Source organism: Anomaloglossus baeobatrachus, chromosome 3 (genome assembly GCF_048569485.1).
Source record: "Anomaloglossus baeobatrachus isolate aAnoBae1 chromosome 3, aAnoBae1.hap1, whole genome shotgun sequence".
NCBI classification, from domain to species: Eukaryota; Metazoa; Chordata; class Amphibia; order Anura; family Aromobatidae; genus Anomaloglossus; species Anomaloglossus baeobatrachus.
Window position 1 is genome coordinate 594,607,438 of NC_134355.1, and position 288,358 is coordinate 594,895,795.

General features: G+C 47.3%; 2 protein-coding genes and 2 non-coding genes across 8 annotated transcripts in view; 1 reads left to right on the forward strand and 3 right to left on the reverse strand.

The window, feature by feature from the left end:
• Positions 1 to 34,678: 34,678 nt before the first annotated feature.
• IL20RB (interleukin 20 receptor subunit beta) lies at positions 34,679 to 179,834 on the reverse strand. Its single transcript, XM_075341025.1, has 8 exons — positions 179,570 to 179,834; positions 126,127 to 126,291; positions 120,907 to 121,027; positions 107,268 to 107,458; positions 90,808 to 90,932; positions 48,722 to 48,872; positions 42,500 to 42,645; positions 34,679 to 39,270 (listed from the first exon to the last, which is right to left on the reverse strand). The coding sequence occupies exons 1-8, from the start codon at positions 179,634 to 179,636 to the stop codon at positions 39,199 to 39,201; spliced, it is 1,038 nt and encodes a 345-aa protein (XP_075197140.1). The 5' UTR covers positions 179,637 to 179,834; the 3' UTR covers positions 34,679 to 39,198.
• Positions 179,835 to 197,366: 17,532 nt separating this feature from the next.
• TRNAG-GCC (transfer RNA glycine (anticodon GCC)) lies at positions 197,367 to 197,437 on the reverse strand. The gene has a single exon. It is a non-coding gene; the product is annotated as a tRNA-Gly (tRNA).
• A 109-nt stretch (positions 197,438 to 197,546) lies between these two features.
• On the forward strand, positions 197,547 to 197,619 carry TRNAK-CUU (transfer RNA lysine (anticodon CUU)). Its single transcript has one exon. It is a non-coding gene; the product is annotated as a tRNA-Lys (tRNA).
• A 25,069-nt stretch (positions 197,620 to 222,688) lies between these two features.
• The window catches only part of NCK1 (NCK adaptor protein 1), a 164,130-nt gene continuing 98,460 nt past the window's right edge, over positions 222,689 to 288,358 (reverse strand). For 4 of the 5 annotated variants that reach the window (XM_075341029.1, XM_075341026.1, XM_075341028.1 and 1 more), the window contains 3 exons: positions 288,218 to 288,358; positions 243,545 to 244,254; positions 222,689 to 230,439 (listed from right to left, as the gene is read on the reverse strand). The exon at positions 288,218 to 288,358 is cut by the window's right edge and continues 106 nt beyond it. In XM_075341029.1, the coding sequence (XP_075197144.1) occupies positions 230,245 to 230,439; positions 243,545 to 244,254; positions 288,218 to 288,358 (1,046 nt within the window). In that variant the 3' untranslated portion in view covers positions 222,689 to 230,244. Of the gene's footprint in view, positions 230,440 to 243,544; positions 244,255 to 270,027; positions 270,104 to 288,217 lie in introns of those variants that run through there. The other variant, XM_075341030.1, reaches the window with a different exon arrangement.

Sequence of the window (288,358 nt, forward strand, 5' to 3'; positions counted from 1 at the left end):
TTACATGTATATGTATATATATATATATATATATATATACTAGAAGGTGGCCCGATTCTACGCATCGGGTATTCTAGAATTTACGTATTGTGTAGTTCATGTATGATTTTTGTTATATATATATAGATGTTGTTGTGTGTAGTTACCAAGTGTTTGTGTAGGGCGCTGTACATGTTCTGGGTGTTGTCTGGGTGTGGCGGGGGGTGAGAGCGGTGTTGTTTGAGTGTTGCGTTGTGTGTCGTTATTTGTGGAGCCCTGTGTGTCTGTATCGTTGTGTATGTGTGTTGCGCGGTTTGTGTGCGTGTGTGTGTGGTGTGTTTTGGTGGGAGGTATGTTTTGTGCAATGTGTGTGTTGTGCGGTATGTGCGTATATTTGTGTGTGCCACGGTGTTTGTGTGTTGGGTGTTGTGTGTCTGCAGCGTTGAGTGTGCGTGTGAGTCTGAGTCTGAGTGTGAGTGTGCGTGTGAGTGTGCGTGTGAGTCTGAGTCTGAGTGTGAGTGAGTCTGAGTGTGAGTGTGCATGTGAGTCTGAGTCTGAGTGTGCGTGTGAGTCTGAGTGTGCGTGTGAGTGTGCGTGAGTGTGCGTGTGAGTGTGCGTGTGTGAGTGTGAGTCTGAGTGTGCGTGTGAGTCTGAGTGTGCGTGTGAGTCTGAGTGTGCGTGTGAGTGTGCGTGTGAGTGTGCGTGTGAGTGTGAGTCTGAGTGTGAGTGTGAGTGTGAGTCTGAGTGTGAGTCTGAGTGTGAGTCTGAGTCTGAGTCTGAGTCTGAGTGTGCGTGTGAGTCTGAGTGTGCGTGAGTGTGCGTGTGAGTCTGAGTGTGAGTCTGAGTGTGAGTCTGAGTGTGAGTCTGAGTGTGAGTCTGAGTGTGAGTCTGAGTCTGAGTGTGAGTCTGAGTGTGAGTCTGAGTGTGAGTGTGAGTGTGAGTCTGAGTGTGAGTCTGAGTGTGAGTCTGAGTGTGAGTCTGAGTGTGAGTCTGAGTGTGAGTCTGAGTGTGAGTCTGAGTGTGAGTGTGAGTCTGAGTGTGAGTCTGAGTGTGAGTCTGAGTGTGAGTGTGAGTCTGAGTGTGAGTCTGAGTGTGAGTCTGAGTGTGAGTCTGAGTGTGAGTCTGAGTGTGAGTCTGAGTGTGAGTCTGAGTGTGAGTCTGAGTGTGAGTCTGAGTGTGAGTCTGAGTGTGAGTCTGAGTCTGAGTGTGAGTGTGAGTGTGAGTCTGAGTGTGAGTCTGAGTGTGAGTCTGAGTGTGAGTCTGAGTGTGAGTCTGAGTGTGAGTCTGAGTGTGAGTCTGAGTGTGAGTGTGAGTCTGAGTGTGAGTCTGAGTGTGAGTCTGAGTGTGAGTGTGAGTCTGAGTGTGAGTCTGAGTGTGAGTCTGAGTGTGAGTCTGAGTGTGAGTCTGAGTGTGAGTCTGAGTGTGAGTCTGAGTGTGAGTCTGAGTGTGAGTCTGAGTGTGAGTCTGAGTGTGAGTCTGAGTGTGAGTCTGAGTCTGAGTGTGAGTCTGAGTGTGAGTCTGAGTGTGAGTCTGAGTGTGAGTCTGAGTGTGAGTCTGAGTGTGAGTCTGAGTGTGAGCCTGAGTGTGAGCCTGAGTGTGAGCCTGAGTGTGAGCCTGAGTGTGAGTGTGAGTCTGAGTGTGAGTGTGAGTCTGAGTGTGAGTCTGAGTGTGAGTCTGAGCGTGAGTCTGAGCCTGAGTCTGAGTGTGAGTCTGAGTGTGAGTCTGAGTATGAGTCTGAGTGTAAGTGTGAGTCTGAGTGTGAGTCTGAGTGTGAGTCTGAGTGTGAGTCTGAGTCTGAGTGTGCGTGTGAGTCTGAGTGTGAGTCTGAGTGTGAGTGTGCGTGTAAGTGTGAGTCTGAGTGTGAGTCTGAGTGTGAGTGTGCGTGTGAGTGTGAGTCTGAGTGTGAGTCTGAGTCTGAGTGTGAGTCTGAGTGTGAGTCTGAGTCTGAGTCTGAGTGTGAGTCTGAGTGTGAGTCTGAGTGTGAGTCTGAGTGTAAGTGTGAGTGTGAGTGTGCGTGTGAGTGTGCGTGTGAGTGTAAGTGTGAGTGTGAGTCTGAGTGTAAGTGTGAGTCTGAGTGTAAGTGTGAGTGTGAGTCTGAGTGTAAGTCTGAGTGTGAGTCTGAGTGTGAGTCTGAGTCTGTGTGTGAGTGTGAGTCTGAGTGTGAGTGTGAGTGTGAGTGTGAGTGTGAGTCTGAGTGTGAGTGTGAGTCTGAGTCTGAGTGTGAGTCTGAGTGTGAGTCTGAGTGTGAGTGTGAGTCTGAGTGTGAGTGTGAGTCTGAGTGTGAGTCTGAGTGTGAGTGAGTCTGAGTGTGAGTGAGTGTGAGTGTGAGTCTGAGTGTGAGTCTGAGTGTGAGTCTGAGTCTGAGTCTGAGTGTGAGTGAGTCTGAGTGTGAGTGTGAGTGTGCGTGTGAGTGTGCGTGTGAGTGTGAGTGTGAGTGTAAGTGTGAGTGTGAGTGTGAGTCTGAGTCTGAGTGTGAGTCTGAGTGTGAGTCTGAGTGTGAGTGTGAGTGTGAGTTTGAGTGTGAGTCTGAGTGTGAGTGTGAGTGTGAGTTTGAGTGTGAGTCTGAGTGTGAGTCTGAGTGTGAGTCTGAGTGTGAGTGTGAGTCTGAGTGAGTCTGAGTGTGCATGTGAGTGTGAGTCTGAGTGTGAGTCTGAGTGTGAGTCTGAGTGTGAGTGTGCATGTGTGAGTGTGAGTCTGAGTGTGAGTCTGAGTGTGAGTGTGCATGTGTGAGTGTGAGTCTGAGTGTGAGTCTGAGTCTGAGTGTGAGTCTGAGTCTGAGTGTGAGTGTGCATGTGTGAGTGTGAGTCTGAGTGTGAGTCTGAGTGTGAGTCTGAGTGTGAGTGTGCATGTGTGAGTGTGAGTCTGAGTGTGAGTGTGAGTCTGAGTGTGAGTGTGAGTCTGAGTGTGAGTCTGAGTGTGAGTGTGAGTGTGAGTCTGAGTCTGAGTCTGAGTATGAGTGTAAGTGTGAGTGTGAGTTTGAGTGTGAGTCTGAGTGTGCGTGTAAGTGTGAGTGTGAGTTTTAGTGTGAGTCTGAGTGTGAGTCTGAGTGTGAGTCTGAGTGTGAGTGTGAGTCTGAGTGTGAGTGTAAGTGTGAGTGTAAGTGTGAGTGTGAGTGTGCGTGTGAGTCTGAGTCTGAGTGTGAGTCTGAGTGTGAGTGTGAGTCTGAGTGTGAGTGTGAGTCTGAGTGTGAGTGTGAGTGTGAGTGTGAGTGTAAGTGTAAGTGTGAGTGTGTGTCTGAGTGTGAGTCTGAGTGTAAGTGTGCGTGTGAGTCTGAGTGTGAGTCTGAGTGTGAGTCTGAGTGTGAGTCTGAGTGTGAGTGTGAGTCTGAGTGTGAGTGTAAGTGTGAGTGTGAGTGTGAGTGTGAGTGTGAGTCTGAGTGTGCGTGTAAGTGTGAGTGTGAGTCTGAGTGTGAGTCTGAGTCTGAGTGTGAGTCTGAGTGTGAGTCTGAGTGTGAGTCTGAGTGTGAATGTGTGAGTGTGAGTCTGAGTGTGAGTCTGAGTCTGAGTGTGAGTCTGAGTGTGAGTCTGAGTGTGAGTGTGCATGTGTGAGTCTGAGTGTGAGTCTGAGTGTGAGTGTGCATGTGTGAGTGTGAGTCTGAGTGTGAGTCTGAGTGTGAGTCTGAGTGTGAGTGTGCATGTGTGAGTCTGAGTGTGAGTCTGAGTCTGAGTGTGCATGTGTGAGTGTGAGTCTGAGTGTGAGTGTGCATGTGTGAGTGTGAGTCTGAGTGTGCATGTGTGAGTGTGAGTGTGAGTCTGAGTCTGAGTGTGAGTGTGAGTCTGAGTGTGAGTGTGAGTTTGAGTCTGAGTCTGAGTGTGCATGTGTGAGTGTGCATGTGTGAGTCTGAGTCTGAGTGTGAGTGTGAGTGCGTGTAAGTGTGAGTCTGAGTGTGCATCTGAGTGTGAGTCTGAGTGTGAGTCTGAGTGTGAGTGGTGGCCAATCCATGCGGGGGGGGGGGGGCGGATCCGAGCCCAGCGGCCAATCCATGCGGGGGGAGGAGCCGAGGCGAGCGGCCAATCCGTGCGGGGGGCGGGGCCATGGCGAGCCCAGCGGCCAATCAGCTTTGTGTCACCGTAAGGACACAATTTTGGAGCATGACAGACAGATAGACAGACAGACAGACAGAATAAGGCAATTATATATATAGATATATATATAAAGATATAATAAAAGTACTTCTCAATACAGAATATAGTGTACTTTATATATACATATATATGGAATAAAGTGCTTGTCAATAAATAATATAATGCATTACACAATAGTTGTGATCAATGGAAAACCATTGTATCGCCATAAAGAAGGAAGGGAATAGTATAAAGTGTCATGTGCAGCAGGAGGTTAAATCACCATAGGTAATGAAGTTACTACGTGAATATACATGCACACAAACACCAGATCACAGAAGTGATCAGTGCTGGCGAAATGGAAAAGGAACGCTGAAACGCGAGTGTCAGGGGAAGGCGTCACAACCCACAGCCTGATGTCTGGTGTCTTTGTAACATCTAGGTAAATACACTTTATTACTGTTTATACTTAAAGCGCCAGCACCTTGACGGCGCCAGCACTGATCACTTCTGTACTTTTATTATATCTTTTTATATATATGTACATATAATAATCCTTGGATAACTATGCATGCGCCATAAATGTTTTGTCATACAGCACAGTTTTATGAAAATATATTTATGATCTCACATATTACTCTGTGCATGAATTTAGCTTTTGTTGTTGTGACGCCTTTTTTCATTCCAGTTTATGGCTGGTGTCTTATGAGATTTTTTATTGTATTTTATATTTAATAAATATTGTTATTATTATAGATCTCTGTTCGGTCTCCCCCCTTTTTTGGTATTCTGTCTTTCCGAATGTTCTGTATGGTTTGGTTGGCCCCCACACATTGGGTATTATATATACAGTTAGGTCCAGAAATATTTGGACAGTGACACAATTTTCGCGAGTTGGGCTCTGCATGCCACCACATTGGATTTGAAATGAAATCTCTACAACAGAATTCAAGTGCAGATTGTAACGTTTAATTTGAAGGTTTGAACAAAAATATCTGATAGAAATTGTAGGAATTGTACACATTTCTTTACAAACACTCCACATTTTAGGAGGTCAAAAGTAATTGGACAAATAAACCAAACCCAAACAAAATATTTTTATTTTCAATATTTTGTTGCGAATCCTTTGGAGGCAATCACTGCCTTAAGTCTGGAACCCATGGACATCACCAAACGCTGGGTTTCCTCCTTCTTAATGCTTTGCCAGGCCTTTACAGCCACAGCCTTCAGGTCTTGCTTGTTTGTGGGTCTTTCCGTCTTAAGTCTGGATTTGAGCAAGTGAAATGCATGCTCAATTGGGTTAAGATCTGGTGATTGACTTGGCCATTGCAGAATGTTCCACTTTTTTGCACTCATGAACTCCTGGGTAGCTTTGGCTGTATGCTTGGGGTCATTGTCCATCTGTACTATGAAGCGCCGTCCGATTAACTTTGCGGCATTTGGCTGAATCTGGGCTGAAAGTATATCCCGGTACACTTCAGAATTCATCCGGCTACTCTTGTCTGCTGTTATGTCATCAATAAACACAAGTGACCCAGTGCCATTGAAAGCCATGCATGCCCATGCCATCACGTTGCCTCCACCATGTTTTACAGAGGATGTGGTGTGCCTTGGATCATGTGCCGTTCCCTTTCTTCTCCAAACTTTTTTCTTCCCATCATTCTGGTACAGGTTGATCTTTGTCTCATCTGTCCATAGAATACTTTTCCAGAACTGAGCTGGCTTCATGAGGTGTTTTTCAGCAAATTTAACTCTGGCCTGTCTATTTTTGGAATTGATGAATGGTTTGCATCTAGATGTGAACCCTTTGTATTTACTTTCATGGAGTCTTCTCTTTACTGTTGACTTAGAGAAAGATACACCTACTTCACTGAGAGTGTTCTGGACTTCAGTTGATGTTGTGAACGGGTTCTTCTTCACCAAAGAAAGTATGCGGCGATCATCCACCACTGTTGTCATCCGTGGACGCCCAGGCCTTTTTGAGTTCCCAAGCTCACCAGTCAATTCCTTTTTTCTCAGAATGTACCCGACTGTTGATTTTGCTACTCCAAGCATGTCTGCTATCTCTCTGATGGATTTTTTCTTTTTTTCAGTCTCAGGATGTTCTGCTTCACCTCAATTGAGAGTTCCTTAGACCGCATGTTGTCTGGTCACAGCAACAACTTCCAAATGAAAAACCACACACCTGTAATCAACCCCAGACCTTTTAACTACTTCATTGATTACAGGTTAACGAGGGAGACGCCTGCAGAGTTAATTGCAGCCCTTAGAGTCCCTTGTCCAATTACTTTTGGTCCCTTGAAAAAGAGGAGGCTATGCATTACAGAGCTATGATTCCTAAACCCTTTCTCCGATTTGGATGTGAAAACTCTCATATTGCAGCTGGGAGTGTGCACTTTCAGCCCATATTATATATATAATTGTATTTCTGAACATGTTTTTGTAAACAGCTAAAATAACAAAACTTGTGTCACTGTCCAAATATTTCTGGACCTAACTGTAAGTGCACAATCTATTTATACTATATATGTTTTTAACCCATTGTATGGCATGAGCCTATCTTAATCATTATTTGTGAGACTAAGGACATGGATTAATGGAACCATGCCCTGTGGTCTAATGAGACCAAGATAAACTTTTTTCTTTCAGATGGTGTTAAACATGTGTTTCTTGCCTACAGACAAGCAAAGTGGTGGGAGTGTCATGGTTTAGGACTCCATGAGTGCTGCTGGCTCTGGGTTGCTACAATTAATTTAGAGAATCATGAATACCAACATGTACTGTGACATACTGAAGATGAGCATGATTCCCTAACCTTCAAAAACTGGGGTGCAGGGCAGTATTTGAACATAATAATGACCCCAAACACACCCACAAAACGACCAATGCCTTGCTAAAGAAACTGAGGGTAAAAGTGCTAGACTGGCCAAGCATGTCTCTAGACCTATACTCTATTAATCATTTGTGGGGTCTCCTCAAAGGGAAGGTGGAGGAGCACAGGATGTCTAACATCCACCAACTCCATAATGTCGTCAAGGAGGATGGAAGAGGATCCAGTGGCTCCTGTGAAGCTCTACTGAACTCCATGCCCAAGAGAGTTAAGGCAGCGCTTGAAAATAATGGTGGCCATACAAAATATTGACACTTTGAACACAATTTGACCATTTTAACTTAGGGTTGTACTCAATTTTGTTGCCAGTGGTTTAGACATTAATGGTTGTGTGTTGAGTTCTTGTTACGCCGTCGGCATTCCCAGCCCAACGTCCCACCTGGCTCACCTCCTCTGTCCCCACAACCTCTGTCCATCCCCGCGGCCTCCAGGTGCCTTCTGTTCATCCGTCTGCACCTCTGCTCCCTGTGTGCAGTCCCCGCCTTCTCCTCACTGCCTGGTCAATCCTCTGGCTCCTGAGGACTTCTCATGTGCAGTAGGGCTCTCGGGAGCGAGCTTAGCGCGTGGCCACGCTGTTCTCTCTTTTCTTAAAGGGCCAGCATGCCTCCTGGTCACCTCCATTAAGCACAGTGTATATAAGGCATCCTCCCCCATTGGGAAGTACCTGTTCAACATGTCCCCTTAGCTAGTCTGCCCATGCTTGTTCTATGGTCCCCGTGCTATAACCTGTATTCTGTATTGGTCTGTGAATCTGTCTCTATTCCATCTAGTGGTGCCCATTTACTTGCCTGTGACCTTCCTGTCTTGTCCAGTCCCTGCAAGCTCCTACCGCCTGCCTGTGACCACCAGTACCAGCCTGTACCACACCACACCAGTCTCTGCCTCATCCACTCCAGTTCCTGGTCTTCCTAGCAGTCCTCCTAGCAGTCACATATCCGAATGTGTACCTGCTTCAACCTTCAGAGGTTGTAGTAAAGACTCGGTGGATGATCGTGTCCACTCTTGGACAAGTGAATCCACTTCCTCCTTGTCCTGTTACTCAGGCATGACAGCTATTTAGAGGGCACACAAAATTTGCACTGTTATATAAGTTGTATGCTGACAAAAAAGGTGTAATAAAATCTTTCTAAAAATGAGAGAGGTGTACTTACTTTTGTGATATACTGTATATGTGTGTAATGTATATGTATGTATAATTAATATATATATATATATATATATATATATATATATATATATATATATATATATATATATACACAATAGAAAAAAACAGAATGAAACAGGGGTTCCCTTGCTGGTTTCCCACGCTGGTACTAACCTGAGTTCAAACCGTACTGGCAGCACCTTTACAATGTGGACAGGTGCGTATCTGGATGATGTATAAATATGAGACAAAAAAGACCAGTTGCACACTGAAAAACCAAAATAAATTCTACCTTATAACATAAATGGAGGTATTTGGAATATTATAATGGCCATTGTAATACCAGCCCAGCGCCCCTTCACAGCAACCTCCTTTGCTGGGTCCTACACTAAACTGCATCTTCTCTGGGTTTTAAAAACCTACAAGATCAGCCGGTGAACAAAAAAGAGGCTAATGAAGCAGCCAGGAGCTGGAGTGCAAATCCAGCAAACAGAGCACCACTCCCTGTTATATGCATTATACAATAGAAAAAAACAGAATGAAACAGGGGTTCCCTTTGCCATTATAATATTCCAAATACCTCTATTTATGTTATAAGGTAGAATTTATTTTGTTTTTTTCACAGTGTGCGACTGGTCTTTTTTGTCTCATATTTATTCACCATCCAGATACGCACCTGTCCACATTGTAAAGGTGCTGCCACTCGGTTTGAAGTCAGGTTAGTACCAGCGTGGGAAACCAGCAAGGGAACCCCTGTGTCATTCTGTTTTTTTCTATTGTATAATGCATATAACAGGGAGCGATGCTCTGCTTTTGCTGGATTTGCACTCCAGGTCCTGGCAGCTATATTAGCCTCCTTTTTGTTCACAGGCTGATCTTGTAGGTTTTTAAAACCCAGAAAAGATGCAGTGTAGTGTAGGACCCAGCAAAGGAGGGTGCCATGAAGGGGCACTGGGCTGGTATTACATTGGCCATTATAATATTCTAAATACCTCCATTTATGTTATAAGGTAGAATTTATTTAGTCTCTTTCACAGTGTGCGACTGGTCTTTTTTGTCTCATATATATATACTAGAAGGTGGCCCGATTCTACGCATCGGGTATTCTAGAATTTACGTATTGTGTAGTTCATGTATGATTTTTGTTATATATATATATATATATATATATATATATATATATATATATATATAGATGTTGTTGTGTGTAGTTAGCAAGTGTTTGTGTAGGGGCTGTACATGTTCTGGGTGTTGTCTGGGTGTGGCGGGGGGTGAGAGCGGTGTTGTTTGTGTGTTGCGTTGTGTGTTTTGCGTTGTTTGTGGAGCGCTGTGTGTCTGTAGCGTTGTGTGTGTGTGTGTTGCGCGGTTTGTGTGTGTGGTGTGTTTTTTGGGGAAGGTATGTTTTGTGCAATGCGTGTGTTGTGCGGTATGTGCGTATATTTATGTATGCCGCGGTGTTTGTGTGTTGGGTGTTGTGTGTGTGCAGCGTTGTCTGTGTGTGTGGGTGTCTGTGTAGGGCGGTGTTTGTGTTTCCCAGTGTGTGTGTGTTGTGCAGTGCACGTGTGTGTGTGTGTTGGGGGGAGGTGTGCACCTCCCATCGTGCTCCATCCCCCATGCTGCGCACCCCCCATCGTGCTCCATCTCCCATGCTGCGCACCCCCCATCGTGCTCCATCCCCCATGCTGCGCACCCCCCATCGTGCTCCATCCCCTAAGCTGCGCACCCCCCATTGTGCTCCATCCCCTAAGCCGCGCACCCCCCATCGTGCTCCATCCCCCATGCTGCGCACCCCCCATCGTGCTCCATCTCCCATGCTGCGCACTCCCCATCGTGCTCCATCCGCCATGCTGCGCACTCCCAAACGTGCTCCATCTCCCATGCTGCGCACTCCCCATCGTGCTCCATCCGCCATGCTGCGCACTCCCAAACGTGCTCCATCCGCCATGCTGCGCACTCCCAAACGTGCTCCATCCGCCATGCTGCGCACTCCCAAACGTGCTCCATCCGCCATGCTGCGCACTCCCAAACGTGCTCGATCCGCCATGCTGCGCACTCCGAAACGTGCTCGATCCGCCATGCTGCGCACTCCGAAACGTGCTCGATCCGCCATGCTGCGCACTCCGAAACGTGCTAGATCCGCCATGCTGCGCACTCCCAAACGTGCTCCATCCGCCATGCTGCGCACTCCCAAACGTGCTCCATCTGCCATGCTGCGCACTCCCAAACGTGGTCCATCCGCCATGCTGCACACTCCCAAACGTGGTCCATCTGCCATGCTGCGCACTCCCAAACGTGGTCCATCCGCCATGCTGCGCACTTCCAAACGTGCTCCATCCGCCATGCTGCGGACTCCAAAACGTGCTCCATCCGCCATGCTGCGGACTCCAAAACGTGCTCCATTCCCCATGCTGGCCGCAGCATCGGCCTCTGTGCCCGCAGCATCAGCCTCTGTGCCCGCAGCATCAGCCTCTGTGCCTGCAGCATCAGCCTCTGTGCCCGCAGCATCAGCCTCTGTGCCCGCAGCATCAGCCTCTGTGCCCGCAGCATCAGCCTCTGTACCCGCAGCATCAGCCTCTGTGCCCGCAGCATCAGCCTTTTCTGTCCCCAGCATCAGCCTCTCTCCTCCCAGCCTACCCCAGCCTCAGCCTCCCCCAACATCAGCCTCTCTTCTGTCAGCCTCCACCCTCCCAGCCTTCCCCAGGATCAGCCTCTCTCCTCCCAGCCTCCTCCAGCACGCCGTGCTCCTCTGCCGACACTCACAGATCCGATCGTATACACTCACACACACACACACCCACACGATCGCATACACTCACACCCACCCGATCGCATACACTCACGCACACACACATTGACGATATTACACATACGCGCTCACACTCACAACATCCGGAGATACCACATGCTTCTGGCCATGTTATCCTCCGGCAGGTCCTGAAAGCTCACAGCACAGTATCGCGGCCGAGAAGCAAGCGATATCCCAGGATGTTGTGAGTGTGTGGATGTGATTGTGTGTGTGTGTGTGTGTGTGTGCTCACCTGGGGCTCCGTGTCAGTTGGGGGAATGCGTGCGGGGGGCGGGGCCAGAGCGAGCGTGCATTGCGTGAGGGGGGCGGGGCCTGCAGAGAGCCGGGGTGAGAGGCCAATCCGTGTGGGGGGGCGGGGCCATGGCAAACCCAGCGGCCAATCAGCTTTGTGTCACCGTAAGGACTTGTCACCGTGACACAATTTTGGAGCATGACAGACAGACAGACAGAATAAGGCAATTATATATATAGATATATATATATATATCTATATATATGTCGCGGGCGGAGGAGGGGACGCTGTGCTCTCCCACTGCTCGGGTCCGGCTGCCGCTGCTCGGTGGCTCGAGCGGCGCTCCTCGCCCGTGGCCCGTGAGTGAAAAGGGGTGGTTTGGTTTTGGGGATATTGTCCGTGACGCCACCCACGGTTGTGGTGATTGTGTGGACACCACCGTTGCTCTGAACGGGGATCCCGGGAGCGGTGACAGGGAGCAGCTTTGTTGTTATTTCTCCCCTCCGTTTGTAGGGGGTTGGTTGTCCCGGGGCCCGGTGATGGGGTAGGAGTGGATGGCAGGCGGGTTGCGGGGCCTGGTGAGGTGCAGGGTCGCAGGGGCAGCGCTGTGCCGCACGGCACGGAGGTACTCAATCAGCCCAATGATGATGACACAGTTCACGGTAAAACAAGCGGCTGGATGGACGGGTCCCTCGGACGGCTGCGGTGTTGTTGTTCCCTGCAGGTTAGTGATGACTGTCTCTCCCTGCACCTATGTTCTATGTTGATTCCAATGGGTTGCCACCGGTAACCCGCTCCCCGACCTGGATGTGGGCCGGAGGAGCCCCTTTTGCCCGCAGGCGCTGGCCCTGGGAAACGGTTGCCCTTGGCGGTGGCGGCGTCTCCCCTTCACGGTTGGACAGTTGCCTTCTGTCGGGACTTGACTGTTTGGAAACCCGGAGGTCCCCTTCACTAACGGATTCGGCAACTTCACGGCGACTCCTAGCCTTGCCGGGGTTCGAAAAGCCCCTGCCAATGGTGCTGGCTTCTCCTTGTGTACCGGTCCGGTACTGCCGGGCCACCGCCCGTCCACGGTCCTTACGGCAAACTCCGATAGGCCACTCCTGAAGACGGTCACCACCGTCTGCCAACCTTGCTGCTCCATCCGGGCCACACACCCGGACTCACTTCAGTCTGCTCTCTTGCCACTTCACTACTGCTCACTTTTCCTCCTTCCACTTTTACTGTCAAAACTGAACTGCTCCCTTTCCCTCCTCCAGGACTGTGAACTCCTTGGTGGGTGGAGACCAACCGCCTGGCTCCACCCCCTGGTGTGGACATCAGCCCCTGGAGGAAGGCAACAAGGGTTTTATGTCTGACCTTGATGTGCCTGCAGGGAGTGTGGGGTCTGTAGGTGTTGTGCTCTGTGGCCCCTGACTTGTCCAGGGCGACACATATATATACATATATATATATATATGTATATATGTGTGCTGAGTAGTGATGGACGAACTCGAAGATATCTGGGATCGGCGTAACTAACCAGACTTTTAAAAATATTGGTTCTGACCCAGAATTGATCTCATATATCTGGCCGGATGCTTAAAAATGGTGGTTAAAAGGATGGGGGATTAGAGCAAGTACGCTATACTTACCGAGTCTCCAGCGGAGCTGTAACTGCAGGGTTTTTTGTCAAGAGATGCAGATTTGATGCTGAAATTTCAACAGCATATTCCTGCACCCAATCTACACCTCCTGCAAGAATAAAAGCATCACTACCGCATGCGATTTTATTACCAGGAGGTTTATATTGGTTGCAGCATTTTCATGTAGTGTAAAAATGTTATTATCAAATTTGCATCTCTTGGCCCAAAATTGCAAAAAATGATTTTCACGCTGTTTTGGTGCAGTTTTCTGGCAGAAAACCGCATTGATACGGCGTCCAAACAATTTTTTTGTATTTTTGGGAAAAGAGATGCAAATTTGGTGATTACATTTTTACACCATATTTATGCACCCAATCTACACCTCCTGGGAAATAATTGCATCATTAGAGCATCATACCGCCATGCAGTGGTGATGAGTTTTCTTCCAGGAGGTGTAGATTGGGTGCAGGAATATGCTGTTGAAATTTCAGCACCAAATCAGCATTTTTTGTCAAAAAAAATGTGGTTTTCTCCCAGGAGATGCAAGTCTGTGAATTCAGTGATCTCACCTGAGGTGAGGTCACTGACTTTACTAAAGTCACCTGAGGTCAGTTTACCTGTGATCAGCTGTGATTGCAAATAACCTAAGTGATATCACTCATTCTTTGCCTGAAGTGCATAGCAGGCGGCCATGTTGTATGGCCGCCTATCACTTCAGATGTAGCAGAGCTGGAATCGTCATGAGACCACGTGTGGATTAGGTCGGACCTAGGTCTTTTGGGGGTTAATAAATTGTGGTTTTTTATATTTTATTTCAAATAAAGGATTTTTGGGGTGTTTGTGTTTATTTCTTTTCAAATACAGATTAGCAATGGGGGGCTCTGATAGATGCCTTCTTTTACTAATCTAGCGCTTAGTGGCAACTGTGGGCTGCCATTAACCCCTTATTATCCCGATTGCCACTGCACCAGTGCAATCGAGAAGAGTCGGGTAAAGTTCTGGGATTGTCTCATTTAATGAATGCAACAAACCTGGGTGGCTGCAGGCTGCTATTTTTAGGCTGGGGGGGGGGCAAGACTATGGGAGAGAAGCCCCATCTCTCCTTCATTCTGTGCAGGACACACAGTAGTTTGTAGTGGGACAGTGTCACTGGCCCCAAGTTTTATTTAGTGAAACAGCAGGAACCCTTACAACAATATTGGCTGCACTGCACTCTCTAAATAGATATGGACCCCAGATCAGATTCCCTACATAAACCCGCTGTCTTAAAAATTAGAAATCCAAGCCTAAACTAAGTTCAAACTATAGACTACAGGCCCCCAAAAATACAGATGCCAAATCAGTAACAGAATGTGGAGGGCTTGCTATGGGACATGGGTCAGACAATCCAAATGCAGGGTTTTTATAATACAGCCCACCCATACCAAACCCTAATGTTCTTATTTATAAAGCATGGTCCCCATGTTTCTCCACACTTATTCCATCCACATACATGTAGTTCTCAGTGCTACTCTCTGGACTCCATCTAAAGCCCGCTTTACACGCTGCAATGTATCTTACGATGTGTCGGCGGGGTCACGTCGTAAGTGACGCACATCCGGCATCGTAAGGTACATTGCAGTGTGTAACAGCTACGTGTGATTGCGATTGAACGGTAAAACGTTCATCGCACGCACGTCGTTCATTCCTCATGAATTTAACGTCAGATTGTTCATCGTACCCATGGTAGCACACATCACAGATCTTACCTGCGTCCTGCGGGTCCCGGCCGGTAATGCGGAAGGAAGAAGGTGGGCGGGATGTTTACGTCCCGCTCAGCTCCACCCCTCCGCTTCTATTGGCCGGCTGCCGCGGTACGTCGCTGTGACGCCGAATGTCCCTCCCACTCCAGGAAGTGGACGCTCGACGCCCACATCAAGGTCTTATGGACAGGTAAGTACGTGTGACGGGGGGTTACTCATATGTGCGGCACATTCAACAAATTGAACGTGCCGCACATACGATGGGGGCGGTTACGATCGCATACGATATCGTATGCGGGATCATAAGGTGTAAAGCAGGCTTAACTCGAGCTCACGTTCTTAATTTCCTGAATAAGCCATATAATGTTACAGGAAAGAGGCAAATGGTTAATACAGGAGCTCCTTACATAGTGAGGACCCCAGTTTTTGCTGTGTGCACCTCACTTCTGAACCACTTTTTTGCTGTAGTTTGTGCTTTTATTTCATTCCTAGTGGAGGGGTAATGGTTTGCAATGTATACACTGAGCTATCAATTTGTTATAACAACCAGGAACGTGCCGAAACGTGTGGACATAGCCTTTAGGCTGCTCAGATAAAACATGTCTTCCAGATAGGAAGTAAGTGAGTTGCGGGGAGGCAGCATGGCCTCAGGCTATATACTCAGTTCATACGCCTTTAGAAAAAGATTGGATTTACATTGAAAGGGCAGCAGCCACTGTGAGAGAAACACAAAAGTGACTTTGAGAACACACAATTGCTTCTCATGACCCTTTATTATCAGCTTTCAAATCAATGACACAGGTCAACAAGAAAACGTGGAAAATGTCATCAACAGTGGCCATTTCTACCCACAGGTCCCAATGATCAGCAATTGTGACTTTTGAGCATTGACAAAAATGGAAAAGAAAATACCACCACTTAGGAGTCATTCAGACACCCATTTTTATATGCAAGTGCATTTGATGTTTTTCACAAATAGCCCTCATGCCTATAATAGTGAATGAGGCCATTCACATGGTCGGGATCTTAGGTAGAACCAAAATTGTGGAGTCATTTCCGATTTTGATCCAACTGTCAGATCTAAGTTGGCAAGTCAAAGGATTCGTAAAACAAGATCGGATCACACATGAGTGCCGTTTTCTGCGGAATGATAGCAGAAGATAGAAAAACATTTTTGTTTGTTTCTTTTATGAGAAAAAGTAATAAAAAGATGACAAAACTAACATGAAAAAAACAGGTACAGTGACCAAACTCTGATTAAACTCTAACAAAAAAATACCCACTGATGAAACCCAGACTGATTTTCTCATACGATAAAATCACTGACTTCAGAATGAGCTATAACACTGAGGAGAACTACTTACATTTTGATTAGAGATGAGCAAACTCAAGGTTCGGTGATCAAACTGAACAGACATTCTTAAAAAAAAAAACAAGTTTGGGTTCAGAGGTCGGGTGCTCTACGTATGCTGACAACTCGTGCGAGTAGCACTGTTCTCAGGTACACTCGTTGCTCGGCCCAGTGCGAGCCGCTTGCAGTGTTTGAACAGTTCGCACTGGGGGTAACAGCAGTGGGATTGGATACAGTGTGTTCCAAACAAATAAAATGGAAAAACCAAGCCCTCCCTCCCCTGAAAATGCCCTGTTTATGGTTCGCTTGGTTGCATGTGGGTGGAGACCCAAACTGCCCAATGAGTGACTCCCATTAAAGTTCAGGTCAAGTCCGGGTCCCAAACCAAACTTTATCTAAAGTCCGGCTGACACAGCCAAACCGAACTTCCACTGGTCCGCTCATGTCTAATAACTCAATCCCCCTATAAATACCCGCTTTATTTGAGTGGCCGCATGACCCCTGGGTCCGGACACCCCACCGCGCATCCGGATCCGAGCATCCCGGCTGCTAACACGGGGACGGCACAAACGTCTTAGAATTTTCTCCCTACAATTAACAGAATTATGCTCCCTGACCTAGGATCCACGTACCTCATCATGCCCTGGTCCCGGCCCGGTGATGGTGCAAGGCCGCCGGCTGTCCTCCTCGACAGTTCCATGCCCCTTGCCACAATCCCCTGTGACCAGGGGTCCAGCTCCTCTAGGCCCAGACCACCGTCTGCCACCTAGACTGTTCCTAGGAGCCCTGACCTCCTCTTTCCTTCCCTTCCAACACACTTCTCCTTACTTCTGACACTCCTAACCTCCCCTAACCAACCCCCCAAGTGGGCGACCCTATTCCACTCAAGCCATCCACTGGTGTGTCTGGTGGGTGTGGTGCAGAGTGTACCTAGGATTTAATTAGCTGATGTAGGCAACACCATGTAGTTGGGGACCCATAACCAAGAAGGCAGCAGATATTGCATGGGAGGGAAGGTTGTACAATACCCTGTGACGACCTGATAGTCCAGGGGCGTCACACGTTCATATAAAATTACACCCAACACAATTTCAATGGTTCTGGTTAATTTACAGAAAGTAAATACAAGCCAGGGTTTCCCAAACTTCTGTCCTTAAGGTCCCCAATAGATCATGTTTTCAGGGTTTCCTTAGTATTGCACAGCTGAGAAAACCTTTGACAATTTCTGACGCCTTGTTAATATTTCCATAACCTCATACTGTATTAAGGAAATCCTGAACACACGATCTGTTTGGGCTGTGGGGACTGGACTGTGGAAACACTGATATAGCCTGTAATGTCAGTCTCCATTCTTAGTATACTGCATCATCTACAGTATATTAAGATGATGAGGCAGAATATCCTTTAAGTTTGTACTTAGTGTGAGAAGATGGGAACATTTAGACACCAACAATTGTATTGCTGATGTTTGGCTGATAGTACCAAATACACCAAGAGGGATAACATTGAACACCTTCAAAAAACACCTGTTGATTCCAACCCAAACTAAAGTGTACAAATGAGCTTTGTTGCATGGAAACTTTTATGGGATGACTGTGCTGTTTCTATTTGTCTTAGTTAAAACTGTTATTTAATGTTTTTCATGCTTGTCTCTGCTGCCATCTACTGGTCAGACCTTTCGGCTCCCCTGTTTCCTTTGCCCAGCCCATGGGAGTGTGATGACCCTCTTGCATCACATCCTGGTGTGTTCATTTCCAAACCAGAGTCTGTGAGAACAACATCCCTTATTGGAGCTTCTAGGAGCAAAGTCTTCTGACCACGTAGTAGCTACAGAGGCAAGCATCACTCGAGAATTTCAATGCCAAGTACTTGGATTACTGCACTCTGCATGTCCTAACCTTTGGAGAAAATAAACCACCATTGTTTCATCTCAGCATGTGCATGTTTCACTCTGGAGCGCTCTGGTCCTGTCTGCCTCACCTATAGGAAAAACGAAGGTAAGATTCTCACAACCTCTCACAACTACGCACCTTCCATCGCCTTTAAGTGGGGACAGAACAATGACTATGGCAGGCACTATGTTTTGGTATTAGCACTCTTAAAGCAGCTATGTAAATTACACTTCTTTGGGTCCTCTTTTGATAGCACCACAAAGTCCATGAGTTATGAACACTGAGAACACTGCTCTTCCTTGTCTCTAGAGGGTGGCATATTTTCATTGTTGATATAAATTTCTTTAAAAAGGTGCAACATTTTTGAGCAACTCATAGCTGAACAAAAAAATTCTGTCATTTGGCGTTTTCATGCTATTTTCTCCCAGATCCGCCAAGAGTATTAACCTGACATTAATATGACAATGTGGCACCCCTGAGGCTTCAGTCGCCACAGAGGCACTGCACTTCAGCCAGAGGTGTGGTATCCCATCCGGGGTATGGAAGAGGTCATCCACCGGTATGCACACAAAACACACAACACTCTAAATTAGCAGCTCCCCACCGGGTCAGCGTTAGGGCTTAGTTCCATTAATGCTATGTATAGCCACCACTGGTGATGGTACCTTCCTCCCCATAATCCGACAGAGCCTGGGGGAGTCTAGTTAGTGGGGAACACTGTAGTGTCATTGAGTCGAGAAGGAGCAGTGGAGGAGTGAAAACCTGTGATGTGGAGCTGGTGCACCTCGACCCAGGCACAAGACAGAAAGGGTCCTAGAGCCCATGGGAAGTGTGCCATACTCCCGTGGCCTCGTTCCACATATGATATATTGGAGTGGAGGGACTTGGCCGCAGAATGGAGACTGGTCCCTAGACATGCTCTGCTAGTAAAACCAGAGGCTGAGGACACATCTAGTATGAAAGCCAACTCCACACACGAACCCGCTGGAAGGTGACCACATAGGGCCAAGGGATAGAGTTTCAAGCCACCCGACAGGGTCCGCGGACACCAGCTCAGGGCGCTGTGTGTGTAGGCATGAGACAGGCGGGAGAGAAGTCAGTGCAGGAAGACGACCAGGGAAGGAACATAAGAAAGGTGCACCGGACTTGACCTCCGAACTACCCGAGATCGACTGGAGCCCATCACAGTGGAACCCAGCACTCCAAATGCGGTCACTGACTAGTCGTGTTACCTTGCAACCTGCTACATTGAGTAAAAACCTTGAGACTGCACCCCTGTGTCGCTCTATTATTCGCCTGCACCTCTGGACCTGCACCCCCGCCATCACCTACTACTACTTCTATCCACCCTGGAGCCCAGCTCTACCTGTGGAGAGCTATACCAACCAAGCTATGTCATCATCTCCCCCAGAGGTCCTTATCCCACAGCGGCGGCACCTAACTTGCCGCATACCACAGGTGGCGTCACAAACTATTATTATTATCTTCCTTTTATTGAACTGACACCGCCGAGGTCATAGATCCGGGTCTTGCCACCGCAGCATCCCATAAACGAAACCGTGGCCCGGTAACGTGCCCCATGGCCCTGGTGCGGGCGTGTCAACATCAAAGTTTAATAACCATGAGTAAAAATACATATGTTGATATTCCACATAAAAGAATAATAGATAATGATGTTATTCGAGCACAACCTAACCACTGGAGAGTTTTGAAAATAAATAAAGTGTAAAGACCAAAGAAACTGTGAAGTAGGCAATAATAAGATGATGAATTGAGGACCCCACATGTATCACCACCAAAATGGTGGCTTCCTCAGAGGTGATGTAAGTTCCTTTGTCTCAAAGAATCCTATATATGACCGTGAGTTAAGTGCATTAATTTCATTTACCAAATGTGGGAAGCGGTGAGGTAAGATAATGTGGTATTGGCGTCCTCATGTACACAATGCATTGCGCAAACAGGAAGTATAAATAAAATTGGATGTCATGATGACTACGGGATAGCGGGGAATCAGGCTCCTAAGATAACCTTCAAGCTAGGGGACCCTTTGCTATCCCTAACCACAGGAATACTACTAATAGTGGAGGACACTGGGTCTCCTTCCTGGCCAGTCCTGATCTTATTCCCGTTCCTCCCAGGGAGTGACAGGACAGAAGTGTGTTGAAAACCACAGAAATACAAAGACAGGGGAAACCAAAACTCTGTCACACAACACACACACAAAGGGATAAGAGATTAGGAGGAAAACAAGAGCATGAACTAAGTAACAAGACAACAGGGGTAAACTCCACAACCGCTCCAAGCAAAAGCAACACTTTCACCTGAAAGTCTGGGACACCAAAGCTCACAGACCAACCCAGGATAACCTACAGCTGGCATGGGTAGTATATTTCACCCAGCATAGATAGGAGTGGAGCAGATGTGATTGGTTTCCCCACCACATGTGATCACAGGCACCTAACAAGCAGATTAGCAGAGATTAACTCATTCTAGCCTGCCTATGAATCAGCACACAGCAGATCAACGTCCATGTACGCCTGTGTTGATCCTAGGCACTAAAGAAACCATCAGGCGGAGTGTCAGAATCTGCAATCTGAACAGAGCCCGACGCTGCCATGACAGTGGGTGAAGTTTGTGCATAACTTTGTGTTACATTGGTATTGCTGAATGCAAACACATGTTGGTATAACGAAAAGTTAATTCAAGGTGCACACGCACGAACATATCATTAAAGTTCATATAAAGTCAGTATTACATGTGCACTTAACAGCATGTGTCTATAAAGTTATTTGACAATGAGAGACGGCGCATGCGCAGAAACCATCCTCGCAAAGGAATAATTTCTCAGAAGACAAAATAAGAAAGGTTGCTTAGCAACAGAGAGAATGCACACACAGAGGATAAGGTGCGTAAGGAAACAATTCAACAAGGATAATAAAGCAAAGATATTGGTCAATACAAAGTGCTCGGTTATAACACTACAGTCACTAACAGTATGTACAGATGAAAAATAAGTTAGGGACCCACTCAGAGGTTTGCGGTGACATGGCAGGGGGCTTACGGCTCTGTGCGCACTAGGCAGATTTTACCGCGGATTTCCTGCGGATTTGATGCATGTTTTGCTGCAAAAAATGTTCATAACCTTTCTGCAGTGATTCACCTGCAAAACCTATGGGGAAAAAAAAAATGCTGTGTGCACTAGTCAGATTTTGACAGCTACAGGTTTTGCTGTGGGATTCCCGCAGCAAAAAGAATTGCATGTCACTTCTTTTCCGCACGTGGATTTCACTCCATTGACTGTAATGTAATCGTGAAATCCCGCAGGGAATAACGCAGGTAGCAAATGATGTGCGGTTCATTGCGTTTTCCTGCGTCATTCCCTGCAGTATTTCGCGTTTTTCGGGATATAATCTTCATCACTGCCTGCGTCTTGCAGGGAAGTGATGTCATTATGACAGGAAGAGGAAGCGGAGCAGAGAGTAAACACACACAGATCACACTTACACACAGACAAGACATATAGAATGCACATAGAAATCAAATGTACATTCAAATAATTAATAAAAATAAAAAACAAAATAAAAGTGGGCTCCGCCGTATTTTTACCGTCCAGCCGAGGTAAACACACATCGGCGGCCCAGTATTCTCAGGCTGGGGAGGGCGAGGGCCAGGGTTAATGCTCCCCTCCCTCCCGCAGCTGAGAATATCAGCCCGCAGCTGCCCCGGCACTGTCGCATCCACTATGCGACAGTCCCGGAGTGTCCCCGACTCTTCAAGGTTGCCGTGATGCGGTGGCAATCAAGGTAATAAGGAGTTAATGGCAGCGCATCGCTGCCACTAAGTCCTAGCTTAATCATGGCAGCGTCTATGAGACAACTTACATGATTAACCCGTAAGTAAAGTGAATAAAGACACACACCGAAAAATCCTTTATTTTAAATAAAATAGCAAAAAAGCCCCCTCTTTCACCACATTATTAACCCCCCAACACACAGCTCTGGTGTAATCCACACAGGTCACACGACGCTTACATCCAGCCGCGACTGACACATACTCAAAGCAGCCTCGTTCAGTGAGCGATGCTGCATGGGTCATTTTTCACGGTCAGTAATGTGAACACATTACCGCTCGCGAGAACTGCAGTGTGCCCAAACAGGGACTCTATATATTGATCGATTGATCAGTCCTCTATCTATTGATTTTCTATCTATCTATCCATTATCTATTTATCTGTCTATCCATCTATCTCTCTATCCCTCTATCTATCCTTCTATCTATTTATCTTTCTATCTATTCATCTATCTATCCATTATCTATCTATCTATTCATCTATCTATCCATTATCTATCTATATATCCCTCTATCTATTATCTATCTATCCTTCTTTCTATCCCTCTATCTATCTATCTATCTATCCCTCTATCTATTCCTCTATCTATCCCTCTATTATCTGTCCATCTATCTATCTATCTATATCAGAAGGAAATTACCCTTTTTTTTCAATGGGCTTTATTGCATTGAATGCATTAAAACACATGTACCAACCTGTGGAAAAACCGCACGAAAACCGCACTAAATTGGCAACAAAACACAACAAAACGCATGCGGATTTTGGTGCAGTTTTTTGCATTTTTTTCCCGCGGGTGCGGAAATCTTTCAGAGCCTGCGGAATTTTCTAAAGAAAATTCCATTTTCTAGTGCGCACAGGGCCTTATACAGTCTGATCAGACTGGAAAACTTAAGAACCTCATGTTCAATTGTATACATTTTTGCCTAGCGGCACTAGATCAACATGATTTTTGGATGTGCGGTCCATGTGTTTTTCGTCAGCAATGGCAGATGAAAAAGATTTATTCCTGATGGTGCATATGTGCCGCCCCTGTGGAAGGAGCCGAGCTGCTCGGATCCTGGTTCACTGTGGCTCGAGGGTCTCCAGACCTGGGGGTCGTGCAGCCACTCAAATGAAAGGGGGGATATTTACAGGGGAGTTGGTATGTAGTTTGTGACGCCACCCGTGGTGTACAGTAATTTTGGGAGTACCACCGCTGCCATTGGGAGTACCCAGGGTGATGAAGTCAGGCAGCAAGGTGTTGTAACCCTCCACGGGCAGGGGGATGCCCCGGGACTCGGTGAGGGGTGCCGTGGGGTTCAGGGGTCACTCTCGTACTCACTCAGTTCATAAGCAGACACTGACAACCGGGTAAACCAAGTCTCTGGGTACCGCTGCTGCTGAGGCGAGCTCGTCCGGGTCCCGTCCCCAATGGTGCTGCCTGGTGATCCCGTGACCTGCCTCCTGGCACTTAGTTTGACTTCAACTTGGTGGCCCGGTAGCATGGAACTAGCCGGGCCCTGCTCCCTACTATGGCTAAGTATGGGAGCTTGCTCTCAGGGCTCACACTTGGGATTTTCTGGACCGTTTTGGATTGGAAAGTCCTATCCCCCTCGTTGCGCTAATGCCCCGATTCTGGAGCTGGTGGGAACAGATCATAAAGGCTCCATTTTCCTCAGGTGAATTGTTGGGTTGCCTGAAGCTACTCCCTGACCCAGGGTCCATGTACCCCGTCGTGCCTTTGGTCCCGGACCGGTGATAGTGCTAGGGTGTCAGTTGTCCTACTAGACAGGTCCGAGCACCTCGCCACAATCCCCTATATGCACCTACACATTACACTTATACTAACAGATGTGCCTGTCCATGTTTTTGATTCTGATACAGAAATAGTGTGGTGAGCTATACCATTACCATTGACCTCTATTGAAGTCATGAACATAGCACAGTAAAGCTTCAATCGCTTGCCTACGTTTGGTGGTCGGTACCTGTGTGCACTTTTTCCCCCCTTGGTTACAAATGGCTGAGATGGACCTTTTAAAAACCCTTTGAGGTCTCTAATTGAAAAACGCTGCATATGAAAGTAATTTTTCTATTTGCGGAGGATGATGGAGCAGGAGGGTTCAGCAGTCAATAAGGAAGATAAGTGAGGAGGAGAAACTGTAATACTTAGATATTAGTAAGGCCGGGGTCACATTTGCGAGTGACTCACACCGCATCACCCGCCACGGCCTCATGCTCTACGGACAGGAGCGTCTCAGCTTCATAGAAATACATGCAACCGACCCGTTCCTGTCAGGAGAGTTTACGGCCATGCCGGGTGACGCGATGCACGTCACTCGCAAGTGTGACTCCAGCCTTGGTGACACAAAATCATGTAATATTTGTTAAAGAGGTTTTCGCGTACTTTTTTTATGCCCTCAAAGTGAAATAACTGCCTCTGTTGCACTCCTTTGTTAGTACTTTTCAGTCCCAAATCCTCCTGTGACTTGAGATTGTGTTCCCTGGCTTGTGACTTCCAGGATGACAGTCCTCTAAATGTTACATTAGATCTCCCTCTTTTTTTCAGAGTCTAGATTTTAACTTGATGTCACCAACATGTGATTTTGCGATCTGCATGGGCAAGTGCTGCTCCTGGCTCCAGACATCACTGATTCTGAGCATGTGCACTGCAAACACTCTCTGCCTGGAGTACACATGTGTGACCCCCTGGCCTATCAGGTCGTCACAGGGTATTGTGCAATCTGCCCTTCTGTGCAATATCTACCTCCTCCTTGGTTACAGGTCTACAACTATGGTGTTGCCAAAACCAGCTAATCAAAATCCTAGGAACACTCTGCACCACATCCACCAGACACACCAGTGGACGGCCTGAGTGGAATAGGGTCGCCCACTTGGGAGTTGGTAAGGGGAGGTCAGGAGTGTCAGGAGTAGGCCAGTGTAGTGTTGGAGGTGAAGGAGAAAGGAGGTCAGGAGCTGGGCTCCTTGGAAGTAACTAGGTGGTCTAGGCCTGGTAGGAGCTGGACCCCCGGTTGCCGGGGATCGTGACAAGGGGCACGGAACTGTCGAAGAGGACAGCCGGCGGCCTTGTACCATGACCGGGCTGGGACCAGGGTACGACGGGGTACGTGAACCCTAGGTTAGGGAGTAGCTTCAGTTAACCTGACAATTCAACCCATGGGAACGGAGCCTTCAAGATCCGCTCTCCACTCGCTCCAAAATCAGGGACTTGCGGAACAAGGGGGATAGGACTTTCCACTCAAACAGTCCAGGAAATCCCAAGCGTGAACCCTCAGAGCAAGCTCCCACAGTTAGCCACACGGGGAGCGGGACCCGATTAGTTTCAAGCTACCGGGCCCAACTAAGAAGTAGACTAAAGGCCGCTTTACACACAACGATATCGCTAGCGATCTTGTTAGCGATGTGACACGCCCAGATCGTTGCTACGATTTGCCAAGTTCGCTCATAGGTCGTTTTGTAGTGGTCACACATACCCCCCTCACAAACAACGCAACATCGTTCAGCGATATATTGTTTGACAAAGGCGGTCGTGTGGACACCGTCACACAGCAATCCTCCCAACGATTCCTGCATTTTCAGAGGCGTATAATTGTGTCCGCCTTATCAACCATGCCTGCCAAATCAGAACGCAGTTGGTACCACCAATCAGAGCGGAGGAGGCGTGGAGCATTGCTCATAAAGACACGCCTGCATCGCGGATGACGGACGCACTAACGATGTTGTTCGTCGCTGGCAGGGTGTCAAACGTAGCAATATGTCTGACTGAACGACGTGTCAATGATCAACGGTTTTCGCTATTTTTAAGATCGTTCGGAGTGGCTCGTAGGTGTCACACGCAACAACGTCACTAATTACGATGGAAGTGCGTCACGAAAACCGTGACCCCGAAGACATATCGTCAGATAAATCGTAGCGAGTAACGGGGCCTTAAGTGCCAAGGAAAAGGTCACAGATCATCAGGCAACACCATCGGGGACGGGACTCAAACTAGCTCCCCTCGGCGGCAGCGGTGTCCAGAACTTTGGTTTACCAAGTTGTCGGTGTCAGCTTTATGGACTGAGTGAGTACTCGATTGACCCCTTCACCCCCAACGACACTCCCCAATACCATCACCGAGTGGGAAGTGTTAAAACACCTAGCTGCCCAATCCATTGCCCCCGGGTACTCCCAGCTGCAGCGGTGGTACTCTACCTTACCACACACCTCGGGTGGTGTCATGAACTTCAAATACACCATCCCCTGTAAATACCCGCTTTATTTTAGTGGCTGCACGACCCTCGGGTCCGGACACCCATCGAGCCACCGCGGATCCAGATCCGAGCAGCATGGCTACTGACATGGGGGCGGCACACACGCTCAGTACATAGCGCCACTGAATGGTCTCTCGTATACCAGCGAGCTGGGTGGGATAACTGCGTATGCGGCCATGGTTTGTGACTTGACTGTAGCACTGTTCTCCAGATAAAATTGGACTGAGATTGTACTGCTGGGGCAAAATGGAGCTTCAGCATGGAGCAGGAGAGGAAGAAGATGTGTTACAATAGGAGAGCTCTTACCACTTTTAATTTTATGGTAATATCCACATGATTTTGAGATTTTATTTTTTTTTTACTCCAAATCTTTATGGACTCTCTAGCTATCCTCCCATCAGACCCTCTCCATGATGAGTAGTGTGCCAGTCTGTGAAAGTGGAGCAAAGTGTACCAATATGTAGCCCACTGTTAATGGCAAGTGGCTTAAAGAGGCTCAGTCATCAGCGTGGGACGCTATGGGACTGGTCACTTCACTACACTCAAGAATACGACCTTTAAGGTAAGTACCCGAAAGTTCATTTTTCTGGGGATAGGTGTTATAGACTGAGCAAGGACTTTATAGAGTTGCTCTAGGGCTTCCCGACGATGAATAAGGACGCAAAAAACACTTTGGGCATCATACCCTCCATTGATAGGTAAGGACTTCTAGGGCCTATTAGGGTCAACTGTGGAGGTTATTTTTAGGATGCTGTTAGTATATTTACTGGCTTGAATTATGCTGCAAGCCGTGAGCATATTAGGTATCTACCTTTTACAGATTGATGTGTTGATTATCTTATCTGCATGTATCTAGAAGAACTGTCCAGTAATTGCTATATCACTAATGGTCTGTTAATTGAACATTGATTTCTACTATATGATTACTTATTTATGAGTGATTTTGTGATGCCCTGGTGCGACCAGGTGGTCACAGAGAACCACTACACCCCACACAACACCATCTCACATCAGATACCATCTGCCACAAAATCCTAGCCACCCCCCTCAGGGTAAGAAGGACACACCAGTGGGCGGGACCAGGCAGATTGGTAGCGCCCACCTAGAGGTCTTGAGGATCCAAGGGAGGGAACAAGTGAGTCTAGTCAAAGTTCAAGTCTGAGTCAGACAAGAGAAGAGATCAAGGGAGGAGTGCAAGTCTGAGCCTAGTGAAGAGTAGCCGGGGTAGTGGCCCTGGTCTACTGGCTAGGTGGCAAGCAGTGGGCTGTGTCCAAGGCGACTGGAGTTCGGTCGCGGGAAATCCAAGGTGGCTCGGGACAGGGTTGGAGCCCGCCGGTACCGACAGCGGAGATCCGGTTTGGAAACCGTGCACAGGCGGGGTTCCTGGACCCTAGTTAGAAGACGGTTGCAAGCCCCTTCTCTAATTAACCAGGCTGGGAGCAAGGTTCCAGACGTTGTTCCAAAGTGTTAGCCCAGATAGAGCGAAACGGCAGCCCACCGCGGGGGATAGGGTATCCACAACAACCCACTGAGATCCCAAGGGTCAGTTTTCGCTGGCACATCTCCCAACCAAAACCAAACCAGGAGTAGACTTCCACATTCCATACGAGGTCATCTAGAATAGAAGGAAAATACAGAGTGCCAGAGGAAGGGACATTGGTACACCAGCCGGGTGTGGGAACCGCATACACCCTGAAGCGGCAGCCGGCCACTGACACCTTGGTTTACCAGCAGACTCGTGTGCATTTATTCAATCGTGAGTACACCAACACCCCCCGGTCCGGCCCAGTGCATCACCACCAACAGCCATCACCTCCCGTGTTCTGGACACTGAGCCACGGGGCATCCACCCCTACCCACGGAGGTGTTAACATCCAGCTGCCATTCCATCGCCCCCAGGTACTCCCCAACACCAGCGGTGGTACTCCATCTTACCACACACCGTGGGTGGCGTCACGAAGTGTCTACAACGAATCCCCTGCACATATTACGCCCCTTTTTTATTTGAGTGTCCGAGCGACCCCCAGGTCCGGAGACCCCTCGAACCACTGCGGATCCGGATCAGAGCAGTCCGGCTGCTGACGTGGGGTTGGCACAGTTTCCTGTATGCCTTCTTTTTTGCAGCATCCCTACCTATCAAAGTACTCTGCTGAGTCATTTTATTCACTTGTGAGTGTTACGGGCTTAATCTTTTAAAAATATTTCATTCAAAGTTATTTTTTAACAGGGTTTTTTCTTTTTTGAGGTTTAAATCCCATGTAAAAGGGCTCCACTTATGGCTCCTTGTGGCACCCGCACACTTCTGTGCCATTACAGTGTGCCATATATTATGCTATAACAATGTCCTTTCTGATCTCTTTTATTAGTTTAATTATATAAGGTAGTTAGCTATGCCAAATATCAAAAGGCCATCATCAGATGAAGAGCTGGTCTTTTTTGGGGAGTTTTTATAGTATTCCTCTACAGGGTTGTTATGTTGGTACACATTGCTCCACTTTCACAGACATGTCATGTGAAGGTCTTATTGCCCTTTACTCGAATAATGTTCAAACCATAGGGATGTTATAGGATTACACAGTCCTGTGCTGCCCCCTAGTGCAACTTTAATATTTACAAGTACTTTATAGTAATTTCTAAGTAAAGTGAAATTCACAAGTCAGTGTCGTATGATATCCTGCATGTGAAATGTAAACTTGCAAAGATTTCTTAATTTCACAAGACTAAAGCTTGTATATGGTGCAAAAGTAAAGCTTGTATATGGTGCAAAAGTGGGCAGCCAATTATACGTGATTAGAAAATTCTGTAAAAGACTATCACACTTGAAAAGAACCATCCAGTTTGGTCCAGATGTACAAAAAATAATGGTAAAATTGAAATGGTATTATTAATTTGTATCTCCAAAGAAATAACCACAAAAAAAACAGAAAAAAAAATACATATGGGAATAAATAGGAGCTATGTATATTCTGGCCACAATAAGGTCTATGTAGTGGTCATGGAATACAAGCTACACAATTGTGATATGAATATAAAATGACTGTAGTAAACTTATTATATTTTTTAACTAACCAAACACACAGATAATACTGATGTCAACCGTGTATTACAGTTTAGGGTGAGAATATATACTTGCATCAAGCCAAGTTCAACTAGAGAAAATTAATTACTAGTGATTCAATCGAATTTTGCTGCAGGTCTTTTGCAGTCACTGCAGGTCTTTTGCAGTCACTCCAGGGTTTCTGACTACCAAACTTCTCAAGAATTTGTTGGCAGCCAGTGACAGCTTCCACTTTCTGCCATTTCCAGGTAAAGTATTTAGTGCTCATTTATCCTTGAACTGTATCTCTGGAACGTTCAATGCCTTTGTATCTTTTTGTGGCTTTTCCCTTGTTCGGCCAAACAAATAATCTCTTCTCTTAAAATTTTAAACCACTTTCTTGACAACCTAAGAATATTAGTGAAGTGTAGGCCATTGTCCACAAGCAATGAGCTTAGGTTCCCCAAGAACGCTGGCAGAAGCTGTTGTCTGCCTATGAATCACATTGCAGCAGGTTATAGTAGCCAGGGGGCTCTGTTTACCCCTTCACTACCAATGATGTACAGGTGCTGGGCAAGCGTGCTCACCACTGTTCAATACTTGATTGAGCATCGGGGTGCTCATGCATTCTTGAGATTCGATCAGGTATCATTGGTTTGTGAGTGCCATACTCGAGTCTCCGTCCCGTACGTTTTGCTGCTGTTTCTCAGCCACTACACATGCAGAGATTGCCTGCTAATTATGGTAATGCCTTAGCCAATGTGTCATTGGGTCTATATAAGAGGCAACGCTCTACTTATTCTACCGCATAAACTGTGTAGGGATAGCTGCTGCAGGAGGGATAGGTTAGGATTAGAGGCATATGAGAAGGGATTAGAGCCTTAGGGCGGCTTTGCACGTTGTGACATCGCAAGCCGATGCTGCGATGTCGCACGCGATAGTCCCCGCCCCCGTCGCAGGTACGATATCGTGTGATAGCTGGCGTAGCGAAAATTATCGCTACGCCAGCTTCACATGCACTCACCTGCTCTGCGACCGTCGTTCTGGCCGGCGACCCGCCTCCTTCCTAAGGGGGCGGGTCGTGCGGCGTCATAGTGATGTCACACGGCAGGCGGCCAATAGCGGCGGAGGGGCGGAGATGAGCAGGATGTAAACATCCCGCCCACCTCCTTCCTTCCGCATATCCTACGGAAGCCATGGTGACGCCGGTAGGAGATGTTCCTCGCTCCTGCGGCTTCACACACAGCGATGTGTGCTGCCGCAGGAACGAGGAACAACATCGGACCGTCGCGTCAGCGTAATTATGGATTACGCCGACGCTGCACCGATGATACGATTACGACGATTTTGCGTTCGTTAATCGTATCATCTAGGCTTTACACACTACGATGTCGCATGCGATGCCGGATGTGCGTCACTTTCAATTTGACCCCACCGACATCGCACCTGCGATGTCATAGTGTGCAAAGCCCGCCTTATAGTTCTTGCTGCAGCAACCTAAAATAAAAAATGATTTGTCGGGACTACATCTATTTTATTCCTTATTAATAGCGCTATTTGCTGTATTCAGTTTAGGGAGAGCTGCTGGAGGAGGGATAGGTTTGGATTATAGGCAAATAGGCAGGGATTAGAGCCTGATAGTTATAATGCTCACCTCCATGTTGTTGTTAAGGTTTAAGACGGCAAGTGAGAGTGGACCCAATGGACCACATGGGGGATCCAGGTTTATCCCTTAATGGGAGGGGCTTAACTAAGTGCCCAAAGAGAGGCAGACGCCAATTACCACTCCCAGGGCAGTGATCGGGACTGTAGCAGCTGACCCCAAAACAGCAGACAGACTCATGAACAAACAAGTGTAAGCAGGTACTAGTAGGATGTCAGAGGCAGACAGGCAGGTGGGTATGGACAGGAGTGGTGGGCATAGCAGGGTAGACAGGTATGGGAAGGCAGTCACAGGTACAGAGCACAGGGATTATGGGACTTGACAAATATCCAGCAGACTGAAAGGAGCATTGTGCAGGCACCTCCCCTAATGGTGAGGCTGAGAGGCATTTTCGGGAAATGTCACACTGGCCCTTTAAGAGGAGAGCTAGTGTGCACCCATGCCCTAAGCACATCCCAGGAGACAGCAAGACACGTGGACAACCAGGGAAGTGACGGGGAGGATGCAGTCCAGCTGTGAAGGTGAGTGAGTTGGCATCCCTGCAGGGAAGCTAGCACTACAACAGTCCTTGCTGCTGCAGCCTTAAACCAAAAATCATTTGTCAGGGAACATCTATTCTAGTCATTTTTAATACCACTGTTCGCTGTATTCAGTGTGAGGAAACCTGCCGAAGGATAGGTTAGAATTACAGGCATGTATTGGAGTCCCTCCTTTTAATTTCTGGCAGCCCTTGCACTTAGTGCATAGGCTATCGGTCTAGGAGTTCTACTCCTTAATAATGAGGAAAAAATTGTATTCTGAGGTCCTCCTCTATGTGTCTTCCAGGGTGTATTGGAGTCCATCCTTCTAATTTTTAACAGCTCTTGCACATAATGCACATGCTTTACTAGTCAAGGAGTTCCACTATTTAATAATGGCAAAAAAAAAATTCTGAGGCCCTCCTCTACTTGTTTTCTATGGTATACTGCAGTCCCTACTTCTAATTTTTGGCAACCCTTGCACACAGTGAATAGGCTTTACTAGTCATGGAGTCCCACTCCATATTATTGGGAAAAGAATTATATTCTGAGGCACTCCTCTATGTGTCTTCTGGAGTGTATTGGCGTCCCTCCTTCTAATTTTTGGCAGCCCTTGCACATACTACACACTCTTTACTAGTCTAGAAGTTCCACTCTTGGAAAAAATTGTATTCTGCGGCTCTCCTCTACATGTCTTCCAGAATGTATTGAAGTCCCTACCTTTAATTATTGGCAGCACTTGAACATACTGCATAGGCTTTTGGTGTCTAGGAGTCCCACTACCTAAAAATTGAAAAGATTGTGTATGAGACCCTCCTTTATCTTTACTACAGGGTGTAACAGTGTCCCTCTTCCTTCTAATGCCGTTCTTGCATTGTCCAAATAGGCTTTGTGAGATTCAGAGTCCCTCCTTCATAAATTAAACAGGATGTGTCTGACCATGTCACACACCACATGCCCAGATAAGGTGGCAAAATGTTAAAATTACAGTTGACAGTGAATACCGGCGGGTGTAGTTTTATTTCCCCCTCTACTTTGTTATCGAATGCAGTTATAAGAAACTAGGAAATACGGTGAGAGATGACCCGGCTAGTAAGACTATATTCAAACTTTGCATTTTTGCTGTGGTTTTTAATGGGGGCTGAATAATTTTTACTGCAACTGCATTTTGTCCAGCCAGAGGTCACATTTTATGACCTTATAATAAGCAATAAAATATGTTAAGGATTGCGTAGAACAGCCATACAACACCATATAAGGAATAACATTTGGAACACCATTCTAAAGGCTACTTTACACACTGCGATATCGGTCCCGATATCGCTAGTGTGGGTAGCCGCCCCCATCTGTTGCGCGACACGGGCAAATCGCTGCCCGTGCCGCACAACATCGCCCAGACCGGTCACACATACATACCTGTCCGGCGACGTCGCTGTGACGGGCGAACCGCCTCCTTTCTAAGGGGGCGGTCCGTGCGGCGTCACAGCGACGTCACTGAACCGCCGCCCAATAGCAGCGGAGGGGCGGAGCTGAGCGGGACGTAACATCCCGCCCACCTCCTTCCTTCCTCATAGCGGCCGGGAGGCAGGTAAGGGGAGCTTCCTCGTTCCTGCGGCGTCACACGGAGCGATGTGTGCTGCCGCAGCAACGAGGAACAACCTTGTTACTGCTGCAGTAACGAGATTTGAGAATGGACCCCCGTGTCGCCGATTAGCGATTTTGCATGTTTTTGCAACGATGCAAAATCGCTTATCGGTGTTACACGCAACGGCATCGCTAATGCGGCCGGATGTGCGTCACGAATTCCGTGACCCCAACGAGTTTGCATTAGCGATGTCGCAGCGTGTAAAGCCCGCTTAAGTCTGAACTGGGTGCAAGAACCTAAAAAACATCACTATAGGGAGAGAAGGTATGCACACCAGTGACTATGCAAGGGGAATACATGTAATAGCAGAAACTGCTGTGTGAATACTGACTTGAAAAATCCAATAGCTATATGCAAGAGTGAAAATGTGAAAATGGAACCTGCATTACTGCCATGAACATATGAATCAAGAGAAATTTAGCTACTGAATTGATCAATGCAATAGAGCCCCAACACTACGCCAGAGTATTTCTCTACTGGGTGCAAGAACCTAAAAAAAACTCTTTATAGTGATGTTTTTTAGGTTTTTGCACCCAGTTCAGACTTAGAATGGTGTTCCAAACATTATTCCTTATTTATTAGTAGTTTTTCGTTTGTGAACCCTCCCCAACCACACCTATTGCTAAGCCACATCATATGCATATATAGCCTGGGTCTCAGCTTCCCATACACGGTAAGTGTTTTAACTGCATGAGAGGACACACACTAGCTAGGGACCCCAACGTAGAGAAATACTTTGGCGTAGTGTTGGGGCTCTATTGCATTGATCAATTCAGTAGCTAAATTTCTCTTGATTCATATGTTCATGGCAGTAATGCAGATTCCATTTTTCACATTTTCACTCTTACATATAGCTATTGGATTTTTCAAGTCAGTATTCACACAACAGTTTCTGCTATTACATGTATTCCCCTTGCATAGTCACTGGTGTGCATACCTTCTCTCCATATACAACACCATATACAGTATAATGGATAAATTAATTTTTGTAGAGCAAAGTCCTATTTGTTTGTTAAATATGCATGACACTAGTAAATAAACAATCTATAAGTCTCACGATTCCTCTGTGCAGAGCATCTTGCACATTAGGAGATACTCTGCTGTGTTTTCCTGGATTAATGAGCTGACAGTGACACGATTCCTCTGTGCAGAGCATCTTGCACATTAGGAGATGTTCTGCTGTGTTTTCCTGAGCTACTGAGCTGGCAGGTTGATTGACAGTGCAGGGTTCCATGCAGGTTCTGGGAGGTGCTGATTACTCAGGTGTTCCATCTTCCTGGTAATTGCTTTCTTCTTTACTGAGCATGCTTTCCAAGAATCTTGCCAGTCATACATTCTGGTTCTATAGTTGTACTATTGTCCTGTGTTTCTGCATGTGCTCTAATCTTTGTTTCTTGACCCCGGACCATTGTTTTACGACTCTACCCCCACACATTCCCTGTTCCTGTCGTGACCTCCTGGCTTTTGACCTCGGACCGTTACCTGACCACATCTCAGTTTTCTCCCTGCATCCATTACATGCCTTCCTGGAATTCTGACACTTGGATTGGGACCTGACTACGCTTCTGCATACTCCCTGTATCCATACATGTCTTCCCGTTATCAGAAAACTGCTTTCCTAACTACTCTTCCATCTGTACTATCCGTAATTAGTGACTTGCATTACAATATGTATCTATCATGTATAGATGCTGAAGTGTCAACTACCTGGTTTATCAGTGAGTAAACCCCTAAATTGATGTGTGAATAAACATCTCAATTACATGCATTGAATTTGTGTTTTATCAGAAGAATCAGCACTGAAAATTCAGAAGTAATTCTTGTGGGTACATACATTGCTTATTTCCTCAAACACCAAAACTTCTGTATACAGATAAATTATGAATACATTTTTTCCCGTCACATTTGGAGCCTAGTTTTGCATACACGTCGAGAGAACCAGTAAACAAAAAATGCAGGAGACAATAAGTGATACAACTCGCATGACATCTGCGTGTGTCCATTTTTTATTTTTCCATTTGAACATCGAACCAAATTTTGGCAGGAAATAACGGACGTGAAAAGCCCGCAAATATTAAAATGTGTCAGTGAGTTGTCAGCGAACGATGGGCCTTAAGAAGAGGAAGGTATTATAATTGCTTTAAGTATATAATAAAAAATACAATACAATAAGCTAGAGTCTATGACATTCATTTACTATTTGTTACTTCCATACAAAATATAAATAATTCCATAAAGTTACTTATATTTGTATTATAGATCTAGTTCTTTTAGGGGTTTTCCAACAAAGTTAATTTTAATTAATATAATCTTAGAATAATAATTTCCACATTTGGATGTGTTTCTAAAAAATGTTCCTGTGCTGAGATAATCTTATATATGTGTCCCTGCTGTGTACTGTGTAATGGCTGTGTCTGACCGTACAGGAACAAAGTCTGATCATACTACATCTCATAGGTTGGGGAGGAAGGAAAAGAGAGAATACAGATAGCACAGCATGGGATTGTATTTGACTCTTTATGCAAGGTAAAACATTTTTCAAAAACAGGCATAGACATGTTTTACCTCAAAAAATAATCAGCTGTGATCCCCCCATGCTTTGCTATCTGTATACTCTTGTTTGTTTCCTCATCTAGCAAGCGCTGTGATACGATCAGACCATATCCCTGTACTGTAAGACACAGTCATTACACAGTTCATAGGAGGGACACATACAGGAAATCACAAAAAGTGAGTACATCCCTCACATTTTTGTAAATATTTTGATATCTTTTCATGAGACAATGCTGAAGATCCGACACTTTAATACAATGCACAGTAGTCACTGTACATAGCTTGTAGAACAGGGTAAATTTGTTGTGCCCTCTAAATAAATCAGCACACAGCCATTAATGTAAAAACCACTGGCAACAAACGTTCTTAGTCTACTTGTCTTCAGCAAACTATTTGAGGGCTTTCTTGTGCATCATGTTTAGAAAAGGCTTCCTTCTGGGTCAACAACTATATAAACGTATTTGATACAGCGTGCAGCATATGGTCTGAGCACTGACAGGCTGACCTCCCCATCACTTTAACCTCTGCACCAATGCTGGCAGTACTCAACTTCTTTGGTCGACCATGGTGAGGCCTATTCTGAGTGGAACCTGTCCTATTAAACCACTGTATGGTCTTGGCCACCATACTGCAGCTCAGTGTCAGAGTGTTGGCAATCTTCATATAGCCTGGCCCATCTTTCTGTAGATCAACAATCCTTTTTTTCAGATCCTCAGAGAATTCTTTGCAATGAGAAGCCGTGTTGATCTTCCAGTGACCAGTACGAGAGAGTGCGTGAGCGATAATACCAAATTTACCACACCTACTCCCCATTCACACCTGAGACCTTGAAATATTAATGAGCAGAGATGAGTGGTACCGTCGAGGCTTGGTTTGCTGGCAGCAAACGAGCCTAGCTCCGTAGGCTTGAGCTTGACCCGAAACCTGGATCAAGTCACTGATTGGCAATTTGAGTCTCCACCCACATACAGCCAGTCATAAACAGAATACTTCCGAGGAAGGGTAGGCAGGCTTTTTCAAACTTTTTTTTTTGGTTGCACATTACATCAGAGCACGCTGTTGTTGTGCCATTCAAACACTGCAAGTGGTTCACACAGGGCTGAACACACACACACACACACACACACACACACACACACACACACACACGAGTTTTGTTCACACGGTCAGCATCCAATCCATGAACCTCAACCTTTATTTTTTCAATTTGGTGCACGGTTCAAAGACTGAACTTCCGGTTCGCTCATCTCTGCTAATGAGTCGCATGACACCAGGGAAGCAATATGGCTAATTGGACACAATTTGAGCACAATTTGAGCACACATACACAGTATATATATATATATATATATATATATATATATATATATATATGTATTCCTGTGCATTAAAGATAAGATAAGAATGTTAGAAATATATAAAGATTACACATGTGAGCAACAACATATACAGGGTTCTTAGTTAAGTCATCCATATAAATAATGTCAAGCTCAAATTATACATATGCATATCAAGCCATGTTCAGACAGAAAAAAATACATCTGTATCAGCATCAGCCAAACATCACTTTTTGGAGGGGTTTTTTTATGCTACATTACCACAATGTGCTTTTAGTAAGTTTTTGATGTTGCAGAATTTCTTCACTTATTTTGTAAATTAGGTTATTGCATTTTTTTGTATTTTTTTTTTTGTATGGGTTTTATCACAGTTTTGGTGTTTTTTTATGTTCTACAGAGTGGCCTGGTCTCTTACATCCAGTATTCTGGAATGTTGTATATAAGGGCTCACTGGTGATAGCCGCATCTTATAGGAGACAAATCTGGTGACTGGATCCCTTTAAGTGAGAGATGAGCTGCTTTAGGCTACATTCCCACAATAAGTGTTTGGTGAGCTTTTGATGTTTTAGATTTTCTGCAGCATTTCTGCACACATTTGCTAAATTAAGTTAATGGTGCTTTTTACATGTTTTTTTCACTTTTTTGGCGTTTTTTGACACGGCATTTTTGTACGGTATGTTTTTAACAAAGCTGCCTTCTTTTTGATACTTCCTGCACTTTGGCTTATGGCTAGCTCACACCACCGTATAACATGGATGAGTAATATCCGATGTTTTATTGGATATATTGAATAACACTCCCTTCAGTGTTATACTATGGGGCAGTATCGATCAGCGGTTTTTTTCTCATGCCAATTTAGCATGAGAAAAAAAATTGCTGCATTATGCGATTGGCTGCGTATCTCAGATCACACGCACCCATAGACGTTTATGGGAGCATGTGAAACATCGGGCTGCACTGATGTCATCTGAGTGTAGTCCAATATGCACCAAGACCGAAAAGTATAAGATGGAGAAATTAATCTCTCCATCTTCTCCGCACCTGGGCTCCGATTCTAGCGTACAATGAAATGACACGTGGCTCACGTTGACAAAACTTTTTGCTACAGTCATGTGTGTGTCGCGGGCAGAGGAAAGGATGCTGCGCTCACCCACTGCTCGGGTCCGGCTGCTGCTGCCGCTCGGTGGTGGCTCGAGTGGTGGGCCGGATCCCGGGGACTCGAGCGGCGCTCCTCGCCCGTGAGTGAAAGGGGGTGGTTTGGTTTAGGGATATTGTCCGTGACGCCACCCACGGTTGTGGTGAGGTTGTGGCACCACCGCTGCTCTGGACAGGGATCCCGGGAGCGGTGACAGGGAGCAGCTTGGATGTTGTTTTCTCCCCTCCGTGGGTAGGGGGGGTTGGTTGTCCCGGGGCCCGGTGAGGGTTAGGGATGGCAGGTGGGCTACGGGGCCTGGTGAGGTGCAGGGTCGCGGGGGCAGCGCTGTGCCGCACAGTACGGTGGTACTCACTCACCCAATGACGAATGCAAAGTCTCCGGTAAAACAGACGGCTGGATGGACGGGTCCCACAGACCGCTGCAGTGTTTCTCCTCCCGGTAGGTTGATGGTGACTGCCTTTCCCTGCACCTGTGTTGTGTTTACGGCTCCAATGGCTTCCCACCAGTAACCCGCTCCTCAGCTTGGATGGATGCTGAAGGAGCCTCTCCTGCAGACGGCTACCACCGTCTGCCAACCTTGCTGTATGTGCCCGGGCCACCCACCCGGACACGGTCAGTCTCCTCTACTGCTACTTCACTCTCCAAACTAATCTGATCTCTTTTCCCGCCTCCAGGACTGTGAACTCCTTGGTGGGCGGGGCCAACCACCTGGCCCACCCCCTGGTGTGGACATCAGCCCCTGGAGGGAGGCAACAAGGATTTGTGTTTGACTTCGGTGTGCCTAGCCGGGGTGTGGGGTGTGTTGTTTTAGTACCTGTGACGTCCTGGCTTGTGCATCAGATGCATTTTTACTGGAATTCCGCATGCAATTCTTATCTGTGGATTTGCTGCATCTAATGCACTTCTATGGGGAAAATCTACACATAAAACTCACTGTACCCGCAGGAGAAATTTACATGTTGTGAATTTGAAACATGTAGCACCGCACGTCAGATTCAGCGTAGTTAGAAAAAGCCCAATGGGCCAGAGATTTCTCTAAATCCCATCCACTTTCCAGGAACTGTCAGATGCTACATTTTTTGAGCAGCAAAAATACGCAGCAACAAAAACTCACCAAAAACTGACTGTGGTAACATAACCCATCACAATATAAAAATAACACATTTTCATCTATACAATTTATACAATTTTGTGATTGCTAAAGTAGTATATAACATATATGACAACTGTTATTCTCGGATGTGGCAGGTTGCATCTGCTTTTTGCTCCATAGATGACCTTAAAACATAGGCCCTGAGGCTGTGGAAGGCACACAGCCAATTTTTACCTGGATTTCAGGATACCGCCATGTAAATAAACTACATACAAGAATCATTTTTTCATATAATATGTCAAAGTTTTTCCATTTTGGTTATGGGAGAATTATTTTCCTTTAAAGAGCATGTCTTCATGGATCTCAACACTTTAGATTTCTTCACTTTTCTTCTCGCTTGAATAATAGTTTTTAAACATCTTCTGACTCACATCCGGTTCTTTCTGGAGAGAAATACATAGATATATGTTGCATAAATGACATTTATTATATTCTACTATTCATTTTAGTTTTCATTAATTTAATCACTCAATTATGAGAGATGTACCCAGATCAGTCACAGTGAAACATTCTCTGAGTCTCAAAGGAAAAAGACACGCGCTCCTGTATTCCCATACATTTTATTTTATCAGCATGATTTCTGTAGGTGTCTGCACGACACTACGTAATAATCGGCTTGTCTGATTATTGCTTTTGCTGCATTTTCCCAATGTGTACTTACAATTACTCAGTTTGCCTTTCTACCCAGTTAATTTTTCTCTTTTCTCTGCTTAATGTAAAAACAGGAAGTCTCTTCTCACCGCATGAGTCATCCTCCTCTTCACCTCCTGACCCAGCTGCTCCCTCCTACCCTTACCATTGAGTTTGGCAGTAATGACTCATGCAGGGAAAAGATTATTCCTGTTTCTACATAGAGCTTTGAAGGATTCAGCTAATCAGTTTTCAATCATGTGATATCATAGAACTAATGGAAAGAGAAGAACTAACTGGATTCAAGGGCAAAATGAGCAATTGTATGTACACAGTGCTAAATACTATAATTACAATATATTTAGGATAAAAACTTTTATGAGAGAGTTTCTTTAATGCATTTTTTTATACAGAAGAGTTTTTATTCTGCACTTACAAGCAACTGTGCTTTTCACATTTTTTTTTCACTTTTGTTTATTTTCAGGCGCCGCATAGAAGCCTATAGAGAACAAAAGCACTAAAACCACACAGTGCAACATCGTTTATAGACACACAGTGGGCAGGAGTGTTCATGAATTGTATATTTGTATGGTTCAATGCAGCAGATTTTCTGCACACACAAAAAAAGCAGTAGAAAGAAGCAGTATTTAAGCTACATAATAATTCAACTTTATGCATATAACTGATTTCTGCACATAATTTAACCTCTACTGATTTGTTTAAAAAGTAAAAGGGCATAGGGGACTGTTCACACTAGTGTGCCCCTCCGGCAGCGTTTGATCTTACAAAGAGATACAAGTAGGCTAGAAAATATGATTGGCATTGGAAGTTTGGCGGGCTTTGCACGTTGCGACATCGCAAGCCGATGCTGCGATGTCGCACACGATAGTCCCCCGCCCCCGTCGTAGCAGCGATATCTTGTGATTCCTGGCATAGCGAACATTATCGCTACGCCAGCTTCACATGCACTCACCTGTCCTGCGACGTCGCTCTGGCCGGCGTCCCGCCTCCTTCCTAAGGGGGCAGGTCGTACAACGTCAGAGCGACGTCACACGGCAGGCGGCCAATCAAAGCGGAGGGGCGGAGATGAGCAGGATGTAAACATCCCGCCCACCTTCTTCCTTCCGTATAGCCGCCGGCGACAGGTAAGCTGATGTTCCTCGCTCCTGCGGCTTCATACACAGCGATGTGTGCTGCCGCAGGAACGAGGAACAACAACGTACATGTCGCTGCCAGGCATTATGGAAATGTCGGAGAATACACCGATGATACGATAACGGCGCTTTTGTGCTCGTTAATCGTATCATCTAGGATTTACACACTACGATGTCGAAAGTGACGCCGGATGTGCGTCACTTTCGCTTTGACCCCACCGACATCGCACGTGTGATGTTGCAACGTGCAAAGCCGCCCTTTGTGTTTCCTCAAAAAATAGCACTGAATTCTAGCAGAGAGAAAAAGAAAGTTTTAGCAGTTCCTGTAATCAAGATCTTAAGTTTATGATGTGGTGCAGTGTTTTCTATATGCGACAGAGAGGCCAGTCCCTCTGTTTTCTATGGTCTGGAAGATTAAAAGGGTATTCCAATCTCCAAGATCCTATCCCAATATGTAGTAGGTGTAATAATAATAATATTAGCAAATATCTCTAATTAGAAATGTAGAATAGTTCTTCTGATGTTAGTTAAGTGCTAGTGGTCGTAAGTAACGCTGAATACCAGATGGCGCAGGTACATTGGAATGGTGTAGAGTTCCTAGGTGTAGTGATGTCTATGGGGAAAACTTTTCTCCTTGCGGAGACTGACAATCCAATCTGGCTGTCAGTGATGAGGAGTCTTATAGCTGCAATGCTCCTCTGAGTAATATTCAAATTGTCTCTTCAGGGAGGAAGGAGACAAACTCTAGTGCCACCTCTTGGAAGTAGCAATCCTAAAAGTCACAAGTATTCCTTTAACAAGCCTTTTCATATGACTTAGGATTTATGCCAGATCAGAACCTCAATTTGCAGACAGTGTTTCAGGATGATTGTCCTTCATCAGTGCAAAGTATGAGATCTGATCTGGTTGAATGAGAAACTCTACTGGGGTCTAGGTATAGTGTGGTGCTTGCATGCTAGGGGTCACTAGTACCAATTTGGGAACATTCTGCAAAGTAGTCGATCAAGCCGAGTGTCAGAAGCCGAAAGGTCACATCAGTATAGAGGAGCAAGAAAAACCGAGGTCATGTGCAAGACGGTGGTCGGTAAGCCAGGAAGCAGAATCAGGTACAGAAGGGGAGCAGAGCCGCGGTCAGAGAACAGGCCGTGGTCGGAGACCGACAGGACACAAAGGTACAGTGGAGAGAGCGGGGCTGGAGTCACACAACAGGTCGAGGATCAGGGAGACAGGGAGTACAGACAATATGGGAGGGACGGAGCTCAGGGAATGGGATGCAAGGTAATGGGACAAGATCAGAACTACTCACAAAAACCAGAAGCGTACACTGCAGAGCAGGAACTATTACTGGTGATGTTCTGGGTGAAACAGCTCCAAGATAAGGCAGAGCAATCACCCGAAACGAAGCACGACCGAATAGGCCCCTCCCACCGAGCCTGAACCTGGAGAATACAGACAACAAGAAAACACCTAGGACACAATGGCCGTAAATGAATCATGACAATAACCATGGATACCAAAGGTCCTGGAATGCACTGGACATGAGGTAAGCATTCTAGTGAATCAGAATATCTATACTACATTACTAATTGGAGATATTTGTTTATTATTATTACACCTACTACATATTGGGATAGGATCTTGGAGATGGGAATAATCCTTAAAGTGATTTTTCTATGTTATGAGAACAACTTAAAATTTTCAAAAATCGTCATTTTGATGGAAGCGTGAATAATGGCCAATTTTAATAAATACTGATGATTTCACCCTGTGAAACACTTAATAAGTCTTGTTACAGAAATAGCACCATATATAAATGGCATTTTCTTACCAATGCATCTGGAATATCTTCATCTGGACAGCAGAAATATCTTATCACAGCAGCAGATTTCCAGGCTGCTAAAACTATTGGCACAATTGCCAAAACTACGCCAAATACGCAAAGAAGCCCGGTGAACAGCCACGTTTGTTTCAATTCTATAGGAATGGAGAACAGGATAAATGTTATTTAGGCACCAGATCATTGTGTTACATAAAACAGGCGTAGACAGAATTATGGTCTTCATCTTGTGATTGGAATAATTGTCCCTCAAATGCAAGAGATGCGAGGCTGTGAGGCTTTGTTCCTCCGTTCATAAGGAATATAACAAAAAAAAAACTGGATCCGTCACAAGAGGAGCAAAATGCATGCAAAATGAAAACAAAACAAATGTGTAATTGCAAAAGTGAATACACCCCTCACATTTATGTAAATGTTTAATTAGATATTTTCATGGGACAACACTGAAGATATCACTATGGGGAGATAAGGTATGCACACCAGTGACTATGTAAGGGGAATACATGAAATAGCAGAAACTGCTGTGTGAATACTGACTTGAAAAATCCAATAGCTATATGCAAGAGTGAAAATGTGAAAAATGGAATCTGCATTACTGCCATGAACATATGAATCAAGAGAAATTTAGCTACTGAATTGATCAATGCAGAAGAGCCCCAACACTACGCCAGAGTATTTCTCTACGTTGGGGTCCCTAGCTTGTGTGTGTCCTCTCATGCAGTTAAAAAACTTACCGTGTATGGGAAGCTGAGACCCAGGCTATTTATGCGTATGATATGGATTGGCAATAGGTGTGGTTGGGGAGGGTTCACAAACGAAAAAATACTAACAAATAGGAATAACGTTTGGAACACCATTCTAAGTCTGAACTGGGTGCAAAAACCTAAAAAAACATCACTATGGGGAGATAAGGTTTTTGCACCCAGTTCGGACTTAGAATGGTGTTCCAAACGTTATTCCTATTTGTTAACACTGAAGATATGACACTTTGAGACAATGTACAGAAGTCAGTGTACAGCTTGTATAACAGTGTAAATTTGGTGCCTTATAACTCAACACACAGCTATTAATGTCTACACCACTGGCAACAAGTGAGTACACCCCTAAGTGAAAATGACTAAAATTGTACCCAAAGTGTGAATATTTTGTGTGGCCACCATTATTTTCAAGCACTGCCTTAACTCTCTTGGGCATGAAGGTCACTAGAGCTTCACAGGAGCCACTGGATCCCTTTATTCCCAATACACATTTGTTTGCAGGGCAATTGCCCCCATTTTACAACACAGGAGTTCGTGTTCCCATTCACATATATGGGGTTCTGGGTCCAGGGTCAAGTTCGGGTCCTGAACTGTACTTTTAACTAAAATCCGACCGAACCTGGAGAACCCAAACTTCCATGGGTCTGCTCAATTCTAGTCCTGAGCTCAGGCCCCACCACAATGGGATGGGAATGTGCATGCAAGATCGTCACCAAACATAGCTTACCCAGCATACATATCGTGTTAGCAGTGCTCACTCAACTAAGCTCTCAGAGATTACAGCATTTGAGATAGACTTTAGCTTTAGAACTGTTGGTACAAGTCAAATCCTTACTTTTGGTAAAATACTTTGGGGCTTTGAGAAAGAGGAAGATTAGAGTTATTGATAAGTTTGCCTAAGGCTATGTGCACACGGTGCGTTTTTCTCGGCGTTTTTGCGCGTTTTTCGGGTGCGTTTTTGGCCTCAAAACTGCATGACTTTGCTTCCCCAGCAAAGTCTATGAGTTTTCAGTAGAAAAAAAAAAATAAAAAGTTATACTCACCTGTCTGCAGACTCCCGGTGCCATGCCCGCTCCCATCTCCTCTCACGGTATCGCCACCCCCGCTCCGGCTGTGTGCAGACGGCCGGGAAAGCTCCGACGGATGCAGGACCTGGCGATGGATCACCTGATGCAGTCACCTGACGCATCAGGTGATCGTAAGTATCGCGGTGACGCGGGTGCCCGGCCGGTATCAGCGGATGCGTCAGGAGACTTCATCCCTGATTACCGGCAGCTGCTGCAGCGATCGGACGGGATCAGACTCCCGCCCCATCGCTCCAGGAGCTGCCGGTAATCGGTAATCAGCACATAAGTGAGTATTATTTTTTTTTTGCACCGATGCTTCAGCTGATTGTATAATTGGCTTTTATACAATCAGCTGATGTGTGATGGGATTCAGGCACTTGATCCTGACACATCATCTGATCGCTTTGCCTTCCAGCAAACCGATCAGATGATATTGGATCCGGATTGGACGGCGCGGGACCCTAACCCAGGATTACTGCGGAGGGGGGTTTATTTCAATAAAGATGGAGTCACTAATTGTGTTGTGTTTTATTTCTAATAAAAATATTTTTCTGTGTTGTGTTTTTTTTTTATCTTTACTAGAAATTCATGGTGGCCATGTCTAATATTGGCGTGACACCATGAATTTCGGGCTTAGGGCCAGATGATAATATACAGCTAGCCCTAACCCCATTATTACCCGGCGAGCCACCCGTCACCAGGGCAGCCGGAAGAGTTGGATACAGCGCCAGAAGATGGCGCTTCTATGAAAGCGCCATTTTCTGGGGTGGCTGCGGGACTGCAATTCACAGCGGGGGTGCCCAGAAAGCATGGGCACCCTGCACTGTGGATTCCAATCCCCAGCTGCCTAGTTGTACCCGGCTGGACTCAAAAATTGGGCGAAGTTCACGTCATTTTTTTTTAAAATTAGTTCATGAAATTCATGAAATAATTTAAAAAAAAAGGGCTTCCCTATATTTTTGGTTCCCAGCCGGGTACAAATAGGCAGCTGGGGGTTGGGGGCAGCCCGTACCTGCCTGCTGTACCCGGCTAGCATACAAAAATATGGCGAAGCCCACGTCATTTTTTTTTTTTTGGGGGGGCAAAGAAATCCTGCATACAGTCCTGGAAGGAGGATGCTGAGCCTTGTAGTTCGACAGCTGCTGTCTGCTCTCCTGCATACACTATTGGATGGAGGATGCTGAGCCTTGTAGTTCGACAGCTGCTGTCTGCTCTCCTGCATACACTATTGGATCGAGGATGCTGAGCCTTGTAGTTCTGCAGCTGTCTGCTCTTCTGCATACACTAGTGGAGAATGAAGAACACATTGAAGAAGGAAATGACATTTTTTGTTCACTGATAAAAAACGCATAAGGACGCAGTGAGCAAAAACGCAGCAAAACGCAGCAAAAAAACGCACCAAATCGCGGCAAAACGCGTGCGTTTTTTGCCGCGTTTTTTCGACGCAGGTGCGTTTTTAGCAGCCAAAAACGCACAAAAACGCAGCGTCAAAAAGACGCAGTGTGTGCACATAGCCTAAGGGGAAGACTTTTCTCCTTGTGGAGACTGACAAACCAATATGGCTGTCGGTGAGGAGTCTTAGGCTAGGTTCACACACTGCGTCTTTTTGACGCTGCGTTTTTGTGCGTTTTTGGCCGCTAAAAATGCACAAAAACGCACCTGTGTCGAAAAAACGCATCAAAAACGCATCAAAAACGCATGCGTTTTTGCCGCGATTTGGTGCGTTTTTGGCTGCGTTTTGCTGCGTTTTTGATCTCTGCGTTTTGCTGCGTTTTTCCAATGCATTGCATGGGGGGAAAACGCAGAAAAACGCAGGAAAGAACTGACATGTCCATTTTTTTTTTTTTACTCAAAAACGCAGGTAAAAAAAGCAGATGTGTGCGGACAGCAAAAATGAAAACTCATAGACTTTGCTGGGGAAGCAAAGTCCTGCAGTTTTGAGGCCAAAAACGCACCCGAAAAACGCGCAAAAACGCCGCGAAAAACGCACTGTGCGCACATAGCCTTATAGCTGCAATGCTCCTCTGGGAAATGTCAGTCTCTGCTAGGAGAAAAGCTTTCCCCTTAGACCCCACTATAGCTTCTCATACAGCCAGATCAGATCTCATACTTTGCACTGATGAGGGGTAATCACCCCGAAACACCTTTTCTGCAAACTGAGGTTCTGATATGGCATAAATCCTAAGTCATATGACAAGGCTCATTAAAGAGTCACTTGTGACTTTTAGGATTACTACTTACAATAGGTGGCTCTAGAGTTTGTCTCCTTCCTCCCTGAAGAGACAATTTGATAAATTTATGAAATGCTGTGCTGGACTACTGGTCAGCCGCCCTTTTCCACCCATTTTATTGGAGTGTTGTGCTTAGGTAACTTCTCTATTACCACGCTATGGAGGAGCATCGTCCTGCAAATTATAGTAACTTAGGTCTGCAATCTTGGCTTACAAAGTTGGGCAGCACAGGGGTCCTGGTTGTCATTGCCTGGGTGTATGCAATGCCTTTGTGTTCCTCCGATTGTCATAGGAGGTTCATAAAATCCAAGTTGCAGTAAAAAGTTTCTTTGACAAGCTTGGTATGGTCGTTTTTCTTTGTTTACAGTTTTGCTTTATTCTGGGGAGCCCACCCTTGTACACAATCTACATTAAAACCAGATTTCGGGTGTATGTGCCTAATAGTTGTCATTTGGACAGATTCACCACCTGAGATGTGGATCTCTGCAGCTCTTCCAGAGTGACCATGGGCTTCTTAGCTGTTTATCTAATTAGTGCTCTCCTTTCTTGCTCGGTCAGTTTAAGTGGACAGCCATGTCTTGGTAGGTTTTCAGTTGTACCGTACTCCTTCCATTTTTGGATGATGGACTGAGCAGGGCTCTGCGAAATGTTGAGAGTTTGGGTTGTTTTTTTGTTTTTTTTTTATAACCTATCCCTGCTTTACTTTTCTCCGCAACTTTTCCCTGACCTGTCTGGTGTGTTCCTTGGTTTTCATGATGCTGTTTGATTCCTAATGTTCTCAAACAAACATCTGAGGCCTTCACAGAACAGATGTAGGTATACTGAGAATAAACTAGATACAGGTGGACTCAATTTACTAATCAGGTGTCTTCCGGAGGCATTTGAGCACTCAGGATTTTATTTAGAAGTATCAGACTACAGGGGGGCTGACTACCAATGAACGTCACAATTTTCAGATTTATAGTCTTAAAATATTTAGGAAACCATGTATCATTTATACTTCACAAATTCTTGCTACTTTGTGTTGGTATGTCACATAAAATCCAAATAAAATACATTCAAGTTTGTGGTAGTAATGTGAAAAAAAAATTGAAAATTTCACAGGGCATGTATACTTTATGAATGGGCACTGTATTACATAACATTTTTATCTGCCACTCTACGGCAGTATTATTTATTCACAGAATGGGTACAATTTGCCATTATTGCCTTATAAGCCCTTGTCTTGCCATTGATTTGGGGAATGGGATATTAGTGTTAAAGGAATTCACAACTTAAAGGGAATCTGTCAGCAGGTTTTTGCCACCTAATTTGGGAGCAGCATGATGGAGTGTGAGAGTCCATGTTACTTACTGGGTTGCTTAGTGTAGTTTTAATAAAATCACTGTTTAATCAGCAGGAGATTATCACTAGAGGATTAGTAAACCTGCTGTCATTTAGTCTTCCATAATCATGAGTTCTGTATAACCCCGCCCCAACATTGATTGTCAGCTTTTTGTGTACATTGTATATGGGCATAAAGCTGCCAATCAGTGGTGTGGTCAGGGTTTTACAGGGCTGAGCATTCATAGAACTGGTAGATCTGAAGCGAGAAATGACAGCAAGTAGCTTGGTAGGTGACACATCACTGAAATCAGGGTCTCTGCATCTACATCCTACTGCTCTCAGATGGAGTAGCAAAAATCTGGCGATAGATTCCCTTTAAAGGGAATCTGTCAGCAGATTTTTGCTATTCCATGTGAGAACAGCATGATGTAGGCAAGGAGATACTGAATCTATCACTTCGATTACTGGCTGCAGTCAGACATAATCTACATTTATAGCTTTAGTCATGTAGCAGAGTCCAGAGGGCTGTCCCCGTCCACACCAGGCTCTCTATAGAGATTGTACACTGACAGTGAGGTGTTAATCAGAGGAGGGGGGAGTGCCGAACAACATGGCAGGAGGTAGCTAGCCACAGCAATGATAAGGGTCCAGCTGCTAAAACAAACATAGTAAATAAACAAAAGATCAGACTGTGACAACAGAAGCATGCCTGAACTTTGTCTTAACCCTTGCAGCATGCTGACAGATTCCCTTTAAGTTTAGTGATGTCAGATTTTAAGTATAATAATGTGAGTTAATTAATATTACATATACCATTATGTTAATTCTTACCTTGTACCTGGACACAGACTGTTTTACTTTTGCTGCTATTCCTGTTGATGGGACTTGCATGTGCAATGACCTCTGCACAGTACTCCTTACCTTCCTGTGCTTTCTCTAAGAAAGTCGATGAAGCGTAACTATTTGTTTTTTTGCATTTGATCTGCAATTAAAAAAAAAAAAAGAATATCTTGTAGGGTCTCATTCAGTCTTTTTTTGCCTATAAGTTTTGTCCTTCTCTTTAACTGACAGCCTTCATCCTATAATAGTGAATGGAGTGATTCACATATCTATGATTTTTCGTGGCCAGTGTCACTCAACGCAAAGTCGATAAATATGTCCAATATTTAATCCAAAAGTGATGGATTAAAATTTGCAAAGTAAGTCTATGAGCCATAAAGATGTTTTCATGGACTGCCAGATAGAGAAAGATGGAGAAACTTTTTTTCTTCTTTTTCAACCGAAATATACTGATGAAACCCAGATCAAACTGATGGTAAAAATTGACATTGACCAAACTCTGATGAAACTCGGATTGACTATAATCACTGACATCTAAATGAGCCCTAATGCAGAGTATTTGTTAGGGTATGTGCACATGATCAGGACCCATTGCATCCTGGACATGGTGGGTCCTGACCAGCGGGGCTGCGAATCTCCTCCCCAGGAGGCTGCAGCTGGTTGTGACCATGATCCAGGCTTGGGCAGTTGTGCTCTCTGTGTTCTCCCTGCTGTGTATACTAGCGGCTCCGCAGAAATAAATTGACATGCTGCAGTTCGGGAAGCCGCATTCTAGGTCGGTTTTTGCTGTGGGTCATACATGCACACAGTGGGCATGGGATTTCTAGAAATCCAATCCACTCTGCTTGTACTGTACAACCCAGTGTTTCGTAGCAGCAAAAAAGACGCAGCATCCAAAACGCTGTGAACCCTGATCATCGCCATGCCGTCACAGGGTATTATGCAATTTGCCCTTCTGTGCAATATCCACCTCCTTAGTTACGGGTCCCCAACTTATGGTGTTGCCAATACCAGCCAATCAAAATCCTAGGAACACTCTGCACCACACCCACCAGACACACCAGTGGACGGCCTGAGTGGAATAGGGTCGCCCACTTGGGGGGTTGATAAGGGGAGGTCAGGAGTAAGTCAGTGAAGCGTAGGAAATGAAGGAGAGAGGAGGTCAGGAGCCGGGCTCTTTGGAAGTATCCAGGTGGCAGACGGTGGTCTGGGCCTAGTAGGAGCTGGACCCCCGGTCGCAGGGATCATGACAAGGGGCACAGAACTGTCGAGGAGGACAGCCGGCGGCCTTGTACCATCACCGGGCTGGGACCAGGGCACGACGGAGTACGTGGACCCTAGGTCAGGGAGTAGCTTCAGGCAACCTGACAATTCACCCGACAAGAACGGAGCCTTCAAGATCCGCTCTCCACCCGCTCCAAAATTGGGGTACTAGCGCAACGAGGGGGATAAGACTTTCCACAAAAATGGTCCAGAAAATCCCAAGCGTGAACCCTGAGAGCAAGCTCCAACAGTTAGCCACACTAGGGAGCGGGACCCGACTAGTTTTATACTACAGGGGCCAATCAGAAAGAGAACACAGTGCCAAGAGAAAGGTCACAGATCATCAGGCAACACCAGTGAGAACAGGACCCAAACTAGCTCCACTTGGGGGCGGCGGTGTCCAGAACTTTGGTTTACCAAGTTGTCAGTGTCAGCTTTATGGACTGAGTGAGTACACAACTGACCCTTTCACCCCCAACGGCATTTCTCCTACCTGTGGAGGGTCGCAACACCTGGCTGCCCCATCATCACTCCGGGTACTCCCAGACAGCAGTGGTGGTACTCCACCTTACCAAACACCACGAGTGGCGTCACGAACTTTAAATATACAATCCCCGTTAAATACCCCCTTTATTTGAGTGGCCGCACAACCCCCGGGTCCGGACGCCCCTCGAGCCACCGCGGATCGTGATCCAAGCAGACCGGCTGCTCATGTGGGGGCGGCACATTATAGAAAGAAATCTCATGCACATTGGGGTTCTGTTGTACTCAACATAAACTGACCTCCGGACCATGTTTCAAATCCACAAGATGTTAATTTCTCCTGGGGGAACGTTAAGTTTTATCTACAGATTTTCCCCATGGCCTTGCATTAGATGTGGAAAAAATGCAGGTAAAAAACACACATGGGTTTTTTAGTGCATTTACACTTTGGAAACGCACCAAAAAACAAATGTAATCTGCACATGACTGTATCAATAATGTTTTTTCATAGCGAAATACCGAGAAGTATCAAAAATAAGCATTTCAACCCCTTTACTACCGAAGGCGTATATATATATATATATATATATATATATATATATATATATATATATATATATATACTAGAAGGTGGCCCGATTCTAACGTATCGGGTAGTCTAGAATGTGTATGTAGGTTAGCAGATTGAATAATAATATAATCATCAAGTCTTGAATAATGATGGTTCATTTCTTGCTCGTTGGTCTCCCGCTGTGCAGCATGCATCAGCGTGTTTGACAGTGGGAGACCATCGATCTGAATGGCCAGGGAGCCGGCGTAGACTGGTAACCATGTTACACAATCAGGTAAGTATGCAAAGCGCTTTGCTTAGTTACCCGATGTGTACCATGGTTACCAGCATATGCCGGCTGAAGCACACGTGTGCCAGGAGCCGGGGGTAAGGTGGTAACCATGGTACACATTGGGTAACTAACGAAAGTGCTTTCCATAGTTACAGGATTGTGTACCATTTGTTACCAGCATACGTCGGTAAGCTGATAACTATGGTACACATTGGGTAACTATGCAAAGCGACAGTGCTGGTTTATTTTTTGCTTGTTGGTCTCCTGCTGTGCAGCACGCATCGGCGTGTTTGACAGTGGGAGACCAACGATCTGAATGGGCAGGGAGCCGGGGTAAGCTAGTAACCATGGTACACATCGGGTAACTATGCAAAGCGGTTTACATAGTTACCCAATGTGTACCATGGTTACCAGCCTACGCCGGCTCCGGCACACGTGTGCCGGGAGCCGGGGTAAGCTAGTGGTTTCACACATCCAGCTTTTCTCCACTTTGTCGGATCCGGCGTGCTGCCGTAGGCTGGTTTCAGACGTCCGTGTTTTAGGTACGTGTGACATGCGTTTTGTAACACGGATGTCACACGTACCCATGTTTTTCTCTGATGTGCCTCACACGTCCGTGTTTGCACACGGACCATGTGACTTTTCATGACCCCGCACGCACACACGCAGGCATCTCCGGCAGCACGGATGTCACATGGATCGCACACTGATGTGATCCGTGCGACATCAGTGTAAAACATACCGGAGAAATATGGGTCTTTTTAATGAAAATATTTATATATTTACCTCTCTCTAGAGATGCTCTCTCCGGCTCTGCTGCCTCCCGCTCCTTATCGCCGCTCATTATACTCACTGAATATTCAGTGCCCTGAGGAGCTGGAAGCAGGAACAGCGCTGGGGACTTCAGAGCCGGGGACCGCATCGCTGGGTGAGTGTACAGCAGAGTGTGTGTGTGTGTGTGTGTATACACACATGCATGTGTGTATGCGCTCAGTGTATCCATGTGTGTCTGCTGTGTGTCTGCTGTGTGTGTATATACATGTGTGACGCCCTGGGCAAGCCAGGGGTCACAGGTCATGACACCATCACACACCCCACATTCCCTGCAGGCACACCAAGGTCAGAACACAAAATCCTTGTTGCCTTCCCCTTGGGCTGATGTCCAGGTGGTTGGCTCCGCCCACCGAGGAGTTCACAGTCCTGGAGGCGGGAAAACCAGCAGTCAGTTAGAGTTGAGTTTGAGAGTTGAAGGAAGTAAGAGGGAAGTGGTAGAGGAGCAAGTGAAAGGAGTTGAAGTGAAGGAGAAAGTGACACCAACAGAGCCTGAAGTTGGTCCGGGTGTGTGCCCCGGACTGAGACAGCAAGGTTGGCAGACGGCGGTGACCGTCTGCAGGAGTGGCCTATTGGAGTCTACCGTAAGGACCGTGGACGGGTGGTGGCCCGGCGGTACCAGACCGGTACACAAAGAGAAGCCAGCACCATTGGCAGGGGCCTTTCAGATCCCGGCAAGGCTTGGAGTCGCCGTACAATTTGCCAAATCCGTCAGTGAAGGGGACCTCCGGGTCTCCCAACAGCCAAAGTCCCGATTGAAGGCAACCGTCCAACCATATTGGAGAGACACCGCCACCGCCAAGGCACCAGTTTCTCAGGGCCAGCGCCTGCGGGCAAAAGAGGGGCTCCTCCGGCTCATATCCAAGCTGGGGAGAGGTTACCAGTGGGAATCCATCGCTACCAACAACCGTATTTAGGTGCAGGGAAGAGACAGTCACCGCTAACTTGCAGGGAACATCAACACCGCAGCCATCCGAGGGACCCGTCCAACCAGCCGCTTGTTTACCGTGAACTGTGTCATCATCCTTGGGCTGAGTGAGTACCTCCGTGCCGTGCGGCACAGCGCTGACCCTGCGTCCCTGCACCTCAACAGGCCCCATAACCCGCCTGTCAACCATCCTAACTCCCCATCATCGGGCCCCGGGACCACCAACCCCCTACCCACGGAGGGGAGGGCCAACACCTAGCTGCTCCATACCACCGCTCCCGGGATCCCCATACAGAGCAGCGGTGGTGTCCACACCATCACCACAACCGTGGGTGGCGTCACGGACAATATCCCCAAAACCAAACCACCCCTTTTCACTCACGGGCGAGGAGCGCCGCTCGAGTCCCCGGGATCCGGCCCATCGCTCGAGCCACCGAGCAGCAGCGGCCGCAGCAGCAGCGGCAGCCGGACCCGAGCAGTGGGAGAGCGCGGCGTCCCCTCCTCCGCCCGCGACACATGCATGTGTGCTATGTGTGACACAGACGTCTGAAGGCAGCCGTACACTATGTGGACAGTGGCTGCGCCGCAACTTCCTGGTCACATGACAACATGTGATCGGAGCTTGTCGCGCGGCAACTGTAGTGTACACAGTGCACGGGAGCGCGCCGACAAAGTAGAGAAAAGGTAACTATTAAAAGCGACAGTGCCGACGTGTGCGGGACCCGGGGTAAGCTAGTTACATCGGGTAACTAAGGAAAGCGGTTTCTATAGTTACCCGATGTGTACTATAGTTACCAGCCTATGCCGGCTCCGGCACACGTGTGCCAGCAGGCGGGGTAATCTAGTGGCTTTTCTCCACTTAGTCCTGCCGGTGTGGGCTTCCGGGGCTGCAGCAGTCACCTGGGAGTCGGGCGTCTCCATGTGGGTTCGGGGAATGCATGCCGGGGGCGGGGCCAGGGCGAGCATCCAATGCGTGAGGGGGCGGGGCCTGGCCGAGCACCCAATACGTGCAGGGGGCCGGGGCGAGAGGCCAATCTGTGCAGGGGGAAGGGCCAGGCCAGGCTGAGCGACCAATCCGTGCGGGGGGGCTCGGCACCTGGGAGTCGGGCGTCTCCGTGTGGGTTCGGGGAATGGGTGCGGGGAGCGGGGCCAGGGCGAGCATCCAATGCGTGAGGGGGCGGGGCCTGGCCGAGCGCCCAATACGTGCAGGGGGCCAGGGCGAGAGGCCAATCCGTGCAGGGGGCGGAGCCAGGCCGAGCGGCCAATCCGTGCTGGGGGCGGGGCCATGCCGAGCCCAGCGGCCAATCCGCTGGTTGTCACTGTAACGACACAATTTTGGAGCAAGACAGACAGACAGACAGAATAAGGCATATATATATATATATATATATATATATATATATATAATGTCCTAGTTCGCCTCCCTCCCTTTAATGCGGGCTTGAATGGCAAGTTCAAATTATGACTAGTGATGAGCGAGTATGCTTGTTACTATTCGGTACTCGCACGAGTATCACTGTACTCGGGCTACTCGGCGGGGACCGAGTAATCTCGCGATACTCGTGCTGTACTCATGGTCTTCATCCCTGCATGTTGGCGCTCATTTGAGAGCCAGCCCTCATACAGGGATTGGCTGGCAGATCACTGCAATGCCACAGCCCTGTTAGTTGTGGAATTGCAGTGATTGGCCGGCCTGCACAGCGTGACTGAGCCTTTATACCGGCGGGCGCGCTGTGCTCTGCACGCAGCCATCCAGACAGTCAGTGCAGGGAGAGTGTTGCTGCTTCAGGGAAAGGTTTGCGGCCCTTTATAGTTATTTCCGTAGCAGGGCTGCAAACATTGTTATTATTATTATTATTTATTATTATAGCGCCATTTATTCCATGGCGCTTTACAAGTGAAAGAGGGTATACGTACAACAATCATTAACAGTACAAGACAGACTGGTATAGGAGGACCTGCAGTGTGACCAGAAGTCCTTCTCAGGACTATTGTAGTTGTATACAGGCAGGCAGGGTATAGCCAGGTCGGAGTACAGTAGCAAAGTCCTTCTCAGGACTATTGTTGCTGTATATGTGTCGCCCTGGGCAAGCCAGGGGACACAGGTCACACACCACCACACCCCACACTCCAGGTAGGCACATCACAGCTAACCACAAATCCTTGTTGCCTTCCCCCAGAGGTTGATGATGCACACCAGGGGGTGGGCCAGGCGGTTGGCTCCGCCCACCAAGGAGCTCACAGCTCTGGAGGCAGGAAGTAACCAGGCAGATAGCTCAGGGACGAGCTTGAGTGAGGAGTCAGCTCAGGGACGAGCTTGAGTGAACAGCAGATTAGCCCAGGCAGGGCAAGTGTGAGGAGCTAAGTAGAAAAGTAAACAGCTAAGTGAAAGTGACAGAAGGAAAGAAAGCCTGAGAGCCCAGCTTTGTGAGGGCCAGAACAGCAAGGTCAGCAACGGCGGTGACTGTCTGGAGGGGGACCGTTCGGAAGTTCCTGGAAGGACCCCGTTGGCTGTGTGCCCGGTGGTCTGGAGCAGTGTTCCGAAGGACAGTCAGCACCAGGGCAGGGGCCTCTCGGACCCCGGCAAGGCTAGGAGTCGCCAGATTTGCCAAATCCGTCAGTGACGGGGACGCAGATCCCCCAACAACCAAGTCCCGATTGACGGCAACAGCCCGACCATTACCGGGGAGACACCGCCACCGCCAGGGCACAAGTTTCCCCAGGGCCAGCGCCTGCGGGCAAAGTGTAGAGCTCCTCCGGCCCAGATTGCAGTCGGGGAGCGGGTAACCGGAGGGAATCCACCGCTACCATCAGACAACACAGGTGCAAGGAAGAGGGACATCACCGTCACCTACCGGGAGTGCAGGTGCAGCCATCTGTGGGACCGTCCTACCAGCCGTTGGTTTACCGTACAGACTGTGTCCGTGTGTCAGGCTGAGTGAGTACCATAGTGCCGCAAGGCACAGCGCTGCCCCCGCGTCCCTGTGCCCTCCAGGCCCTACACTTCACATCTCATCACCGGGCCCCGGGATCACCAACCCCTACCCACGGAGGGGCAACACAACACCTGGCTCCTCCGCATCACCATCCCCGGGACCCCCACACTGAGCAGCGGTGGTGCAATCACCACAACCGTGGGTGGCGTCACGAACTATACCAATCCCCAACCACAAACACCCCCCTTTCACTCACGGGCGAGGAGTGTCGCTCGAGAAACCCCGGGATCCGGCCCACAGCTCGAGCCACCAGGAGCGGCTGCCGGACCCGAGCAGAAGGGGTGAGCGCGGTGTGCTGACACCCTCCTCCCCGCCCGCGACAACTTGGCGTCACGAACAGGATCTTACCGCTCTGCCGTCAGGTAGAGGTGCGCCTTGTTACCGCCGGAGGCATCCGGCAGAAAAATTTCAGAAGCCGCCATCTTTGGCGCGAAAAGTTCCCGCTCGAGCGTCTTCTCGAGCAGTAGAGGCGCGAAGGCCAAAACCCCGCCCCGAGAGAGGAGGGGCCGGAAAGAGCTAAGGGGGACGCGATGGCGGCTGGCTGCATGTAACAACGCAGCTAAAGAAAGACGGGGACACGAATGGAGAAATGGCAGCGTCCTCGAATTGGAGTGCGGGAATACCCGCCACCGGAGTACCCAAGCTCTGGGGGAAACGAGGCGGAGTAGCGTTTGAGGACTGCGGCCCGGGTGAGCTCCCCGCCGGGACCGCTGCGTGGCTGGAGCGTGAGTTGGGCCGATTCTGCGTGAAGGTGAGGGCGCAGAGCCTGCAGCAGTTGATGGATTGGAAGGCGGAGATGCGAAGGATGGTTGCCGTAGTGGGGGCCCGTGAGCAAGGGGCCGCTGCAGCCGTGCCGCGTCGCGATCAGTCCACCCAAACCCCAGAACCGGCCCTGATTGAGTGGGAGACAGACATCAGCACCGCGGCTGGAGGTCCGAAGGGGATGTCGTTGATGGAGGAAGAGGTCCCAAGTATGCCGCCTCCGCCGCCATTCCTAACGGCTGTCAGTGGTTCGGGGTTGAACTGCCAGTGGGAGGAAAATCCCATGTACCGCTCGGTCCCGGAGTGGGCCGACCCCCTGCGGTGGTAGCCGCCTCAAGGGCAGCGGATGCCCGCTGCACCGTCCCCGTTGGGACCACCACTGAGTGTTGTTGTTTGTTTGAAAGTTTTAAAAAGAATGATAAGAAAATGAAAATTGCCGAGTTTTTCACCTGATTTGCCTGTGTGATTGAACCGGCAGGAGCCGGCACCGTTGTCCCCGTGGGGACCGTTTAAGTTATGCATGGGAACTATCCATGGACAAGCCCGTGAACTTGCAGGGCACCACAAACGTTAAGTGGCTTGTAAATATGTTGGGTATCGTTACCGTTTCCGCAATGCCGCCTCCGGAGAGGCAGGTTGGAGGGAGGGCCCTCAGCAGAGCAGGCTAGGGCCCAGCCACCAAAGGAACCGGTGGCCACCCTCTGGAGGGCAAGGACAGATCCCGCTCGGGTAACTTGTGCTGGACTGTGGGTCAAGGGGTGCTGCCTGGGTTTTAGGGGCAGCATCAGGGCCAGGTTGCTTGGGTGGGAGAGAGCGGAAACCGTGACCGTATACCGTTGCAACGTTTAAGTAAATGTGCCTCCCGTCTTGGGAAGAGTTTTGATTAAAAATGTATTTATGTTTTGCTTAACCCTGTTATCCCCTTTTTACAGAAAAATAAAACCGGTGTAGGACGGCAGCCCGCGGACGGTCTGCATTTTGCTAAGGGGGAATGTGTCGCCCTGGGCAAGCCAGGGGACACAGGTCACACACCACCACACCCCACACTCCAGGTAGGCACATCACAGCTAACCACAAATCCTTGTTGCCTTCCCCCAGAGGTTGATGATGCACACCAGGGGGTGGGCCAGGCGGTTGGCTCCGCCCACCAAGGAGCTCACAGCTCTGGAGGCAGGAAGTAACCAGGCAGATAGCTCAGGGACGAGCTTGAGTGAGGAGTCAGCTCAGGGACGAGCTTGAGTGAACAGCAGATTAGCCCAGGCAGGGCAAGTGTGAGGAGCTAAGTAGAAAAGTAAACAGCTAAGTGAAAGTGACAGAAGGAAAGAAAGCCTGAGAGCCCAGCTTTGTGAGGGCCAGAACAGCAAGGTCAGCAACGGCGGTGACTGTCTGGAGGGGGACCGTTCGGAAGTTCCTGGAAGGACCCCGTTGGCTGTGTGCCCGGTGGTCTGGAGCAGTGTTCCGAAGGACAGTCAGCACCAGGGCAGGGGCCTCTCGGACCCCGGCAAGGCTAGGAGTCGCCAGATTTGCCAAATCCGTCAGTGACGGGGACGCAGATCCCCCAACAACCAAGTCCCAATTGACGGCAACAGCCCGACCATTACCGGGGAGACACCGCCACCGCCAGGGCACAAGTTTCCCCAGGGCCAGCGCCTGCGGGCAAAGTGTAGAGCTCCTCCGGCCCAGATTGCAGTCGGGGAGCGGGTAACCGGAGGGAATCCACCGCTACCATCAGACAACACAGGTGCAAGGAAGAGGGACATCACCGTCACCTACCGGGAGTGCAGGTGCAGCCGTCTGTGGGACCGTCCTACCAGCCGTTGGTTTACCGTACAGACTGTGTCCGTGTGTCAGGCTGAGTGAGTACCATAGTGCCGCAAGGCACAGCGCTGCCCCCGCGTCCCTGTGCCCTCCAGGCCCTACACTTCAAATCTCATCACCGGGCCCCGGGATCACCAACCCCTACCCACGGAGGGGCAACACAACACCTGGCTCCTCCGCATCACCATCCCCGGGACCCCCACACTGAGCAGCGGTGGTGCAATCACCACAACCGTGGGTGGCGTCACGAACTATAACAATCCCCAACCACAAACACCCCCTTTCACTCACGGGCGAGGAGTGTCGCTCGAGAAACCCCGGGATCCGGCCCACAGCTCGAGCCACCAGGAGCGGCTGCCGGACCCGAGCAGAAGGGGTGAGCGCGGTGTGCTGACACCCTCCTCCCCGCCCGCGACATATACAGGCAGGGTATAGCCAGGTCGGAATACAGGCTAGTGACCAGAAGAGTCCTGTCAGGACTATTGTAGCAGTATACAGGCAGGCAGGCAGGGTATATAGCCATTCCTAGTGGTGACCGTATACCAGCCTTCATCATATCTGGGGCTGGTGTACACAGTCTAAAACAGTCCTGATAGTGTCAGACTTCTCAGTAATTGTCGCTCCTAAAAACCTGTTAGGTTCTTAGTGCGTCCGTGCTTGCATTTAAAAACCGCATGTGTGTGCCTGTCGGTGGCAGCGTACAGGTGCACGTTTTGCACAAACTATTATATAACGCACAAGTCTAGTGAATAATACACGTCAGTCAGCAGTGTCTGATAGTGTCAGACTTCTCAGTAATTGTCGCTCCTAAAAACCTGTTAGGTTCTTAGTGCGTCCGTGCTTGCATTTAAAAACCGCATGTGTGTGCCTGTCGGTGGCAGCGTACAGGTGCACTTGTGTGCGTTTTGCACAAACTTGGATATAACGCACAAGTCTAGTGAATACACGTCAGCACAGCATTGCAAAATGTGCAAGGGCGTTGGCAAGGAACAAGGAAGTGGACGTGATGGTGGTGCAGGCAGAGGCCGAGGTCGTGGGCAAGCTCTAATTTCGCCACAACAAAGGGCCACATATACTCGCTCGCACGTCCTGTCCCAAATTCTTGGGGACCGCAGCAGTACACCGCTCTTGAACCAAGACCAGTGTCAACAGGTTGTTAGTTGGATAGCGGATAATGCTTCCAGTCAGATTGGCACCACCACAAACACTCTGTCTTCCACACGGTCAAGTGTCAGTAGCCGTGATACTGCACCGCACATTTCAGAACCTGATCCTCCTTCCTACCACCATGCAGAGTACACGTCCTCGGACATTACTGATCCCACACTTGGACACTCGGAAGAGCTGTTCACGTTTCCATTCGCACATTCTGGCCTCTCGCCAGCTCATGTTGAAGTGGGTCATGAGGAGATCGTATGTACAGATGCCCAAATATTTGAGCAGCCACGTTCTCACGAAGTTGGCAACGTGTCTCAACAAGGGGTGGACGATGATGAGACACAATTGTCAGGAAGTCAGGAGGAGGAGCAGGGTGCGGAAGAGGAAGACGACGTGGTGGATGATCCAGTAACTGACCCAACCTGGCAGGAGGATATGCAGAGCGAGGACAGCAGTGCACAGGGGGAGGGAGGCGTAGCATCCCAACAGGCAGTTAGAAGCAGGGTGGTGGCTCCAGGCAGAAGTCAGGCAACCGTTCCCCGGAACAACAAAACGACACAAGGTGCCTGTACAAATGTTAGGTCTTCCCGAGTCTGGCAGTTTTTTAAGTTGGCTCCAGATGATTCTAAAAAGGCCATTTGCAACACCTGCCGTGCCAGCATCAGCAGGGGTACCAAAACTAGCAGCCTGACCACCACCAGCATGATCAGGCACATGTCAGCCAAGCACCCGACTTTGTGGGAAGTACAACAGAGTCGAGGAGCAGTGCTTGCTGATGTCACTGCTACGTCTTCGCTTGTTGTGCATGCGAGCCAATCCCCTGTCCATGCTGCCTGCGAACAAGCCTCCTCCGGTCCTGCACCTGCAGTTGCCCACGCAGAAATAACACCATCATCAAGCACGTCCTTGTCCCAGCGCAGCGTTCAGTTATCCATTCAGCAAACCTTTGAACGCAGGCGCAAATACACTGCCAACACCCCACATGCCACAGTTCTAAATGCTAACATTTCGCGACTGCTTGCGCTGGAAATGTTGCCTTTTAGGCTGGTGGAGACAGAAGCATTCCGCGACCTGATGGTGGCAGCTGTCCCACGTTACTCGGTCCCCAGCCGCCACTATTTCTCCCGGTGTGCCGTCCCCGCATTGCATAACCACGTGTCACAAAACATCACATGTGCCCTGAACAACGCTGTTTCACCCAAAGTCCACCTAACCACAGACACGTGGACAAGTGCTTGTGGGCAAGGCCGCTACATCTCGTTGACGGCACACTGGGTTAATATTGTGGAAGCTGGGACCCAGTCTGAGCGAGGGACGGAACACGTCCTTCCCACACCAAGGTTTGCAGGCCCTACCTCAGTCAGGGTTTCACCCACACTCTACAGCTCCGGAATGTCATGCTCTTCAGCCTCCTCCTCCTCCTGCGCATCCTCATCCACTTTACCCTCCACACCAGTCCCAAGCTGGAAGCACTGCAGCACTGCCTCGGCGAAGCGGCAACAGGCTATGCTGAAGCTAATCTGCATAGGTGACAAACCCCACAATGCAGAAGAGGTGTGGACAGCTCTGAAACAGCAGGCAGATCACTGGCTCACACCTCTGAACATAAAGCCAGGAAAGGTCGTGTGTGACAATGGCCGGAACCTGGTGGCGGCTTTGAGGCGAGGCCAGCTGACACATGTTCCATGCGTGGCCCATGTGCTCAACCTCGTGGTTCAGCGGTTTCTAAAGTCATATCCAGAGCTGTCTGATCTGCTGGTAAAAGTTCGCCGCCTGTCTGCACATTTTCGAAAGTCACCTACTGCTTCAGCCGGCCTTGCCGGCTTTCAGCGCCGTTTGCATCTTCCGGCTCACAGACTGGTGTGTGATGTCCCCACGCGTTGGAATTCAACTCTGCACATGTTGGTCAGGATATGTGAGCAGAAGAGGGCAGTTGTTGAGTACCTGCATCACCTAAGCCGTCGGGAAATGGGTCAAACTCCACACATAACACCTGAGGAGTGGAGATGGATGTCCGACCTATGTACCATCCTCCAAAACTTTGAGGACTCCACCAAGATGGTGAGTGGTGATGACGCCATTATTAGCGTCACCATACCGCTTCTCTGCCTTCTAAAACGGTCTCTGCTCAAAAACAAACATGATGCATTGCAGGCGGAGCACGATGAGTTGGAGCAAGAAACAGTAGTGGGTGTGGGTGATAACACACAGCCCAGCCTCGTCTCATCACAACGTGCAGTGGAGGACTATGACGAGGAGGAGGATGAAAACATGGAGCAACTCTCCGGCCAAATTGAGGATATGACATGCACACCAGTCATATCCTCGGTTCAGCGTGGCTGGCCAGAGGACAGGGTAGATGAGGAGGAGGAGGAGGAGGAGCAGGAGGACAGCATGTTCAGTCATCGTGTTGGTCAGGATACTGAAGTACTGGCTGTTAAGAGTCTGGCGCACATGGCTGACTTTATGGTAAGCTGCCTGTCTCGTGACCCTCGCGTTAAGAACATCTTGGCCGACAATCATTACTGGTTGGTAACACTGTTAGACCCACGCTACAAGGAGAACTTTATGTCTCTTATTCCCGAGGCGGAGAGGTCAGCCAAAATGCAGCAGTTCCGGAAGGCCATAGTCACGGAAGTAGGCAAAGCATTCCCCTCACAAAACGCTAGCGGCATAGGTCAGGAATCAGTGGACAACCAAGGCGTACAGCCGAGAGGGGCACAAGTCCAATCCGCCAGAGGTAGGGGAACAGTCTTTAAGATGTGGGACAGTTTTCTCAGCCCCTCACGTACCACAGCCCCTGAGGTGCGGGGTAGTGCCACAAGAAATCCTAAGTTTGCCCAGATGCTCAAGGAGTACCTTGCAGATCGAACAACTGTACTCCGACATTCCTCTGTGCCTTGCAATTATTGGGTATCCAAGGTGGACACGTTGCATGAATTGGCTCTCTACGCCTTGGAAGTCCTGGCCTGCCCTGCCGTTAGCGTTTTGTCAGAGCTTGTTTTTAGTGCCGCAGGTGGAATCATTACAGATAAACGCACCCGCCTGTCAACTGAAAATGCTGACAGGCTGACTCTGATCAAGATAAACAAGGGTTGGATTTGGCCAGACTTCACCACACCACCAGCAAATGAGAGCGGAATTTAAAGTTTGTAACGGGAATTTGCCATGTACCTCCACTCACCCATGGTAACACACTTCTGGACTTTGGATAATCGCTGGACTGCTCCTCCTTCTCCTCATGCGCCACCATGATGACCGTTACAATAGTTAGGCCTTTGTTTCAGGTATACCCCCAGTGGTAAATTTTTTCGCCCATTCTTTCAGAATGGACATTACAACGACAGGAGACCCGCTCCTTTGCAATGGGAACAATGTTTTGAGGCCCTCATGCACGTCTCTATCCAGGGACAATGTGGAGCCTCCCAATTTTTGGCTGCCCTGCCTAATGGCTATACTACAATAGACCCACTTCCTGACAATGGACACTTCAGGCTTACAGGCCCTCATGCACGTCTCTATCCAGGGACAATGTGGAGCCTTCCAATTTTTGGCTGCCCTGCCAAAGGGCTATACTACAATAGACCCACTTCCTTACAATGGGCACTTCAGGTTTACAGGCCCTCATGCACGTCTCTATCCAGGGACAACGTGGAGCCTCCCAATTTTTGGCTGCCCTGCCAAAGGGCTATACTACAATAGACCCACTTCCTTACAATGGGCACTTTAGGTTTACAGGCCCTCATGCACGTCTCTATCCAGGGACAACATGGAGCCTCCCAATTTTTGGCTGCCCTGCCAAAGGGCTATACTACAATAGACCCACTTCCTTACAATGGGCACTTCAAGTTTACAGGCCCTCATGCACGTCTCTATCCAGGGACAATGTGGAGCCTCCCAATTTTTGGCTGCCCTGCCTAATGGCTATACTACAATAGACCCACTTCCTGACAATGGACACTTCAGGCTTACAGGCCCTCATGCACGTCTCTATCCAGGGACAATGTGGAGCCTCCCAATTTTTGGCTGCCCTGCCAAAGGGCTATACTACAATAGACCCACTTCCTTACAATGGGCACTTCAGGTTTACAGGCCCTCATGCACGTCTCTATCCAGGGACAACGTGGAGCCTCCCAATTTTTGGCTGCCCTGCCAAAGGGCTATACTACAATAGACCCACTTCCTTACAATGGGCACTTTAGGTGTACAGGCCCTCATGCACGTCTCTATCCAGGGACAACGTGGAGCCTCCCAATTTTTGGCTGCCCTGCCAAAGGGCTATACTACAATAGACCCACTTCCTTACAATGGGCACTTCAGGTTTACAGGCCCTCATGCACGTCTCTATCCAGGGACAATGTGGAGCCTCCCAATTTTTGGCTGCCCTGCCAAAGGGCTATACTACAATAGACCCACTTCCTCAAAATGGGCACATTAGACTCAAGAGGCCTTCATGTACGTCTCTTCTCAGGGACATCGAAGTGCCACACAATGTTTTCACGTAAAATCTTTCATGTAATCTCCAAAAGTAACATACACCAGCTCTATCTCACTATTGGGTATGTGCCCTTAACATTTCCGCCATGAAAATTCATTTTGGTGTCATTTTGGAAGGTTTTCTGGTGAGTCCGTAAAAATGGCGTAAAACGCGGACAAAATTGTTCACAGCTGTGACTTTTGAGTGATAAATGCTTCAAGGGATCTTCCCCATGCTGTTGCCATGTTATTTGAGCACTCTTCTGAGACTTTTGTGACGTTTTTAGGGTTTCTACATGCTGCCGGGGGTGATTTCATAAAAATACTCGGGTCTCCCATAGGATAACATTGGGCTCGGTGCTCGGGCCGAGTACACGAGTATCTTGGGATGCTCGGCCCGAGCCTCGAGCACCCGAGCTTGTTAGTACTCGCTCATCACTAATTATGACCCATGTCGCTATCATGACTCACTTCCTGTGAATGTCGGCAGAGCACCGGAACTCTGAGTTTAAAATCATTTTTTCATTTAGTCTTATAAAATATTCTAATTTTCTGAGATAATAACTTTTGGGTTTTCATTGGCTGTAAGCCATAATTATCAACATTAACAGAAATAAACACTTGAAATAGATCACTCTGAGTATAATGACTCTTTATAAAATATATGCATTTTACTTTTTATATTGAATTACTGAAAAAAATTAGCTTTTTGATGGTATTCTAATTTATTGAGCACCTGCATATACAGTGGAACCTCGGTTTACGAGTAACTTGGTGTGTGAGTATTTCGCTATACGAGCAAAGCTTGCTGTAAATTTGTAACTCAGTTTAGGAGCAATCTTTGCTGTACAAGCAAATACTCACCGCACACCCTTTCGATTCTGTACATTCACCGCACCCCGACTCGCTCTTGCAGTCCACACAAACATACACAAACACGCACAAACAGATATTATGCTCACCTTACGTTCCGCTCCCTCATTGGCCTCCTGGTTCTTGTAGTTTGCCGGTACAGGATGTGTATCGGGTAACCATCGACGATTGAGGAACTTCCGCTGTCAGCCGCTACTCAAAAGGCAGCGCATTGACCAATCAGAGGCAAGCGGCTCATGTCTTTGACGTCAGCATGCTGGTGTGGCGCCCCAGGACCTGGTCGCCACAACAGCATTGCCCTTCCAAAGGGTTAATGCTGAGCCTGGAGGTAATGGGGAGGTCCATTGGCCAGCAAGTTTAACATCCACCGCAGTTCTCCCTCCGGCCAGCAGGGGGAGCTCTGAACCTGGAATTCCAGGGAGCCTTCCTCAAGTCTGACCTGAGGGAGGAAGTAGAGTTCAGTCTGTAGGGAGAAGTGATAGTGAGCAGACGCAGAGTGTGCTGTCCTGTGGATCTGGGGCCTAGAGCTAGAGCAGCTTGGCCCAGGGAAGCAGGAGTAGCAGAGAGGCAGCGAAGAGACTCGGACATCGGAGTCTGTGGCCACCAGGGCTTAAAATACTCCCTGGTAGCTGAATCCGAAGGGCAGGAGAGCTGCAAGCACCTGGCCCATAAACAGCCCGAAGGTACAGCTGCAGCATCAGGGCCCGGTGTGGACTCCAGCAGAGAAGCACCAGAGAGGGCCTGCGCAGCCTACTACAGAGGGAAAGGGACGTACCATCGGTCCCAGCAGCAAAGAGGGCCATTGCTGGATTCAGAGAAGCAGGGTCCTATCATAACAAAGAAAAGCACAGGAGTAGGCCTCATACTCAGCTGGCCAGAAAGATCACCCCAACTACTTCCAGGCCGACCGGATCCCCATCACCACCTGTGACGGTCTCCCAGGACTGGACTGTTCCTAAAGTAAAAGAGGAAAAGGTAAAGAGACTGTTGTTTGTGCCTGGTTCTTTCATTACCTGTCGGCCCTGCACCGTGTTAGCCACACAACACCATAGACTTTCACGAGCACTAACAGTGTTCCCGGGGTTCCACTCCACCTGTGGGGAGCAGTACCACCATTGCTGCCATAACATCACTCCGGAGGCCTCACACAGCAGCGGCGGCTTAATAGCCGCAGACCACAGGTGGCGTCACGAAACATATACTTTAATTGCTCCCAAGTCACCAGCCCTATTACAACTGACACCCACCAGGGCCACGGAGTCGGGCCCCGCCACCACTGACGTCCCCCGGACTAGTCCGGCCCGGCACCGGGTGTCCCATAGCCCTGGGGTGGGCGAGTCAACTTTGGCGTCACGAACAGGATTTCGTGCCCGGTCCCACCGGGTACTGTGTGCCTGCAGAAACTGTGCTTAAAAGACTGTGTTACTGTTTGCAAATTGCCGCCGCCATTAGCCTCGCCGAGCGCAGGAAGAAGGGGGGCGTGCCTGACAAAGAGCGCGAAGGGAGAGCGCCATCAGAGCAGAGCGCCGTTAACCCCGCGCTACCCGGAAGAGATTGTAACAAGACAGCGGAGCCTGGTAGGGTTCACTAAGGGGGAGAAAGATGTCCGACACCGAGGGAGAGCCGGTGGCTGTAGTGGTTCAAGACGTAGCAGCGCCGGCCGATGTAATCCCAGTCTCCGTCGCCCCAGCCCCCGCGGTAGCGCCGGTAATGCCGATCACAATGCCGTACATCCCGGGAGCAGAATGGCTGCCGCAGTACTCCGGGGAGTCCCATACCCTGAGCGACTTCAAAGAAAGTCTGCACGGCTTGTTCACAGTGTATCCGCTGACTGAAAGCCAGAAGGTGGGCATATTAATGGGGCAGCTAGCCGGCGCGGCCCAGCGTGAAGTGAAGTCCTGGCCTGATACAGATAAAGGGACAGCAACCCAGATACTGGGCAAGTTAAAAAGTACTTTTGACACCCGCACCGCAGCAGAAATAAAGATGAGATTCTTTGGGTGCAAACAACGGGCCACAGACAGCATAAGGGATTATGCCTTAAACTTGCAGGAGGCCCTGAAAGCAATTAAACAGGTGGACCCACAGAGTGTACGTGAAGAAGACAAACTCCTAACTGAGCAGTTCATAGAGGGGCTCCTGTCAGATGCCCACAGGACCCAGCTGCGTATCATGGTCCTGCAGAACCCTGCTCTGGACTTTGCAAAGTTTAAGGACCAGGCCATCCGGGTACTGAGGGAATCTACACCGAGTGACCCAGTACCTCTCCGGCCTCTTGCTATCACGTACCCAGGGGTGGTGACTGCAACACGAGCCGCTGCAGGGGCTGAGGCGCAGTCCCTGGATAAGGATCCCACTGCAGAGCTCAGACAGCAGGTCCAGGAGCTGACCAAGACTGTAGCTGCCCTTGCTAGGACCGTGCAGTCTCTACAAGTGACCCCATCGCCTGCAAGAATCGAGTTGGCCTCCAGCCCAGATGACGTCCCATGGATGCGACAGAGGAGGATTCCGCCGACCCGAGGAAAAGATACAGACGGGTATGATTCAACGGGACAACAGATCTGCCGCCGCTGCAGTCAGGCGGGCCATATTGCAAGACACTGTCCTTTAAATGGGCCGAGCCTGGGGCCAGGAGCCAACCGCCAGGTGTAAGGAAGCCCGGCTCAACCCCCAGTCGCAGCAAGTATGTGGGAGGACGCCCGGTCCTTCCTATTGTGCTGGATGGGATCCCGTTGAATGCCCTCCTGGATACGGGGTCCCAGGTAACAACCATCCCTTATAAACTGTACAAAAGATATTGGGCTGATTCAGACATTGACCATGGCCCCGATGATGATTTAACAATTGTGGCCAGTAATGGTCAGCCCTTACCTCAAATTGGGTATAAAGAAGTAACCATTAAAGTGGGGCGGGTAGAATTGCCATGTCAGGGAATGATAATTGTAGATATTGATCGCAAAGAATCTGACCCACTGCTAACCATTGGTACAAATGTGATAGAAAATTGTATTGCCGAAGTGATAATTTTGTTGCAGCAGGCATCTGAAACTGCCAGCTCCGGGCAGCAGCGTGCCCTACAGAGGGAGATCAGAGCCCTGATGAGGAGGCAGCAGGTAGAGCTGGCCTGAGGAGAAATTGGCAGTGTGAGGGTAAGTGACCCCCTCCCCATTGCAATACCCCCAAGAAGTGAAATGTTGATATGGTGTCGGGCAGCAATAGGCCTCAAGGGTCAGGATTACCATGCCTTGGTAGAACCGGTGTATTCAGACAGTAGGCCTGGAGTCCTGATAGCCAGAGGGGTAGCAGACGTTCGCAAGGGGAGAGTGCCCGTCCGTGTCCTGAATTGTGGGGAGGAGGAAGCCAAATTGCCCCGGTACGCCACCGTAGCAAAACTGTACACTGTCAGCAACAATACCATCAAAGCAGTGGAACCCTTGATCCCGTCCGACCAGGCGGAAGACAATGGCTCCAAGGGGCAGCTGGAAGACTGGTGCCAAAAATTACATGTGGGCACCGACTCCACCCCCTCACACCAAAAGCATGGGGTTTACCGGGTGGTACAGGAGTATGAGCGGGTCTTCAGCAAACACACCCTAGATTTTGGGCAGGTAAAAGGGGTTAAACATCAAATCCCCACGGGTGATCATCATCCCATTAAAGAGAGATACCGCCCTGTACGCCCAGCACAGTATCAGCGTGCCAAAGAAATGCTACGGGAAATGAAGGAGGCTGGGGTTATCAGAGATAGTTGTAGCCCCTGGGCAGCTCCACTAGTGCTCGTAAAGAAAAAAGATGGTACAATGAGAATGTGCGTAGATTACAGGCAAATTAACCGCATTACACATAAAGATGCTTATCCACTACCCAGAATAGAGGAGTCGCTAACAGCCTTAAAGTCAGCTAACTATTTCTCCACCTTGGATCTCACCAGTGGGTATTGGCAGGTTCCCGTGGCAGAGGCGGACAAGGAGAAGACTGCATTCACGACACCAATGGGCCTCTGCGAGTTCAACTGTATGCCATTCGGGCTCTGCAACGCCCCAGGGACATTCCAAAGGTTGATGGAGTGCTGCTTGGGCCACCATAACTTTGAAACCGTGCTGTTGTACCTGGATGACGTCATAGTCTACTCCAAGACTTATGAAGACCACCTGAGGCACTTAGCAGAAGTGTTTGAGTCCTTGTCGAAATATGGCCTGAAGATAAAGCCGTCCAAATGTCACCTCTTGAAGCCAAAAGGTACAGTACCTGGGTCATGTGGTCAGCGCAGAAGGTGTGGCACCTGATCCGGAGAAAGTCACCGTAATCAAGGACTGTCCAAGACCCACCACGGTAAATGAGGTGCGGCAGTTCCTTGGGCTGGTGGGCTACTACCGAAGGTTCATTGATAGTTTCACAAAGATAGCAGCGCCCCTTCAAGATCTCCTGGTGGGCCAGCCAAAGCAGGCTAAGAAGCAGAGCCCTCCATTTGAATGGAGCAGCCAATTGGAAACATCCTTTGTCCGGCTGAAAGGGGCTCTCACGTGAGAAGAAATTCTGGCCTACCCTGACTACAGCCAGCCGTTTGTACTGTATACAGATGCCAGCAATGTGGGACTGGGAGCAGTTCTGTCCCAGGTGCAGGGAGGCAGAGAGAAGGTGATAGCTTACGCCAGTAGGAAGCTTCGGCCCACAGAAAGGAATCCAGAAAACTACAGTTCCTTCAAGCTGGAGTTCCTCGCTATTGTTTGGGCAGTGACTGAACGCTTCAAGCACTATCTGGCATCGGTCAAGTTCACCATCTTCACGGACAACAATCCGTTGACACATCTGGCAACAGCCAAGTTAGGTGCGTTGGAACAGCGATGGATGGCCCGGCTGTCTAACTGACTTTACCATCAAGTACCGGGCTGGCAAGAAGAATAACAATGCCGATGCGCTGTCTAGAATGCCTCACTTACCCGAGTCTGGAGAAGACCTGGATGAACTCGAAGAGATAGAGTTACCGGCTTTCCATCACCAAGGTGTTTCCCAGTGTGAGCATGCTGTAGGAGTGAAGCGCTCGAGCCAGCATGAGGTCTCGGTCAACCCGTTACTCCACCATAATTGGGAAGAGACACAGAACGGTGACCCGGCCGTGCGATTGGTCAAAGAAAAGCTAGCACAAGCTGAGACCCACCTTGGCCCAGATGCTCCAGAAGAAGCCCAGCAGCTGTGGAAGGAGCGGGGACGACTGTTCACGTACCAAGGCAAGCTCTGCAAGAGATATGTAGACTGGCGAACGAATGAACTTGTCTGGCAGATAGTGGTCCCACAGACGGATGCTCCAATGGTCCTAGCCGCTTACCATGATAACGCAGGACACTTCGGGTGGAAGAAGTTGGAGACCCTACTCCGCGATCGGTTCTACTGGGTGCACATGAGAAAGACAGTCAAGAAATGGTGCCGAGACTGTGGTCCGTGTAACCTGAGGCGGAAAGATGATGCCAGCCAGAGGTCTCCCCTACAGCCAATTGTCACGAAGCAGCCCCTGGAGTTGGTGGCCCTGGACCACGTGAAGTTAACACCAAGCCGGTCAGGCTATGTGTACGCCCTCACCATTGTGGACCATTACTCTCGTTTCCTGGTAGTAGTGCCTGTGAAGGACCAGACAGCCAGAACAGCAGCTAGAGCATTTCAGGCATACTTTTGTCGACCTCACGGTTACCCTGAGAGGGTACTGACTGATCAAGGTCCCGCATTCGAGGCAGAAGTGTTCCAAGAGTTCTGTAACATGTACAGTTGTAAGAAAATCAGAACAACACCGTACCACCCCCAAACCAATGGATTGTGCGAGAAGATGAACCATGTGGTCATTGATATGCTCAAGACTCTACCTCTGGAAGAAAGAAACCAATGGCCGGAGAAGTTACCAGATCTGGTAGACCTGTACAACCATATCCCAGTAAATTCGACCAACTGCAGCCCTGCTTACCTGATGCGAGCAAGACCTGGCAAGTTACCTGTAGACTTTGAGATGGGGACTGTGTCACCTGAAGCGGTTCAGGAGATAGAAGATTGGGATACAGAGCGACAACAGCAGTAACGCAAGGTCCAGGAATGCGTAGAAAGGAGCCTGTCCCAAGCAAGAACGAGACAAGAGCAGCATTACAATCAAACAGCCCCAGCAACTCCCTTAGCACCTGGAGAACAGGTCCTCAAGAAAAAGCAGAGGGCGCATAAATTAGATGATCAGTGGGAGAATGAACCCTACACCATTATTCCCTCCAACTTTGACAATAGTAAGGTATGCCTCATAAGCAAAGATGAAGGCAAGACCTATCAAGCAGTTTCTCGAGACCGCCTGAAAGCGTGCCCCGAGCGGTGCAGAACCCAAAAAGAAGTAGAAGAAGTACAAGAAAGTCCCCAAAGTCAAGAAAAAGAGGAAGAGATGATCCAAACAATCCTTGGAAAATTCCCCAAAACTTGGACCCGAATAAACAATGCCATAGTGGTACCAGTGTTGACGTTCCCACAGTTGGTGGAGCCAGAAACAGAAGAGGTTCCAGATCCACCTAAAGAACCGTCCGCTCCAACAAAAGATGACACGCCAGCAGTGGAACAGGAGAATCAACCCCCTGTCGGTGGTGAACCTGTCATACCCTTGGCGACTCTTAGACCACATAGGCAATCATCACGCATACCTATCAGGGTTAGGCCTACCTGTAGTGCTGAGGTAGAAGACACACCAAGTAGTCAGGGACAAACACCAGAGCTACGCAGGTGTCAACGCAGCACTCGGGGACAGTCCCCTCCAAGGTATAGAGAGTAAAAAGAAAGAGTACTTATTAGAATGTAAATAGTTATGTGAAATGTCTGTAATGTTGTGTATAAAATGTTTTTCTTTTTTGATTGAGAAAATGGACAATTGGGCCACTGGACTATGGGTGGCCAACACCTAGCTGTACATAGTTAGCACCAGTGTGCTCAGCACCCCTGAAGGAAAACCCGTCCGGCGTGCATAGAGTGGGGTCATCAATGCTCTGACACACGCCCAGAGCCTACGTTGGGGGTTTTATCGCGGCGGGTCCCCCATGGAGCAGTGTAATGGACACCCGGCAGGGAGCCACGCTGGACTCTTATAGTTGTTTAAGGTTGTAACATGTTTTGTTTTGTTTCTACAGTCTGTGAGTACTGAATTTAACTAAGGGGGAGTGTGGCGCCCCAGGACCTGGTCGCCACAACAGCATTGCCCTTCCAAACGGTTAATGCTGAGCCTGGAGGTCCATTGGCCAGCAAGTTTAACATCCACCGCAGTTCTCCCTCCGGCCAGCAGGGGGAGCTCTGAACCTGGAATTCCAGGGAGCCTTCCTCAAGTCTGACCTGAGGGAGGAAGTAGAGTTCAGTCTGTAGGGAGAAGTGATAGTGAGCAGACGCAGTGTGCTGTCCTGTGGATCTGGGGCCTAGAGCTAGAGCAGCTTGGCCCAGGGAAGCAGAAGTAGCAGAGAGGCAGCGAAGAGACTCGGACATCGGAGTCTGTGGCCACCAGGGCTTAAAATACTCCCTGGTAGCCGAATCCGAAGGGCAGGAGAGCTGCAAGCACCTGGCCCATACACAGCCCGAAGGTACAGCTGCAGCATCAGGGCCCGGTGTGGACTCCAGCAGAGAAGCACCAGAGAGGGCCTGCGCAGCCTACTACAGAGGGAAAGGGACGTACCATCGGTCCCAGCAGCAAAGAGGGCCATTGCTGGATTCAGAGAAGCAGGGTCCTATCATAACAAAGAAAAGCACAGGAGTAGGCCTCATACTCAGCTGGCCAGAAAGATCACCCCAAGTACTTCCAGGCCGACCGGATCCCCATCACCACCTGTGACGGTCTCCCAGGACTGGACTGTTCCTAAAGTAAAAGAGGAAAAGGTAAAGAGACTGTTGTTTGTGCCTGGTTCTTTCATTGCCTGTCGGCCCTGCACCGTGTTAGCCACACAACACCATAGACTTTCACGAGCACTAACAGTGTTCCCGGGGTTCCGCTCCACCTGTGGGGAGCAGTACCACCATTGCTACCATAACATCACCCCGGAGGCCTCACACAGCAGCGGCAGCTTAATAGCCGCAGACCACAGGTGGCGTCACGAAACATATACTTTAATTGCTCCCAAGTCACCAGCCCTATTACAACTGACACCCACCAGGGCCACGGAGTCGGGCCCCGCCACCATTGACGTCCCCCGGACTAGTCCGGCCCGGCACCGGGTGTCTCATAGCCCTGGGGTGGGCGAGTCACTGGCAGCGGAAAGTCCGTCATCGGTCGTGATTGTTACCCGATACACATCCTGTACCGGCGAACTACAAGAACCAGGAAGCCGGCGAGGGAACGTAAGGTAAAGTGTGCATAATATGTGTGTTTGTGTGTGCTTGTTCGTGTTTGTGCGTGTGTGGAATGGCACAATAGGGGACCAGGATGGGACATTGAACAAGTTGTGGAACGAATTGTCTGCATTCCAATGATTTCCTGTGGGAAATCTTGCTTTGCTAAACAAGTAACTTGGTTTACAAGCACACTCGTGGTTGTGGGGTTATTGCACTATGGGAGGGTTTGTGAGGATATCATACTGTGGGAGGGTCTGTGGAGGCATCATACTGAGTGTGGGATATGTACTGTGGTGAACATTATACTATGGGAGGGTAAGTGGGGATATCGTACTATGGAAGGGTTTGTGGAGATATCATACTGTGAGAGGATCTGTGGGGATATCCTACTGTGGGAAGGTTTGTGGGGACATCACACTGTGTGGGATATGCACTGTTGGGAACATTATAATGTGGGAGGGTCAGTGGGGATATCGTACTGTGGGATGGTTTGTGGTGATATCCTACTGTGGGAGGGTCTGTGGGGATATCATACTATGGGAGGATTTGTGAGGATATTATACTGTGGGAGGGTCTGTGGAGGCATCATACTGTGTGTGGGATATGTACTGTGGGGAACAATATACTGTGCAAGGTAATAAATTGGGAATGTTACACTGTGTGTGGCTTATGCGAGCATCACACGGTACGCTCTATCGTGCGATCGCACGAGCGATCGTACCCACCCCCGTCGTTTGTGCGTCACGAGAAAATCTCTGCCCGTGTCGCACAAAGACGTTAAACCACCGTCACACGTACTTACTTGCTAAGCGACCTCGCTGTGGGCGACGAACATCCTCTTCCTGAAGGAGTAGGGACGTTCGGCGTCACAGCAACGTCATACAGCCGCCGGCCAATAGAAGTGGAGGGGCGGAGATGAGAGGGACGTAAACATCCCACCCACCTCCTTCCTTCCGCATAGCCGGCGTGTGCCGCGGGACACAGGTAAGCTGTGTTCATTGTTCCCGGGGTGTCACACGGAGAGATGTGTGCTGCCCCGGGCACGATGAACAACCGGCGCCATGAAAAATAAACGATTTTTTAAAAATAAGCAACGTGTACACGAATTACAATTTGTGACCAATTCAGCGTCGCTCGGAGATGTCACACGAAACGACGTCATAAACGATGCCGGATGTGCGTCACGAAAACCGTGACCCCGACGATGCATCGCACGATAGCTCGTCTCGTGTGACGCCCGCATTAGTGTGGAAAATATTACCATGCATGTGTCCCTTTTTGTAATTTGTCAAAGTTGGATGTATGTGTATGAAGACAGAATGATTAAATTAATTATTTAATGATATGTCTGACTCCATTCTTCATCAGACTGTGTAAACAAACCTGTAAATGTGCACCAAACAACTGGTAAATAATTGATTAGTTCTTGTTTAATGGCCTAAAATTTATCCTTCATGGAAGTTAAAAGTTTGAGTTAACTTTTATACTCATATAAAAATCTGTTTATCAAATATTATATATATTTATATTTTTTTTTTTTTTTTTATCACTTGGATTTGTCAGGTGGTATAAATAACGACTAGTGATGAGCGAGTATTAAAAAGCTCGGGTGCTCGAGGCTCGGGCCGAGCATCCCAAGATACTCGTGTACTCGGCCCGAGCACCGAGCCCAATGTTATCCTATGGGAGACCCGAGTATTTTTATGAAATGACCCCCCGGCAGCATGTAGAAACCCTAAAAATGTCACAAAAGTCTCAGAAGAGTGCTCAAATGACATGGCAACAGCATGGGGAAGACCCCTTGAAGCATTTATCACTCAAAAGTCACAGCTGTTAACAATTTTATCCGAGTTTTATGCCATTTTTACAGACTCGCCAGAAAACCTTCCAAAATGACACCAAAATGAATTTTCATGGCGGAAATGTTAAGGGCACATACCCAATAGTGAGATAGAGCTGGTGTATGTTACTTTTGGAGATTACATGAAAGATTTTACGTGAAAACATTGTGTGGCACTCCGATGTCCCTGAGAAGAGACGTACATGAAGGCCTGTTGAGTCTAATGTGCCCATTTTGAGGAAGTGAGTCTTTGTAGTATTTTCCTTTGCCAGGGAAGTCCAAAATTGTGAGGTTCACTAATGCCCCTGCATACAGACGTGCATGAGGGCCTGTAAACCTGAAGTGCCCATTGTAAGGAAGTGAGTCTATTGTAGTATAGCCCTTTGGCAGGGCAGCCAAAAATTGGGAGGCTCCACATTGTCCCTGGATAGAGACGTGCATGAGGGCATGTAAACCTGAAGTGCCCATTGTAAGGAAGTGGGTCTATTGTAGTATAGCCCTTTGGCAGGGCAGCCAAAAATTGGGAGGCTCCACATTGTCCCTGGATAGAGACGTGCATGAAGCCCTGTAAACCTGAAGTGCCAATTGTAAGGAAGTGGGTCTATTGTAGTATAGCCCTTTGGCAGGGCAGCCAAAAATTGGGAGGCTCCACATTGTCCCTGGATAGAGACGTGCATGAGGGCCTGTAAACCTGAAGTGCCCATTGTAAGGAAGTGGGTCTATTGTAGTATAGCCCTTTGGCAGGGCAGCCAAAAATTGGGAGGCTCCACATTGTCCCTGGATAGAGACGTGCATGAGGGCCTGTAAACCTGAAGTGCCCATTGTAAGGAAGTGGGTCTATTGTAGTATAGCCCTTTGGCAGGGCAGCCAAAAATTGGGAGGCTCCACATTGTCCCTGGATAGAGACGTGCATGAGGGCCTGTAAACCTGAAGTGCCCATTGTAAGGAAGTGGGTCTATTGTAGTATAGCCCTTTGGCAGGGCAGTCCAAAAAAATTGTGAGGTTCACCAATGCCCCTGCATACAGACGTGCATGAGGGCCTGTAAACCTGAAGTGCCCATTGTAAGGAAGTGGGTATATTGTAGTATAGCCCGTTGGCAGGGCAGTCCAAAAAAATTGTGAGGTTCACCAATGCCCCTGCATACAGACGTGCATGAGGGCCTGTAAACCTGAAGTGCCCATTGTAAGGAAGTGTGTCTATTGTAGTATAGCCCTTTGGCAGGGCAGCCAAAAATTGGGAGGCTCCACATTGTCCCTGGATAGAGACGTGCATGATGGCCTGTAAACCTGAAGTGCCCATTGTAAGGAAGTGGGTCTATTGTAGTATAGCCCTTAGGCAGGGCAGTCAAAAATTGGGCGGCTCCACTTTGTCCCTGGATAGAGACGTGCATGAGGGCCTGTAAACCTGAAGTGCCCATTGTAAGGAAGTGGGTCTATTGTAGTATAGCCCTTAGGCAGGGCAGTCAAAAATTGGGAGGCTCCACTTTGTCCCTGGATAGAGACGTGCATGAGGGCCTGTAAACCTGAAGTGCCCATTGTAAGGAAGTGGGTCTATTGTAGTATAGCCCTTAGGCAGGGCAGCCAAAAATTGGGAGGCTCCACTTTGTCCCTGGATAGAGACCTGTTAGGTTCTTAGTGCGTCCGTGCTTGCATTTAAAAACCGCACATGTGTGCCTGTTGGTGGCAGCGTTCAGGTGCACTTGTGTGTGTTTTGCACAAACTTGGATATAACGCACAAGTCTAGTGAATACACATCAGCACAGCATTGCAAAATGCGCAAGGGCGTTGGCAACGAACAAGGAAGTGGACGTGATGGTGGAGCAGGCAGAGACCGAGGTCGTGTGCAAGCTCTAATTTCGCCACAACAAAGGGCCATATATACTCGCTCGCACATCCTGTCCCAAATTCTCGGGGACCGCAGCAGTACACCGCTCTTGAACCAAGACAGTCAACAGGTTGTTAGTTGGATAGCGGAAAATGCTTCCAGTCAGATTGGCACCACCACAAACACTCTGTCTTCCACACGGTCAAGTGTCAGTAGCCGTGATACTGCACCGCACATTTCAGAACCTGATCCTCCTTCCTACCACTAGGCCGAGTACACGTCCATGGACATTACTGATCCCACACTTGGACACTCGGAAGAGCGGTTCACGTTTCCATTCACACATTCTGGCCTCTCGCCAGCTCCTGTTGAAGTGGGTCATGAGGAGATCGTATGTACAGATGCCCAAATATTTGAGCAGCCACGTTCTCACGAAGTTGGCAACGTGTCTCAACAAGGGGTGGACGATGATGAGACACAATTGTCAGGAAGTCAGGAGGAGGAGCTGGGTGCGGAAGAGGAAGACGACGTGGTGGATGATCCAGTAACTGACCCAACCTGCCAGGAGGATATGCAGAGCGAGGACAGCAGTGCACAGGGGGAGGGAGGCGTAGCATCCCAACAGGCAGTAAGAAGCAGGGTGGTGGCCCCAGGCAGAAGTCAGGCAACCGTTCCCCGGAACAACAACACGACACAAGGTGCCTGTACAAATGTTAGGTCTTCCCGAGTCTGGCAGTTTTTTAAGTTGGCTTCAGATGTTTCTAAAAAGGCCATTTGCAACACCTGCCATGCCAGCATCAGCAGGGGTACCAAAACTAGCAGCCTGACCACCACCAGCATGATCAGGCACATGTCAGCCAAGCACCCGACTTTGTGGGATGTACAACAGAGTCGAGGAGCAGTGCTTGCTGATGTCACTGCTACATCTTCGCTTGTTGTGGATGCGAGCCAATCCCCTGTCCATGCTGCCCGCGAACAAGCCTCCTCCGGCCCTGCACCTGCAGTTGCCCACGCAGAAATAACACCATCATCAAGCACGTCCTTGTGCCAGCGCAGCGTTCAGTTATCCATTCAGCAAACCTTTGAACGCAGGCGCAAATACACTGCCAACGCCCCACATGCCACACTTCTAAATGCTAACATTTCGCAACTGCTTGCGCTGGAAATGTTGCCTTTTAGGCTGGTGGAGACAGAAGCATTCCGCCACCTGATGGAGGCAGCTGTCCCACGTTACTCGGTCCCCAGCCGCCACTATTTCTCCCGGTGTGCCATCCCCGCATTGCATAACCACGTGTCACAAAACATCACACGTGCCCTGAACAATGCTGTTTCAGCCAAAGTCCACCTAACCACAGACACGTGGACAAGTGCTTGTGGGCAAGACCGCTACATCTCGTTGATGGCACACTGGGTTAATATTGTGGAAGCTGGGACCCAGTCTGAACGAGGGACGGAACATGTCCTTCCCACACCAAGGTTTGCAGGCCCTACCTCAGTCAGGGTTTCACCCACACTCTACAGCTCCGGAATGTCATGCTCCTCAGCCTCCTCCTCCTCCTGCGCATCCTCATCCACTTTACCCTCCACACCAGTCCCAAGCTGGAAGCACTGCAGCACTGCCTCGGCGAAGAGGCAACAGGCTGTGCTGAAGCTAATCTGCATAGGTGACAAACCCCACAATGCAGAAGAGGTGTGGACAGCTCTGAAACAGCAGGCAGATCACTGGCTCACACCTCTGAACCTAAAGCCAGGAAAGGTCGTGTGTGACAATGGCCGGAACCTGGTGGCGGCTTTGAGGCGAGGCCAGCTGACACATGGTCCATGCGTGGCCCATGTGCTCAACCTCGTGGTACAGCGGTTTCTAAAGTCATACCCAGAGCTGTCTGATCTGCTGGTAAAAGTTCGCCACCTGTCTGCACATTTTCGAAAGTCACCTACTGCTTCAGCCGGCCTTGCCGGCTTTCAGCGCCATTTGCATCTTCTGGCTCACAGACTGGTGTGTGATGTCCCCACGCGTAGGAATTCAACTCACATGCACATGTTGGTCAGGATATGTGAGCAGAAGAGGGCAGTTGTTGAGTACCTGCATCACCTAAGCCGTTGGGAAATGGGTCAAACTCCACACATAACACCTGAGGAGTGGAGATGGATGTCCGACCTATGTACCATCCGCCAAAACTTTGAGGACTCCACCAAGATGGTGAGCGGCGATGACGACATTATTAGCGTCACCATACCGCTTCTCTGCCTTCTAAAATGGTCTCTGCTCAAAAACAAACATGATGCATTGCAGGCGGAGTGCGATGAGTTGGAGCAAGAAACAGTAGTGGGTGTGGGTGATAACACACAGCCCAGCCTCGTCTCATCACAACGTGCAGTGGAGGACTATGACAAGGAGGAGGATGAAAACATGGAGCAACTCTCCGGCCAAATTGAGGATATGATATGCAGTCATATCCTCGGTTCAGCGTGGCTGGCCAGAGGACAGGGTAGATGATGATGAGGAGGAGGAGGAGGAGGACAGCATGTTCAGTCATCGTGTTGGTCAAGATACTGAAGTGATGGCTGTTAAGAGTCTGGCGCACATGGCTGACTTTATGGTAAGCTGCCTGTCTCGTGACCCTCGCGTTAAGAACATCTTGGCCGACAATCATTACTGGTTGGTAACACTGTTAGACCCACGCTAAAAGGAGAACTTTATGTCTCTTATTCCCGAGGCGGAGAGGTCAGGCAAAATGCAGCAGTTCCGGAAGGCCATAGTCACGGAAGTATGCAAAGCATTCCCCTCACAAAACGCTAGCGGCATAGGTCAGGAATCAGTGGACAACCAAGGCGTACAGCCGAGAGGGGCACAAGTCCAATCCGCCAGAGGTAGGGGAACAGACTTTAAGATGTAGGACAGTTTTCTCAGCCCCTCACATACCACAGCCCCTGAGGTGCGGGGTAGTGCCACAAGAAATCCTAAGTTTGCCTAGATGCTCAAGGAGTACCTTGCAGATCGAACAACTGTACTCCGACATTCCTCTGTGCCTTACAATTAATGGGTATCCAAGCTGGACACGTGGCATGAATTGGCTCTCTACGCCTTGGAAGTCCTGGCCTGCCCTGCCGCTAGCGTCTTGTCAGAGCGTGTTTTTAGTGCCGCAGGTGGAATCATTACAGATAAACGCACCCGCCTGTCAACTGAAAATGCTGACAGGCTGACTCTGATCAAGATGAACAAGGGTTTGATTGGGCCAGACTTCACCACACCACCAGCAAATGACAGCGGAATTTAAAGTTTGTAATGGGAATTTGCCATGTACCCCCACTCACCCATGGTAACACACTTCTGGACTTTGGCTAATCGCTGGACTGCTCCTCCTTCTCCTCATGCGCCACCATGATGACCGTTACAATAGTTAGGCCGTTGTTTCAGGTATACCCCCAGTGGTAAATTGTTTCGCTCATTCTTTCAGAATGGGCATTACAACGACAGGAGACCCGCTCCTTTGCAATGGGAACAATGTTTTGAGGCCCTCATGCACATCTCTATCCAGGGACAATGTGGAGCCTCCCAATTTTTGGCTGCCCTGCCAAAGGGCTATACTACAATAGACCCACTTCCTTACAATGGGCACTTCAGGTTTACAGGCCCTCATGCACGTCTCTATCCAGGGACAATGTGGAGCCTGACGCTGCCACCGACTGCCACACACGTGCGGTTTTTAAATGCAAGCACGGACGCAATAAGAACCTAACAGGTTTTTAGGAGCAACAATTACTGAGAAGTTTGACACTATCAGACACTGCTGACTGACGTGTATTATCCACTAGACTTGTGCGTTATATACTAGTTTGTGCAAAACGTGCACCTGTACGCTGCCACCGACATGCACACACGTGCGGTTTTTAAATGCAAGCACGGACGCACTAAGAACCTAACAGGTTTTTAGGAGCGACAATTACTGAGAAGTTTGACACTATCAGACACTGCTGACTGACGTGTATTATTCACTAGACTTGTGCGTTATATACTAGTTTGTGCAAAACGTGCACCTGTACGCTGCCACCGACAGGCACACACGTGCGGTTTTTAAATGCAAGCACGGACGCACTAAGAACCTAACAGGTTTTTAGGAGCGACAATTACTGAGAAGTCTGACACTATCAGGACTGTTTTAGACTGTGTACACTAGCCCCAGATATGATGAAGGCTGGTATACGGTCACCACAAGGAATGGCTATATACCCTGCCTGCCTGCCTGTATACAGCTACAATAGTCCTGAGAAGGACTCTTCTGGTCACTAGCCTGTATTCCGACCTGGCTATACCCTGCCTGCCCTGCCTGTATACAGCAACAATAGTCCTGAGAAGGACTCTGCTCCTGTACTCCGACCTGGCTATACCCTGCCTGCCTGTATACAACTACAATAGTCCTGAGAAGGACTTCTGGTCACACTGTTTGCAGCCCTGCTACGGAAATAACTATAAAGGGCCGCAAAGCTTTCCCTGAAGCAGCAACACTCTCCCTGCACTGACTGTCTGGATGGCTGTGTGCAGAGCACAGCGCGCCGGCCGGTATAAAGGCTCGGTCACGCTGTGCAGGCCGGCCAATCACTGCAATTCCACAACTAACAGGGCTGTGGCATTGCAGTGGTCTGCCAGCCAATCCCTGCATGAGGGCTGGCTCTCAAAAGAGCGCCAACATGCAGGGATGAAGACCACGAGTACAGCACGAGTATCGCGAGATTACTCGGTCCCCGCCGAGTAGCCCGATTACAGTGATACTCGTGCGAGTACCGAGTAGTGACAAGCATACTCGCTCATCACTAATAACGACCTATTTTTTTTTTTCTTCAATTAAACAGTATTATTGTTGTTTTTAGGACTGCAGTCTACTACTAGCCAGCAGAGGGTGCTATATGTGCAGTATTAAATTCATAAGGTTCTTCAATACTGTATCTTGTATGTTATTTTATTGCTTTTCTGTATGCATGATAGCATACTGCTTTTAGCACAATTTAAAAAAAACAAAAAAAAAAAAACTGCATGTACTGAAATATGTGTGTTCCTATCTGCCTGTAAGCCATTTTTGAGATCAGTGTGATATGGATGACAGATATGCTTGTGTACATGAGTTTTATACCATACTAGCTCTAGTACCCAGCATTGCCTAGGATAGTAACTTAAACAGGCTTTACACGCTACAATAAATCTTATGATGTGTCGGCGGGGTCACGTCGTAAGGGACGCACATCCGGCATCGTAAGTAATATTGTAGCGTGTAAAACCTACGTGCTTAAACGAAAGACCGTTTATCGCATGCACGTCGTTCAAAAGCTAAAAATTGTACGTCGGGTTGTTCAATGTTCCCGAGGTAGCACACATCGCAGTGTATGAAACCCCGGGAACGATGAACAGATCTTACCTGCGTCCACCGGCTATGCGGAAGGAAGGAGGTGGGCGGGATGTTTACGTCCCGCTCATCTCCGCCCCTCTACTTCTATTGGCCGGCTGCCGCGTGACGTCGCTGTGACGCCGAACGTCCCTCCCACTCCAGGAAGTGGATGTTCACCGCCCACAGCGAGGTCGTATGGAAGGGTAAGTACGTGTGACAAGAAAGAATCGTTTGTGCGACACAGTCAACAAATTGAACGTGCCGCACATACGATGGGGGTGGGTACGATCGCATACAATATCGTATGCGTAATTGTACCGTGTAAAGCAGGCTTAAGTCTTTCTCTCTCTCTCTCTGTCTGTGTTTCTGTCCCACTCTCCCTCTCTCCCACGGAAATCATAATAACTGACACATAAGTGGTCATATACTAAGAATGTCCTTTGTTGCTTATAGCAACCAGTCACAGCTGCTATTAATGGCCTGTAGCAAAATAGAAGCAAAGCTGTGATTGGTTGCTATAGGCCACCTAATAAATATCCAGGCTAACTGTCAAAACAGCCAATATATTACCTCACACATCCAAACAGTAAGTATGCGGGTTTTTTTTGGCAAATAATTGCAAAGCACGGGGTTAAATTTTCCCCTCAAAACATAGTCTATGATGTTCCCTGGGTCACATGAGGTGTGTGCAAAATTTTGTGATTGTAAATGTGATGGTGCGGATTCCTTTAGCGGATGCACACACACACACACACGTCTTGAATCTTAGCAGCGGTATATGGATGTGTACCGCCCCGTGGACTCGGCTGCAACCGCCGAGCCTCTCGGATCAGTGCTCGTACTGCGGGTGGTGGCTCGAGCTTATCACGGACCCATGGGTCACGTCGCTCTGCAAGGGAGTTGGTGCTACACACGGGGATTTGGGTGTTTGATTTGGAATAACAGTTTGTGACGCCACCCACGGGTTGTGGTGATTATGGACACCACCGCTGCGGTGAAGGTGCGGGGATCCCGGGAGCGGTGTAATGGCGCAGCTAGGTGTTGACCCCTCTGTGGGTAGGGGTTGTTGGTCCCGGGGCCCGGTAGGAGAGGGCCGGGGTGCAGGGTGAAGTGTCGCGGTGCGGTGCCTGATGGCACTGGTGTACTCACTTTGACACAAGACACTGGAGTCGCTGGTAAACCAAACGGAGTGATGAACGAGGCCCGCAGCCGGCTGCAGCTTCTTCCAGATTAGGTTGGTAGTCTCCACCTTTCTCCTGAACCTCTATGTAAATGTTCTGACTCCTGTGCCTAGGCACCGGTAGTCCGCTCCCCGACTGGTATCTGCCGGAGGAGCCCGTTTGCCCGCAGGCGCTGGCCCTTTGGGTCTCTATGCCTTGGCGGTGGCATTACCCGGTATGGTTGGGCTGTTGTCTTCTAAAGGGACTTGTGTGGGGTAGGTCCTTAAGTCCAGCCCGCAATCAGTTGATTTATCTCGGCCATGTCGGTTCAGGGCTTTGTAATGGGTCTGAGTACCCTGCCTGGTGCTCCGGTATCCGGTTGGCTCCCTGGTTCGCTTCCGGCGGGCCACTACCCTGTCCCGGTCCCTTACGGTTCCTTCGGTCGTATTCCCGGTCTCCTGCAGGCAGCAACCACCATCTGCCTCCTTGCCAATGGTGACTGGGCTCCAACTCAGCCACCAGAGTAGTCTTTGGCAGGCGTGAGCACAGGTCTGTTCTGGACTCAACCTCCCTCTTTCACTGTCGAAACTACCCTGGTGTGGACATCAAACCTGGAGGGTGGTGACAAGGGTTTTGGTTTGGCTGGTGTTACCTAACTGGAAGGGGGGTGTGGTGTGGTGTATGACTACCTGGGATGACCTGGATAGTCCAGGGCGTCACAGATGCACTTGTATTTGGAGCACATTATCATTTTTTGTTGTGCTGTATTTATAATAAAATTGAGCTCCTTTGGATATTTTACTGATGCAGTTATTTTTGCTGCTAATTAACTGTTTGCATGTCTGCCCCATAACATTGGAGAAAGGCATCTGTTGCTTATAAGAACATGCCTATGTATGTGACACGCCCACCAGGGCCATAGGGCACTCGGAACCGGACCGGTTCTGTTGTGAGGTCACGGTGGCAGGGCCCGACTCCGTGACCCTGGCGGTGTCGTTTATATGAAGGATATTTACAGGGGATAAGTCGTGACGCCACCTGTGGTATTCGGCAATGTATGGCCGACGCTGTTGGATGGGACCGCTGGGGCAGATGGTGATGCAGCAATGATGGTACAGCTCCCCATATGTGGAGCAGGGCCCCAGGGCAACCGTTATAGTCTATGATGGAGGAATTAATATTGGGGTGCAGGACCGAAGACGCAGCCAATAACTGGATGACACAGGGACTGTACTTTCCTTTACCCTTTTTACTTGGTAGTGGATGGTGCAGGCCAGGGAAAGTAGTTCAGATGGTAACATAGGTCCGGGCAGCCTGGAAGCAATTGAGGATCCACCTTGCCAGGTGAGTTTGGAGGCCTTCCTTCTGCGCTGTCCTGTGTAGGTCCCTGCTTAAATCTATGCTGCCGTCTCTTCCTGGTGTTGTTACTGTTTCTCACTCGTATGACAGACGGCGCGAGCCTTTAACAGGTGCCATTCCTCTGGTAACGGCTCCGGGCTCTAGTATGCTGCTCTGCCCCGGGCACTTTGTGTGGCCAGAAGACATGAAGTCTCCTGCCCTGCGGATTCAGCTGCCGGGCCTTCAGTACCCGGACAACCAAGAACTACAGCATCCTGTTCCTAGCGCTCTGCTCTGGGGCGAGTTCTGTTCCTGCTCCGCTCAACAGGCTCTTTCTCCAGAGATAGTCTGCTTGATTCTGCTCTGCTCTCCTTTTCCCTGTTTCTGACCCCTCCACCAGGCCAGAATGTATAGGGAAGCTCCTCTTAAACCGGTTCTTGAGCTCCCCCTTCTTGGTCTGGAGTCAGGAAAGTGTTGACTACTGGTGCTACCTAGCGTGGGGGACCCCCTTCTTCCTTCCAGGTATAACATTACCCCTGTGAGGAGGGCAATGCTACTGTGGCAGCGAGACCACTGGGGTGCCACATATGTTTGTTTTAAGTGTTTTTAATTGTGTGCTAATTGTTGTCCTAATTGTATAATAAAATAATTTGGTATTTTATTTGGTGATCCCAAATGTGAGCATGACAATCTTTCTCTTCAGCTTTGTTGTTTTACTTTTCTGGCATGTATTTGGTTTTGATCCCATATAACTAAGTGGTGCCCTCTTTCTCCTCTTATTTCCTTCTGGGGCATACAAGCATTTTTTTTAATTACATCTTATTCATGCGTGACGCCCCTGGACTAGTCAGGTCGTCACAGGGTATTGCACGCTCTTTATCTCCCAGTGCAGGACTCAACCCCCATGGTTCTGGATTCCCACCTTGCAGTACTGCCTCCACCAGCATCTAAAAATCCTAATCACACCTCGCACCACACCCTGTCAGGCACACCAGTGGGCTGCTAAGCTGGAATAGGGCCGCCCATCTAAGGGTCAGACAGGGAGGTGGGAGGTGACAAGTCAGTTGGCTCCAGGTGAGCAAGGAGTTCAGTGGTAGCCCTAGAACAGTGAGGAGCTCGAGGAATCTGGGAGTTGGAGCTCCCAGAGGAAGTAGATTGGGTTGCAGACGGTGATCTGTGCCTGGAGGAGTCGGAGACCTGGTCGCGGGAGATTGGGAATGAGTGCTGGCTTAGTCACGGAGGACGGTCGTCAGCTGCAGTCAAATAGCCGGTCCGGGGCCGAAAGCACGTCGGGGTTCTGGACCCTAGGTCGGGGAGAAGCTTCAAGCAACCCGGCAATTAACCTGCGGAAGACAGGGCCTTTATGGACTGTTCCCACGAAGCTCAGAGATTGGGGGCACTAGCGCAACGAGGGGCATAGGGCTTTCCAAGCAAAGCAGCCCACTGAAATTCAAAGCATAAGCTCCTTTGAGCAAGCTCCTCTGCTACCCATAGTATCATAGTATCATAGTATCATAGTTTTTAAGGTTGAAGGGAGACTCTAAGTCCATCTAGTTCAACCTGTAGCCTAACATGTTGATCCAGAGGAAGGCAAAAAAAACCCCAATGTGGCAAACAAGTTCCAATGGGGAAAAAATTTCCTTCCTGACTCCACATCCGGCAATCAGACTAGTTCCCTGGATCAATACCCTGTCATAAAATCTAATATACATAACTGGTAATATTACATTTTTCAAGAAAGGCGTCCAGGCTCTGCTTAAATGTTAGTAGTGAATCACTCATTACAACATCATGTGGCAGAGAGTTCCATAGTCTCACTGCTCGTACAGTAAAGAATCCTCGTCTGTGATTATGATTAAACCTTCTTTCCTCAAGACGTAGTGGATGCCCCCGTGTTCCAGTCGCAGGCCTTGGTGTAAAAAGATCTTTGGAAAGGTCTCTGTACTGTCCCCTCATATATTTATACATTGTGATTAGATCCCCCCTAAGCCTTCGTTTTTCCAAACTAAATAACCCCAAGTTTAATAACCTGTCTTGGTATTGCAGCCCACCCATTCCTCTAATAATCTTGGTGGCTCTTCTCTGCACCCTCTCCAGTTCAGCTATGTCCTTCTTATATATCGGTGACCAGAATTGTACACAGTATTCTAAGTGTGGTCGCACTAGTGACTTGTACAGAGGTAGAACTATATTTTTTTCATGAACACTTATACCTCTTTTAATACATCCCATTATTTTATTAGCCCTGGCAGAAGCTGCCTGAGACTGTCCACTAAAGTGAAGTTTACCATCCACCAATACACCCAAGTCTTTTTCTGTGTCTGTTTTACCCAGTGCTCTACAATTAAGTACATAATTATAAATTTTATTTCCTCTACCCAAGTGCATGACCTTACATTTATCTACATTAAACTTCAATTGCCACTTCTCAGCCCAATCCTCCAATTTACATAAATCTCCCTGTAATATAAAATTATCCTCCTCTGTATTGATTACCCTGCAGAGTTTAGTATCATCTGCAAATATTGAAATTCTACTCCGCATGCCCCCAACAAGGTCATTTATAAATATGTTGAAAAGAAGTGGGCCCAATACTGACCCCTGTGGTACCCCACTATGAACTGAGACCCAGTCCGAGTACGTACCATTAATAACCACCCTTTGTTTCCTATCACTTAGCCAGTTTTTAACCCAGTTACACATATTTTCCCCTATCCCCATTATTCTCATTTTATGTACCAACCTTTTGTGTGGCACCGTATCAAAGGGAGTGGGGCCTGGAAATTGCCACCTGGACACTCTAAAATTCTGTGCACGGAGGCAGGCCATGGATCATCAGGCAGTGCTGCAGGGCAGGGAACCCGGACGAGCTCCCCCAGGAGGGCAGCGGCACCCAGAGACTTGGTTTACCACGTTTTCAACATCTGCTTTTGTGCCGCCCCCATGCTAGCAGCCAGCGCTGCTCGGATCCGGGCCTTCAGGGGTGGTGGCTCGAGGGTCTCCGGACCCGGGGGTCTCGCGGACACGCCGAATAAATAGGGGGACGTATATGTACAGGCTGGGCCGTATTAAGTTCGTGACGCCACCCACGGTGTGTGGTGAGGTGGGACACTGCCGCTGCTGTTACGGGGCACCCGGGGGAGATGTTGTGCAGCAAGTTGTTAACCCCTCCGTGGGCAGGGATGGTGGCCCCGGGACCCGGTTGGTGCGTGCAGGGGATGGCGATCGCAGGGGGTGCTGGTGTACTCACTCTTAGTAAAACACACAAGTCTCTGGTAAACCAAGGTGATAGTGGCCGGTGCCACGGCCGGTTGCATTCAGGTCCCCCACCCGGCTGGTGGTCTCTATCCTTTTCCTGCACTGCTGTGTTAAAGGTGGACTTTCCTAGTGTGAAACTCAGGAGTCCGCTCCCGGCTGGATGTGGCCTAAGGAGCCGTGCCCGCAGACGCTGGCCCTTGGGATCTATGGGCCCTGGCGGTGACCACTTATCCCTAATCGGTGGGCTGTTGTCTTCTATGAGGGACTGTGGGTGGGACAGAACCTCTAGTCCTGGCCTCAATCGGTTAATTAACCAGTTCCACTTGTTTCTGGTCCTGGCTTCAGGGTCCGAGTACCCCCATTTGTGCTACGGTTTCCGGGTCGGTTCCCCGTGTCGGTACCGGCGGGCTACAACCCTGTCCCTGTCCACCTCGGTTTTGACGAGCCGTCTTCCCGTCCCCTGCTGACAGAGAGAGACCACCGTCTGCCTCCTAGCCAGTGGCACCAGGGCTCCTAACCTGGTACCGTTCAACTTGGACTTCACTGCTGGAGCTACCCCTAGCTCCAGCCCAAACTCCTCTCTAAACTGAACTCCAAAAGCTTAACTACTGATTTTCCAACCCCGGGCTGTCTGGACCCCTGGGTGGGCGTGTTCCAACCGCCTGGTCACGCCCACTGGTGTGTCTATCTTTCCCTAAGGGGGGGTGACTAGGGTTTTCTGGTTGGCTGTGTGTTTCCTAATGAGGGAAGGTGTTATGCAGGGGCCTAATTGTGACTACCTGGTTTTTGCCAGGGCGTCACACTTTCCTTCTGAGTGAGTACCTGATTAACCCCTGCTACCAGCGAGCCTGCACTCCCCCTGCAATACATGCCACCATCCAGGGTCCCAGGGCCTTTCCCTACCCGTGGAGGGTAAAGTCATCTGGCTGCCCCACTCCATCACCCCGGGTACTCCCAACGGCAGCGGCGGTAATCCCTATTACCGCACACCACGGGTGGCGTCACAAACTAACTCCCCTATAAATAACCCCCCATCACGTTTCAGTGTGACCCCGAGTCCGGGGACCCTCGAGCCACGAGTAGTGACACCCGGATCCGAGCGATTCGACCGCTTCTGGGACGGGACTCGTCTGAAACACGTGCACAATATGACGTTCATATTTATTATACTCACCATTGAAACTTGATTTGTATGTGTGGGTGTATCTTCCCTAGAGCAATAATTGCATTTATAACATTTTTGTGTATCTACATACATCTTTTTTTCAAAACTAATGCATTCACCTGGTGTTTAACAATAAGTTTTGATCTTTACTTGCTTTGTCTCATTGACACTATATAGGTTATTTTATTCTTTTTTCATATAGGGCAGTTTATGTGCTAGCACAGTAGGACCCCAGGGTTAGCCCTGTTGATATAGTTGCCAAGCAGTACCTGCACATGCGCAGTGCGGCTCAGGACTAGCCATGTCACCAATTTATTTACACCATCTGTGCCTGTGCAGGCTACTTTGTTTGATGAATGGAGCAGTGTTTGGCTAGAGCAGCCACATTCATGCTTTGCCATGTGCTTTGTCATTACATCTGTGCATGCGTGACTCTGAACTTTAACCTATGCCTGCGCTTGCGCAATTATCACTCCAGGACGCTCATGCCAGACGGTGGTGCAAGGCTATAATAATATGTGCCTGCATGCTCTACTTCTGGGATTATAACACAGGCAACTTACTTTACTATCTACACCTGGTAAATGATTACATTTTGATTGATTATACAGATTAATATTTAAGACATTCTGGCTTATTTCACACTCCCTACCTACCCGTGAGGAACCCACGTCACAGGTGGCGATACGCGTGGGGTTAATGGGTTAATTTTTTTTCCTCATCTGATTCATTCAGCCTCAACTTTTCCCAGTACCCTTCAGGACTCCCATGTCTGCAATTATAGGAGCATTTTATTGGGATACTTGGGTTCTAAGCTTTTTTTTGCAAATATCCATTTGAGCTCTTGGGTTTGGATTTGTCCATGCGCCCCACTGTTGGCCACAGTATGCTATTGATATAGGTTTTCTGTTTAGCAGATCAGTAGTTCTTTCTCTTTCTCATCTCATGGTTATTTCTATCAATTGAGATTGATTTTTCATGTGTATTTTTTCTATTTCCTAAGCTCATACTTATTTTCTACTTCAGTCAATTAGGTACCATTATATAGTTAGATATTGCAGGAACCCCTTTTATGAGTTGCTGTCTATTAGGCCGATGAGGTTTGGTGTATCCTTATTACTTGCACACCTGTCTTTGTTGTCATCCATAGCCTTTGGCTTTTTAATTGTTTTTAACTATTTGATATTTGTCTTGTCCTTATGAATTTTTAATAAAAGCATATTTATTTGTTGATCCTAGTCTCATTACACACTTCTGTTCTCTTTTTTTGCACCTATATCGCCAAATCCTGCGTGCTTTTGTCCGGCAGTCCAGCTCAATTAAAATGCTTTCATTAGTCCATGTATACTTACATTATCCTCTCTCCCTTTTTGCCAATAAAAGATGATAAACTGAAAATTTGGTCTATTGTCTTCAATGTAGGCTACCAGGTTAAGTTCACTGACTTGGAGGTCCACCTTTGGGGGATTTAGGAGAGCTGGAAAGAGAAAAATTATAATAATGACTTTGTTACATTAAAAAAATATAAGTTCAATCAGATCGGACTATGTTTTAATTGAATATTATATTGCACTAGCTGTAGTACCCGGCGTTGCCCAAGATAGTAACTGTCACTTTCCCACTCTCACTCTCTCCCTGTCTGTCGGTCTATCACTGTCTCTCTCGCTCTCTCTGTCTTTGTCTGTCTGGCTCTGTCGTCTGTCTCTGTCTGTCTGTCTCTGTATCTGGTCTCTATCTGTCTCTATGTCTCGATCTGTTTGTCTCTCTATCAGTCTCTGTCTGTCTCTCTCAGTCTGTCTATGTCTGTCTGTCTCTCTCTATTTGTCTGTCTCTGTCTGTCTGCCTCTGTCTCTCTCCCTGTCTCATTCCCTGTCTTCCTCTCTCTGTCTGTCTGTCTCTCTTTGTCTGTCTGTCTGTCTCTCTCTCTGTCTCACCACAGAAATCATATTACCTCACACATAAGCCTCCTATACTAAGAATGTCCTTCGTTGCCTATAGCAACCAATCACGGCACCTATTAATGACCTGTAACTCCAAGCTACAGTGACTTTCATGTAAGCAGATTTTTTGGCGAATAATTGTAAAGCGTGGGGTTAAATTTTCTCCTTACAATATAGTATATGACATTCCCTGAGTCAATTGAGATGTCTGTGCAAAATGTTATGATTTCACACTACGTCTTTTTAACATCCGTTGAAAACGTTTTTTTAACGGAAGTACGGATCCTGTGCAAATCCGTTTTTACTTCAATGCATTTTCAATGGACTCGCGTCCACCTGCGTTCGCATGCGTTTGCGTCCGTTCGACGCAGGATCCGTTCTTTTGCGTTATTTTAACATGTTTCAAAAACGCAACATGTAGCGTTTTTGAGCTCCGTCCAAGTACTGCAAATTGCTGGATCCTGACTATAACGCACGCAAACGCAGGTGAACGCTGCATGCTCATAGACAGGATCCTGCTTTTGGACTGAGCATGCCCAGAAAGTACTTTGCATGGCCGGAACCAGTCAGTCAGTCAGTCAGTCAGTCAGTCAGTCAGTCAGTCTCTCTCTCTCTCTCTCTCTCTCTCTCTCTTCCCCCCCCCCCCACCTGACAGCTGCGGACACTCGGAACCAAGGTAAATATCGCGTAACCATATTTACGTTGGTTACGTGTGCAGGCAGCCCTGCTCCTAGCAGCTGCACACACTCGTAACCAACATAAATATCGGGTATCCAAATCCGATGTTTACCTTGGTTACCAGCGTCTGCAGCTATCAGAAGCCTCCTCGCAGTCTAGTTCCCCTCACTCCCGATCACATGACTCCAATGCCCGCCCCTAAACATCCAGTGCAGGATCCTGCAAAATAACATATGCGTTTGCATACGTTATTTGCTATAAAAGCAGGATCCGTACATCCGCTAAAAAAACGTTTTCAGCGGATGTTAAAAAGACGTAGTGTGAAACCAGCCTAAGTGATACATGATTGAATTCAGGCAGATGAATTAGCAAAAACCTGCAACAGATTCCCTTTAATGAATTTACATTAACCCTTTGCACTGGATTTCACCCTCTGCTCTATAAAACTTCTCAAAAAATCTGTAGCGTGCTATGAAATGTGTGCAATTTTTTTTCTGCTTCCTGTGTATGAAGCTTTGGAAAACTCATCCACATGTGTAAACAGTTGTGGAAATTCTAACATTTCAGCCACGTCTGAACTCACTCTACAGATTACATCAAGTATAGTATAAAAATTCAAAGTATTAAAGTGTTAAAGTGAACCTGTCAGGTCCAATATTCACCGAGCAGTTCTGGGTGTAAATTGCTAATCCCTGCCTAACCGTCTCTGCATCTAGTAGCATAAAAGGATCTTTAGTAGAGTTGAGCGCGGTTCGCGGTTCTCCAGTTCGCGGTTCGAGTGATTTTGGGGGCTGTTCTAGATCGAACTAGAACTCGAGCTTTTTGCTAAAAGCTCGACAGTTCGAGTTACGTTCAAGAACGGTTCTATCAGCAAAAGCAGGGCTTTTTACAGCTACAGTGTGCAGGGAGCCATCGCTGGCAGCCTGCGGTAAGCTGGTAACCAAGATAAACATCGGGTAGCCAAGCAAAGTGCTTTGGTTAGTAACCCGATATTTATCCTAGTTATGTGTGCAGGGAGCAGACATCACTTCCCCGCTCAGCTCGCTCCGCCGCCTCCTGCACGCGGCATGTACACACACACACACTCACACTCACCTGTCCCCAGCCATGCAGTCCACAACACTGACGTCCTCAGCGCCACATGGCCCCGCTAGGCTCCGCCCACTTTGTACTCCGCCGCCAGCACACATGGTCCCGCTAGGCTCCGCCCACCTGACACTCTGCACACACGGTCCCGCTAGGCTCTGCCCACCTGGAACTCTGCACACATTACCCCGCTAGGCTCCGCCCACCTCACACTTGGCACACATGGCCCCGCTAGGCTCCGCCCACCTGGCACTCTGCACACATTACCCCACTAGGCTCCACCCACCTGGCGCTCTGCGCACATTACCCCGCTAGGCTCCGCCCACCTGGCACTCTGCACAGATTACCCCACTAGGCTCCGCCCACCTTGCACTCCGCACACATGGCCCCGCTCGGCTTACCTGCGGTGATGAAGTCCCGCCATCCCGACCTCAGCGCTGTCACTGTCCTCCATGGCCGCCGCTCGTCACATCACCTTCTCTCGCTTCCGACCCGAGACTGACTAGTGGTGACGTCACGGGCCGCTCGCGATACTTGGCTGTGAAGGTCATTGAACTCAGTGACAGGTGCGGTCAGCAGTGCAGGAGATCAGCGCAGGTAATGTACCTCGCTGACAGCAGCACTTGTCATCCCCTGCAGTGACCTGGGCTGACCCATTGATGTTAGCTCAGGTCACTGCATTGCTCTCCCAGCCAATGGGGAACATCCTGCTCTTCATTGACTGGGACAGTGACTATGGTATGGATCGTCATGGGAACCCCTTGGATTACAGCAGACCTGGATTTGTTTTTCTTTCTAATAAATTGGTGAAAGAGGCAATATGTTGGGCAGTGTTTTTCCAAATAAAAATGCGTTTGTCGTCTATTTTTTTTTATTACTGATTGGGTTGGTGATGTCGGATATCTGATAGACGTGTGACATCACTAACCCCAGGGCTTGATGCCAGGTGACATTACACATCTGGTATTAACCCCATATATTACCCCGTTTGCCACCGCACCAGGGCACGGGATGAGCTGGGGTGAAGCACCAGGATTGGCGCATCTAATGGATGCGCCACTTCTGGGGCGGCTTCAGCCTGCTATTTTTAGGCTTGGGAGAGTCCAATAACCATGGACCTCCCTAGTCTGAGAATATCAGACCCCAGCTGTCTGCTTTACCTTGGCTGGTGATCCAATTTTGGGGGGACCCCTACGTGTTTTTTTTTTTTTTTAATTATTTATTTAATTAAAAAAAACAGCGTGAGGTGCCCTCAGTTTTGGATTACCAGCCAAGATGAAGCTGCTAGCTGTGGTCTGCAGGCTGCAGCCGTCTGCTTTACCCTAGCTGGCTACAAAAATAGGGGGAACCCCACGTCATTTTTTTTCATTTTTTTTGGCTAAATACAAGGCTAAGCACCCCTTAGTGCCACATGAAAGGCACCAAAGGGTGCAAAATTACAAAATGCAGGAGAGTGGGACATTATGTGTCTTTCTACCATTATAATGACAGAAAAGACTGATATGAAGTGTACAAGCACAAGAAAATCACCAGAACGCTCTACGCTGTGAAAAGCAGTAGAAAATGGCACTGGAGTGAACATGTGACCGCCTCATGCAGGTTGAAGCTATGGATCTGTACCGCCCTGGGGGCTCGGCTGCTCTCCGCCGAGCCGCTCGGATCCGGGCTCGGGTTGTCGGTGGCTCGAGCGCCTCCGGATATATATGATATATTAGTGTAGGGACCCACAAAAATGAGGATCCGTGACGTGGATTGTAGGCTTTCTGTACTATGGCCATATTACCTACCAATACCTCATATATTTATTTATTCTTTTGCATAGAATATTTTATACAGGATGCAGAGGACTGGAGGCCACGTCGCTCTTGAAAGGGGAGGGGTTGGTTGTTTGGTTTGGGGTGGATCGGTTTCACGGCCGGAGCCGCGGTGACCGGTAACAGTTCGTGACGCCACCCACGGGTCGTGGTGAGGTGATGGGCACCACCGCTGCGGTGAGGGTGCAGGGGCTCGTCCGGGATCGGTGGTGGGTCGCAGCTAGGTGTTGACCCCTCCGTGGGTAGGGGGTTTGTGGGTCCCGGGGCCCGGTGGCATTCTCCAAAATAACAAGTCCACCTAGACACTTGTCTTAAATTACTTGTGTCGTATTACCTTACATGCTCTGTAGAAACTGCAGTGTCATATTTTAAATGTACAAACATGGAAAAAATCTGTCATTATGTTTATCTGACATTCTTATTATCTACAGCATACTGGTGGCACCTGTGGATCAACCAACACAACATTGATAATATCTTTACCCCAACAAACCCATCAGATAACACCATTCTATTTCTCTGCAGAGATGTTAGGACTGGATACAACCAAACAAGAGAGGATAAAAGTCAATAATAAAGGATATATGATAATAATTATAATTTTATTTTCATAGCGCCTACATATTTTGCAGTAATTTACTATTCAAAAGGTATATGTACAAACCATATCAGACAGGATGGAGAGGACAGGGATGAGTGAAGAGATGTAGAGAGTGTTGCAGAAGTGTAAAGAGCTTTGTGAGTTGAGTGGTATGTTTATTTGTATTGTGTAGTAGATGGGCAACCAGTGCAATGACTGTCACTGAGTGGAGGCATCGGTGTACTGGCTGGACAGAAATATGAGTCTAGTTGCTGCATTCAGGAAAAATTAAAGAATGGAGAGTTTTGTGAGAGGGAGACAGATTACCGGTACTAAAGAGTTGAAGTAGTTTAAACAACAATGTATCAGAGTGATAGAAAGAGTTTTTGTAATTTCAAGTAAGAAAAAGTCTGATTTTGGAAATGTTACATGCTGCCCAGTGGAACCTTGGTTAACGAGAACAATCCGTTCTGGGAGTGTGCTTGTTAACTAAGTTACTCGTTCAGCAAAGCAAGATTTTCCATAGGAAATCATTGCAATACAAACAATTTGTTCCACAACTTGTTAAATGTCCCATCCTGGTGCCCTATTGTGCCATTCCACACACGTACAAAACACGCACAAACACACACGCACAAACACAGATTATGCTCACCTTACCTTCCGTTCCCTCGCCGGTCTCCTGGAACTTGCAGTTCGCCCGTACAAGATGTGTATCGGGTAACCAAGGCGACCGATACCGGACCTTCCGCACTCAGCGTGCTGATGTCAAAGGCAGGAGCCGCTTGCCTCTGATTGGCCAGCGCGCTGCCTTTGAGTAGCGTCTGACAGGGGAAGTTCCTCCCTCATCGTGATGGTTACCGGATACACATCCTGTGGAGGGAAGACCTTCCCCTGTCAACCGCTACTCAAAGGCAGCGCGCTGGCCAATCAGAGGCAAGCGGCTCCTGCCTTTGATGTCAGCGCGCTGGGAGCTGAAGGTCCGGCATCGGTCGCCTTGGTTACCCGATACATGCCAGTTCCAGGAAGCCGGCGAGGGAATGGAAGGTAACGTGAGCATAATATGTGTGTGTGCGTGCGTGCGTGTTTGTTTGTGTGTGTTTGTGTGTGCTTGTGTGTTTGTGTGGACTGGAAGAGCGGGTTAGAGCGCGGTGGATGTACGGAACCGGAAGTGTGTGCAGAGAGTATTTTGCTCGTACAGCAAGGCTTTCTCGTAAACCAAGTTTCAAATTTACAGAAAGCCTTGCTCGTTAGGCGAAATACTCGCTAACTGGGTTACTCGTTAAGCGAGGTTCCACTGTATATCAGACACTTTAAGGATAATAGTGAGCATAATGAGACCCATTGTGTTAAACACTGTAGAGAGATCATGAGGCATCAAAAGAGTAGTGGTCATTAAATTTAATTGTTAGTGGCTCATTAGAGAGTTTAGTAAGGACAGTTTCTGTAAAGTGCAAGGAACAGAAACTAGATTATAAGAATATGTGCACACATTGAATATTTTAGATTTCTGCACCATTCCTGTATCTCTTGACAGGAAAAACGCAGCTGCAAAAATGCCCCTTTTGCTATGTTTTCGATAAATTTTTACATGAATTTTTCACCTGTCTTTTTATAACGTTTTTGGACACCTATGAATGCTATAGAGATAGATAATAGAGTTAGAAAAATAGATAATAGATAGATATAGACAGAAAGACAGACAAGGAGACATATAGACAGACATTTAAACAGATATAGAGACTAGGGATGATCGAATACGGCAAATATTCGGCTTTTCGAATATTTTCCGAATACCTCGCCGCTATTCGACTATTCGATGCGCAATGTTAGTCTATGGGAAGCCCGAATAGTACCGAATAGTTGTTATTCGGGTTTCCCATAGATTTACATTGCGCATCGAATATTCGAGAATAGTGGTATTCGGAAAATATTCGTGAAGCCGAATAATCGAAGTTTTCGATCATCCCTCAAAGAGACATATAATTGACCAACCCTACGACATAATAAAATTGCACCCTGTAAAGCCTGACAGCTTTTATGATTAAATATATAAATAAATTAAAAAAACAACATGAGGGTCCCCCCTATTTTTGATAATACCAGCCTGCAGCTGTAAAGCTTTACCTTTGCTGGTTATCAGGCTGGGAAGGTCCATGGTTATTTGGTCCTTCCCGGTGTAAAAATAACAGCCATGACCTGCCAGTGAGTGGCACTATCGCTGTCTGCTCATCCCCATCACATGACCCCCACTGCAGCAGTCCCTGATGTCCGGTGAGGTCACATCAACTTCCATAATTGGAAGTTGACCCAGCATCACCAAGGCAGGACACAATCTCCCTGAGTGACTGGGCTGTGGCTGGAGTTTCATTGCTAGTCACAGTCCAGCATCTCGCGCGCTCACCTTCACTCCTTAACAGAGAGCTGCAAGCACACGTCACTCAGTGAGATTGGATCCTGCCTCAGTGATGTTGGGTCAACTTCCAAATCCGGAAGTTGACGTGACATCATCGATCAGAGGTGACAGCAGCCCAGGTTATGATAGGAACTGAGCGGACAGCAATAGTGCCACTCACAGGCTGAATTGGAAAAAGTAGGTATTTAGAAAGAGCCTTCTTTCTCAGCTTTAAATCGATGATCACTATGCTTTGGCTCCATTTTTTGAGACCCGGAAGGTTTTCATTTTTCATGGTCTGGGGCTAAGTGATTACTCATTTTTTGACCCCTGAGCTGACATTTTCACTGATACCTTATTGGGGTAGATGCGATGTTTTGATTGCATCTTATTGCATCTTATTTTTATGTTGCCGCTGCCAATAAAAACAGTAATTCTGGCATTTTTTTTTCATTACACTGTTTACTGATCATATTCATTTATTTTAGATTTTGATAGATCGGACATTTCTGAAAACCAAATCTGTGTTTTGGGGTTTTTTTATGGCTTTATTTTCAGTAGGGCAAAAGAGGGTGATTTGAACTTGTGGTTTTTTTTTATTTCTTTCATATTTTAAAAACTTTTTTTTCACACTTTTCATTGTAATTATTAATCCCTTTAGGGGACTTGAAGCTGCAATCATCTGATTGCTTGTGTTATACAGAGTAATACATCGGAATCAGAACCACTGAAATGATAACTTCCTATGAATGTCGCTCACAGCCAGTGTTCACAGGAAGTTTACCATGACAAACACAGGGGTCATCAGCCGACCCCTGACTGCCATGACAACCCCATCAGGGTCCTTTGATGACATCACGGTAGCGCCAATGGGTGAGAGAAATCAGGTCCTCCCCACCAGAGAGTGTTAAGTGGGGCGGACCTCGCTGTCAGAGATAGAAAGCAGGATTTAATTGGTTAACAGCCACAGGAAGATGTCCGAGCCACCTGTGGCTGTTAGAGGTACATGTTGGCAGACTAGATCAGCCGACATGTGCGAGGAAGGCCAAAGTCACACTTGCGAGTGCCTTGCGTGTAACTCACGTGAGTTTTGCATTGGCATCACCTGGCACAGCCTGACACTCTCCGGACAGGAGCGTCTCAGCTGCATAGAGATACATGCAACCAACCCGCTCCTATCAGGAGAGTGTGCGGCCATGCCAGGTGATGCGATGTGAGACTCGCGCGGGATACTTGCAAGGCACTCACAAGTGTGACTCCGGCCAAAGATGCAGGCTCGGTGTACAAGCCTGCATCAAAGGCAGGGACACAACTTTGGATGTACCAGTACATCTAAAGTCCTTGAAGGAGTTAAAGTGAACATTTTTTTATGGGAAAACCCTTTCAAATATGCTTTTTATTTACCACTCACTCACCAGCTTCCTCCCTTCTACTGTGGAAAGTTTCTTCTTGTGTAACATCTGTGAGTAATTCTATCATCTTAATCCAGTCACTTTATTGAGAGCTGCTAATTATGGAGTTGTTAAATGTCCGAGTAATCAGCATAAAGTCATCTGACTACCATAGTATTAGTCATTGATGGTAAAAATAAAGCTGTGAATTATTCTCCCATGAAAGATGTAGGAAAAGCTTCTCTTAACTTGCACACTTTGGGGAAAAAAAATACTTAAAAACTATAGATTACACACAAAAACATTCAAACGCTAAACAACAAAAAAAAACCCACCAAAAAGCAATTCTTCCCTTAAAGGCATTAACTACTTGAAGCTCAGACTTCTCCGGAACTGAACTGTGATACCAGACACAACCCATGGACACTTGTGGCACTGTTTCAAGAAAAAAATAGCCAGGTTTTATTACCATGGACAAACCATTCAACCTTTATCGTTCCTATGGATTTTATTTTTTATATTACATTGAATACTGAGAACTATCTAAACATTAAAAGGGGTTGTTGACTACTTGGACAACCCCTTCTCATTCACCATCTTTGCCCCCGTTAAAATAACAATGCTTACACTCACCTCCGGTGCCGGCACTGATCCAGCGGTGTTAGTACGCCCTTTTTGGGGGCTCACATGACCTTACTAGGTCATGCGAGCCCTGCAACCAATCAGCGCTGGCTTTCCTCTCCCCGCCTGCAGACAAATCAAGCTTCAGTAGGAAGTGAGCAGTAGCCACAGCCCCAACAGCCCCTTTACGGTTGATTAATCCAAAGGTGGGAAGAGGGAGGCTGGCACTGATTGGTGTACAGGGCTCACATGACCTAACATGGTTACGTGAGTCCCTGGAAAGGGAGTACCAACACCTCTGGATTTCCGCCAGCACCGGAGGTGAGTAGAAGTGTTGTTATTTTAACGGGGTAAGCATGCTGATTGACAAGGGGTTGTCCAAGTAGTTACATAGTTGAAAATCATATTGGCTTACATCATTCTAATATTACATAATACTGATAGAATTATGTAAATGTTTAGTGCCTTTTAGGGATCATCACCTGGACTAATTGCTAGTTCTGGTGACCAGCTTTTATTCATGAGGGAACCTCAGTGAAGCTGCTCATTTATCACCCATACAAGTGAATGAGCTACTTCACCTGATTCCTGAAAAAGTCATGGACAGTGTAGTGGTTGTGCCTCCCACCTTAGGCGAGCTTTGCACGTTGCGACATCGCAAGCCGATGCTGCGATGTCGCACGCGATAGTCCCCGCCCCCGTCGCAGGTACGATATATTGTGATAGCTGGCGTAGCGAAAATTATCGCTACGCCAGCTTCACATGCACTCACCTGCCCTGCGACCGTCGCTCTGGCCGGCGACCCGCCTCCTTGTTAAGGGGGCGGGTCGTGCGGCATCACTGCGATGTCACACGGCAGGCGGCTAATCGGAGCGGGGGGGGGCGGAGATGAGTGGGATGTAAATATCCCGCCCACCTCCTTCCTTCCGCATATTCTACGGAAGCCGCGGTGACGCCGGTAGGAGATGTTCCTCTCTCCTGCGACTTCACACACAGCGATGTGTGCTGCCGCAGGAGCGAGGAACAACATGGGACCGTCGCGTCAGCGTAATTATGGATTACGCGGGCGCTGCACCGATGATACGATTACGACGCTTTTGCACTCGTTAATCGTATCATCGAGCCTTTACACACTACGATGTCGCATGCGATGCCGGACGTATGTCATTTTCAATTTGACCCCACCGACATCGCACCTGCGATGTCGTAGTGTGCAAAGCACGCCTTACTCCCATTTTGCCTTGCACAAAATTTTGCTTATATAATTTATGGTCTATAGACTTCTTTGTACCATATACAAGCAGTATTTGACTATCCGAGGGATATTAATGCTTGTTTTGTTTTATTGCTTGGTCCTTTACAGGATCACCAGATGCTTAAAAGTACTGAATGTGCCTTTTTATATACCTACGTGGATGGAGGAAGGTATGGAACAAGTCATAGATTATTCCATTGTTATAACCGCACGTATATGCCTTGCACTAGTTTGTGATTTTTGTTTTTAAAAAGGAATCTGCCAGTAAGATCACCAAACCCAACCCCCCCCCGCCCCCCCAAACACACACACACACACACACACACTACACTGCAGATATGGGCATCAGGTCATTGAAATGTTAATCCAGCAACACCTTTATGACTTCTATCTGTTGCTGCCTTTCATAGTTTAATTCATATGCAAATGAGGAGTTAAGTGCTTTGGGCGTGACACAGCAATTAAAGAGCCATTTCCTCCCTAGTTAGTTTACCTACCAAACACAACCTCTGTCGCTTTACTGATGGCTCAAGCAAAAATCAGACCGTTAAATCAACCAGCTAAAAAGGCTGGATCTGGGCAGGGAAACAACGTGGGCAGGTAGAGACTGGAAAGAGCAATATGTTCAGAGCACTTAACGTCTCATTTGCATATGAATTAATATGCCAATTACTTGGAAATTCAGCATTAGATAGAAAATATAAAGAGATCAATGAATTTACAGTCCAAAACTGAGATTGACCTTGTATGTGGTTTAGGGGGGATTGACCTTACTGACAGATTCCCTTTAAAGTGTAACAGTAATTTCAGATGAACTGGCAGCAGAATATCTTTGTCTGCCTCTAGCTTCTCCTCCTCCTTTCTCCATGGAGTCTTAAAAGCACCAGCTGTCATCTCCTATCATAATAAATGGTCTGAAGGCACATTTTAATTGAGAATATTAAATTAAAAGTCAGTCCAAGAGAAGAAAAAAACAGATGTCTCTGATGTGATATATTTCAATGTTCCTTATTTTAATATGGACTATTGATTTCTGGAGGGAAAAAGTCTATCTACTAATTAAATTAGTATTTTGTAGCTCCTTTTATTTATTTGGCTACTTTTCTATTTGTTTTTAGTGCCACAATAAAGCCTCAGCTGTTCTATAACATCCCACCTCTATAACACTCGTTGTGTTGAGTCTGCCAGGGCGGGGGAACCACTGTCTGTTACAGCGCTTCACTTTTGCTATTTATGAACATTCTCAAACATCATGCCGACCCTTCGTTTTTACATGGTCCATTTACTCTTATGCCTAGCTGGGACCCCCTTTATAAAGCTGACTAGGGGCAGACCTGTAGAGGGCACAGGGATTGCAATCACATCCAGGCCCTGGAGGTCTTTTTGGCCAAAATGTGAAGATCAATACTACTAAAGACCAGTGTTAGTTGAAGATTTTGCATTGGTTCCAAAAGCTTCAAGTTACAACACTGTGGCTGACTCTTGCGAATACATGTTTGTGTGTTTTCTAAATATGCAGAAGTGAACGATGGACAAAATATTCTGGCAGAGGTTGAACTTTCCTAAGGACAAAAAGACTGGGCGTTGAAATGAAACATGCTCAATTTGTTTTCTCTTAAACATTATCTGTTGGGACAGAGTCAGAAGACCTCTCTACACACGAGTCAGATATTCCAACGAAATTATACGTTTGGTCAACATTAATCTAGAAGGTATAGTCAGCTTTAGTGCCATACCGGGAACAATTAAACAGTTAGACAAGTAATCCAAAAAGGCTACATCTTGAGTAACTGTAGGCCACTGGAATACTGTCTGCAAGCTCTTCTTTGTATTTTTACCATATGTGAGACATACATAATTCATAGTTTGGTGCCAAGTTAGTGAATCATTTGGCATGCTAGTATCCAAAATACACGGCTGCCCTAAGGGCAGCAGAGCGAGTTTGGGTGGAGTCAGTAAAGTAATATTGAGTTTGAACTGGTTAGTGGGTTATAGGTTCCTATTAATACAACACACAAGAAACATTATGATTGTCAAATATGTTAACACTGACACTGCACATTACAGGAAACCTGTCAGGTGCAATATGTACCCAGAACCACGAGCAGTTCTGGGTGCATATTGCTAATCCCTGCCTAACTGTCCCAGCATCCAATAACATACATAAACAGATCATTAGAAAAAGTATTTCTAAATATCCTTTATGATATGCTAATGAGCGCAGGGACTAGTCGCAAGGATGTTAGTTCTTGCACTCATTCCGCCCTCTTAGCATGTTAATACACCCACAGGGGCATGCTAGCATGCTATTCAATGCCCATTGCCTAGCATCATTGGTGGTGATGCACGTCCCTGTGTCTGTTGTCACCACCTCTCAGACACCAGGTTTAGTGTCAGTGCACATAATCAGAACTCCTGTTACTTCCAGTCATGCGCACTATGAAGCTGGGTCTACGCATCCCAGCTTCAGAGAGGTCTAGTGCGCATAACCGAAGTGCGGTGACTTCTGATCATGCACACTGAGCCTAAATCCAGCCTCTAAGAGGTGGTGACAACTGACACAGGTACACACGTCACCACCGATGATGCTGGGAAATGGGCATTGAATAGCATGTTAGTATGCCCCTGTGGTCATGCTAACATGATAAGAGGGCGGAATGAGCACAGGAACTAACGCCCTTGCAACTAGTCACTGCACTCATTAGCATATCAAAGGATCTTTAGAAATACTTTTAGAAATGCTTCTAGATACATGGACAGGTAGGCAAGGATTAGCAATATGTACCCAGAACTGCTCGTGGTTCTGGGTGCATATTGTACCTGATAGGTTCCTTTTTATAAGAATAAGGACATGAATGGTAAAAGGAAATCCAGCCAAAAATGGTCTTCTGACATGCCATAGGTACACCAAAGGTGACATTAGAGAAATCTGTGAACAGACTGGCTATAGTACTCCTTAGACACATTCAGCCCTTTAGCAACCAAAGAATTTGTTGGAAGTCAACATTATAAATAAGCTCCGCTGACTACAATTGAATTTTGTCTAGGATATTATAATTGACATGATACTTTATATTGTAGGAAGTCAATAGTTGATGTTAATGACCTGCCAGAAGATGACTTTTGGGTTCATTTCAGTTTTGAAAGTATGTCTTCCAAAATTCAAATATCACCAGTAAATACTGAGATCAAGGAACTTATGCATTTTTAGTAAAGCTGAGTGACCACTGTTATGTCCACCATTACACATGGTAGATCTTCAAATATTCTTTCATACATTTAGGACTTTCTTAAGAGAGTCTTTAGAAACAGTATCTGCTGGTAATCCAGAAGGTTTGTATTCTTAGAGTATTACACATTGTATACTTGTAGTGTGTACAGTCGAGGCGAAAAGTATTGACACTGACAAAAATTTTGTTTTTAACAAAGTTTGATGTGATTGAGATCAGGACGTTTCCTGGTCATGAACCCAAATTTCAATGTTCAACAAACCACTTAGTTATCATGTTCGCCTTATGACATAATCTCCATCATGCTGGAAAAAGCATCATCATCACCAAATTGCTCCTGCATCATTGGGAGAAGTTGCTCTTGGAGAATGTTTAGATACCATTCTTTATTCATGACAGACCTGAAATGTTTGTCCACAGAAGAAGTGAGCGTTACCATTAGTCTTGTGTCTGCCAACTGTAAAGCCTTCTGAGACTATTTATCTGTGGGGGGGGGGTTGATCCATGGACAGGGATCACTCACAATTTTACTTAAGATCACTACCATGAATAAAGAATGAGATCTAAATATCTTCTTAGACCAACTGCTCCCAACGTTCCGGAGCAATTTGCTGATGATGGAGACCATTTTTCACAAGGCAAAATAATAACTAGGTGGCTTATGAACAAAATATAAAAGTTTTGGGTACATGGTGAGCAAATTCCCCTGGTTTCAATCTCACTGTGAATCTATAATTAATCCTCAAAAAGCGAGTGGACAAAGAAACATCAAAATGGTGATAAATAGGGATGATCGAATACCTCAAATATTCGGCTTCGCGAATATTTGACGAATAGGTCGCCGCTATTCGACTATTCGCGAATATTCGATGCGCAATGTAAGTCTATTGGAAACCCGAATAACAACTATTCGGAACTATTCTGGCTTCGCATAGACTTACATTACGCATCGAATATTCGCATAGCGGCGACTTATTCATCGGTTATTCGCGAACCCAAATATTTGAGGCATTCGATCATCCCTAGTGATAAAATCTAAGAATTGATAAGGGAAGAATGGGTTGTCATCAGTCAGGATTTGGCTCAGAAGCTGAAATTCAGCATGTCAGGGCGAAGGGCAAAAGTCTTGAAAAATAAGGGTCAAGAATGTAAATATTGGGTCTTTGCATAAACTTGATCTATTTGTCAATAAGGCATTAAAAATGTATAAAATACTTATAATTGTACTTTAACAATAGAAACATCTGACACAAAAAAAAAAAACTTAAAACACTTTTAGGAAAAAAATGAAGGAAATCCAGCACCATAGTATTTCTTAAAATAATTTTTCTTTCTTCTTTATTCAAAAATCACAATGTGGCACCCTGGACAAGCCAGGACGTCACAGGTACTGCAACACCCCCACACCCCGGCTAGGCACATCAAGGTCAGACAAAAATCCTTGTTGCCTCCCTCCAGGGGCTGATGTCCACACCAGGGGGTGGAGCCAGGCGGTTGGCCCCACCCACCGAGGAGTTCACAGTCCTGGAGGCGGGAAAAGGAAGTCAGCAGTGGAGAGTAGTGGAAAGGAGTGGAGAGTAGTGAGCAGTGTGGAGAGGAGTGAAGTGGTAGCGGAGCAGACTGACGGTGTCCGGGTGCGTGGCCCGGGCACATACAGCAAGGTTGCCAGGTGGTGGTGACCGTCTGCAGGAGAGGCTGATTGACGTGAACCGTAAGGACCGGGGACGGGCGGTGGCTCGCCAGTACCGGACCGGGGAGCGAAGAGAAGCCAGCACCACTCGGCAAGGCCTACGGACCCCGACCAGGCCTCGGAGTCGCCGTAAAACCGGTCAAATCCGTTAGCGAATGGATAAGAGCTGTTTATCACACTGCTCTCTCTTTATATTGCTAGAGGATCCTGGCTCCATTAAAATACACAGGGGCTGGGTTTGTCACAACTTCAAGACCCCATTTAAAGGGAACCGTTCACCAGATTTTGGCCTTCTAAACTAAAAGGTACCGTCACACTAAGCGATACCCCAGCGATCCCACCAGCGACCTGACCTGGCAGAGATCGCTGGAGCGTCGCTACACAGGTTGCTGGTGAGCTGTCACACAGGCAAATCTCCCCAGCAACCAGTGACCAGCCCCCAGCCAGCAGCGACGCACGGAAGCGATGCTGCGCTTGGTAACTAAGGTAAATATCGGGTAACCAACCCGATATTTACCTTGGTTACCAGCGCACACCGCTTAGCGCTGGCTCCCTGCACTCCTAGCCAGAGTACACATCGGGTAAATTACCCGATGTGTAGTCTGGCTATGTATGCAGAGAGCAGGAGCCGGCACTGACAGCGTGAGAGCGGCGGACGCTGGTAACGAAGGTAAATATCGGGTAACCAAGGAAAGGGCTTCTTGGTTACCCGATATTTACATTGGTTACCAGAGTCCGCAGAAGCCGGCTCCTGCTCATTGCACATTCAGTTGTTGCTCTTTCGCTGTCACACACAGCGATGTGTGCTTCACAGCGGGAGAGCAACAACTAAAAAATGGTCCAGGATATTCAGCAACAACCAACGACCTCACAGCAGGGGCCAGGTTGTTGCTGGATGTCACACACAGCAACATCGCTAGCAAGTTGTGCCTCAGCAGCGATGTTGCTAGCGATGTTGCTTATTGTGACGGTACCTTTAAACTAGCACCTTAAGTGGACCTGTGCGGCATTCTATATAGGTGACCTATAACAATGTAAATCTTTTCTACACATTATAAAACATATTTGCTGGTACTTAGATGTAAATAAAATAATACATAGGAAATTATTAACTAGTAGGAATAGTACTTACTTTTCTTTCGGTGGAATGGTGGCTCAAGTTCTGCCCAATCAGATAACTGTTTTCCTAATTCAGATCGAACCCGAAATTTATAAAAGACATTGGCAGACACCTCAGCAGTCACATTGCACCAGTTAGCAGAGATTTCCTGGCAGTTTTCAGTCTTATGCCAATAAAATTTCATATATCGACTTTCATATTCCCTAACAAAACCAAACCAGAACAGATTACAAATCCATTTGTTCACACCAGGATGTAAATTATTCACTTTATGCTGGGAAAAAAAAGCCATGGTTAACTCACAATACACAACGAGTCCAACTTGCATCCAGTACTAAATGGCAGGATGTGTTGATTAAAGTTACATGACTTCGGTCAACCTTTATTATACACAACTATAAAACACATATATCTGGCATATACTTGGGTACGTGCACCTACAAACTTAAATGTATTTTATTGGCATTTCATGTGATACACAAGTAGTAAGTATTCGTGAAGTGTAAAGGAAACGATACATGATGTAGGAAGTTGAGGTGGCGAGGGTTAAATTCTAGCTCTGCAGGTCTTGATTAGAATGTACCTGCAGTTTTTTATAGCAAACCAGGCCAGGGTGGACATAACATTGGTGCAACCTGTGCTGCCACACACGGACCCGAGAGGGGAGGGGACCCACTTGCACCTCAAAATGAGATGAAATTGTGCATCATGAAGAGTTCTTGAGTTGCAAAGGGCCCATATATTCTTGCACAGAGGCCCTCTCCAGTCTGTGTCCACTAGTGGAACCAATAAGAAATAACGTTTGGAACTCCATTCTATGTCTGAACTGGGTGCAAAAACCTAAAAAAACATCACTATGGGGAAATAAGGTATGCACACCAGTGACTATGTAAGGGGAATACATGTAATAGCAGAAACTGCTGTGTGAATACTGACATGAAAAATTCAATAGCTATATGTAAGAATGAAATATGAAAAATGGAACCTGCATTACTGCCATGAATATATGAATAAAGAGAAATTTAGCTACTGAATTGATCAATGCAATAGAGCCCCAACACTACGCCAAAGTATTTCTCTACGTTGGGGTCCCTAGCTTGTGTGTGTCCTCTCATGCAGTTAAAAAACTTACCGTGTATGGGAAGCTGAGACCCAGGCTATATATACGATGTGGATTGGCAATAGGTGTGTATGGGGAGGGTTCACAAACGAAAAACTACTAACAAATAAGAAATAACGTTTGGAACTCCATTCTATGTCTGAACTGGGTGCAAAAACCTAAAAAAACATCACTATGGGGAAATAAGGTATGCACACCAGTGACTATGTAAGGGGAATACATGTAATAGCAGAAACTGCTGTGTGAATACTGACATGAAAAATTCAATAGCTATATGTAAGAATGAAATATGAAAAATAAAACCTTCATATTTCATTCTTACATATAGCTATTGAATTTTTCATGTTTCCCCATAGTGATGTTTTTTTAGGTTTTTGCACCCAGTTCAGACATAGAATGGAGTTCCAAACGTTATTTCTTATTTGTTAGTAGTTTTTCGTTTGTGAACCCTCCCCATACACACCTATTGCCAATCCACATCGTATATATAGCCTGGGTCTCAGCTTCCCATACACGGTAAGTTTTTTAACTGCATGAGAGGACACACACAAGCTGGGAACCCCAACGTAGAGAAATACTTTGGCGTAGTGTTGGGGCTCTATTGCATTGATCAATTCAGTAGCTAAATTTCTCTTTATTCATATATTCATGGCAGTAATGCAGGTTCCATTTTTCATATTTCATTCTTACATATAGCTATTGAATTTTTCATGTCAGTATTCACACAGCAGTTTCTGCTATTACATGTATTCCCCTTACATAGTCACTGATGTGCATACCTTATTTCCCCACACTAGTGGACCCAGACATGTGTTCTCTTTCTGTGTCGCTGCTCAGAGAGAGGGAGTCTCTATGAAAGGAATAATGCCTGAATGAAGAGTGCACGAGTCAGCGTGGGAGCTGAGCAGTCTGTGGAAGTGGACAGGAAAAAGGACCATTTATTGGGGGATCAGTTTGTTGCAAACCACAAATGAGTAAGGAAAAGTGTGAGGCATGGAAAGACCCATTCATGCTGGTTCATTCTCAGACTGAACCTGAGAGAACGCCAGCTGTGTAACTGAACAGGTAAACCTCTTCTACCATATGGACTGTTTTTCCTTTGCTTGACTTTATGCCGAAGAAAGGCTGTCTATTTTGCTTTTTGCCGGAGGAGCTATGAATAGTGATGAGTGGGCATGTGGAATTTCAGTGGGTGTAGATGGAAGTGTCGCGGGCAGAGGAGGGGACGCAGCGCTCTCCCACTGCTCGGGTCCGGCTGCCGCTGCAGCCTGCTGCTGCTCGGTGGCTTGAGCGATGGGCCGGATCCCGGGGACTCGAGCGGCGCTCCTCGCCCGTGAGTGAAAGGGGTTTGGTTTTTGGGATAGTTTATTGTCCGTGATGCCACCCACGGTTGTGGTGATTGTATGGACACCACCGCTGCTCTGTATGGGGATCCCGGGAGCGGTGACAGGGAGCAGCAAAGTTGTTAGTTCTCCCCTCCGTGGGTAGGGGGTGGTTGTCCCGGGGCCCAGTGATGAGGTGGGGGATGCTGGATGGCAGGGCCGGTGCAGGGCTTGGTGGAGTGCAGGGACGCGGGGGCAGCGCTGTGCCTCACGGCACTGTGGTACTCACTCAGCCTGAGACGGTGACACAGTTCTCGGTAAAACACATGGCTGGAAAGACGGTTCCCACGGACGGCTGCTGTTGCTTTTCTCCGGTAGTTGACGGTGACGGTCTCTGTCCCTGCACATAATGAAATGTTGGTAGCGATGGGTTCCCACCGGTAACCCGCTCCCCGGCTTGGATCTGTGCCGGAGGAGCCCCTCTTTGCCCGCAGGCGCTGGTCCTGAGAAACTGGTGCCTTGGCGGTGGCGGTGTCTCTCTCTAACGGTTGGGCTGTTGCCTTCAATCGGGACTTGGTTGTTGGGAGACCCAGAGGTCCCCTTCACTGACGGATTTGGCAAATTCATGGCGACTCCTAGCCTTGCCGGGATCCGAAAGGCCCCTGCCAATGGTGCTGGCTTCTCTTCGTATACCGCTCCGGTACCGCCGGGCCACCACCCGTCCACGGTCCTTTTGGCAACCTCCAAGCAGCCTCTCCTGCAGACAGTCACCGCCGTCTGCTGACCTTGCTGTTCTCAGTCCGGGGCACACACCCGGACCAACTTCAGGCTTCCTCTACTGTCACTTTCTCTGTCACTACTCTCACCGTCCTCCTTCTCCTTCCTCTCACTTGGAACTCTCCAGTTAATCTGCCTGGGTTTCCCGCCTCCAGGACTGTGAACTCCTCGGTGGGCGGAGCCAACCGCCTGGCCCACCCCCTGGTGTGAACATCAGCCCCTGGAGGAAAGCAACAAGGATTTCTGTGTAGCTTTGGTGTACCTATCCGGGGTGTAGGGTGTGGTGGTGTCATGACCTGTGACCCCTGGCTTGCCCAGGGCGTCACAGATGTTTGGATTGGGACCCAGACTTGACCTGAACACCGATGCAAGTTACTAACTGGGCAGTTCAGGTCTCCGCCCTCATACAGGCAGCCATAAACGGATCACTTCCGAGGGCAGAGTTTTTCCTTTTTTTTGGATGCACACTACATCGAATCATGCTGTTGTTACCCCCAGTGTGACCCGATCAAACACTGCAAGCAGCTCCCACCGAGCCTACCCGAGAACAATGATGCTCGTGTGAGTGGTTTGCATATGAAAAGCACCCAAACTCCGAACTCAAACTGTTTCTTGTTTTTAAAGTTTGTATTCGTTACAAGCAACGAACCTCGAGTTCACTCATCTCTAGTTATGAACTTTAATAAACCTTCCTATATGTCATTACTCATTAGAACTTTGTGCATATGTGTTCCACTGTCATAAAGTGAGGATCCTTACACTTGATGTGCATTTGTATTCAGTCCCCCAGTAAGTACTTTGTAGGACCACCTTTCATTACAATTACTGCTCTACTTTGTTGTCATCTGACCAGAGCACCTTCTTTTACATGCTATGTAAGGTAGCACAGCAAGCATGTGGAAAAAGGTGCTCTGATGAGATGAGAACAGAGTAAAACTTTTTGGGCTAAATGCAAAACGCTATGTGTTGGACGGAAAACTAACATTGAACATCACCCTGAAAACACCATCCCCACTGTGAAACATGGTAGTGGCAACATCATTCTGTAGGGAGGCTTTTCTTCAGCAGGATCAGGGAAGCTGGTCAGAGTTGATGGGATGATGGATGGAGCTAAATACAGGGCACTCCTGGATGAAAATAAGATAGAGGCTGCAACTGCTTTGTACAGCCCTAAACATATGTACACAGTTACAATGGATGGTTTAGATTGAACCATATGCAAGTGTGGAAATGGCTAGTCCCGAATGAAATCTCACTGAGAATCTGTAACAAGACTTGAAAATTTCTATTCACAGATGTCTCCATCCAATCTCACTGAACTACAGCTATTTTTCAAAAATCTTAGCCTCCAGATGTGCAAAGCTGGTAGAGATATTCCCCAAAATAAAACATGCAGCAGTAATTGCAGCAAAATGTGGTCCTACAAAGTATTGACTCAGGGGGCTGAATACAAATGCACATCCCAATTTTCAGATTTATGCTTTTAAAATATTTAGAAATCCATGTATCATTTCATTTACACTTCACAAATACTTGCTACTTTGTGTTGGAATATCACAGAAAATCCCAATAACATACAATTAAGTTTGTTGGTGTAACATGAAAAAAAATGTAGAGACGTTCACGGGGTATGAATTCTTTTTCACGGCATAGAATAAGTAATCAGTGAGTTTATAATCCTTACTTCTCTTATTCTGAAGTCTTCTAACCTGATTTTTTGTTCAGAGTAGAGAGGTAAAGGTTATTGACCTGAACTGTCAGACAAGATTAGAGACCGATTTCATTCATTCGTCAGTCGGCTATGTATCATGACACAAAGGATGTACATTCTTAATGGTTCGCAAAAATGACATCCCGTATAATGCTAAAATGATTTTTAGTCATCAATACATGTAATTAAATTAAAACAAAATGCCCAAAGTGTATCTATAGTCTTCAAAGGTTTGGATGTATGGATGAGCAGAAAGAGCAGTCAAGGACAGCCATTATCATACCAGTAAAGGAGGTGCTGGTATCAGGGGAATAACTAAAAAAGGAGCCTGTCTACAAGCTCCGTGCATAGAGCCAAAGGAAAGAATGCTAAATTTTGTCTATATTGAATTTTAACAGTTCTCAGGTAGAACATCGGAATCTGTCAGCAGTTTTTTGCTATGAAATCTGAGAGCAGCATGATGTAGGGGGGGGGAGATCTTGATTTCAGCGCAGGTGCAGTTTTGATAGACTCTCTTATTATTCCTCTGTAGATGTGGTCAGAATGCTGAGCTTAGTCTAACCCTGCCCATACTACTGATTGCAAATCCAAAAGGGACCGTGGAGCCTCTGTTAGGAGTCTCGACACAGAAAATAGCAAGATATCCCTCCGGGAAGGACCTAGCCAAGGAGTGACTCTTTTTAGGAGACCACTATAACCACCATATTAAGTGGCCCTTTTAGTCAACATCCAAGTCTTTGACGAATTTAAAGATATGACAAGGGAAACACCAAGCCAGGTATCCATCCACAGACAGCTGTTTCGGGGTATTGCCCCTCATCAGTGGCAATTCCCCGAAACAAGCAATGGCAATGCACCTAGGATTTCACTGTGTTGAGTGCCTTTGCTGGCTGCCACCAGAGTTTTCTCTGGCTGGTCTCTCCGAGATCAGTGATTGTTTTGTCATACTACTGATTGGCAGTTTTTTGTGTCCACTGTGCATTGTCAGTAAGTTGCCAATCAGAGGAAGGGGCGGAGTTACACATATTGGCTGGACTGTGCGGCATGCGACAGTGATAAAATACTAATTTTATTGAAACCACAGCAACCTGCTAAGCAACTGACATATATTATGCGGCTCTCATATTAAATTAAAAAAGAAACCTGCTGACAGTATCCCTTTAAATAGATTTAAATATAATTTGTCATGATAGGATACTTTACTATTAAACAAATATGTGCAAAAGATCTGATCTTGTAAAATTCAGTGGCCGGGGTGCAGAAACATTTTCATGCCACATACAAATGTGAGATATCTTGCAGGATATATATTACTGCTTCGCCCTGGTTTTTCTGTTTACACTTTTGTTGAAAGTACAGACAACTCGTACAGAGCGTCTCCTCAAATGTACCAGTCTATGGCCACTTCCAATTCATAATGACAAGTGGTTTGCATCTTGCTGTGAGACAGATAATGGAACTGCTGGATCAATTCTCTGCATAATTGACTCCATAGGGAACAAGAGTTTTGCAATTTCTTGGAACTGCTTTAGTACAAATCCTGACCTGTTGCGAAATTTACATGTAATTCTCCAAGGATGAGAAAGTCTTTACTGAGCACATCTGGGCTAAGGCATCACGACGGAAAAAAGAACATTAGAACCACAAAATCATCGACAAGTATTAACTCAGGTGGATGCAAGAAAATGATCAAGTTATCAGATGTACGGTTTAAGCATTTCGGTTTAAAAAAAATAAATAAATGTTTGGATTAAATCAAACTACAAAAAATATCTGACTTGTGTTTCCACTATTTTAAAAGGGAAGATTCTGCAATGCAATTTGTGATAATATTAATTTGATAAACCCAAGAAACCGCACTTTGACACCTGTACTAGAAAGGGGTTATCTCCTAATTCTGTTGGATTCTGCCACTTTAATAGTCTTAAGGGGGCTTTACACGCTACAATATTGTTAATGTTTTATAGTCGGGGTCACGTTGTTAGTGACGCACATCCGGCGTCATTAACGATATCGCAGAGTGTGACACTTTTGTGCAACCTAAAACGATCGCAAAAGCGGCCAAAATCGTTTGCTGTGGAGAGGTCGTCCTAAAACCAAAAATCATTTAAACACTCATTAGCGATGTTGTTCCTTTTTCCTGCGGCAGCACACACGTGTGACACCGCAGGAGCGACGAACACCTCCTTACCTGCCTCCACCAGCTATGAAGAAGGAAGAAGGTGGGCAGGATGTTTACGTCCCGCTCATCTCCGCCCCTCCGCTTCAATTGAACGCCGGCCGTGTGACGTCACTGTGAGGCGGATCGCCGGCCAGAGCAACGTCGCAGGACAGGTAAGTGCGTGTGACGGGGGTGCGCGATTTTGTGCGCGACGGGCAGCGATATGCCCATGTCGCACAAAAGATGAGTGCGGGTACGCACGCTAGCGATATCGGCAATGATATCGTAGCGTGTAAAGCCCGCTTTAGTTTCAGGTTTGCCCAAGACTTTGGGAAGGGAGGTATCAGGACATGCCAGGTACAAGGTCACATTCCCAACAAGACTATGCGCTACACAGATTCTATGACATTCAAATTAACCAATTTTGCTGACATTTTCCTCAAAAATCGATTTTCAGCCTCGTAGTTTTGTATCCTATTTAAGCTGTTTATTACAGAGACATTAATGTCAAATTTACCTCAACATATACTGTATGGCTTTCACTAAATGGATGGAAACTGTTCTACACTTGTGCTGTCATATACTATCTGTAGAGTTTCTTCAGTTTGTATTACTAAGCTGTGAGCTGTAACATCCACTCACAGATTCAGCACAAAATTGCTGCTGCCTTCCCTGCCTCGGCTTTTATACAGGCTATAATGGTCCCTTCTGATTGGCTGTGCTATACCATGTGATGTGACAGCTGCAAGGTATTAAAAGAAAGCCCACCTAGCTGCTGCCAATGTCATTCAGCCTTAGCTTGGTGATGGAATCATATGCAATGTATAAAATTATGGCAGCCACTTAAGGCGATTTGTAAATCAATTTCGTGATTTGGTCAAATTTGCCAGGTTCAGTGAATTTCTAAAAATTTGACATGGATTCAATATGCATCATATCTGTTCACACCTTTAGTCTCTGCTCATCTTAGGTTTCTGGATGTAAACATCAGAGAGCTAGGAGAAGGGTATAAATGGATCAGGCAAAAAAAACAGATGAGTCCAAATGAGACTAGAAAATCATGTAGGGAGTCTGTGATCATCCATCTGGGCCTCTGATGTATTGCAGGGGTGACGGGCTCCCCCAAATATGGAGGCTAATTACAATACATATTTATTTTTAGTGACTTGTTAGCTTTTTGTCACAGATATGACATGGTAACCAGGAGTAAGGGCACCTAGACTAGCCCTCAGACTAGGGGCCTTAAACTGTCCCTTATTCTAGAGGTAGGCTTGATGGTAGCCAGGTCTGGAACACCAGCTTAGCCCTAATTCCTGAGCAGCCCTGGTCTAACATACTCAGAGAAGGTGGGACAGGAGCAAAGAATCCCACAAATAGAAACAGACAAGAGAAAACCAAAGCTCAAACTCACTGCAAGCACACACAGACAATACGTGAAATAAAGTACAGGGAGGAAATAAACAACAAGAATATTTCCACAGCATACCAATTTGCGTACAACAGTTCACCAATAGCTGAATCACCACGCACAAAGACCGATAATGCTGGAGCGGAGCTAGCTATCTTTGGCATGTGAGGCTAGGTTCCACCATTTTTTATATGGCGAAGGCGGCTGTGATAGGACATCAGCAACCTGTGACCCCAGCAGCAATTCACCAGCCAGCAAGACTTAACTCCTGCTCAACCTAAAATTCTACCTGAGCAACTAAGAAGCATCAGGCTGCCTTCCAGACCCTTCAATGTGAACAGAGTCTGGAGTTGCCATGACATTGTTGGTAATATTTTTTATGTTTTACATCTTTTGATATGCTAAATGTTTTTATATTCTTTTGTATACATCCACCATTATCATTTTAGGAAACTATTACTTCATTTAGCTACTTGTGAATCTATTTAGTTTGGCATATTGAAATCCATTATAAAGCAAAATTTTACATTTAATAAATCGTGTCCGAATGACTGAAGAAAGCTATTGATCCTGCATTCACAATGGCCGATGATCGTTCAGATAGCTTGGAAATTAGTGAATTATAACCATAATTAGCTACAATAAATATGCTTTTATCCCTCCTGCTGAACTCCATGCTGTGCGGGATTGGAACTATTGAGAAAATGAGACCACCCACTCAGTAAGAATGCACAATACAGCCATGAGGCAGTAGTACACCCTGTAGGAGACAAAAAAAAAATCTAGGTAAGTAAAAGAAACAATTTACCATAGCTAGAAAGAGAAAGTGGGCTTTGGCAGCAATCAGCTGTTTTAGAAGCTAACTGGAACATTGCTGCTGTTGATTATTGGGTTGCTGTACTGAACGGTATGGCTACTGGTGGAGCACGTACAGGATCATTAATACTAGACATTCTGACTGCTTTCCAGGCCCTCACCTATGTCCCAGAGCAGTGATGTGCGGTCATGTCTGTTTCCCCTGCCTACCCAGATCAGCTGCCAACTCCACAGCCTTCTTAAAGCTGGACTAACAGATCAGTGCTGTCCGTGCCCTCCCCCCTGTGCTATCTGCCTCCCAGTGATGTGTGTTCCCAGTGCTGAGTGCCCCCTAGTAATGTCCATGCTTTTCAATGATGTCGGTGCCCCCCAGTGCTATTGTGACGCCCTGGACCCCAGGGGTCATAGAACAACATCACACACATACACACCCCCCTTCCCTGGTAGGGACCATCCGTCAAACAAAACCCTTGTTGCCCCCTCCAGGGTCTGATGTCCACACCAGATGGGGCGGAGCCAGGCAGTTGGCCCCACCCACCGAGGGGTTCACAGGCCTGGAGGCGGGAAAAGTAGTTAGTTGGAGTTGTAGTTTTGGAGTGAAGTGTGGAGGAGTTGAGAGGAGTGGAAGTAGAGACTGTGTGTGTCTGGGTCGGAGCCCAGGCACCATCAGCAAGGTCGGCAGACGGTGGTGGCCATCTGGACGAGTTAGTGGAAGTCTGCGGAACCGTAGGACTGGGGTCGGGCGTTGGCCCGCCGGTACCGAACTGGGGAGCGGAGTGAAGCTAAGCACCAAGGCAGGGTACTCAGACCCCGACTAGGCTCGGAAGCCGCTGTAATGGTCAAAATTCTCTGATTGCGGTCTGGACCTCAGGGGTTCATTCCCACCCAAGTCCCATCAGAAGGCAACAGCCCAACCGGTCCAGATAAGAGCCACCGCCAAAGGCCAGAGTTCCAAGGGCCAGCGCCTGCGGGCAAAACGGGCTCTCCTGACACGTACAAGCCGGGGAGCGGACCACCCGTGGGAATCCATAGGGGTCAAACACTTACACACAGGTGCAGGGAAGGATAGCCGCCATCAACCCGTCCGGGGAGAGTGAAGACGCCGTAGCCGACTGCGGGCCCCGTCCATCCAGCCGTTTGGTTTACCAGAGACTCTGTTATTGACTACCTGAGTGAGTACACCAGTGCCATCCGGCACAGCGCTGCACTGTAACGCTGCCCCGCTTCCGCACTGCCTCCCCGCATCGGCACCTAACCCCTATCCACTAACCCCCAACAGGGGCCCCGGGACCAACCGCCCCTACCCATGGAGGGGCCAACACCTCAGCTGCTCTCTGCCATCGCTCCCGGGAACCCCCGTCACCAACAGCGGTGGTGCCCACCATCACCACAACCCCGTGATGGCGTCACAACCGACATCCCACCACCAAACCTCCCCTTTTCACTCGTGGATGAGGAGGCGCTGCTCGAGCCCCCAGGTCCGGCCCCGTGCTCAAGCCACCGAGGAAAAGAAGCACCGGACCCGAGCGCCAGAGATTCCCCCAGGCGAGCGGCGTTCCCAAAAACCCCTCTGCCCGCGACACTATCCATGATGCCCAGTGATGTTTGTGCTCCCCTAGTGCTGTCCATGCCCCCAGTGCTGTCCATGCCCCCTCAGTGCTATGTGCCTTCCCAAGTGTTGAATGCACCCCAGTGCTGAGGGACCCTCCAGCACTGTCCATGCCCTCCAAGTGCTATGTGCCTCCCCAGTGATGTCTGTGCCCCCCAAGTGCTGTCCATGCCCACCAAGTGCTATCCATGCCCACCAAGTGTTGTCCATGCCCGCCATAGATGTCTATGTGTCCCTAGTGCTGTCCATGCCCACATGCCTGCCAGCGCAGTATGTGCCCCCACAACCGTGTCTATGCCTCCCAGTGATGTAAATACCCTCCAGTGATGTCTGTGTCCCTCAGAGAGGTCTATGCCTCCCATTGATGCCTGTGCCCCAGCATCTCCTGTGATGTATATGACCCCAGCATCTCTTGTGATGTATATGCTCTCAGTCGCTCCTGTAATGTACAGTACAGACCAAAAGTTTGGACACACCTTCTCATTCAAAGAGTTTTCTTTATTTTCAAGACTCTAAAAATTGTAGATTCACATTGAAGACATCAAAACTATGAATGAAAACATGTGGAATGAAATACTTAAAAATGTGTGAAACAACTGAAAATATTTCTTATATTCTAGGTTCTTCAAAGTAAACACCTTTTGCTTTGATTACTGCTTTGCACACTCTTGGCATTCTCTTGATGAGCTTCAGGAGGTAGTCACCGGAAATGGTTTTACAACAGTCTTGAAGGAGTTCCCAGAAATGCTTAGCACTTGTTGGCCCTTTTGCCTTCACTCTGCGGTCCAGCTCACCCCAAACCATCTCGATTGGGTTCAGGTCTGGTGACTCTGGAGGCCAGGTCATGTGGCGTAGCATCCCATCACTCTCCTTCTTAGTCAAATAGCCCTTATACAGGCTGGAGGTGTGTTTGGGGTCATTGTCCTGTTGAAAAATAAGGATGGTCCAACTAAATGCAAACCGGATGGAATAGCATGCCGCTGCAAGATGCTGTGGTAGCCATGCTGGTTCATTATGCCTTCAATTTTGAATAAATCCCCAACAGTGTCACCAGCAAAGCACCCCCACACCATCACACCTCCTCCACCATGCTTCACGGTGGGAACCAGGCATGTAGAGTCCATTCATTTACCTTTTCTACAAAGACACGGTGGTTGGATGCAAAGATGTCAAATTTGGACTCATCAGACCAAAGCACAGATTTCCACTAGTCTAATGTCCATTTCTTGTGTTCTTTAGCCCAAGCAAGTCTCTTCTGCTTGTTGCTTGTCCTTAGCAGTGGTTTCCTAGCAGCTATTTTACCATGAAGGCCTGCTGCACAAAGTCTCCTCTTAAAAGTTGTTCTAGAGATGAGAAGGTGTGTCCAAACTTTTGGCCTGTACTGTATATGCCCAAGCCCCTCCTTTGATGTATATATGTCCCAACCCCCTGTGATGTACATGCCCCCAGTGTCTCCAGTGATGTATAGGATTAGCAGGTCATGGTCTATAGACATTATACATAGAATGCCTGGGGTGAGCAGGGTCAGCTTTCTCAGCTCTGCTACATGTTAAATGTAAAAACTCTTGACTGTGTCAGAATTTCTGCATCCAGTAAACTAAGTGAAACATCGTAGGATTCAGGGTCTCTTTGCTTACATCATGATAATCACAGATGAGGTAGCAAAAACCTGCTGACAAATTCCCTTTCAATTTAAGTACCCTGACCTCTTCTCTTATACTCACCCTCTTTATCTTCATCATTTGTTGATCCAGTGTTACATGGAGTGTGCCAGAGGTCATAATTCAATACATATCTATGAGAGCCTCATTCTGGCCTCCTTTTGCCTCATAGACTTGTATTGAGATCTTGTGACGTAACGTGTTTCTTCTGGCCAGTGAGACATTGTAGTCACAAGATGGCACTGCAGGCCCAGAACTACACCGAAAAAAGAAGACTGAGTGAGTAGAAGACCTCACTCCCACTTGTGTTATACGGATCAGTGCAATTTTTCTTTTCTTTACACACAAGTGAGAACGAGGCCTAAAACCAAGAGCAGGGAATGGAGATTTAAAGCGTAGTCCAGTGGTGAAATAAAACACTGAAGTGGTGCTTTAAAGACTGTGTCCCTTACTGACCTACAAATAGAATAAAGTCCCGCTACTTTTCACTTACAAATATTTTGCACAGATGGGGAGAATTATTATAGGGTTTGTGCAGGCCTTCTCTCCTAATGGCTAATATGACATCTGGAGTGGAAAATTATTAAAAATGCACATTGGGTTGGACAGTTGCTGACACTCAGCGTGAATCGTGACTGGGTCAAATTAATTACAACTGAACCCGCTGCAAAGACCTTGTCCAACGAGACGTTGTGTCTCCTCATCTCCTGATCAATCACTGACTGACAGGGCAAGAGAGGGAGGGAAAATTGAAATGGAGGTGGGGAGCGTCAATCTGTACCGCTACCATCATTGCAGGAAAAAATAGCTACCCCCCTGACCATGGTTACAAAGGTAAAAGTCCAAGGAAGAATTATCCTTGTTTTGTGGTAAGTCACCATAGACATTACTTATTACTGTCAGGTGTATGGCAGGTTATACTGGGCCATCAAAATTTCCACACTGCAAAGTCATATACACCGATATGAACTAGAGGACTCGGGTGGCAGGATGTGTCCTAATAACAAGAACCTGACTCATAGATCTTCAGAGACACTTCCTTACCAATATGTAAAACAGTCCTTACCCTTGTGATTCAACAGAATAAGTAACATTTCCAGGAACTTTCAATGCCTCCCAGTGCAGAATATGCTTCAGGTTGATGGACTCGATGGAGATATTTTCTGGAATTGGAAGCGAATGTTGGTCTAAAATTAAAAATTAAAAAGACACTGAATTAGACTCATACACACTCATATTTACATTAATTCTTATTTCATTAGTTACTGAAGTCATAAACAAAGAGAGCAAAGAAAAAAAAAAGTGTCAGTTTTGCAACAAATTTAAAGTAAAAACCTGAGCAACATTAGCATGTATGGTCAGCAGGCAGGGCCGGCGTCAGCACCCGGCACACCTGGGCAAGTGCAGAGGCCCTGGACTGCCGAGGAGCCGACTCGCAGATGACAGGGTGGCGTCCACTTTGGAGCCCGTGAGTCAGAGAAGAGAGGTCCAATTGCCAGCGCTACACCGGCCTCCCTCACCTCCCGCGGGCCCCCGTAACCCCCTCCCCCCGCTGGGGATCGCACTATCAATTGTATCGGTATCACAGATATATTTTTCTGCCCATTATATCTTTTATACAGGATGCAGCCAGGCCCATTAATGTAGGCATTGTAAACTGGGGTCTCCATTCCTGTGTGGTGCACTTGTATAGTGCTGGGCAGCCCGCCTAGTCTAATAGTATGGGCGTCATCAATAGGCTGTAAGCCAGACACCTACCGTGTTTCCCCGAAAGTAGGACCCCCCCGAAAGTAAGGCAGGGTGGGGGTTTCGGGGGGGTCCGCCAATGTAGGGCACCCCCCGATTGTAAGGCAGGGTAGCGGGGGGGGCCGGGGAATGTAAGGCCGCCTATGGGTGGGGGTCCCTGGGGAAAGTACAGGAACTTACCGCTGTTCCCTCGCTCCATCCAGGCCTTCTCCAGTCTCGTGCCACCCGTGGTCCGCCTCCGGTGAATGGCCCCCGCAAGGCTCCCTGCTGGCCATCAGCTCGAGCTGTGATTGGCCAGTCAGCCGGCTCGCAGCTGATTGGCCCTCAGCTCGAGCTGCGATTGGCCAGTCAGCCGGCTCGCAGCTGATTGGCCGAATCAGCCGGCTCGCAGCTGATTGGCCGAAATCAGCCGCGACGTCACCGCCTGCAGGCTTGCTCCGATTGGTCCAGCGTCCCCGGAATCCGAATCGTCAGCCCGGCACAAGTAACGGTAAGTTCCGAAACTGTGTCTGTGTGTGTGTGTGTGTGTGTGTGTGTGTACGGTATGTGTATGGGTGCTGTATGTGTCAGTGTGTGTGTGTGTGTGTGTGTGTACGGTACCGGTACGATATGTGTGGGTGCCGTGTGGGGCTGTACCGGTACCGTATGTGTCAGTGTGTGTGGTGGCAGAGTGGGGGGGCAGAACCACTGTATGGGGAGGCTGCAGGGGGGAGGATGGGGTGGATGCCTGATCCCAAACAATGGGGAGGCTGCAGGGGGGAGGAAGGGGTGGATGGCTGATCCCAAACAATGGGGAGGCTGCAGGGGGGAGGAAGGGGTGGATGCCTGATCCCAAACAATGGGGAGGCTGCAGGGGGGAGGAAGGGGTGGATGGCTGATCCCAAACAATGGGGAGGCTGCAGGGGGGAGGAAGGGGTGGATGCCTGATCCCAAACAATGGGGAGGCTGCAGGGGGGAGGAAGGGGTGGATGCCTGATCCCAAACAATGGGGAGGCTGCAGGGGGGAGGATTGTCATTTTTTTTCCAATGTAAGGCCTCCCCCGAAAGTAAGGCAGGGTGGGACTTTTGGGGGTAAAATTAATGTAAGACAGGGCCTTACTTTCGGGGAAACACGGTACATGTCTGAATGGCGCCCTATACAAGCCATTTATGTGCAATTTTATCACCAAGCAATCACCCCCTCCATGGACTGGCAGTGTGTCAGTGGTTGCTCCATTAGTGTTTTGCACCTGTTGCCTCCATCTTTATTAAGGGGTCTTGCTGCATCCTGTCAGTGCATTAGATCCTTTGGCAGGTAAACACTTTTGCCCTCTTGTTGCTGTAAGGAATTCGCTGCACTTTGGATTTCACTATGTTATTTTAATGCCAAAGTAAAAAAAAACCTGATTGTGCATGATAATCCACAGAATCCCGTGAAATTCTTTTTATTTTTAACATATTTTACATACAGCAACTACTGCCGAGAACTGAACATCTGCCCCTATACCCATATACTGTATATAGGAGATGATGCTCAGCACTCAGCAGCAGCAACTACACATTACATTTGTGATGTTCAGCTCCATTGACATGTCCATCAAGCTGCCGCTACAGCTAATAAGTGCTGATAGGTGGGAGGGGGTGATGATTATTCGGCCCCCATCAATCTGATATCAGTATCGTAGTTCATAGCCTGCATCTACAGATTGCCTGCTTAGGGGAGGAGGTGCTAGAAGACTATTTGGATGACCCCAAACCTATCCCTCCCTACACGAAGCATAGCAAAATAAGACAACTCACACCATAACTTAGATGGATATAGGTCACAGCTTTACTCAATATTTATTAAAACACACACTTGTTAAACAACCAGCTCTCCATGACGAGAAGGGTTAACAACACTCAAGGACGGCGTGGAACTCCGCCCTCTCACCGTTTTCTCCATTTTTTTCATAACACCAAGCAGACGACCAGTCCTCAGGCTGGGCTCCGACATCCACCACACAGAAAAAGAGCCTTGCTCCAGGCCGTCGTGGATACTCGAAGAAAAATGTCCAGACCAATATCCATAAGATGCACTCCATCATTTAACATTAACCTCCTGTTCTCACCTTTCAATTGTATGTGCCTTACCACGACACCTTGAACAGTATCATATGATCCTGGCCATCCGGGTGTTGTTTGTCCTTTAAAAGCGTTCAGTAGCCTATGCAACCCTCGGTATGATCTCTGACCAGACTATACGCAACTCAAGAAAAAAAATTGAAGACAGTCCAGGTCAGAGCGCATAAGCATGAGGAGCCTGTCAAGCCTCAGATTGCACATATCATTACCCCCCACATGAATAAAAAAAATCATGGGTCAGGACGATTGGAAAATGATATTGAAAATCTCTGGAAGGACCTGGGACCCCCTCTGTCCCCTGATTCCCCTACAAAAAACTTTCATGTTACCAAAGCTGAAATTCTGACCTCCTGGCAGATAACTAGCCCTCTGGGCAGCCCAAAAGACATAAGAATGTGCGATTATCTAGATTCTTGGCCTTGTAGGTCCTAATAGAAATATGGGTAAGTTACTCATGCAGTAAATCAGGGAGCATGTGTGACGCCCTGGGCAAGCCAGGGGTCACAGGTCATCACACCACCACACCCTACATCCCAGTTAGGAACACCAAAGCTACTCAAATCCTTGTTGCCTTCCTCCAGGGGCTGATGTTCACACCAGGGAGTGGGCCAGGCGGTTGGCTCCACCCATCGAGGAGTACACAGCCCTGGAGGCGGGAGAACCCAGCAGTCAGCTTAGGGAAGAGCTAGAGTGAGGAAGGAGTAAACAGTGAAGTGGTAGAGGAGCTAAGTGAGGTGAAAGTGAAGTAGTAGTGGAGCAAAGAAGAAAAGAGTAAAAGTGAGCGTAGACAGACCTGAAGTTGGTCCGGCTAAGTGCAGGACAGTGTCAGCAAGGTCAGCAACAGCGGTGATCGTCTGGAGGGGGACTGCTCGGAGGTTGCTGGAAGGACCGCGGACGGGTAGTGGCCCGGCGGTCTGGAGCAGTATACGAAGGACAGTCAGCACCAGGGCAGGGGCCTCTCGGACCCCGGCAAGGCTAGGAGTCGCCATAATTTGCCGAATCCGTCAGTGAAGGGGACATCGATCCCCCAACAACCAAGTCCCGACTGAAGGCAACAGTCCAACCATTGAGGAGAGACACCGCCACCGCCAGGGCACCAGTTTCTCAGGGCCAGCGCCTGCGGGCAAAGTAGGGCTCCTCCGGCCCATATCCAAGCCGGGGAGTGGGTTACCGGTGGGAACCCATCGCTACCAACATAGAAACACTAGGTGCAGGTCAAAGGGACATCACCGTTACCTACTGGGAGAGCAAGTGCAGCCGTCCGTGGGAACCGTCTTTCCAGCCGTGTGGTTTACCGAAAAACTGTGTCAACGTCTCAGGCTGAGTGAGTACCACAGTGCCGCAAGGCACAGCGCTGCCCCCGTGTCCCTGCGCCCACCAGCCCTGCATCTCCTATCTCATCACTGGGCCCCGGGATCACCAACCCCTACCCACGGAGGGGCAACACAACAACTGGTTGCTCCATACCATCCTTCCCGGGATCCCCCATACAGAGCAGCGGTGGTGCCAACAAATCACCACAACCGTGGGTGGCGTCACGGACAATAAACAATCCCCACACCCAACAACCCCCTTTCACTCACGGGCGAGGAGCGCCGCTAGAGTCCCCGGGATCCGGACCACCGCTCGAGCCACCGAGCAGCAGCAGGCCACAGCAGCCGCGGCAGCCGGACCCGAGCAGCAGTGGGAGAGCGCGGCGTCCGATCCTCCGCCCGCGACACATGTACCTCATAAAACTTGCAGAACGCCAGATCTGTTGAATATCTGTGTCTGTGAGGACTGCTCTAGCGGCCTCCGTGGCAGCTCCAATTCAAAACGAATGAGTCCAAAAACAATGAGTCAAAACCTGCATGTGATATGCAGTGCCAAAGGAGTGATTGGAATTGAAATTTCATAAGCGGGGTGCCATCCTCAAGAACTAGCAAAGATAGACCCCGAGAATAAAATGTAAAAAATGTTGATAAAGCTGCACTGGGCAGTCTGCATAGACCATGGGAAACAGGAGAATCCACAAACCTGTACCTAACCGATCTATTTTAGATTTACTGATGCGGATCCGCACCGATGACTCTGAGAATAGAACATTGACAGGTTGTAAACCCCCCCCCCCCCCCCCCCCCCGATTTTATCTTAGATGGAGGTGCCAGTTCACTGACCCTAAGGGCTGCAAAAAATGTGAAACTGAAAGCGATAGCTAACAGTGTCTACTCCCACATGAAAGGAATCAATTAATTTTAGAAGCATAAAATATAATAGGGCGTTTTGTCAGAACTTGACGTACCACGAAAATTTTTGGTGACATCTACCCATCCTAGTAATTTGAAACAAAAGGCAATTCTCGACAGCTGCCCCTGTGTTACAGAGTCGGATACACCGCTGCTGTGTAGGTGCAATAAGTACTGCAAGGCAGAATTATCACAGGAAACATTTCCCATACCTACAATTTCAGACGATTTCCACCCAGCCTTACTGAGTGACTGCCGTGTAGCCGGTGACACCGATGATTGTATCATCTCCATTACCCGGTCTCTATAAGGTCCCACATGATGAGGGGGAATGGACGGCCCTTCAGCTTGGCTTCGGGCAGCAGCCTCCAGAAGTCCTACCAAAGAGAACGCGACAGCACATCAGCAATCTTATATTCTTTACAGCCGGGACATGCTGAGCTCTAAAAGACCCAGAACCAGTAACAATGAGGATGAAAAATGATTAATGCAATGAACTATGGATTGATTGTTAGTCCAGAAGCAATTTTTTTGATTGGTGAATTCCTCATGCTAAAGCTCCACAGCTGCAACTATGGGGAATAATTCGAGAAACGTTAAGTATGCTGAAGCTTACCAGTAAAAATTACCAAAATATTTACTTTATCAACCCAATAATTACACTAATATTCTATTTAGCCTTACTACACAAAATTTCCATGTGTTACTTATCCTGGTGGTATGTAATGAATTTGTTACACGCAGACTGTATATTATTATTTCTGATATATTTTATTCCTTATTAGACACTAAACTATGTTTGAGGAGAATTAACTTCCAAGTATGCTAAGCCTTATGTCAGCTGCAGTTTGTCCCAGTTGTCATTGTTTTACCTTCCTTCTTGGTGGTGTAGAGGGAAGCAAACGCCGAGCCAACAGGGCTCCGCTCTACATCACCAGACTGAACTTGCGTTTGTGATCCACCATGGACTGGTAAGGGGAGGGGGGGGCAATACTTCGGTTTTCAAGGGAGCATCCATCTCCCCTGTGAGGTAGCAGCGTTGTTTGGGCAAAAACGTGAGGCAGTGAGGCAGCAGCGTGTTCACACCAACAGTCTATTTATTGTTGCAGCATAAATAGATCCAATTTCCCACAGTCAAAGTCTCTTCCGGATCACAGCCGGTGCATATAGACAAATTCTTTGCATCAAAAAGTCTTGTTACCTTAGGAACCCGTTAACCGCAGGGATCTGTGTAAGGTTCTCCTAGGCTCACACTCTTGGCCTGTGTTCACTCCACACAGAGCCAGCCTAGCTCACACCGCATGTGTTAGCTTCACCAAGCCTGGCTCTCAACTGAGACACACCCTGCTGTGCTCTGCATGAGTTTAAATGAAAATGCTGGACATGAGAATTGCTACAAAACCTGGACTGGGAGGAGGGATCTGTCTCCCTGTTACCCTTTGTGCTATACTCCCAGTAATAGCTATAGCAAACTCAGAGGGTTTCCAGACACATTCTGGGGGACACATAGCGGTCTTCAAATATTACCCCTGTCACTGCCTCACATATCCCCCCCCCTCAGTTCAAACGGGCGGGGTTGAACTTTTGCCAACATACAGGGACCTGTGGACAGGGCATCCGCATTGCCCTCCAACCTACCAGCCCGGTGTTCCACAGAAAAGTGAAAGTTCTGCAAGGAGAGAAACCACCTGGTGACTCTAGCATTTCTCTCCTTAGCATTCCTCATCCAGACCAAAGGGGAGTGGTCTGTCACCAGGCGAAAGTGTCGCCCCAGCAGGTAGTAGCGTAGGGATTCCAGAGCCCATTTTATGGCCAGGCACTCCTTCTCCACTATGCTATAGTTCTTCTCTGCCGGGGTGAGTTTTCTACTCAAATTTGTGACCGGGTGCTCCTCTCCATCTACCTCCTGGGACAGAACCGCACCCAGACCCACCTCAGAGGCATCTGCCTGTACTATAAACTCCTTTTGAAAGTCAGGGTTGACAAGGACAGGCTGACAACATAGGACTACCTTTAGCGCCTGAAAGGCTTCCTCTGCTTGTGTAGTCCAGTGGACCATGACCGACTTCTTCCCTTTTAAGAGATCGGTCAAAGGCGCCGACCTTCCAGCAAAATTGGGTATGAATCGTCGGTAATACGCCATTATACCCAGAAAGGCTCTTACCTGTTTTGTGGTAAGGGGACGAGGCCAGTTTTGAATGGCTTCGATTTTGTTTACTTGTGGCTTGATAACCCCTTGGCCTATCACATACCCCAAGTAACGGGCTTCTTTGAGACCCATAGCACATTTGCTTGGATTCGCCGTCAGACCTGCCGCTCTGAGCGAATCCACTACCGCTTGTACCTGAGATAAGTGGGTGCTCCAGTCACTGCTATAGATGATGATGTCATCCAAATATGCGGAGGCATATGGTTGATGGGGTTCTAACACTATGTCCATTAATCTCTGAAACGTGGCCGGAGCCCCATGTAAACCAAATGGCAAGACGACATAGTGATAGAGCCCCCCTGGCGTGACAAAAGCGGTCTTTTCTTTTGCCGCCTCTGTCAGCGGCACCTGCCAGTAACCTTTAGTGAGATCGAGAGTCGTGAAGTACTGGGCCCGTCCCAGTCTCTCTATCAGCTCGTCGACCCTGGGCATGGGATACATATCAAACTTCGATACCTCATTTAACTTTCGGAAGTCATTACAGAATCTTAAAGAACCGTCTGGTTTCGGGATCAGCACAATGGGACTGGCCCATTCGCTCGTGGATTTTTCAATAACCCCTAGTTGGAGCATCTTTTTTACCTCCTCCGCAATGGCTTGCCTACGAGCCTCTGGTACCCGGTATGGCCTCAGGCGTACCCTTACTTGAGGCTCGGTGACAATATCATGGTGGATTACGGTTGTTCGGCCTGGTAGGCTTGAGAACACATCCGTATTCCGCTGCACTAATCTCCGAGACTCCCATCTCTGCTGTTTTGAGAGAGAATCCCCTATCCTTACTCCCAATTCATCATCAGGGGACTCCTCCTTTGTTGTTGTCAAGGCACCTGAAAAGGTTAGGTCCAACGTTACGTCAGCCACCATACATTCCCTGTCTTTCCATGCCTTCAGCAGGTTTACATGGTAGATTTGCTCTGGTTTTCTTCTACCTGGCTGATACACCTTATAGTTTACTTCCCCCACTTTCTCCCGGATCTCATAGGGACCTTGCCATTTGGCTAAGAACTTACTTTCTGCAGTAGGTATTAGGACTAAGACACAATCTCCTGGTTTAAAAGACCTGATGGAGGCCTTTCTATTATACTGAGTACTTTGGGCTGCCTGAGCATCCAGCAAATGCTCTTTAACAATGGGCATTATTGCCGTGATACGATCCTGCATACCCATAACGTATTCCACTGTGCTTTTGTGAGGGGTGGGCTCCTGTTCCCAAGTTTCCTTAACTATATCCAGCAGTCCCCGCGGATGTCTGCCATACAGTAACTCAAATGGCGAGAACCCGGTGGAAGATTGTGGGACCTCGCGGATAGCGAACATTAAATAGGGCAATAACATGTCCCAATCTTTCCCCTCTTTGGAGACCACCTTTTTCAACATAGCCTTTAGAGTTTTATTAAAACGTTCCACTAGACCATTAGTCTGGGGATGGTACACCGACGTGCGTAGCTGCTTGATCTGGAGGAGTTTGCACAGTTCCTTTGTAATTTTAGACATAAAGGGAGTGCCCTGATCGGTCAGGATTTCTTTGGGTAACCCCACGCGACAGAACATAGCAAACAACTCCCGAGCAATAAGCCTCGCCGAGGTGTGACGTAGTGGATTGGCCTCCGGATAACGTGTCGCGTAATCCATCACTACCAGTATGTGCTGGTGACCACGGGCTGATTTTACAATGGGTCCGATCAGATCCATAGCAATACGCTCAAAAGGCACCTCTAAAATGGGTAAAGGTATCAGAGGACTACGGAAACGGTGCGTTGGTGCGGTCAACTGACAAACTGGGCAGGACTCACAGAACCTCTTAATTTCTGCGCCGACCCCTGGCCAGTAAAACCGCTGAAACATGCGTTCCCGCGTTTTCTCTTCACCTAGGTGCCCACTCATTAGGTGGTTATGAGCCAATTCCAAGGTCTGACGGCGGTACGGCTGAGGGACCACCAACTGTTCCACTATTTCCCCCCGGATTGTATCAACCCGATAGAGCAACTCTCGCTTTAGAGCCATGTAGGGAGTTTCCAGCCTGGCACCAGGCCGCTGGGGTACCCCATCAATTACCTGTACATTTCCACGTCCAGGAGCCAATGTGGGGTCCCGGAGCTGTGCTGTTCCGAAATTATCTGGAGACACGTTCAACTCCGGGATTGCCTCGGGTGGCTCAACCTCTCCTGCCATTACCTCTAGGGGGAACCTGGCAGGGTTACACTCTGTCCCTATACTGGTGACCCCTACGGCAGGTATCCCTGAGTCGGGATCGTCCGGCTCAGGGCCTGGTTCAATCATACACCTCGGAGGGCTAGGTCGCCTCCCACATAATGTCCAGAACAGGGGCAAGTCTCTTCCCAAAATAACAGCATATGGAAGTCTTTTCATCACCCCCACTTCATGTTGTACCTCTCCACATGAGGTAGCAATGGTGACCCTTTCCATAGGGTATTCACGTAGGTCTCCATGAATACAAAGTACCCCTACTTTATGTCCCGTAGGGTTTTCCCCGGAGACCAAGGAGGCATGTACAAGAGTCACTAAACTTCCTGAGTCCAACAAAGCCTCTGCTGTATAGCCATTAACACGTACTTTGCAGAGATGGGGCTCCTCCCCCATAGTAACAGTGCTTACGGTACAAACAGTATGGGCATACATTGATACCCGGCGAGCGTACCGGCAGTCCATGGGTTCTGATGTGAGTGGGCACTGTGCTATCACATGCCCGAGCTGATGGCACCGCCAGCACATAACAGCAGAGGTGTCCCTGTTTCGGGTGTCTGACTTTGGGGAACCGGGACTCCGGCTGACCTTAGTCTGGGGTTTACTCTCTGCCAGGGCTGAAGACGGGGCAGCACCCGAGGAGGGACGGGAGTCTTTTACCAACTGTGAAGGGGGCGTATCCCTACGGAGTGCCCGCCGTGAAGCAGAGTCCTGAACCAACTCCTGGGTAGCTGTGTAGCGTTCCACCAAATTCACTAGCTGGTCTAGGGTACCGGGGTCCCCCTGTCCCACCCACCGTTGAATGGGGGCTGGCAAAGTCCGCACAAACCGTTCAATCACCACCCGCTCAATCATCTGTCCGGGGTTCAAGGTCTCCGGCTGCAGCCATTTTTTTACAAGGTCCAGTAAGACATGGGCCTGTGAGCGTGCAGGTTTTCCCTCCTCAAAGGACCACTGATTCACTCGTTGGGCCCGGAGATAAGTGTTAACCCCCATCCGTGCAAGGATCTCACCTTTCAGTATGCCATAGTCCTTGGCATCCTCCGTGCTGAGATCCAGGTAGGCTTTTTGGGGTTCACCTACCAGGAACGGGGCCACGACATCAGTCCAACGGTCGGTAGACAATTTCTCTCGCTCAGCGGTCCTCTCAAACACGGAGAGAAAGGCTTCTGGGTCATCCTCTGCACTCATCTTTGTAAGTGCCGCCCTTACTCTGTCCTGGGCCGCAGGAAGGAGTGGATGACCTGGAGTTACTGTTGGGAGCGCTTCTCGCAGAGCAGAAAGCTGCTTAGTCAACAAGCTGTTTGTCTCCTGTTGCTGAGCTAACGCCCGCTGGTGCTGAGCATTAGCTTGTTGCTGCTGTGCACTGGTTTGTGCAAAAACTGCTGTAGTTGAGCAGTAGACTGGGCCAGCTGCTTTACAAGATCCTCCATAGTGGCTGCTGAGGTAAACTGTAACTTTGCAGGCTTGATCATAAACATGTGAAAACTGGGTTGTTGCCCCTAGCAACCAGGCTGCAACGCCTGCAGGCTTCGTGGACCCGCCGATCCACCGCAAACAGTCAGTAGAAAATTTTTTTTTTTTTTTCTTCCGGGTAAGTACCTCTTAGGCCATTGCCCTTAGCAACCAGGCTGCCATGCCCGCATTCTCCACCATACTGTGAGGTAGCAGCGTTGTTTGGGCAAAAACGTGAGGCAGTGAGGCAGCAGCGTGTTCACACCAACAGTCTATTTATTGTTGCAGCATAAATAGATCCAATTTCCCACAGTCAAAGTCTCTTCCGGATCACAGCCGGTGCATATAGACAAATTCTTTGCATCAAAAAGTCTTGTTACCTTAGGACCCCGTTAACCGCAGGGATCTGTGTAAGGTTCTCCTAGGCTCACACTCTTGGCCTGTGTTCACTCCACACAGAGCCAGCCTAGCTCACACCGCATGTGTTAGCTTCACCAAGCCTGGCTCTCAACTGAGACACACCCTGCTGTGCTCTGCATGAGTTTAAATGAAAATGCTGGACATGAGAATTGCTACAAAACCTGGACTGGGAGGAGGGATCTGTCTCCCTGTTACCCTTTGTGCTATACTCCCAGTAATAGCTATAGCAAACTCAGAGGGTTTCCAGACACATTCTGGGGGGCACATAGGGTCTTCAAATATTACCCCTGTCACTGCCTCACACCCCTTAACCAGTCACCGTTGTAGACGTGTTGGGGTAACATCACACAGAGAGTCTCTTTACAAAACATGAACTTGTTTATTCGTTCTTCAACCTTATTGACAGACATGGCCATTACAATCCTGTTCTCTGAGGTACTCCTATTGCCTAGCCCTCACCTTGGGTATTAGGCCTCCAGTGGCCGAGCCTAAGCCTCTACTTTTCCCCGTTCTTGTTTCTGCAGCCACCAGTGTCCAATCACTGCCTCAGCTGGCTACACTAAGCCCATCCAGAGGTGAGATGTAGATTACATTATATTACCTAAAGAATAATAATACACAATAAAGACAAAAGATGTATGCATATTGTCTGGATTAGATAGAGGACCCCATGTCCCGTTTGGGGAGCCCCTGATGTGCCTAAACTGTGAAGCTCCCCCACAAGTGACCCCCATTATGGAAACTAGACCCTTCAAGGAATTTATCGAGATGTTTGGTGAGCGCCTTAATGCCCCAGGCGTGTCACCAAATTTTATAAGATTGAGCCGTTAAAATAAAAAAAAAATACATTTTTACCACAAAAAATCTTGCTTGAACCCCAAATTTTTCCTTTTCACAAGAGTAACAGATAAAAAAAAATGGATGATACAATTTGTTGTGCAAATGTCGCGGGTGGAGGAGGGGACGCCGCGCTCTCCCACTGCTCGGGTCCGGCTGCTGCTACTGCTGCTCGGTGGTGGCTCGAGCGGTAGGCCGGATCCCGGGGACTCGAGCGGCGCTCCTCGCCCGTGAGTGAAAGGGGGGTTGATGTTGGGGATTTATTGTCCGTGACGCCACCCACGGTTGTGGTGATAATGGGGACACCCCCGCTGCTCTAGACGGGGATCCCGGGAGCGGTGACAGGGAGCAGCTGGGTTGTCATATCTCCCCTTCGTGGGTAGGGGGTTGGTTGTCCCGGGGCCCTGTGATGAGGAAAGGGTTGGTTGGTGCAGGCGGGCTACGGGGCCTGGCGAGGTGCAGGGTCGCGGGGGCAGCGCTGTGCCGCACGGCACGGAGGTACTCACTCAGCCTGAGACGATGACACAGTTCTCGGTAAAACACACGGCTGGAAAGACGGTTCCCACGGACGGCTGCTGTTGCTTTTCCCCGGTAGGTAACGGTGACTGTCTCTTCCCTGCACCTAAGTACTGTGATGGTAGCGATGGATTCCCACCGGTAACCCGCTCCCCGGCTTGGATATGAGCCGGAGGAGCCCCTCTTTGCCCGCAGGCGCTGGCCCTGAGAAACTGGTGCCTTGGCGGTGGCGGTGTCTCTCTCATACGGTTGGACAGTTGCCTTCAATCGGGACTTAGTTGTTTAGAAACCCGGAGGTCCCCTTCACTGACGGATTTGGCAAATTCACGGCGACTCCAAGCCTTGCCGGGATCCGAAAGGCCCCTGCCAATGGTGCTGGCTTCTCCTTGTGTACCGGTCCGGTATCGCCGGGCCACCACCCATCTGCGGTCCTTACGGTAACTCCGATAGGCCACTCCTGCAGACGGTCACCGCCGTCTGCTAACCTTGCTGTCTCGGTCCAGGGCACACACCCGGACCAACTTCAGGCTTTCAAACTGTCACTTCTCCTCTCTCACTACTGTCCCTCCTTCTACTTCAAACTCCAAAACTAATCTGCTCTCACTTCCTCCTCCAAACTCGAACTGCCTGTGTTTTCCTGCCTCCAGGACTGTGAACTCCTTGGTGGGCGGAGACCAACCGCCTGGCTCCACCCCCTGGTGTGGACATCAGCCCCTGGAGGAAGGCAACAAGGATTTCAGGTCTAGCTTAGGTGTGCCTAACCAGGGTGTAGGGTGTGGTGGTGTTGTTACCTGTGTCCCCTGGCTTGTCCAGGGCGACACACAAATTCTCCTGACTACGATAATGCCTCATATGTGGTTGAAAACTACTCTTTGAGGAACAGTGTAAAGTAAAGGGAAGGAGTGCCATATTTGAGTTCATGTTTCGTTAGAATGGTTTGCAGGTGCTATGTCACATTGGCAAAGCCTCTGAAGTGCCTTAACAGTAGAGCTCCCCAACAAGTGACCTCAGATTAGAAATTAGACCCCACAAGGAATTTATCTAGATGTTTGGTGAGCACCTTGAACCCCCAGGTGCTTCACAGAACTTTATAATTCTAAGCCATGAAAATGAAATACATTTTTAACCACAAAAATGTTGCTTTAACAACAAATTGTTCAAATTCACTAGGGTAATAGGAAAAAAATGGACCCTACAATGTGTTGGGCAAATTCTCCTGAGTATGTCAATAGCCCATATGTGCTGGGAAAACTACTTTTGTGGCACAGTACAAAGTGAAGAGAAGGAGCGCCATATTGGAGTGCTGATTTAGTTGGAATGCTTTGCGAGTGCCATGTCACATTGGCAGAGCCCCTGAGGTGCCATAACTGCAGAAACCTCCCACAAGTGACCCCATTTTACAAGCTACACTGCTCAATCAATTAATCCAGGGGTGCAGTGAGCATATTGACTACAGGTGTGTCACAAAATGTTATACTATTGGGCGGTGAACAAAAAATAATTACATTTATACCATAAAAATGTTGCATTAAAACACAGATTTCCAATTTTCACAAGGGTAGTAGATTAAAAAAAGGCCCCATTGTGTGTTACACAATTTCTCTTAAACGTAGCAATACCCCACATATGACTGTACAGTACTGTTTGGCTGCACCGCAGGGCTCAGGAGGGAAGTAGCGCCATTTGATTTTTTGGAGCATATATTTTCCTAGAATAGTTTGCGTACTCCATTTGCAGAGTTCCTAAGTGCCAGAACAGAAGAAATCAACTCAAGTGCCAAATTTTGGAAATTACACCCCTCTGCTAGCTAATCTATGGGTTATTGATGATTTAGTCTCTGGAAAACACCCATGGTGTTAATTGCAGTGAATGTTGTAGAATTAAAAAGATTGCAAAAAAGTCCTTTTCGTGCCCAATACTTTGTAGTGCCCATACATTGTACCCAGCTTGTTCTTCTGGAAATCTGTACCCGATAAATTAAGCAGGCTCTCCTTATTACAACAATGCCAAATATGTGGATGCTAACTGTGGTTTAGGCACATTGTGGGGCTCAGAAGGGAATGGGGGCATTTGGACTTAGGAGCGCAGATGTTGCTGGATTTCTTTCTTGAAGCGGGGAGTCATAGCGTTTTTGCAGATCCTTTGTGCTACCAGTAACATCAGTAAGTTGAGTTGAATACTATTTGGTGGCGATTTGGGTCCAGAACATTTTGGATCAGTTCACATTTATACTGTGCTTTATGCTGAGCACTTATATAGTGGTTTCTATCTATATCTCTGAAATATGTGATTCAGGTGAAACCCCCGAAGGATCCATTCACTAATGAGGCAGCAGAGTTATTCTGGACTCTGTTTGGTCTCTGTTCATAGGTGTACGTCTTTTCAAAGGTGAATAAAACTGTTGATGACCACACTTTTGCACAAATCTAAAAAGACAAGTAAAAAAGATGGACACCGTCACAACATAAGCCAGAACAGAGTTCAAAGTTACTCCCTTTGCCTCATTACAGTGAATTTTCCATTGGGAATTTTATCTGAGTCACATTTTTCAGAAATGTATACATCATCTCTAGTGTAGGCGCTCAGTATAGAGCACCGATCGGAGGGAAGAGGGAGCACAATTTCTCCCCCAATCCCCTAAGTGCTGCAATCGATATAGATTGCTGCAATTAGTGGATTAAACAACCAGGGATGTTGCGGAGACCATCCCAGGCTAAGAGCCGGGACTCGGCTATCGGGAAAGCCAAGCTCCTGGGGGCACAGCACCCTTCTACCTCCATGATCGCCAAGATGTACTGTATATCCAATTCAAATATCCAAAAACTATGCCAATGCATGTAAGCCCAGAAGTGGCATTTAAGTTAGGTTGCCGGATTACAGAGATATACCTTGCCATTGGTTTCCGGGCTCACATGCACTGGCCAATGCATAAACTAAATATCTCTCTTTTGCAGTAATGCAGTGCTATATTTTCCCTTGTACATTTTTGGCTTTTCAGTGCGCAGCTGTATACATTTTATAGGTACTGTATATCCAAACTTAGGAAGCAAATGTGGCGCCCCTGACCTGGTCAGGCACCACTGAGTACTGCACCCATGCTGGGGACAGTACAACACAGGTAATCCAGAAGGCTGACCGAGGTGTGACTACACAGGCGCATAGTGATCAGGTCTCACACATGTACCTTTGAGAGGACCCCTGGGGATCCCAGGAGGGGGCGAAGCCTCCACCTCCACCCGAGGGGTGGAGGGGGCGAAGCCTCCATCTCCACTCAAGGGGTGTGGTAGAGAGCCTGGTTGCTAGGTGGCGTAGGCAGGCACAAAAGGGAAAAGAGGAAGGAGGAGGAGAAGAGCAGTCTGAAGCAGAGTGTGGAGGAGTGAGGAGCATGGAAGTGGAGCTCAGACAGGAGCAGCAGTGCAGGTCCCACGAGTGAGCCGGTTTAGTGTGCAGCTCAGGAAGAGCAGAAGCAGACCCTGGAGCTGTGGCAGTCTAACAGCGTCCGCGCAGTGACTACCGACGGGGGAGAACGGTCACCTAGTAGTGCTACCCGAAATCCACACACAGCTAAAGAGAGAGCAACGGAGTGGGAAGTAAGGAGACTGCCAGGGAGTTACCAGGCCCAAACGGGTAGCAGGTCCCAGTGCAGGGATAGATTCACCTTTCCTTTGCCAAACCTGCTTGAGGGGGCACTTCACACCCCCAAGACCACACTACAGAGTCCGCAGCCACGTAGCCACAGTTAGGGCCCATAGTTCACAGGAGGCAAGCTGCCGGAGTGTCCTGGTCCAGGCTACAAGCAAACGGGCCAAAATGAAGGGGAGAGAGGCACCAGCAACTTCCCTGGGTGACCCCCATAGGGACTAAAAGTCGGGGTTACCCCAAAATGTAAAGGGCTAAGGAAGGCGAGTCGGTAGCCACCCTCATCAGTCAGCCTGAAGGATACCTGGTTCCAGCCTGGTTCATCCCAGCTACGCCCGGGTTACTCACCCTGCCATCAACAGTGAGTAAAACCCCTGAAAGACATTCTGCTTGTGTTGAGTTATTCTGCGCCTTGTGGTTCCACACACCTACACAGGGCCCTGGGGCTTGCCTCACTCTCAGGAGGCTGTTACAACTGACTGCACCCACCATCAGCCCCAGGCATCCCTTAATCTGCAGTGGCGGTCCCCACTGACCGCAATTCTGAGAGTGGCGTCACGACAATCCTAAAAGAAGGTTTCCTACCTGTGACCAGACGGTTCCATCCACGTGGAGTCCCTGAAGGTAATGCACCGACACAACACTTGTGGGGCTTCACATCTGGCGTCACGAACAGGATAAGGACTAGACCTGTTCAGACAGGTGACCATGTGCCTGGGCGGTCCGCTTGAAAAATTGGAAGCGCCGCCATATTGCCACCATGAAAAGCGCGCTGAAAAACAACAGCAGCCCGCGCTGGGAGAAGTTACCGCCCACGAAGAGGTGTGGCTACCCAGAGATCCCCTGCAGAGTCCTGGTCTCGCAAGTGATGAGAGCGGAGGCGTTCAGAGACGTCGGGACAGAAAGGGAGCCAGAAGCCTGCTGTTAAAAGAAGGAGACGCAGAGGAAATGGCGTCTGGATGCAGAGACCCAGAGCCAGGCTCCGCTGCCTGGTGGTATCAAGAGCTTGCCCAGTTCTGCGACCAACTGGAGGCCAGGGTTATACGGCAGATCAGCGAGGGACGCACGGAGCTTCTGGAGATGGCTGCAGCGGTTCAGGCCTACGAGAGAAGAACCGCGCGACGAGTGTCAGACCGAGCGGCGACGACTCAGACCCCGATGATGCTACCGATGGGTGAGTCCTGTGTTGCCACTGCCAGCGCGAGTTCCCCGACCCCTGTTTCCACGCCCGCGGTCCCTGATGAGATGCCCGGCGCGGCGACGCTGAACCAGGCCGCAGCCACGCCAGGTGCGGCCCGCCAAGCCCAGATCGTTGCAGCGACGCCCAGCCCAGCCTGCACAGATCCCATCGCAGCTGCGACGCCAATTCAGGCCGCCGCAGCGAGGCCCTGCCAGGCCCGCCAAGACAAGACTGTACCACTGTTTACCCCGGCCTGCAAGGCCAGAGCAGACACCGCTTCCCAGTCTAGGAAGTCCCTGATAGGAGAGGACCCCGAATACTGGAAGCTGAAGGCTGACCTAGAGGCCCAGTTCCCACAGGAGATGGTGGACCGGTATCTGCTCCCTCCGCACACCCCCAGGAGGATTCCGGCAATATCCACGCCAAAAAGTCCATTGCCCTGGCCGGCTGATGAACACCCATCCCCAGCGCTGCCACAACAGGAGTGCTCAGAAGAACTAAGGGGGAGAGGAGGACAGAAGGCTGAGGAGCTGACCCCGGAGCCATCAGCAGTGGATCCATGCCCAGAGCCAGAGATGTTGCCATATTCCCGCTGGGATGAAGAGAGCCCGACACCCTCCGCTGAGGAAGATTTGTCCAGAAACCTCACCTGGGAGCCTGCAAGCAGTGAAGTAGCAACCCAGCAGAATCCAGCCCGCAAGACACGGCGCCGCAGCAGAACAAAGTTTTCCCCTGCACAGCAATCTCCGAATAGGAAGGATGAAGTAACAGCCAGAGACTTGGAAGAGAAACGGTCTTTAAGAAGAGCCAAATCACAGGTCAGAGGCCCAGAGGTCGTGGAGTTGTGGAAGACTTTAGTTTAAAATCAGGATATGGTTTCATAGTTGCACCTGGCATGAAAGAAGGTATCTTTGTAAACAGAAGGGACGTTAGAGCCCATTTGCCTAGAGGACATCCAGGAAGAAACTTACAGATGGGAGACTCAGTGGAATTCACCATGCACCAAGGAGAACGCGGATGGTACGCACTGGATGTTACACCATGTCCCAGAAGTCCCTACAGTAATCCTGCAAAAGAAACAGACACAGAAGAAGAGGAAAGAAAAGACAAAGAACCCATTGATGAGACCACTACAGATGATGACAGAGATGGAGAAAGCAACAGGTGCCGCAGCCCTACAGGCCCAAGCCCTGGTGAGGACGAATCTGTGTAAAGCATGTAAAGTAAAGTAAAGTACAGAAGTTAAAGTTTGAAGTTTTGCAACGTTTATATGTTCAAGAAATGTGCCCACATGAACTAATGTGAGAAACCCATGAACCTCAAGCCTATGAACTGGCTATAGCCACAAACTCTCGCAGTGTAAATAGTTACCCCAGAGGTACCACCACCAGAGCCAGCCTGTTTAGGGGTCTGGCTCGCCTGCAACCAGGGAGCACGCCTGTTTATGGGGCCTGGCTCGCCTGCAACCAGGGAGCACGCCTGTTTATGGGGCCTGGCTCTCCACCACAAAGAGGGTACCTGGTCAGCACCAACTGTGGAGGCCGCCTCTACATCCTGCCAGAAGAGGCTGAAGGCGCGGCTCCACCAGGCCAGGTATACCCTGAAACCACCCGACCACGAAAGCCGCCTCTACATCCTGCCAGAAGTGGCTGAAGGCGCGGCCAACGAGAGAGGGTTTAGGGTGGGTTAACGGACTTGTGGGTGGAGGGTGGTGATGTATGGTACCTGGTGGTTTTAAAACGTTTTACCATGTTTTAATGTTTTATGCATTTTAAAATGTTGTCTTGCAGCCCGAGGACGTGCTGGTGATAACTAAGGGGGAATGTGGCGCCCCTGACCTGGTCAGGCACCACTGAGTACTGCACCCATGCTGGGGACAGTACAACACAGGTAATCCAGAAGGCTGACCGAGGTGTGACTACACAGGCGCATAGTGATCAGGTCTCACACATGTACCTTTGAGAGGACCCCTGGGGATCCCAGGAGGGGGCGAAGCCTCCACCTCCACCCGAGGGGTGGAGGGGGCGAAGCCTCCATCTCCACTCAAGGGGTGTGGTAGAGAGCCTGGTTGCTAGGTGGCGTAGGCAGGCACAAAAGGGAAAAGAGGAAGGAGGAGGAGAAGAGCAGTCTGAAGCAGAGTGTGGAGGAGTGAGGAGCATGGAAGTGGAGCTCAGACAGGAGCAGCAGTGCAGGTCCCACGAGTGAGCCGGTTTAGTGTGCAGCTCAGGAAGAGCAGAAGCAGACCCTGGAGCTGTGGCAGTCTAACAGCGTCCGCGCAGTGACTACCGACGGGGGAGAACGGTCACCTAGTAGTGCTACCCGTAATCCACACACAGCTAAAGAGAGAGCAACGGAGTGGGAAGTAAGGAGACTGCCAGGGAGTTACCAGGCCCAAACGGGTAGCAGGTCCCAGTGCAGGGATAGATTCACCTTTCCTTTGCCAAACCTGCTTGAGGGGGCACTTCACACCCCCAAGACCACACTACAGAGTCCGCAGCCACGTAGCCACAGTTAGGGCCCATAGTTCACAGGAGGCAAGCTGCCGGAGTGTCCTGGTCCAGGCTACAAGCAAACGGGCCAAAACGAAGGGGAGAGAGGCACCAGCAACTTCCCTGGGTGACCCCCATAGGGACTAAAAGTCGGGGTTACCCCAAAACGTAAAGGGCTAAGGAAGGCGAGTCGGTAGCCACCCTCATCAGTCAGCCTGAAGGATACCTGGTTCCAGCCTGGTTCATCCCAGCTACGCCCGGGTTACTCACCCTGCCATCAACAGTGAGTAAAACCCCTGAAAGACATTCTGCTTGTGTTGAGTTATTCTGCGCCTTGTGGTTCCACACACCTACACAGGGCCCTGGGGCTTGCCTCACTCTCAGGAGGCTGTTACAACTGACTGCACCCACCATCAGCCCCAGGCATCCCTTAATCTGCAGTGGCGGTCCCCACTGACCGCAATTCTGAGAGTGGCGTCACGACAATCCTAAAAGAAGGTTTCCTACCTGTGACCAGACGGTTCCATCCACGTGGAGTCCCTGAAGGTAATGCACCGACACAACACTTGTGGGGCTTCACACAAACAAGATCAGCAAAGATTATATTAAATCAGTACTGTTGGTTGTTCTTAAAGTTTTTTTGTGTGCGGATTCCAAATCTGTAATCAGAATTTTCTTATCGGGCACCAATTTTCCATATTTAGCCTACATTGCCCCTTCAGAAATCCTTTTCACTTTTTAGGTGCTGAGATTGTTATAGCTTTGCTCGGTTCTAATGAAGTCGGTTTGTTTTCATACTTTGGTAAAAAAGAGAACTCCAAATTTTTTCTAAATTTGACTACTCTTAGGCGGGCTTTGCATGTTGCGACATCGCAAGCCGATGCTGCGATGTCGCACGCGATTGTCCCCGCCCCCGTCGCAGGTACGATATCGTGTGATAGCTGGCGTAGCGAAAATGATCGCTACACCAGCTTCACACGCACTCACCTGCCCTGCGACCGTCGCTCTGGCCGGCGACCCGCCTCCTTCCTAAGGGGGCGGGTCGTGCGGCGTCATAGCGACGTCACACGGGAGGCGGCCAATAGCGGAGGAGGGGCAGAGATGAGCAGGATGTAAACATCCCGCCCATCTCCTTCCTTCCGCATTTCCTACGGAAGCCGCAGTGACGCCGGTAGGAGATGTTCCTCGCTCCTGCGGCTTCACACACAGCGATGTGTGCTGCCGCAGGAACGAGGAACTACATCGGACCGTCGCGTCAGCGTAATTATGGATTACGCCGACGCTGCAACGATGATACGATTACGACGATTTTGCGCTCGTTAATCGTATCATCTAGGCTTTACACAGTACGATGTCGCATGCGATGCCGGATGTGCGTCCCTTTCAATTTGATCCCACCGACATCGCACCTGCGATGTCGTAGTGTGCAAAGCCGCCCTTAGGGATTTGTGCTTTTGCAGTTTCACTGGTTACATGCCAAAAAGCTTCATTATCTCTCTGGGATTTAAAATCCAACTGATATTTAAAAGGACAGAGTTTATTTTAACTTTAAACTTATTATAATAAATGTAATTTTAATTCTGTTCTTGCTCTTGTGTGGTTGAACATTCTGATAAATACATTAAGTTATTTCCTGTATTTTCAGTCCAAAATTGGAGATCAAGACAAACTTTGAGACCCTATATTTGTTGCTCATCTTGTAACAAGTTGTCTCAGTAAACCCCGGCACAAGGCATTTGCTGTTCTATTGGTATGGAGGAAGCCAAGAGACCATTCTACAGATTTCTATTTCTGTATGGCAAGGATTGCTGGAATAACAAGAAAAACAAAAATTCCAGTGAAATAGCCAAAGATTCCTTCAGCAATTAGGCCGGTCTCATATAGCTCAGAACTGCCAGGCTCCATTCCACTAATATTGGACAGAGGCGTATATGGGGGGGGGGGGGGGGGAGGGGAAGGCTGGCGGGGCAAGTGCCCTGGGCGTAGTGTCGGGGGGGTGCTGTCAGGTGGGCTGATGTAGCATCGGCTGAGATCCGGGGAGCGCTGTGCTCATGCCAGCAGCCGCACTTTCCTGATTTGCTGGCTCTTAAATGCACACCTGCATGCAGCTTTCACTGCTGCGTGAAGGGTCTAATGTCATCTGTGGGCAGAGCTAGTACACAGTGTGCACTGCGCTCCTGTCCCACAGATTGAGGTAGATGCTAAAATGTGTGGGCTCCTTCCAGGTATGACTTAATTTGTCATGAAGCTGGTCACGCTCACTAACCTGGAAGGAGCCCATACATTCTAGGCTCAACCCACAGATGAAGGGAGGAGCCGAAGCATCACCATCCCGACAAGCTGTCTGTCCCCCCCACCCCAGTGCTGTATAACCACCAGAACTGTCTGTCCCCTGACCACACACACACACATACACACACACACACACGCTTTTCCAATAGTTAGACTGTAGGAGGTTGCTGGGGTGGAGGCAAAGCTGGGGTGGAGGCGGAGCTGGGGGTGGAGCCTTGGCGGAGTCCCAAGGGGGCCCAAAAATTTTGCCAGTATGGGGCCCTGAAATTCCTAGTGGTGGCCCTGATTGGTGGACATACACATTGTTCCACTCAATACCCAGCATTCTTACCAGTACTTTTAACAGAATGGCTGCTCCACTGAATAGATGGCTTCTGTAGCACCCAGGGATATGGGGTATCCGGTTCTGGGCAGTGTCTCTACGGGGAATGTCATAATGGTGGCCGTTACCCGGTTCCGTGTCCTGGGCCCTTTTTGTAATGGGGGATATTTACATGGGAGTTGTGAATAAAGTTATTTGTGATGCCAATTGCGGTATTGCGGCTAAGTGTAGGGAGCTGCCGCTGCAGGTTTTGCTAGGGCTGATGGAATGTGCAGCTCTGATGACTTGGGCCCTCCACAAGTAGGGTATTACCCCAGCAGGTGTATGGTGTGGTGGGTGTTGGAAGAAGGAGTCCAGACAGGTATTCAGTGCAACTGGTTTACGCACTTTAGATGTTAATTGGTTGCCCCAGGCCAGCTGGTTTCGCCACCAGGTCCCCGTCGATCCAGTGCCAGTCTGGTTCTCTGGTACCTTCTTCCCCTGTGCCTGTCTCTGGTAAGTGGGTCTCCATGGTATGGAACACTGGGGGTCCCAGGTTTGCGGTTTGCCCACCTCTGTCCGCCTGATGATAGCGTGAACCCTGTGCGGTTGGAGTCTCTGGTCCTGTGCCCGGCTCTCTCTTTGCTACTGAGTCTTCAGATTCTTTAGGGTCAGCAAGGTCCTTGATGGTCCCCTTTGCTGTGCAGGTGTTAACAGGTAGGCTTGAAGCTCTTTCCTGTCCTAGGGTCCTGTACCCAGTCGGTGAGTAGCTCCGGGAGTACTCCACCGGCAACTACCTCTCCTCAGTACCAGGTCACCATTAACCAGTCAAGATGCTCCTTAGTCACACACTCTACCTTCACCAGACTTAGACTGACTTCAACTCCCTACTCTCCTCAGTCTGCCCCTCCCACCTGGTCAACTAGTAAACTGGACTGGCTCCACCTCTAGGTGGCCATCCATGGTCCTACCCTAGCTGGGTACCATTCTATGGGAAATTGTTGGGGAAAACTGGGATTACCTGGGTTTTTGGTGTTACCGGCACTGGGGTTCTGGGTCCCTAAGGGGTAGGCCCTGACTCCTGATGGGGATGCAGAACCTTGTAGCACCCTGATGGGTTCAGTGGCGCTACACTTCCACTCCTTATTCTTTAGTTTGCATTACTTTACCACATACAGCAGTCAGAAGCCATTACAGAAAACCATGTCCGTTTTGTAGCAGGTTCACCTTCGGGTTATTTTGCTTGATGACATACCAATTTCCAGTATTGCAACATGCCAACACTTTATGCTCCACATAGTTTGTGTTATGCAGATTTTTTTACAAATTCCTTGTCTTTCTTTTCTTAGTGGTTTTTTTTTCTAGGTAAACCTGCCAAGCTGGTAAAACTCCCACCCAAATAATATGTAATGTGTGAAGCAAAACAGGTTGGATATTGTGAAATACAGATTGTATGCGAAGGATCAAAAAGTAAGATGATTAAATTTTTAGTTCTGCTAATGAAAGTATTCTCTTGTGAAGCAATCTACATTTATACCTCCTGATGACTTATAATTTGGGTTGTTTCAGCATTTGTTCAATCCAAAATTAAAAAAAAAAATAAATAAATAAAAAAAATAATCAATTGAATTAAAAGGTGAATACAAGTTAATTCAATTTCAATCTTTAGACCATTGATCTAAATAGCAAAACAAAAATCGATCATGATGGAACCTGGAAAAAGAAAGCTCATTTTCTGTCAGAACGATGAACTCTGCGGCTGTGCTCACACCTATGACTGAAGAGAAAGGATACTACAGACCGGGGGATGTTAGTGTACTCACAGTCAAAGAAATCACACAAGTCCTGTGGTAAACCAAGGTGCCAGTGGCCGGCCGCCGCAGCAGTTTGTATTCTCGTCCCTCACCCGAGGTGATTGTCTGTCACTTTCCTCTGCACGGTTTTTAGCTCTCTTTGGACTCCTCGGTATAGAACACGGGAGTCCGCTCCCAGAATTATGGGTGGGAGCCTTGCCCGCAGACGCTGACCCGTGGGATCTAAAGCGGCCCTGGCGGATGACCTATCCCCCGCAGTGGGCTGCTCTTTTGGGACTTTTGGTGGGACAGGAGCTATAATCCTGTCCTCAATTGGTGAATTAACTAATGCTGGTGGTTCCGATTCTTGCTTCAGGGTTCAGGTACGCCCTCTGTGCATGGTTTCCGGGTCGGTTCTTCGGTGGCGGTACCGGCGGGCTCCTACCCTGTCCTGGTCCACCTCGGATCTCCGGCAGCCGTCTTCCCGTCTCCTGACAGACACGGACCACCATCTGCCACCTAGCCAGTGCGCCGGGGCTCCAACCCCGACGCCTTTCCTCTCTGGCTTCCACTTCAACTTCACTTTCTTTCTCCTCTCCTCCACTGAACTGCACTCCACTCCACTCTTTCCTGACCTGGGTTCTCCAGACCCCTAGGTGGGCGTTTTCCTTCCGCCTGGTCCCGCCCACTGGTGTGCCTTTCTTACCCTGGGTGGGGGTGACTAGGGATTTGTAGGCTTGGTGTAACCCTGTGAGGGATGGTGTAATGTGGGGGTCTACTTGGTGGGTGACACCTGGCGGCGCCAGGGCGTCACATATGACCAGGAGTGTAGATCTACACTCTACACTCCTGGTCATACATGGTTGCAGTGAGTGCCTATGGGCAGTGTGTTATCATTTTGGCTTTCTCTAAGGTTTTTTTCTGTGGTTTGTTCATTCATTTTATCTTGACCACAGTAGAAGAGTTCTTTAGCGCAGTGGTAGTATCCTTTCTCTTCTTTCTTATGTTTAGTCACTCAGCAGGTTATCACTTGCAGCTTTCTGGAGCTCCTTATGTGGTGTGAATATTTGTAAGGCGCAGATACTTTTTGTATACACACACACACGTGATGCCCTGGTAGTCACAGATAGGCCCCTGCACTACACCTTTCCCTCACAAGCAACATCAGCTAACCTCCAAAACCCTAATCACCCCCCTCAGGGCTAGATGGACACACCAGGGGGCGGAATCAGGTGGTTTGAAGACGCCCACCAAGGAGTCTGGACAGCCCGGGGCAGGAAAACAGTTAGTCTAGATTGTGTTAGAGTTCAAGTTGGAGAGGAGTGTGGCCGGAAACTGTGTCCAGCTCCAGCAGAGGCGAATACCCCCAAATTGAACAGCGCCAGGGTAGGAGCCCTGGTGCCTTTGGCTAGGAGGCAGACGGTGGTCTCCATCTGCAGGAGCTGGGAAGACGGCTCGGTGGAACCGAGGTGGACCAGGACAGGGTAGTGGCCCGCCGGTACCGACCCGGGGAACCAACTCAGAAACCGGAGCACACAGGAGGGTACTCGGACCCTGAAGCTGGGACCAGAAGCGACTGGAACCAACTAATTAACCGATTGAGGCCAGGACTAGAGGTCCTGTCCCACCCAAAGTCCCTATTAGAAGGCAACAGCCCACCGAGGGGGATAAAAGGCCACCACCACGGCTCAGAGATCCCACGGCCACATCCAGCCGGGAGCCGACTCCTGAAGTTGCAAGCACAGGCAGTCCACCATTACACAAAGGTGCAGGAGAAAGACAGATACCACCAGCCGGGTGGGGGAACCAGAACACAGCCGGCTGCGGGCACTGACCACCATCACCTTAGTTTACCAGAGACTCGTGTGTTTCCTTCAATAGTGAGTACACCAGCACCCTGCGGTCGCCCATCTCCCTGCACCAACAAAGCACCCAATGGGTCCCGGGGGCCACCATCCCTGCCCATGGAGGGGTTAACAACTTGCTGCACAACATCTCCCCCGGGTGCCCCGTAACTGCAGCGGTGGTGTCCAAACTCTCCACATACCGTGGGTGGCATCACGAACCTAGTACGGTCCAGCCCATACATATACGTCCTACATCCACCATCCCCCCAACCCTTTTCATTCGGAGTGTCCGCGGGATCCCCTGGGTCCGGAGGCCCTCGAGCCACCCACCGAAGGCCCGGACCCGAGCAGCAGCAGGCTGCCGGCATGGGGGCGGCACACACACCTATAACTGTTCTGCTCCATCACATAGACAGGATAATACAATTAACAACAGCGCCGGAGTCATTATATAATAAAATCAGTGGCGCTCCACAGACTCATGGTCATGGTATCTTCGGCACTTTTCTGAACAAGGTCACGCAGCACGCTACACTACTTTGACAGGTATTTTTGGCAGCATCTGCAATGTAGGCTCCAATGGAAACCTCAAAAACAACATAATGGGAAGCACATAAAAAGGGATATAAAGACTATCAATATTAGTGTTTTTCTTTAAGGCAATGATCATATTTTTTTGTGTGGTTTACCTTTACAACACAATGACATAAATCATACCCCAGTGACCCCTTGACCAGATCCATTGCAGCTCTATCATGATTTCTGTTATTTTAAATGCAGAAGTTTTGGTACATTCTGAAGAGAGCCTGCAACACTTATAGGGAAACGACAACTAAGGGTGGATTGTCCCCCCCACCCCGCTACCCCTACCTGCAGAGTTAAACACCTGCCAATCATCTACTTGTTTGTTGATCAACGGTCATTAATAGTTGGTCTGATGCTATCATTTGGCTTCATTTCATCAGGTTATCTGCTGCTTTTAGACAAAAACAAGACTCAACTGTGTGTTTCTATCAGGTACAAATAATCCTGACTGATCTCCCCGGGAGATATTGCTGGTGTCAGATCACGAGGAGATATGTGAAGGTGACAGCAACTTGCAGAAAGTTTCGCACAAGCCATAATGACTAAACTACATTTCAAGGATTTTTCAATTATTAGAGAAAGTTTTCTTTCAGTAGAAAATAAGAAAGAAAAAAAGGGAACTTAAAGGGAACCTGTCAGGTCCAATATGCACCCAGAACCACGAGCAGTTCTGGGTGCATATTGCTAATCCCTGCCTAACTGTCCCTAACCATCAACTAAAGATTTTATATCATATGCTAATGAGAGAGGGGACTAGTCCCCTGTGCGTTAGTTTCCCTAGCTAGTTGGCTCCATTAGCATGTTAGTACACCCCTGTGGGCATGCAAACATGCTAATGACTGCGCAGCATCAGAGGATGATGTCACTCACCTCTCCGCTGCGATCACCGCCCAACGCTGGAATTCAGCTCAGTGCGCATGACAAAGGAGTTTCGGTCATGGGCACTTCTTCAGTTTGAAGCCAGGACGCGTAGACCCGGCTTCATAGTGCGTATGACCGAAATTCTGGGGTCATGCACAGTGAGCCGAAATCCAGTGTCGGTCGGCGATGGCAGCGGAGAGGTGAGTGAGATCATCCAGTGACGCTGCACATTCATTAGCATGTTGTACACCCCTGTGGGCGTGCTCTAACATGCTAATGGAGTCGACTGGCAAGGGAGACAACGCCCAGGGTACTAGTCCCCGCGCTCAGTAGCATACGATATAAGATCTTTAGAAATACTTTTTCTAAAGATCTCTTTATCTATGCTAGTGTATACAGGGACGGTTAGGCAGGGATTAGCAATATGCACCGAGAACTGCTCGTGGTTCTGGGTGCATATTGGACCTGACAGGTTCCCTTTAACTATGATAGAAAGACCCAAGCTGGTGGCATGGGCAAGAGTTGGTAGATGAAGCTTAATGCTCATTATGTAGAGGAAGTGTTCCCATCCTGTGGCTCGGAGCCACATGTGGGTCATAGGCATGTTATGCGTGGCTCGTGGGCCCATTATATGTGGCTCATCGCTGTCTGCCAGTTTGATGCATTAGCGCCAGATCTAGCAAACAGCTATGTAGAGCAGGTACTTTTATGAGTAGTCCTGCACAGGAGAGCAGATGTGAATGGGGATATTGTGGAAACCCCTGGATCTTAGTACACTGCCTCAGTTTGATTTCAGTGGAAAAGCTTTGGCGCTTATTAATGGGGGCTCTGGATATGGCTGGAGACCCATTCTCAGAGCTGAATGTGGTTCTGAAGGTCAGAAAGATTGGAGATATCTGATGTAGGGTAATGCACCACCACCAGAGAAACCATAAAACTGAACATACAATAGAAGAAAATATACTAGGGACTACAAAACAGAAGGTCTTGGGTATTCTGGTTACAAGTAAGCTGAGCAGCAATACTCAATGTCAGGCTTTGTTCAGATTGCAGATTCTGACACTCCGCCCAAATTGTTTCTCTAGTGTCTGGGAGCAACACAGGGAGACTCGGGCATCAACCTGCTTTGTGCTGATTCATATGCAGGCTAGTAAGAGTAAAGCCTGCTTTACATACAGCGATATCACTAGCGATGTCGCTCGTGAAAGCAGCCACCCCCGTCATTTCTGCGTCACAGGGAAATCGCTGCCCATGGCGCACAATATTGCTAGTACCCATCACACATACCTTCCTAGCGACGTCGCTGTGGCCGGCGAATAACCTTTTTAAGGGGGCGGTTCGTGCGGCGTCACAGCGACGTCACATAGCATGGCTGCAATAGAAGCGGAGGGGAGGAGAGCAGCCGTATGAAAGTCACGCCCACCTCGTTGCAAGAGGATGCAGGTACGGTGTTGTTCGTCGTTCCTGGGGTGTCACACGTAGCAATGTGTGCTGCCTAAGGAACGATGAACAACCTACGTCCAAAAGCAGCAACGATATTTTGGAAATGGACGACGTGTCAGCAATCAACGATTTGGTAAGTATTTTGCATAGTTAGCGGTCGCTCATACGTGTCACACGCAACGACGTCGCTAACGAGGCTGGATGTGTGTCGCCCTGGGCAAGCCAGGGGACACAGATAACAACACCATTACACCCCACACTCCAGGTAGGCACACCTGCTAACCAGAAATCCTTGTTGCCTCCCTCAAGGAGTCTGTGATGCACACCAGGGGGTGGGCCAGGCGGTTGGCTCCGCCCACCAAGGAGCTCACAACTCTGGAGGCAGGAAGTTACCAGGCAGAAAGCTCAGGGACATGAAGGAGTGAACAGCAGTTAGCCCCGGGCAGGGGAAGAGTGAAGTCCAGTGAAGGGCTAGAGTAAACAACAAGAAGTGAAAGTGAAGGAAAGGAAAGTGGAACAGGAGGAAAGCAAGAAGTGGTGACAGAGCAGAGAGAAGGAGAAGCCTGAGAGCCCAGCTGTGTGTAGGGCTAGAACAGCAAGGTCAGCGACGGCGGTGACTGTCCGGAGTGGGACAGTTCGGAAGTTCCTGGAAGGACCCCGTTGGCTGTGTGCCCGGTGGTCTGGAGCAGTGTTCCGAAGGGCAGTCAGCACCAGGGCAGGGGCCTCTCGGACCCCGGCAAGGCTAGGAGTCGCCCAATTTGCCGAATCCGTCAGCGAAGGGGACGCAGATCCCCCAGCAACAAAGTCCCGATTGACGGCAACAGCCCGACCATTACCGGGGAGACACCGCCACCGCCAAGGCACCAGTTTCCCCAGGGCCAGCGCCTGCGGGCAAAGTGTAGAGCTCCTCCAGCCCAGATTGCAGTCGGGGAGCGGGTAACCGGAGGGAATCCACCGATACCACCAGACCACACAGGTGCAAGGAAGAGAGAAGTCACCGTCACCTACCGGGAGTGCAGGTGCAGCCGTCTGTGGGACCGTCCTACCAGCCGTTGGTTTACCGTACAAACTGTGTCCGTGTCAGGCTGAGTGAGTACCATAGTGCCGCAAGGCACAGCGCTGCCCCCGCGTCCCTGCGCCCTCCAGGCCCTACACCTTGCATCTCTTCACCGGGCCCCGGGATCACCAACCCCTACCCACGGAGGGGCAACACAACACCTGGCTGCTCCCATCACCATCCCCGGGACCCCCACACTGAGCAGCGGTGGTGCCATCACCACAACCGTGGGTGGCGTCACGAACTATAATCCCAACAAACACCCCCTTTTCACTCACGGGCGAGGAGTGCCGCTCGAGACACCCCGGGATCCGGCCCGCAGCTCGAGCCACCAGGAGCAACTGCCGGACCCGAGCAGAAGGGGTGAGCGTGGTGTGCTGACACCCTCCTCCCCGCCCGCGACAACTTGGCGTCACGAACAGGATCTTACCGCTCTGCCGTCAGGTAGAGGTGCGCCTTGTTACCGCCGGAGACATCCGGCAGAAAAATTTCAGAAGCCGCCATCTTTGGCGCGAAAAGTTCCCGCTCGAGCGTCTTCTCGAGCAGTAGAAGCGCGAAGGCCAAAACCCCGCCCCGAGAGAGGAGGGGCCGGAAAGAGCTAAGGGGGACGGAAACAAGATGTCTGCGCCCGACGGAGCCGCTGGAGGAGCGGTGGTCGCAGCCGCAGCGGCACCCGCGGATGGGAATGGGCCTGCCCAGGTCCCGGCCGTACTGGCGGGAGATGCCGCGGCCCCCGCGCTTGCTCAGGTCATGCCGTTTTCCTTGCCCTATGCGCCCGGAGCTGCCTGGCTACCGCAGTATGACGGGAAACCGGATGCCCTACAGGCCTTCCGGAAAAAGCTTAACCCGTTGCTAGAGCTGTACCCCCTGACTGATAAGCAACGTGCAGCGATAGTGCTAGGCCAGTTAACCGGTGCGGCGGAGCAGGAAGCGGAGACCTGGGCCGAGGGGGACCGGCTCTCTGTAGCCACCATCTTCGAGAAGCTACAGACTGCCTTCGAGACCCGGACAGAAGCTGAGCTGAGGATGCAGTTTTACCAGTGCCGGCAGCGAGCTGGGGATAGCATTCGGGACTATGCTCTATGTCTGCAGACCGCCCTCCGCACGCTGAAGCGGGTGAACTCTATTAATGAGGCGGATAGCAACAAGATGTTAGTGGAGCAATTTGCGCAGGGGATGAGGTCCCCTGAGGATCGTAAACAACTCCGGCTGTGGGCCCTGGAACACCCCGATGTGGACTTTGCCGTGTTAAAGGAGCGGGCTATCAAAGCACTACAGCCCCCAGCTGCTGAAATTCTGGAACCCGTCCCGTGGCCCGTCGAAACAGCTCCCGTTGTGGCGGCCCCAGCCAAACCAACCTCCTTACTACCTGCAGCCTCGAGCAGTACAGTGGAAGAACTGGCAGCCCAGGTCCGTCGCCTGGACGGAGACCTTGCCAAAATCCTTGCTGCACTACAACCTCTGACCAGACCTCAACCCCCAGCACAGATACCCCCAGCACAGATACAGCTTGCTGACAGTCCCGAGGATGTTCCCTGGATGCAGCGGAGAAGCACTACCAACCCGCGGAGCAGACTTCCAATCTGCTACAAGTGCCGTAAGCCGGGCCATGTTTACCGACAGTGCCCGTTAAACGAGCAACCCCTGGGGCCCCGGGCCAATCCTCAGGAGTAGAACACCGTGGCCCCCCGGACTGGCGAGACCGATATGTCGGGGCCCGCCCTATCATCCCTGTGGCTGTGGACGGCATACCCGTGATGGCTCTCCTGGACACTGGATCACAGGTAACTACCATACCGTATACCTTGTACCAGCAGTATTGGGCCACAGACGAGCTGGCGCCTCCAGACCCTAGTATAAATTTGATTGCCGCTAATGGACTTCCATTGACCCAGGTGGGGTATAAAGAAGTGGCTATGACAGTGGGGCAAGCTGAACTGCAACATCAGGGCATGATTGTGATCATGAATGAACCCAGTGATCATAACCCGAAAATAGTGCTGGGAACCAATGTGATGGAACACTGCATGGCTGATGTGTTGAACCTTTTGCAACGGCTAGCAGCCACGGCGGCGGGGAGCCGGCAGAGGGCTGTGCAGCGTGAGATCCGCGCCCTGATGTACCGCCAGCATGTAAGCTCAACCGGAGGGGAGATTGGTGGAGTGCGAGTGATGGATGTTGCTCCATTGACTGTGCCCCCTAGGAGTGAGATGATGATCTGGTGTAGGGCAGCAGTAGGGCCTCAGGGGCGTGACTACCCTGCGATGATGGAACCCATGCCTTCCGAGCACTGGCCCACTGTAGTGGCCGCCCGAGGGGTGGTAGATGTGAAGAAAGGGAGAGTGCCTGTGAGAGTGTTGAACTGTGGGGAGGAAGAAGTCAGGCTCCCCCGGTATGCCACCATTGCCAAACTGCTCACCCTAGACCCTCACACTATCCAGGAAGCCCGTCCATCCACACTCCCACCTACCACCAGCACTTCCCCACCCCAGGGGGACACCAAGGAGTGGCACCAACAGCTACATGTGGGCACTGATGATACCCCTACACATCACAGGGCAGGGGTACACAGGGTAGTGCAGGAGTACGAACAAGTTTTCAGTAAGCACCCCCTAGACTTTGGGCGGATCAAGGGGGTCCAACACCACATTCCCACGGGTGAACATCCCCCTATCAAAGAGAGGTATAGACCTATTCCCCCTGCACATTACCAGTGTGCCAAAGATATGTTGAAGAATATGAAGGAGGCAGGGGTTATTCGGGACAGTTGTAGTCCCTGGGCCGCTCCGTTGGTACTGGTCAAGAAGAAAGATGGTACCATGCGGATGTGTGTGGACTACCGGAAGATCAACCAGATAACCCATAAAGATGCCTATCCCTTGCCTCGTATCGAAGAATCTTTGGCTGCACTGAGAACTGCAAACTACTTCTCGACCCTTGACCTCACCAGCGGATACTGGCAGGTGGCCGTGGCCCCCGAGGACCGGGAGAAGACCGCCTTCACCACCCCGATGGGGCTCTGCGAATTCAATAGCATGCCGTTTGGGCTGTGCAATGCCCCCGGGACCTTCCAACGGCTGATGGAGTGCTGTTTGGGACATTTAAACTTCGAGACCGTCCTGCTGTATTTGGATGATGTGATTGTTTATTCCCAGACGTATGAAGCCCATCTGGAGCACCTGGCCGAGGTGTTCGCGTCCCTTGCCAAGTTCGGGATGAAGTTGAAGCCCTCGAAGTGCCATCTGCTGAAACCCAGGGTACAGTATCTAGGACATGTGGTGAGTGCGGATGGTGTTGCCCCCGACCCTGAGAAGATCACTGCCATCCAGAGCTGGCCGAGACCAACCACAGTGAGGGAAGTAAGGCAGTTCCTGGGCCTGGTGGGGTACTATCGGCGTTTTATAAAGGGGTACACGAAGATGGCTGCCCCCATGCAAGATCTCCTCGTGGGACAGACCAAAGGTGGTAGACCCATTGTAGCCCCACTGTGGGAGGACCAGCATGAAGAGTCCTTTGGCCAGTTGAAAGCGGCCTTGACCGGAGAAGAGGTCTTGGCGTACCCCGACTATGGGCGCCCGTTCATTCTCCACACGGACGCCAGTAACGTGGGGCTAGGAGCGGTCTTGTCCCAGCTCCAGGATGGAAAGGAGAAGGTGATTGCCTACGCCAGCCGGAAACTCCGGCCGACCGAAAGGAACCCTGAGAACTATAGCTCCTTCAAGCTCGAGCTATTGGCGTTGGTGTGGGCTATCACCGAGCGGTTTCGCCACTACCTGGCGGCAGCAAAATTCACCGCGTTTACGGACAACAATCCGTTAACTCACCTGAACACGGCCAAGTTGGGCGCGCTGGAGCAGCGGTGGGTGGCTCGGTTAGCCAACTATGATTTCACCATAAAGTACCGAGCTGGTCGTGTCAACATCAATGCAGATGCACTCTCCCGGATGCCCCATTTATCAGAAGAGGGGTGTGAGGACGACGACCTCGAGGAGATTGAGTTACCTGCGTTTCACCAGCCGCCTACTGAGAGGATACAGGTATGTCAGCAAAGGGTGGATCTGGACCCGCGGCCCAGTCAAGAGTGGCAGGACGCCCAGGACCAAGCGCCGGCTGTCCGCCTTGTCAAGACTCTGGTGGAACAAGGCGCCATGGGAATGGACCCCAGCGCTCCAGCCGAAGCCCAACGCTTGTGGAAAGAACGGAAACGGCTTTACCTACACCAAGGGAGGCTGTACCGTGAGCTGATCAACCCGAAGACCCATGAGAAAATATGCCAGTTAATCGTTCCTCAGGCTGATGTCGCTACTGTACTGCGGGCATACCATGATGGTGCTGGCCACTTCGGGTGGAAGAAGCTGGAGATGCTGTTGAGGGAGCGGTTCTATTGGAGTGGGATGCGTGAATCGGTGGAAGCCTGGTGTCGAGAGTGCGGTCCTTGTACGCTGAGGAGAAAGGACGAGACTAGCCAGAGGGCGCCGTTACATCCCATCGTCACCCATCAGCCGCTGGAACTGGTCGCCCTAGACCATGTTAAGCTCACCCCTAGCCGAAGTGGGTACACCTACGCATTGACCATGGTAGACCACTACTCAAGGTTTATGGTGGTAGTCCCCGTCAAGGACCTGACTGGTCGAACTGCTGCTCGTGCGTTCCAGGCTTATTTCTGCCGACCTCATGGGTACCCCGAGAAGGTGCTGACTGACCAGGGCCCGGCTTTTGAAGCAGAGGTGTTTCACGAATTCTGCCAGTTGTACGGCTGCAAGAAGATCCGGACCACTCCGTACCACGCCCAAACCAACGGCATGTTCGAGAAAATGAATCACTTGGTCCTGGGGCTCCTCAAGACGCTACCGCTGGAAGAACGGAACATGTGGCCGGAAAAGTTACCCGACTTGGTCGACATGTACAATAACATCCCGACCAGCTCGACGAAGTGTACCCCAGCGTATCTGATGAGGGCTCGGCCTGGCCGACTGCCGGTGGATCTGGAGATGGGGTTGGAAGCCCCGGAAGCACTCCCTTCAACAGCAGAATGGGAAAGTCAGAGGAGGGCCCAGTACCGGCAAATCCAGGAGTATGTGGAGAAAAACCTCAGTCGAAGTCGAGAACAGCAAGAGCACCGGTTCAACCAGAAGGCGCCTGCAGGTCCTTTCCAGCCAGGAGATGTGGTGCTGAAACGGAAGAGAAAAGCCCACAAACTGGATGACCAGTGGGAGCAAGTCCCTTACGTCATACAACCCACTGAGTGGGACAATGGGAAGACCTACCTGATCAGTCGTGACCAAGGGGACACCCTGGCCACAGTTTCTCGGGACCATCTAAAGAAATGCCCCCCAGCGCTGAAGGCAGAGGCCGAAGTACCGGTTCCTCCACCAGTGGAAAAGGCAGCAGAGGTAATCCACACTGTAATGGGTGACTTCCCAGCAAACTGGCCTACACAGAACGGCGCGGTGATACTTCCAGTGATACTGTTCCCACAACCCGTGGATGAAGAAGTAGTGGAAGCGGTCAGCCGTGAGCCAGAACTAGTGCCAGTGCCCAGGGATGAACCTGTACCCAGCTCCCCTGCACCTCCGCCTGCCCCACACTGTAGCAGGGAGGAGGAACCGATTGTTCCCTCTACCCCACTGTCTAGTACCACTGACACCGGGCCCCGAAGGTCCACCCGTTCCAACCTAGGTAGACCCCCACTTAGGTACAGGGAGACCGTTCTATGAATGAAAAGGGTCCGCGAATGTAAAAGAGTGTTGTTTGAAAAAGTTTGAAAGTTTTTGAAAATTCTGCAATGATGAAAGATGATTACCCGAGTTTGTTACCTGATTTGCTGCAGTGATTTGCAACCGGCAGGAGCCGGCACCGTTGTCCCCGTGGGGACCATTTAAAATGCATGGGAACTATCCATGGACAAGCCCGTGAACTCTGCAGGGCAACCACAAACGTTAGTGGCTTGTAAATATGTTGGGTACCGTTTCCGTTTCCGCAATGCCGCCTCCGGAGAGGCAGGTTGGAGGGAGGGCCCTGAGCAGAGCAGGCCAGGGCCCAGCCACCAAAGGGACTGGTGGCTACCCTCTGGAGGGAAGGACAGATCCCGCTCGGGTGACTTGTGCTGGACTGTGGGTCAAGGGGTGCTGCCTGGGTTTTAGGGGCAGCATCAGGGCCAGGTTGCTTGGGTGGGAGAGAGCGGAAACCGTGACCGTACACCGTTGCAACGTTTAAAGTAAATGTGCCTCCCGTTTGGGAAGAGTTTATGATTAAAAATGTTATTTATGTTTGATTAACCCTTGTTATCCCCTTTTACAGAAAAATAAAACCGGTGTAGGACGGCAGCCCGCGGACGGTCTGCATTTTGCTAAGGGGGAATGTGTCGCCCTGGGCAAGCCAGGGGACACAGATAACAACACCATTACACCCCACACTCCAGGTAGGCACACCTGCTAACCAGAAATCCTTGTTGCCTCCCTCAAGGAGTCTGTGATGCACACCAGGGGGTGGGCCAGGCGGTTGGCTCCGCCCACCAAGGAGCTCACAACTCTGGAGGCAGGAAGTTACCAGGCAGAAAGCTCAGGGACATGAAGGAGTGAACAGCAGTTAGCCCCGGGCAGGGGAAGAGTGAAGTCCAGTGAAGGGCTAGAGTAAACAACAAGAAGTGAAAGTGAAGGAAAGGAAAGTGGAACAGGAGGAAAGCAAGAAGTGGTGACAGAGCAGAGAGAAGGAGAAGCCTGAGAGCCCAGCTGTGTGTAGGGCTAGAACAGCAAGGTCAGCGACGGCGGTGACTGTCCGGAGTGGGACAGTTCGGAAGTTCCTGGAAGGACCCCGTTGGCTGTGTGCCCGGTGGTCTGGAGCAGTGTTCCGAAGGGCAGTCAGCACCAGGGCAGGGGCCTCTCGGACCCCGGCAAGGCTAGGAGTCGCCCAATTTGCCGAATCCGTCAGCGAAGGGGACGCAGATCCCCCAGCAACAAAGTCCCGATTGACGGCAACAGCCCGACCATTACCGGGGAGACACCGCCACCGCCAAGGCACCAGTTTCCCCAGGGCCAGCGCCTGCGGGCAAAGTGTAGAGCTCCTCCGGCCCAGATTGCAGTCGGGGAGCGGGTAACCGGAGGGAATCCACCGATACCACCAGACCACACAGGTGCAAGGAAGAGAGAAGTCACCGTCACCTACCGGGAGTGCAGGTGCAGCCGTCTGTGGGACCGTCCTACCAGCCGTTGGTTTACCGTACAAACTGTGTCCGTGTCAGGCTGAGTGAGTACCATAGTGCCGCAAGGCACAGCGCTGCCCCCGCGTCCCTGCGCCCTCCAGGCCCTACACCTTGCATCTCTTCACCGGGCCCCGGGATCACCAACCCCTACCCACGGAGGGGCAACACAACACCTGGCTGCTCCCATCACCATCCCCGGGACCCCCACACTGAGCAGCGGTGGTGCCATCACCACAACCGTGGGTGGCGTCACGAACTATAATCCCAACAAACACCCCCTTTTCACTCACGGGCGAGGAGTGCCGCTCGAGACACCCCGGGATCCGGCCCGCAGCTCGAGCCACCAGGAGCAACTGCCGGACCCGAGCAGAAGGGGTGAGCGCGGTGTGCTGACACCCTCCTCCCCGCCCGCGAGAGATGTGCGTCACGAATTCTGTGACCCCCAACGACATCTCATTAGCGATGTTGTTGCATGTAACGGGGCCTTTAGTCTCTACTGGTCTGCTTTCTCCTTTGATCACTTCTGCTGCCCTCCTATTTATGCTGGTTAAATCCTTCCAACCATGCCAGCTATAGTTTGTCTATATTGGTCTGTTTGGAGTGGTGTCCCAGATTTTCTGAAGAAAGTTGTGCTTATTGCAGTTGTGGAATTTACCCATGGTGTTTAGTAGCTCCCCTCCTGCAATCTCTGATTGTCTTAACCTTTGTGCGTGTGTGCTGTGTGACAGAGGTTTGTTTTTCACTTGTCTGTCTTTATATGTGGGTGTCATCACACTCCAGTGGGAGGAGGAGGGGGTATCAGCTCAGGACTGGTCAGGAGCAGGGCCAGGAAACTCAGGCATCTCCACCACGATGAGTATCCCTGAGATTAAAGGATGCTTTACACGCTGCAACATCACTAGCTATTGCTAGCGATGTCGCGAGCGATCGCACCCGCCCCCATCGTATGTGCGATATGTGTTGGTCGCTGCCATAGCAAACATTATCGCTATGGCAGCGCACATACCTTGTCAGCTACGTCGCTGTGACAGCCGAACAATCCCTCCCTCAAGGGGGAGGTGCGTTCGGCGTCATAGCGACGTCACTGCGGCGTCACTAAGCGGCCGGCCAATAGAAGCGGAGATGAGCGGGACGTAACATCCCGCCCACCTCCTTCCTTCCTTTTTTTCCAGTGGACGCTGGTAAGGAGATGTTCGTCGCTCCTGCGGTGTCACACATAGCAATGTGTGGTGCCGCAGGAACGACGAACAACATTGCTACTCACCGGACAACGATATTTGGTTTTTGGACGACCTCTCCAACACCAACGATTGTTACCACTTTTGCGATCGTAGAAGGTCGCTCGTACGTGTCACACGCTGTGATGTCGCTAACGACGCCGGATGTGCGTCACAAACACCGTGACCCAGACGATCAATCGTTAGCGATATCGCAGCGTGTAAATCCCCATTTAGGGTAGCATACGGTCCCCTAGCTTAAGTGACAGCTTAGGAGCCCTGTTTCCCCACTATTCCATAATCAATGTGATACTGCCATTGAAACTAGCACTCTCTCATTCACTAAATGGATTTATACTAGTGTATTTGCTATTTTTTCTACAAGGATCTCAGGTTTGTGACCAAAATTTCTCATATGCACTTGCATATTGACTAACATTGGTCAGTGTGCAGTCCATTGTAGACAGAGGCTGAAATACGTGTGTTTCAACATGGCCTTGTTCAGTTTGCATCCAAGCAGAAAAAAAATATAGCGGCACTCACTATCCCGTGTGAAATTTTATTACAGCATTACATTCAGTGAGGTAGAGAAGCTTCTCGCCCACACTGAATGTAATGCTGCAATAAAATTTCCCTACGGGATGGGGAGTGCCGCTATAGTTTTTTCTGCTTGGATGTTGGACTATGTCAGCAAAGGGCTTAGCTAACGAAAAATGTAGGTTATAATCTGTCAAGCATTGGATATTGTACCACTGATCAAGAAAGCTTGAACTTTTGTGTTTTTCAACCTACAAATGTTTTAGGCTGGTTTCACACATTCAACATTTGCACTTCGAGCATGGGCCGCTATGTCCAGACTGGCTGTGAGTCACCTGGTCTGAACTTCACAGCCTAAAGGGTGCATTACACGCTGCAACATCGCTACCGATATATCGTCGGGGTCACGTCATTAGTGACGCACATCCGGCGCTGGTAGCGACATCACAGCATGTGACAGCAAGGAGTGACGATCGACGATCGCAAAATCGTTCAAAAACGGTGATCGTTGACACGTTGCTCCTTTCCTTAATATCGCTGCTGCCACAGGTACGATGTTGTTAGTCATTCCTGCGGCATCACACATCGCTATGTGTGACACCGCAGGAGCGACAAACATCTCCTTACCTACCTCCACCGGCAATGCGGAAGGAAGGAGGTGTGCGGGATGTTATGTCCCGCTCATCTCTGCCCCTGCGCTTCTATTGGGCGCCCGCTTAGTGACGCCACAGTGACGTCGCTATGACGCCGAACACACCTCCCCTTTGAGGAAGGGATTGTTCAGCGGTCACAGCGACGTTGCTGACAAGGTATGTGCATGTGACGCTGCCGTAGCGATAATGTTCGCTACGGCAGCGATCACATGTCGCACGTACGACGGGGCGGGTGCTATCGCGCTCGACATCACTAGCAATCGCTAGTGATGTCGCAGTGTGTAAAGCACCCTTTAGTCCAGGTACACCTGTGGCGCCCCTGAGGCTTCAGTCGCCACATAGTATCACACCCAGTATTGGGTGTAATACGAAGTTCGGTTCCTGAGGAGGTCAGTCCCTGTTTCACCATATTATACACCAAAATACACACCAGGTTGCCCTGTTCCCAAAGGGGACTGCGCTCGGATCAGGTAATAAAAGGGTCGCTGACAACGAGATTGCCCTCAACATGGGCCCGAGTCCCACTAGCTTAGGACCTGGGAGGGGAGAGGTGCAGCCAGTAGGGGGAGTCAAGAGCCAACACAGCAGTTCGAGAGAGTTCTCAAGTAGAGTTGAGCGCGGTTCTAGGTTCGAGGTTCTCCAGTTCTAGGCTTGAGTGATTTTGGGGGCTGTTCGAGATCGAACTAGAACTCGAGCTTTTTGCAAAAGCTCGATAGTTCTAGATACGTTCGAGAACGGTTCTAGCAGTAAAAAGCAGGGCTTTTTACAGCTACAGTGTGCAGGAGCCATCGCTGGCAGCCTGCCAGAAGCTGGTAACCAAGATAAACATCGGGTATCCAACCAAAGCGCTTTGGTTAGTAACTCGATGTTTATCCTAGATACGTGCAGGAAGCCCACACTTCCCCGCTCAGCTCGCTCCGCCCCCTCCTGCCCGCGGCATGTATTGTACACACGTACACACACACACACACACACACACACACACACACACACACACACACATGGTCCCGCTCGGCTTACCTGCGGTGATGAAGTCCCACCATCCCGACCTCAGCGCTGTCACTGTCCTCCATGGCCGCCGCTTGTCACATCACCTTCTCTCGCTTCCGACCCGAGACTGACTAGCGGTGACTTCACGGGCCTCTCGCGATACTTGGTGTGAAGGCGCCGGTCATTGAACTCAGTGACAGGGGCTGTCAGTGTGCAGGAGATCAGCGCAGGTAATATACCTCGCTGACAGCAGCACTTGTCATCCCCTGCAGTGACCTGGGCTGACCCATTGATGTTAGCTCAGGTCACTGCACTGCTCTCCCAGCCAATGGGGAACATCCTGCTCTTCATTGACTGGGACAGTGTGGATCGTCATGGCAACCCCTTGGATTACACCAGACCTGGATTTGTTTTTCATTCTAATAAATTGGTTAAAGAGAGAATGTTTTGGGGAGTGTTTTTTCAAATAAAAATGTGTTTGTCGTCTATTTTTTTTTATTACTGACTGGGTTGGTGATGACGGGTATCTGATAGACGCCTGACCTCACCAACCCCAGGGCTTGATGCCAGGTGACATTACACATCTGGTATTAACCCCATATATTACCCCGTTTGCCACCGCACCAGGGCGCGGGATGAGCTGGGGCGAAGCACCAGGATTGGCGCAGCTAATGGATGCGCCACTTCTGGGGCGGCTGCGGCCTGCTATTTTTAGGCTGGGGAGAGTCCAATAACCATGGACCTCCCTAGTCTGAGAATATCAGGCCCCAGCTGTCTGCTTTACCTTGGCTGGTGATCCAATTTTGGGGAACCCCTACGTGTTTTTTTTTTTAAATTATTTATTTAATTTAAAATAACAGCGTGGGGTGCCCTCAGTTTTGGATTACCAGCCAAGGTGAGGTTGCCAGCTGTGGTCTGCAGGCTACAGCCGTCTGCTTTACCCTAGCTGGCTACAAAACTAGGGGGAACCCTACGTCATTTTTTTTTTCATTTTTTTGGCTAAATACAAAGCTAAGCACCCCTTAGTGCCACATCAAAGGCACCAAAGGGTGCTCCACTTTTTCTCCACTTTTTCTCCATTTTTTCTCCACTTTTTCTCCACTTTTTCTCCACTTTTTCTCCACTTTTTCTCCACTTTTTCTCCACTTTTTCTCCATTTTTTCTCCATTTTTTCTCCATTTTTTTCTCCACTTTTTCTCCACTTTTTCTCCACTTTTTCTCCACTTTTTCTACATTTTTTCTACATTTTTTCTCCACTTTTTCTCCATTTTTTCTACATTTTTTCTCCACTTTTTCTCCATTTTTTTCTCCACTTTTTCTCCACTTTTTCTCCACTTTTTCTCCACTTTTTCTCCACTTTTTCCTCCATTTTTTTCTACATTTTTTTCTACATTTTTTCTCCACTTTTTCTCCATTTTTTCTCCATTTTTTCTCCACTTTTTCTCCACTTTTTTCTCCACTTTTCCTCCACTTTTTCTCCACTTTTTCTCCACTTTTTCCTCCATTTTTTTCTCCATTTTTTTCTCCACTTTTTCTCCATTTTTTTCTCCACTTTTTCTCCACTTTTTCTCCACTTTTTCTCCACTTTTTCTACATTTTTTCTCCACTTTTTCTCCACTTTTTCTCCACTTTTTCTCCACTTTTTCTCCACTTTTTCTCCATTTTTTTCTCCACTTTTTCTCCACTTTTTCTCCACTTTTTCTCCACTTTTTCTACATTTTTTCTCCACTTTTTCTCCACTTTTTCTCCACTTTTTCTCCACTTTTTCTCCACTTTTTCTCCATTTTTTTCTCCACTTTTTCTCCACTTTTTCTCCACTTTTTCCTCCATTTTTTTCTCCATTTTTTTCTCCACTTTTTCTCCATTTTTTTCTCCACTTTTTCTCCACTTTTTCTCCACTTTTTCTCCACTTTTTCTCCACTTTTTCTACATTTTTTCTCCACTTTTTCTCCATTTTTTCTACATTTTTTCTCCATTTTTTTCTCCACTTTTTCTCCACTTTTTTCTCCACTTTTTTCTCCACTTTTTTCTCCATTTTTTCTCCATTTTTTTCTCCACTTTTTCTCCACTTTTTCTACATTTTTTCTACATTTTTTCTACATTTTTTCTCCACTTTTTCTACATTTTTTCTACATTTTTTCTCCACTTTTTCTCCATTTTTTTTCTCCACTTTTTCCTCCACTTTTCCTCCACTTTTTCTCCACTTTTTTCTCCACTTTTTTCTCCACTTTTTTCTCCACTTTTTTCTCCACTTTTTTCTCCACTTTTTTCTCCACTTTTTCTCCACTTTTTCTCCATTTTTTCTCCATTTTTTTCTCCACTTTTTCTCCACTTTTTCTACATTTTTTCTACATTTTTTCTACATTTTTTCTCCACTTTTTCTCCACTTTTTCTACATTTTTTCTCCACTTTTTCTCCATTTTTTTCTCCACTTTTTCTCCACTTTTTCTCCACTTTTTCTCCATTTTTTTCTCCATTTTTTTCTCCACTTTTTCTCCACTTTTTCTCCACTTTTTCTCCACTTTTTCTCCATTTTTTTCTCCACTTTTTCTCCACTTTTTCTCCACTTTTTCTCCACTTTTTCTACATTTTTTCTCCACTTTTTCTCCATTTTTTCTACATTTTTTCTCCACTTTTTCTCCATTTTTTCTCCACTTTTTCTCCACTTTTTCTCCATTTTTTTCTCCACTTTTTCTCCACTTTTTTCTCCACTTTTTTCTCCACTTTTTTCTCCACTTTTTCTCCACTTTTTCTCCACTTTTTCTCCATTTTTTTCTCCACTTTTTCTCCACTTTTTCTCCACTTTTTCTCCGTTCTTTTTCTATGGTCGGTCTACCCATTAGCTCTGCCATGCATACTGTAGCTCTACACCTACTGCACATGTTACTTTATGATTGACATCTCTTTCGTACCAGAGCTGTCTAAGTCTACTCTGACCCCATATTTGTCATTACTATATTGTCCTTGTACTGTATTATGACATTTGTATCATGTGTTTCATTTCTTGCTGTGTTGCAATTTTTTTGCTGCATCCCAATTGTACCTCTACATTGTTTGAGTTTATGTTATTGTTCTCTCACTCTTATGTGATACTGATTATTGTCATTTTTCATGATTACATGCAGATAAGTCCAATCTGACAAAGGCTCAGGCCGAAACGTCATTTGTAACTTGTTTTGGACAAAAACATATATGCTTATGAAAAAATTTTTTTTCTTAATACGGACCAATAAAGAGTGATTTTGCATTACTATCCGTTGTGACTTACTGACTTAGTCTGGGAGATTTAGAGTGCCGAGGTTACTCACTAATTTTATCTATTATTACCTCTGAGCACCTATATACCAGTGAGCAGAGCTTCCTCTACAGCAGTTCTCCTGATTAGGCATGCCCTTACCTCATGAGCAGGGCATTGCAGCTTTGGTAGCAACCATTACGACATGGGCTCTGCTGCTGTGGACCCGAGAAGAGTGAGTGCAGATTCATTGCACCCACACTCCTCACATGAAGGGTCCGCACTCCTAGAAAATGGGGGATACGTTCCCTGAGTGTCTCCCCCCCATATTCTAGACGGTCCAGAGTCGTCGTGGGACCCCTTTATTTTTTTTGAAAGAGGAAATGTTTTGGGGACTGTTTTTTCAAATAAATTTCTTTTGTCGATTTTTTTTTTTTGTTAGTACTGACAGTTTATGATGTTGAGTATCTAATAGACGCCATGACATCACAAACTGCTGGGCTTGATCTCAGGTTACTTTACAGCTAGTATCAACCCGATTTATTACCCCGTTTGCCACTGCACCAGGGCACGGGATGAGCTGGGGTGAAGCGCCAGGATTGGCGCATCTAGTGGATGCGCCACGTCTGGGGTGCCTGCGGCCTGCTATTTTTAGGCTGTGAAGGCCCAATAACTATGGACCTTCCCACCCTGAGAATACCAGACCACAGCTGTCCGCTTTACCTTGGCTGGTGATCCAATTTGGGGGGAACCCTACTTTTATTGTGTAATTATTAATATTTATAAAATAATTATAAAAAAGAGCCTGAGGGGACCTCCACATTGGATCCCCAACCACGGTAAAGCTGCCAGCTGTGGTTTTCAGGCTACAGCCGTCTGCTTTACCCTAGCTGGCTATCAAAAATGGGGGGACCCAACGTCATTTTTTTTTTAACTATTTTTTAAATAGAAAAAATTAATGGGCTTCCCTGTATTTTGATTGCCAACCAAGGTAACGGCAGGCAGATGGGGGTGGCAACCCATAGATGTCTGCTTTATCTGCGCTGAGAATCAAAAATACCGCGGAGCGCTACGTCATTTTTTTAAAGATTTATTTTTACAGCACTGTGATGTCCAGCAATCAAAATACAGGGAAGCCCATTTTATTTTTAGTTATTTAAATAAATAATTAAAAAAATATATATGGGCTCCCGCTGCATTTTTTGTATTGCTAGCTAAGGGTAATCCAAGCAGCTACTGGCTGCTAACCCCCACTGCTTGGTGTTACCTTCACTGGCAATGGAAAATCCAGGGAAGCATTTTTTATTTTTTTGCCAAAAAACTACAAAAAAAGGACGTGAGCTTCGCCATATTTTTGTATGCTAGCCAGGTATAGCACGATCTGTGGTGGGGGAAACAAGGGCGCAATAGGGTCTTACCCGATATTTAGGGTGAAAGAAAAAGAAGAGATGCACTCACCTGGTCTGGTTGTGATAGTCACAACTCCTATGACAGCGTATGGGAGTGCTGAGCTGGTTCCAGCTGCGGCCCCGTCAGGAGTGGTTGCTGTAAAAAACGGGCATGAAAGAAGACGGGTTTTCCAGCCGCGCTATGAACCACACCGTTGAAGATTCCTTAAGATATTTTTATTGAGTCAATTCCAACGCGTTTCAAAGGCAAACTGCCTTCTTCCTCAGGGAATAAAAATACTAGCATACAAAAATATGGCGAAGCCCACATAATTTTTTCAGGGGGCAAAAAACTTCTGCATACAGTCCTGGATGGAGTATGCTGAGCCTTGTAGTTCTGCAGCTGCTGTCTGTCTGTATGGAGAAGAGCAGACAGCAGCTGCAGAACTACAAGGCTCAGCATACTCCATCCAGGACTGTATGCAGAATTTTTTTGCCCACCAAAAAAATGACGTGGGCTTCGCAATATTTTTGTATGCTAGCCAGGTACAGCAGGCAGCCACGGGCTGCCTCCAACCCCCAGTTGCCTATTTGTACCCGGCTGGGAACCAAAAATATAGGGAAGCCCGTTTTTTTTTAATTATTTCACTTATTTCATGAAATAATTAAAAAACAAATGACGTGGGTTTCGCCCCATTTTTGTGTCCAGCCGGGTACAACTAGGCAGCTGGGGATTGGAATCCGCAGCACAGGTTAGCCCGAGGTTTCTGGGTGCCTCTGCTGCGGATTTCAGTCCGCAGCCGTCCCAGAAAATGGCGCTCTCATAGAAGCGCCATCATCTGGTGCTGTATCCAACTCTTCCAACAGCCCTGGAGCCGGGTGGCTTGTTGGGTAATCATGAGTTAATACTGGCTTTGTTTTACTAGCCAGTATTAAGCCAGAGATTCTTAATGTCAGGCACGTTTGACCCGGCCATTAAGAATCTCCAATAAAGGGTTAAAAAAAACACCACACAGAGAAAAAATACTTTAATAGAAATAAATACACAGACACATTAGAGACTCCATCTTTATTACCCCCTGTCAGCCCTCCACGATCCTGCTCTTCTGTCTTCTTTCTTTCTAGTGTAGTAGTAGTGACGATTGTAGTGAGGATGAGGTTCACCAGCTCATCACTTGGGGCTGGGGAACCTCATGCTCACTACAATCCTCACTACAATCGGGAAGCAGCGTGCAGCCTTCACTCCGTGAGTGATCAGTGCTGTCAGCGGTAACAGCGGTAACGCTGACAGACGCGTTACCATAGCAACGGTGCTCTCGGAGCCGCGGTTAGCGGTGACGTCACCGCTAACTGCGTTGCTATGGCAACGGTGATCTCCGTTAATGACCGGCTGTGTCAGCCGGTCCCTAACGGAACGGGGAGTCGACCGTGTGCTAGCGCATGTCGCCGGTACACGGCGATACACAAATGTGCACCGTGTACCGGAGAGATGCACTCGCAGGTCCTACATGACGCGTCATAGTCATGTGACCAGTCTGTAGCCAATGAGATAATAGCCACGTGACTGGTCACATGGCTATTTTGACGTCACGATAGGTCCTGCATCTCTGCTGGCAGTGCCGTCACCGGGAGGATTCAGCGATCATCGGATGGAATAGCGGCAGGAGACAGAGTGCAGAAGGGATCGCGAGGACCGGTAAGTGTTATGGCAATGTTTATTAACTGTTTGTGTACATTTATAATGCATTTTTATGTGTTTGTGATTGCCTCCCATTATAGCCTATAGGTTCGAGTTTGGTTCGTCGAACGTTCGACGAACCGACCTCGAACGGGACCCCCGTTCGGCGAACCGACCTCCAGACGAACCGCGACCGGTTCGCTCATCTCTATTCTCAAGCAGGAGAGCAGCGGAGCAGACGTGCCTCACTGGTACTCCAGTGGGAAGGAGGAGAAAGTTCACACGGTTGACGTGGGGAGACGGAACCTGCTCCCCTTGGAAAGGATGCCACACTGGGCGAGAGGACCCTAGGGAAGAGCATACTTCACGTTGGTTTTCCAGAATCTGCCTGGACATGGAAATTTTCAAGTTTCCCTGACCACACAGCACAGTGCCATATAGGATCCGGGGCCTCGATTTAAGCTGAACCCCACATTGGAACCGCAGCACCTGCAGATAGGGACAAGAGTATATCTCGTGAAACCCAGGGTCCCTCGTAGCTTCAAGCCAGGGGATCCACAGACAGGCGTTAGAAGGAGAAACCAACCGAACACCAAACCGGACTGATCTCTAAAGGGATTCGGGTTTGACGGAGCCCATCATAGCAAGTGACCGGTATTACCTGGGTGAGCGGCATCGTACAAAAGTGAGTAAACAACCTGAAACCACAGCCATAGACTCTAACTCTTTATTACCATACTGCCACTCCCCGCCGTCATTACTACTTCATCATCCTCCCAGGGGCCCGCTCTACCTGTGGAGAGCAATACCATCCCTGGATGCTACTACTATCTGCCACGGAGGACAGCAACAGCAGCGGTGGCCCACTCCCTGGCCGCATACCATAGGTGGCGTCACGACATTCACCTCACTACTACCCCCATCATCTCCCCTCTGCCATCTTCTGTATGCCTCATGGCAATAGAGCCGGGCTAGGCTGAACGTGACCACGACAGTCGACGGCCTGGCGACGAGAAGGTTAAAACACCTGAACCGTGAGGCGCTACATTTGGCGTCATGAACAGGATAATGTGCCCAGTCCAAAAATTGGGTACTGTGCGCCTTATTGGACTGTGTTTAATACTTAAAAAGGACAGTCGCCATTACTTGTGCAGCGCGGGAAAAAGAAGGGGCATGTCGTCATGGGTGGTACTCGCAAACAGCGTGAAAAGCGTGGGGGGAACCCAAAAAGAGAGCCAAAGCCAGCCCCACTGCCAGAAACTAACAGGGAACTAGAGACTGGCTGAGACATGTCCACGGAGAAGAAAGACCAAACCATCCGTGTTGCTGGACCCTCAGCAATGGCGCAAGCACCAGCTCTAGTGTTACCTTTTTCTCTGCCATACCTTCCAGGGGCAACGTGGCTCCCCCAGTATTCCGGAGAGCCATATACCCTGGCGGATTTCAAGGAGAGACTTCATGGCTTGTACCAGGTATACCATCTGACAGAAGCCCAGCATCCTCATCGGTCAATTGACTGGGGCAGCTCAACGAGAAGTCAAATCCTGGCCGGAGACTTTTAAAAGAGTGGCAAAGGACATTTTCGCCAAACTGAAGCAAACCTTTGAAACCCGTACAGCATCTGAGATAAAAATGCAGTTCTATGAATGCAAGCAAAAAGGTACAAGAAAGTATTCGGGACTATGCTTTAAATCTGCAGGAGCCACTAAAAGCAGTTCAGCAGGCAGACCCGGAGGAGGTGAAAGATGTGAACCATCTGCTGACTGACCAGTTCATTGAGGGGCTCCTGTCTGATAACCACTGGACCCAAATGCCCCTCATGTCTGTAGCAATATGTATATGCTGTATATCCCCTAGGGGCCTCTAGGGGTCTCTCTTCTTGTATGTGTTCACAAGCAAGTGGGAACTCACTGGTACTGCAGACAGAGTGCAGGCAGCAGGGAGAGATGTAATGGCTGACAACACCACCTAATAAATAGCCTGAAGATCTCCACTGAGTGTGATTACTGAGAGACACAACAACAGAACATGGTGGCAGCTGGGCACAGAACCTTCATGTGACACCTGCAAATCCTCAGAGCTTGTGTGTGAGACTGGGACTGTACAGAACATCATAGCAACTGTGAGTACTGATTTCCTGTCATTATACAAGATGGAGACTGGTCTGAAGCCCCCTCAGAAACTGGATGTCTCATCATGTAATCTATCCCAGACATGGAGACACTGGAAAGAGGAGTTTTCTCTGTATGTGGATCTGACAGTGGCCCCCAGTGATGACAAACGTAAAGTAAAGCTGTTTTATTACTTAATTGGGGAAAAAGGCAGAGAACTAGCCCAGACCTTACTGCCAGACACAGACCACCTCGTCCTAGCAGAGATTGTGGAGGCATTTGATAAGCACTGTGACCCCAAGAGAAATGAGACTGTGGAGAGATACAAGTTTTTCACAAGACACCAGGCAGATGGTGAAAATGTAGACAGATATGTAACAGAGCTGAGGACATTGTCTGCAACATGTGGCTTTGGGGAAATCAGGGATAGCCTCATAAGAGACAGAATTGTATGTGGCATTATGGATACTCGCCTCAGAGAAAGGTTACTCAGAGACGAAGAGCTGACCTTAGAGAGATCCATGCAAATCTGCAGGGCTGCAGAGCTGACAAAGCGCAGCCTGAAGATTATGGCAGGCACCAGTGAGAATGATGATGATGATGAGGTGCATGCAGTATCTATGAGAGGAAAGACAAGACCAAGCTCCCCTATAAGCACGATCCACTGCAAATATTGTGGTAAGAGACATGAGAGAGACAAGACCAAGTGTGCAGCATATGGCGAAACCTGCAGGTTATGTGGCAAGAAGAATCATTTCTCAGCTGTCTGCAGGCTGGGAACAGGCAAACAGCATGGACAGGTCCACACTGTGACACCAGACACTGACAGTGCAGAGGACATTACATGGCTACAGCTGCAACCTGCAACAGAGAATGTCAATGTAATCAGGCAGCCAGTAGTTAAGGATGCCAAGCAGCTCTATGCAACCTTCCTGTTGGATGAGAAGCCCATTAGATTTCAGCTGGATTGTGGAGCAAGCTGCAATGTAATTCCAAGTGCTCTGCTGAACAAACAGGTTTCCATTGAGCCAACGGACAAGGTACTGGTGATGTACAACAAAAGTGTTCTGAAACCTATGGGGACATGTAAGCTCAAAATACGGAAACCATGTAACAGGAAAAGTTACAGAGCTGAATTTACCGTGCTGCATGGTGGGAACCATGTACCAATACTGGGAGTAAAAGCGGTGCAGGCAATGGACTTAATAAAAGTACAGTCGCAGAACATTATGTCTGTTGAGGTTTCCCAGGATATACCAAATCCCAAACTAAATGCAGAGCGCAATTTGCACTTTCAAAAAATAAAAATGGAGTATGCTGATTTATTTGAAGGTGATGGGTGTTTTGAAGGTAAATACAGGCTAGAAATTGATAAAACCGTGCAGCCTACCAGATTACCTACAAGAAGGGTGCCTGTAGCTTTAATGCAACCACTGAAAGTAGAGCTACAAGATTTACAGAAAAGAGGCATGATAGCACCAGTCCAGAAGAGTACAGATTGGATCAGCAGTTTGGCCATAGTGCAGAAACCATCAGGCAAGGTAAGAATATGCATTGATCCGAAGCCACTCAACAAGGCGCTGAAAAGAAATCATTACCCGATGCCAACATTGGACGATGTTCTCCCAGATCTATCAAAGGCTAAAATATTTTCTGTATGTGATGTCAAAAATGGATTCTGGCATGTGGAACTGACTGAAGAATCAAGTTTATTGACAACATTTTCTTCACCATTTGGACGCTATAAATGGCTGAGACTGCCCATGGGACTAAAACCTGCAACGGAGATGTTCCAGCAGAAATTGATGCAGGCTTTGGAAGGACTTCCTGGAGTAAAAACAATAGCAGATGATATCCTTATAGTGGGAGAAGGCGAAGATATGGATTTTGCAATCAAGGATCATGATCAGAAGATGATACAATTTTTGGACCGATGTAGAGCAAAACAAATAAAGCTGAACGTGGACAAATTCAAACTGAAAATGACAGAAGTTGCATATATTGGACATCTTCTGACTTCAAATGGTGTAAAAGTGGATCCAGAAAAGGTGAGAGCAATTCAAGATTTGCCAACCCCAACTGATGTGTGTGGAGTACAACGATTTCTGGGCATGGTAAATTATCTCTCCAAGTTTTGCAAGCATCTGTCAGATATGTGTGAGCCACTGAGACAGCTAACCCACAAAGATGTGCTCTGGGAATGGACAGAAAACCAGGAAACTGCTTTCCGGTCAGTAAAGAAGGCTATTGCAGATGCAGCAACCCTGAAGTATTTCGACGCAGATCGAGAAGTGGTGGTGCAATGTGATGCTTCAGAAAAAGACCTTGGAGCTACACTAATGCAGAACAAACAGCCAATCACGTTTGCAAGCAGAGCCCTAACAACAGAGCAGGGATATGCTCAGATTGAGAAGGAGTTACTGGCTGTGGTATTTGGGATGGAGAAGTTTCACCAGTACACCTATGGCCGACGAGTAACAGTGCAATCTGATCACAAGCCATTGGAGAGCATTACAAAGAAACCACTACTAAATGCCCCAAAGAGACTACAGCGCATGCTGTTACGACTTCAGAAATACGATTTTGACATCTGTTACTGTCCAGGAAGAGACTTACTGATTGCAGATACACTAAGCAGAGCATACCTACCTGTCACAAATGATGAGGAGAATGAAATGGAAACCATCAATATGTGTGACTATCTGGCGGTGTCGAAAGACAAGTTTAAGCAAATACAGACTTTAACAGAGAAGGATAAAATACTCCAGATCTTAAAGACTGTCATCTTGCAGGGCTGGCCAAAATACAAGCAGCATGCGCCTAGGGAAGTTTCTCCATTCTTCCACATAATAGATGAACTGTCAGTGCAGCAAGGAATCATCTTTAAAGGAGACAGAGCTGTTATACCAGAAGCACTCAGAAGAGATATACTGGAAACACTGCACTCTTCGCACTTAGGCAGGGAAGGATGTCTACGGCGAGCAAGAGAATCTATTTATTGGCCAGGAATGAATGACCACATTAAAAACTATATAGCACAATGTGAAATATGTGCATCCTGCAGTGATAAGCAACAAAAGGAGACATTGCAACCTCATGAAATTCCACAGAGGCCTTGGTCAAAAATTGGAACAGATGTGTTCACATGGAATGACAAAGAATACCTGATTACAGTGGACTATTTATCTAACTTTTGGGAGATTGATTTGTTATAGGACACAAGGGCGAGAACAGTGATTAAAAAACTCAAGACCCATTTTGCCAGGTATGGCATTCCGGATATCGTGTTCTCTGGCAATGCTGCTCAGTTTACTTCAGAAGAGTTTAAAACTTTCAGGAAGAGATGGGAATTTGAACACCAATATCCTGATACCCAAGATAACGAGGCAGCAAGTCCAAGCCAAGTACCAACAGTGACTGCTGACCATCAGGGTGAGACTGTTAACCAGAGACAGGCAATATCAGAAGGCACATTACCAGAATCAGAACAACTACCAGAGGTGGACATTGAATCTTCTTATGTTACTAGGGCGGGCAGAATGATCAGAAAGCCTGCGCACCTCAAGGATTATATCTAACTGTATATATTGTAATTCTCTTTTACTTGGTCAGATTAACTGTTGTGTTTATTAAGTTTGATTGTTCTTCTTGTTTAAAGAGAAAGGATGTAGCAATATGTATATGCTGTATGTCCCCTAGGGGCCTCTAGGGGTCTCTCTTCTTGTATGTGTTCACAAGCAAGTGGGAACTCGCTGGTACTGCAGAGTGCAGGCAGCTGGGAGAGATGTAATGGCTGACAACACCACCTAATAAATAGCCTGAAGATCTCCACTGAGTGTGATTACTGAGAGACACAACAACAGAACAATGTCCATGCAGAACTCTGATCTCAGAGTCGCAGAATTCAAATACCGGGCCATCCGAGCACTGCGAGAATCGGAACGCGGCGGTATTGTATTAAAACCACCGGGATTATCCTCAACTACCTCAGTGAAAGTGGGAGCCAATGAACAGTCTGCAGGTGAAAGCACCAATGATGAACTGCGGCTCCACATGTTGAAACTGACTAAAAGTATGGATAATTTGACTAAAATCGTGCAATACTGTCAGGGGACTCAGCCACCCATAGCCATTGAACTGTCTTCTACTGCTGATGACCTCCCCTGGCTGCAGCGCACGAGAGCCCCACTGCCACCACCACCTGATCGCTTTGATGCTAATGGGAAGCCGATCTGCCGACGCTGCAATAAGGTTGGACACTTTGCCCGCGGGTGTGCAGCAAGTATCCAAGGCCAGGGGGTTGGGACAAGCTCTCTGGCACCACCAGCAGCCAAGAAAGATTAACGGTTTTCTTTAATGTTTCTCTTTAATGTTTTTTTCTCTCATTCTTTCTTTTCTTTCCTATGTAAAAGTTGATATTAATTGCCTAATGTTACTGCTGACTGGTAACTGCTGAAAATGTTTTATATGCTGACATGAATATTTAAATGCCTGAAATTTGCACTAGTTTTAAAAATGACAACGGTTTATGACAATGCATGCTGCTATAACCAATGCTCGAAATGTTCGATACTGTTTTTGATATTACTGCTATTTGAAATGTTTTGATACTGCTTTTGATATTGCTACCAGTGTAGAGTTGATATGTTTGTAACTTTTATTGATGGTGCCTCCCATAAAGGGAAGAATGTTATTTGTTTAATGCATATACAAAATGCGGTGTACCAAATTTTGAATTGTTGTGGCCCGGGAGTGTCGTCATTTGCTGTGGGGAGAGTGTGGTGCCCCTGAGGCCTCAGTCGCCACAGAGTATCACACCCAGTATTGGGTGTTATAGTAAACTCGGTTTCTGAGGAGGTCAGTCCCGGTTTCACCACATTACACACACCAGGTTGCCCTGTTCCCACTGGGAACTGGGCTAGGGTCGGGTTGTGACGCCCTGGCAAAGCCAGGTTGTCACAGAAAGAGTTAATCCTCCTTGGTAACCTGATCCCACACCGGTGCAGCAGGACAAACCACTCCCCCCAGTGTAAGAGAAAAACAGAGCAGAGGGGAGGGGCTGGAGCAGAGTGTTTGGAGAGACAGACAGAAGAGGAGTCTGGAGTTGTAGCTCCCAGGCTGATAGTGAAGCGTGCTCCGAAAGGGCCGGGACAGGCTGTAGTGAGGAAGGGGCCAGAGGTAGCCGGAGCAGGGTAGTGGCCCGACGGTACCTAGGGTGACCCGGATCACTGCAGGGGAGTGGAATCCCCGTTCCCGGCTGAGGAGAAAGAGGAAGAGAGTGGAGAGAAAGGCACCTGGCTGCAGGGAAAGAACAAAAGGAGCTGCTGCACCGTGTGTGGGACACTAACACCCCCGTACCGAAGGCTGCGGACACCGGCAATTCCTAGTTTACCAGTGACTCCGTGTGAAATACTTGTGAGTATGCCCGTGCCCTCGAGCACCACACCGCAGCACTGCGCCCTGCTCCCTGCTTACCCCATCACCGGGCCCCGGGACAACCAACCCCCTACCCACGGAGGGGAGAACTAACATCTAGCTGCTCCATACCATCACTCCCGGGATCCCCGTCCAGAGCAGCGGTGGTGTCACAACCTCACCACAACCGTGGGTGGCGTCACGGACAATCTCCCTTACCAAATCCCCTTTTACTGTGGAGCCTGGGATCACAGACCTGGTCATGCCACCGTGATACCCACAGAAGTGACCTCGTGGCCCGGATCTGAGTACCCCCTGGTCCCCGGGCGACACATTTGGCGTCACGAACAGGATCGAACCCATCCAGTTACCTGGAGGAAGTGCACCTTGTTCTGGACTGTCAGCGGTGTTCCGCTGCAAAAATTTTGAAAGTCGCCATCTTTGCCGCCATTTTGGGCGCGAAAATCTCCCGCCCAGCGCCTTCTTCCAAAAGCGGTGGGCGCGAAAAAGAGGCTCTGCCCCCTGAGAACGCGGGCGGAAGTGAAGCTCCGGAGGACCGGAAGCGAAAGGAAAACTTTGAAAGTTGCTGGAAGGACTGCTCCCGAGTACCAAGGGGGAGCAGGAGGAAGGAACCGCAGTTTATGTGACCAGGACTGTAGAGGCAGGGACGCCAGGACTTTGCCTAATTCCGTTCCTGGACGAGCAGTAGCCGCAACCCCAATGACATCTTACCCGGCTCCGGCAGTCCGCCCAGCCGCCACGGTGATGACGTCGGCTCCGGCAGTCCGCCCGGCCGCAACGGAGGTGGCTCCCGATTGGAAGTCTGCCCCAGATGTGGCGCCAGCCGCTCCCAGGTACCCCGTCACGGCTGTGGAGCAGCCGGAGTGCACCTGCAGAGAGGAGGAGCAGGCCAGTGAGAGATGGAGCCCTCGGCAGTTAGCGAGGCCGGTTGTAGCCGGCGCCGAGGGCATCCAAGTGGGCCTGGCTTCTGAGCAGGAGGCAGAGCACGGAACCCGTGCCCCGTACTGGGAGTGGCGGCAGCGGCAGTGGTAGTGGAGCATGGACGGCTACCCACAAGTTAAAAAGTTGACTGTTTTATGGACTGTCACCCCTGTTGAACGCCCTCAAGTTCAGGAGGAGGTCATCTGCTCCACAGGTGTGGGGTGGCAGAACAGTTTAAAGTTCTAGAAAACGTACCTTCCGATGTGGGCAGATGTATGATTGTAATGTGTTGATTTTTCCTTTTTTCAGTTTCAATAAATGTTGGTGTCCAGACGGCCCGAGGACGGGCCGTGTTTTACCAAGGGGGTGTGTGACGCCCTGGCAAAGCCAGGTTGTCACAAAAAGAGTTAATCCTCCTTGGTAACCTGATCCCACACCGGTGCAGCAGGACAAACCACTCCCCCCAGTGTAAGAGAAAAAGGGCCGGGACAGGCTGTAGTGAGGAATGGGCCAGAGGTAGCCGGAGCAGGGTAGTGGCCCGACGGTACCTAGGGTGACCCGGATCACTGCAGGGGAGTGGATTCCCCGTTCCCGGCTGAGGAGAAAGAGGAAGAGAGTGGAGAGAAAGGCACAGAGCTGCCCCCGCGTCCCTGCACCCCACCAAGCCCTGCATCACCCACTTCATCACTGGGCCCCGGGACAACCAACCCCCTACCCACAGAGGGGAGGACTAACATCTAGCTGCTCCATACCATCACTCCCGGGATCCCCATACAGAGCAGCGGTGGTGTCAACAAATCACCACAACCGTGGGTGGCGTCACGGACAATAAACTATCCCAAATCCCAATCCCCTTTCACTCACGGGCGAGGAGCGCCGCTCGAGTCCCCGGGATCCGGCCCATCGCTCGAGCCACCGAGCAGCAGCAGCAGGCCGCAGCAGCCTCAGCGGCAGCCGGACCCCAGCAGTGGGAGAGCGTGGCGTCCCCTCCTCCACCCGCGACAGGGTAATAAAGGGGTCGCCAACAGAGAGGCATTTACAGGATGTCCTCAACAGGGCCCCAGTCTCACTAGCTTAGGACCTGGAAGGGGGGAGGTGCAGCCAATAGGGGGAGTCAGGAGTCAACATAGCAGTTAGAGAGAGTTCTCCAGCAGGAGAGCAGCGGAGCAGATGTGCCTCACTGGTGCTCCGGTGGGAAGGAGGAGAAAGTTCAGACGGTTGCCGTGTGGAGACTAAACCTGCTCCCCTCGGAACCAACAAAACACAGGGCGGCAGGTCCCTAGAGAAAAGCATACTTCACGTTGGTTTTCCAGAATCTGCCTGGATGGGGAAAGTTTCAAGCTTCCCTGCCCACACAGTGCCCAACAGCACAGTGTCATATAGGATCCGGGGCCTCGCATAACCCCACATCGGAGCCACGGCACCTACAGATAGAGACAAGCGTACATCTCGTGAAACCCAGGGTCCCCTCATAGCTTCAAGCCAGGGGATCCACAGACAGGCGTTACAAGGAGAAACCCACCGAACACCAAACCGGACTGATCTCTAAAGGGATTCGGGTTTGACAGAGACCATCATAGCAAGTGACCGGTATTACCTGGGTGAGCAGCATCGTACAAAAGTGAGTAAACAACCTGAAACCACAGCCATAGACTAACTCTTTATTACAGTACTGCTGCTCCCCGCCACCATTACTACTCCCCTCATCATCCTCCCAGGGGCCTGCTCTACCTGTGGAGAGCAATACCATCCCTGGCTGCTACTACCATCTGCCCCGGACGACAGCGACAGCAGCGGCGGCCCATTCTCTGGCCGCATACCATAGATGGCATCACGACATTCACCTCACTACTACCCGATCATTTCTTCCCTGCCATCTTCTGTATGCTTCGGGGCAACGGAGCCGGGCTAGACCACTCGTGACCACGACAGTCAACTGCCCGACGACGAGTAGGTTAAAACACCTGCCCCGTGGGGCGCTACACATCCATCTGAGTATGGAACGCCATAATACACAGACCGACCACGGATCTCCTGACCTAAACTATATGAGGCTGTCGAGCTCTAGTCAGGATGGTTGATAGATATATATGATTCTGATAAACTTGGGTAGGTGATCATCGGCCAGTCCAGACATTACAGTCTGTACATTTGGCACATGCGAAACCAGCCTTTGAATCTTTCAATTGCTACCTCGATACTTTAGAAAAAGCTCTAAAATTAAATCTTAGCTTATTTTATTACATATGTGAACCACTGGTTGATACAAAATATTGTTACATCAGCACACCAGCCATGCAGGGAAAAGAGTGTCTAACACACCGAGCGACCTGCATTAACTCTATCATATCTTAGATAGGTATTTGCAAACCTTGTGCCTTTTTCAGCATGTTAATTCCTGCTCACCTTCTGATACTAATGATATGTTTAGTTCACTGGCTGTGGTCATAAATGGGTGTTGGATCCCAGAGCTGAGCAGAAGGTGGCCTAAGGGTATGTGCCCACGATCAGGACCCGCTGCGTCCTAGACATGGCGCGTCCTGAACTGCGGGGCCGCGAGTCTCCTCCGCATCAGACTGCAGCTGCCTGTGTCCATGACCTGGCTTGGGCAGTTGCGGTCTCTCTTCAGTTCTCACTGCGGAAAATGCTTGCAATTTTGCAGCAAACAAACACTTGACATGCTTGTGGCTCGGAAAGCCGCACCGTAGGTCAATTTAGGCTGCAGGCAGTGGGCACAGGGTTTCTAGAAATCCCATCCTCTGTGCTTGTACTGTACAGCGCAGCGTTTTGGATGCAGCTGAAGCATGGTCATGGGCACACACCCTTAGGCTGAGAATTAGTCTCCGTACAGTACAATGCTGCAAGTATTAATGAAGAGAGGCAACACATGGCCCAAATTAAAAATAGACTGAAAAATTGACCAGCACATGTATGATCTAGATCCCAGTCTCCCTCTTCAATTTTATTTGCATTATCATACACGCAGTTGGTTGCGTGACATAGACATGGGAGATAAGAATTAATAACTGAATACAGCAACACTAACACCTTGGAGGGTCCTGACTATGACTTGTAGGTAACATGAACTAGTCTATCTGCAACACATCTCCGACAAAGACATTCTGTGTAAGAATTTAGTCATCATGTTCCTAATCCTACCTGTAAAGAAGCTGGAAATCAGGACCATCAGTGTCACTTGAAGAGCGTATCCTTGGAGCAAGCCCATTGTCCGTTCTCATTACCGGCGTCCCATATTGTTACATTCCAAGTCATAGGATGGAGTTGTGTATCCATACTCTGATCAGTGCAAGAACCGCACAGAGACACCGATCACACTCATATCTGACACACATGGAGACCTGGAAATCCTGTTCTTCATCTACACATTTCTCTCCGGAGGTGTGGCAGACAACAACGGCAGGTACAGCCACAAAAACACTGATCTGCTCTCGTCACACCAATCATGTAGTCTTTAGTCTTCCTGTGTTGGGAGGAAATGAACGTGGTGAGAGGTAACCCTAAAGAAAAGCAGAAAGCTCTGAGGGCACATGTCTGATCATTGTGGAAACACACAGCGCTTATTATAGTGTCTCTCACTGATCAGAGAAAGATTTAGACTGCGGTCCGTGTTTTTCATGTACCACATTTGAACTACCCCATGGACTATCACCAAGGATAGTTTATGGGTAAGATGACATGCCCAATTTTTTGTAATTCACATAAAGGTACGGTGACTTCCACAGTATTGATGTGAGTGTCGGATCAATCTCACCAATGCAAGTCTATAGAGCTATAAAAAAAAAAAGTTTGTATCTATACCTGTAATGTATGCATCTACTATACATTATCACCTATGTCGTAGAGCAGCGTTCCTCCAATTTCAGTCCTCAAGAGCCATCAACACGGCATGTTTTCAGGATTCCCTTAGAATTGCTCAGGAATCTCAGGATATAATTTTATCAGCTGCACAGGTGGTAATTCCCACACCTGTGCAATGTAAGGAAATCCTGAAAACATCACCTGTTGGTGGCTCCTGAGGAATGGAGTTGGGTAAGGCTAGCTTCACATTAGTGTTCATCTGCCGGTCGGCAGAAAAACTGAAAGCGCATGTTGACGGATCCATTGACAGCACAGTGGTCAGTGGTAACATGCGTCTGCATCTGTTTGGATGCGACATTGTCTGGATCCTCTGAGATGCAGTTTTCTACCATGTTTCCAAAACGCAACATGCAGCGTTTATTCCCTTGGACATAAAACTGCAACTCACCGGATCCTGTACATTGCAGCAGTAGCTGCAATGTAATGCAATGGCAGACGGATAAAGTTTTCACATTAGCGTTTTTTTGCGGCAGGGATGCTCCTTTGAGACTTTTGGATCATGTTGTCATTCTTTTTTTTTTGGAGAATAAACCTCAATGTGTCAGTTTCTCATTATCTTTTGGCATTTTCCTTAATGTTTTGTTTACATTTTGCTTTTTGGTATGAATAGTTGTTGTCACAGAAATATTAAAATATGTTCTTCAAAAACATTCTTCCATCTTCCTATTTTTTATAGATATATTTTACATATGACCGCGTTGGCAAATGACATAGTAATTGTTTTTGCAAAAGATGTTTTTTGTCAACTATTATCAAGTCAATATAAATTAAAAGAAAATACAATCACAACGTTATATTATTAAAGTTCGTACTGATCTTAATGTGAATATTTTTTTTTTTTTAATAAAAAATTTGTTACAAGTCTAGATTCATTATCTGTCGGTCTGTCATTATCACTCTGACGGTTGGTCAGTCGGTCGGACGTTCGGTCTCTTCCTCTGTCTCTCTCTCTCTTTCTCTTTCTGTCCATGCCGGGCTCTCTGTTTCCCCCCCTCTCTCATACTCACCGACTCCCGATCCCCGACGCGGCGCTGCAAGGCGTTCACACTGCTCTGGCGGCTTCTCCACTTTTGAAAAAGCCGGCCGCTCATTATTCAATCTCGTATTCCCTGCTTTCACCGCCCACCAGCGCCTATGATTGGTTGCAGTCAGACACGCCCCCACGATGATTGACAGCTGTCTCACTGCAACCAATCACAGCTGCTGGTGGGCGGGTCTATGTCATAAAGTAAAATAAATAAATAAATAATTTAAAAAAAACGGCATGCGGTTCCCCCCAATTTTAATACCAGCCTGGGTAAAGCCATACAGCTGAAGGCTGGTATTCTCAGGATGGGGAGCTCCACGTTATGGGGAGCCCCCCCCACCCTAAAAATGTCAGCCAGCAGCCGCCCGGAATAGCCGCATCCATGAGAGATGCGACTGTCCCGGGACTGTACCCGGCTCATCCCGAATTGCCCTGGTGCGGTGGCAATCGAGGTAATAAGGAGTTAATGGCAGCCCATAGCTGCCACTAAGTCCTAGGTTAATAATGGCAAATGTCTCACCAAGATAACTTCCATGATTAACCTGTTAGTTAAAGAAAATAAAAACACACATCCAAAAATTCCTTTATTTGTAATAAATGACAAAAAACAACAACCTCTTTCACCACTTTATTAAAGTCCCCAAATACCCTTCCATGTCCGACGTAATCCAAAAAGGTCCCACGATGCTTTCAATTCTGCTACATCAGAAGCTGACAGAGAGCGGTCACAGAGCACGACCGCTCTCTGTGAGCTCCCCGCAGTGACTGAAGTGAGTCGCGCTATCAGCGGAGCTGTCATTCAGGTCACCCGCGGCCACAGATCTCAGCGGGAGAACTTCTGCTGTGGCCGCGGGTGACCTCAGTGACAGCACCGCTGATAGCGCCGATCACTGTGGTCACTCAGGGGATTTTCCGTCACCGGTGAGACCTTCACCGGTGACCGAAAATCAGGCCATGCCACACAGACAGATGACAATGAAGTCGGGTGAAATTCATCCGACTTCATTCTGATCGTGCGGCTCTGTCTGTGTCTGCTGTCACCGGCCATTTTAGCGAGCTTAATGGCAGATGACATAGAATAAACGTATCTGTCAAAACTAAGCAGAAATCCAGGACCCAAAAGCATGCCAACGCAAGTGAACGGTCCGTTTTTATCCTGGATCCAAGAGACGGATCCAGTTAAAAAACATTCAGGTCACTTGCGGTGGCATGCGTTGGACTCCAAAAAAAAGGATCAAGTCACATGCAGTTTGCGTTTTTTGCCTTAAGGCAAAAAAAACGCTGATGTGAAGCTAGCCTAACACTGTCAAAGAGCATGGTGATGATACATCTCATGCTGCTCTCACATCAGTGAAACGCATGCGTTTTGTGTTTTTTTGCCGACCGGCAGCAAAACGCTGATGTGAAACCAGCCTAATAACATCACATGCCACTATATAAAAAAAAACACAAGTTAGAGCACATTCACACCTCATGTTTCTCATACGCAAAAAAAACCAAAAGTCCAAGTTTCATCAGTGTGTTTGATCCGAGTGTCATCAGTGTGTTTGATCCGATTTTAGGTCATGTACCCACTAGAAATGGACTTTTCCTCAAGGAAAATCCAGACCCTCTTAAAGAATCCCGCATCTGCGGTAAAAAAAAAAACGCACCAAAACTGCAACGAAATCCGCATGCGGTTTGCCGCAATCTGGGGCGGATTTGCCGCAGATTTTCCGCAGGTTGGTCCCTGCGGATTTTTACCATTATCTATGGCAAAAACCACAGGTACCTGTGGAAAAGAAGTGACATGCATATTAGTTCCGCAGCGGGTAAATCCGCAGGTATAAAAAAAATGATTTAGGGTGAGTGCTTTCACCTGAAACGCGTTGTGCTGGTCATGTCATTCTTTGTGTCTGCATGATAAAATAAAGACGTGATTTTTTGCCTGAAGAGCTGGACATCCTCATCTTTTGCATAAAAAAAACCCATAGATTTTGCTGGGGAATAACTTCAGCAATGTTAGACACATTTTCTGCAGCAAATCCGCGGTAAAATCCACGGTATATCCGCATCGTGCGCACATAGTCTAAATCAGTGTTTTTGATCCGAGTTTCATCAGTGTTTTTGATCCGAGTTTCATCATTATTTGTTCCTTGTGGCAGATTTTACCATCAGAGTTTGGTCAGAGTTTCATCAGTTTTTCTCAGAAGGAAAAAAAAAAAAGTGTTGAACGTTTCTCCTATCAGTCTGTGATAAATGAAACGTACACGCATGACTTCCAGGACCTTTTCAAGGACCCATAGACTTGTATTGTAGAGTTTGATTCCAGATTTGGATCGAAATCAGTCTGAATGAGCCCTGATATGCATAACATTTTAAGATAATATTGGGTATAACTCGACTAGAATTAGGTGTTATCACAACATTTCACTACTTTCTTAGTGTATGTTCACACTGCAGCTTTTGTTTTATATTTTTTTTTTTTCATTTTTATTTAACAATTTCGCAGACAGTAAAACAACACAATTTGCAGTATGGCCCCTTCACACTGCGTTCCTCTCCATATTCAGTGCACCAAAAAAAAGCTGTAAAACCTGCTTTTTGTAACCAGATTCATTACTTCCAAGAGAGCAGGTTTTGCAAAAAAAAAAAAAAACCAAACACTGCAAAAGCGGAAAGTGTGAACACAACCTAAGCGTATGCGCACATGTTAGGTGTTTGCAGCAGATTTTTCTGGAGCACAAACCAAGTATTGGCAATAAAAATGCTGCGTAAAATACACACTTTCTTTTTACATGGGTGAAAAACACTAAAAATGCTAAATTGATGTGCCTGAGATTGGAAAAAAAATAAACAACATGAACATAAGATTTCAGAAGACTCATTTACTTTGCCGGTACTGTAAAAACTATGTTTTTTCCATAGTAAAAAAAACCCTCCACATAGAAAATGCAGCATGTGAACAAGCCCTTAAGGATTACCATCATTCGGAAATGAGCATTTAAGTGGCATAGATAGAAGTAAATCAATAGCCAAGATGATGTTTTTAAGTTGATCTCAAATTTTGGCAGGATCAGGCAGCTTAAAGGGATGATCCTTACAAGACCCTGATTCAGCTCACTTGGTTCATTTTTTTTTTATTATTAGGCCAATGTCTCCACCTAGTGTTGATGCAGTGTATTGACAGACAACGATGCCTGTAGTCTCCATAGAGTTAACAATAAAAACAAATATTAGGATTTATTTCTGACACAGATGATCAGTAACGGTGGAGTATAGATATTTTAATTGTATAGTACAGTATGCAGATAATGAAAGGCCAGGATTTATTCCTTTTAATTTATATTTACTCTATTTAACCCCTCTTAGATGAAGCCAATTTCTGAATTATTTTGTTATAATAGTTGATTTCATATATTTTTGCAAAAAAAGTTGTATTGTGGGCTGCCGAAAATCCCTATGGTGACATTGAATTCGTAGTGGTGTACCATCACTTGTCATTCAATCACTTTAGACTACAATGCTAGCCATAGTTGTGTATCATCCACTGGATGACAAGGTCTCATGACATTATGGGGCACAAAAAAATGAACATCATGCCAAAGATCTAACCATCTATTTTTTGGGGAGATGTGGGGCAGTAGGAAGGGGTTAGATTTGTTTTTGGAAATGTCTGGACCCCTGACAATATGTTTAAGGCTATGTGCGCACTTTGCGTCGTCGTAGTTGCAGTTCTAAACGCATCCTCTGGCAGAAATTGCTTTTGCCAAAGTTGCTTTTGAGCACAGAAACGCGATAAATACGCGTGCATTTTTACCACGTTTTAGCTGCGTTTTTAGCGCTTTTTTCATGCTTTTCCAATGCTTAAAGTCAGATACGTTTTGATTTTACAGCAAAGTGAATGGAAAATGGTGATTTTCAGACCGTACTTTGCGTTTCTAAACGCTGCGTTTAATTTGTATATGTTGTGGCAAAAACCATGCGTTCAAAGAAGCAGGAGGTCAATTGTTTTTGCCATTTTGGGTGCGTTTTGCTAACATTGCAGTCAATGAGAAATGGCAAAAACCAAGATTCCTTCAAATTCCTGCGCTTTACCTGCTTTTTATGTGCAGAAAACATGCTTTTTGGACATTAAAATAATGATTTCATATGTCCCTTTACACACACACATAATCCGACAATTAAATAAAAGAAAAATAATAATTTATTGCTATTTTTCCAATAAATAGTATCATAGTATCATAGTTTTTAAGGTTGAAGGGAGACTCTAAGTCCATCTAGTTCAACCCGTAGCCTAACATGTTGATCCAGAGGAAGGCAAAAAAACCCCAATGTGGCAAACAAGTTCCAATGGGGAAAAAATTTCCTTCCTGACTCCACATCCGGCAATCAGACTAGTTCCCTGGATCAATACCCTGTCATAAAATCTAATATACATAACTGGTTATATTAAATTTTTCAAGAAAGGCATCCAGGCTCTGCTTAAATGTTAGTAGTGAATCACTCATTACAACATCATGCGGCAGAGAGTTCCACAGTCTCACTGCTCGTACAGTAAAGAATCCTCGTCTGTGATTATGATTAAACCTTCTTTCCTCAAGACTAGAGTTGAGCGCGGTTCGTGGTTCGTGGTTCTCCAGTTCTAGGTTCGAGTGATTTTTGGGCTGTTCGAGATCGAACTAGAACTCGAGCTTTTTGCTAAAAGCTCGATAGTTCTAGATACGTTCGAGAACGGTTCTAGCAGCAAAAAGCAGGGCTTTTTACAGCTACAGTGAGCAGGAGCCATCGCTGGCAGCCTGCCACAAGCTGGTAACCAAGATAAACATCGGGTATCCAAGCAAAGCGCTTTGGTTAGTAACCCGATGTTTATCTTAGTTACGTGCAGGAAGCCCACACTTTCCCGCTCAGCTCGCTCCACCCCCTCCTGCCCGCGGCATGTACACATACATACACATACACAAACACACACACACACACATCCACCCCCCCCCCCGCCCGCCCGCCCGCTCGCTCGCTCGCTCGGCTTACCTGCGGTGATGAAGTCCCGCCATCCCGACCTCAGCGCTGTCACTGTCCTCCATGTCCGCCGCTTGTCACATCACCTATCGCTTCCGACCCGAGACTGACTAGTGGTGACGTCACGGACCTCTCGCGATACTTGGTGTGAAGGCGCCGGGCGGTCATTGAGCTCAGTGACAGGGGCTGTCAGTGTGCTGGAGATCAGCGCAGGTAATGTACCTCACTGACAGCAGCACTTGTCACCCCCCTGCAGTGACCTGGGCTGACCCATTGATGTTAGCTCAGGTCACTGCATTGCTCTCCCAGCCAATGGGGAACATCCTGCTCTTCATTGACTGGGACAGTGTGCATCGTCATGGCAACCCCTTGGATTACACCAGACCTGGATTTGTTTTTCAATCTAATAAATTGGTTAAAGAGGGAATGTTTTGGGGAGTGTTTTTTCAAATAAAAATGTGTTTGTCGTGTATTTTTTTTTTATTACTGACTGGGTTGGTGATGTCGGGTATCTGATAGACGCCTGACCTCACCAACCCCAGGGCTTGATGCCAGGTGACATTACACATCTGGTATTAACCCCAAATATTACCCCGTTTGCCACCGCACCAGGGCGCGGGATGAGCTGGGGCGAAGCACCAGGATTGGCGCATCTAATGGATGCGCCACTTCTGGGGCGGCTGCGGCCTGCTATTTTTAGGCTGGGGAGATTCCAATAACCATGGACCTCCCTAGTCTGAGAATATCAGGCCCCAGCTGTCTGCTTTACCTTGGCTGGTGATCCAATTTTGGGGGACCCCTACGTGTTTTTTTTTTCAATTATTTATTTAATTTAAAATAACAGCGTGGGGTGCCCTCAGTTTTGGATTACCAGCCAAGGTGAGGTTGCCAGCTGTGGTCTGCAGGCTGCAGCCGTCTGCTTTACCCTAGCTGGCTACAAAACTAGGGGGAACCCTATGTCATTTTTTTTTCATTTTTTTGGCTAAATACAAAGCTAAGCACCCCTTAGTGCCACATGAAAGGTACCAAAGGGTGTTCCACTTTTTCTCCATTTTTTTCTCCACTTTCTCTCCACTTTTTCTCCACTTTTTCTCCATTTTTTTCTCCACTTATTCTCCACTTTTTCTCCTCTTATTCTCCACTTTTTCTCCACTTTTTCTCCACTTTTTCTCCTCTTATTCTCCACTTTTTCTCCACTTTTTCTCCACTTTTTCTCCATTTTTTTCTCCACTTGCTCCACTTTTTCTCCACTTTTTTCTCCACTTTTTCTCCTCTTATGCTCCACTTTTTCTCCTCTTAATCTCCACTTTTTCTCCACTTTTTCTCCACTTTTTCTCCACTTTTTTCTCCACTTTTTCTCCTCTTATGCTCCACTTTTTCTCCACTTTTTCTCCACTTTTTCTCCACTTTTTCTCCACTTTTTCTCCTCTTAATCTCCACTTTTTCTCCTCTTATGCTCCACTTTTTCTCCACTTTTTCTCCACTTTTTCTCCACGTTTTCTCCACTTTTTCTCCTCCTATGCTCCACTTTTTCTCCACTTTTTCTCCACTTTTTCTCCACGTTTTCTCCACGTTTTCTCCACGTTTTCTCCACTTTTTTCTCCACTTTTTCTCCTCTTATGCTCCACTTTTTCTCCACTTTTTCTCCACTTTTTCTCCTCTTAATCTCCACTTTTTCTCCACTTTTTCTCCACTTTTTCTCCACTTTTTCTCCACTTTTTTCTCCACTTTTTCTCCACTTTTTCTCCACTTATGCTCCACTTTTTCTCCACTTTTTCTCCACTTTTTCTCCACTTTTTCTCCTCTTATGCTCCACTTTTTCTCCACTTTTTCTCCACTTTTTCTCCACTTTTTCTCCACTTTTTTCTCCACTTTTTCTCCACTTTTTCTCCTCTTATGCTCCACTTTTTCTCCACTTTTTCTCCACGTTTTCTCCACGTTTTCTCCACTTTTTTCTCCACTTTTTCTCCTCTTATGCTCCACTTTTTCTCCACTTTTTCTCCACTTTTTCTCCTCTTAATCTCCACTTTTTCTCCACTTTTTCTCCACTTTTTCTCCACTTTTTCTCCACTTTTTTCTCCACTTTTTTCTCCACTTTTTCTCCTCTTATGCTCCACTTTTTCTCCACTTTTTCTCCTCTTATGCTCCACTTTTTCTCCACTTTTTCTCCACTTTTTCTCCTCTTATGCTCCACTTTTTCTCCACTTTTTCTCCACTTTTTTCTCCACTTTTTCTCCTCTTATGCTCCACTTTTTCTCCACTTTTTCTCCACTTTTTCTCCACTTTTTCTCCTCTTATGCTCCACTTTTTCTCCACTTTTTCTCCACTTTTTCTCCATTTTTTTCTCCACTTATTCTCCACTTTTTCTCCTCTTATTCTCCACTTTTTCTCCACTTTTTCTCCACTTTTTCTCCTCTTATTCTCCACTTTTTCTCCACTTTTTCTCCACTTTTTCTCCACTTTTTCTCCACTTTTTCTCCATTTTTTTCTCCACTTTCTCCACTTTTTCTCCACTTTTTTCTCCACTTTTTCTCCTCTTATGCTCCACTTTTTCTCCTCTTAATCTCCACTTTTTCTCCACTTTTTCTCCACTTTTTCTCCACTTTTTTCTCCACTTTTTCTCCTCTTATGCTCCACTTTTTCTCCACTTTTTCTCCACTTTTTCTCCACTTTTTCTCCACTTTTTCTCCTCTTAATCTCCACTTTTTCTCCTCTTATGCTCCACTTTTTCTCCACTTTTTCTCCACTTTTTCTCCACTTTTTCTCCTCTTATGCTCCACTTTTTCTCCACTTTTTCTCCTCTTAATCTCCACTTTTTCTCCTCTTATGCTCCACTTTTTCTCCACTTTTTCTCCACTTTTTCTCCTTTTATGCTCCACTTTTTCTCCACTTTTTCTCCACTTTTTCTCCTCTTATGCTCCACTTTTTCTCCACTTTTTCTCCACTTTTTTCTCCACTTTTTCTCCTCTTATGCTCCACTTTTTCTCCACTTTTTCTCCACTTTTTCTCCACTTATGCTCCACTTTTTCTCCACTTTTTCTCCACTTTTTTCTCCACTTTTTCTCCTCTTAATCTCCACTTTTTCTCCACTTTTTCTCCACTTTTTCTCCACTTTTTCTCCACTTTTTTTCTCCACTTTTTCTCCACTTTTTCTCCTCTTATGTTCCACTTATTCTCCACTTTTTCTCCACTTTTTCTCTACTTTTTCTATGGTCGGTCTACCCATTAGCTCTGCCATGCATAGTGTAGCTCTACACCTACTGCACATGTTACTTCATGATTGACATCTTTTTCGTACCAGAGCTGTCTAAGCCTACTCTGACCCCATATTTGTCATTACTATATTGTCCTTGTACTGTATTATGACATTTGTATCATGTGTTTCATTTCTTGCTGTGTTGCAATTTTTTTGCTGCATCCCAATTGTACCTCTACATTGTTCGAGTTTATGTTATTGTTCTCTCACTCTTATGTGATACTGATTATTGTCATTTTTCATGATTACATGCAGATAAGTCCAATCTGACGAAGGCTCAGGCCGAAACGTCATTTGTAACTTGTTTTGGACAAAAACATATATGCTTATGAAAAAAAAATTTTCTTAACACGGACCAATAAAGAGTGATTTTGCATTACTATCCGTTGTGACTTACTGACTTAGTCTGGGAGATATAGAGTGCCGAGGTTACTCACTAATTTTATCTATTATTACCTCTGAGCACCTATATACCAGTGAGCAGAGCTTCCTCTACAGTAGTTCTCCTGATTAGGCATGCCCTTACCTCATGAGCAGGGCATTGCAGCTTTGGTAGCAACCATTACGACATGGACTCTGCTGCTGTGGACCCGGGGAGAGTGAGTGCAGATTCATTGCACCCACACTCCTCACATGAAGGGTCCGCACTCCTAGAAAATGGGGGATACGTTCCCTGAGTGTCTCCCCCCCATATTCTAGACGGTCCAGAGTCGTCGTGGGACCCCTTTATTTTTTTCTTACAATAAATTGGTGAAAGAGGAAATGTTTTGGGGACTGTTTTTTCAAATAAATTTCTTTTGTCGATTTTTTGTTTTTGTTAGTACTGACAGTTTATGATGTTGGGTATCTAATAGACACCATGACATCACAAACTGCTGGGCTTGATCTCAGGTGACTTTACAGCTAGTATCAACCCGATTTATTACCCCGTTTGCCACTGCACCAGGGCACGGGATGAGCTGGGGTGAAGCGCCAGGATTGGCGCATCTAGTGGATGCGCCACGTCTGGGGTGCCTGCGGCCTGCTATTTTTAGGCTGTGAAGGCCCAATAACTATGGACCTTCCCACCCTGAGAATACCAGACCACAGCTGTCCGCTTTACCTTGGCTGGTGATCCAATTTGGGGGGTCCCCTACTTTTATTGTGTAATTATTAATATTTATAAAATAATTATAAAAAAGAGCCTGAGGGGACCTCCACATTGGATCCCCAACCACGGTAAAGCTGCCAGCTGTGGTTTTCAGGCTACAGCCGTCTGCTTTACCCTAGCTGGCTATCAAAAATGGGGGGACCCAACGTAATTTTTTTTTTTTAACTATTTTTTAAATAGAAAAAATTAATGGGCTTCCCTGTATTTTGATTGCCAACCAAGGTAACGGCAGGCAGATGGGGGTGGCAACCCATAGCTGTCTGCTTTATCTGCGCTGAGAATCAAAAATACCGCGGAGCGCTACGTCATTTTTTTAAAGATTTATTTTTACAGCACTGTGATGTCCAGCAATCAAAATACAGGGAAGCCCATTTTATTTTTAGTTATTTAAATAAATAATTAAAAAAAATATATGTTAGCTCCCACTGCATTTTTTGTATTGCTAGCTAAGGGTAATCCAAGCAGCTACTGGCTGCTAACCCCCACTGCTTGGTGTTACCTTCACTGGCAATGGAAAATCCAGGGAAGCATTTTTTTTTTTTTTTGCCAAAAAGCTACAAAAAAAGGACGTGAGCTTCGCCATATTTTTGTATGCTAGCCAGGTATAGCAGGCAGGTGCTGGAAGAGTTGGATACAGCGCCAGAAGATGGCGCTTCTATGAAAATGCCATTTTCTGAGGTGGCTGCAGACTGCAATTCGCAGCAGTGGGGCCCAGAAAGCTCAGGCCAACCGGTGGTGCGGATTCCAATCCCAGCTGCCTAGTTGTACCTGGCTGGACACAAAAATGGGGCAAAGCCTACGTCATTTATTTTCTAATTATTTCATGAAATTCATGAAATAATAAAAAAAGGGCTTCCCTTTATTTTTGGTTCCCAGCCGGGTACAAATAGGCAACTGGGGGTTGGGGGCAGCCGTACCTGCCTGCTGTACCTGGCTAGCATACAAAAATATGGCGAAGCCACATAATTTTTTCAGGGGGCAAAAAACTTCTGCATACAGTCCTGGATGGAGTATGCTGAGCCTTGTAGTTCTGCAGCTGCTGTCTGTCTGTATGGAGAAGAGCAGACAGCAGCTGCAGAACTACAAGGCTCAGCATACTCCATCCAGGACTGTATGCAGAAGTTTTTTGCCCACCAAAAAAATGACGTGGGCTTCGCCATATTTTTGTATGCTAGCCAGGTACAGCTGGCAGCCACGGGCTGCCTCCAACCCCCAGTTGCCTATTTGTACCCGGCTGGGAACCAAAAATATAGGGAAGCCCGTTTTTTTTAATTATTTCACTTATTTCATGAAATAATTAAAAAACAAATGACGTGGGCTTCGCCCTATTTTTGTGTCCAGCCGGGTACAACTAGGCAGCTGGGGATTGGAATCCGCAGCACAGGTTAGCCCGAGGTTTGTGGGCGCCTCTGCTGCGGATTTCAGTCCGCAGCCGTCCCAGAAAATGGCGCTCTCATAGAAGCGCCATCATCTGGCGCTGTATCCAACTCTTCCAACAGCCCTGGAGCCGGGTGGCTTGTTGGGTAATCATGAGTTAATACTGGCTTTGTTTTACCAGCCAGTATTAAGCCAGAGATTCTTAATGTCAGGCACGTTTGACCCGGCCATTAAGAATCTCCAATAAAGGGTTAAAAAAAGACACCACACAGAGAAAAAATACTTTAATAGAAATAAATACACAGACACATTAGAGACTCCATCTTTATTACCCCTGTCAGCCCTCCACGATCCTGCTCTTCTGTCTTCTTTCTTTCTAGTGTAGTAGTAGTGACGATTGTAGTGAGGGGCATCACTTGGGGCTGGGGAACCTCCATCCTAACTACAATGCTCACTACAATCGGGAAGCAGCGTGCAGCCTTCACTCCGTGAGTGATCACTGCTGGCTGCTAGCGGTAACGCTGACAGACGCGTTACCATAGCAACGGTGCTCCCGGAGCCGCGGTTAGCGGTGACGTCACCGCTAACTGCGTTGCTATGGCAACGGTGATCTCCGTTAATGACCGGCTGTGTCAGCCGGTCCCTAACGGAACGGGGAGTCGACCGTGTGCTAGAGCATGTCGCCGGTACACGGCGATACACATATGTGCACCGTGTACCGGAGAGATGCACTCGCAGGTCCTACATGACGTGTCATAGTCATGTGACCAGTCTGTAGCCAATGAGATAATAGCCACGTGACTGGTCACATGGCTATTTTGACGTCACGATAGGTCCTGCTTCTCTGCTGGCAGTGCAGGTCACCGGGAGGATTCAGCGATCATCGGATGGAATAGCGGCAGGAGACAGAGTGCAGAAGGGATCGCGAGGACCGGTAAGTGTTATCGCAATGTTTATTAACTGTTTGTGTACATTTATAATGCATTTTTATGTGTTTGTGATTGCCTCCCATTCTAGCCTATACGTTCGAGTTTGGTTCGTCGAACGTTCGACGAACCGAACTCGAACGGGACCCCCGTTCGGCGAACCGGCCTCGAGCCGAACCGGGACCGGTTCGCTCATCTCTACTCAAGACGCAGCGGATGCCCCCGTGTTCCAGTCGCAGGCCTAGGTGTAAAAAGATCTTTGGAAAGGTCTCTGTACTGTCCCCTCATATATTTATACATTGTGATTAGATCCCCCCTAAGCCTTCGTTTTTCCAAACTAAATAACCCCAAGTTTAATAACCTGTCTTCGTATTGCAGCCCACCCATTCCTCTAATAATCTTGGTCGCTCTTCTCTGCACCCTCTCCAGTTCAGCTATGTCCTTCTTATATATCGGTGACCAGAATTGTACACAGTATTCTAAGTGCGGTTGCACTAGTGACTTGTACAGAGGTAGAACTATATTTTTTTCATGAACACTTATACCTCTTTTAATACATCCCATTATTTTATTAGCCCTGGCAGCAGCTGCCTGACACTGTCCACTAAAGTGAAGTTTACCATCCACCCATACACCCAAGTCTTTTTCTGTGTCTGTTTTACCCAGTGTTCTACAATTAAGTACATAATCATAAATGTTATTTCTTCTACCCAAGTGCATGACCTTACATTTATCTACATTAAACTTCAATTGCCACTTCTCGGCCCAATCCTCTAATTTACATAAATCTCCCTGTAATATAAAATTATCCTTCTCTGTATTGATTACCCTGCAGAGTTTAGTATCATCTGCAAATATTGAAATTCTACTCCGCATGCCCCCAACAAGGTCATTTATAAATAATATGTTGAAAAGAAGCGGGCCCAATACTGACCCCTGTGGTACCCCACTATGAACTGAGACCCAGTCCGAGTACGTACCATTAATAACCACCCTTTGTTTCCTATCACTGAGCCAGTTTTTAACCCAGTTACACATATTTTCCCCTATCCCCATTATTCTCATTTTATGTACCAACCTTTTATGTGGCACCGTATCAAAAGCTTTTGAAAAGTCCATAAACACAACATCCACTGCATTTCCCTGGTCCAGGCTTGAACTTACCTCTTCATAGAAGCTGATCAAATTAGTTTGACAGGATCGATCCCTCAAAAACCCATGTTGATACTCTGTCATAAGGTTATTTTTCTTGAGATACTCCAGTATAGCATCTCTCAAGAAACCCTCAAGGATTTTACCAACCGTAGAGGTTAAACTTACCGGCCTATAATTTCCCGGCTCAGTTTTTGTCCCCTTTTTGAATATTGGCACCACATTTGCTATGCGCCAGTCCTGCGGTACCGACCCTGTTATTAAGGAATCTGAGAAGATTAAAAATAATGGTCTATCTATCACAGAACTCAATTCCTGTAGTACTCTGGGGTGTATGCCATCCGGGCCCGGAGATTTGTCAACCTTAGTGATTTCGAGGCGGCGGCGTACTTCCTGCTGGGTATAAAACCGCTATAATTGTATTCAATATTTCTATTTTCTTAATTATTTTTAAAATTCTGTGTTCCTTTTTTTTTCTCTTTTTTCATTGTGTTTGACTGTTTAAATTTTATTTAGCAGTGTCTTGATGGTCAAAACGCATCTGTCAAAACGCAGGTGAAAAGCAGCCCAGAGCACAAACAACAAGTCATAACACAAAAATTAAAACCTGAGTTTGAATTTTTTTTGCTTAACCCCTTACCGACATATGACATACTAATACTTCAATTTCCAGCTGCCTGACTTTGATGCAGGCTCTTAGGCTGAGCCTGCATCTTTTCCGGCAGATGATGGTTGTGATATTCAGCCATTATTGTCTCTAACAGCCTCTTAAATCATTAAATGCTGCTGTTAATCTGTGAAAGAGACATTTGCAGCATGCCACCTGGGGTGGGCACCATGATGGACGTTGGTCTGTAGCTGACATTCATAGGAGACTGTGATTCTTGTTATGTATAGCATTAATTGATGTATTTAAAGGGAATCTGTCAGCAGGTTATTGCTACCTCGTCCGAGAGCAGAATGATGTAAGCAAAGAGATTCTGAATCCAACAATCTAACACTTAGATTACTGGGTGCAGCTGATCGGACACAATCAGAATTTTTAGTTTTAGCAATCTAGCAGAGCTGACTGAGCTTCCCCACCCACATCAGGCTCTCAATAGAGATTGTACATTGACAGTGAGGTATCAATTAGAGGAGAGGGAGTATCAGACTGCCATGCAGGTGACTGTAGTCCTGCAATGATAAGGGCCCTGCTGCTTAGACAAACATAGCAAATAAAGAAGTGTGACAAGAAAGGCATCCCTGAACTTTCTGTGTTAACCCTTGCAGCAGCCTGTCTTCAGCTTACATAGCAAAAACCTGCTGACAGATTCCCTTTAACACTAGAACTACTGGACTCGTGACACCTATATAGAAATACATAGTGCAAAGTAGTCAAAATGACTACCTCAGTAGTTCTAGTGTTAAAGGGAACCTGTCAGGTGCAATATGCACCCAGAACCATGAGCAGTTCTGGGTGCATATTGCTATTCCCTGCCTGACTGTCCCTATATACACTAGCATAGATAAAGGGATGTTTAGAAAAAGTATTTCTACAGATCGTATATTATATGCTAATGAGCGCGGGGACAAGTCCCGAGGGCGTTTGTTCCCTTAGCTAGTCGGCCTACATAGCATGGTAGCACGCCCCTGTGGGCGTACTAACATGCTAATGAATGGGACAGCGACGCCGCACATACCTCATTGTTCATGGCGGTCGGCGGAGGATGGATGCGCTCTGCATATGATCTGGAGTCCTCATTCATTAGCATGTTAATACGCCCACAGGGGTGTGCTACCATGCTAATCCATGCTAATGGAGCCGACTAGCTAAGGGAACAAACGTCCTCAGGACTAGTCCCTGTCCTCAATAGCATATAATATACGATCTTTAGAAATACTTTGTTTAAAGATCCCTTTATCTATGCTACTAGATACAGGAACAGTCAGGCAGGGATTAGTGATATGCACCCAGATCTGTTCGTGGTTCTGGGTGAATATTGCACCTGACAGGTTCCTTTTAACAGAAGCGATTGGATGATTACAGGTTCAAGTCCTTTAAAAGGACTAACAAATAAAGTGAAAAGAAAAAAAAAGTTTTTAAAAATATAGGAAACTTCAAATCACCCCTTACTGTCCCCCATTAAAAATTAAGAACTAAAAAGAATAAATAAAAACACATATTTGGTATAACTGTGTTTGTAAAAGTCCAAACTATCAAAATATAATATACATTAAGCCGATTGGTAAGCGGTGTAATGAGAAAAGAAATGCTAGAATTGCAGTTTTTCGGTTGCAAAAACACAAAAAAAAATCAATAGTAAGCAATCAAAATATTGTTACTACCCCCAAAATGCTTTCAATAAAAATATCAGCTCGGGGCACAAAAAACAAGCTCCATATCACGAAAATGTGACAGCTCTAGGAAAGTGGTGACATGCATTTTTTATTTATTTTTTTTTTTTTTTATTTTTTTTTACACCTCTTAAATAAAGCAAAAACTATACATGATTGGTATCTGCACAATCGTACTGCCCTGGGGAAGCATAGTGGTCATTTTTACCCTAAAATAAGTGCCGTAATTTGCCTTTTTATCGCTAATTCAACACACTTGGAAGATTTTTCCTGCTTTCCAGTACATGATATGACAAAATGAATGGTCATTGAAAATTGCAACTCGTCCCGCAGAAAAACAAAGCCTCACACAGCTACATGGACTGAAAAATAAAAAAAAAAAAGATTGACTTTTGGAATAAAGTGAGGAAAAAAAACGAAAGCGCAAAAGTGGAAATTGGCCGCAGTGGGAAGGGGTTAAAAATATCTGTTATGAAGGCAGCATGATGTAGAGAGAGAGACCCTCATTCCAGCGATTTGTGTCACTTACTGAGCTGCTTTCTGTAGTTTTGATAAAATTACTGAATGACAATATTGTATCGGTTTTAGACCCATTTCAGCCCAATTGATAATTTTCACAATTTTCAGTCAATTGTTGTGTAATAAATGGCGGTATTCAAAGCTAAACCTCGTCCTGCAAAAAATCCTGTCCTCAAATGGTTATGAGAAATGAAAAAAACATTACGGCTCTTAGGAAAAAAGAAAAGCGGAAAGGAAAAATTGCATTTGTATAAAAGAACAACTCACACAAGCAGTAAGTGTTTCTCATAGATTTGCTTGAATGAAAAAGAAAAAAAAAAAAAAAAAGTACTGACTGCATTGGCCGGGAATCGAACCCGGGCCTCCCGCGTGGCAGGCGAGAATTCTACCACTGAACCACCAATGCTTGTCTGGTTGTACTTGCTCCTGAAGTTCTACATAGCCGCCGCCCTGTCTGCACATGCTCAGTTCTCCTGCACACTCATAAGACATTGTGAAAGGGAAATCCTAAGCAAGCCCGGCTAGCTCAGTCGGTAGAGCATGAGACTCTTAATCTCAGGGTCGTGGGTTCGAGCCCCACGTTGGGCGAAGCATTTTTTTTTTTTTTGTAAATTATTACTCACTATTAATACTATATAATAAATTATTAATCACTTTATCATGTTCTTACAACATTACAGAGATTTCTTGAAGCATTAACCCCTCAGACTGAAAGAGAGCAGCACACAACGGAAGTGCATTTCTTTCTACAATTGCACATTATAAAATAAAGAAAAAAATAAAAATAATCTAGGAATGAAGCAAAATAAAGTAAAAAAAAATAAAAAAAAGTATATGTGCTTTTGTAAAATCTTGTTTTTAATATTTTGCTAAAAAAAAGCAAAACATATCAGGATTTAAGTCATTTTCTTTTGTATGCTTATTGCACAAAATAGTAGCATTTTGTACACAAGTATTAAAAAAACAAAATTGTTGCTAAGACACTTACATATATGAAAAACAAAAACATTTAAATACTCGCATAGGAATCTATGGAGCATAAAAGAAAATTACAAACTGTTAAAAAATTGCAACCCACTAGGTGGCACAGACAGATTGTCTATGAACAGAAGGTTTCAAAATGGTTAAAAAAAATAAAAACATAATAAAAAAAAAAGAACAAAGTTACAATTTGCATGAAAAAAAGTAACAAGGTTATTCAATATTAATAACAGTAATATAAAACGTAATATAAGAATAGAATGACCTCTTACCTGCAGATAAACAAATGCAAATAGATGAGTATGAACAAAAAATTCACACGCCGAGCAAAGAATCCAGATGTGTGAAAGCGGCTTTGTTCTCCCTACAACTTTCTTTATATGGCCGGAGGAGGTCTTTTCATAACAAAGTAAAAAAACAGCCAATAAACTATACAATTTGGTTCTCTTGTTTTCTGCCGAAAAGTATACCCACTGCCACAGCATGTCTGTAATACACACTTGGCAAATAAGCACACTGCCATCTTAAAAGGGCATACCGCTTAAAATGACTTATCAGATGGTGCATAAATTTATGGCGCTTGGTCCTGGGATTTAATAATCTTGGGATATTGTACATTTACAGAGCAGGGTTAAAGCTCCTGTAATCTAGCAGTCACTGTCAGATAAAGCTGGGGATTATAGGTAGAAGACAGAAGCAGTTTATTACTGCATCTGTCTTCTATTTAAAGGGAACCCGTCAGGTGCAATATGCACCCAGAACCACGAGCAGTTCTGGGTGTATATTGCTAATCCCTGCCTAACTGTCACTGTATACACTAGCATAGATAAAGGGATATTTAGAAAAAGTATTTCTGAAGATCTTTTATCGTATGCTAATGAGCACAGGGACTAGTCCCAAGGGCGTTATATCCCCCGACTAATTCATCCTCTTAGCATATTAGTACGCCCACAGGGGCGTAGTAACATGCTATTCAATGAAGCATCACCAGCAGACCTATGTTTGTTGTGACCGCGCTTCTGAATGCCGGCACGTCTAAAGATCTCTTTATCCATGCTAGTGTATACAGGGACGGTTAGGCAGGGATTAGCAATATGCACCCAGAACTGCTCGTAGTTGTGGGTGCACATTGCACCTGACAGGTTCCCTTTAAATGGCTAAATAGCATTCAGTGAACAGAAGAATTGCCTGGGTCCTAGCAGAACCAGATCAGCTCTGCCCGTGGTGTGTTGCACAGCAGAGGACATTTTTCTCTTGTAACTGGGGTTCTTATGACCCAGTTTCAGTGGGGGGAAAAAAAATGTACAATTATGGTAAAAATACATGTTTTCCAGAGATCTGTTATGATCCCTTGTAAAACTATTTTTTTCTCATACAAAATACATTTTATTAGTTATATAATAAAAATCTACCCTTTAGTTATCCACACAACTATAATAATTGTAGAATCAACTGGGTTAATTAGTGTGAAACATGAACTGTAAAATATATAGCCAAATACTAAACCAAAACTTGTTTCTGTCTTTGCTTAACAAATGTAAAAAGGTAACTTAAGTATCTCTAAAAATCATATTATTTGTCCAACATAGAACAAATTCTCATACAGCCATGTCAATGAAAACACAAAAAAATATGATTGCTAAAATATGAGGAGAGGCAAAAATAAAATATATTAGTTGGCACTTGCAGCTGCCTTAAGCTTTCTTGCTGCAATTGTGAAAATAAAAATAATACACTCCCTACACCACCCCTCTACATAATCTCTCCCACACTGCCCCTCTGTATAATATCCCCACACACACTGTCCCTCTGTATAATGCACACTTCCTACACACACTGCCCCTCTGTATAATATCCCTTCCACACACTGCCCCTCTGTATAATACACCTCCACACTGCTTCTCTGTACAATATCCCCACCCACACATCCACTCTGTCCCTCTGCATAATACACCCCCACACACACTGCCCCTACTGTATAATACACCCACACACTGCCTATCTGTACAGTATCCCCCTACACACACTGCCATGGATATAGTATACCTTGACTTCAGTAAGGCATTCGATAAAGTATCTCATAACATCCTCATTGAAAAAATGATGAAGTACAGATTCAACAAAAAAAAAAAAAAACAGTTAGATGGATTAACAACTGGCTTAATGATCGGTCATAGAGATATACTAAATAGCTGCAAATCGAACTGGAGGAAACTCAAAAGCAGGGCAGCAAAGCTCTGTCCTGGGCCCAGTACCGTTTAATATCTTTATAAATAATCTGGACAAAGAAATTATTGGGAAACTCATATAATTTGCAGATGATACTAAGATAGGAGGAATAGCCAACACTAGAGAGCAAAGGGAGCGTATTCAGAAGGATCTAGACACACTCGAACAATGGGCCGAGGAGGACAAAATGGTGTTTAACAGGGTCAAATGCAAAGTTCTACATCTGGGTAAAAGAAATGTAAAAAGCATATATAGTATGGGAGGAATAGAACTTGGTGATAGCACCGGGGAGAAGGACTTGCACATAATAGTGGATCCCAGATTCAACATGAGCCAACAGTGTGAAGCTGCAGCTAAAAAGACCAACAAAATTCTGGGATGTATCAAGACAAGCATTGAATCTAGATCAAGAGAGGTAATTATTCCCCTATACTCTGCCCTGGTCAGACCCCACCTGTAATACTGTGTACAGTTCTGGGGCCCCCAATTCAAGAAAGATATCGATATATTGGAGCAAGTCCACAGAAGAGCAACCAAGATGGTAGAAGGTCTGCAAACCATGTCATATGTAGACCAGATAAAAGAACCAGGGATGTTTAGTGTACAATAGTCCCCCCTTCACATACACTGCCTCTCTGTACAATATCCACACACACACACACACACAGCCTCTGTGTAATATCCTCCCCCACACACTCACTGCCTCTCTGTACAATATCCACACACACACACACACACACACACACACACACACACACACACACAGCCTCTGTGTAATATCCTCCCCCACACACACACTGCCCCTCTGTATAATACAACCCCACACACTACTTCTCTGTATAATACCCCCACACACTCACTGCCTCTCTGTACAATATCCCCCGCACATATTACCCATTTGTATAATATAACTCCACACATTGCCCCTGTGTATATCTCCCACATACAATGCTCCTAGGAATAGTGTGCACCTTTCACAACTTCCCAATAATGTGCCCTTGTAGTAACACTTTGTTTCCTCCTTTCCCCACATCTCCTGAGTAAATGGTAGGACATATACAGTAATCTTCAACTCCTCCATGGAGTGTTTACCATTCCTCGCCACCTCTGCACGGCCCACAGCAGTGTGATGAGGTCACAGTGTGATGACGATATCACATTGCTCCACATCAGACAACGATGACATGCACTCCTCTGCCCCACTGGACTTGATGCAACCACATGGTTAATTTGCATGCGATGTGGCTTTTGCATGCACATTAGCCAGGTTGTGGTGCACACTCATTCAGCATAGAGCGGCCAAAGCAAAAGAGAGTACTGATAATGCCCCCACTGTTACCAAAACTTCATGCTGGGTCAGTTTGTGCCACCACATGGTTAATTTGTATGTGACGCTCTGCCGCATTCAAATTAGCCTGCAAATTACTAGTGGCATGTCATCCACTATCTGCAGGCTGCAGCTATCATGCTATGACTGGGGCCCGGGGCTTAATGAAGTTAAGTAAGTACCTCCGGATCGGGCCGCCTCTTCATTGGGCCCTATACACAAGTAGGGGTAGTAATGCCCTGATGGCAGCCGTACAACCACAGCATATTTACTCCAATCTCAGAAAATTCGTGTCAAAACAATGAGTTCAAAAGAAGCAGTTTGAGAACACAATTTAACCCCTTCATGACACCACCAATTTTCATTTTTGGAGTTTTCATTTTTTCCTGGCTTTCTTCCCAGAGCTAAATTTTTTTTTTATTTTTCCGTCCACATAGACATATGTGGTCTTGGTGTTTTGTGGAACGAGATGTACATTTATTTGAATGACACCATTCATTTTACTGTAAAACGGGGAGAAAATTTCAAATGTGAAGAAATTGTGACAAAAAAAAAAAACAAAACAGGTTTGACAGGTTGTTATAAAATTGTTTTTACGGTGTAGATTTTGGTGGAAAAATGACCTAGCAATATGATTCTCCCCATGAGTACAATTACATGGATACCAAACTTGTCCGTTTTTTTAATTGCTTTAGTGATCACATAGCCTTCTATATACTTTGAGCTCCACATATACAGTATAAGCCCCCACATAACCTTCTACATACATGAGCCCCACATATCCTCCTATATACAGCGAGCCCCCCACATAGTGGCTTTATAAAGCATTAGACATCACATAGCCTCCTAAATTTATTATGAACTCCCACATACCTTACTATATACTTTATAATCTTCAATTAGACTTATATATACTATAAATCATGAGCCCCCACATAGCCTACTATATACACTAAGAGCCCCCACATAGCCTCCTATATATATTATGAGCCCCTACATAGCCTCCTATATACATTATGAGCCCCTACATAGCCTCCTATATACATTACTAGAAGGTGGCCCGATTCTAACGTATCGGGTAGTCTAGAATGTGTATGTAGGTTAGTAGATTGAATAATAAGGTAATGAATGGACTGGATGCGTTAGGTTTAATTTAGTATTCTTATAATTGTTTATTGGTTTTAAAATGACAAACAACAGAAGGAACAGTTTTAATAGATGAGTCTAATGTTTAATGATGTCCATGGTTTGTAATGAAAGAAGGCCGAGAACAGTGTAAAGTTAAGTAAAAATATTTTTGTACACCACATTTTGTGTGAAGACCTTTCAGTGCCGGGGACTGCATGGCTGGGGACAGGTGACTATCCAGGTAGGTGTGTGTGTGTGTGTGTGTGTGTGTGTGTGTGTGTGTGTTATAAATAATTATATGAAATGAAACATCAATGATCCAAATTTATATAGCTTATTAAACTGCTAAGACAGGATCTAAAAAACGAATATGGGAAACCTTCCACAAAAATTATTTTTTTTTTTCTTCCTTTCCCCCTTTTTTTCTTTTTCTTTTTTTCTCCTTTTATTTCTTTTAATAGATATACAGAAGATCTGTTCTCAGGTTAAAACCCTGCTCTAGTGTCCAGATCAAAAATCCATTTAGCTTCAAGAATACTAACCTGTCTGTCCCAATTGCCACCACTCCTTGTTTTATCTACTTTCTCAATGCCGAAACAGTGAAAGTGAACCACCAGAAAATGTTTTAAAACTGTAGATATTGACCTTTTGGCAGACTGGTTTAGGAGCTGGGGATCATATATACTGTATGTTCTGAAATCCGCTTTTTAAGTTTTCTAGTGGTTTTTCCGATATATTGTTTTTTACATGCTACACATAAAACATTATATACAAAATGGCTGGTGTCACAATTGATGAAAATTTTAATATTATAATTTTCGCCAGTTCTATGTGAAGAAAGGAGTCGGGGGCGGCAGACAGCGGGAGCAGCAATGGCGGGGGCCAGGTGTGCGGGGGGCGGAGCCGAGCGGGGCCATGTTTGTGGGTGGGGCGGAGCAGAGTGGGGCCATGGCGCTGGGGGCGTCAGTGCCGGGGACTGTATGGCTGGGGACAGGTGACTATCCAGGTGTGTGTGTGTGTGTGTGTTCCGCAAGGGGCGGAGTGCGGGGGGTGGAGCCGAGTGGGGCCATGGCGCCGAGGACATCAGTGCTGGGGACTGCATGGTTGGGGACAGTTGACTATTTGTGTGTGTGTGTGTTCAGTGTATACATTCGGAGGGTGGAGTGCAGGGGAGGTGGAGCCAAGTGGGGTAATGTGTGCGGGGAGCGGAGGCGAGCAGTGGGTATGTGTCGGCTGGGTTTCTGGTGTGGGCTCCCAGGGGTGCAGCACTCACCGGGAAGTTGGGGCTCCGTGTGGGTGTGGGGAAAAGTGTCGGGCGACGTCCTGTCGGCCCATAGTTCGGGCTGTTCAGTCAGCTGAGCCGTTGGTCGCAGGCTCTTTAGCGCGTGCGGTGTGGCGACGGTTTTCACTGTAATGACGTCATTTTGGAGCAAGACAGACAGACAGACAGAATAAGGCAATCTAATATATAAAGCTGAATGTGTGTATGTGTGTGTGTGTGTATGTGTATGTGTCCGGGATTGGCATCTGCACTGTCGCAGCTACAGCCACAAAATTTTGCACACTCACACTTCTGGACCCCAAGGGCGTCATAGGCTATGTTTTGAGGGGAAATTTTAACCCTGCGATTTACAGTTATTCACCAAAAAACCTGCCTCCATTAAAGCGAATGGAGCTGGGAGCGACAGTGCAGCCAGAACTTCAGAAGAATGCGCAGTCACGCCCTTATATGGAATGTTGGTGTGTCACAATGCAGCCAGGGAAAGAGACACAGACAGGGAAAGAGGCAGACACAGACAGGCTAAGAAACAGACACAGACAGGGTAAGAGACAGACACAAAGGGACAGACTGACAGGGAAAGAGAGGGAAAGAGAGAGACAGGTTAAGAGACAGACACAGACAGGTAAAGAGACAGACAAAAAGACAGACACAGGGAAAGAGACAGAGAGGGAAAGAGAGGGAAAGAGACAGACGGGGAAAGTGACAGAGATAGATAGATAGACAGGGAAAGAGATAGATAGACACAGGGAAATAGACAGAGACAGACAGAGACAGTCAGAGACAGACAGGGAAAGAGACAGACAGACAAAGAGATAGAGAAAGACAGAGAGATATATACAGAGAGGGAGACAGACAGAGAATGGGAGAGAAACAGAGAGACAGATACTATCCCGGGCAGCGCCCGGTGCTATGTTGTGAGGCGAAATTTTAACCCCGGGCGTTCCAATTTACCAATCAATTTTGCATCTATCTACATAATGGGGAAAAAGTGAAACGAAAAGTGTTGGGGGCAAATTGACAGCTGCCAGATGTGAACAAGGGGGACTTAAAGAATGAGAGCGATGGCGCCAAAGAGTATATACTGTACAGTTACTAAGGTGGGGCCCCGACATGGGATACTCACCACACTCGGGGATATGAACACACACACAAAATGCGCCACATACTACCACGCACTACCACGTGCTTGAACACATATACCACCCTCAGCACACATCTCACCACACATACACCAACCTCGTCACATAATCGCCCTAAAACACACACAAGTCTGGTATTATCCTTCAAAAATAAAAATCTGATTAATAAGCAGCCAAACTACAAGAACAACAAATGTACCATGTAGGAAATACGGCAGCTGTCAGTCACATGACCGGTCTATTTTGTGTATGTGTGAGATAATATATACTGTCAGGGGGAGGGCTTTCTGTTGCCTGGAGATTAATCAGGCTGCCAATAGCAACCAATCACAGCTTAGCTTCTATTTTGCTACAGTTAACTAATCTGAGCTCTAATTGGTTAATATAGGCAACAATTTAATAATTACATTTATATCTATTTGTTTTGTGGTTTTTGTGTGCAGAATACATTTTTGTTCATACATTCTATTTTGTTAAGAGCAGTTATTAACCCGGGCGAAGCCGGGTAGTACAGCTAGTTATATACTGTATATAGATGAGCCCCCACACAGTTTCCTACATACAAACAATCCACACAAATGAAAAAGAAAAAACAAACACTCCCCTCACTCCTGTTCCTTGATCTGCTCCAGCCACCGATGCACTGACGCTCCACATACCACACGCAATCATGTGACGTCATTGCGTCTGCTGTCCCTCAAGTTGATTGGTGGAAGACGGAGCCAGCGGCAGATAGCGGGGATATCGGGGGGTTGGCAGAGGGAATGGTGCGACTTGTAGGCCACTATTTTCAGCCCTTCGGCTGTCTCGATCTGCAGGCTGAACTGGAACAGCCAGAGGGCTGAATGTAGCCTGCAGGCCATACTTTGCCCAGCCCTGAGCTAAACCAGATAAAGTAGACAGTCGTGTAATGGTGCAGTGTTATCACACCAACCGGAATTGCTTTTCACTAGGTCCGTAATTTAATCGCAGATCCCTCCGCACGCAGTGACATCATGCTATAAAGGACTATGGCAACAAGGAGAGAAAAGATTCCGCACAATGTATCAGTGGCACACCAATAATGTGTTATATAGAAAAACCTTTATTATTGCACAAGAAAGACATCTTAAAAATTGTTAAAAACATACATAAGAACAAAAACACCCATTGAGCAAGACCAGCACCCTAATATCATAATAATCAGTTCCAATACAGAATACAATGCAACATCAAGAAAGATGATAAAGACCAGGCCCATAAATGGTGCAATGTCAGATATTACGCGTAAAGTAATATGACGCTCAGTATAACCAGACTGCACAGATATCTGAGAGATGGTCAGGCACTGGTGCCAACATGTATTAGCATATGTATACCAAAGGGGTATATCCTTGCAAGATTATTATGCACTAAGAGGAAGCTGCAACATATATATCAAAAACCTGGAAATAACACATGTAATACAGGCGTTAGGTACGTATAACCCTGCACTGAGCACAATAGTCCAAGGAGATGGACACTATGCAAGTGCCAGAAACATAGTGGCCAAAAGATGGCAACAAATATACCCTGGAGATGTGCACAGGTATAATATTATATTTTGTGGCGAAGGAACAATAATAGTATCCAATTTTCACCTATGAGGGTAAACCGTAGTGAGCGGATATTACATCAGTGTTTAAGGGTACCTACATCTGACTTGACTGACCTAATTTGGGCTGGTGACTGGTGACTATGTACATCCTCCACATCTTGTGCTTTGCACCATGACTCTGCTATTTGGGTCATTGGTGTAGCTTCTATTCCTTGCATAGTACCCCTAACCACATGGGTACTATTCCCATGTGTTAGTACTGGATGCCGTATACACTATTCCCTTAATAATTGGTTATATATAATTTGAGGTTGTAGCAGTGATATTCTACAAACCATTTATTCCATCTCGGTGATTATTGTTACATGCATAATTATTTCACATTTAAATATTGGATAATATTGCTGTTGCTCCATTATGAACATCATGTTGGGGCACAATCCCAAGGCATATTGATTGATATGTGCAGGGTACGGTACCCTTAAACACTGATGTAATATCCGCTCACTACGGTTTACCCTCACAGGTGAAAATTGGATACTATTATTGTTCCTTCGCCACAAAATATAATATTATACCTGTGCACATCTCCAGGGTATATTTGTTGCCATCTTTTGGCCACTATGTTTCTGGCACTTGCATAGTGTCCATCTCCTTGGACTATTGTGCTCAGTGCAGGGTTATACGTACCTAACGCCTGTATTACATGTGTTATTTCCAGGTTTTTGATATATATGTTGCAGCTTCCTCTTTGTGCATAATAATCTTGCAAGGATATACCCCTTCGGTATATATATGCTAATACATGTTGGCACCAGTGCCTGACCATCTCTCAGATATCTGTGCAGTCTGGTTATACTGAGCGTCATATTACTTTACGCGTAATATCTGACATTGCACCATTTATGGGCCTGGTCTTTATCATCTTTCTTGATGTTGCATTGTATTCTGTATTGGAACTGATTATTATGATATTAGGGTGCTGGTCTTGCTCAATGGGTGTTTTTGTTCTTATGTATGTTTTTAACAATTTTTAAGATGTCTTTCTTGTGCAATAATAAAGGTTTTTCTATATAACACATTATTGGTGTGCCACTGATACATTGTGCGGAATCTTTTCTCTCCTTGTTGCCATTGATTCCTCTTTCCGCACCAGTGTGCACCCTATCAGACTTTTTTCCAGTATTAGTGGTGCGCTCCGCCCTCTCCTTTGGCTATAAAGGACTATGAGATATTTGCAAACTGTACACATGGATACGCTGTATAACAATTATATAATGAATATTAAGCTTCCCTACTGCATTACAGAACAGTCGCATGATGTCAACACAAAACTGACAGCCCAGCAATCACGCCTGGGCTGAAAGTAACTTCACAAAAGCTGCGCCGCTCCCTTTGTCAGCACTTCAATCAGCATTATTGGGTGAGTGAGAAGACCAGGAATGGAGTTTTGCTTTATTTTTTTTCTGTAGCTCAGCGCTTTCTTAAAGGGAACCTGTCACCAGTTTTTTGCCCTATAAGCTACTGCCACCACCAGTGAGCTCTTATATACAGTATGTTAGAATGCTGTATATAACAGCCCAGGCCACTGTGTAGAAAATAAAAAACACTTTATAATACTCACCTAAACTTGTCGCTGCAGTGGATTCGGCTCAAATGGGCGTCTTCGTCCTCCGGTGCGGGCGCCTCCTCTTTCAGCTATCTTCATCCTCCTTCTGAAGCTGGGGTGCATGACGCATCGTACACACTCGCCGGTCCCGTGCACGTGCACTACAATACTTTGATCTGCCCTGCACAGTACCTGAATGCCGGCAAGTGTGTATGACATAGGACGCGTCATGCACCCAGGCTTCAGAAGATGGCCGAAAAAGGAGGCGTCTGCAATGGAGAACGGTGCCACCCATCTGACCAGTCTGCACCAGAGCGACCAGAAGGTATTATAAAGTGTTTTTTATGTTTTACACAGTGGCCTGGGCTCTTATATAGTGTGTCCACCCATATCCTGTTCACCGCCATTAACTTGAGAACGGCGGCAGCTATAGGCATAGAAGTGGTGTCTACGTATAGCAAAGTAGCCATGTGCTATGCAATGAAACCACCTATAGCGCCACCTGGGGGAAAACAACGGAGTTAGCATTTTTATCTTGAAAGCGGAACGAGATAGAGAAAAAAAGTGAATTAAAAAATTGTAGGGCATCATCAATTCAATATGAATCGACACATTGCATACAAAAATGCTAGGATATGAAACCCATGCCCCCCCCGCCCCCTCCCCCCAAAAAAAACATTGAATGCCGGTCACGCATATGGCGCTCATTTAAATTTGATGTTCAAAGTGCCCACCGCCAGCTGCAATTCACATCTGGACTCTGGGCAGCATACTGTATCTTGCTGCACATTGTGCAATATGGTAGGTGACACGTTTGCACAAGCATCTGTGATACGTCATCGTAGGTCCTGCAATTTTGGTGGAGGGGTCACATACACCTGCTGTTTGATGTGGACTCACAGAAAGAAGTCCAATGGGGTCAGGTCAGGTGAGTGTGGAGGCCACTCCGTGCAGCCACCATACCCAATGACTTGTAGGAAGGTCTCCATGAGGTATTGCTTCACGTCCGCAGCCTTGAGTTTTACACGTTCCCATCATGGCATTTCTGTATGCAAGGTGTCAATTCGTATTGAATTGATGATGCCCTACAACTTTGTAATTCACTTTTTTTCTCTCTCGTTCCTTTTTCGAAATAAAAATGCTAACTCTGTTGTTTTCCACCAGGTGGCGCAATAGGTAGTTTCATTGCATAGTGCATGGCTACTTTACTGTACCTAGACACCACTTCTATGCCTATAGCTGCCGCCGTTCTCAAGTTAATGGCAGTGGACAGGATATGGGTGGGCACACTGAATACAGCATGTTAGAATACTGTATATAAGAGCCCGGTGGTGGTGGCCGCAGCTTATAAGGCAAAAAACTGGTGACATGTTCCCTTTAATAACAAGTTGGGGGGAGTGGGGGCCACCACACAATCTCAAACATTCTTTATCGCTCAGAAAGGTGGTCTACATCATACAAGAGATAGTAGACTTGGTGAAGTTTTCATATCTTATAAACCATCTATAATTCTTGATTGCACATTGTGTGCAAAAAAAAACAACCCAAAAAGCCTAGATTACATCATCGCGCCCTTAATAGTCCAGATTAATGGCGCAATGCCTGAAATGCATAAACCTCTGTGCTAATTTGTTTTATATGTCTGTTTAAATGTCCTAATAAAAAGTATGTTGTAAACTTGCAGATGCTTTAAATCGTCTAAGCCACTGCATATTTTATCCAGGAACTGGCCTGCAGTTCCCTGCACCGCACCTGTATGGAATCAGTGATCTTGGGAGCTGTCTTGAACACTTTCCTTTTGATATTTGGGAAAAGCTTTTCTGATCTCATTGATAAAAGTCCCCAAACACCGATAACTGATCTTTCTTGCCTCCTTCATACACAGGAGCACTGGATTCTGCAAAACGTTCTGGTGAACTCTTTGAACGAGCCGCTGCCAGGATCTTCTGGCGGTGGCTTATATCACCTGGAATAAAAGAATTGGCAGAAGGAAATCTGACATTCCAAATCTATCTTTCCCCTGATATCTCTCGGATGAAAGTCAGGAGAGCACCCATACACAATACTAATGGGCTTAGCTAACATTATCCCAAGGCAGGGGTTCCCAACCCCTTGCTTGTGAGCCACATGTGGCTCGCCGTTAGTCACTGGGAATGTCCAGGTCTGGTAGACAGAGTAGGCAGCTGATCCAGGGCGCCACGTTCTGAGGGGCCCCCAGCCTTTCAATCAGCAATAGTACAAGTTCTCTACCATCGCTGAAGTTTCCGCAGTTGCAGAATGACCTTTGGTGACATCACAGTCATGTGACTCACCTAAGGTCCTAATGCTGCACTGAAAGAGTCTAGGCCTGCACATATGCAGTGTCAAGGACTTGGAGACCCAAACTGTAGTCAAATGTAAGCACCTCTTTTAGGCACACATACATTTCAACAGTACAGTGACAGGACTGAGGCAGAAGAGCTCCTCAGCATCACACTCACACGCTGTAATCACCGGGGCCAGGGCTACAGAGAAGAGGACGGCGCGCAGGCACAGGTAAGCGCTCCAGAGGAGCCGAAGAAGACATGTAGAATAATTTTAGATGAAGGGGCTGTGGTGGGGTAGGAGCAGTATTACTTTACAAGGTAAATTATGGGGCAGTGGGGGACTTTTTTAGGGCACATTATGGTTGAGTGGGGGACATTATGAAGCATATTGGGACATTATAGGGTAGTGGGGGACATTATACAACAAACTGGGACATTATGGTGCAATTAGGGATATTATGAAGCGTATGGAAACATTATAATGTCCCCCATTTCACCATAATGTCCCAATATGCTTCATAATGTCCCTCATTGCCTCAATGTCATACTCATAATGAGTAAATTGGGACATGGTTGGGCAATGAGGGACATTATGGAGCAAATTAGCACATTTTGGGAAAATGGGAGACATTAGGAAGCAAATTGGGACATTGTAGGTCAGTGGTGGACATTCTAGGCTAAATTAGGATATTATAGAGTAAATTGGGACATTTTGGGCGAATGAGAAGCATTATGGGGTAGTGGGGACATTATGAGGCAAATTGGCACATTATGGATCAATGAGGGACATTCTGGGGCACTGGTAACATTATGGAGCAAATTGATTGGGACATTATAGGGCAATGGAGGAAATTATGAAGCAAATTAGGACATTATGGAGCAAAAGATGAAATTAAGAAGCAAGTTGGGAAATTGTGGAGTAATGGGGGACATTATAGGGTAATGAAGGTCATTATGAAGCAATTAGGAAGGGGATTTTTAAAGGTGGTATAGTATAAAGGAGTGGGGTGGAATTTATGCGGAGATGTAGAATGGGGGAGATATTATAGAAAGGGCAAATCTTGGGGGGACATTATAGAAAGGGGCACTATGTGGGGCTATTTTGGAGAGGAGCAGTGTGTGGCTGATGTTTTGTGCAGGAAGCAATTAACAACCCCTTTTGAATACACTTGCTTCCCCAGACATTAAATAAAAGGGGGCCAGGATGGGGACATTATTAAATAAAAGTGGCCAGAAAGAGGGGCGTAATTATTATATGGGGCCAGAATGAGGGACAAACATTATTGGTTTAGGTTGGCAAGTGGGGCATAATTACTGTAGTAGCAATTTAGGGGACTTTATTTCTGATGAAATATAACTTCATGTTGAGATTACAGTCTTCCATGGGGGAACAAAAGTCTGACGTAGTGTAGAAATTGGTTTTAAAAAAAAAAAAAAAAGTGTAGAATGTGCTCTGGGAGTGATCAGCTATAGGAGACTTCTTTTCTGTAGAGTCGCGTCATGGCAGGAAGAAGTGATGGCGGTCAACGCTAGAGGAAGAGAAAGTGCGAAGATGAATAATTGCAGCTGGTGACGTCATTGGTAAGATAGTGTATTACATGTGTATACACACACACACAACTATATACAGAGCTCCTGTGTAAAATGGAAATGATGATAATATTAGTATTGTGGTTTTTATTCTTGATCATTTTTGTAGTCTTATACGTCCCTGTGTGCTAGTAGTAATATGTGGTCTTTTCATGGTGTGGTGGTATTTGTCTCTTGTGGGTGGTACTATTGGGTCATTATGTGGTCTGGTCAAAGTGTTGCGGTAATTCTCCCTTGTATGTGGTAATATTCGGTTACTACGTGGTCCAATTATGGTGTGGTAGTATTCCTCTCTTGTATTTGATCATTATGTGTTGGTAATATGTTATCTGGTCATAGTATCACAGAATTTCTCCCTTGTATGTGGCTGTATTCGGTCACTATGTGATGGTAATAGGTTGTCTGGTAACACTGTGGCAGAATTTCTCCCTTGTATGTGGTATTATTGGTTTTTGTTTAGTGGATTGTGTTGTGTATGGAGGTCACATTTTCTTTCGGACATCAATATGGGGAAGATTCTTTATTTCCAATTGTGGTTTCCTGTTTTCTACTGCTAAATTGGCTTTGAATACGTATTATTCTCTACAATGTGGCTCTCGACCAACTTTCAAAGTCGAATGTGGCCCTCAAGGGTTAAAAAAAAAGTTGGGGACCCCTGCTCTAAGGTGTATGGGTTCCTGCCTGAATTTCAACCAAGAGATGTAAAAGGAAAAGAAAAATACGGGGGGTCAGATTTCGTACTGCCAATTCTTTTATTCTTGGTAAAATAAGCCTCCGCCAGAAGAGCTTGGCAGCAGCTCGTTCGGCAGTACTGCAGTCAGTAACTGAGCGCAGCAACTCCTGCCAGAAGCAGCAGAGACTCAACACTGCACTCTAAAAAAAAAATCAAACCTGTGCTGTACTTTCTTTAAGTGCAGTGGATGGACAAGGATTTTCTGAAAACAAACCTCCTTCGAGATTGAATGCCTTCCAATATATAACTTCTGAAAACACCCATTGTGTAACATTTATGTACACAGAGTCTCAAAAAGAACCTGAGAGTTCTTTTGAAGTGTCTATTTTAGTGAACATTGTATGTCATGAAAAGATATATTTTGGACTTTGTTCTCCAATAACCTGGCCCACATTTAGTATTATTGAAATATGGCTTAAAAAGGAACGGTCTCCAGGTCAAAAACAGTAAGTTTTTCCATTTTAATCCTGCTGCTCCCTAGTTTTCAGTTTTTCCTTTGGTCAAATCTAGCATACAGTTTCAGAGAGGAGCCTTTTTATTTGATGCTACTTTTTATGGTCTTTTCCAAGGAGGCGAGCCTCATAAGACTCTCTGGGGATGTGTCTTCATGCTGCTTTGCATTGGTATTCTGTGAGCAATGCCCCAGTAGTAAAGACCACAACCTTTTGCATATTGTAAGTAGTATATAAAAAGGCCAATATCTCAAATTGTATGGCATATACTGAGATATATATAATTATATATATATATATATATATATATATACACATACACATATATACATACATATATATACACACACACATATACACACATTCTGGAGCAACAAAATAAGATCAAAGGCTGGCAATTTTTGGTTCTCTCCAATTTGCACCTTTTGTTTACATAATATAATGAAAATAACTATTTGATACACTGCCAATTTTGCAAGTTTTCCAATCTACAAAGAATGGAGAGGGCTGCAATTTTTATTGTAGGTACACAAACTGTGACAGGCAGAATAAGAAAAAAGAAGGGAATTTTGTTTACTTACCGTAAATTCCTTTTCTTCTAGCTCCAATTGGGAGACCCAGACAATTGGGTGTATAGCTATGCCTCCGGAGGCCACACAAAGTATTACACTAAAAGTGTAAAGCCCCTCCCCTTCAGCCTATACACCCCCCGTACTGCTACGGGCTCATCAGTTTTGGTGCAAAAGCCAGAAGGAGGAAAAAATTATAAACTGGTTTAAAGTAAATTCAATCCGAAGGAATATCGGAGAACTGAAACCATTTAACATGAACAACATGTGTATACAAAAACGGGGGCGGGTGCTGGGTCTCCCAATTGGAGCTAGAAGAAAAGGAATTTACGGTAAGTAAACAAAATTCCCTTCTTCTTTGTCGCTCCTAATTGGGAGACCCAGACAATTGGGACGTCCAAAAGCAGTCCCTGGGTGGGTAAATAATACCTCATAATAGAGCCGTAACGGCTCCGTCCTACAGGTGGGCAACTGCCGCCTGAAGGACTCGCCTATCTAGGCTGGCATCTGCCGAAGCATAGGTATGCACCTGATAGTGTTTCGTGAAAGTGTGCAGGCTCGACCAGGTAGCTGCCTGACACACCTGCTGAGCCGTAGCCTGGTGTCGCAAGGCCCAGGACGCTCCCACGGCCCTGGTAGAATGGGCCTTCAGTCCTGAGGGAACCGGAAGCCCCGAGGAACGGTAAGCTTCGAGAATTGGTTCCTTGATCCACCGAGCCAGGGTTGATTTGGAAGCTTGTGTCCCTTTACGCTGGCCAGCGACAAGGACAAAGAGTGCATCGGAGCGGCGCAGGGGCGCCGTACGAGAAATGTAGAGTCTGAGTGCTCTCACCAGATCTAACAAGTGCAAATCCTTTTCACATTGGTGAACTGGATGAGGACAAAACGAGGGTAAGGAGATGTCCTGATTGAGATGAAAAGGGGATACCACCTTAGGGAGGAAATCTTGGCGGACGTTGGTTTCCTAGCCTGTCTCATAGTGGCAATGACCTCTTGAGATAATCCTGAAGACGCTAGGATCCAGGACTCAATGGCCACACAGTCAGGTTGAGGGCCGCAGAATTCAGATGGAAAAACGGCCCTTGAGATAGCAAATCTGGTCGGTCTGGCAGTGCCCACGGTTGGCCGACCGTGAGATGCCACAGATCCGGGTACCACGACCTCCTCGGCCAGTCTGGAGCGACGAGGATGGCGCGGCGGCAGTCGGCCCTTATCTTGCGTAACACTCTGGGCAACAGAGCCAGAGGAGGAAACACATAAGGAAGCTGAAACTGCGACCAATCCTGAACTAAGGCGTCTGCCGCCAAAGCTCTGTGATCTTGAGATCGAGCCATGAATGTTGGGACCTTGTTGTTGTGCCGTGACGCCATTAGGTCGACGTCCGGCATCCCCCAGCGGCAACAGGTCTCCTGAAACACGTCCGGGTGAAGGGACCATTCCCCTGCGTCCATGCCCTGGCGACTGAGAAAGTCTGCTTCCCAGTTTTCTACGCCCGGGATGTGAACTGCGGATATGGTGGATGCTGTGGCTTCCACCCACAGCAGAATCCTCCGGACTTCCTGGAAGGCTTGCCGACTGCGTGTCCCACCTTGGTGGTTGATGTAAGCCACCGCTGTGGAGTTGTCCGACTGAATTCGGATCTGCTTGCCTTCCAGCCACTGCTGGAACGCTTTTAGGGCAAGATACACTGCCCTGATCTCCAGAACATTGATCTGCAGGGAGGACTCTGGCTGAGTCCACGTACCCTGAGCCCTGTGGTGGAGAAAAACTGCTCCCCACCCTGACAGGCTCGCGTCCGTCGTGACCACCGCCCAGGATGGGGGTAGGAAGGATTTTCCTTTCGATAATGAGGTGGGAAGAAGCCACCACCGAAGGGAAGCTTTGGTTGCTTGAGAGAGGGAGACGTTCCTGTCTAGGGACGTCGGCCTCCTGTCCCACTTGCGTAGGATGTCCCATTGAAGAGGACGCAGGTGAAACTGCGCGAAAGGGACTGCTTCCATTGCTGCCACCATCTTCCCCAGGAAGTGCATGAGGCGCCTCAAGGGGTGTGACCGACCTTGAAGGAGAGATTGTACCCCTGTCTGTAGTGAACACTGTTTATCCAGCGGAAGCTTCACTATCGCTGGAAGAGTATGAAACTCCATGCCAAGATATGTCAGTGATTGGACCGGTGTCAGATTTGACTTTGGAAAATTGATGATCCACCCGAAACTCTGGAGAATCTCCAGAGTAACGTTGAGGCTGTGTTGGCATGCCTCTTGAGAGGGTGCCTTGACCAGCAGATCGTCTAAGTAAGGTATCAATGAGTGACCCTGAGAGTGGAGGACCGCAACTACTGTAGCCATGACCTTGGTGAAAACCCTTGGGGCTGTCGCCAGGCCGAACGGCAGTGCCGCGAACTGAAGGTGTTCGTCTCCTATGGCGAAGCGCAAGAAGCGCTGATGCTCTGGAGCAATTGGTACGTGGAGATAAGCATCCTTGATATCGATCGATGCTAGGAAATCTCCTTGGGACATTGAGGCGATGACGGAGCGGAGGGATTCCATCCGGAACCGCCTGGTCCTTACGTGTTTGTTGAGCAGTTTTAGGTCCAAAACAGGACGGAAGGACCCGTCCTTCTTTGGAACCACAAACAGGTTGGAGTAGAAACCGTGACCCTGTTGCTGAAGAGGAACCGGGACCACCACTCCTTCTGCCTTCAGAATGCCCACCGCCTGCAGAAGAGCCTCGGCTCGCTCGGGAGGCGGAGATGTTCTGAAGAATCGAGTCGGAGGACGAGAGCTGAACTCTATCCTGTAACCGTGAGACAAAATGTCTCTCACCCAACGGTCTTTTACTTGTGGCAGCCAGGTGTCGCAAAAGCGGGAGAGCCTGCCACCGACCGAGGATGCGGTGTGAGGAGGCCGTAAGTCATGAGGAAGCCGCCTTGGTAGCGGCACCTCCGGCGGTCTTTTTAGGGCGTGATTTAGACCGCCATGCTTCGGAGTTCCTCTGATCCTTCTGAGGCCTTTTGGACGAGGAGAATTGGGACCTGCCCGTACCCCGAAAGGACCGAAACCTCGACTGTCCCCTCCTCTGTTGGGGTGTTTTTGGTTTGGCCTGGGGTAAGGATGTTTCCTTTCCCTTGGATTGTTTGATGATTTCATCCAATCTCTCACCAAACAAACGGTCGCCAGAAAATGGCAATCCAGTTAAGCACTTTTTTGGAAGCCGAATCTGCCTTCCATTCCCGCAGCCACAAGGCCCTGCGTATTGCCACCGAATTGACGGCTGCAACCGCCGTACGGGTCGCAGAGTCCAGGACAGCATTAATAGCGTAGGACGCAAATGCCGACGTTTGAGAGGTTATGGACGCCACCTGCGGCGCAGACGTACGTGTGAGTGCGTCAATTTGCGCCTGACCAGCTGAGATAGCTTGGAGTGCCCATACGGCTGCGAATGCTGGAGCAAAAGACGCGCCGATAGCTTCATAGATGGATTTCAACCAGAGCTCCATCTGTCTGTCAGTGGCATCCTTGAGTGAAGCTCCATCTTCCACTGCAACTATGGATCTAGCCGCCAGTCTGGAGATTGGAGGATCCACCTTGGGACACTAAGTCCAGCCCTTGACCACGTCAGGGGGAAAAGGGTAACGTGTATCCTTAAGGCGCTTGGAAAAACGCTTATCTGGATAAGCTCGGTGTTTCTGGACTGCCTCTCTGAAGTCAGAGTGGTCCAGAAACATACTCTTTGTACGCTTGGGAAACCTGAAACGGAATTTCTCCTGCTGAGAAGCTGACTCCTCCACAGGAGGAGCTGAGGGAGAAATATTCAACATTTCATTGATGGACGCAATAAGATCATTCACTATGGCGTCCCCATCAGGAGTATCAAGGTTGAGAGCGGCTTCAGGATCAGAATCCTGATCAGCTAGCTCCGCTTCATCATACAGAGAGTCCTCTCGCTGAGACCCTGAACATTGTGATGATGTCGAGGGGATTTCATAGCGAGCTCGCTTAGTTGGTCTGGGGCTGCGGTCCGTGTCAGAGACCTCACCCTGGGATCCATGAGACACCCCGGGAAGACATTGCTGTTCCCACTGAGGGGAACCAGGGGACAATGATTCCACAGTGCCCCTGGCTTGAGATGCCGGCCTGGACTGCAAGGCTTCTAATATCTTAGCCATAGTCTCAGAAAGTCTTTCAGTAAAAACTGCAAACTCCGTCCCTGTCACCTGGACAGTGTTAACAGGTGGTTCTCCCTGGGCCACCCCTAGCAGAGGCTCCGGCTGAGAAAGTGCCACAGGGGCCGAGCATTGCACACAATGAGGGTCAGTGGAACCTGCCGGCAGTATAGCCGTACATGCTGCACAGGCAGCATAGTAAGTCAGTGCCTTGGCACCCTTGCTATTTGTGGACGACATGCTGTTGTCTCCTCTGAGCAATACAAGAGGGTATATAGCCACAAATCAACAGTGCACCCTACAGTGTAAAGTATAGACTATAATCATATAAACTATAAATACACTTCTGCACTAGTGGGGCCAGCACCACAGGTGCTGCTTATGAGCTTGTCTGTCCTCTCCAGCGTTAGCAGAGCTGAGAGGAATGGCTGCCGGCGTCCTGAGGAGAGGAGGGAGCCGTGGGCGTGACCCAGAAAAGTGCGGGAACTGGTGCCCCACTGTGCAGAGTGAGGGGGGTGGAGTATGCAAAGCATGCTCCAGCCCTCAGTGCTGCCGACCTGTACAGCATCCCGCCCTTCCCCTGACTGGCAGGGCTGGGGGCGGGAAGAAAGACACAAACACACTCAGCGACGCTGAAGTGTATAGTGGCACAAATGCAGCCAGCGCTGCTGTCCCCGGTGCACTAGCACACCCAGCAATGCTGGAGTGTTGCTGTGCGCGGTCCCCACGGGGACACAGAGTACCTCCAAGTAGCAGGGCCATGTCCCTGAACGATACTCGGCTCCTATCCAGCAGGGTCCTCAGGAGCTGTGGATGGAGCACGGTCTCCTGTGCCTGGAGACCGATGGGATCCCACTTCACCCAGAGCCCTAATTGAGGGATGGGGAAGGAAAGCAGCATGTGGGCTCCAGCCTCCGTACCCGCAATGGATACCTCAACCTTAACAACACCGCCGACAAGAGTGGGGTGAGAAGGGAGCATGCTGGGGGCCCTGTTATGGGCCCTCTTTTCTTCCATCCGACATAGTCAGCAGCTGCTGCTGACTAAGCTGTGGAGCTATGCGTGGATGTCTGACCTCCTTCGCACAAAGCATAAAAACTGATGAGCCCGTAGCAGTACGGGGGGTGTATAGGCTGAAGGGGAGGGGCTTTACACTTTTAGTGTAATACTTTGTGTGGCCTCCGGAGGCATAGCTATACACCCAATTGTCTGGGTCTCCCAATTAGGAGCGACAAAGAAAAAACCCAGAAAATCCCCTTGTAAGATTTTTAAATAATTAACTTATATTTTAGTGCATGAAATAAGTATTTGATCACCTACCAACCACCAATAATTTGTCTCTCACAGACCTGTTATTTTTACTTTTAGAAGCCCTTCCATTCTGCACTCATTGCCTGTATTATCTGCACCTGTTTGAACCCGTTACCTGTATAAAAGACAACTGTCCACACAATCACACTCCTACCTCTCATGGCCAAGACTAAAGAGCTGTCTAAGGACACAAGGAACACATTTTTATACCTACATAAGCTGGGATGTGATACAGGACAATAGGCAACCAGCTTGGTGAGAAGGCAACAACTATTGGCATAATTAGAAATATAAAGAAACACAAGAGGAAGGTCAATCTTACTCGGTCTGGGGCTTCATGCAAGATCTCGCCTCATGGGGTAAGGATGATTCTGAGAAATGGCAGTAATCAGCCCAGATCTGCACAGGAGGACCTGGTAAATGACCTGAAGAAAGCAGAGACCAGTCTCAAAGATTACAGTTAGTAACACACTATGCTGTCATGGATTAAAATCCTGCAGGGTACGCAAGGTCCCTCTGCTCATGCCAGCACATGTCTAGGCCCGTTCAAAGCTTGTCATTGCTCATCTGGATGATCCACAGAAGGCATGTGGTCAGAGGAGACCAAAATAAAACGTTTTGGCATCAACTCCACTCGCTATGTTTGGAGGAAGAAGGAAGAGTACAACTTTAAGAACACTGTCCAACCATGAAGTATGGGGATGGAAACATCAGACTTTGGGGGTGCTTTTCTGCAAAATGGACAGGACTACTGCACCGTATTGAAGAGAGAATGGATGGGGTCATGTATCGCAAGATTTTGGCCAACAACCTCCTTCCCTTAGTAAGAGCACTGAAGATGGGTAGTGGCTAGAGATGAGCAAACCTTTGGAAGTTTGGTTTCGCAGATACAGTTGAACCTAAAGTTTGATTTGTGACCCCAACTTGATCCAAACCTCAATGGAAATCTGTAATTGGGCAGTTCGTGGGTCCACCCACATACTGCCAGCAATAAGTGTGTGTGCACCCTACATCTGCTCACTCTGATTTTACTCCAAGTGCGAGCCATTCAAACTCCACAAGCGGCTCACACTGGGCTGGTGATCAATCATGTCCAAGCACAGATGCTCGCTTGAGTGGTTTGCACTTGTAACTCTCTCAAACGTCGAACCTGAATTTTTTTGGTAGTCTGTTTCAAACCCAAACTCCGAGCATCGCACCCCAGGTTCGCTCATTTCTAGTCATGGCCGGGTCTTCCAGCATGACAAGGACTCAAAACACACAGTCAGGCCAACTAAGGAGTTGCTCTGTAAGAAGCATTTCAAGGTACTGGAGTAGCCAAGCCAGTCTCCAGACCTGAACCCAATAGAAAATCTTTGGAGAGAGCTGAAACTAAATGTTGCACAGTGACCGCCCCGAAGCCGGAAAGATCTGGAGATTTGTATGGAGGAGTGGGTCAAAACCCCTACTGCAGTGTGTGCAAGGTTGGTGACGAATTAAAAGGAAATGTTTGACCTCTGTAATTGTAAAACAAATATTAAGTTCTGTTTTCCTATTGTATCACATACTTATTTTATTGCATAAAATACAAATTTAAAAATCAGTGTGATTTTCTGGATTTTTTTTTATTCTGTCACAGTTGAAGTGTACCTATAATATAAATTACAGCCCTCGCCATTCTTTGTAGGTGGGAAAACTTGCAAAATCGTCAACATATGAAATATTTATTTTACTCACTGTATAGGTCATGGGCGAAAAAGTGTTGGCATTCTTGAAATTATTCCAGAAAATGAAGGATTTCTCCCAGAAAATTATTGCAATTACACGTTTTGTCATACACGATTATTTCCTTTGTGTGTGGTGGAACACCACAAAAAAAATAGACCTGACAAAATTGTTGGCACCTTTCCGAAATGGTCTGTAAACAACTTTGTTTCAAGCATCTGATGCTCGTTCAAACTCACCTGTGGCAAGTACTTGTGTGGGCAATATGAAAAAAATCACACCTGAAACCAGATACAAATTTGAGAAGTTGACTCATTCTTAGCATTGTGTGCCACACTATGCATGGAGAACCGAGAATAAGAGAACTGTCTGAGGACTTGAGAACCAATAATGATAAAAAAAAAATCAGGTCTCAAGGTTACAAATCCATCTTCAGAGATCTTGATGTTCCTTTGTCCACTATGTACAAAAGAATCAAGAAGTTAACAACACATGGCACTGTAGCTAATCTTCCTGGAGATGGATGGCAGAGAAAAATTGAAAGATTGCATTGCAGAATAGTCAGGATGGTGGATAAGCAGCACCAATCAAGTTCCAAAGAAATTCAAGCTGTCCTGCAGGCTCACGGTGCATTAGTATCAGCGCAAACTATATGTGCACATTTGAATGAAATGCTATAGCAGGAGACCCGGGGGAACCTATTGCGGACACAATTGACTGCAATTTGCCAAAATGTACGCAAGCCAAAATTCTTCTAGGAAAGAGTCTTGTGAACAAAGGAGAACAAGATAGAGCTTTTTTGTAAAGCACATCATTCTGTTTTCTTAGTAGGTTTTATTCCCTTTTCAGTAAAGAACAATGTACCTACAGTCATATATAGTGGAGGTTCAAAGACATTCGGCTGCCTCTTGGCACTGGTTAACCTTGATTGTGTGCAAGACATCATGAAATCTGAAGATTACCAAATGATTTGGGGTCGCAATGTAGTGCCAGTGTCAGAAAGCTGGGTTTGCGTCTTCTAGCAGGACAATGACTCCAACAATACTTCAAGAAGCACCAAGAAATAGATGAAAACAAAGAGCTAGAGAGTTCTGAAGTGGAAGCAATGAGACCGCATCTGAATCCTATTTAACACCTGTGGAGAGATATTAAAATTGCTGTTGGGAGAAGGCGCCTTCAAATATGAGAGACCTGGAGCAGCTTGCAACAGATAAGTGGTCCAAAATTCCAGATGAGACGTGTAAGACACTTGTTGATTGGTATAGAAAGCGATTGATTGGAGTTATTTATTCCAAAAGGTGTGCAACCAGTTGGGTTGAGGATGCCAACAATTTTGTCCACTCAATTTTTTTGTTGTTGTTGTTCCAATACACACAAAAGAAAATAAACATTGTGTATAACAAAATGTGTAGTTGCAATTAATTTTCTGGACCAATTTCAAGGGTGCCAAAACTTTCTGCCATGACCATCAGAAATATTTCAAAAAGCATCTAGAAAAGGAAGGGTGGAAGGGTCAAAAAATATATATATAGATAAACCACATAGTAAAAGTTTTGATAAAATTATAAACAAGTTTATTGTGTTTGAAAATTTGCTACGACAGTCTCACAATTTTCGGGTTTCCAATAAATGCCTTTTTTTATCCCAGTGGTACATCTACAATAGTCATTACTTAATGCCAAATTAACCAAGATTACTTCAATTTTCATTGATGGGTCGAAACTTCTTTTCTCAAATTTGGAGACTTTACGGTTCTTCATAGATATTGGGGAAATAAAAGTGATTTCCTAAAACCGGAAGACAATGTAACAGCGAGGTCAGTATCATAGCAGTAGAGTAATTTGGGGAATCCTCTGTAGAGGATGAACAATGGATGCCACATGTGGTGACGACACCTCGAAGTAAAGGCGTCTGTACGCAGGAGGTCATGGTTGGAGTTGAGTCGACAAAGTGGGATTTCCAGTTTTATTGTAGATGGTCCATTCAAACTGAAAATTTTTGTATTGGCGTCTTTTTTGTTTGTTTGGTTTTTTTCATCATATACAAAGTTCATAAAAGTCACTAAATTACACAGTCAACAATACATTATTTTATACATACATATATTCAAAAACAATACACAATCTCCGGTTCTCCATATATTTTTCTCCAATATATTAGGCCTCATGCAAACACAACCTCAGGACTAAAGGAAGAAAATATGGCATGAAATAAAAATATTTGTCTTAATGTTATTTTTGGTGGCTTCACCTTTTAATTACATCTTTATCTGCCATAGTGTAGATGATCTTAAAGAATAGACTGATTTCGGTCACGCTAAAATGGACCTCAATGAAGAACATCCAATGGATCACGCCGTATATTGAGTTAGGACACGTTCACGCGATCAGTACTTGGTCTGTATTTTACCTTGGTGTTTATGAGCAAAAACCAAGAGTGGGTGAAAAATGTAGAAGTGGTGACGTGTTTCGATAAGTTTCCTCCAATGGTTTTCACTTACAAGTACTGCTGTAGAATAATAACCAATTACTCAACGTGTGAACATGGCTTACGTAAAATCTTTATGAAAATAGACCTAAAAACCTATGGACTTGTGTACGGATCAACACGGCCCCTATACTAGGCAACCGAAGAAAATAAAAGTGGGTGACAGAGTTGTGTGCATGAGGCCATATTCTGCAAAATGCCTAAAATCTCACATTGGAAATTCATGGAATATTTCAATGTAGAAAATGTAGCAATCACTGACGATATAAAACTTGGGAGACTTGGAATATTGGACATTCATCAAGGTATATTCGATAAAGGGATGGCCAAGGTCAATCAGTGTGAAGTGGCGCATGTCCTGTAGGACGTAAAATTCTATACATTATCTAGAAACAAAACCAAATTTAGGGAAGAGTTTCCACAAAGTGTAATTGGTATTTTAAGGTTTGTATTGGGTGTCAAAAAGGGAGAAAAGACCTTTCATAGCTGTAACAGTACACATTCCCTAAGGCTTCATAAGGAATTTGAGTGAAAAGAAATAACTATGAATTCATGCCACATGGATTCAAAATAAGGTGCATGAGGCCTAAATAACCCCAAAAGTACGCTTCTGGAACAGACAACATGTTGACATGCATTATCGGTCAGATTAGCATGGTCCTGCCGCCAGGTCCTGTACTAAATTTTATTTGATTTACATATAGTACATCATACACAGTAACAAGGGTAAAACAATCATTTACAGCCCAGAATACTTGTTAAAAGGGAAGTTATTCTTTAGCACATTGCACACTCTGAAGCCTGCAGAGGAAATTGCGGGTCAACAATTAGGGGTCTGATGAAACCTGAAATCTGTTCTTAAGGGAAGCTGTCAACATGTTTTTGCTATGTAATCTGACAGCAAAATGAAGTAGGGACAGATCCTGATTCTAGCGAGGTATCACTTAGTTTAATGGGTGCAGGAGTTGTGATAAACTCCGTTTTCCCTGCTGCAGCTCTGGCAGAGCTCGAAATGCTGAGCTGTGTATAGCCCTGCCCACTGATATACAAGAAAGCTGCCAATCAGTGCTGGGGGCATGGAAGGACTAGGAGGCAGCTTGTCATGTAGTGATCATCTCCTGCTGATAAAATACTGATTATATTGAAATTGCAAAGGGCAGCCTAATAAGTGGCATAACCGTAATCAGGGTCTATACACCTACATTATGGTGCTCTCATATCAAAAACCTGCTGACAGATCCCCTTTATAAATGTCCCATGAAAATTATTTAGTAATCTCTCAAAGGGAATCAGTCACCAGGTTTTTGCACCCTCATCTGAGAGCTGCATAATGACAGAGACCCTGATTCCAGCGATGTGTCACCTACTGAGCTGTTTGCTGTCATTTTGATATAAATCAATGTTTCCTCTGCTGCAGATGTAGCAGTTATACAGAACTCCGGAATATGCTGGATTACCTGGAAGCACGCTACGTAGGCCTCTAATGATAATCTATTGCTGAGTAATGAGTGATTTAATCAAATCTGCACTAAGCAGCCCAGTAAGTGACACATTGCTAGAATCAGGATCTCTGCCTCTATGTTATGCTGCTCCCAGATTAGGTGGCAAAAGCCTGGTAACAGACTCCCTTTAATTCTCCCTAAAAGCTTACATTGATGGAAGTAGCTTTGCCCAACACAACAGTACCTGTGTGAGCCATTAAAGAGGAGGGGGTGCTCATGTGGGACAGGATCGCCAAGTATGTTAATGCACTTACATATCAATACATACATAAGTAATTCCAAAATAAACATTTTGATGAGAACTCTTTAAAATGGTTATCTCAGAAACCTATCTTCAGAAGCACAACATTCCCCAGCCTCGTGGTTTCCTGCTTGCAATGGCGTGATTTTCATTCCTGATTATTAACAGTTTGGCCGGGTGGCATGGCTGAGCTTCTGGCCTAAACGGTGTGCTCTCCCATTTTGGGAACAGAGGTACCTTTACCTCTGCAACATTGTAAAATCCTAACACCACAGAAAGTGTCCCGAAGCGCCAAGCTTCTGAGCAGCGACTGAAAGTTCTAAAACAAAGGTCTTGCTAACGTGTACTCTACGCCTAGGAAACCGGTCACCAACGATAAACCGCAGGAGGTGGCTACTAACCTTGACAACAAGCAGTAAATTAAAGACTTAAAATTTCACCCATTCTTGAGAATGGAGAGGATATTTAATAAGAGGCAAGTGGCTTCTGTTGGTAAGCACTTGCCCATACACTTTAGACTAACCTGTGACCATCTAATGTGTGTGGGGCCTCCTGAATCTCCCCCAGGCAATGTAGGAGGTGGGGGGGAGAAGAAGTGGGCATCAAGTGATCAAAAGCCTGGCCAGTTTGTTATCCAGGTAGATAAGGTGTTGTCTAGGGCAAGTCGGGAGAGATAGGTGTAGGTCAAACGAGCCCATGGCTGACCGTTTTCTCAGATAGATAGCCATCTTCAGACAGACTTTTCTTGGTTGAACGCTCATTATAGTTTGGCACAACTCCAGACCGCTACTTCCTCTGCACGTTTCAATTAGCAGTTGACTACTGGACAGAGTGATATCTAGAAGACCAATTGCCGCTTCCTTGGTTAAAGAAGCCCTCCCATTAAGATTTTTTTCGTCCATTAAATGTGTGCATATGTGTATGTAGTGTATTAACATACTCACCGCCATCTTCTCCGGTATCTAGCACCGTTCTGATCCTCTTCTCAGTGACGTCACTGCTCTTAAGACTCTTCGGGACAGTCTATGATCCGTGTGAGTCGGGATGTCTCTTTTACAATGTAAATTATAGAGCTTTGTTCTGACACGCCATTTCTGAGTCACGCAGGGCACAGTTTGACCCAGAGAGTCTGCAGAGCGGTGATGTCACTGAGAAGCGGAGCAGAGCGCAATTTGATCCGCAGAGTGTTCAGAGTAGTAACATCACTAATAAGAGCAGAGCGCAAGTGTGACCCAGAGAGTCTGAAGAGCAGTGACATCACTGCGAAAAGGAGCAGACTACAGTGTGACCCCAAGAGGATGCAGAGCAGTGATGTCACTGAGAAGAGTCCCAAAGAGCAGTGTGACCCAGAGAGTCTTAAGAGCGGTGACATCACTGAGAAGCTTAAGCAGAGCGCAGTTTGATCTGGAGAGTCTGCAGGGGGGGTGATGTCATTGAGAAGAGAAGCAGAGCGCAGTATGACCCGGAGAGTCTGCAGAGCATTGACATCACTGAGAAGAGGAGCAGAGCGCAGTGTGACCAAGAGTCTTCAGAGCGGTGATGCCACTGAGAAGATGAGAAGAGGAGCAGAGCGCAGTATGAGCCAGAGAGTATGCAGAGCAGTGACGTCACTGAGAAGAGGAGCAAAGTGCAGTGTGACCCAGAGAGTCTTCAGAGCGGTGATGCCACTGAGAAGATGAGCAGAAGAGCAGAGCGCAGTATGAGCCAGAGAGTATGCAGAGCAGTGACGTCACTGAGAAGAGGCGCAAAGTGCAGTGTGACCCAGAGAGTCTTCAGAGCAGGGACGTCACTGAGGAGCAGAGCACAGTGTGACCCGGAGAGTCTGCAGAGTGGGATTTCACTGAGAAGAGGAGTAGCGCGTAATGTGACCCGCAGAGTGTTCAGAGTGGTAACGTCACCGAGAAGGGCAGAGCGCAGTGTAACCTGGAGAATCTGCAGAGCGGTGACGTCATTGAGAAGAGGCGCAGACCAGCACTGGATACCGGAGAGAAGACTGCAGCAGGTGAGTATATTAACACATGCCCACCACCCTATATGCCCTTTTACATAATTTTAATGAAAAAAAAAATCTTCACGGGAGGGCTTCTTTAAGAGCGGTTGAAATATAAGCAGATTTGGTTGACACAAGTATTTTTACATGGGAAAGATAAGTAATTCATTGGTCTTCGGGAAGTAACAGCCATAATATTAGCCCCTGTAACACAATCCAATGTTTTTGGCTCATGCCACTACTTCATAATAGTTTAGAACTGGCGCAAAAAACAAAGGTCCTAAGGAATACTGGTTCAGTTCTTAAAATGACACATACTAGAAAGGCAATGGGAATTTCATAGAGTCGTTTTTTCTGAGAATTCTTTGATACACATGGTGCGCACAGTAAATCTGTAGCTTCAGAATTATGCAAAAAACACGGCTAAGAACAGAAATCTTTGGTGTTACAGGCGATGACATCATAAAGAACGTGCAGGGCACCCTGTGTCCCATAATACTTATTACCTGGCTACATCTGTACAGCTGATAAGCAACGTGCCCAACGATATCCATAGCATCCGCTAGATCAGTAACACAATCCTTTTTTGGGTAACGAATGAGAATAACGAAAAATTAATTTTACTGCATTGTTGATACAAACAAAACAGTGTATAAATAATATTCTGGGTATACATAGTCACATATACACACAGTATATAGTCATGTGGATTTAGTATTATAGCAGTATTCTCTCTTTACACGTGGTACCTAGATCTACTAGTATCTTCCACTAATGGAAAGACATTTTGGAATACATTACATTTTGATTGACTAAAGGCTTTGGTGCAAAGTAATTAAAATATACATAATTGCGGGAGGAATGAACAAAAAGCACCGCTACATAGTTTAAAACAAGTAGGTAAGGAGTTAACACATATGCAATTTGGCACAGTAATCTAGTTTGTTCAGTCGTTTCTTTAATAAAAATAAATGGTTACAAGTCTCCCCTGATACAATGTCACATTCGGAGCACTCCTCTGCCCAACGAAGAGGGAACATGAGGCTATGGGGTGTTGGAGGATTTACCATGCAGAACCCAGGTATTAGGAAGGTTTGTGATGTCGTCTGTTGTGTTTTTAGAAGCACTGGAAGAAGGGGCCTGGCTTCTGTCCTGCCTGGGACGCAAAGCCAGCATGCAACCACCTGGTCCTTCAGTGTCCGCTCGAGTGAAGGGGGCGACAGGGCTCTGGCGCTAACTCGCCTCTACCACAACTAACATACAAGGACTTCACAAGTAGCTTGAAAAAAAAGTTTGTCCTGGACGAGTAACAAAATCAAAATTTAAAAAAAAAAATTAAAAAAAAAAAAAAAAATTTGCGCTCCTGTAGTCCGGCATCCAGTAATTCAAATCTGCAGCCAGAATCCAAATCAGTATCCTGCGCGCCTCTGGCATTTGCCGGGCATGTGATGCATCTCGTAACATTGCATTTGATGGCAAGACGTAGCCAAGCTTAATAAATGCCAGTGGTGCAGAGGGTGCTGGCCGCAAGAGTAAAGACTGTCTTAGGCCCCCTTCATACATCAGTGATAAAAATGCATGCTTTTCAGGGTCCGTGTTGAAGGTGCGCGATAGCACACGGAGATCAGGAACTTTTTACTCACCTGTCCCTGGCACTTCTGTCTCTGGCGCTGCTGCTTTAGAGTCTGCGGTGCAGTGAATATTCATGAGCATAATGAGCGGGCCAAGAAGCAAGTGACAGCAGCGTTGAAGAAAGCATTGCTGGAGACAGGTGAGAATAGGAAATCATTTTATTTCAAAAGACACGTGTTTTCTCCAGTACGTGTCACGCTGATGTCACACAGATCACAGTGTGTGGTCTGTGTGACATCAGTGCTGCCGGAGAAAAACGGACATGTCTCCATGCGGAACACAAGGACAAAAGTCTGAAAAAACACTGATGTGCGCGCAGACCCATTGATTTTAATGTATCTGCGTATGTCAGTGTCTCCGGTATGTATGAAAACAGACGTCATATGTAACCGGAATCACTGACGTGTGAAGGAGCCTTAGCCCAGCTGCTATGGAAGACTGGACACTGGACTGAAACAGCACAAGGCTTTTTGTTATTTTTAATAAACTCTAATGTAAAAAAATAACAAAAAAACAACCCAAAACAATAAGATAACAAAAAAATTATAAAAAAAACCCCCAACATATGAATTTTGCTATGAATGTTATCAAAGTAAATGATTGACAGCACAGTGAATTATACAATACCTGCCGGGACCAGAACAGACAACGATATGAAGACCTTGCACAGTATGTGGGTACATTAAATATATAAGCTAGTAACTAATGTGAAAGGCACCCTATGCGTCTTAAATAAATATGAAATGTCTTGGAAAAGAAGTACAAATGAACAGACAATGCTGAAGGTGGTGCCAGTCAGATACAACGCGAGCAGGACAATAGACGAGAGTATATCCACAGTGAGAACAGCATTCGATCCATGCCGGTGATCATGTCCAAAGCATAGAGAAGAGGAAACGGGAAAAAGAACAAAAAATAAAAAGCAGCATGTAGATGTGATATGTGGACTTATATCATCAGGTATGATCCCCGTTGGGACCAACCACAATCACATTGCTTGGAACCTCCAAGTGCAGAGACGGTCATGTAATTCTACATCTCAGGTATAATAGTAAGGCAGAATAGAAAAAGATGGGGGAATGCTCGCGGCAAGGAGTTTAGACACTGAACGGAAATATAAAAGTTACAGCGTAAATTCATGGAGAACGTCATTCTCATGGGGGGCTGGAGACGCCTTTGGTTCTGTTCTGGGGTTCTCAGTTTCCGTCTTTCAGTGACTTAACCTCGGCTGGAGTCCGATCTCCGAGTCTCCTCACTGTAGTCTCAGGACAGAGGCTTGATTAGATAGAGTTTCTCGCCTTGCTCGCTGGTAAAAATAGGGGCCTTTTTGTAATGTTCTACCAACTCCTCCATGGTGGTAAACCTGCGCTGGCCGATGCAGTACACATTGTCTTTCATCTGAACCTTGAAATGTTTGTTCTTGCCTTGGGCCTTCAGCGACACAGAGAAATCATTCGGCTAAAAAGAGGGAAAGAAATTAAAAATAGATTAAGAATCTCGGGAGGAAAAACAAAATCTTAATGCGGTAATTTGCAGTAGTTACAATAAATGTTGATGAAAAAGGAAAGAACCGTGACCTGAATATTACAGATTATGAGCAACAGCGGCCGATACCGGGCAAAAAGCGAGCGGGCCGGCATTCAACAATAGGCACAATACTCAAATGCAGTGATAAGTGTCGGGGCATCACATATGATGCGGATGAACAAGATATACTTTATTATCATTTTATTGATTTATTTTGTAGCCATTTTTATATTATGCTACTTTTTAGCATCATAATATTATTCTTATACTTTATGCCTCATTTGGACATTAAGAAACCGGCGAAGCGTAGGCCGGCCCGGGGTCTCCCATGCACAGGAGGGCTCCTGTGTTCTCTACAAAAAGCTCACCTCAGGGACAACAATGCAGTCGGCAGTCAGTAATCAGACAAGCGCAGTACGTTGGTTTGCTGAAAAGTCTTTGGCTTTATGATTTATCTTTTTTTGTTTCTATGGTAACGAATGTTACAATCACATGAAACTCTTGTGTCTAAGGCTAAGTTCACATTTCCGCTAAAATCTATCAGTCACAATCCGCTGCTCTTGTAAACAGCGGAATCCGTTTAGCGGATTCCGCTGCTCCCATAGACTTGTATGAGCAGCGGATTGTGACTGATGATGCTGCGTTGCACCCTCCGCCCGACTGATCAGTCGTGGAACGACTGACCGCCGGGCGGGAGGAACGCAGCATGTAACGTTTTTTGAGCAGCGAGATCCGTCGGATTTCGCTGCGCATGCTCTCTGGCTCCCTGCACACGTCACCAGCTTTGGTTGGTTACCCGATATTTACCCTGGTTACGGTGCAAGGAGCCAGCGCTAAGCGGTGTAGGCCCGTAACCAAGGTAAATATCGGGTAACCAAGGTAAACATCGGGTGCTTTGCTGTTACCCGATATTTAGGCTGGTTACGTGTGCAGGGAGGCCGACACCTCCCCGCTCGGCCCCGCCCCCTCCCGCACTCCGCACATGTATGTACACACACACACACACACACACACACCTGTCCCCAGCCATGCAGACAAGCACTGACACCCTCGTCTGGCCCCGCCCCCTGCTCGGCTCCGCCCCCTCCCGCACTTTGCATGTGCACACACACACATACATACATACATACATGCACATACACACACTCACTCACACATACACTCACCTGTCCCCAGCCATGCAGACCGCACCACTTCTACTGACATCCTCAGCGCCTGGCCCCGCCCCCCGCTCGGCTCCGCCCCCTCCCGCACTTTGCATGTGCACACACATACATACATACACACACACATACATACATACATACATACATGCACATACACACACTCACTCACTCACAGATACACTCACCTGTCCCCAGCCATGCAGACCGCAGCACTTCCACTGACATCCTCAGCGCCTGGCCCCGCCCCCCGCTCGGCTCTGCCCCAGAACTCCGCCCCCCGCACACAACGGAATCCGACAAAGAATTCTGTTCTTTGTCATCCGTTGTACAGCGTTGAACAGCGCATCAGTCACATGCGTCAAGCGACGCATGTGACTGATACAAATCAACGGAAATGTGAACTTAGCCTAATATGTTTTCAAAACCTTATGCTTGTTACTTATGGCAACAGTGTTTTACGCACACAGGAAAACAATATGGCAGAGTCTAATGCAATATTCACAGCAACTGAGAGCAGAGGAGCTATAAAATTCTTGTTTCTGCAAGGAAAGTCCGCAAAGGATATTCATGGTGAAATGTCACAGACATTGGGGGATCAATCCCTTCATATTCCACAGTTAAGAACTGGATTGCCAAATTTAAGACGGGCCACTTCAGCACCAATGATAAAGAACGTCCTGGACGACTGAGAGTGGTTGCTGTTCCGGAGATCGTCAATGCTGTGCACAACCTCATACTGGAGAATCCACGAATTTCAGCTAAAGCAATAGCAGACATCATGGGGATTTCCCGTGAACGTGTTTGTGTCATTATCCATGAACATTTGGACAGGAGGAAGCTATGTGTAAGTGGGTCCCCAAATGTTTAACAACAAATCAGAGAAGCATGCGAGTGAAAACCTCCCGCTCCATTTGTCAGCGTTTCTGGACTGATAAGAACTTCCTGGATCGACTGGTTACTATGGATGAGATACGAATTTATTTGTATCACCCTAAAAATAAGGAGCGGTCAAAAGAGTGTTGGCACAGTGGTTCTCCTCATCCAAAGAGGTTCAGGGTGCAAAAATCAGCCACTAAAGGTGATGGCGTCTGTGTTCTGGGATAAGAGAGGGCGTGCCGCTAGTGGACTAACTTCAAAAGGGTTCCACCATCAATGCAAGGTATTACATTGAACTTTTGGACCATTTGAAGGCAGCTCTGAAGGCCAAAAGCCGCAACAAGTTGGTTCAAGGAATCTTGTTCCTGCGTGACAACGCCTCCGCTCACACTGCACAAGCGACTATGGTAAAAATTGGCAGAGCTGGGGTTCCAGCTAGGTGACCTCCCACCTTATTCACCAGATCTAGCTCCCTCTGATTATCATCTGTTTCCAAACTTGAAGAAACCCCTCAAGGGTACGAAATTCCACACCATTTGTGATGCCATGGCTGCTACGGATGCCTGGTTTGAGGCACAACCAAAATCCTTTTTGCTAGGCTTACAGAAGTTGGAATACCGATGTAAGAAGAGTGCTCACATCAGTGGAGAGTATGTGGAATAAATGTAAAGTGTCATCATCCTATCTCCTTTCTGGGTAAAGCCAAACGCTTATCAGCAGCCCCTCGTACATGGCAGATTAACTGCGGAAACTTCATTTTCATACATATGAGGGCGGCTTTTTTTTTGTGGGGAAGATAGTAAATCCAGCAAGCCCTATTCGGATGAATGAAAGTCACAGATATTTCTGGAAAAAAAAAAAATCTTCAACCTGTGAATTCCCCCTAAAGTCGTCTTCACACCACATTTCAGGCATACATTTAATTTGCACTAAATAGACATGGGAGTACCGTATATATGTCAGGCCAGATTCCCACATGTGAAAATGAAGGGACCTATCTGCGCCAAAATACGCAATAGCAATCTGTTGATATTGTGTTGAAATTGAGTTTTTCCCTTTTTTTCTATGCTGGTTTTTTGTGCAGAAAAAGCTGGAATTCTGCATTTAAAACATCAATTTGTACATGTGTTTTTCTTCAGAAACCATTTAGAAACCAATTGGGGGGAAAAGCACAACTGACCAGTGTCTATAAATGCACGGTGGCCTTGTGGTCACTTGGGAATGTGGCTTACACGTATAAGGGTATGTGCGCACGTTGCTTTTTACCTGCTTTTTACCTGCTTTTTTGCTGCTTTTTCTTCTGCGCTGTTTAATGCCAAAATGGATGTGTTCTTCTATTCAAGCAAAGTCTATGGGAATTTGGGTTTCTTGTTCACACTATGTTGTTCAAAATGCTGCCTTTTTGTGGCAGAACTTTGGTCAAAAACTCAGCTTTGCAGTGCAAAACCCAAATGGCAAAAACAATTGACATGTTGCTTCTTTGAAAAGCTGAGTTTTTGACCAAAGTTCTGCCACAAAAAGGCAGCATTTTGAACAACATAGTGTGAACAAGAAACCCAAATTCCCATAGACTTTGCTTGAATAGAAGAACACATCCATTTTGGCATTAAACAGCGCAGAAGAAAAAGCAGCAAAAAAGCAGGTAAAAAGCAGGTAAAAAGCAACGTGCGCACATACCCTAAAAGCTTTTTTTCAATGAATCCCTATAGTGACGGAAGCACGGTGCAGCATCAGCACAAGAATCAGGTAAAATAAACATCCGGAGAGTGTATAATATTCATGTGCCTGAAACATGGTGTGAACATGACCCTGGGATGGATTCACACAGAACAAAAACATGTGGGAGGTGGGGACATTATGGCTACAATTCTACATGGTTTTACTATTTGGTTACTAAGCCAATTTATTATATCATTTGTATAAATAGTTTTCTGCATTAAGAGTGTCATGTTAGTGAAACCTCGCCAAAAGGCCACCAACTGAGAAACCACTCACTTTTCAGCTCACATAAGGGTCATCTTCATTGAGAAGACCACTGCCCCAGAAAAAAAAAAAAAAACACTCTTTATATGAAATTTCGGGCAATCGACTCAGTTTTCACTTTACTTTGAAACAGGGATGTCAAACCCAAATAAAGAGGGCCAAAATTAAAAACTTGCACAAAGTCATCTGCAAACCTAGTGGCAAACCACACATAGCCCTCTATACAAAATAATGGGCCCCACATAGCCCTCCATACACAATAATGGGCCCCACATAGCTCTCCATACAGAATAATGGACCCCACATAGCCCTCCATACAGAATAATGGACCCCACATAGCCCTCCATACAGAATAATGGACCCCACATAGCCCTCCATACAGAATAATGGGCCCCACATAGCCCTCTATACAGAATAATGGGCCCCACATAGCCCTCTATAAAGAATACTTGGGCCCCACATGGCCCTCCATTTAGAATAATGGGCCCCACATAGTCCTCCATACAGAATAATGGGCCCCACATAGCCCTCCATAAAGAATAATGGGCCACACATAGCCCTCCATAAAGAATAATGGGCCACACATAGCCCTCCATACACAATAATGGGCCCCACATAGCTCTCCATACAGAATAATGGGCCACACATAGCCCTCCATACAGAATAATGGGTCCCACATAGCTCTCCATACAGAATAATGGGCCCCACATAGCCCTCCATACAGAATAATGGACCCCACCATAGCCCTCTATACAGAATAATGGGCCCCACATAGTCCTCCATATAGAATAATGGGCCCCACATAGTCCTCCATACAGAATAATGGGCCCCACATAGTCCTCCATACAGAATAATGGGCCCCACATAGCCCTCTATACAGAATAATGGGCCCCACATAGCCCTCTATACAGAATAATGGGCCCCACATGGCTCTCCATATAGAATAATGGGCCCCACATAGCCCTCTATACAGAATAATGGGCCCCACATAGTCCTCCATATAGAATAATGGGCCCCACATAGTCCTCCATACAGAATAATGGGCCCCACATAGCCCTCTATACAGAATAATGAGCCCCACATGGCCTTCCATATAGAATAATGGGCCCCACATAGCCCTCTATACAGAATAATGGGCCCCACATAGCCCTCCATACAGAATAATGGGCCCCACATAGCTCTCCATATAGAATAATGGGCCCCACATAGCCCTCTATACAGAATAATGGGCCCCACATAGCCCTCTATACAGAATAATGGGCCCCACATAGCCCTCTATACAGAATAATTGGGCCCCACATGGCCCTCCATATAGAATAATGGGACCCACATAGCTCTCCATACATAATAATGGCCCCCACATAGCCCTCTATACAGAATAATGGGCCCCACATGGCCCTCCATATAGAATAATGGGCCCCACATGGCCCTCCATATAGAATAATGGGCCCCACATAGCCCTCTATACAGAATAATGGGCCCCACATAGTCCTCCATACAGAATAATGGGCCCCACATAGCCCTCTATACAGAATGGGCCCCACATAGCCCTCTATAAAGAATAATGGGCCCCACATAGCCCTCTATACAGAATAATGGGCCCCACATAGTCCTCCATATAGAATAATGGGCACCACATAGTCCTCCATACAGAATGGGCCCCACATAGCTCTCCATACATAATAATGGCCCCACATAACCCTCTATACAGAATAATGGGCCCCACATAGCCCTCTATACAGAATAATGGGCCCCACATAGCCCTCTATACAGAATAATGGGCCCCACATAGCCCTCTATACAGAATAATGGGCCCCACATAGCCCTCTATACAGAATAATGAGCCCCACATAGCCCTCTATACAGAATAATGGGCCCCACATAGTCCTCCATACAGAATAATGGGCCCCACATAGCTCTCCATACATAATAATGGCCCCACATAGCCCTCTATACAGAATAATGGGCCCCACATAGCCCTCTATACAGAATAATTGGGCCCCACATGGCCCTCCATATAGAATAATGGGACCCACATAGCTCTCCATACATAATAATGGCCCCCACATAGCCCTCTATACAGAATAATGGGCCCCACATGGCCCTCCATATAGAATAATGGGCCCCACATGGCCCTCTATACAGAATAATGGGCCCCACATAGTCCTCCATACAGAATAATGGGCCCCACATAGCCCTCTATACAGAATGGGCCCCACATAGCCCTCCATATAGAATAATGGGCCCCACATAGCCCTCTATACAGAATAATGGGCCCCACATAGTCCTCCATACAGAATAATGGGCCCCACATAGCCCTCTATACAGAATGGGCCCCACATAGCCCTCTATACAGAATAATGGGCCCCACATAGCCCTCTATACAGAATAATTGGGCCCCACATGGCCCTCCATATAGAATAATGGGCCCCACATAGCTCTCCATACATAATAATGGCCCCACATAGCCCTCTATACAGAATAATGGGCCCCACATAGCCCTCTATACAGAATAATTGGGCCCCACATGGCCCTCCATATAGAATAATGGGACCCACATAGCTCTCCATACATAATAATGGCCCCCACATAGCCCTCTATACAGAATAATGGGCCCCACATGGCCCTCCATATAGAATAATGGGCCCCACATGGCCCTCCATATAGAATAATGGGCCCCACATAGCCCTCTATACAGAATAATGGGCCCCACATAGCCCTCTATACAGAATAATGGGCCCCACATAGCCCTCTATACAGAATAATGGGCCCCACATGGCTCTCCATATAGAATAATGGGCCCCACATAGCCCTCCATATAGAATAATGGGAACCACATAGCTCTCCATACAGAATAATGGGCCCCACATAGTCCTCCATACAGAATGGGCCCCACATAGCCCTCTATACAGAATGGGCCCCACATAGCCCTCTATACAGAATAATGGGCCCCACATAGCCCTCTATATAGAATAATGGGCCCCACATAGTCCTCCATACAGAATGGGCCCCACATAGCTCTCCATACATAATAATGGCCCCACATAACCCTCCATACAGAATAATGGGCCCCACATAGCCCTCTATACAGAATAATGGGCCCCACATAGCCCTCTATACAGAATAATGGGCCCCACATAGCCCTCTATACAGAATAATGGGCCCCACATAGCCCTCTATACAGAATAATGAGCCCCACATAGCCCTCCATACAGAATAATGGGCCCCACATAGCCCTCCATACAGAATAATGGGCCCCACATAGCCCTCTATACAGAATAATGGGCCCCACATAGCCCTCTATACAGAATAATGGGCCCCACATAGCCCTCTATACAGAATAATGAGCCCCACATAGCCCTCTATACAGAATAATGGGCCCCACATAGTCCTCCATATAGAATAATGGGCCCCACATAGTCCTCCATACAGAATAATGGGCCCCACATAGCTCTCCATACATAATAATGGCCCCACATAGCCCTCCATACATAATAATGGCCCCACATAGCCCTCTATACAGAATAATGGGCCCCACATAGCCCTCCATATAGAATAATGGGCCCCACATAGCTCTCCATACAGAATAATGAGCCCCACATAGCCCTCTATACAGAATAATGGGCCCCACATAGTCCTCTATACAGAATAATGGGCCCCACATAGCCCTCTATACAGAATAATGGGCCCCACATAGCTCTCCATACAGAATAATGGCCGCACATAGCTCTCTATACAGAATGGGCCCCACATAGCCCTCTATATAGAATAATGGGCCCCACATAGCTCTCCATACATAATAATGGCCCCACATAGCCCTCTATACAGAATAATGGGCCCCACATAGCCCTCTATACAGAATAATGGGCCCCACATAGCCCTCCATACAGAATAATGGGCCCCACATAGCCCTCCATACAGAATAAGGGCCCCACATAGCTCTCCATATAGAATATTGGGCCCCACATAGCCCTCCATACAGAATATTGGGCCCCACATAGCCCTCCATACAGAATAATGGCCCCACATAGCTCTCCATATAGAATATTGGGCCCCACATAGCCCTCCATACAGAATATTGGGCCCCACATAGCCCTCCATGCAGAATATTGGGCCCCACATAGCCCTCCATACAGAATATTGGGCCCCACATAGCCCTCTATACAGAATAATGGGCCCCACATAGCCCTCTATACAGAATAATGGGCCCCACATAGCCCTCTATACAGAATAATGGGCCCCACATAGCCCTCTATACAGAATAATGGGCCCCACATAGTCCTCTATACAGAATAATGGGCCCCACATAGCCCTCTATACAGAATAATGGGCCCCACATAGCTCTCCATACAGAATAATGGCCGCACATAGCTCTCTATACAGAATAATGGGCCCCACATAGCTCTCCATACATAATAATGGCCCCACATAGCCCTCTATACAGAATAATGGGCCCCACATAGCCCTCTATACAGAATAATGGGCCCCACATAGCCCTCTATACAGAATAATGGGCCCCACATGGCCCTCCATATAGAATAATGGGCCCCACATAGCTCTCCATACATAATAATGGCCCCACATAGCCCTCCATACAGAATAATGGGCCCCACATGGTCCTCCATACAGAATAATGGGCCCCACATAGCCCTCCATACATAATAATGGCCCCACATAGCCCTCTATACAGAATAATGGGCCCCACATAGCCCTCTATACAGAATAATGGGCCCCACATGGCCCTCCATATAGAATAATGGGCCCCACATAGCTCTCCATACATAATAATGGCCCCACATAGCTCTCCATACAGAATAATGGCCCCACATAGCCCTCCATACAGAATAATGGGCCCCACATAGCCCTCCATACAGAATAATGGCCCCACATAGCTCTCCATATAGAATATTGGGCCCCACATAGCCCTCCATACAGAATATTGGGCCCCACATAGCCCTCCATACAGAATAATGGCCCCACATAGCTCTCCATATAGAATATTGGGCCCCACATAGCCCTCCATACAGAATATTGGGCCCCACATAGCCCTCCATGCAGAATATTGGGCCCCACATAGCCCTCCATACAGAATAATGGGGTCCACATAGCTCTCCATACAGAATATTGGGCCCCACATAGCCCTCCATACCGAATAATGAGCCCCACATAGCCCTCCATACAGAATAATGGGCCCCACATAGCCCTCCATACAGAATATTGGGCCCCACATAGCTCTCCATACAGAATAATGGGGTCCACATAGCTCTCCATACAGAATATTGGGCCCCACATAGCCCTCCATACCGAATAATGAGCCCCACATAGCCCTCCATACAGAATAATGGGCCCCACATAGCCCTCCATACAGAATAATGGGCCCCACATAGCCCTCCATACAGAATAATGGGCCCCACATAGCCCTCCATACAGAATAATGGACCCCACATAGCCCTCCATACAGAATAATGGGCCCCACATAGCCCTCCATACAGAATAATGGGCCCCACATAGCCCTCCATACAGAATAATGGCCCCACATAGCCCTCCATACAGAATAATGGGCCCCACATAGCCCTCCATACAGAATAATGGCCCCACATAGCCCTCCATACAGAATAATGGCCCCACATAGCCCTCCATACAGAATAATGGCCCCACATAGCCCTCCATACAGAATAATGGCCCCACATAGCCCTCCATACAGAATAATGGACCCCACATATACAATATCATTGTGGTACACATAAAAAAAAAAAAAGAAGAATCGGCCTGCAGGCCAGATTTGGCCCACGGTCCAGAGTTTTGCATATGTGCAAGGAAACCTGTGCAAACCATGTGCAGAGTGTTTTGGAGCAAGAGGAGACTGATATTCCAGGTGTGCAAAAGGATATGCAGAACTCAGTCCGGTAGCCATATTGGTAGTCTGTGGCCACTGGATCAGACAACTGCTAATCTCCTCCTTTCTGCCAGCGTCCCTGGTGGTTCTGATTGGTAGGTTCAGTGTGATGTAGGAAGATATTTACTAACATTTATTGATCTCCCTGCTTGTTCTAAAGGATAGCAGTCAAGGAGGCGGTGCTTATCAGGTTGTCAGCCTCTGATTAGGACCGCCCACTGGACTCCTAAATCTAAACACTTTCCCCAAATGACCATACCACCTCCTGCTATAACTCGCCTCTAACAGATCAGACGTCTATGCTGAGTGACAGGTTTCATTTAAGGTATAAAGTGTTAGAAATTGGTTTCACCGCTTGGCTCTAGAGGTGGATCGTGCACAAGCCCGGAGCAGAGTGCAATGAGAGGCTTTCCACTGCATGAAACCCATTTTATCTGGACAGATGGCAGGTGCACGTGCCTGGCCATACAGGGAGGCGGATGCCGAAGCTGGGTCCATTCTGCACAGGGAACTGACCCATGGTGGCCACAATAAAAGTTGCTCTCGTCCTGGACAATACATAACATTAATGTGCTGTTACTATTCACCATTACATTGGGTCTAAAATGTATATATCAGACAACTGATCCCCACAACATATGGGGGGCCCTGTGTCAGCGGAGGCCCTCCAACAGCAGTGCGAAACTGTCAAGAGGTTGCCCACCTTCAGAGACCATTGGGGTGTCATAAAAAATACACGGATTTATGACCACATCAAAAGTTACATGTGCAGGAAAACAAAAAGCCATTAAGACCCAAATGGTGCAAAATTTGTAATGAAACCTAATAGCAAACAAATACATGTTATAAAAATATACAGGTCCCTAGAGATGTACAACCACTAAGTCTCTACCAGTGCGGAGAACCGTCCGAGCTAAACATCACACCCACATCCTACTGGCTTTCTCGGTATGGTAAACACGGCTGAGGAGTCGGTAAGACAAACCCCAGACTCAGCCTCCTCACTGTCCCCCCCAGACTCAGCCTCCTCACTGTCCCCCCCCCCCCAGACTCAGCCTCCTCACTGTCCCCCCCCCAGACTCAGCCTTCTCACTGTCCCCCCCCAGACTAAGCCTCCTCACTGTCCCCCCCCAGACTCAGCCTCCTCACTGTCCCCCCCCCCAGACTCAGCCTCCTCACTGTCCCCCCCCCAGACTCAGCCTCCTCACTGTCCCCCCCCAGACTAAGCCTCCTCACTGTCCCCCCCCCAGACTCAGCCTCCTCACTGCCCCCCCCCCAGACTCAGCCTCCTCACTGTCCCCCCCCCCCCCCAGACTCAGCCTCCTCACTGTCCCCCCCCCCAGACTCAGCCTCCTCACTGTCCCCCCCCCAGACTCAGGCTCCTCACTGTCCCCCCCCCCCAGACTCAGCCTCCTCACTGTCCCCCCCCCCAGACTCAGCCTCCTCACTGTCCCCCCCCCAGACTCAGCCTCCTCACTGTCCCCCCCCCCCCAGACTCAGCCTCCTCACTGTCCCCCCCCCAGACTCAGCCTCCTCACTGTCCCCCCCCAGACTCAGCCTCCTCACTGTCCCCCCCCAGACTCAGCCTCCTCACTGTCCCCCCCCAGACTCAGCCTCCTCAGCCCTGGTGCTAAATCTGATAATTATTGATATTCTGACAGATAAAATTAAAGAATGATAAGACCCAGAGTCCTATCATTGCCACGGTCAGATTACCTGGCTGTACACTTAGGAAAATGATCACTCTGATTGATCTGACCACAGAGACTACACTTGCTGATTGAGAGACCATTTTAAAAAGGGATGGTCAGCCCTGAATGACTGTTCAAACCAAGCACAGGAGCTTGGTGCACCCTTAGCGTGGCCAAACATTTAAGTGCAGCTTCCCACCTATCTCCGCCCTTCTCTCACTCTATAAAAGCAGAGCTGTCAATCAAAATAGAAAGTGAGAAAGAGGAAAAACAAGTAGATGGAAAGGTGAACTTAAAGGGAACCTGTCCGGTGCAATATGCACCCAGGACCACGAGCAGTCCTGGGTGTATATAGCTAATCCCTGCCTAACGGTCCCTGTATACACTAGCATAGATAAAGGGATCTTTAGAAAAAGTGTTTCTAATGATCTTTTACTGTATGCTAATGAGCAAGGGGACTAGTCCCAAGGGTGTTCCTTCCCCTGGCTAGTCGCCCCCATTAGCACGTTAGTATGTCCCTGTGAGTGTGCTATCATACTAGTGAATGTGCAGAGTCAGAGGATGATCTCAATCACCTCTCCGCTGCCATCGCGTCCAATGCTGGATTTCTGCTTAGTGCGCATGACCCCGGGATTTTAGGTCGTGCGCACTACGAAGCCGGGTGTACAAGTCACAACTTCAAACTCATGTAGTGCGCATGACCGGAAGTCCGGGATCATGCGCACTGAGCCAAAATCCAGCATCTGACGCGATGGCAGCGGAGAGGTGAGTGAGATCATCCTGTGACACTGCACATTCATTAGCATGATAGCACACTCACAGAGACGTACTAACATGCTAATGGGGGCGACTAGCTAGGGGAACTAACGCCCAGGGGACTAGTCCCCTCGCTCATTAGCATACGGTAAGAGATCTTTAGAAATACTTTTTCTAAAGATCCCGAGGATTCCTTTATCTATGCTAGTCTATACATGGACTGTTAGGAAGGGATTAACAACATACACCCAAAACGACTTGTGTTTCTGGGTGCATATTGGACCTGAAAGGTTCCCTTTAAAAAAATGTTTGGCCACACCAAGAGTGCCCCAAGTGCCTGGGCTTGGTTTGAGCAGTCATCCGGAGCGGACAGAGGGGCTTTAAACGAAAATTAACAGCACAATGTGCTCATGAAAGTTGAAAAGTTACCAAATCACATTTTTAGCAGACAATACTCTGAAGTTGGTAATCGCGACGGATCATTAGTATATACATTCAAACTGACCTTTGGCTGCAATTTTATAAATAGACCGTTTTGGCTTTTCCATGTTAATGGCTGAAAGGCCAGGTCTAATTACGTCATAGTCTATGTAACCAGACTGTCCTTACACCCCAGCGCTGAGCTTATATTCACCTATTACATGCCTGTGTAGAGTTCATTCACTTACCGAAGACTCACTGTCTCTAATTAGAAAGTCCCCCTCGTTCCCTCGCTCGTTGAGCGCCATTTCTGCTTGGTGTCGTGTTACTTTTCCATAATACCACTGATTGCCCGCAAAACGTCCAGTCACAGAGGGCCCAATGTAATCACATCGTGGTGGTAAAGGCTCATAACCCGAACTGGTCTCAAAGACCTGCATAATAGTGACATAGTTCTTTGGCACCAGCCCTACAAGACCATTGTTCTTCCGGCATTTCCACCACTCTGGGTCATTTTCCGGCTTCTCAATAACATCCATCATTTCACCCTTTTCAAAATTGAGCTCTTCCTCATTTGACGAGCTAAACGGATACAGAGCCTGAACGACATGTAGTGAGCGACCATTATTGAGATTGTTGACAACTGCTGCTAGTTTTTCAGACAATGTGCCCACTTGGTCTCCAGAAGGACTGTCTCCCTCTTCAGTTACGTAGTTTGATGGAAACCACCCTACGCGTCCGTTGTAACTTCCACGCCACCATCCGTCACTGCACTTCTCCATTACAACCACCTTCGTGCCTTTCACCAAGGACAACTCATCATCCCTCTCGGCTGCGTACGTGAACTTCACGTAGGCCGGCATGTTCAGGTCATATAAGCGCTCCGTGTCCGATAAGCTTTCATCGGCAGTAGAAGAAGAATCTGGCATGTTGGTTTTCCGTTTTACTTTTCCAATACCTATAAATAAAAGCACAGAGTCAGAAGATTTTCACTTCCCAAATTAGCTTCAATCTCATTTCTACTTACAGGTATCTGCATCTCAAAAAGATTTCGGAAATGTACGGTGCACAAATGTTTAAAGGGAACTTGTCGCTAAGCAGGCTGTGTGCTGGACATTCCGGGCTTGGGAGTCCGGTAGGCGGCGGTCCTACTCACTGATTGACAACTAACTCTGGATGACTTACAAGTAATCTGGAATCTTCCCACTAAACCATAACCTGAACCTGCTAAACTCTTCCTGCCTCACACTAATGGTGAATGTGTTAAGTTATTCATTTCTAAGTAAAAGCTGTTCTGCAACCAAGTACCACCCAAAATATCCTTAAGGTCAAAACTTGAAGAACATCCCTACAACACTGGTATCAACAACAGTGATAACATAGTTGGAAACCCAAGATCTCAAAATTGAAGGCATACTGAACCAGCATGGCTACCACAGCATCTTGCAGCGGCGTGCTATTCCATCAGGTTTGCGTTTAGTTGGACCATAATTTAATTTTTCAACAAGACAATGACCCCAAACACACCTCCAGGCTGTGTAACGGCTATTTGACTAAAGGGTGCTTTACACGCTGCGACATCGCTAGCAATCTCGTTAGCGATGTGACACACCAGATCGCAGATATGATTTGCCAAGATCGCGCATAGGTCATTTTTGTAGCGCCGGTCACATGTGCGATCTAGGCAAATCGTATGTGCGATCTGGCGTGTTACATCGCTAATGAGATCGGTAGCGATGTCGCAGCGTGTAAAGCACCCTTTAGAAGGAGTGATGGGGTGCTATGCCAGATGACCTGGTCTCCACAGTCACCAGACCTTAACCCAATCGAGATGGTTTGGGGTGATCTGGACCGCAGAGTGAAGGCAAAAGGGCCAACAAGCGTTAAGCATCTCTGGGAACTCCTTCAAGACTGTTGGAAGACCATTTCCAGTGACTACCTCTTGAAGCTCATCAAGAGAATGCTAAGAGTGTGCAAAGCAGTAATGAAAGCAAAAAGTAGTTACTTTGAAGAACTTTAGAATATAAAAGACATTCAGTTGTTTCACACTAAGTATTTCATGCCACATGTTTTAATTCATAGTTTTGATGCCTTCAATGTCCTTCAATGTAAATCTACAATTTTCAGAGTCCTGAAAATAAAGAAAACTCTTTGAATGAGAAGGTGTGTCCAAACGTTTGGTCTGTGCTGTAAATAAAATGAACGTTATCAAAACTGAAAAGACAAAGAAAGGGGGGGCTCAAATGGTGTCTTATCTAACTGGGTGTAGTTGTGTAAAGACACAATCACTAAAGCTGGTGTCACACACAGCGACAACGACGTCGCTGCTACGTCACCATTTTCTGTGACGTTGCAGCGACGTCCCGTCGCTGTCGCTGTGTGTGACATCCAGCAACGACCTGGCCCCTGCTGTGAGGTCGCCGGTCGTTGCTGAATGTCCAGCTTCATTTTTTGGTCGTCACTCTCCCGCTGTGACACACACATCGCTGTGTGTGACAGCGAGAGAGCGACGAAATGAAGCGAGCAGGAGCCGGCACTGGCAGCTGCGGTAAGCTGTAACCAGCGTAAACATCGGGTAACCAAGGGAAGACCTTTCCCTGGTTACCCGATATTTACCTTCGTTACCAGCCTCCGCCCTTGCTGCCAGCGCCGGCTCCTGCACTGTGACATGTGGCTGCAGTACACATCGGGTAATTAACCCGATGTATACTGTAGCAAGGAGAGCAAGGAGCCAGCGCTAAGCAGTGTGCGCGGCTCCCTGCTCTCTGCACTGTGACATGTAGCTGCAGCACACATCGGGTTAATTAACCCGATGTGTACTGTACCTAGGAGAGCAAGGAGCCAGCGCTAAGCGCGGCTCCCTGCTCTCTGCACATGTAGCACAGCGACGTTATGATCGCTGCTTCTGCTGTGTTTGACAGCTAAGCAGCGATCATAACAGCGACTTAGAAGGTCGCTGTTACGTCACCGAAAATGGTGACGTAACAGTGATGTCGCTGTCGCTTAGTGTGAACCCAGCTTAAGACCATGTAATAAGGATGGCTGCTGCAGAACCTGTTAAGATAGCGAATGAAGTTGAAGAAAAGGGTTAATCCGTGCTACCAGAAGATGATCCCTGAAGATCTATGGAGATTAAAACATGTGATTTTACTGTTCTACGCGTTTCGGAGCTGTATGACTCCTTCAGGAACAAAATCAATAATGTACATCACTGATGTTGATCCTGAAGAAGTCAGACCGCTCCAAAACACGCAGAACAATAAAATCACATTTTAATCTTCATAGATCTTCAGGGATCATCTTCTGGCAGCGTGGATTAACCCTTTTCTTCCATCCACTTCATAAAAAATAAAAAAAAAAAAAAGCAAGAAAGAAAAAAAACAAACATTTAAACAAACTGTTTAAAAAAAAAACAAAACAAAACAAAGGTTATTTACTAATGGATTTTCTTAAAAAAAATAAATAAAAAAAAAAAAGGAGGGGAGGGATCTTTAGAGATCATCTTCTGGCAGTGCGGATTAACCCTTTTTTCCCATTCACTTCATAAATAAAAATAATTGGCAAGTTAAAAAAAAATTTAACACGAGCTGTTTAAAAAACAAACAAACAAAAAAGGTATTTACTAATTCATTTTATTTATAAAAAAAAAAAAAAAAAAAAAGGGAGGGGGGGGGGCAGCATGTCTTGGACAGTCTGCCTTCTTGGAAAGTTATCTGCTCATGCACTAGTGGATGGGAAGGTTCACTTTATCGTATCTTGTACGTATTGCGTATTTACAGCCTTTCCTGTCACTCACACTAAAAAGTCGCATGGGCCTATGCTACGCCATTGCCTCAGGGCCACAGGTGCCAAAAGAACTATGGCCGTCATGAAGGCAAGAAAATAAGACGCAAAGTGAACTTTCCCTCTATGACGTAAGGCACCAACTGCATTGTAAGAAACTCGCATGATCTACTAAAGGGAAATGGTTAATTACTGTTTAAGAAAATCAAACAATTACAAGTCTTTCTGAAAAGATGACAACCGGCTGTACACGTCGTATGAAAACTGTATTTCCCGGATGTGCAGTGTCCTCTAATACCTTGCCAGCAGAGGTTATTAGATTTTGTAGATGAAAGGCGTATAACAGGCACACGGTGGTTATTCACACCTAGGGACGTGCCAATCACATGATCTACATTGTACACGTCCCACACAGAACCCCAGTCTCCTTATAAGAAGCAACCTATGATTTATAATATGCATTAGTGATTACTAACGGCAACCAATCAGAGAGCAGAGAAACATTCATGTTCTAATTTCATTGTATAATCTCCAACATAATAACCCGTGACTTTAATGTGTAAAACAAGAGCAGTACATAAAAGGAATATTAAAGCAAGGCTTTCAGCACAAATTGACTGTTCAAACAAAGCCCGATTGTTGTGTCTGAGCAGTTCAGTGCACCGTCCCACCTACTTGTTCTCCATCCTTATCTGCCTTTCTTTGAATTCTGCAAACCCAGAGAAATCAATCAAGGAAGAGTAGAGAGCGACAGATAGGTGGGGAGGTGGCATTAACCGTTTTGGCCATGCCAAGGCTCTTGTGATTGGTTTGAATAGTCATTTAGGGCTGACAGACTCCCTTTAAAGCCCGCTTTACACGCTACAATATATCTTACGATGTGTCGGCGGGGTCACGTCGTAAGTAGCGCACATCCGGCATTGTAAGCTATATTGTAACGTGTGACAGCTACGTGCGATTGAACGTTAAAACGTTCATCGCACGCACGTCATTCAATTGCTTAAAAATTGAACGTCAGATTGTTCATCGTACCCAGGGACACTCCGGGAACGATGAACAGCAGCTTACCTGCGTTCCACGGCTCCCACCGGCAATGCGGAAGGAAGGAGGTGGGCGGGATGTTTACGTCCCGCTCATCTCCGCCCCTCCGCTTCTATTGGCCGGCTGCCGCGTGACGTCGCTGTGCCGCCGAACGTCCCTCCCACTCCAGGAAGTGGACGTTCGCCGCCCACATCGAGGTTGTATGGACGGGTAAGTACGTGTGACAGGAAAATAGTTTGCGCAACACGTTCAACAAACTGAACGTGCCGCACATACGATGGGGGCAGATCACATCGCATACGATATCGTATGCAAAATCGTAAGGTGTAAAGCAGGCTTAAGTTGCAAGGAAAAAAAAAGACTAATGGCACATCCTACCTTTCTAATGTGAACAGGTGCAAACTGAACATGAAACAAAGTGACAAGAAGGAGACAGTTGCACTTTATAGTGCTAAGACATGTGGAAAAATGAACATGGGTATATAGACATGAATGACTGCTAAGAAAAACATAAAAATGTAGATAGATACCACACAAAATGGTCAGTTTTGTGTGAGCCCAACAGCCAATGGCAAGGCAGCCTCTTATTGTTGGGTCCCTATCAATCTAAAGCCTCTCTCTGGTTTAAAAAACCCTACAAACTATGGGCGGACAGGAATCTGCAAATGGAGAATTAAAATAGCCTGTTGGGCTCACATAAATCTGGCCATTTTTGTGTACTAAGTACCTCAATTTCTACATGTTTTTTCATAGCAGTAATGCAGGTCTATATTCCCATAATCATTGTTCCACATATCTAAGCACTACAGAGTGCAACTGTCTCCTTTTTGTCCCTTTAAAATGCACCACTGGAAACAATAATAATAAAGATTAGGGTCCCGATTCATCAAGAGTGGTGTTGTTTACGCCGGTCTTGATGAGGGGCTGTGCTGGAGTCCGATGCTCCCGATTCATGATGCGGTGCACACCTCTTCATGAATCTGGAGCGCCCGACGAGTGGTGGACGCCTCCGTGTGCTACACCAGAAGTCTCACTCTAGTCAGGTACTGGAGTGAGGCTTCTAGGATATAGGACAGCAAAGCCTCACATTAATTAGAGAAGCTGTGATGTTCAGCCCCCGCCGCAGCCTAATTCCTCCTATTTTGTCAGGACTAAGAGAAACTGGAATAAAAACACTAAGTCACAAAATGTAAACACAACACTGAGTTCCGCCAAAATGTGGTGACTTTTCAAAGGTTATATAGTACAAATATTAAAAAAGCTGACAAAATAAGCAGTCATTCCCCAAAAATACAAAAAACAGTATAAAGTTGCTGCAAATCTCAAAACCTTGCAAATTAATTCCACCATCACCGAAAAAAAAACAAACTAAGATTTCCTGCTTAGAAATGAACAATGCTAAAAAGATATTTCCTTGGAGGAATTCATTATGCCTCGGTCTTCTTCCACCTAACTCCTTAGATTAGAAAATGTGAACAATAGGTTTAGGAAAAGGTGTGGGGCTTGGACAGCAATGACTTTGGCAGGGAGTCAGGGTTTTGGTTTTTTTTTGTAGTAATGACCAGGCAAAGCCAAAGCATTTCCCCTTTTAGCTAAAATCTATTTTTCATGAAAACAGCAAGACATTACCAGCCAAACCATCAGAAGAAAAAATTGTCCATCTTTTCAGTTCACCCAAATACACGCACATCCAACCCTCCCAAAAGAACGTAATCAGCATCTTTAGGCTATGTGCACACGCTGCGTTTTTTGCCGCATTTTTCAAGTGCGTTTTTGGCCTCAAAACTGCATGCACTTCCTTCCCCGCAAAGTCTATGAGATTTCATTTCTGCTGTCCGCACAGTGCAGTTTTGTTTGGCTGCGTTTTGTGGTGACCAAAAAAAAAGCAACATGTCAATTATTTCTGCGTTTTTGCCAGTGTTTTTCACCCATGCAATGCATTGGAAAAAACGCAGGCGCAAAAATCGCAGCAAAAAAAACGCACAAAAACGCATGCGTTTTTTGGATGAGTTTTTACTGCGGGTGCGTTTTTGTGCATTTTTTGAGGCCATAAATGCACAAAAACGCTGCATGTTTGTGGTCACAAAAAAAGGCAACAGGAGCCTTAGGCTGCTTTCACACTACGCGTTTTTAACATGCGTCCTGAACGTTTTTTAACGCAAAAACGGATCCAGTGCAAATGCGTTTTCATTTCAATGCATTTGCAATGGACTCGTGTCTACATGCGTTCACCTGCATTTGCGTGCGTTATAGTGAGGATCCAGCGAGTTGCAGTTTAACATTTTTCAAAAACGCTACTTGTAGCGTTTTTGAGCTGCGTCCAAATACTGCAAATTGCTGAATCCTGACTATACTGCACGCAAACGCATGTGAACACTGGCATGCTGATAGACAGGATCCTGCTTGCTCTACTGAGCATGCCCAGAAACCAGCCTCGCGTGATCAGTCTCTCTCTCCCCCTCTCTGTCTCTCTCCCCCTCTCTCTCTCTCTCTCTCTCTCTCCCCCTCCCTCTCTCCCGCCTGAGAGCTGCGGACACTCGTAACCAAGATAAATATCGGGTAACCAAGCAAAGCGCTTCTTAGTTACCCGATGTTTACGTTGGTTACGTGTGCAGGGAGCCCGGCTCCTAGCAGCTGCGGATGCTCGTAACCAACGTAAATATCGTGTATCCAAGCAAGTTACCCAATGTTTACCTTGGTTACGAGCCTCCGCAGCTGTCAGATGCCGGCTCCCAGTCTATCACGTTCAGTTCCCCTAACTCCCGATCACATGACTCCAATGCCCGCCCATAAACTTAAAGTGACAAGATCCAGCAAAATAACATGAGTTTGCATGCGTTTTTTTTGCTGTAAAAACAGGATCCGCTTTTACAGCAAAAAAACGTTCATGACGCATGTTAAAAAACGTAGTGTGAAAGCAGCCTTAATGTGTATGGTGATCTCAAAAAAAAAAAAAAAAAAAAAAATCATCGAAGCAACACCGGTCAAATTATTTTTGTAAACAATAGGATAAAGAGTTGCACACCAGTCAATGTATAGGGGAATAATGAAAAGCAGAACTGCTACGGGAATGCTAGACTGAAAAATACAATGGACTATCTGAAAAAAGTGAAAAACATGAAAATGGACGGTGCATATCTGCTATGAATAGGAATGAGAGGTGTTTAGCCATTGTATTGATCAATGCAAAGGAGCCCCAAAACCAAACACCAAGGTAATCTCTATTTTTGGGGTCCCTAACCTATGTGTAACCTCACCTGCAGTTATACATAGGTTAGGGACCCCAAAAATAGAGATTACCATGGCGTTTGTTTTTGGGGCTCCTTTGCATTGATCAATACAATGGCTAAACATCTCTCATTCCTATTATTCATAGCAGTTATGCACATGCCATTTTCATGTTTTTCACTTTTTTCAGATAGTCCTTTGTATTTTCCAGTCTAGTATTCCCGTAGCAGCTCTGCTTTTCATTATTCCCCTATATAACCCCAGTTATAGTCAGGGCCAGTGTTAGGGGGATGTTTAGGAGCCAAACTGTGCACTTTCTCAGGCCCCACTCTCTTAGGGATCTCCAGCGGTTGTATTCCAAGGTTAAGATTGTTTAAGGACCTTTGGTGACTTCACAGTCATGTGACATGATGTAATCAAAGGTCCCTTAATTGCAGGAGTCTAAAGAACTGACCGGGAGACTAACGGTATACAGAACTGGCAACAGGGGGAAGGGAGAGCACACTGGGCAATTTCACAGGGCCCCAAATCAAATAGGATCCCCAAAGTTTATATCCTGATGATAATAGTGTTTCAGGACCTTTGAGAGATCACGTCATGCAACTAGGTTGTTACAAAAAGGTCTCTTATTTGCAGAAGTCAAAAGCTGAAGAGGAAACCGGCAGGTGTGTGTATATAGATAGAACAGATAAATAATAATTATAAATACACAAACGTGTTAGGCTATGTGCGCACGTAGCGTTCTGCCCTGCAGATATTTCTGCAGCGATTTGAACAGCACACGTGTGCTTCAAATCGCTGCAGAAACAGTCCGTAATGAAAAAAAAAAGCCGATTTCATGCGCTCTGACTGCAGCCCCTCCCATAGACAGAGCGGGGGATGCATGAGAGCGCAGGAAAGAAGCGACATGTCACTACTTAGAACGCACGCTTCGGGCAGCAGCCGAATCGCTGCGCTCTAATACGCCACGTGCGCACGTCTCCTGCATAATCTTCAGAGATTATGCAGGGGACGCAGAACACATGCAGTTACGTTAAAACACAGTATATACTAGATCGCTCAGGGCAGATTGGCTGCCTTAGTTCTCAAAGAGCCCGGTTTACACAGTACAATGCTGAGAAGGATGTTCTTTTCCCTCTTTGATGGGGTGATTGTCAGCCTGTTCATACCACAATAAAGTCATTAAATGAGTGGTGTTAACAACCCTCATTCACAATTATATTACGGTATAAATGCATTTTTACTGCTGCCTTCCACCCTAGTGGCCATCTTGGAAACCGGAGAACCAGAATGTCAATCTCCGTGAAAGAGGCAAGAGGAGGCCATTATATTATATTTATATATATATTATTTATATATATATTATATATATATATATATATATATATATATATATATATATATATATATATATATATATATATATATATATATATATATATATATATACACACATATACACACATTTCTACATTGTTGGGCGCATATATATATATATATATATATATATATATATATATGTGTATGTATATGTGTGTATATGTATATGTGTGTATATATATAATATATATATATATTATATATATGTGTGTGTATGTGTATATATTATATATATATATTATATATATACACACACACACACACACACACACACACACACACACACATCTCCTCCAATGATTTATAGGAATGTTTCCAGCTAGCATAACACTAATATTTTTATACTTCAAAACCTGAGCCTGTCAGTATTAAAATCACTAGTAAGATTATGGGAGTGTGAGCCCCATCCATAAGGGAAGGTTATACATGCACCTTAGGCAGTGCCCTTCCCGGGCTCAAGCTCAGCATATTGCTAGATATAGGCCACCTCTGTAACCACAGACAGTACGGCTTCGAGAACGTGCCGCGCCGCTCCCTGGCGTGTGCTGACAAGACGCTCAGCGGCGCTCTTCATGTTGGTAGTCACACTGGAGATCCTGGCTCGGAGGTTTTGAGGCCGGATGCGTTTCAGCTGTTGAACATTTGGCTGCTGGAATCATCAGACATTCCATCCGGAGACTTTAATGTCTTCTTCCTGTTGTGCACAGGGGCATCCTGCTGCAATCCTCTAACCCCACTCTGTACATCAGGATTTACAATGCAGTGGATTTACAGCTACACACGGGATTATCACCTTAATTACATTACAACCTTGTTCTGCTCAGAAAAATACAGATTATTTTAACCCCAATTACTACACCTCATTATAAACTGACTGAGGTCCCAAAATCACTGCAGCAATAAAAAGGAAAATGCAGCAATTTTTCCCATCATTTAAGGCCGGGGCCACACAGGGACTAATGCGATCCTCGTATGACACTAGGCTCGCGCTGGCAGCACAGCAGGTGCCGAGTGTTATGCGAGTGTCACTGCGACTGAGGTCTGATCATGCGATCGGACCTCAGCTGCGGGGGGTGGGCCGGCTCTGAGGAGGCGCAGGAGGGATTTATCTCCCTCTCTTCCGTAGCCGGCTATTGCCATTCTCGCCCTGCACTCGCGATACACCAGTGTACCACGAGTGCAGTGCGATCTTTCTCTCGCCCCATAGACTTGAATGGGTGCGAGAGAAAAAGCCTTGCATTACAACCGCAGCATGCGATCCGATTGGGGCCGAGAAAATAATCACTCATGGGTGCTCGGACATAGGTTAATATTGGTCCGAGTGGATGCAATGTTTTATCGCATTGCACTCGGTCCAATTTTCATGTCGTGTGGCTTAGGCCTTATACTTTTGGATAAGCCCTTAAAAGGGAATCTGTCAGCAGGATTTTCCTATGTAATCTGAAGACAAAATGGTGTAGGGGCTGAGAGAGTTCAACGATGTGTCATTTATTAGCCTACATGATGGGGGTTTACTTGTAGTGAAGGTTTTATCACCTGGGGTAATCACTGCCCAGACACTAGTCCAACACATCCATTCCACTGATAAGCAACTCACTGTCTATAGACATTGTACATAGAGAGCCTGTTGTGGGCGGTGGCAGCTTTCTCAGCTCCACTGCATTGCTAAATCTAAGAACTGTCAGAATGATTGCACCCAGTAATCTAAGTGACACAACATTGAAGTCAAGGTCTCTTTGCCTACATCATGCTGCTGCCAGATGGAACAGCAAAAACCTGCTGACAGATTCACTTTAAAGCCAACATGACATTCGAAAACTAATCACTTGCTTTTGTTTTTCCCCTCTAAATTTTCCATACCATCTATCTCAACCAAGACCACCCCCCCCCCCCCCAAAAAAAAACCCCTTAAAACATCTTGCAATTCTTACACTGGCTACCAGGCCTCCTGCAACTAGTCTATGTGCGCGTGCTGAGTATTTGGTGCAGACATTTTCTGCATTAAATCTGCACCTTCTGGCAGAAAAATGCGTGCGTTTTTGGTGCGTTTTTTGCCTGCCGTGTGTTTTTTTTTATATATATAATGAAGTAAATGGGTGGAAGGGCTGAAAAACGCACAAAGAATTGACTTTTCTGCACCAAATCTGCAAGCTTTATTTCTAAGAAAATAGTTTTTATTCAGATTTTGGAATTGGAAGAACTCTAGTATTCAAGGTTAATGCCTTTTCTCTTTTTCACTTGTTTTTTATATCATCATTAGCAATACAGGCTGGATTATAGCGAAAGGTAACACCTCTATACACAGGACCCACCATTCAGGATATGGGATGTCACAGCTTCCCCAGTAACCCTCTTCCTCAATCACCTTTGCCTTGATCGTAAAAGGCTCATTAACCCCTTCATGACGGTCGATTTTTTCGCTTTTCGTTGTTTTTTTTCGCCATTCTTCCGAGAGACGTAACTTTTTTTATTTTTCAGTCAATATGGTCATGTGAGGGCTCATTTTTTGCAGAACGAGCTGTACTTTTAAATGAAATCATCAGTTTTAGCATATAGTGTACTGGAAAACTGCAAACAAAATTCCAAATGCAGAAAAATTGCAAAACAAGTGCGATAGACCTATTGTTTTTGAGATATTTTATTCACTGTGTTCACTCTATGGTAAAACTGATGTGTGGGTGCGATGCCTCAGGTCAGTGCGAGTTTGTTGACACCAAACATGTATAGGTTAACTTTAATATAACGGGTTAAAAAAAATCAGAAGTTTGTCCGGAAAAAAAAGTGGCGCACGTATTACGCCATATTCTATGACCCATAGCGTTCTCATTTTTTTGGGATCTGAGGCTCAGTGACTGCTTATTTTTTGCATCTCGAGCTGACGTTTTTAATGGTACCATTTTTGCGCAGATGCTACGTTCTGATCGCCTGTTATTGCATTTTGCGCAAAATTTGTGGCGACCAAAACACAATTTTGGTGTTTGGAATTTTTTTGCTGCTACGCCGTTTACTGATCAGATTAATTGATTTTATATTTTGATAGATCGGGCGTTTCTGAACGCGTTAATACCAAATGAGTGTATATTTTTTATTTTTTTCAACCCTTTAATGTTCATTGGGGCGAAAGGGGGGTGATTTGAACTTTTAGGCTTTGTTTTTTCTATTAATTTTTTAAAAAACTTTACTTTTTTATTTTACTAGTCCTCCTAGGGGGCTATATAGATTAACAATCCGATCGCTCTGCCACATCTGCTGATCACAGCTACACAGCTGTAAACAGCAGATGCGCTCATTTTCTGCTTCATTCGGCTTGGGCTGAGTGAAGCCGAAAGTAATTCATGTGATCTACAGGAGTCATCACATGACCCTGTGCTACCATGACAACCACCGGAAGTCGTGTGATCACATCACGTGACTTCCGGTATCGGCCAGAAAGTAAAATGTTTACCGCCGATGCAGTTATAACGGCGCGGTCACATATTGACAGCGCCATTCAAGGGGTTAAACGGCACGAGCAGATAACGATTAAATCCAGAGAATAGTTCACCTAATCAATGAGAAAATTGGGATATAGTAGTCTAAAATTAAAAATAATAGGCAGTGTGAAAACTACAAGGCTATCATGGCACGTAAGAGGAAACATTAAAATCAGGAGCATGTGGTGTGCGCTTTGCTGCAAATCTTACTCCAGTAATGGACTGGAGTTACGGTAGATTGCCAACATAAGAAATACCAATGCTTGTCATGAATTAGACGAGCGGTGGTGTCACGCCCCAGTACAGATCATTTAGGTAGATCTGGAAGAAATTGGCTTAAAAATGCTACATTTTTTCACAATTTTGTACATTTTTCAAAGCAATTAACACAAATTCTGGTGACATTACTTTGATGAGTTGGGCTTAGATTTCACAATGTTTGGGCACCAGGGATTAGCCCTAATCTGTGCTTTGTTGAGATTTAACTTATTTTATATTTAATTGACTTTTATTTTGTTACCCAGGCGAAAATCAGGAGTGATCTGAAGGCAGCGGTTGTAGATCGCTTTCCATATTTTGTGCTTTGTATCCAGCCCTGGCTTTATATTTAGTCATTGGAGGAAAGCAGAAAAACTTCAAGGAAAGGGTTACGGCTTTAGTATGAAACCTGAGGATGTACATAAACCGTAAACCCTCCGCAACCCCCTCCGCCCCAGGACCTGCAAGAGGTAAATTATTACTAGATGGGGCGTTAATCAGGTTAGCCATTTGAGGTTTGTACAGGCCTCATCACTTATATTAACCCCTTAGGCTGCTTTCACACATCCGGTTTTTGCAGTGCGGCTCAATCCGGCTCAAAAACCTATGCAACGGATGCGGCAAAAAGACCGGATCCGTTGCATAAGTTTTTCCATGCGGCCCGTCCGTTTTTTGATGGATGCGGCTTGCTGAGCATGCGCAGTGCAAAAAACTGGATCCGGCCGCCGGATACGGTTTTTGCCGCAGGACGCCGCATACAGCACCCACAGGCTTGCATTGTAAATCGCGCCGCATTGCGCCGGATCCAGCGCGATGCGTTTTTTTTTCGCCGCACAAAAAAACGTGCCAGGCAACGTTTCATCTGGACGCCGCATGGGCTAAATCGTAACGCAAGGCCATGCAGCACAACACTGCGCTAATGCAAGTCTATGCGGGAAAAACACAACCGGCGAAAAAAAACCCCAACTAAAAACTGTTGCGTTTTTTCTGCAAAGCGCCGTATTGTGCCGCTCAGCAAAAACCGGATGTGTGAAAGCAGCGTTAGCTATGTTTCATAGAACATATTGGAAAAACTGGAAATGTATAGTGGGGGAGGGGGGAGTATTCACAGGAAAACAGCAAGTCTGCCTTTTTGTCTTGTATAGATTCATACACATCAAATCTATAACTATATTGGTTTGTTTGTGCCAAAACCAAATTATATGTACAGTATTTTGTGTTTATGGAGGATTTTCATATAAAAGTGTCCTGCAATCTTCTAGCAGGGTCTAAAAAGATGGAAGAACTGGGGGGGCTTCATTACAGCGCCGGATGCCAATGGCACCCATCACCACTTAGCAAATGTGTTGTGAGGTCATGGGTTGAAAGGAGCCCCCTCCATCTGCCGAAATACTTAGTTACCTCCGTCAATAATAAGGAGCTTAACAGATGGGATTAGAGTTAAAGAGTTTGCACCAAGATTGGAAGAAGTCTCCTATCCATAGCATAAAGAAAAACTCCTCACTACCGGGGTCCAACGGCCAAGCAACCATTCGCCATGAATTTACAAATTGTAATGGCAGCAGACGACAAAGGACGGCTGTAAGGAGACGCCGCATTCAGGGGGCCGGGGACATTCCCCAGAAGACATTACCATGTCGTGTCTGCAGCCGAGGTTGACATTAAGAGGTTTTCCTAAATCAAGATTTGATTATGGGAATCTTCAATGTTCCATTTGTGCTGTAGGCGGAGAAGACGTGACCCTGGGCTCCCAGCATTGGGGATTAGAAGGGCAGGAACTTCTCATGTCCTTTCCACAGTATGCTGACACCGGGTGAACACTCTACAAAGCCAAAGGAAAAATGTTGTGGAGGGGTTATGTATGTAAAATCTGGACATCTGGAGAATAGAACGAACAGATGATAGAACGAACGGAGGGGCGGGCGGCAGAACAGAACGGAGGGGCGGGCGGCAGAACAGAACGGAGGGGCGGGCGGCAGAACAGAACGGAGGGGCGGGCGGCAGAACAGAACGGAGGGGCGGGCGGCAGGACAGAACGGAGGGGCGGGCGGCAGGACAGAACGGAGGGGCGGGCGGCAGGACAGAACGGAGGGGCGGGCGGCAGGACAGAACGGAGGGGCGGGCGGCAGGACAGAACGGAGGGCCGGGCGGCAGGACAGAACGGAGGGCCGGGCGGCAGGACAGAACGGAGGGCCGGGCGGCAGGACAGAACGGAGGGCCGGGCGGCAGGACAGAACGGAGGGCCGGGCGGCAGGACAGAACGGAGGGCCGGGCGGCAGGACACAACGGAGGGCCGGGCGGCAGGACACAACGGAGGGCCGGGCGGCAGGACACAACGGAGGGCCGGGCGGCAGGACACAACGGAGGGCCGGGCGGCAGGACAGAACGGAGGGCCGGGCGGCAGGACAGAACGGAGGGCCGGGCGGCAGGACAGAACGGAGGGCCGGGCGGCAGGACAGAACGGAGGGCCGGGCGGCAGGACAGAACGGAGGGCCGGGCGGCAGGACAGAACGGAGGGCCGGGCGGCAGGACAGAACGGAGGGCCGGGCGGCAGGACAGAACGGAGGGCCGGGCGGCAGGACAGAACGGAGGGCCGGGCGGCAGGACAGAACGGAGGGCCGGGCGGCAGGACAGAACGGAGGGCCGGGCGGCAGGACAGAACGGAGGGCCGGGCGGCAGGACAGAACGGAGGGCCGGGCGGCAGGACAGAACGGAGGGCCGGGCGGCAGGACAGAACGGAGGGCCGGGCGGCAGGACAGAACGGAGGGCCGGGCGGCAGGACAGAACGGAGGGCCGGGCGGCAGGACAGAACGGAGGGCCGGGCGGCAGGACAGAACGGAGGGCCGGGCGGCAGGACAGAACGGAGGGCCGGGCGGCAGGACAGAACGGAGGGCCGGGCGGCAGGACAGAACGGAGGGCCGGGCGGCAGGACAGAACGGAGGGCCGGGCGGCAGGACAGAACGGAGGGCCGGGCGGCAGGACAGAACGGAGGGCCGGGCGGCAGGACAGAACGGAGGGCCGGGCGGCAGGACAGAACGGAGGGCCGGGCGGCAGGACAGAACGGAGGGCCGGGCGGCAGGACAGAACGGAGGGCCGGGCGGCAGGACAGAACGGAGGGCCGGGCGGCAGGACAGAACGGAGGGCCGGGCGGCAGGACAGAACGGAGGGCCGGGCGGCAGGACAGAACGGAGGGCCGGGCGGCAGGACAGAACGGAGGGCCGGGCGGCAGGACAGAACGGAGGGCCGGGCGGCAGGACAGAACGGAGGGCCGGGCGGCAGGACAGAACGGAGGGCCGGGCGGCAGGACAGAACGGAGGGCCGGGCGGCAGGACAGAACGGAGGGCCGGGCGGCAGGACAGAACGGAGGGCCGGACGGCAGGACAGAACGGAGGGCCGGACGGCAGGACAGAACGGAGGGCCGGACGGCAGGACAGAACGGAGGGCCGGACGGCAGGACAGAACGGAGGGCCGGACGGCAGGACAGAACGGAGGGCCGGACGGCAGGACAGAACGGAGGGCCGGACGGCAGGACAGAACGGAGGGCCGGACGGCAGGACAGAACGGAGGGCCGGACGGCAGGACAGAACGGAGGGCCGGACGGCAGGACAGAACGGAGGGCCGGACGGCAGGACAGAACGGAGGGCCGGACGGCAGGACAGAACGGAGGGCCGGACGGCAGGACAGAACGGAGGGCCGGACGGCAGGACAGAACGGAGGGCCGGACGGCAGGACAGAACGGAGGGCCGGACGGCAGGACAGAACGGAGGGCCGGACGGCAGGACAGAACGGAGGGCCGGACGGCAGGACAGAACGGAGGGCCGGACGGCAGGACAGAACGGAGGGCCGGACGGCAGGACAGAACGGAGGGCCGGACGGCAGGACAGAACGGAGGGCCGGACGGCAGGACAGAACGGAGGGCCGGACGGCAGGACAGAACGGAGGGCCGGACGGCAGGACAGAACGGAGGGCCGGACGGCAGGACAGAACGGAGGGCCGGACGGCAGGACAGAACGGAGGGCCGGACGGCAGGACAGAACGGAGGGCCGGACGGCAGGACAGAACGGAGGGCCGGACGGCAGGACAGAACGGAGGGCCGGGCGGCAGGACAGAACGGAGGGCCGGGCGGCAGGACAGAACGGAGGGCCGGGCGGCAGGACAGAACGGAGGGCCGGGCGGCAGGACAGAACGGAGGGCCGGGCGGCAGGACAGAACGGAGGGCCGGGCGGCAGGACAGAACGGAGGGCCGGGCGGCAGGACAGAACGGAGGGCCGGGCGGCAGGACAGAACGGACGGACGGCAGGACAGAACGGACGGACGGCAGGACAGAACGGACGGTCGGCAGGACAGAACGGACGGTCGGCAGGACAGAACGGACGGACGGCAGGACAGAACGGACGGTCGGCAGGACAGAACGGACGGACGGCAGGACAGAACGGACGGACGGCAGGACAGAACGGACGGACAGCCGACAGAACAATGATAGATGAATGAATACATATAATATAGACTGATAGCTAGATATAGGTAGATATAGGATAGAGATGGCTAGAGAGATATATAGAGAGATAGAGATGGATAAGATACTGAAAAGCTCATTGCCAGCACACTGCCTTGGAATAAATACAAATATTCACTTTTTTTTTTTTTAAATTAGAGTTTTTCCATTCTTTAGTGAATAGACAAAGAAGGATCGATAGGAAAAATAGATCTATAGTCCATCCTAGGGGCTTTGGTTGTGAGCCCATATTACAAGGGTTAAATGAAAGTGCCCTTCTGTCCATAGGCCCTGTCTGACATTACAATTCCTTTTCAAATGAATGGGAACAAAGCCAAAAAGCTGGATGCAGCTGATGAGTGCAGCGGCCTCTGTAATATATAAAAGGATCCATTATCTGAAATCCTAGAAATCGGGACGGGTCATTTAAAATAGAGAAGAAAAAAAAAATTGCAAAGCTGCCAACAAGCTACAGGAGCAGAAATACCTTTCATCTCATGTAGAAATCAAACCAGAGATTACAGGAGAAACCAAACTTCTAAAATCATCGTGTGGCGATCGCTGTAGTCCTGTGGGCAGGGCTGTAGCAGGACTAGTCCCGGTCTTGCCGTTGGAACACTCATTCTGCCTTAGTTGGCATTCCAGGTCAGTCAGCGCTAGCTGTGCCGGGCAGGATGTCAATCATGTGGCACCATGTGTCATATGGCAATTCTCAAGTTCATATTCTCCACCTATCATCCATAAATGCATTTATGAGTCCTGTGGCGGCATGCTGGCAGTGATGTGGGTTGCACAGTCTGCACAGTGGGGTGTACTTGTATAGTGCTGGGCTGCCTGCCTAATCTAAAATAGTATGGGCATCAATAATGGGCTGTACATGGGACCTATATTGTATACAACCCCTATTTGTGTGTAATTTTAATATTAAGCAATGACCCCCTCCATGAACTGGCAGATTGTGAGTGGCGTCTCATCCGTATTTGCACCTGTTGCCTTTATCAAGGGACCGCTGTGCCCTGCAGTGCATTAGTTTCTGTGATCTTGGCAGGTAAATACTGCTGCTTTGTCATTTATTTTTTTTTATTTTTTGGGGGGGAATTTTAATACTTTGTGATTAATTTTAAGTTTTACAAAGTGTTGAAGTAATTCTCACTTCAATTAAAAGTTTCTGGGATCCATTCTACGGTGCTGGTGAGAATTAAAGAAATACACAGGCATGTGATTTCCATAGCTCGCCAAAGGATTTTAATGGGAATCATCTCTTTTATAGGTCTTCATAAATATAGGCATACAAGGCACACATTTAGACGTTTTTTACATAATAGCAAATGGTAGAATACATAGCTGCATAGTAAATGTAGACAATGCCAGCATCCACCCAAGTTAGCCAACTGTATTTGGAAGACAGTAATAGTGGAAAAACCATTTGTCAAAATTGATTTGGATCATGGAAACCAGATTACAAGGGGCCAGTGATCTGCATTTTGCAAGGTCAGCACTGCAATCCATTATGCCCTTGTGAATAAAGCTCTGCAGTTATCTTGGAGAGGATCTCATCAGCGTTACCTAAAAATGCCCCGAAACGCTGAATTCAAAAAGGGTCACCTGAAAGCGGTCAATCCGGTTATTTCGCCGCAGGATGAAATCACAAATGCCCCTAGCACATCTGCTAATATCATTCAGACAGGATTTATAGGCCAGACTGGGGATCAAGACTAAAAACAAAATCAAAAGTCATAAATAAGTCTAAAAATCTGATTAGTTTCAGGTCTTGTCCTGGACACCTTCAAAAAGGTCAGTAAGGAATATGAAGGAATCTTAACTGAAGTGCCAAGAATGGGATACTTCGCTTGAAGACATGTCCACCACACAAAAAGGTAGGGGCTATGAGCCCCTCCCCACTCCCCTGACCTGGGCCGCTGTGCAAAGTTTAATTTTTAGCAAATAAGCGTGTGGATATGAGTAAAGATTTGAGAACGACCAGCCCTCGTTTTGTCTGAATATATAAAAAAAAAAAAAAAAAAAAAAACCCCATTTCATTTCACAGGTCAAATATATTCTAACAATCCAAAAGTGGTGGAGAACACAAGCAGAACTAATTACAGAACTAATCCACACGCCAAGTGTACCTACACACCACAGATATATCTATTCCTCCGGACTCCCCCCAAAATCAGAGGATCTCGACGACTTCCACATGTAATGGATAACAGAACTGTTCTCCTTACACGGTGCAAACACGCATATCACCAGGATAACGCCTCTCCTGCTGTTTCCTAAAATATATCTTCACTCTGCAAACTGAGAATATCAAGGATTGTGAGAGTTAAATGGAATCAGTCAGAAGGTTTCTGCTATGTAATATGAAGACAGCATGCTGCAAAAGCTAAAACAGAGAATTCAGCCCCGCGTCTCTTATCTCAAAGTCTGTTTTTGTTTACCTGCAATGTTAGTTTAAGCCTCTTAGCTTTATCATTAGTGGGTCTCAGCAGTGCATGAGCTCTAGTCACTCTGCCCCTTTTTGTGATTAGCAGCTTCTGTCTATGGAAATGTACACTGAAAGCCTGATGTGGGCGGGGACAGCTCTCAGCTCTGCTACACGTGAAATTTAAAATCTTGGCTCGTGTCAAAACAGCTGTGGCCAGTAATCTAAGTGATAGATCGTTGAACTCAGAGCCTTCTTTGCCTACATTATGCTGCTCTCAGATGAGGCAGCAAAATCATGCTGACAGATTCCCTTTAAGCTAACCACTATGTAAGACGAACAAGTGTTGAGCAACAAAAAGGATTACCCATTTAGAACTTGGAGCTTATATGTGTGTGCCTGGAGACAAAGTCGATTGCAACTAGCAACCAAAATTAAACAAGTTTGCATTTTTTACCATGGTCTCATGGTAACCCTTTGGATAATCATTTGAAGCAATCATGATTTTCTTGTCGTAGTGTAGGCCTAGCCTTAGGCTGTGTTCATACAATGCATTGCTAATGCGTTTTTTTGCCACCATTTTCATAAAATGCTGTAAGCGCGTCATGTTTACATGGTTTCGGGAAACTCTCAGGAACTAATAAAAAACAAACATGGTAATCACACTTGTGAACACGTGTTCAAAGGGGATATTGACAACATTAAGTCAGCATTATCACAAGATTCACGCTCTTGCTTGTGGTTTACAGAGCGATCTCTACTGAAAAAGGGGCAGAAGGCCACATAAATTTCCTTTAAGCAGTTTTGTCAGGTTTGTTCTTTAGAAGAACACCAATTCTAAGATCGCAGGTTGCCAAGAGGTGGGGTGCTACAGAAAACTGATAACTGATAGGGTGGCACGGTGGCTCAGTGGTTAGCACTGCAGTCTTGCAGCGCTGGGGTCCTGGGTTCAAATCCCACCAAGGACACCATCTGCAAGGAGTTTGTATGTTCTCCCCGTGTTTGCGTGGGTTTCCTCCGGGTTCTCCGGTTTCCTCCCACACTCGAAAGACATACAGATAGGGACTTTAGATTGTGAGCCCCAATGGGGACAGTGTTCCTGATGTATGTAAAGCGCTGCGGAATATGTTAGCGCTATATAAAAATAAAGATTTGATTTTTGATTTTTATAGCTCTGGACGGTGTCATGACTGAGTCATTAGCCTGAACTGTATACCATGCAATGCCACTAGCAGAGCAAGCTTTGCCCCGGGGGCCTGTGCGGCGAACAGGCCCCGGGTCAGCGACTGAGAAGCCCTGGGTCAGCGACTGAGAAGCCCTTGCGCTATTTGACCAGGAAAGTGCATACTGCACAGGTAGCCGGTAATATAGTATATTTCTCGTAGCCTATGTAATTAAATATTCTGTTCTTAAGAACAGAGGATTTTTAATACACAGCCAATTGCAAACATTGCTTGTTCTTATGTTCTTAAAGGGAACCTGTCATCAGAAATTTCGCCCAAAAGCTAAAAGATTCCCCCTCTGCAGCTCCTGGGCTGCATTCTAGGAAGGTCCCTGTTATTATTGTGCCCCATGTGAGACCAAAATAAAGCCTTTATAAAGTTCTACCTTTTTGTATGCAGCTTCTGTAAATCCGTCACGGGGGCGGGCTCTCTGCCGTCCGTTATTCTGCCTCCTGGTCCTGTATGCCGCCCCCATCGCTCCTTTCCATATCTGATGCACCGCCCACTGCTCCAGCCATCCCCGCGCATGCCCAGTGCCAGTCTCACAGGACTGAGCACTGTGACCGCTGGTGACGTGTGCGCAGGCAAGTGATTATGGACGGGACTGTGACTGTTATCAGCAAGTACCCGGCCATAATCTCTTGAGCGCGCAAACCTCTCCAGCGGTCACACTGAGCTCAGTGTAGATGCTAGACTGTATGGGCTGCTTCCAGGGATGACGTCCCTTTGTCATGTGATAGGGGCGTGTTCGAAATACTATCACATGACAAAGGGACGTCATCCCTGGAAGCAGCCCATACAGTCTAGCATCTACACTGAGCACAGTGTGACGCTGGAGAGGTTTGCGCGCTCAAGAGATTATGGCCGGGTACTTGCTGATAACAATCACAGCCCCGTCCATAATCACTTGCCTGCGCACACGTCACCAGCGGTCAAACTGCTCAGTCCTGTGAGACTGGCACTGGGCATGCGCGGGGATGGCTGGAGCAGTGGGCGGGGCATCAGATATGGAAAGGAGCGATGGGGGCGGCATACAGGACCAGGAGGCAGAATAACGGACGGCAGAGAGCCCGCCCCCGTGACGGATTTACAGAAGCTGCATACAAAAAGGTAGAACTTTATAAAGGCTTTATTTTGGTCTCACATGGGGCACAATAATAACAGGGACCTTCCTAGAATGCAGCCCAGGAGCTGCAGAGGGGGAATCTTTTAGCTTTTGGGCGAAATTTCTGATGACAGGTTCCCTTTAAAACCACTTTGCAAATTAAATAATTTATGAACACGAGACAGCCCCTAACTGGGTCCCGGCTGACATTCTCTCCTCACTTTTCTGCTGATAAAACTTCAATTACTCCTTTTATTGACTTGAAAATGCAATATTCAGAGAAAACTCATGAAAGACAGGTGGGAATAAAGCCTGTCTGCATAGAGGTGTCCCCCCCCCACCTACTTGAGCTTAGGTAACCAGCAATCCCCGAGCCATCAAACTGGAGGTGGTTTAGTTTACAAATTGTGTTTCCTTCCCCCTCACTTTGAATGGCTGCCCCCGGTTTTTTTCAGCATGACTCCATACCGACACTCCGAACATCAGGAGGAGGAAATCTATGTCAGAATGGAGTCCTATCTCAATCAGGGGCCATTCATTGTCCCAGCTGAGAGATGCCACATTGTACTCCTTTCCTGCTGCCACCAGATGTTTCCTGTTACCAAGATAACCCCTCATCTGTTACTTGCAACTTACTAACTCCCATTCTTTACTACTGGTTATATTTCTGTGCTCACCCCCCAACAGATACATGTAGAGGGGCTGCTGTCAGCTGAGAGTCGCCTAGCAGAGGCTTCTTACTGCATTCAATTGTATGCAGATCTGTCCAGAAGAGTGCCAGGACAGGGGCAGAGGGGCACTCCTACTCCTCCGCTCTCTGCTCCGGCACGCAGTGGCACGATGATGTCATCATTCTGCTGACCTCACCAAGAGGCCCGAAGATAAGTGCCCTACGGAGCCCAAGATTGTAGGGGCCTTTATTGTAGATGAAGGGTGTTATTGTGAGGGCTCCAGTATGGTGGAGGCAGTGTGTAGATGGGGGAAGTAGGAAGGGGGCACTATAGAGAAGGGAGCATGGTGGCAAGGATAGCATGGATAAGTAATAGCCTAGGAGGGAAAGTATGGAGAAGTAGGAGTGTGGTGAGGACATTATGGAGAAGTGAGAGCTTGGTAGCTTAGGGGGGATAGTATGGAGAAGTAGGAGTGTGGTGGGGACACAGAGCATGAGTGGGTGGATAATATGGAGACGTAGGATCTTGGATGGTGGGGATAATATGGATAAGTAGGAGTGTGGTGGGGGCACAGAGCTTGGGAGGTTACATATTATGGAAACGTAGGATCTTGGATGGTGGGGAAAGTATGGAGAAGTAGGAATGTGATAGGGGCACAGAGCTTGGGTTGGGAGTGTGGAGGGCATAATATGGAGAAGTAGGAGCTTGGACAGGGTGGGGGGGGGGGCAGTATGGAAAACTAGGAGCCTGGTGGGGATAGTATGGAGAAATGGAAGTGTGGCTTTTTATAGTAGATGAGGGGTGATAGTGTGAGGGCACACTATGGTGGAGGCAATGTGCAGATGGGGAAAGTGTGAGGGCACAGAATAGAGTGGCACCAGCATTGGGAAACAAAATGGAGACGCATGACTGGAGGTGGGGGATAAATTAGAGACTTAGGAGGGAACACTATGGTGGAGGCAGTGTGCAGAAGGGGAAAATGTAAAGGGCACAGTAAAAAAAAAAAAAAAAAAAAAGTGGGAGCATGGGGTAAAGGACAGTATACAGAAGTAGGAACGTAGGGGGAAAGTTTGCAGAGGTCAGTTTGAAGAGGTGGCCAATTTTTAATGAGTAGGGGGCCAAAGATGACACTGGTAAAAAAAAACAAACAAAAAAAAAAGGAATGCAAACATGGCATTTTCATTCACTAACAGCAAACTATCCTTTGGAAAATGGTAAGTAATTAAAGCAAAATATGTTAGAAAGTGGTGATTCATTTATAGGGAACATAAAACCGGTAAGCCCCGGATTAATAGCTATCCGTCAAGAAATGAGTGCCAATAAGTCCTCGTCCGGGGCGGCCTGTGTACTCTGGATGCACACAGGCTCGGCCTCATCACTACTTTGTTCCATTTCTGTACAGGGAGCAAAACTAAACAAAACCGCCATTAACTCCCGATATTAATTCCAGTCTGCTTCCCAGCTCAGCCTGGCACGGCCAGTGTTTCCACAGCTCCCAGCTCTGACGACTCTCGTCACCGACTAGGAAATTCTCGGAAGCTGCCCAGAAGTCGGGAGCGTTCATCATACGGTAAATCTTATCACTTGCCATGAAATGTGGAGACTGTGGTGTTGAACAATACTACCGTAGTACAACTTCCCAGTAGCAGCTCTCCATTACTGTGACCTGTAAAAGCAGAAAGCTCTTAATCCCGAAAGACAGACGCAAAACGTGCTTAACCCCTTCCCTGTGCCTCCTAATCCTGAAAGGAGGTTTAACTTCACATTCACTTCCTGTGAACAACCAGTTGCCAAAATCTCGGGAGCCTGTGACCCAGCGTTGTTCCAAGTGTCGCCGGTCTGGCTACAAGTACCGGAGTGTGGCCGTAGTAATGTCTTGTGCTGCCATATAATAACCTGGGAGGAGGCGCCGCACCTTGTGCCGGTATGACTGCAGATCACGCAGACTTGTGCTCGGCAGATGTAGCAGAGCAGGATTTGTCTTATGGCTTTCATATCAACTGCACGACTGTCGAGCTGGGGCCTAAGCTTTTGGGTGGTTTTCTAATTTTGCCTATCACCACCCTCTCGGGACCCAATTATTTTTTAACCATTCCTTAAAGATGGGTTCTTGTTCCTTTTCCATTTATTATGGTGAAAAAGGTGAAAAGAGAAGGTACTGCCCTCAAATGTTCCACAGGAGAAGCCCGCCTGACCGGCAGCCCACAACAGTCCCAAAGAAGCCGCCGGCCTAAGCAGGAGCCCACATCAGGGTCAAAGAAGCCACCAGCCTGAACGGAGGCCCATATCAGTGCCAAAGAAGCCACCGGCCTGAACGGAGGCCCATATCAGGGCCAAAGAAGCCACCGGCCTGAACGGAGGCCCATACCAGGGCCAAAGACGCCGCAGGTCTGACCAGCAGCTCACATCAGGGCCAAAGAAGCTGCCGGCCTGACCAGCAGGCGACATCAGTGCCAAAGAAGCCACAGGCCTGATCAGCAGCCCATATCAATGATAAAGAACCTGCCAGCCTGACCGGCAGCCCACATCAGCGCCACAGAAGCCGCCTGCCTCACTGGTAGCCTAATGCAGGGTCACAGAAGCCGCCTGACTGACTTGCCCATATCGGTGCTACAAAAAATGCCTACCTGATCACAGCGGTGCCATAGAAGCCACCCAACTGACCAGCTGCAAAAAGCAGTGCCACAAAAGTCGCCCACCAAACAGGTTGCCAATAACAATACCACAAAAGCTGCCCGCAAGACTGTGGAGCCAGGAAAGCTGACAGGCTGCTATGGGTAACTGCTCCACTTTATCATATACGCAGTATGTAGTAAATACCTCTCATGGGATGGAGACAACATAGGTTTGGATGTAAAGATGCCAGAAGAGAACAATGGGTTAAAACCTGCACCGCCTGGACGAATGGTGCTGTAAAATGGATGAAGCCAAAGACTCGTTTAGCTAAAGTGTGGTGCCAACGCGTTTCAAAGTTTCACACTTCTTCCCCAGGAGAAAGCAGTGACTGAAAGCGAGCTGTGAAATTTGTTGACAAACGACATTTTATACACACAGACAAACATATACACACACGTCATAGACTTCATCCATTATACAGCTCCCATGGTCCAGGCAGCGCAGGTTTTAACCCTTCCTTCTCCTTTTTGGCATCTTTGTATCCTTGTGGTCCGCAGCAGCCTTTCTCTGGGGTTGTGTGACACGACCCTGACCAGGTGAGCGTCTCTCCTATTTACGCGGATTAGACCCCATTGCGCTATCGCCTCTCCAGTTTTCGTCTCACTAGGTTTAGAAGTACACACTTCAATACATATAACCCCAGCTTTTGTGAAAATTGCCCCTCAGCCCGCCCCGACAGACACGCTGGGAGTTGTAGTTCTAGAACAGCTGCGTTGCTATGTAACTTAACGAGTTAAACAGCTCATCCAGCACGTAGCCCATAGAAGACAATAGGCTGAAAACAACAGTTGTTTCTGTCTGAATGCCTTTAACTCTTTAGTTGCTGTACAGAACAATGGCAATAGTCTGACATTGTCCCCAGAGCATTTCGCCTTCATGAAGGACACCGCTCACCCACAAAGCACTTGAGGGACTACGGTGAAGAAGGCTTTCCACGGGTTATAAGTGTCCATAAATCTCAAGAGCAACTTACTGAACCAGTGTTTGAAGAAGTTTGGCAGATCCATGCTGTCGGGCGCCTGTCCTCTCTGAACGCTCGCTCTTCTCTGGAGCACAGCCGAAAACGTCCTGGCCCTGGGGTGGGGGAGAACAGTCACATGACCTGGCCCTTCCTACGGAAACACAGACAATTCTCCAGCCTCTCCTGCCTCGGTCTTAACCCTAAGGACACCAATTCATCACTGACATGAACCTCCCCTTTTCCTGGTGTAAGACTTCCCATTGTAGAAGATTAAGCGAATCAAACTGAAAACGAGTTATCGAAAAATACAAGAAACCTGAAAAGGATTTAAAGATTCCCGACATTTAAGAACGACAGAAATCCACAGCAGCTCAACAATAAGGAGACTCCACAAGAGAAGGTTTGGATGTAGGGAATGCATAGTAATGAAAACATTGCTCGGATTCATTGTTACATTCGGTCCTTTCTTTTTGCTCGTTTTTCTTTTACACTTTTGCGTCTTTTTCAGTCTATTATAAATGTGTTTATTATTTATTTCTTTTTTCCATTCTTCGATGTGGGTGTGCTCTGGCGTTACCAAACATTTTCAGCCGATTTATCACTTTTGACCTTAAAAAAAAAACAAACCTAATTTTGGCGCAAACCTACTCCGATCCCAGCGTTTGCACCTGAAAACTTGTTGCATATTGTGACATTTTAGAGGAAAATGTTATTTTAAAAAATAAAATATTTCACAACAAAATGTTTTATTTTGTGCTAAATCTGTGAACTACAAGTGCCCTTTTGAAGAATTTAAAAAAAGGGGAAGTAAAAGGCGATGTTCCAGGCGGTGTCACACAATCCAAGGCGAGGTAAAAAATTATGCAAAATACAACGCGTTTCGATGGCGTTCTGCCGTCTTCATCAGGGAACATGTGGGCACCTGATGAAGGCGGGACAGCCCTGAAACACATGGCGTTTTAAATAATAACTTTGTACTTCCACTTGGATTGTGTAACAGCGCCTGGAACATCGGCTTTTACTTCTTTTCTTTTTTCAGTTCACACAGTTGTTTGATTGGAATGGCGAAGGAGTGCTGCACTCCAAACCAAACTTTAGGCCTCTTTCACACATCCGTGTTACCAGTACGTGACGTCCGTTTTCACACGTACTGGAGACATTGACACAGAAACCCATTAAATTCAATGGGTTTGTGCACATGTCCATGTTTTCCCACAGACAGTGTGTCCTTGTGGAACACACGCATGTCTGTGTGCCATATGGTAACATGTCCGGTACTTGTCAGTGTGACAATGAAACGGAGAAAATCCAGGTCACATAAAACTAAAGAATTTTTATACTTACCGTATTTTCCGGCATATAAAAGACAACTGGGCGTATAAGACGACCCCCAACTTTTCCAGTTAAAATATAGAGTTTCGGATATATCTTATATACTCAAGTATAAGAAGACCTGAGTATTGTGCCCATTGTTTAGTAATGCCCCCTGCAGTAATGTCCCCATCGTTTAGTAATGTCCCCTGCAGTAATGTCCCCATCGTTTAGCAATGTCCCCTGCAGTAATGTCCCCATTGTTTAGTAATGTCCCCTGCAGTAATGTCCCCATTGTTTAGCAATGTCCCCTGCAGTAATGTCCCCATTGTTTAGCAATGTCCCCTGCAGTAATGTCCCCATTGTTTAGTAATGTCCCCTGCAGTAATGTCCCCATTGTTTAGCAATGTCCCCTGCAGTAATGTCCCCATTGTTTAGCACTGTCCCCTGCAGTAATGAGCCCATTGTTTAGTAATGCCCCCTGCAGTAATGTCCCCATTGTTTAGCAATGTGCCCTGCAGTAATGAGCCCATTGTTTAGCAATGTCCCCTGCAGTAATGAGCACATTGTTTAGTGATGTCCTCCTACTGGTCACCTTGTCCCCTATTATGCCGTGGTTTACACTTAATAAAAGATATTCACACCTCTCCTACGTTCCCGCGGTACCTCTAGCTCTTTCTTGCAGTCCGCAGGCACACAGACTCCTCTCTGATAGCGTCCGGCCGATGCACGGAGAGGCTGTTGCAGGATGTCGCCATGGCTTTACTGCAGTTGAATGCTTTACAGCGCCACAAAGCATTCAACTGCTGTAAAGTGCTAACAACAGCTGCAGCCCTGTGTATTGGACGCAATCATGGAGGAGTGCTTCTTGTGGACCGGAGGCACATAGACCCCTCCATGATCGTGTCCGGTGCACGGGGCCCGCTGCTGCTGTCAGTGCACTTTACTGCAGAAGTTGAATGCTTTGGGGAGCTTTAAAGCATTCAACTGCAGTAACGCCATGACAGCATCCTGCAGCGCCCGCTCCGTGCATCGGACGCTATTATGGAGGGGTCTATGTGCCTGCAGACTGCAAGAAGCAGCTGGAGGCACTGCGGGAATGGAGGAGAGGTGAGAGAGTATCTTTTATTGTGTGTAAACAACTGCAGTAAAGGCATGACGTCACCGTGCACCGCTGTATAAGACGACCCCCAACTCTTGAGAAGATTTTCAGGGGTTAAAAACTTGTCTTATATGCTGGAAAATATGGTACCTGTCTCCAGCGCTGCTTGCTCTGCTGTTACTTTAGGGCCTGCTTAGTAAGATTATTACATATTCACAGTACTCGCCATGGACCCGCCAGAGACAGGAGCGCCAGACACCGCAGCGCCAGACACCGCAGCGCCAGACACCGCAGCGCCAGACACCGCAGCGCCAGACACAGGGGTATGGGAAAGCGGTCCCCATAACCTGTCAAGGTGGTGGGAAAGTATATAAGTCCCCTCACCACTGACAGACTGGTTTGTCAGGTCTCCGTAAGGAGAATAGTCTTCCCCCGTGATCCCCACAAAGCTTCTCATAAGCCAGATCAGCTACCCACACTTTGCACTGACGAGGGGCAATCACCCCGAAACACAATGTCTGCAAATTGGGATTCTGATCTGGCATATATCATAGGTCATATGAAAAGGCTTGTTAAAAGGCCACTTATGACTTTTAGGATTGCTACTTCCAATAGGTGGCTCTAGAGTTTGTCTCCTTTCCTGGAGAGACAATTTGAGAGACAGGGAAGTATATCAGCTCATGTTGTCCGTGTACTGTCTGGCTGTCACATGGATAGCACAGGGACAGCACATGAAACACACGGACACACAAGCACCCCTACACCACGGACCATGAAACACGTGTGTTTTATACGGAAGTGTGAAGGAGGCCTTAATCAGAGTTGCGCCTGCATGTGCGCAGCTCCATCAGGAGAGGACTTCTAATTACAGCTTCCTCATACGGGTCTATGCGGGGTTCACAGAAGAAAGCGGGTCTCATTTCTTTTTTATATTTTGAAGAATTTGGAGAAAAAAAAAAAAAAGACGAAAAAAATTGAATAAAAGAAATAATCCCCAATGCATATTTAATAGCATTTTGTAACCTAGGACATGGCCCAGAAGAGGTCAGAAGCACAACCTATTAGACAGCCCAGCAGCTACTATAGATGACAAACGTTTAGAAAAACTTAACTTGAGAAGTAGAAGGGGGTAAGAGGAGACCAGGCCACAGGACGCTGACCTCCAGGAGGCCGAGCACCACAGGCTGGAGGGAGACTTGTGTAAACTTGCAGATGGCAGCCCGGCTGCACATGGCCTGGGGGACGCCACAGATCAGTCACAGCCATTCTCTGCTTCCACATTGCCTGAATCCTAACCTAATGCTAATTTACATAGCTTATTTGCATGAAGTCAACCAAGTGCACAGCTGGCATGTGCAGGGCCACACAGATGTGATAACACTTCAGTGATTCCCTCCGCTAATACAATCTGTGTCTAGCTAGAACCAATGACTAAGGGGTACTTCTCACACAGCGAGATCGCTGCCCAGTCACGGTTTTTGTGACGCACCAGTGACCTCATTAGCGATCTCGCTGTGTGTGACACTGAGCAGCGATCTGGCCCCTGCTGTGAAATCGCTGCTCGTTACACACAATGCTGGTTCATTTTTTGCTCGTTGCTCTCCCGCTGTGAAGCACACATCGCTGTGTTTGACAGCAAGAGCAACAACTGAATGTTCAGGGAGCTGGCGTCTGGAAGCCTGCGGTAAGCTGTAACCAAGGTAAATATCGGGTAACCAAGCGAAGCCCTTTGCTTGGTTACCCGATATTTACCTTGGTTACCAGCGTCCGCCGCGCTCAGGCTGTCAGTGTCGACTCCCTGCTCAAGTAGCCGGAGTACACATCGGGTAAATAAGCAAAGCGGTTTGCTTATTAACCTGATGTGTACTCTGGCTAGGAGTACAGGGAGCCAAGCGCTAAGCGGTGTGCGCTGGTAACCAAGGTCAATATCGGGTAACCAAGCGCTTGGTTACCCGATATTTACCTTAGTTACCAAGCGCAGCATCGCTTCCACGCGTCGCTGCTGGCTGGGGGCTGGTCATTGGTGAGATCTGCCTGATTGACAGCTCACCAGTGACCATGTAGCGACGCACCAGCAATCCTGACCAGGTCAGATCGCTGGTGGGATCGCTGGTGCATCGCTAAAGTGTGACGGTACCCTAATTCTTTAAGGACCAGACATTTCTGTTCGGGCTGCCTTTATTCTGAACGATAGTATAAAAGATAAAGTCTGGCTCAGACTGTCATAGACTAGGCGCTCTGGGTAAATAGTAGTACAAAATATAAGTAAAACCCACGCACTCAAATTGATGAAGAGAGGGAGAATATATGCAAAAGTGTTTTTTTATTGACAAACTGCAAAAATGTGAACCCTAAACAGAAGCAACACCCGACGTTTCAGTTTTGACACCTTTTTCAAGGCTGCTGCTCAATGGCAAAGATGCTAGGAATCACAGGTCACCTGGAAAACCATCACAGAGAAACAAGATGAGGGCATCACATATTGCAGCAAATGTCATCAAGGGAGAGGTGGGAGGCTGTGCTAGAGCAGAGGATGGCTGAAGGAGACGCCTGATGAGTACCGGACGTGCTGGAACAGCAGTGGGGGTGCAGGGGCGGACCGCACACAGGTCCTGCAGCAAAGTGAACTGTTTGTATAATACTTATGCTAATTCTAACAGAGTAAGAGGATAACTATGACTATATGATCTGCTCCAGTGCAACTGTCACTCAACACGCTGCTGATTTTATAAAACTTTACTTTTTTGGATTTCAAAACCTACACATCCGAGCTGCCGACTACAGGTACAGTGCCTTGCAAAAGTATTCGGCCCCCTTGAACTTTTCAACCTTTTCCCACATTTCAGGCTTCAAACAAAGATAACACATTTTAATTTTTTGTTGAAGAATCAACAAGTGGGGCACAATTGTGAAGTTAAACGAAATTTATTGCTTAGGTTAAACTTTTGTAAAAAAAATAAAAAACTGAAAAGTGGGCCGTGCAATATTATTCGTCCCCTTTACTTTCAGTGCAGCAAACTCACTCCAGAAGTTCATAGAGGATCTCAGAATGATCCAATGTTGTCCTAAATGACTGATGATGATAAATATAAGCCACCTCTGTGTAATCAAGTCTCAGTATAAATGCACCTGCTCTGTGATAGTCTCAGTGTTCTGTTTACAGCACAAAAAGCATCATGAAGACCAAGGAACACAACAGGCAGGTCCGTGATACTGTTGTGGAGAAGTTTAAAGCCAGATTTGGATGCAAAAAGATATCCAAAACTTTAAACATCCCAAGGAGCACTGTGCAAGTGATCATATTGAAACGGAAGGAGTATCATACCGCTCCAAATTTACCAAGACCCGGCTGTCCATCCAAACTTTCATCTCAAACAAGGAGAAGACTGATCAGAGATGCAGCCAAGAGGCCCATGATCACTCTGGATGAACTGCAGAGATCTACAGCTGAGGTGGAGAGTCTGGCCATAGGACAACAATCAGTCGTACACCGCACAAATCTGGCCTTTATGGAAGAGTGGCAAGAAGAAAGCCATTTCTAAAAGATATCCATAAAAAGTGTAATTTCAAGTTTGGACCTTGGAGACACACCAAACATGTGGAAGAAGGTGCTCTGGTCAGATGAAACCAAAATCGAACTTTTTGGCCACAATGCCAAACTATATGTTTGGCGTAAAAGCAACACAGCTCATCACCCTGAACACACCATCCCCACTGTCAAACATGGTGGTGGCAGAATCATGGTTTGGGCCTGCTTTTCTTCAGCAGGGACAGGGAAGATGGTTAAAATTGATGGGAAAAAGGATGGAGCCAAATACAGGACCGTTGAAAAGTTCAAGGGGGGCGAATACTTTCGCAAGGCACTGTATGTAGAGAATCAGCCTGATAGTATAGCACTGGCTTTAGGTTATATACAAAAATCCTGGTGATTGGTTCGCTTTAAACGTCTTTGGGGGAGGCAAGTGCGCACAGTCTCCTGAAAGCCCTCCATAGAACCTTATGAGCACTAATTGTGTCAGAGTCTTCCTCAGTAATAGGAAAGTCTGCATTCATTAAAGGGGTGACCAGACATCACTGCGGCAGCCCCAGTCTTCCTGAGTGACTGGGCTGTGGGTGTCGTTTCACTGCTAGTCACAGCCAAGTCACTCAGGGAGACTGGGACTGGCTGTGATGATGTCGGGTCAACTGCAAGTTGACGTGACAGCACTGGATCCCAGAGTTCCTGGAGTCCCGGGTGGGGGGGGGGTCACTTCATGGGGATAAACAGACCACAATAGCAACGCTTAGAAGTAGAATTGGCTGATCAAGGTATTTAGAAAAAGCCATCCCTATCAGTCTTACAGAGAGGTGGCCTCTAATGCTGAGTAGTGAACCACCTCATTTCATACAGATGTTACCCTAAAATTGAGTAGATTCAAAAAGCGTCTTATTCTCATGTGTTCTGTACATTTATGAATAAAACGATGGTTTCTCTATAAATAGCAAAACAATAACAAAAAAACCCTCTACACACCAGCGAAACTCTCAGGTTGTGTCATTCTCATATTTCTAATTTCAGTGCGAGCAAAGAGAAACCCCGGCAATTTCAGAGGAAACCAAAGACTCATGGGTTTCCTGCCACCGATACCAGGTCAGGGGGTGGAATTAATAACGGATTTTGGTTTATAAATTGAGGCAGACATACACGATTTCTAGGGTATAAGACAAAGCCGATCCAACAATGGCACTCCCATTCATGAGAATCTTACAATCACCCGATAAAAGGAAGAAATAAGGGGTTTCCCAATCCAGGGCCCGATTTATCAAACACCGACACTATTGTCCACAGAAAACAATGCCAAATTATTCTTCATTGTGCAAATATTTATTCTCGATAAATATAGCCTTCTGTTTTAAAATGGAGCCACACGATTACATCATTTATGGAGAATAGTGGGTAATGTTTCTCTATGTGGAGACCGCAAGCTAAATAAGAGGTCTTATAGGCCGGGCAATGCTCCCTAGGGAGACACAAATGCACGTAAATTATCCTTCACAAGAAAATAACTCGTCTTTAGTGCCCCCTATTGGTGGTATAGAGCGCTTGTTTTGTAGGGGGGGGAGGGGGAGGAGGCTCCGCTGAAGAATAGGCAGCATGAAACCTGTTTGTGGTATAAGTGCTGGTAATGTCTAGCCGTAGGAGATACCTAATCTGTTAATTAAGGAGGACTTTTAGATAATTACAGTCTTAAGATACAGCTGCTTGACAATTGCAGGGGAAGACCGCGAGGATATGAAAAAGTAACAATTGTACAATACTGCTCAAACGCAACGGCGACCACTTGTCATGACTCCGGCTGGAAGATGGTGCGTGTGTAAGCACTATGGAGTAAAGCCACTAACGGGACGGTCTATATGTATAGTGCCGATGTTTTTATACTTTTAAAGGTGTTGTATCAACTGCTTTTCTTCAGGAGGACACCGCTCTTGGCTTTCTGCCTGCCGGGGGCGGCGTGCTCCTGAAGATTGACAGTTCGGCCTGGTGGTATCACTGACGTTTAGGCTGCTTTCACACCTCCGGTTTTTCCTGTGCGGCACACTCCGGCACTTTGCAGGAAAATCGCAACCGTTTTTTTTTTGCTGCCGGTTGCGATTTTCCTGCATAGACTTTAATTAGTGCCGCATGGCCTTGCGTTCCATCCGGTTTTTGCCGCATGCGGCAGATTTAGCCGATGCGGCGGCCGGATGGAACGTTGCCTGGCACGTTTTTTCGTGCGGCAAAAAAAACCGCATCGCGCCGCATTCGGCCGATGCGGCGCATTTTTCAATGCATGCCTATGGCGGCCAGATGCGGCAATAACCGCATCCGGCCGCCGCATGCGGTTTTTGCCACTGCGCATGCTCAGTAGCATGCCGCAAGCGGCAAAAACCGGACGGGCCGCACAGGAAAAACTTATGCAAAGGATGCGGTGTTTTCACCGCATCCGTTGCATAGCTTGCACAGCCGGATTGAGCCGCAGAGCTCAAGCCGGATGTGTGAAAGCAGCCTTACTGAGCACTTTACCATGGTGCGTGGAAGAAGAGCAGGGACACAGAGGGGAGATCCAGAGCGGCGAGAGCCTTCTAGTGTCACACTCTCCTTACCGACCACTGAGGACTGCCGTGTGGCCGGTAACCTAGGCAGCGGGCTGTAAACTAAAGAATACAAAATCCCTCCATTCTTGAGAGCAAAAAGGATTTTTACTAAGTAAATTGCAAGGTTGGTTTGCTCTTCATTGCCTGCGGTCGCCTCATCAGAAGGAGCGGTACATGAGCAGTGAGCTACTGATGAGCTTGACCGTTGATGTGCGCATGCGCCGGTTGATATTACCAGGGGCAATGATGGCGCCTGTGCAGAAACTCTAGTATAAGTAGAGAAGGTCACCGCAGACTTTGGTTGAAATTTCAAGTGCCTTATTTGTACAGACTTGTGAAAACAAAAAAGTGCAGGGGAATTGTGACAGAGGCTGACGTTTCAACCCTCAAGGGTCTTCTTCAGTATCGCTCAATGAGTAGAGGGCGCTCCCATGCCTGTGTCCAGCTTGTCTATTCACCTTGAACAGACAAGCCAAACACAGACACAGGCGCACCCTCTACTCATTGACCCTGAGTTTCACTGTGAACAAGACCCGTAAGGGTTCTAGAAACGTCACCCCATTTGTCACAATTCCCCTGCATTTTTTTTTGGCCATCTCAAGTCTGTACAAATAAAGCAATCTACTTCCAATTTCAACCAAAGTGTGCAGTGAAATTCTGTTACTTGGGATTGCATATCCCATCTACCAGCAGATTCTTACTGACATCACAGAAGATTGGGAAAACCAACATGGCTTAAAGTCGAAATGCGTTGATTGCCCAAACCTCTGATATGTCAGTAAGAATTTTGACCAACATAAATTAAGCTTTAGGCTGGGGCCACACGGGGGATCTACTGCGATCCTCTCGCATGGCACTCGGCTCGCGCTGGCAGTACAGCAGAGCCGAGTGTCATGCGAGTGTCCCTGCTACCGAGGTCCAACCGTGCGAGCGGTCCTCAGCTGCGGAAGGCGGGCAGGAGGGAGGGATTTCTCTCCCTCGCTCCTCAGTTACCGGCTATTGCCATTCTCACACTGCACTCGCGGTACACCAGTGTACTGCAAGTGCAGTTCGATTTTTCTCTCGCCCCATACACTTGAATGGATGCGAGAGAAGAGAGTCTCGCATTACAGTCGCAGCATGCTGCGATTGTTTTCTCGGTCCGATTAGGGCTGAGAAAATAATCGCTCATGTGTGCTGACACACAGGCTAGAATTGGTGCGAGGGGAATGTGATGTTTTATCACACTCCACTCGCACCCTTTTTCTCGCCGTGTGGCTTAGGCATTATACTTAACCTTGCATCACTGGAGAAATCGTGTATCCTGCAACCCTTTTAGTGTGTATAGTAAAATCTATTACCGCTACTGTACACAAGTAAAATGTATCGCCAAAAACACCACCTAATTAGGAAATGTAACAGAAAAATTACTAAATAAGTGTACCAACCTTATATAAATGTATTTCTTTCCCCAGGTTGAAGCCATAGCTCATAGATGAGTACCTGCCAGGCCTGCCCTATAGGACACCACACGCAACCCAAATTATTAGCTACATTAGGTGACACTCCCTAACAAAGCTAAAATATGCCTCACTTGGGGCATTTCCATATTTGAGGAGGCTGCCATAACAAATCCCACATATGCAGTCAAAAGCCAGGAAGGCAAATCAGTGAAATTTGCCTGATATTTACATATTCAGCAAAATAAGGGAGTCAAAACAATGGAAAACCTGCTGCCCCACTACAGATAAGGGGATTCGTCAGCCAATGGTTGGACAATTCAGAACAACCTCATGACTTCCACTGTAAAAGTACGCGATGATGTCCGGGTGTACAGAGCCAGAGACCCCCAGTAATGACTGGAGTAAAGGCGAAGCGGCTGGGGTTACTGTGTCTTTCTCCTTTTGCGCTTCCATGTTAGTCAGTTCCCATTTTAGATGCAGTTATATGTCAGGTCACAGAATAGAGAACACACAACCTGCTTCTCACGCACTCAGCGGAGCATCATATTCTGGTCAGGACATGACCCAAAATTTCGTGTAATGAGTCAAACGTTTCAGTAACAGAATAAAACCACACAACCAAAAACAATAAAACCTAAAATAAAAGTCATTAAGTGCTGCTGTGAAAGCTGGGACACCCCTGCGTCTGGAGAGCCGGCCCTGGTACCTGCTCAGTTCCTCTGCTCCTTCCTATGTAGAGCGTGGCTCATATTCTTCATTTTAGTTTTTAATATTGGTTTTCAGCTACAATCCATATTGGAGACACATTTCCTTTCTGTACAAAAATCTTAAAGGTAAGGTATCGTGGTTTTTTATTTTTGTATTAAAAATAGTGATTATGAAATCAAGTATTTTTAATACAGAATTAAAATCGCAGCTTATTTAGTTTTTATTTAATTCTAATTTTACTGGAGGCACTGGGGGCTGCTGTGCTGGATTTGCTGTGTGTAACGACAGTTACTCCTTTATGGCAGCCCCTGTGCATAGAGAACAGTGATCAGGATCAGACCCCATGCAGTAACGTTAAAGTGGGCGTCTGCTGTGACCTGGACACGCCCCCTGGGCTGTGTATCTAATCCTATCCTGTGTGATACTGTCTGCAGGGCTGTGTATCTAATCCTATCCTGTGTGATACTGTCTGCAGGGCTGTGTATCTAATCCTATCCTGTGTGATACTGTCTGCAGGGCTGTGTATCTAATCCTATCCTGTGTGATACTGTATGCAGGGCTGTGTATCTAATCCTATCCTGTGCGATACTGTCTCCTGAGCCATGTATCTAATCGTACATTGTGTGATACTGTATGCAGGGCTGTGTATCTAATCCTATCCTGTGTGATACTGTCTGCTGAGCCGTGTAGCTAATCGTATATTGTGTGATACTGTGTGCTGAGCTGTGTATCTAATCCTATCCTGTGTGATACTGTCTGCTGAGCCGTGTAGCTAATCGTATATTGTGTGATACTGTGTGCTGAGCTGTGTATCTAATCCGATCCTGTGTGATACTGTGTGCTGAGCCGTGTATCTAATCCTATCCTGTGTGATACTGTCTGCAGGGCTGTGTATCTAATCCTATCCTGTGATACTGTCTGCACGGCTGTGTATCTAATCCTATCCTGTGTGATACTGTCTGCTGAGCCATGTATCTAATCGTACATTGTGTGATACTGTATGCAGGGCTGTGTATCTAATCCTATCCTGTGTGATACTGTCTGCTGAGCTGTGTATCTAATCCTATCCTGTGTGATACTGTCTGCTGAGCCGTGTATCTAATCGTATATTGTGTGATACTGTGTGCTGAGCCGTGTATCTAATCCTATCCTGTATGATACTGTATGCAGGGCTGTGTATCTAATCCTATCCTGTGTGATACTCCTTGGTGACACTTTAGACATTTGTGGTCACCAACAAAATGGCTCTGCACTGTGATCCTAAATTCCACCTTCCCTTATCCTTTGGAAACACCCAGGTTGGGAGGGGGGAGGTGTGACATCACACACAGGAGAGCAGACTCCGCCCACTTTACTGCAGCTGTAATCCAGGCTATTTCTACAGTAGGATTTCTGTAGGATTTCAGCAGCTGCTTCCCCTAGTGTTTATCAGTGGAAAATATCAAACTTTTTAATTTTTTTTTTATATTTTGCTCAATTAAAAACAAATAATATTTAAACAAAACATTAACACATTAATACTTTACATTTTTTCAGTTATTGATTTTTTTTTATGACACCTTCCCTTTAAGTAGAAGTCCTTCCCAGGAGTGACAGTACAGCGTTTGTTCGGATTGAATACCACTAAGGGTCCTGTTGCCTCAGCCGATCAGTGCAATTAGATGACCGCTGATCTGCTTCTGGCTTGTCGGTCATTTACAGGCCAAGTGCACAGTGTAATTGATCTTGCTTTGCACATAAGCTGCCAGTATTCTCGACAGCCCAAATGTGATGTGCTGCCGAGAACCACAAACTTTTGTACAGCACTAAAAGATCATGGTGAACTAGCGTTTTGCTTCTTCACTGGGTGATCGGCAGCCTGTTCAGACTGTGCGATTATTTGTATAGGTGCCAATTCACCATAACCGTGCAGTGAAAATGGACATAAAGGCTGCCTTTCGGATTCCAGCAGGATCAGCCACCCATCTAAAGTGTATGGAGATCTGCCGGCCTTCCCCGAGAGATCACATCAGGCAAGAGAAGAGACAAGGAGTTCGATTCTGCTTCCACAGGTATCAGGCCGTGGCTTTCAGGAGAGATATCTGTTAGCTGGATGTCAGCCATCACATGTGTAGGCTAGCTGTATGGTCTGCATTACCTGGGCTGCCAGCAGTACAATACAGCAGTCATTGAAAAAGTTTCCTGGAAATACGAAAAGAAAAAAAAAAATAAGGTTTTCTGGGCCTAAGGCTATGTGTCCACGGTAGAATGTACCTGCGGATTTTTCTGCCTCAAAATCCGCAGCTTTCCCCCAGAATCCGCACCTTAGCATAGCTGCGGATTTGACGCGGATTTTGATGCGGATTTTGATGCGGATTTTGTCCAATGTGTTTCTGAATAAAGCTTTGACTGTTTTGAAGGCAAAAAAAAGTCTCTGTCATTTCCTGTCCCAACCCTCCTTTCTTCTCCATTATCCATTTTGTTAGCAGTCCCACAGTGTGCTTATACAGAAAAGCTGCGGCCAACACCACTGGGGTCTGCCAACACCACTGGGCTCTTACATTCCAACAGGCTGTATATAATAACCCAGTGGTGGTGGCCGCAGCTTATAGCCAAAAAATGTGGTCCCATGTTCCCTTTCACTGTTATTTTAAAAAAAAAAAAATGTGCTCCGCTGTATTTTCACTGTCCAGCCCGATGCAAGCGAGCAAAGGAGGGCTGTGCTTCTCAGCGGGATAAGGCTGAAGCATTCTCTGCCCCTCCCGCTGAGAAAAACAGTCCTCAGCTGCCCCTGAAAATGGCGGCTCCGTTGTGAAGCGCCATTCTCAGGTGCTGTACCGAGGCTCATCCAGCTGCCCTGATGCATTTGGCTGGCTGGGTAATACGGGGTTAATGCCAGTTTTCTGCAAACTGGCACTAAGCCCGAGGTTCATAATGTCATGCCTGTGTAGACACTGCCATTATGAACCTCCATTTGGTAATAAAGAAAACACAACACCTTTATTAAAAATTTTAATTGAAAAAAAAAAAAAAAAAAAAAAAAAAAAAAACACACACACATCCCTGATTGCCATCTTTATTACTCCCAAGCCTCAGAGGTTAATCCAGGACAATATCACAGGAAAGCTCTCTGCCGGCTGCTGGGAGCGGCAGAACTCACTGGCCGGGTCAGCTCAGTTCATAGCTGAGCTCGGGTCAGCTGACTTCAGAGCATCAGCTGACCCGGGCACAGAAGTCAGCCGGTCAGCTGACTTAATTCGCGAGCGCGGGCGGGTCAGCTGAGTGCACATCGACAGCAGAATAGTCGGCCGATGTGCACTCATCTGACCCGGGCACGGACGTCAGCCGGTCCCAGCAGACAGAAGAGAGCTTTGCAGCATCTCGTACACTGACGGCTGCTGGGACCGGCTGACGTCCGTGCCCGGGTCACATGACTGCACATCGTCAGCTGACTTAATTCGCGAGCGCGGGCGGGTCAGCTGACTGCACACCGACCAGCTGATGTGCCGGGCTCCGATGTGCACTCATCTGACCCGGGCACGGACGTCAGCCGGTCCCAGCAGACGGAAGAGAGCTTTGCAGCATCTCGTACACTGACGTCAGCTGGAACCGGCTGACGTCAGTGCCCCGGGTCAGCCGGGTGCACATCGGAGCTGTCATGGATTATCGTCGGGGGATTCAGGGAGTAATAAAGATGGCAATCAGGGGTGTGTGTGTGTTTTTCTTTCAAATAAAATTTTTAAAAAAGTGTTTTCTTTTCTTTATTACCAAATGGAGGTTCATAATGGCCGTGTCTACACAGGCATGACATTATGAACCTCGGGCTTAGTGCCAGTTTGCAGAAAACTGGCAGTAACCCCGTTATATTACCCAGCCAGCCAAATGCATCAGGGCAGCTGGATGAGCCTCGGTACAGCACCTGTGAATGGCGCTTCACAACGGAGCCGCCATTTTCAGGGGCAGCTGAGGACTGTTTTTCTCAGCGGGAGGGGCAGAGAATGCTTCAGCCTTATCCCGCTGAGAAGCACAGCCCTCAGTTGCTCGCTTGCATCGGGCTGGACAGTGAAAATACAGCGGAGCACATTTTTTTTTTTTTTTTTTAAAAAAGAATTGTGAAAAAAGACCTGGGATCCTGTTTTGCCAGCTAAAAGCAAGCAGCCTGTAACTAGCTGCTTTTAGCTGGCAATCCAGAGTCCGGACACAACACGACTACACTGCCACTACTCTACACTACAAAATGGTGAAACTTCCTCTTCCTGAACTATCCTACATCACTTCCTGCGGATTTGTTTGCGAGATCCGCACCAAATCCGCAGGAAAAAGAGCCTGTGGGAACAGACCTGCGGATTTCTTGCGGATTTTACACCTTGCATTGACTTGCATGGGAAAAATCCGCAACAAAATCCGCAACAATAATTGACATGCTGCAGATTTTTCCGGATCAAAATCCGCGGCAAATCCGCCGCGGAAAAATCCGCAGCATGGGCACAGCATTTCCAAAATGCCATTGAAATGGCTTGGAAGTGCCGCTGCTGCAGATTTTCGGCAAATCCGCGGCAAAATCCGCGGTAAATCCGCAGCGTGGGCACATAGCCTAAAGGGGTTTTCCAGGCACTTGACAATCTGCAGTCACCACTTCTCACACTAGAACATTAAGAGAAGCAAATACAGGGAAAAAGTGACATTTACAAAAAGTCACAATTCGGTACTCTGCAATCACGCAAAGTGACTGCACAGATTAATCTGGAGCGCGGAGATCCCCTTTAAATAGATATGCTGGACCTGATGGGACTGGTGGACTTCATGTCTATCGGGCTAGACTTGAGGAGATTGCGTTTAGTTTATAAAGAGCGGAGAACAAATAAATACAATACCCGTTGGAAAAGTAACATTTTAACCCATTTTTCACTGAAAACAAGATTTTGTAAAAAGTTGACCAGACGGAGTCTCACAGAACTATTTTTCTTTAGCCCATAACATGAAAGCAAGGTTAAGAATAAAACTCATTACAAAAGGTTTAGTGTGACTCAAATTAGCCAATGAAATAATAAATACACCCCACATCAAAAACTACTACATCTAGTATTATGTAGGACCTCTATGATTAAGGAGAGCACCAAGTCTTCTAGACATGGAATGAATAAGTTGACATATTGCAACATTATCGCTTTTCCCTTCTTCAAGAACAACCTCTTTTAGATACTGGATGGAGAGTGATGACAACTTGTCTCTTCAGAATTCCCCATATGTGTTACGTTGGATTCAATTCAGGAGACACTTGGCCACTGAGTCATTTTCACCCTGTTCTTCAGAAATGCAACAGATGTGTGTTTTGGATCCTTGTAATGTTTGCACAGTGCACGTCTACTAAAGGCACGGAGAAATAGTAGAATCGTCTCTTTCAATGCAGAGCAGTACATGTGTAAATTCATGATACCATCAATGAAATGTAGCTCCCCGACACCAGGAACATTCATACAGCCCCACATAAGGACACTGCCACGATGTCACACTGTAGACACCATACATTTTTCTAAATGCATGGTACCTACAGTAAAACACGGTGGTGACCGTGTCCTTTTGTGGGACTACAGGAGTACTGCCGGTGTCAGGGAGCTACAAGTCATTGATTTTGTCATCAATTCACAGATGTACTGCTCAACATTGAAAGAAAAGATGCCGCCATCACGCCATGCCCTTGATACAGATGAACTTTTCTAACATGACAATGATCCAAAATACACATCCATTGCATTTCTGAAGAAGAACAGGGTGAAAGTGACTCAGGGGCCCAATATTTCACCTGAGTTGAACTCAATCAATCTCCTATGGAGAATTCTGAAGAGACAACTTGTCATCACTCTCCATCCAGACTCTAATAGAGCTTGTTCTTTAACGGAAAAAGATTAATGTTGCAATGTGTCACCAATTTGTTCATTCCATGAGCCTCGGTACAGTCTTTTATCATAGAGGTCATAAAAAAATATATTAAATTTGGTAGTTTTGATGTGGGGCGTATTTTTTGTATCAACCAATTTGAGTAAAACTGAAGATTTTGTAATGAAAGTTATATTATTAACCTTACTTTCATGTTATGGGTTAAAACAATTCGATGGAAATTCAATCTTGTTAAAGTTTGGAAAACTGTTCTTATGCTCAGGGAGATATTGATTTAAAAAAAAAAAAAAAACACTTTTCCACTCATTTTATACTCATTTATGCTTAGCACTGTATACACACTTTGACTAACGAGCTGTAACTCTCCTGGACTGATGTTTGAAAAGGGATCATGCAGTCATTCTTAGGCCTCTGACACGTCAGTGATTCTGGTACGTATGTGCTAGTTTTTATACGTACCAGAATCACGGACATACGCAGACCCATTATTATCAATGGGTTAGCGCACGTATCAGTGATTTTTCACTGACAGTGTCTCCGTGCGGCGTACACGCGTGTTCGTGTGCTCTGCACACAGACATGTCAGTTTTTTTTCTGGCATCACTGATGTCCTGCGAACCACACAATGGTGTGATCCATGAAACTCGTACCAGAAAAACACGGACATTGAAAATAAAAAGCTTTTTAAACTCGCCCATCTCCAACGACGCTGTGTTCTGCCTCTGCTCTCTGCTGCTTCCTGCCCAGCCAATTACTTGCATGCATATTTATGCAGGCACAGCCGACCCGGAAGCAGCTGCAGAGGTCAGACAGTGGCGACCGGATGCTGCATTGCGGGACTCTTCAGCACCACGGACACCAGGGACGGGGACAGGTGAGTTTATCTCCATGTGCAATCACGTATCACGGATTGCACATGGACAACCCACGGCACACGGAGTCACATATGCGTTTTTAATACGTCAGTGAAAAAGTGTTTTTCACTGACGTGTGAAACAGGCCTTACATGGATTCTCAACGCAAGTGCAACAGCTTCATCAGGGCTAATACTTCTGTTATAGCTAGTGATAATGCGCAGTGACGTGCACGCTCGCTCACTTGATTGATCATCGGGGTTCTCGGACGTGAGTACAGAGTCCCATGTGTCAATGGGAAACTCGAGCATTTTTAATCTCCGATGCTCGATCGGGTAACAAGCAGTGGCAAGCACGATCGCTCATCACACGTAACAAACGCAATTTTGTAATTTGGTGACAGATCTGCCTTAAATGTGGTTGTGTGAAGATATGCAATATCATAAGGAACACGTTCACCAAAGGAAATAGTAAAAGCTTCATAACCATAGGTTCATGTAATTATCACTGTGCACATTTCACACATCAGATTTCTATCCTCAGAAATAAAAGCAAAGTGTCATCACACTGTTCTAGACAAGGAGCGTCCGCTTCATCACTTCAGTCACATAGTATACACCTCAGAATAGCCGTATACTGATATTCAACGGATAGCTCCTTTGTAAAGACCTAACATTACTGCAGAGACCATTACCAATGTCTTCTGTAAGCGATCCAAGCTGACACTTAGCTCCACTCGTGGTCACCGACTCCGAAGAGGAGATTAATAATCCATAACCCATGAGCACACTTACCTAATGTGTCCTTTAAATTTTTTACTATGGAGGCCTTTCGAGCGCTGTTTTTTCTCTCCACGTAGTTGGAAGGTACAAAGCCGGTTTTGTGCATGGAGTTGCGGACACGCCACCAGGATTTCGAGTCGTCCAAAAGGAGGA

Bases quoted from the DNA above. Each gene is read 5' to 3' on its own strand.
- IL20RB (XM_075341025.1), bottom strand. From the start codon at position 179,636: ATGGGCTTGCTCCAAGGATACGCTCTTCAAGTGACACTGATGGTCCTG. The intron at 126,292-179,569 runs GTAGGATTAGGA...TCTCTTTGGTAG, and splicing joins GATTTCCAGCTTCTTTACAG to GACTTCTGGAGGCTGCTGCC. The intron at 121,028-126,126 runs GTATGGGAAATG...TTTTAATTTTAG, and splicing joins GAAATCGTCTGAAATTGTAG to ACCAACATTCGCTTCCAATT.